This window comes from Leuresthes tenuis, unplaced genomic scaffold (genome assembly GCF_036924035.1).
Source record: "Leuresthes tenuis unplaced genomic scaffold, fLeuTen1.0.hap1 SCAF_12, whole genome shotgun sequence".
NCBI lineage: Eukaryota > Metazoa > Chordata > Actinopteri > Atheriniformes > Atherinopsidae > Leuresthes > Leuresthes tenuis.
In genome coordinates this window covers 30,640,814-30,854,028 of record NW_027325366.1, presented here as the reverse complement: position 1 = coordinate 30,854,028, position 213,215 = coordinate 30,640,814, and the positions used below count along the sequence as shown (strand labels likewise).

The 213,215-nt window shown below is 42.0% G+C and overlaps 6 protein-coding genes and 1 long non-coding RNA gene across 14 annotated transcripts; 6 read left to right on the top strand and 1 right to left on the bottom strand.

The window, feature by feature from the left end:
- Nucleotides 1-24,875: 24,875 nt before the first annotated feature.
- On the top strand, nt 24,876-41,080 carry lonrf2 (LON peptidase N-terminal domain and ring finger 2). Its single transcript, XM_072397473.1, has 13 exons — nt 24,876-25,181; nt 25,831-26,578; nt 31,163-31,281; nt 32,118-32,240; nt 33,363-33,518; nt 35,863-36,079; nt 36,728-36,824; nt 36,947-37,061; nt 37,229-37,350; nt 37,511-37,697; nt 37,779-37,913; nt 38,031-38,180; nt 38,860-41,080. Exons 2-13 carry the CDS (start codon nt 25,834-25,836, stop codon nt 39,016-39,018), a joined length of 2,325 nt encoding a protein of 774 aa, XP_072253574.1. The 5' UTR covers nt 24,876-25,181; nt 25,831-25,833; the 3' UTR covers nt 39,019-41,080.
- A 5,639-nt stretch (nt 41,081-46,719) lies between these two features.
- map4k4 (mitogen-activated protein kinase kinase kinase kinase 4) lies at nt 46,720-128,331 on the top strand. 5 transcript variants are annotated; one of them, XM_072397477.1, is made up of 32 exons: nt 46,720-47,021; nt 47,280-47,345; nt 88,410-88,466; nt 98,686-98,811; nt 100,655-100,765; nt 100,920-101,010; nt 101,582-101,712; nt 101,860-101,914; nt 102,123-102,201; nt 102,296-102,471; nt 102,581-102,653; nt 102,804-103,014; nt 106,415-106,576; nt 108,016-108,102; nt 109,137-109,442; nt 110,724-110,879; nt 113,826-114,101; nt 115,288-115,397; nt 115,715-115,875; nt 116,037-116,134; nt 116,781-116,959; nt 117,048-117,165; nt 117,513-117,851; nt 118,632-118,746; nt 120,253-120,420; nt 121,838-121,981; nt 122,859-122,993; nt 124,205-124,305; nt 124,415-124,564; nt 124,671-124,830; nt 124,961-125,100; nt 125,516-128,331. In XM_072397477.1, exons 1-32 carry the CDS (start codon nt 46,965-46,967, stop codon nt 125,597-125,599), a joined length of 4,422 nt encoding a protein of 1,473 aa, XP_072253578.1. In that variant the 5' UTR covers nt 46,720-46,964; the 3' UTR covers nt 125,600-128,331. The 5 variants fall into 5 exon arrangements, with proteins under 5 accessions (XP_072253578.1, XP_072253579.1, XP_072253580.1 ...); XM_072397478.1 differs by lacking the exon at nt 113,826-114,101; XM_072397479.1 differs by lacking the exon at nt 109,137-109,442 and having other exon boundaries at nt 125,516-128,330.
- Nucleotides 128,332-134,314: 5,983 nt separating this feature from the next.
- On the top strand, nt 134,315-194,586 carry LOC140319717 (interleukin-1 receptor type 2). Of its 2 annotated transcripts, XR_011917977.1 has the most exons (10): nt 134,315-134,364; nt 136,086-136,197; nt 136,331-136,589; nt 136,725-136,899; nt 136,988-137,165; nt 137,946-138,011; nt 138,107-138,242; nt 138,602-138,747; nt 138,831-139,348; nt 194,574-194,586. XR_011917977.1 is itself a non-coding variant. In XM_072397472.1 (9 exons), the coding sequence occupies exons 2-9, from the start codon at nt 136,113-136,115 to the stop codon at nt 138,980-138,982; spliced, it is 1,197 nt and encodes a 398-aa protein (XP_072253573.1). In that variant the 5' UTR covers nt 134,315-134,364; nt 136,086-136,112; the 3' UTR covers nt 138,983-139,367. The 2 variants fall into 2 exon arrangements, 1 of the variants encoding a protein (XP_072253573.1); XM_072397472.1 differs by lacking the exon at nt 194,574-194,586 and having other exon boundaries at nt 138,831-139,367.
- Nucleotides 143,996-164,665, top strand: LOC140319713 (interleukin-1 receptor type 1). Of its 3 annotated transcripts, none has more exons than XM_072397471.1 (12): nt 143,996-144,017; nt 154,974-155,051; nt 156,379-156,625; nt 157,589-157,781; nt 157,908-158,088; nt 159,734-159,796; nt 159,966-160,101; nt 160,247-160,407; nt 161,254-161,397; nt 161,846-162,013; nt 162,909-163,183; nt 163,690-164,665. In XM_072397471.1, the coding sequence occupies exons 2-12, from the start codon at nt 154,976-154,978 to the stop codon at nt 163,987-163,989; spliced, it is 1,944 nt and encodes a 647-aa protein (XP_072253572.1). In that variant the 5' UTR covers nt 143,996-144,017; nt 154,974-154,975; the 3' UTR covers nt 163,990-164,665. The 3 variants fall into 3 exon arrangements, with proteins under 3 accessions (XP_072253572.1, XP_072253570.1, XP_072253571.1); XM_072397469.1 differs by lacking the exon at nt 143,996-144,017 and adding an exon at nt 148,355-148,470 and having other exon boundaries at nt 163,690-164,664; XM_072397470.1 differs by lacking the exon at nt 143,996-144,017 and adding an exon at nt 148,540-148,691.
- LOC140319716 (uncharacterized) lies at nt 154,910-156,447 on the bottom strand. Its single transcript, XR_011917976.1, has 2 exons — nt 156,384-156,447; nt 154,910-155,059 (listed from the first exon to the last, which is right to left on the bottom strand). It is a non-coding gene; the product is annotated as an uncharacterized lncRNA (long non-coding RNA).
- Nucleotides 166,993-178,506, top strand: il1rl2 (interleukin 1 receptor-like 2). The gene is made up of 11 exons (XM_072397468.1): nt 166,993-167,270; nt 172,611-172,821; nt 174,403-174,571; nt 175,243-175,423; nt 175,937-175,993; nt 176,241-176,367; nt 176,457-176,596; nt 176,768-176,914; nt 177,020-177,187; nt 177,587-177,766; nt 177,854-178,506. Exons 1-11 carry the CDS (start codon nt 167,204-167,206, stop codon nt 178,045-178,047), a joined length of 1,641 nt encoding a protein of 546 aa, XP_072253569.1. The 5' UTR covers nt 166,993-167,203; the 3' UTR covers nt 178,048-178,506.
- On the top strand, nt 188,718-202,066 carry il1rl1 (interleukin 1 receptor-like 1). The gene is made up of 13 exons (XM_072396853.1): nt 188,718-188,785; nt 191,424-191,511; nt 191,697-191,766; nt 192,168-192,414; nt 192,528-192,711; nt 193,008-193,158; nt 194,221-194,286; nt 194,612-194,738; nt 196,307-196,455; nt 196,569-196,706; nt 197,552-197,716; nt 198,669-198,814; nt 201,686-202,066. Exons 1-13 carry the CDS (start codon nt 188,718-188,720, stop codon nt 201,944-201,946), a joined length of 1,860 nt encoding a protein of 619 aa, XP_072252954.1. The 3' UTR covers nt 201,947-202,066.
- Nucleotides 202,067-213,215: the final 11,149 nt, after the last annotated feature.

The following is a 213,215-nucleotide window of genomic DNA, read 5'->3' as shown; positions in this document are numbered from 1 at the left end:
CCTGCCAATCTCTTGTTTTATTCAACTGATCAGGTGACAGACCTTCTGTGATGTGGACACTGTATATCAATGTGTTCAGGGATTACCTGCTCAGATCAGGAACACTGCAGGCGGAGCTCACATTTCCTGTGATTCTGTTATTTCTATCAATTCTTAACACCAGCAACTCACCGTGGATGAGTACAACTGCTGCCACGTTGTCGCATCATCTTGTGACGTCATCATTAATCATCAAAAGTTTAGGTACAAGCAGAAGAAGACTTCAGTCTTCTGCCACGACTGAACAAAGAGGTCAACATCACAAGTTGATCACTACTAAACAACCCATTAATGGTAAAAAGTTCATAGAAATCCATAGATTTTTGAGTAGCGCTGCAAAAACGAACAAATCGCATCAAACAAACGTTTCCACGGATTTGAATCCTATTTAGTTGTCACATTTTTAGAGGGGAGGGGTATTTTTATTCAGCAGAGAAAAGAAAACAAGTAAAGGGGAATTGTTTCCTCTGACAAATCCACAGAGAATCATCACAAACTCTGCACCTCTGCTGTGTTTTAGGCTCCTTTAACCGGACATCATCAGACGCTAAAAGCAACGGGATGAGTGAATGTCAGATTAATAAAATTATCATTAAAGCCAACCACCATAGAAATATGATGCTTTCTGATTGTTTAATGACCAAATTACATAATTTTTTTAGTGTTTAGTGCTTTGAAAAAGCCATTCAGCATCGATTAAGGCAGTTTTATGGTGATCAACATCAACCCAAACACTGTTCACTCCTGCATCTTTCCGGTTTGCAGTGCATGTGAAGATCTGCTGATCAGAGACAGCTTTGATACACATTAATGCATTTACTGATATGTCATATGAAGGAGATATGTTATTTTTACCACCATCTCTGCCAGGACAGCTGTGACAAGTAAAGAGTCCTTCAGGATTTCGGAAACATGTAACTTGTGAATGTTTAATTAATTGATTTAACTGGATTGAAATACTTTGCTTTTGCCTTTTAGGCTTCAGCCACAGCAGAACATGTGTTGGTCTTTCAGATAGTTGGTAAAATTCAGGACATTATAAGTAATTGTTTTAGTCGCAATGACTTTTAAGTCTCAACCAAACCGAATCTATAAAAGGGCAAAGAGCCAGACTCAGTTGTAATGAATAAGAAGCTGAAACCAGATTCAATTTAAGCCTCGCATCCTAATGTGTTTTAATCATGTAGAGGAGGCCATGAGCTGGTTTAGTTCTCTGAGCATTCGTGGTATTTTTAGAGGTAAAAGAAATAAGTCAGTGGATCTCAGGTGGGATGCAGCCATCGATCATCAGGCAGGTTCACACATCAGCAGCAACCAGTCCCACTGCTCTCAGCTCAGCTCTGACTCGACTCTGACTCGGACCCTAACTTTGCTCTCAGCTTAAATACCCTCAGCTCCCGACTCTCCTTTGGATGGGCTCAGCCTCATAAGTTTTTAACAAACTCCCCCTTTCTGACAAACATAAAATATCCCTTTAAATCTCTTATTTGGCCCATTTTACTAAAAGTAAAGAAGCTTTCTAATAATCACCACAAGACAATGAATCTGTTTCAGCCACATTTATTAAGACTAAAACAGATCACTGAATCATACGCAGCAGTGATTTGGACACCCAGGCTTTTCACGGCTCCTCTCTCATGTTCTCAGATTTGACCAAAACATACAAAAATACTTCCACGCTGTGTACTTTCTCATGCTTTCAACTTACTACATACTACTACCGTCACAAAACTTCACACAGGAACTTTCTTTGGTCTTCAAAGAGACGCCCGGTTGATTTTTAGAAAATGATTCAGATATAATAAACATGCTATATACCTAACTGGGTGATAAGACCCAGAATTATCAATCAGCCGGGCAGCAAACAGTCTCAGCTCTCCCTAACCATAAGACTTCATGTTAAATATATTAATTAAAAAAAACCTGAAATTCCTTTTGCATGCATTCAAATCGTCATCTCTGTTTCTCAAATTTCCAGGAGCTTGCTGCTCCAGCATAAACGATCCTGGGGCTCCTCACGGTGGCCCCTTCATGACCACATTGCTCAGTTCTCACAACCTTCCCTGTCCCATATATAACATATAGGTGTGAACAGCGAAGTGTTTCATTAAGTCTTTCAGGGCCACCTTATAGATTTCAACTTGTCAAGAAGAAATTAAGTTTATCTTCCTTATATTTTTAGTCTCCACACGTGTGGCTAACAAGGTCTGAAAATAACCCCTGATATGTTTGAGATGGGGTTATATCATCAGTCACATCTGCATTATTAATGTAGACAAAGCAGTAGATGTCTGTATGCTGAGAGTGTTTTAGGAAATCAAAAACAAGTGGCATGATGATGGAAGAAATACCAGATGGGAAAACACCTACAGCACACAGCTCTGATGTTGTTTTATGGTTCCTTTTCCTCCTGGACACAAAGATCAACAACAGACAGATAAAGTCGAACGTTAGGAATGTCAGTGGTGACTCAGAGGTGTTGAAAGCTTTCCACTTGAGGTTTTCTTTCTTTCTAGGAAGTCGAAATGTAAATGACTGCATCTGTATTTTATGTTTTAAAGGTGCCCCATGATCACCGTTTCCTGAATTCCATTACAAGAATCCACATGGCCTAGTTTCCTCGCTAATAAAGCCAATGCCATGTGAGATTATCATTAATTTATGTCTCCATACCTGCTCCATTTTGTTCAGTAGCGATTGGCCATTAGTTTCCCAGCATCCCGTGATGTGTCTCCCTGAGGTAACATAGCTGTAACATGTTGTGTGTCTGCACAGATGCTTGGGAGCACTCACCAGCAATGCGGTATGATGAGAAAGTGTCATGCAGTTTTGTGGTTTCCAGTAAGGCTTTTTAGACTGATTGGTAAGTTGCAGCAGCTGCAGCATCACAGGGAAATTATTGAGGGGGTCTGATCATAGACAGCACCTAATTGCTGCCTCCTTTTGTGCCAATTTGGAGCCCTTAGTTTAGGAGTGTCGTTTTACTGCATAGGATGTGCAAATAAACACAATGTTCTCTTTCACAATCCCTTAGAAATTAGAAAGAACAAAACATAACTCAAGCAAATGGCGACGGAGGATGTTTTCAGATGTAGTTTTCATGGTAAAGCATGAAGGCAGAGTTTTATAACTTTGTTATCGTCACTAGATATTATTTCAGCAGCGAAATCCATCGATTAATTCATCCTGGCAACGTTTTTTACACCTCTGGGTTGCTTGTTTGTGTGTGTGCCAAAATGAAAAAGCGACACAATGAAGAGCAGGAACCACCTTTGAGTATGTATTCATGTGTTTTAAAGACCTTTCCTCAGTGTTCCTCACTGTTTTCATACGTCTGCACACATTTCTGGAACTATCTCTCTCTCTGTTTAAGGATTGTCGGGGTCACTCTACTCGACCACTTCGCTCTTATTGCTTTTTTACATTTGGCTTGTAGTATTTACAGTAAATATCTGTCCTGCTGTCGTTCTTTATCAGCCTAAATGCAACATTTCCAAAGCAGAAAAAGACTAAAAGTAGAATTCAGCTCTGAGTTGGTTTGAGATTTCTGCTGCAACATCTAACCAGTGAAAACAGACATGTGATCAGAAGACGTTTTACCACACGCTCTCCAATGCTGGCCTTGTACTTTACTTTTGGAGCTGCTTTTCCACATAAACTCGAGCCTCAAGCTTCCATTCAGCTCCATGTGACCCGTCTGCTAAACCCACGTCACTTGTTCCCACTTTCCAAATCTGGACCCTGCACAGTTGTATAAATCTGTTCTCCACAACCACATTGTTTTAGACTTTTTTACACTGTTAACTGTAGTTTTATAAGACGTATTCGACCACTCAAAGCGCTTTTAAACTACACCCATTAGTCTGTCCAGTATTAAAGGCTTCACAGTGCTTTTTTCTCCATTTCGCAGAGATTCACACACCGACAGACGCATCAGATACAACCCGGGGTTCAGTGTCCTGCCCACCAACACTTTGACATGTGCTCCACTAAAGCTGGGGATCGAAACACTGGCCACTAACCACGGTTCTTCCAGGCTAAAGAACAGAATAAACTCCATTAAATCTGCTCCTGTCGAACCCTGGGCCCCACCCATTGCTTTCAAGGTAAGTCAGAAGCATTCACACCGTCCTCTACTGGAAATACTCATGAGAATACTAAATTCAATTAAATTCAATTCAGATTATTGATATAACGCCAAATTACAACAAACGTCATCTCAAGGCCCCTAAATAATATAGACTAATTCAAGCCAATTGGAGTTCAATTCATTGTAATCATAATCCAATTAAATCTAAATTAATTCATTTAAAAATAATCCAATTCATTCATATATCATATATCATATATATATTCATATATCCTAGCTAAGGAAACCAACAGATTGGACCGAAACTTGTCTTCAGTCCAATCTCCCGTCCTGAGCCTGAGGGACTGTGGAAAGGAACGACTCCCTTTAACAGGAAGAAACCTCTGGCAGAACCAGAACCAGAACCAGAACCAGGAAGGGTGGCCATCCGCCTCGACCAGCTGGGGTTTGAGAAGACAGAAAAGAGGGAAAAGAGGGGGGAAAAACACCATAACACCATTCAAAGGATACCTGTTGGAACAGGGAAACACAAGTTAATAACCACAATAATGTCACATGTACATAAAATCATTTGAGAAATTAAACAGGGGGAAATCCTGGCAACTAAAAATGTATTAATCCTCCACTTAAATCCAAACATCAGACCATTTCAGCCCTTAAAACTGAGTGACAGTGACAAGAAGAGAAGAACCACATACCTAGTGGCACGGAGGAGGCGTATGAGAGCAATGTGAGGTCCAAAATTTGACCATAGTAGTAGTGAAATGTCGTTTTGTTGTGGCCTCGTCGCAGGCCACAGAAATTTCATGGTGGAAAGCCCTCAAACATCTTGCAAGTGATATATTCCACGACCCTGCAGGGGCTGGTGGTTAATTAGCTCTGAGGTCAAGGGTCACACTTAAAAATCTAATTTTGCTAGTTGAGTTTAACCACATTGCCCTTATCTCTCGGTATTTTTCCGCATCACTGTGTTTATCTCCAACAAACGAGGAAAACCAACGAGATTTTCTTTCGAGCTGAACTTTAACAGGAAAAGGTTTCCTGATGTTTCAGCCTTGTTTGTTGGGGGCGTTTATCAAGCCCTGGCGTTAATGAGCGGGTCTGGTATCACTTTGTAGCTGAGACACATCGACATGCCTCCCCTTATTAACCCCATAACTCAGCTTTACCTGCCAGCTGACCTCACCTTTAAAATGACCCACTGTCTCATGCGGTCGATGCAGCCCAAGTGCTGCTCCGGGAACACAAACACAGACTCGGTTTAGGGGGCTTCGCTCAACACTTTTCAACAACCGGGATTTATGATCAAATTACTTTTTTTTTTTGTTGGAGGAGGGTCTCAGCTTGGCAGCTTAGTTGACCGCACCACTGATAATCTCAGCTTTTCATCTGACTTCTGATTTGATTCTGGTGGAGGAAGACAGATGTTGGGGCACCTTTTTATTTATACCCTCCATTAAAGGTCAGAAAAGGTCATTATAACCTAGCAGCAGGTTAAAATATATAAAAAAATCCTGATTTCTTCAGATTTTAACCCCCAAAAGGAGTCAGCCTGAGCCACAAAATAGTCTGAACTAAGGGGTCATATTAAGTGAAAACGGGTGCATGGTGTAAAGCACACAAAGCTCATGTGAGACACAGACTGAGTAATGCCTTTATACCACAAATTACTATATTATTGTTATTATTTTCAATAGAAGAGCATTTGATCTAAGTAGCATTTCAAAGCTAATTAGCTCTCGAGTGACTGTGGCTGTAGATGTAAGTTTTTGGGTGCATCATCCGCTCTCTCTCTCACTCTCTCTCACAGGGGAGCAGCTTGTTCAGCATGCCTCAACATCCAGTCAGCTTTGTGGTGGAAAACAGATGCTTTGTTTTAATGCACAGTGACCAAGGCAATCCAGTCAGAACGAGTCACAGGACAGCAACACCCTCCGCTGGTGAGAAGAAGCGACGACCATAATTTGCATGCAGCAGCTGGATGATGGAACAAAACAGCACTAAAGAAAGTGAGACATTTGCTTTGTGGTTATTTCCCATGTGCACGTGTAATCTCGCTGTATATGGGAGGTGGAACACAAAGCTGATTAAAACCTAAATGGGTTCAATTTAAAAAAACAAACTCAAATGTTTGTACAGAAAACTACACAAACTATAGTTACTTTTTGCTTAAAGAAATATTTAATCAAAACGCAATATTTCTAGGGATTTTGAGCATTAAAGGGGAACTCCGGTATTTTTAAACCGAGACCTTAAACCGAGATCTCGAGGAATCTAAATATCTTCTGAAGGACGCCGACTTTTGCCAAACTGTTCTCGGTGAGTAGATGAATGTATTTCATGCCAGAAATAAGGTCTAGGTTTAAAAATACCAGAGTTCCCCTTTAATTACCTTCCATTAGCTTTAGCTTATCCATGTAAGTGTAACCCAACTAAAAGTACTACTTTTCCCCTTTCATCACTGCCGCTTAGCGAGTTTTTGTGTGGATTCTGATTGGTTATTTTCCAACATTCAAACACTAGAATCACTCAACAGGAAATACCTTTCGATGGCAATACAGGTGTGTGACAAATTAAAAAGACTCACCTGAAACTTTGATCTTTGGCCCGGTAACAGTCATTCAGTTCAATGCAAACTTGTTCTACTTCAGCATGAACGCATCCCCAGCAAAAGGTCACGAGGATGTGAATGATGTGAATCATATGCTAAAATAGCCATCAACATCACAAGATCTGAACTCTGTTTAAATCTCATAATATGCTCATAATTGGTTGACTTGTCCAAAATAAAGTGTCACAATCCAAGGCAGTAAATTGTGAGAGGATAACACATGCAAAAAAAGTTTTTTTCCATGTAATATCACAGGAATTAACGTGTGTAAACTGTATCCATGTAAATGTTCTCACTGACTAGTTCAAATATCAGTTCATGTGCTGCGGTTTTATACAAATGATTGAGATTTGGAGATTTTTCAGCCAATTTGGCTTTTTTCCGAAGTTGCTGTTGACTTTACGCAGGAGGCCTCCTGCTGGAGATGCAGAGGGGTGTGTGTGTGTGTGTGTGTGTGTGTGTGGGGGGGGGGGGGGGGGGGGGGCAGCACATGTTGCAGAAATCACTGTGGAAATGGTTTTATTTATTTATGACACGTTGAGAACAGGAGATGAGACTCTTTGTTGGGTTGAGATGAGTTCGACATGTATCTGTGTGGAGCCACAATAGCAGCAGGGAATGACTGCAAAGCCACATACAGGTCAGCAGAAAGGACAAGTTCCCACCAGCACACACACTCAATCACACCGAGGCTGGTGTGATATCTTACAAGGGGGCTGGATGGAAAACCTCCACAGCATGTGTTTTCTCATGCTGCCGCTGCTACCGAACGGATTAAAACAAGTTCCTTTTCATAGTTTATCATTCCAGACGTTGAAGATTCTCAGTCATCCAGGTCATGCTAATCATAAGAGCTCGAATAAGAGCAACTGGACTTCTTCTTGGATCTTAAAGACGTTTCACCTCTCATCCAAAAGTCTTTTTTTCAGTTCTTAAGTAAATGGGGGGGAGTATCGGCTTATAAGCAGAGATGATCGTTACAGTCATGTGTCACTGAGCCCCCTAACCAATGGGCATGTCGATAGAGTCATTATCACTTCTGATCTATCTGCCTGAAAAGGCCAGTTTCGGTCACAGGATCCACGATGTGATTGATTGTGAAACTGTCTGGAGAGGAGAGACGACGCTGCATTGTAGGTGCTGGGAAGGTGAAACCTGAGACCACCTCCTCTGCTCAAAGATGGCGTCCTCGACTCCTCTCTCAAACCATAACTCATAGCAGGAAGTCTACTCTGGCCTTTTTTAATCGAGTGGTGTGCAGGGGAAGCTGCAGCTTTGTCCCAGGATTCCCCTTCAACCCAGAACAGGTGACGGGAGATGGAGTATGCAAACCAATCCTCTCTCCAAATGCATGATACTGTGACAGAACTGGAAAGCTCCTGCAGTGGCAGACTGCTGCATCCCAAATGTGTGAAGGAACCATATGGCTGGTCCTTCCTTCTTGTAGCAGCACTGCAGGACCACACAAACACAGACACACATGCATACTTTAAACTTTTTGTATACAAACTGATTTTTACAGATTTGTTTCCCTGTACAATTCACTAGTTTTTACAGTGAAACTGCAACATTATGTACAGTGGACCTGTGCAGCTAGTTCATGATCGGGTTGCACAAGCTGCTCATCAAAATGGACCCCACTGCACATCCTTTTCACAACATACCAATGAAAGTACGGAGCGTTTTCAGTCAGACAATCAAAAATGACTTAGAAAGTACTCTGTTTCTATCTAGAAAGCTATTGTTTCATCTTATTCATACCTTTACTTTGTCTTGTCGGTCCAATAAGCTGCTGCTTCTTGTTATTTTCACAATAAAAATTATGGATGCACCGATACTTATTCAACCCAAATACAGCTGCACTTTGTGCATTTTAGTAATATAAAACTACTCTTAGTGCAACATATTGTTTTAACATTTTAACTTTCACTGACACATTGCAGGAAAATTAAGCTCCTGTCTGGTTCTGTAGTATCGGAACACTTTAATGAATCCTGAGTACAAACATGGGATCGGTACCTGTGCATCCCTAATAAAAATGTCCTTGTTTTAAACACCAGGATTTGCACAAAGGGGACTTTCAGTTCGGAAGTACTTTGTTTAAAACCTACAAATGACGTATATGGAATAAATAACTGGAGCGAAGCCAGAACTTTGTGTTTAATGTGCATGTTACAGCTTTTCCCCCCATTTTACCTCTAAACTATCAACCAGTTCATTTGTAATTTTCTGGAATCTTCCCATCAGCCTTTCAGGACACAGGGGGAGCTGCTCTGTGTCACAGACATGCTTGCATGCAATAATGAAACCTCTAACCTGCTGCATGATTTGTACCTTCAATAAGAAGATCCGCTGAGATTGGCAGTAAAAGATGACACATAAACATCTGCTCAGCGATGAAGCTCCTCACTCACAGCCTCAATAAAAACACTTTCATAAGGGAGGCTGAAGCACAGCTGAACTCTGAAGGATAATCCAAATCCCCAAACCTAGTTATTCTGACACAAGCCTATTAGAAGAAGCACAAGGATATATCAACCTGAATTATATGAGGATATGAACGAACTGAATAGTTCAGAGCACTTTATTATGTGTAATAGTAGTGGTGGATAGAGACTGGATTTCCACTTTAGGTGATGCCGTTTCAAGACTGTTTTTGCACCACTCCTTGTAAAATCTATAAGATGCTGTTAAAAATGCCAGGAGAGAAGCAGTTTTTATGAGATCACACCCCTACCACCATCACTGCAACACGTTGGGCTGATTGGACAACTATATGAATAAGTGTATCTTGAATAAGAGCGTCTTCAAAGGAAAAATGTAACTGTTTGCTTCAGAGATGTGACACAAGCTAATGCAAACCTAAGTGAAGGCTGAGACTAAATGTAGAGATTTGCAAATATCATTTTATTCACATTGGAGCATAGAAAACATGGCAAATGTCATGGAAAATATTAGCTCATCTTAAATTTGATGGCAGCAACACAGCTCAAACCTTGATGGGGCCACGTTTCCCCACTGTGCATCCTCCCAGTCTGTAAACATTTAGTGTCCTGTTGCATAAACCATCACACCTAAAAGGCTACATGTGCAGGTTTCTACACACAGTTCAGTATGTGCACCACCTCACCACAGAAGTCCCTGAAAGTGTGAGAAACTGCCAAGGCCTCAGGACACAGATGCAAGGTCAAAGAGGTTTATTTTGCAACACAGCAAGGCAGGATGAGGATCTCCTCACAGAGCAGAGGAACAGGCTGAGAAAGTCCTCCTCAGTAACTATGGGTGAGGAAGAGTGCAGCTATGAAAGTTATAAAACATAAACCGCTCCACTCTGGGAGGAAAACAAAGACATGCTCTCCTAATGAGGCGGATTTAACAAAGGATGCACTCTTACAAAACAGAGGCACTATAAAACTATAACCGTAAACGTAAAACTCGCCTTTAACAGCGGCACAAAATCTTCCAATAAACGAAAACCCAAAACCGCTCCACCAGGGGAGGAACTATGAACATTACAAATCAATAACTCTCCAAAAACGGAGGAACCAAAACAAAGCTATGAAACTCAGCGTTTTAATGAATAAATTTACAACAAAGATAGCTCTGAAGGAGGATCGCTCAACTTCAGGCTCGAGGAAACTATGGCTGTGGATACAATGGTGCAAAACAAGGCTGGTAATGAAGCTCATGATGGAGACAACATCTGGCACAAGACAAGGGAGAAGCAGACTATTTGAACACATGAGGAGCCAAAGGGAACAGGTGGAAACACTTTGAGAATCAGGGAAGACAATCAGACGGGAGGAAGGGAAAGGAACCTGAAACGAGAGGAAAGTTAGTGTTTTAAAATAAAACAGGAAATGACGAGACAAGACATGAAACAGAAGGTAAATCGTGACAGAAACTATGAAAAGCCAAACTTATGTAAGCAAATACACATCAGTTTGATCCTTTATGAGGATTTTGTTTAACATAACAAAGCCAAAACCCACCTGACGTGCACAGGCTGCACAGATCTATCTCTCCTGAGAGGGAAACTCTCTGCTGGCCTATATCTTTTTTTACCTGAAGCTAGTTTGCTACCTTATGTGACTCGACGTGAACACTGAACACTACTGGCCCACTTTACCTGGCAGTTTTGCTCCCAGAAGGACTTGGGCACAAACTGAACTGGGATATGAGTTTTGATGAGTCGAGGGGTGGGGGGGAGCTTGTCCGCCACTTGTCTGGACTGTAGGCAGCTGGACTCTTCTACTACGAAGCCCTGCTGTTGGAATAGATGCAGGATGTGGTTTAACCTGCTGAAACATGCAAGGCCTTCCCTGAAGAAGACGTCGTCTGGATGGGAGCAGATGTTGCTCTAAAACCTGTTTATACCTTTCAGCATTGATGGAGCCTCTCCAGATGTGCATTTATGTGTGCCTCTAATTATTTTATTCCTTTAATGATAGTATGTTCTGGAGATGGTGGGATCATGCAGCTTCACGATGTGTCGATGCAGTTTTTTGCAGATTGCTGAACCTCGATTCATCTTTGCTTTTCGAGGGTGTTCCAATCAGGTTACTGACCTGTTGTTAATCAACCTAATGGGCTGCCACATGTTCCTCCAGCTGTTTCTTCTTAGCCTTTTGTTGCCCATGTCCTATTGTTTGATATGTGTTGCTGCCGGGTTCAAGATGAGCTCAAAATTGTCTCATCTCCAACATTTTACACGATTTCTATGTTCTATTGTGAAAAAGGTGTTGGCTCGTGATATTTGGAACTCCTCGGATTCTGTTGTGTCCCTACTTTTTAAGCAATTGTGGTTGGTTAATTGCTATTTACCAGTGTTTCTCTCATTTTGTCCAACTCCTGTAAATACTCTGTAACAGTAGAACCACAAATTTTCCCGTGAGACATCCCAGAGTCAATTCACTGCAAAATATCGGCAAACAAATTCATTCGAGAGCAAAAAGAGTTCCCTGCAAGCTCTTCAGACTCAGATTCCAGTGATGAAGATGATGAAGTCGCTTTCAGGCCGACAAACCCAGTAAGTGAGGTTAGTTCTGCTGTGGACAAAGAGGAGAAGGATCAACACAGGGGGGAAAAAGCTCACCACCAAGCATCAAATCTTGCCTTATTAAGCTCACTTTGGCATGAGTCACAGGTGTTGTCAGATGAGGGGACAGTGGGCTGTGATGGCCACTGACAGGCAGTGTTGATTGGCGACACACAGCAGGAGCATTGACTGTGATCCTTCAGCAGTCCTGATTAAAAGGTCAGCCTGAAACTTGACCGGCTGTTCACACTCAGCTGCAGCAGTGTTGATAAGTCACTCGTGGCTTGATCTTATTTGCTGCCCCTGCACCAACAAGACAAAGAGAATAACAATCTTCCCCCCGCTGACTGGTCCTTTCCTAAGAAATTAATTTGCCCGAGGACTGTGCTGTGTTTAGCACTGTAGCTTTCCCTCTGTGGGAGCTTGGATGGGCTCCGGCCAGCCTGCACAGGATGAAGCAGGTCTGGTAAATGAATGAATGACTATTCCTGGACTGGAATGTAAGTTAAGCAGCACTCAGAGCTGACAGAGAGCTGCTGGACCTTCTCGTGTTCGACTCAATCTTTCCTGTCAGTCTCACGCAGCTCTCTTGTTTTGTTTGATTTGAAGCAGCACTTCTCCACAGGGAAGTGAGTTTCTAAAACACAAACTATATCAACCTATATCGGTGTCATGTTGGGCTTTTGTTTTATAATTCTTTCCATGTTTTATTGCTCTTCTTGTCTTTTGGATTAACACATTCTGTGCTCTACCTTGTTAAGACTTCATTTTTACATCTGCTTTCGTCTGCTCTGCCATTATCAGCTCTACATCCTGTTTTATGTTTGTATTGCCTGTGTCTCTCCCCTTATCCTATCCCATTTCCCAAATTGCACACACTTAATTCCTCTCCTCTCGTTTTGGACGCACCCATGAGAGATAAAGGTGGGTGGGTAATAAATAGAGGAGGCAAAGACTGACACAAACAATGAAATGAGACTTCCTTGCTTTAGACCAGCACTTTTAAACTGACATCTATTAAATGACTGTAGCATCTAATCTTTGTGTTGTTGTTGCCTACGACTGTATTCACTGCATTCAAAGTGATGTGAGATGAGCATTAACTCGTATACATTTGTGTATCCTCACTTATAGCTCCCTCAGGGAGTGTAATCCCTCCTGGATCCACTCTCTTCCAGGAGCATTTTAGGAACGAAGATATCCTTCGGGACAGCTGTCCATGAATGATCTCTGGGTTATGGGCAGGAGGAGGAAGGAAAGAGAGAATGAGTTACTTCAGATATTGATTACTACTGTCAGTATATGTACTACCACTTCTGCACACCAACCAATAATAATAGGACTCTACTTTCGTCGTCCACCTGAGCTGTTTGTGTGCTTTTAAAAGTGCAGCTTTGTGAGGCTTTTGTCTTTCTCAGACAGTTTCTTGTCCTTTCACCTCCATCATAAACAGTTTTGTGTCTTTGTATCCTTTTCTTCTCCCTGAACTACTGCTAAATATTATCCAAAGCACGCCGAAAGCAGACATATTCTGTGTCGCCTTATTTTCTGACTATTACGGACGAAATCTCAACTCTTCCCATTCGGGTGAATGAAGCATTTTTTCATTTCGTTAGATTCGGAAACTGAGCAAAACTGAAGCTATTGTGCCCTGGCTGCATCATTCAAGATTACCCTCACCTTTATGACATTATCGTTATTTATATCGTTTTGTTCCGCAGGTTTATGCCTTCATTCCAAAGTTAGATGCCAGACCCTGTGGGACTCTTACATATTCTGCATGACTTTTCATGGGAAGCCCATTGATTTCCCTTGTGCTGAAGTGTGTTTTAATATGGATTGGTTTCAGGAGGTGGAAGGCTAATGGACATTATTTCTTTGTTGCTTTAAACTATCAGCATCCCCTTTAACACAAAAAGAACCAATCAGTACTGAATTGTACAGTACTTCAGCGGATTCTTCAACTCAGACAAGTGGGTTTTGTGAGAAATCTCTGATGTCACTCCTCAGAAGTCTCCTCTCCCTTTGATCATGCCTGATTACCCTGTGCATCTTCAACTGCATCTGTTAGCTATATTGTTCCTGTGATCTACTAATACCCTCAGTAATGCAGTGAGTCATGGCACAACAGAACAGAAACGGTCTTTATATCCTAATTAGTAGCAGCAGGTTCCAGGAATCAGCTCTATTGTGAGGTAAGAATCAATTCATGAGGAATCGCTGATCGATTGGAGACCACAGAAGTTACCAGAAAACTTCAGGAATTTAACTGGAGGATTGATGAATCCATAAGTGAGACATTCGTTTCATCGTTCACCCGTAAGTTTGTTGTGTGTATATTTGAAAAGCAGAGTTATTTGTTATATACGTCAAATACATAGTCATGAAAAAGAAAGTACACCCTTAATCAGTTCTAAAGGTTTGTGTTTGCGGACAAAAAAATCATTAGGTTCATACCAGGTAAATACAATCCAAAATTCAGAAGCAGAGTGTGAAAAACTAAGTGAACCCCTGATCCAACAACTTGTAGAAGCAGCTTCAGCAGCCGTAAGTTGCAGTAATGGTTTCCTGTGTGATGTTATCAGTCCCTCGCATGGTTGTGGAGGAATCTCGGCCACTCTTCTCTCCAGCGCTGCTTCAGCTCATTGAGGTTTGCAGCATTGGTTTCTGCACAGTTCTCTTAAGGTCCCACCACAGCATTTCAGTCAGGCTGAGGTCTGGACTCTGACTGGACCATTGCAACACCTTGATTCTTTCCTTTTTCACACATTCTGCTGTAGATCTGCTGCTGTGTTTGGGATCTTTGTCCTGTTGATGAGCCAGTTTCAGCCCAGCTTTAGCTGTGGGACAGATGGCCTCACATTTGACTCTAGAATACTTTGGTATCCAGAGGAGTTCATGGTGGACTCAATGACTGCAAGGTGCCCAGGTCCTGTGGCTGCAGAACCAGCCCAGATCATCAGCCCTCCACCACCGTGCTTGACAGCTGGTATGAGGTGTTTGTGCTGATATGCTGTGTTTGGTTTCCTCCAAACGTGCTGCTGTGCATTAGGACCAAACATCTCCACTTTGCTCTGGTCTGTCCAAAGGACATTGTTCCAGAAGTCTTGTGCTTTGTTCAGATGCAGCTTTGCAAACCTAAGCTGTGCTGCCATGTTCTTTTTAGAGAGAAGAGGCTTTCTCCTGCAGCCCTTCCAAACAGGCCATCCTTGTTCAGTCTTTTTCTAACTGTGCTGTCATGACCTTTAACCTTTAACATGCTAACTGAGGCCTGTAGAGTCTGAGATGTAGCTCTGGGCTTTTTCACCTTGGGGTGACCTTTAACCTTTAACATGCTAACTGAGGCCTGTAGAGTCTGAGATGTATGACCTTTAACCTTTAACATGCTAACTGAGGCCTGTAGAGTCTGAGATGTAGCTCTGGGCTTTTTCACCTTGGGGTGAACTTGCTGGGACGTCCACTCCTGGGAAGATTGACAGCTGTCCTGAATGTTTTCCACTTGTGAATAATCTTTCTCTCTGTAGAATGATGGACTCCAGATAGTTTGGAAATGGCCTTAAAACCCTTCCCAGACTGATGGGCAGCAGCAATTGCTTCTATAAGTTTATTTCTGATGTCTTTCCTCTGAGCCAATAACCTTTGAAAGTAATTAAATACAGTTAACAATTTAAGAAAGCACCATATTCTGTGCTTCAGAAAGGTTTGATTCCCCAACAGGGAAACTCAAATGTTTTTGATGCTTAACATGTTCCCTTACACATACACACACATATATATCTATATATATAATATAGATATATGTACAGTTTGTAAAGTTTGTAATCCACATACACTGATCTTGATTTCTAGCATGATTAAAGCAAACTGCATCCTCAGATGTCAGGCTGCCATCTTGTGGTACTCTCAGCTCTGCTGTGCCGTTTTATTTTTCAAACCCACCTGCACATAAGCTTTTAAAGCATAGTCAAACCAACATAAGTTCAACACAAAGAGTAATGTTTGCACAACTAAGACAAAGAAATGTCCACACAGTGTGAAGCTTGTAGTGAATTAATTCCAACAAACTTGTAAAAACCACCTGGTATACATCCAAAATGCTCTGGGCACTTTACATGTGTCAGTTCTTCATTCTCTGATCATCTAAATTAATTTTACAACATGAGACTACCACAAACATAGATGGTTTGTCTTCCACAGAGCTCTGATCTCATTCCATCAACATCACTGAATCAGTCTTATGTACCCTGTGGAGACAGGAGACACCCAGAGGACTTACATTCACAGATATATTTATCTGTTAGGCTAAGTACCCCAATCAAGGACATCTCAACCTTCTCTGTGTTTTAATCATTTAATGTTTTGCATACTATCCATTTTTATGAATTTATGAAACAGTAACTTCCCCTTTTTCGTTCAATATGCAAAGTGTTGTAAAACCTTCAGATGTAATAATGACTTTATCTAATCCTACCAACAATTATGTTGATCCTCTGAGTAATACATTTTCTGAAAGTTGACAATTAATTAGAGCATTTTTTAAAAGTTTTCTGCAGGTGTTCAGATATAATTAATCTTTTCTAAGTTTCAAAACCATAATATACCTCATTTTGATCATGTGGTCCATTTAAAACTGAAACAACCTGTCATGAGATGTTATTATTCTTTTGTTTTATTGTTAAACCATGTTCAAAGAGGAAAATGATGAATAAATCTACATTTTCAGGACAACTCCTTACCATAAGCTCATCATACAGCATTAAATCTGCAGGATGTTGGCGTGAGCTCACCTACGGTTCAATACTTCTTATGTATCCGTGATAAATATATTACAGATGTAGCCTGAAGCCAGACATGTTCCAGAGAGAGAGTTACTTGTTGTGAATGTAATAGCGTTTCCATGTAAAAAGAAGGAAATGAAAACACCATTAAGGGTTATTTGTGTCCGTGTTTACATTGTTCAAGGATGCTGTCAGAAATGGAAGCAAATGAGAAAGTTGTTTTTGTTATTCGTGTTGGGGAGACGTGAGTGAACATGTTTACAGCGTTGGGCTGACTCTCCTTTGATGTAACAGCAATTATGAAGTAATATAAACATCCTGATCTGGCTTGTGGTTGGCTCAGGTCATAATTAGGGTTAATCCTTTAAGAAATAAATGTAAGTCAGTCTGATGTCTGCGTAATGTCCTCTGTGGTGATGGAAATCAACCGTGCATGAACACTGGCTCAGGGAATATGCCCCTGCCTTCGGCACCATGGCAACCGTGACATCCCTTCCTCTGCCCCCCCACTTCCTCCACGCTGCATGTGCGAGTGCCAGCAGGAGGAGCCCTCACGTGTTGCTTCTTACCACTCTCATTATTTACTCCCACTGACTCCAAACACATTGACGATAACACACGAGCTGGGAAACAGGTGCTGGAGGTGTGCACGAGTGTGCACGAGTGTGCACGAGTGTGTGTGTGTTCTGCTTCAAACAGAGACGCTGTCAGCAGCCTCAACGTGTGGGGTGTTACTGAATGGTTATAGAGCCATGTGATGCTGATAAGAAGCGCTGAGAACTCAGCAGAGACGGATGAGAGGAGGCGGTTATACAACCATTCCTGCTGTTTCACATTAATGACAATTAATTCAGTGGATGAATTAATAAATAATCAATCGGTTATGAGAAACACCATAGACCAGATTCATCTGTGAATGTGATGTAAATGTTTTGGACACAAACATTTCTCACATGTGCTGTGGATGTGGAAATTAATTATATTGGTTATAGTTCAATAAGAAGAGATCGAATAATAATTGTTATTATTATTATTGGTGTACAAAGATTTGGAATAAAGTTCAATCACTCACTCCTGCAATTCATTTTGAATCACCCATTGATCTAACATGCAGGGTGTTTGGACTGTGGGAGGAAACCAGAGTAGCCAGAGAGAATCAGCAAATCTGTGGGAGGAACATGCAAACTTCCCACAGAATATACAACGTATCCAGTTACATCTATGGAGGCATATTCACACAAACTCTCCAGCCTGTTGGAGGGAGTGTGTAGACACAGTGTCGGTCAAGGCTGGTGTGGCGGTTAGCTTTGTCACCTCACCAAACCCTGTAGTTCGAATCCCGTCTGAGGCGATTCTGTGTGGAGTTAGCATGTTCTCCCTGTGTGGAGTTGGCATGTTCTCCCTGTGTGGAGTTAGCATGTTCTCCCTGGAGTTAGCATGTTCTCCCTGTGTGGAGTTAGCATGTTCTCCCTGTTTGGAGTTAGCATGTTCTCCCTGTGTGGAGTTAGCATGTTCTCCCTGTGTGGAGTTAGCATGTTCTACCTGTGTGGAGTTAGCATGTTCTCCCTGTGTGGAGTTAGCATGTTCTCCCTGTGCGGAGTTAGCATGTTCTCCCTGTGCGGAGTTAGCATGTTCTCCCTGTGCGGAGTTAGCATGTTCTCCCTGTGCGGAGTTAGCATGTTCTCCCTGTGCGGAGTAAGCATGTTCTCCCTGTGCGGAGTTAGCATGTTCTCCCTGTGCGGAGTTGGCATGTTCTCCCTGTGTGGAGTTAGAATGTTCTCCCTGTGCGGAGTTAGCATGTTCTCCCTGTGCGGAGTTAGCATGTTCTCCCTGTGCGGAGTTAGCATGTTCTCCCTGTGTGGAGTTAGAATGTTCTCCCTGTGCGGAGTTAGCATGTTCTCCCTGTGCGGAGTTAGCATGTTCTCCTTGTGCGGAGTTAGCATGTTCTCCCTGTGTGGAGTTAGCATGTTCTCCCTGTGTGGAGTTGGCATGTTCTCCCTGTGTGGAGTTGGCATGTTCTCCCTGTGTGGAGTTAGCATGTTCTCCCTGTGAGGAGTTAACATGTTCTCCCTGTGTGGAGTTAGCATGTTCTCCCTGTGTGGAGTTAGCATGTTCTCCCTGTGTGGAGTTGGCATGTTCTCCCTGTGTGGAGTTGGCATGTTCTCCCTGTGTGGAGTTAGCATGTTCTCCCTGTGAGGAGTTAACATGTTCTCCCTGTTTGGAGTTAGCATGTTCTCCCTGTGTGGAGTTAGCATGTTCTCCCTGTGCGGAGTTAGCATGTTCTCCCTGTGCGGAGTTAGCATGTTCTCCCTGTGCGGAGTTAGCATGTTCTCCCTGTGTGGAGTTAGAATGTTCTCCCTGTGCGGAGTTAGCATGTTCTCCCTGTGCGGAGTTAGCATGTTCTCCTTGTGCGGAGTTAGCATGTTCTCCCTGTGTGGAGTTAGCATGTTCTCCCTGTGCGGAGTTAGCATGTTCTCCTTGTGCGGAGTTAGCATGTTCTCCCTGTGTGGAGTTAGCATGTTCTCCCTGTGTGGAGTTGGCATGTTCTCCCTGTGTGGAGTTGGCATGTTCTCCCTGTGTGGAGTTAGCATGTTCTCCCTGTGTGGAGTTAGCATGTTCTCCCTGTGTGGAGTTAGCATGTTCTCCCTGTGTGGGGTTAGCATGTTCTCCCTGTGTTGAGTTAGCATGTTCTCCCTGTGTGGAGTTAGCATGTTCTCCCTGTGCGGAGTTAGCATGTTCTCCCTGTGTGGAGTTAGCATGTTCTCCTTGTGTGGAGTTAGCATGTTCTCCCTGTGTGGAGTTAGCATGTTCTCCCTGTGAGGAGTTAGCATGTTCTCCCTGTGTGGAGTTAGCATGTTCTCCCTGTGTGGAGTTAGCATGTTCTACCTGTGTGGAGTTAGCATGTTCTCCCTGTGAGGAGTTAGCATGTTCTCCCTGTGTGGAGTTAGCATGTTCTCCTTGTGCGGAGTAAGCATGTTCTCCCTGTGCGGAGTTAGCATGTTCTCCCTGTGCGGAGTTAGCATGTTCTCCCTGTGCGGAGTTAGCATGTTCTCCTTGTGCGGAGTTAGCATGTTCTCCCTGTGTGGAGTTAGCATGTTCTCCCTGTGTGGGGTTAGCATGTTCTCCCTGTGCGGAGTTAGCATGTTCTCCTTGTGCGGAGTTAGCATGTTCTCCCTGTGTGGAGTTAGCATGTTCTCCCTGTGTGGGGTTAGCATGTTCTCCCTGTGTTGAGTTAGCATGTTCTCCCTGTGTGGAGTTAACATGTTCTCCCTGTTCCTTGTCACGTCGTTAGGTTCATTCAAGTCACCTGTCTTTGTTTTCACAGCTGCACTTCATCCCCAGTCACCTCCCCACAGTATTTAGTTTCCAGGTTCCCTCAGTTCAGGGCAAAATCTTCACCTTCACCTCCATTGATGTCTCGTTCATTCAGGTGTTGTCTGGTCAGGTTTTGGCTCTCGTTTTTCCACAGCCACAGCTTTGCTTTGTTTTTCCATAGTTTAGATGTATTGATCTCCGGCTCAGCTTCGCTTTTTGTTCTTTTATTAAATAAATCAAGTTTTCCTTTGAATTCTGCATCTGGGTCCCACCCACACCGGTTGTGACAGATGTATGGATCTGGATCTACTTGTTATCAATACTAGAACTTTCCTGAACAGGAAAAACTGGGTAAAACGCTGCTTTGATGATACTTAAAAAGCACATTTCTATTTAAATATTTGTCAAAAACTACAAAACGCAATGAATATACTGTATGATCAAAATGTGGGTCATGATAGAAACCTTTTGATGAGGTATGTATTTATATGTTGGTACGTGTGTGTGTGCTTGGTTTTATCCGTTTATCTGTGTTACCCATTCTGTAACAGCTTATCAAGACATACATCTTGTAAGACCTGCCTTTCCTTTTAGTTATAACACAGAGTCATACATGCGTAAAGTTCCTGTAGGGAGTGGTGAACATTAACCACAGTCATGGTTTTACAACTCCTCAGAGAACAGAAGCATAAATGCTTGTAATCCTTATATAACGTTGCAATTATCAAACTTGCCAAGAGGGGAAGTTTTACTAAGAGATGGAACATAGTGACACAATGTATTATTAAATCAGAATTATAAAGGCTTATGGTTAATGTTCGTCTGTGTAAAATTGGAACATTCCATCATCTACAGTACAAAATATCACGAAAGGATTAGCATTCAGGGAATCTTTGGGCATCACTGTGCGTAAGAGAAACATACAAATGCATGTTAAAGGTTTAACATGCAAAGAAGAAGCCATATGTGAACATGATCCAGAAACAACTCCATCCTCTCTGGACCAAAGCTCGTTTAAAATGGACTTTGGAGGCAAAGTGGAAAACTGTTCTGTGGTCAGATGGATCTAAATCTGAAATTCTTTTTGGGAATCATGGACACAGCATCCTCTGGACAAAAGATGAGAGAAACCATTGTTATCAGCTCAGAGTTCAAAAGCTACGTGGTCTCCTCAGACAGAGGGGGTGACACACCGTGGGAAACATGGACCTGTCCCAATATTTTTGTGTTTTGTTGCCACCATCAAATTCAAGATGAGCTAATATTGTTTCATGAAATAGTAAAATGCCTCACTTGTGATTTTTATGTTCTATGTGTAAAATGTTAGTTTATGAGATTTGCACTGCATCCGGTTTCCATTTACATGCTAACCAGCCTCCCAACTTTCACAGAACTGGGGTTGTACGTCCTAACTGGGAGCCGAGTGTTTGGCTTTGCTGTTGGTTTCAATCACTGTAGACAGTGTCACGGGAACGGTGGAGGAGGTAGGACCCAGATGCAGTTCTTTCAAAATTCAAAAGGGGTTTATTCCAAAAAAAACAGGGAGCAAGGCAAAAACATAAAGTGCTGCTGAGCCGGATTATCAAAATACTTAGCGTTAGAAAAAGAAGGCAAGACTATGGATAAATGAATAAGACTAAGAGGCAAGAACCAGCCTTAACTGTGGCAAGACATGAAGGGTTGGTGAGAATTCTGCAATGAATGAGAGGAAACCAGGAGACTAAATGCTGTGGAGGGAGTGATTAGTGAATGAGTGCAGCTGATGATAATGAACGCAGGTGACGTGAGTGAAGCTGAAACATGACAAGAACTGAATCTAAAAACATGACAAAGAACCTGAAAACAAGAACAAAACATGAGCTGTGACCAACAGTGTCGTAGGCGTAGGAACCAGAAATGATTTCATATCTGTCAGGTTTCCGATGTGTGTTCCCCCCAAAGTTAAACTCATTCTTATGCCCTTGGACCTGTAATGAAAACACATTCAAGAGTGAAGCTGTTTCTTACAGAAATATAATTGCTATGAAAACTGAGGTCACCCAGTTTAATCAGATCAGGCCACGGTGCCGGGTTGTGATGAGTTTCCCGCCGTGTTCTCTTAATATCTTCTAGTTAGATTAGGATTGGTTTCTTGGGTTGATGCCATTTTTCCATTCGATTTTCACACTTTGTCTTTTGGCTTCTAAAGTCTGTTCATTTTCTTGCTATTGGTTTCTTGTCTGTTCGGCTTAGTTTGATCTGTTTCCAGCCGTTGTCCTCACTTACCTTTGTCTTGTACCTCGATCAGGATATTACCACCTGTGATCATTTCTCACCTGCATTGACTCAAATCACCCCTCCTGGTACATATCCTCCTCTGTTTTCTTTGCTCTTTGCCAGATCATCACCAGTGTTGCCTCCTTTTTGCCAGTCAGCGTTCAGTCTCTTGGTAGATTGTAGTTACCCTTTTGTTTTCGCTGCTTTAGCAGCTCCTTTGGTATTTGTTTCCAATAAAGCTTTAGTTTCAAACCAGCCTGTATGGCCTGTGTTTGGTCCCCTCCTCACTACTGTGGGCTGTCACTATTTCTGACAAGAGATGCGTATCAAACACACATTTTCAAATGCTCGGAGCAAAATAAGAAAAAGTTTAATTCCCTCTTTTTTTTTACTGGGTTTGAGAAAAACAAAAGTGTTAAAAATCAGCATAGCATGATATTACGAGTAGTGAGTAAGAAAATGCTTTTCTTTATGTACTTCGGCTGAACTTGTGACTGATGTGTCACTGACCCATCCAACCATCCTGTGTGACGCTGAAATCACATGAATTAAGGTGGAAATAATGATGAAAATGCCTAAAGTGGGATGTTAAGGCTGTATTGTGCATGCCTGAGTGGTGTAGGCCACTCATTGTTGTTCCAATTCAACAAAGATGAATTCTTACTCTCCTCTCCACGATCATCTGTCTTCTCTGTCCAGAAAGTGAACATTGTTACCATCAAAGTCGTGTCCCTTTTCCTTAAGATACAGTTTAATATTGATGCACTGATTTCAGACACAATTCTAGTTCCACGTCGATCATGAAGTCACCAGGATTAAAAAAATAAATGTCCCCCTTCTACTTTTCCTTGTACCTAGTTGTGCTGAATTAAGCCCACCTATAAATCTCACACTTGCTGTTTAAAGAGGTCGATAAATGTGACGTTGCAGGATAGAAAAAAGGCCAACTAACAAACTTTTTTAAAATAAAACAGTTAAACTTTTGGCCTGTATACAGAGACCAATTAAATCTAGGTGAGAAAAGGGCTTTTCTAAACATTTCCACACATTCAGCATGTTCTTCTTTGTTTTCTGAGACGAGGCGTTCTCTTCAGCTCACTCAAAATTTCAGCAAATCGGAGGAAACTGGGACACGGTTCTTGCAACTAGGTCGTTTAAGTTGGGCGTTGAGCCCCAGCAGGATGCAGGACCAAGGTGTCAGGCTTAAGATTTATGTGCTTTGTCACCCTATTTCTTGATATATTCAGTTCTTTGTAACTTAATTGGCAAAGTTGCTCTGTACGTAGAGTACTAAGAGGCTCTATTTGCGCCAAAAATATATTCACACGTGCACAGCTTGTGTCCACAGAACACGTGACTAAATATTTGCTCATGTTTATGTTGATTTGAACAGTATCTCAAACTGACTGTGTTGTTATGAATGTGTCATTTGACCACATAGCCTGGTTGTGTTGTCTGACAGTCATATTTATCTCATCTAATCATTCCTTATTAATTCATTCATATATTCACTTTTTTAATCCTTTAATTCTAATCCTTTTAGCTGTATTATGTTGCCTTTGCTTATTCTAAACCCATAATGTAGGTATTATATCTTCATTCTACAATTTCTAAATCAAACTGAATCTAATTTATAGATGCGTTAATCAAATTATTCACCATATGTAACGTTTCCCATATTTTAGTGTAATTATATTGAGTTTTTCCTCATTATTCAAATGACTGTGACTGAACCTAAACTGCAAATTTAATTGAAAAAGAAACTTATGAAGGAGTAAGTAAGGGTATCAACGTCACATTAAGAGAATATGACTGAAAAGTAAAGTAAAATATTAACTGATTTCACATTTGATGCATTCATTGTTGCCTAATTACATTTCTCATGTTACTTTTGTGTTATCTATGAGCATATTCATTCATTTAAATGAGCCATTTATGTGCGTTTATATTTATTTTGTCAGTTTCATTCACAGTCAAACACCCCCTTAGGAAAACCTCATTAGTATACATGTTTTGTTAGCGTACCAATCTATATTGTTAATGTAGTTTTACTACAGTTTAGATACTGTTCAAAGTTACTTATAATGAATAGATATGTTCAAATGGCACCTCACAGAGTTTATATTTATATCTGGAGCATCCTTTTTGGTGAGGTTCCTCTGCAGTTTGTGAGGCCTGTCCAAGCTGGATCCTCTGACTGGATCTATCTTTATGTGGGGACTGCCAGAACTGGGTCACAGCTGTTGTGGGAATCTAACTAGAACCACAAAAAGCACCCATTTAATTACTCCAAAACAGTGTGTCTTCAAACAAAATACTTTTTCTGTTTGTTTGGGCTGAAACAAGCCTGAACCGTGATATGCTGTCATCACTTTGACTCTAAACCCAGAGCTGACACATCGCTTATATAAAGCATTATATAAAACAACGAGTCAATTCCGGAGCTCCCAAAACCAGGACTATGACTTAACCAGGGACAAGAGAGACATTCTCCCCCAAAGCCAAGGCGAGGGGTTGTTGTGGGGGTATTTCACCTGATGGCATCGTGTTGGGTTATCACGTGTGAAACCTCACGCAAAGAAACTACTGTGAACTTGTTCAGCCGACGCTCTCAGCCAGCTATTCACTGTTGTCTGCGAAGGGTTATACAATGTCATTATGTTATATAAGTGAGCCACATAAACGTCCAATAGGAACCCGCCACACGTGTCACGTGACGCCTTGTGCTCGCTTCGGCGAATTGTATATGAAATCCAAATAAGCCTTAGCTGGTGAAGCTAACTGCCCAGTGACTGAAAGGCGTTTCTTCGGTGTACGCCTTGTTTTCATGTGGGCTTTTTTTGTATTTTAAGAAGAAAACAATGACACCCGGATTCATTCATATGCAAAGACTGCGGGATGTCGGGTCTAAAGGAATTCGTTTTTGGAGTTCAACAAGCGGTAAAAGAGCAGTTGGTGTTAGCTAACTAACGTTAGCTCTCTCGGCTTCGGCGCTCTCGTGGTCTCTTATATAAAAACAACTGGCTCTCAGCTGGGTTTCCGCGGAGCTTGCGGGTCTGTAGTTGATATATTTAATTTTATACTTCACTTTTGTCACCTGTTAAATATTCTACACTAAAAACTAGTTTTTTTAAATTGAGTTTTATACTATTTGAAGCTGGAGTTTGTACGAAAGACCAAATAAGCTTCTTAGTTGCTAAACTTGGAAGGTTTTACCAGGATGATCTCGGCTGATCTAAACGCCTCAGAATCGATGCAGTCTTAAACGTAAATTATTTATAACCAGGAGACGTTATCAGATTTGAGGGGGACTAGTTGGTTCTTGGCAAGCACTTATTGAATAACGCTGAACCCCAAGATAAAGGACTGAGCCTGTGTTAGCAGGGAAAAAGCAGCCCAGAGCTAGCTTTATCGCCGGATGAAGCCCAGTTGACTGTTTATATGGCCTGTTAACAAACAACAGTGTTATATAGGCGGCCTATTTTATTACGTTGAGGTCTTATATATCTGAAATAGCTCTAACCTACTTCCAATGGCCACCACTGCCAGTCGGATCCAAGTGGAGGTTTTGTTTTAACGTTAGAACTTTTTCTTCTGGAGTATGTTTTCTAAACGTAGAAAACTTTGTCTGCTTTAGTCAGACTATCGTTTAATCTTCTATTATTTATTTTTTTTTATCGCCTATTTTTCTTCTTTGGAGAAGAAGATGGAGACTGGAGTAAGGTCTCACCAGGGCGAGCTGCTCCTCCACCCGCTCTCCAACCCCGGAGCTGCGGGGATCTTCCCCGAAATGCTGGAGGTGGCGGAGGAGGCCAACCGGGCAGGTGACTTTAACCTGGCCGTGGAGATCTACAGCTCCCAGCTCGCAGATCTCCAACAACCAGACAGGGGCTTATGCCTAAGGAGGGCCGACTCTCTCGCCCGCGCTGGGCGGATATCTGAGGCGCTGGACTCGTACTGCATAGCGGCCAGTTTGGGCAAACTTCTCCCGGAGGAGCTTCCCCTCCTGGTGGACATAATCGCCCGGACTTTGCGTGAGAAAGAGCTGTGCATCCCAGTGACTTTAAATGGGCACAATAAAAGCAGCAACGGCGAGGATGGGGGTGAGGACGATGGGGACTGTGAGGAGGATGAAGTCCTGGACCTGTTTTCCTGTCGCCTCTGCAAATGTCTGCTCCACGAACCCACCACCGTGGAGTGTGGACACACTTTTTGCAAACGCTGCCTGGAGGACGACTCTGCCACAGATTGTATACAGTGCAAGCAGAAACTGAGCAAAAACGACGGACTACCTAATGGCCGAAGAGTTAATGTGGTCGTCAGCGGCCTGCTGGATAAACTGTTCGCAACTGAGAGCAAAGCTCGGAGGTTCTGGATCGAGGGGGAGATTTTCTGGAAAAATCAGAACCTCTCGGAGGCTTTGGAGAAGTACAATGCAGCAGTGAACCTGGGTAAGAGGGCACAGCCACACATGTTACACCTTTTATGAGTTATCTGTGAGAAATTACTATTAAAACCCCACAGTTTATACAGTTGACCTACTTTAGAGTCACTTCCCGGTGTCACCGATATGCGGCGCTGCTCCAAGTTAAGCGTTACGTGACGCATTGTCCTTCATTACCTAAGTAGCACACATCGTATCCCCTGCCTTCCAGGTCCACATTCATCCCCTATTTTCTATTTATAATGAGAGCTACAGCAGTGTTTACACAGAGCTGCTGTGTGGAAATAATGGATGTGTCCTTAAAGCCCCTTAAGTTATTTCTTTAGTACTTATATCATCAGATATTGGTTGTATTTATAATTCCCTGCGTTATACATGAATGCATAGCCCAGTTATAAGAGACCGTACCCCTCCCCTTTTATTGGTGCTGTTTCATAAGCTGTGTTGGATAACATCTTTTGGAAAGCTATAGTTTGTAATGTGTAAATGCAACACCTCATTAATGAAATAACTTCTTTTTTTCTTTTAAATGCCTCAGTTTGCTCTATTTTTAGCATCATTGCTTGTGTTTTTGAACCTGTTATGTTGGCATGTTGCATAAAGAGGCCTCTAACACACAGTTATGAAGAACCAGAGAAAGTTGACTACGTGAGGTGTCAAAGCTTCTAAGATACTGATGAGTTAAAGAAGGAATCTCCTCCTGTGTTCTGTTGGCACCATTTCAGGTGTTTTTCTCTCCGGATCAATATTGATTCATGCCTTCTGTGCTGTGAGGGACTCGTGGCGACAGAAGGACAGAATGCTTTCACAGTGTTGTGTCTGCCAGCCAATGTTTTCCCAATAAAGACAGCAGGAGGCTTTCTGGTATGTGTGATGGTGTCACTGATGGAGATGCAGCTCTTATCCAGGCCGTGTCCTTTCATGCGCTTCGTTCCTCTTTGATAACAACGGGAGCCTGCGAGGAACAAACTGGACACAAGTAAAGACGAACAATCAAGTATTCGGTGATCGGCCAATCTTTTCTGAACGAATGAAAATAAAATAGTTTGTCTTTTTAGAAGAGAATACAGCTAAATGTGGCGTTATTTTACAGTGTTAATATACGAGAAGCTGTTAGCATGATGTAGGTCAAACACAGCCTCAGTGTCTGGGTTAATGTTTCCTATAAACTTATTTTTGTTGTGTATTTTTCTTATGGCTTCAGTGAGATTTTTCTTAAGGCTTCAGTGAGATTTTTCTTATGGCTTCAGTGAGATTTTTCTTATGGCTCCAGTGAGATTTTTCTTAAGGCTTCAGTGAGATTTTTCTTATGGCTTCAGTGAGATTTTTCTTAAGGCTCCGGTGAGATTTTTCTTAAGGCTCCGGTGAGATTTTTCTTAAGGCTCCGGTGAGATTTTTCTTATGGCTTCGGTGAGATTTTCCTTATGGCTTCAGTGAGATTTTTCTTATGGCTTCAGTGAGATTTTTCTTAAGGCTTCAGTGAGATTTTTCTTAAGGCTTCAGTGAGATTTTTCTTATGGCTTCAGTGAGATTTTTCTTAAGGCTTCAGTGAGATTTTTCTTAAGGCTTCAGTGAGATTTTTCTTAAGGCTTCAGTGAGATTTTTCTTAAGGCTTCAGTGAGATTTTTCTTAAGGCTTCAGTGAGATTTTTCTTAAGGCTTCAGTGAGATTTTTCTTAAGGCTTCAGTGAGATTTTTCTTAAGGCTTCAGTGAGATTTTTCTTAAGGCTTCAGTGAGATTTTTCTTAAGGCTTCAGTGAGATTTTTCTTAAGGCTTCAGTGAGATTTTTCTTAAGGCTTCAGTGAGATTTTTCTTAAGGCTTCAGTGAGATTTTTCTTAAGGCTTCAGTGAGATTTTTCTTAAGGCTTCAGTGAGATTTTTCTTAAGGCTTCAGTGAGATTTTTCTTAAGGCTTCAGTGAGATTTTTCTTATGGTTTCAGTGAGATTTTTCTTATGGCTTCAGTGAGATTTTTCTTAAGGCTTCAGTGAGATTTTTCTTAAGGCTTCAGTGAGATTTTTCTTAAGGCTTCAGTGAGATTTTTCTTATGGTTTCAGTGAGATTTTTCTTATGGCTTCAGTGAGATTTTTCTTAAGGCTTCAGTGAGATTTTTCTTAAGGCTCCAGTGAGATTTTTCTTAAGGCTTCAGTGAGATTTTTCTTATGGCTTCAGTGAGATTTTTCTTATGGCTTCAGTGAGATTTTTCTTATGGCTTCAGTGAGATTTTTCTTATGGCTTCAGTGAGATTTTTCTTAAGGCTCCAGTGAGATTTTTCTTAAGGCTTCAGTGAGATTTTTCTTAAGGCTTCAGTGAGATTTTTCTTATGGCTTCAGTGAGATTTTTTCTTATGGCTTCAGTGAGATTTTTTTCATGGCTTCAGTGAGATTTTTTCTTATGGCTTCAGTGAGATTTTTCTTAAGGCTCCAGTGAGATTTTTCTTAAGGCTCCAGTGAGATTTTTCTTAAGGCTCCAGTGAGATTTTTCTTAAGGCTCCAGTGAGATTTTTCTTAAGGCTTCAGTGAGATTTTTCTTAAGGCTCCAGTGAGTCATCCCTCTCTTGTTCAACAGATCAAACTTACGTGTACGAACACAATGTACCTGTGAGGCGCCGCCTGTTTTTGAACATTGCCCATTTCCTAGATTTACTCAGCCTGTCAGATGGCACAGATAGTTCTGCTGTAATCCTTTTCTCCGAAAAGCCTACCCCCCCCCCTCACGAAAAAACAGGAAGTAGATTCGACTCCTGAACGGAATAATACCGATGAACAAGGTTTGGACCATTTTACCCCCAAAATATGGTTGGTTTTGGCGTGGAAAATGGCTGGAACTAGATTTGTTGTCACAGCTGTGGGAGCCGCGGTGACTCGCACACGTGGCGTTGTCATCACCTGCGTTGTGGGCGTGAACTTTGCTGCACCTGTGAAAACAAACAGCCTACCTGTCCGGAATGTGGCTGCGATGCCCGTGATTGAATGTTCGCTCTTTGTCGGAGGGCGTTTGCTCAAGCGAGAAGCACATCGGTTCTCTTTAGGTTTAAAGAAAGAAATGTTATCAAGGAAGGAACAATAGCTTTCTTTGTCCTCAGAAATGTCAGATATTTCATGATGTTTTCTGTTAAACAAGCTTTTAAAATGACTATAAGTGTCACTTTTTCTTATTTCATTCAGCCCTGCTGGCCGTGCTTTTTGTAAAGCTGAACCACGGTGATTCAACTTCATTTGCAGGATCTCTTCAGCTTTATTCCAGCCTCTCATCCATCTCAGTATTCCAACCACACTGAAAAATGCAGCACTGCGAAGTGGCATGCTCTGTTATTTTTATATTTCGGAGTGTAATTGGAGCCTCCACCAAAGTGGGACGAACCAGCAAACAAACGCGTTTTCTTATATCTTTTCCCCACTTTTTTATTTCACTTTTAGAAACAAAAACTAAGGAAATGTTTTTAAAAAGTCCAGTCTGCCACATGTTTTCTACCTCTAACTTTTTATAAAAACCAAGCAGCTCAGCTCGGCTAACAGTGTATGTAAAAAAACATACATTTACAAATACTCTGAGAAGATTGGCCCTTACTTTTATCTGCAAAGTTTCGAGTGTTGCCGTCATTATCGTATTGATTTATAAACTCTTCTGTCGTGTTCTCTGAGAAGAGCAGAGAGGACGCAGGATATGATGCCAAAAGTACGCCGTGAGAGTTGCTGTGTTTGGTTTACAGCTCACTGAGAATTGTGATTAAGGTTCAGTTTATTTGAACGTGTCGACAGTATCAACAGGAGAGTGGAAATGAAACACGTGTGGAGGCAGATGAGTTTCTAAGGAGCCGATTTAAAATCTTTGCCAGCAGTTCAGGGTGAATGTTGACGGCTTCGGTCTTTTCTCCACAACTGGAACATCTCTGAACGTTTTAACATAAACCCTCATGTGGCACTTATTAGCAGGAAGCTGAAACCCGGCTGATGCTTCTCCGATTTAATGCATTAGTTTTGTTTTTCTCTACCAAAAACTGTCCAGTCACGCCACCAACAGAGCAAAATACTCTGGATAAATCAGGGGAAAACTTAACTAGTATGATGGAAAGTATTTCTGCACAACGTACAGGGAACATAGCATCGAACAAGATATTCAAACTCTGTTCTGTTTTTAGGTTTAAGCATCCAGATTTAGCTTCATTATTAACTGTGGAAGACGGTGTGTCCAAATCTGTCTCAAATCCACTAAAAAAATAAACCGGACAGCATCTAAATCCCTGCTGTTCATCTATACATTAGTTTTCCTTTAAGTAAAGCCAAAACGATTAAAAACAAAAGATGCTAACAGTAAGAAAATCTTTGCCACTGCGTTTTCCTTAAAATAAGGTTTTATGGAAATGTTTTTGACTGTATGCAAAGCAATTAAAAGGTGTGGGGTGGTGTCATTACTGAATGAGGCCAGTGTAATGGTACACCGGCACTACTGATGTCACACTTATAAGACTCGTTACACAGTGTTCAGACAGGACGCTGGTCTGATGCCACATGTTACATTATTGCCCTACTTCTGCTAGACCTAGAAAAGCCCATCCGCTGAGCTGGTTTGTGTTCTTTCTGTTGTACACAGCGCCCTCTTCTGGCAGGCTGCTGTGCCAACGGGCTGAACTGCACATGGAGATGAGGAGCTTCAGCCAGGCGGTGCAGGATGCCAGCATCCTGTGTGGCTTAAAACCTCTGTGGACAAAGGTGAGTCCACTTTTTACCGCTCTACAGCACAGAATCAGCTGGTGACAGATGTCGAGGGTTAAAAGTGGCTCCTCTGTTCGTTTTCTTTTTTGAAACGAGCCATTCTTTGTGCTGGAAAAAGGTTCTTCAGTGTATAAGCATCACTTTCAACACATTAAATATAACTGAAATATCATTCCACTACCTTATGTTATGTGGCAAATCCTCCAGTTTTTGTGTCACATGTAAAAAGTTATGCTTCAGACTTATCTTATCCTGTTGTGCAGAGCTTGTTATGTAAGCTGATAACATCCAGCTTACATATACTGTTATGGCCGTGTTGTCGCAGTCTGCTGATCGCACTGTGGGCACATCCTGCATCCAGGCGGCCTTCTGTGATTTATATTTGCTGAACAGCTTGCACATAAAGGCGTTTATATGTCCAAAAACAACAGGAGGCGGTGAGCAGGATAGATCTCAGAATATATTTCCTAACAAAAGACACCAGACCTCCTTCTAAAATATAATTATTTCTACTCTTATTTGCTAATTGTATTGAATTAATCTCAATTTATTCTAAATTTAGCATCTTATTGAACTTAATCGTTTTGTTCCAAACTGGATGAAATATCTTCTCTGCAGAGATATTTCCAAAGAAAGGGACGTGTTAAATGTTGGTAATGATAAAAGACAAAGAATAAAAGCTGTCACAGAAACTCTGCTCAATCCCGACACTTCCCATAAGAACCTCTGTTAACAGCAGTAGCCGACAGTATTAGGGTTTTATTTAAATACAGGGGCAGATATTGGATTTCTGTAATCCCCCCCTCACGTGTTTTTCTCTTATCTCATTAAAGGCTCACTGTCTGAAAGCCACGGCTCTGAGTAAAGCTGGCCGGAACGACGAGGCCTTGCAGGAGTACCTCCTGTGTGTGGCGCTAAAGCCCGACTGGACCAAAGTGAAACTGGAGACTCAGAAGGTAAGAGACGTTTTCAGCCAAAACACGTGTCCGATAGCTTTGTTGAAAATCCATTTTAAGGTCAACGATAAGGTTGTGATACCTGCGTCCTGCCTGTCAGGCGCCTTCGAAGTGGACGAAACCTAGAAAATAAACCTTATTGTAGTAAATATTTCACGATTCAGTGTTTAGAAGCTCCTCAGACTTCCTTTTCTATGTAAAATAACCAAAATATATGTCTATACCGGTCGATTTTCCCTGTAAAGGATCAGATACCAATAGATTTTTATCACTTAGACTCACAAAATAGCCCCATGTGTCTTTCAAGAGAGCCACAGTTCTGCAGCTCGTCACATGTCCTGCCTCCCTTTGCACAAAGGACACGCATGTAGGGAAGCTGGTCGTCGAGTTATCGGTGGAGTTTTAAAAGCAGCAGCGCATTTCTAGCTAAGGGAGAATGCGGGTTGTACCATTCAGTGAGATTTAACCTGAACTAATAAAATAAATGTTATTATTCACTGAAAAGTTAACCATAGAAATGTTTTCATTGCACTTTACGTCTCAAGGCAGCTCAGAGCTACCGTTCATTTCAGCCCGGTTCATAGGATACCAATAGATAAAAAGTTTAAACCTCCTGTCCTGAGTGTGCACGAGGCCACTGTGGAGAAAACTCCCCTTTAAACCAGAGGAAAAAACAGACTGGGGAGGGGAGGCCAAAGCTCAAACTCCAGCCTTTCTGTCAGCCGGCTGTTTGATGGTGTTTCAGCCTCATCGTTCACGTCTTTTCCACAGTGTAACGCGAGAAAAAGGGCATGAAAAGAAGACCTTCCTCGTCCAGTCTTGTTTTTCTAATGAAATTAAGCCGAAAATTGGAGTCGGATAGATAGATGGAGATCTTTATTGTACAGTGAACTGCAGATGGAGTAAAATAGTATTTACAAATGTACACTGCAGTTAGACCTGAGATGGAGGATTAATGGCAAACCTGACAGTAGTCGGGTGCCGACGAGCGAGTCTCACAACTCATTAATAAAAGTGAAGGTTGCCATGGTTGCTCATTGATTTAAAGTAGAGTTCATGTGTCTCTTATCTGTGTGTGCAGACTTTACACTTCAGAGTGGTTTGACTTGTTGTGTTCTGCAGGTTCTCAGTGAGCTGTTCTCCTCCGTGTTTGAAAATGAGGACATGCCAACTCCGCTGCACCCCCTGCAGGGAGGACACGCCACCCGTCTCATCAAACCGCCCGTCTTGCTCAAGTCCCTGAGGCCCCTGACGTTGAAACCAGGCTGCTCCTCACAGGTACGCAAACGCACCCTATTCAGCTCCTTTACAGGGTGTTAAAAAGTCTTAAAATGTCTAAAATTATCTTAAAATTTCATAGAATGTCTTATATGCGATTTTGAAAGGTCTTAAAAATGTATTAACGTTACTTTTATTTAAAACAAATGCATAAACGTCAGACTTGCTTTTAATTATTTCGATTTTTGAGGAACTAAAGTACCTGCTGAGCACCCCGGTCAGGATTTATCCAGCACAACTAGGTCATCTTTCTTCTGTTATTGCTCCGTTGCGGTGTTTTGATGAAGCGGGGGGGAATCTCTGGTCCGCGTGGGCCGTTACCGCCACACGTAAACTCACATCTGACGACATATGTTCTCTGTCATAGCGACAAGCTGCTGTTGCATATGACAGGGTTCCTGCAGGGGTCTTAAAAAGTCTTAAAAGCATTGAATTTATGAATTTGGAAATAATACCTTAAAAAGACTTGAAAATGTCTTGGGAAGTTATCAAAAAGGGAAGTATCAAACTCCTCCCATCGCCGGAGTATTTCAACCCGCTAACGTTAGCCAGCTAGCTGCTAATGTGCCTGAAGCAGCTAACGTAAACCAGCTAGCTGCTAATGTGCCTGAAGCAGCTAACGTAAACCAGCTAGCTGCTAGCGCTACAGCCCCCCCAGCTACGACCGCAACTGGAGTGGATCTGCGCAGCTTTTTGGGTCCAGACCAACGATGAAAGTTTAATTTTCAGATTCAGTTGTTCAGGACTCTCTCTACTCCCCTTATTCCCAGCATGGAATAAGTAGCTAGCTGATGTAACCAATGTTAAAAAAAGAACTGAACTGTGTTACTCAAACTTTTGTGTGGCCTGCTGAAACTTTTTTTTGTCCACATTTATAACATTTGTTTGAGAAATAAATGAACAAATTAAACAAAATAATTATTTGCCGGTAGGTCTGTGAAATAGGTATTAAGTTTTTATATAAATGGTCTTAAAAAGACTTGAATTCGACTTGAAGAAACCTGTAGGAACCCTGTATAAGCGGCGTCCCGTGTTTTGACATCGATGTGTCATCTCCAAAGTTAACAGTAGAACAAATATTAGTTCACCATAGAGAGGCTTCTGGTGTTTTTATGTAACCATTATGTAATCCTAAGTGAAAGAGCTGTAAAAAATATTCATACTTTGCAAGTAATTCCAGGCCTCTGAGTTTCCTTTGTGCCTTTTGTGCTTTTTTGCCAGTTTGGTTGTGAAATGGGTCTTAAATTGTATTCATTACAGTCTTAAAAAGTCTTAAATTTGACTTGTTGAAACCTGCAGAGGTTTTATCTCGGCTCCCATCGGTTAAACTGTTTAAACTAATATTCCAAACTCAGTGTGGTTAGTTAGTCACAGGATAGCTGCCTGTTTAATGATGGTTATCCCCACGCATCGGTGAGTATGCTGACACCACACTAGGGGAGAAACTAAATGCTGAATTCATTTTATAGCTGCAGCCTACATGCAGACAACATGTCAGCTCAGCTATACTCACACGTACGATGGAGAAGGTTCGAGGCAGCAGATTGACCTGAACATTTTCTCACACAGTCCACAGTATCACAGTATGTCTCTGACAATTGGCTTCAGGCACATCTGGAGCGTTGGTGATCGCCTCCCTCGTCAGTCTCCCTCTGATTGGCTGCTCAGCACGAGAAAGCTAACGGCTAACGTAAAGCTATCACACCAGCTCTGTTTGATGTTGTGTTTTTAAATCTTCGTGCTCTTCTGGGTCCTCCATCGTTGCACATCGTTCTGGCCATTCTTTGTGATGTGTTCATGTGCTGTTTAGTTTTAGATCCTGACTCCACATGCATGTTCGGTGTACGAGAGCCCTGAATTTGTGCGGTGATCCCACCACAGAGAAAGCCAGAAGCAGCAAAATGTCTTTAACTTTTCCTCATCCAGTCCACAGTGCAGCAGCGTCAGACATGATCTATTCAGGAACTCGGTTTCGCTTCCAATCGTGTATACTGGGACAAGGACTGTGGGTCAGTTAAATGCCAAGGTCGATCTGTAACTGTAGCTCGAGTCCGCTGTGAGTGTTACCATGGCGACTGTCACCAAAAGGGCACATTTGTGTAATTAGACGGAGGTAAGGTATAATTTGCTTTCCTTTGAGCTGCGGGTGCTTTTATTGTAAACGGATCCTTATCAAGGTGTCTGTTTTCAGTTTTACACACAAACAATAGATTTGAAGCGGCTGTTAGAGTAACGTTATCTTTTGATAAAATACTTTATACTTAATACAAATATTCCCTTTGTTTGCACTCTTTTTGGTTCGCCTGACACATTCATGGACTGCATTTTCTTCCTGCGTGTTCAGGACTCAGAGTTTGGTGTGTCTAAAAGTGAGGACGACCTCTACAGACTCTCCCCGCTGTCCCCCGTTCAGTCCAACTCTGTTGAGGGGGAGGGCAGCTCCAAGACTCTGGCTGATGTTTTAGCCTCTCTGCCAGCGCCCTCTGGTGGCCTTAAGAGGAAACACAGCAGCGATGGCCCTTCGGGAATCTTCAACCCTCCCTCCAAACTGCCCAGACCTGGTAGGAAAATCTGTTTTATTGAGAAATAAAATGATTCAGTATCTAACTGAGAACCAGAACTGAGTAAACATGAATTTTTGTGATGTTTTTGTACTTTTTTTACTGATAAAATGACTGTTCTGTTTGCTAGATGATGGTATTGAACCAGTTTTTATTCATTAACTTTTGTGAAAACTTATATAAAGCTGTTATTTACGACCAGCTGGAGTTTCTAGGAAGAGTTAATGCAGCTTTACTACTAAAATAAGATAAGAGATAAGACCTTTATCTGCATTTTTAGAAAATTACTTCTGCTTATGTAGCACCTTTTAACTTTTCAAGTGAGTTAATTTTTATTTGTTTAGCACCTTTCAAAACCTGGGTTCAGATGTGCTTAAAATAGCAACACAGGAAATAAGAAATGGGTAAAATCAACATTCAAAGCGACACAAAGCAGAATCCTGAACCAGGTCGGGCACAAAAACACAGGAAAGTGAGAGTGACTCAGACTCCTCCACAGTCTGGGACTCAGGTCCGGTCTCACCATAGAGACGGGAACAGGCTTTGGTCAGATGATCTGAGGAATATATGTTTAAAGCGGTCATTAAGTGTCATTAAGACGGCACACGGACGCAGGAGGACATCTGCTGATGAGACTTTTTCATGCAGATGAGAACGCCGTTCAGGCAGCGCCGGTTTGCGGAGGAAGGATGTTTCCTGCTGAGCTGCTGGACAGTGGAGACATGGAGTGTTCGCTCTGCATGAGGTGAATACTCGCATCCTAATGCTCCAGCATACACACTAAAAGGAAGTTATCGGTTATTTAGAAGCATGAAATCAGTAGCTGTAGCAGAAGCAGTAATATGCTTTTGGTGGTCTGTTCTTCAGGTTGTTCTATGAGCCTGTGGCGACTCCCTGCGGTCACACCTTCTGCCTCAAATGTCTGGAGCGCTGCCTGGACCACAACTCCAACTGTCCTCTGTGCAAGGAGAATCTTTCAGAGGTACAAATCCATCCTTTACATATACGCACGTGAACATTTTATAGAAGATGTTAGATAAGATCCAGCGAAGTTTAATATGTTTATCTTAGTAAATCTAATGTAAATGGAATATCTGCAGTCATAGTGTGTGATTAATAGTATATTTACTGTGCTTTGGGTCGTTCTAGTATCTTGCCACCAGAGGTTACAGTAAGACCCTTCTGATGGAGGAAGTCTTGCAGCGTTACCTTGGAGACGAGCTGGCAGAGCGGAAGAAAATCCACGAGGAGGAGATGAAGGAGCTGTCCAAGTGAGTTTTACACTCAGGCACAGCCATGTGAAATGGGATGTGGCAGAGTCCATATGGTTCTGTTTGGGGGGGTCTCTGGTGGGACTCAAAGCTGGTCTCATACATTTACAAACAGCAAATAAAACCATGGGTGATACCATTATCTGCTCTGTCTCTGTAGCTTAAACCAGGAAGTGCCCATCTTCGTGTGCACCATGGCCTTCCCCACCATCCCCTGCCCGCTGCACGTGTTCGAGCCGCGCTACCGCCTCATGATTCGCCGCTCTATGGAGACGGGCACCAAGCAGTTCGGCATGTGTATCGCTGATGAGCTCAAAGGCTTTGCAGACTACGGCTGCATGCTGCAGGTCAGTGTTTCATCGTGTTACGGGAGAATCCTCGCAGATTCCTGCAGATTCAGTCGGTTTTTCACACAAACTGTGTTGCAGGTGCGAGACGTGAATTTCTTTCCTGACGGCCGTTCGGTTGTTGACACCATCGGTGTGTCCCGATTCAAAGTCCTGAGCCACGGCCAGAGAGACGGCTACAACACCGCTAAGATAGAGTACCTGGAAGACAAGAAGGTGGGCAAATGTCACTCAAACAGAACTGAGAAAAGAAAAGAAAAGAAAAGCAAGAGATGTGCAGGTTCTTTTTATCTGGGACTGATCTGAGCTCTGCACCCTTTTCTTTCTAATCAGGCTGACGGGGAGGAGCTGGCAGAGCTTCTGAAGCTGCACGACTCTGTGTACGAACAGGCCAACAGCTGGTTCAGCTCGCTGAAAGACAACATGAAGAGTCAGATTCTCAGCCACTTCGGACATCTCCCCAGCAAAGATCCAGATCCACAGGTCTGAAAACACTTCACGTTGTCTGAGGATAAATGTATGATGGCACTAGATGCTGATCTAAAGGATTTAGATTGATTTTGGAATATTATTAATGTCTGATGTGAAATCTCACAAAGTCAGCATTTCTTTAGACAAAGAAGGGACAGTTCAGGTGTTGATTGTTTCAGCCAAACCACGAGTTACTCTGTGGCTGAATAAGCCTCCGGTACTGACATTCAGAATCAATGAAAACACACAAACATCCTGTTCATGACGCAAATTCACACAGACAAACAGGATTATTTCATTATAACGGTAACAAAACCACGTACTTTACTCCTCACTGCAGGAAAAAGTGGCATCATGGAGCGAGAACAGGCTGGGAATAGAAGGAAAGATGATTCGAGTCACCATTAAAGCATCCGTCAGGGTGAAGCTTTATAAACTTGGTGTGATGGGAGGATTTAAACTGGCTGGACAGGGTTGGTGGGAAAGTGCCGTTCCACCAGGGAACCAGCAGATGGCGCCATTTGTGTTGCCAAAGATTTAGTTTCAGGAACTTTCGATGTTGACTCTTGATCAGGAAGCTGTGTTTGCCGTCTTCTGAATAACTAACAGGCAGAGCTGACCAAGCACCGCAGGAAGTAAGTCAAACTGAAATAAGACTGGAATCTAAGTGTTTTTTACTCTTTTCCTGCAGGCGAGTCCCAGCGGTCCAGCGTGGTGCTGGTGGCTGCTCGCTGTCCTTCCACTGGAGAACCGAGCCCAGCTCACCATCCTGGCCATGACCTCCCTCAAGGGCCGCCTCATTGCCATACGAAGGGTCCTCATCTTCGTGACTCGCAAGAGGCCTCGGTGATACGCCGGCGGCTTGGAAAGAGCCGCTCGGGCATCTATGCAGTTCAGAAAAGTTGATTAATTTGTTCCTTCAGTCGCCATCGGACTGATTCAGTCACTAATTTAAACACGTTCACTCACTCCTTCACTCCTGCGTCACTTCTCTCAGATGTTCATGAACTCCTTCCTGAAACATGTAGCCTTTCAGAGCGCATCTTCTGGTCGGTCGTGTGGTTCGAAGGCATTTTCTGCCGCCCGACCCCGTGTTTTCAGTTCAGCTGAAGGTGGAAACTGACCCGGGACGAGGGTCACTTTTCGGCTGCTTTGCCTCTCTCTCCGTTATGAAGGAACAAAAACCTGCTGTGACTTGGTGTTGTGAGCAGGACTGGATCAAGCGAAGGGGGAATTCCTCTTTCCTGCACACAGAAATCAGTATTTAACCGAAGGGGAACGGAGCTGTGAGCCGTCTTAACAGAAAGCAACCGGCTGAGATATGAAGCAAGAACAATTCACTCTGCATGACGACAGCTGGGACCCGAATGTACCGGTCTGGCTGTTGTGTGTGGATGTTTTCTGTTGATTCTTTCCGTATTGTCCAGCCTTACTAAATTTGCAGAATTGCACGTGAGGTCAGACCTGTGCGCTGCTGCCTCACTTTAGATCTTCCTGACTGAGCCAAAACTCGCCCGGCGGTTGGCGAGTACCTCAGATTGTCTGAAAGGCGCCGCGAACCGCCATCGTGTGGAGATTGTGATTAAAGTGCGCCGACACTACGAACACGTGTGTTTTTTTGAAGAGTTTGGAGTTTTAAAATATTAGGATGGAACTTAAGCTGGATTATCGCACAAAGTCTGATTGCATTGAGGAAAATGCTCTGAGAAAATCCTCCTCTTAGACACGTCTGATCTGGAATCTGAATGTCCTGTTGTAGCATACCTCTGGGACGAAATACAAACCTTTTAGGGATTCATTTCTCTCTCTTATTCCCGTAGGTGTACGTGTCTGGTGAAATCTTAATTTCCGTGTATATCAATGTAACTCTGAGGCCTTTTAAATGTTTTATTCAAGGAACGTTTCCACCTCTTTGTCCCTTTCACTGTCAGTACATTAACATGCACACTAGAATGCAGTTCGTGTGCAGCGGACTTTCTTGTAAACAAATATGTTCACCTTGATGTTTTTCACATCCTTGAATGTGCAAACCTGGCTTTTCTTTCTTTTTTTTTTTTTACTTTCATAGCTTTCTGGCACTTTACATCATCAGCTGTTGATTTGAAAAGCTTTTCTCCTTTTTTGGGGGTTAATCAATTGAAGTCAAAACTCAAAAACAGAGTAAATGTGTAACAGTTAAGCCGGTGCGAAGCAAAGCCACGAGAACCTCAAAGAAAATGCTGCATGAACAATTTATTTGAGCACGTTAATGTCGGTTCATTAGTCGGATTCACAGGAAAGCTGTGGATTAGCTTAATTTGCATGAATCGTGGCGATTGTGTCACCTGGAAAACCCTGGTGTGCGTGGTTAACCACATTTATCTGATATTTAGATTAACGGTGCCATGCGACAACAGTTTGCACACAGAACCAAATGAAGGTTTCTGCTAAAAGTTTGAAGCTCTTCTGCTGGTCAGCAGCTGGCTGCAGCCTGCTTAGCACGCCGCGGAAACAACGGGAGGGTTGCTAGCTAATGTTAGCGATAAATCAATTAGTTTTTGGTGAAAAACTGAATGTAAAGTTACTGTTTTTGTTCACAAGAAAATTCCAGCTCGACCAAAAGCAAGCAAGGAAGGAGTGGGATGGCTTAAACTGATCTTAAAATGGTGCTTTACGAGCTACAGTAACTCTACGGTGAGGCTACTTTGTGCTTAACTTGAAGCTGGTTACGTTGTTTAAAGGAGGCTGTAATTGCATTCTTAGTGTGCATATGAATGTATTGTTTCTTTGTACATTTCTGTGCTTTCAAATGTTTGAGACTCCACTGCAGTCACACCCTCTGAGTGGGAGCGGAGCTGCATTTCCCTGCTCTGTTTGTAAAGGGAGCTCTTCTACCTGTTTTTTTTATTGCAAATAAAGGAAAAAAAATGCATACAGTGAATTTTTGTGGGTTTCGTGTTTTCTATCGTGTTGAAATGTGTTGAAATGTTACAGGGATGCAGGGAAGTGTTCGGCTGCAGGTTGGAGGATTCGCACTGTGGGCTGCGGTCATGTGATCTGTTCTTTCTCCTGGGGGAGATCACAGATTAACACACTTCCACAATGCAAGTAGGAGCATGTCTGAGCAGAAAGTGCTCACTTCCTGTTTCAGCTGCTGTAATCTAAACGATAAGCGCCCCCCTCATCTCCTCCTGCCCTCTGCACAGGGTGACGGTTACTGGCTGCTGTTACTTCAGTTGTCCACACGGTGGCAGCATTTGCTTGTGAAACAACAAAGTGACACGAGCCCCAACACATGCATCTCAGTTATATCTGATCTGTTCAGATCAACAAATGACCTGAACCTGGAGTATAATGGGAGGCAGAGCCTTCAGTTATCAGGCCCCTCTCTGTGGAACCAACTTACAGTAAGTGACCCTGAAACATCCCATAGTTACGCTGCTATAAGCCTGATTTAATTTCTCATGACATCATGTACATTTGGCAACATCGGTGTCATTAACTTGTGTTTCCCTGTCTTAACAGGTGTCCTTTGAATGGTGTTACGGTGTTTGTTGTCCCCTCTTTCCTGTCCTCTCGAACCCCAGCTGCTGGAGGCGGATGGCCGCCCTTCCTGGTTCTGGTTCTGGTTCTGCCAGAGGTTTCTTCCTGTTAAAAGGGAGTCGTTTCTCTCCACAGTCGCCTCGTGCACGCTCAGGACGGGAGACTGGACTTCTGGAGAGAAGTTTCAGTGCAATCTGTTGGTTTCCTTAGCTGGGAAGCAGTTTTTGAATTGGCTCTATATGAATGAATTGGACTAATTTTGAATTAATTAATTGGATTCTAACCGGCTTGAATTGGACTGTAGGGTTAGGTTAAGTGCCTTGAGATGACACTCGGCATGATTCGATTTAAAATGAATTGTTAAAGTTGTACAAAAAAACACCAGTTTGCAAAAGACGCACCTATAGATTGCAGTTATATTATATACTTATATATATATCTAATCTGTAGCCACATGTAGGCAGGAGAGGTGAGAGTTTTTCAGCACAATCGTGCTCTTTTTGCTTCAGCCTTCCTCTCGCCCCACCTTCAGTCTGAGGGGAACAAAAACATTAATGGCCCAGAGATGAATTTTCATTGAAGGAATGAAGCGAAGTGAGGAGAACTGAATTAGTCAGAAAGAGAAACCCCTAAATGTCTTCTATCTGAAGTTAGGATTGTCTTCGTCTCCTGTATTCAGTCTGAATATTTTTGACTCAGTCGTGGAGTTTCCTGCTTTTTCACACAGCAACACACCTTCAGTCCTGGCAGTTTTCTGTAATCTGTGCTGCTTTAGGAAATAAATGTGATGAGGGAGCGTTGCTCTCTGGTTTCATCTAAAATCCATCAGCATCCTGACTCACTCGTCTTCTCAAACTCACGCAGCAGAGGAGGAGGAAGCTGCTGTGGATCAAACAGGAACTGTGTTTGCGCAACGCTGATCCATCCAAACACAGAAGCAGAAGCAAGCTGCTATCAGAAAGGAAAGAGGAAACCTACTCGTGTTTATCACTATTCGTTTTCCCAGTTTGTGTGCGTGTGTTTGGAAAAGCAGCGCGTCAGAAGCAGGAGGCGGAAACTAAACTCAACTAAACTAATAAAGACTCAAATGCAGGCTCCAACACATCCTCACCTCCAGAAGATAAGAGAAAGTTTATGTGCCATTTGTACATTAGTTAAAGTACATAGGTGCAGAGGACACTCAAACATGAGAAGGACTGAACATTAAACTATAAAAATAGTCGAATATCAGACGCTTCACCTCAGGATTTTGCACGTTTCCCGGCAGATTGGTCAAGAGGACTGACGGCCCTTTGCCATCAGTCTCACTGCAGCAGGGGAGAAACTGTTGTAAAAGCGTGTTTCCTGTGATGATGCTGTCCCTTCTGCTTTGTCTCGGGCTGTTTGAGTTTGTCTCTGATGGTGATTTAACGGTCACACCAACACATGAGCTGTTTGTGGCTGACATTAAACCACATGTTGCTGATTTCAGGTTCAGTTTGGTCGCTTGTTTTGTCACAAACTTCTTCTTACTTGTCTGCGACACTTTTTCTGTTAACCTCACATCATTCAGCAAAATGAGACTCAGCTGACGCTGAATAACTCGACTAAATCTTGACCCTTGTACAGGGGATAGCTGAACATCTACAGCTCATTATAATTCTATTACATCTCATTTGTAAAGACATCGTTATTCCTGGAACAATCTGAGCAGCTCGCCGGTTAAAACACTTCATCAAATCTAATCTAAACCTGTAAGAATGAATCAACATTCCTCTTTTTCTCAGTCTTTCCTGAAAGACTGAGTGCATTTTCCTGCTCTGGAATAAACTCTGTAATTTACATGTCCTTGCACCCTAAAATCCTTGAAATATTCCTACAATAGATAACACATGAAAGCAGTTAGCCTCAATCAGCGGGAGATGCTTTAAAGTCTTTGCCTCCGTCTCCTTTAATGAGAGACTCGCTGAAATGGGCTGACCGAAGTTTTAGGGCAGAGCATCAAATGCTTTTTATCCCAAACATGACATGATGCAGCAGCTTTTACTTGGAAGCTTGATATCAAAGCATCACAATGTGCAAACCACATTTTCAGAAGAGCACGAAGGTTTTCTGACATGCTCCAAAATCTGCGCCATCGCAGACGCTGACTGGATGTGGAACCCGACGGGTATTTTTCCAAAAAGCAGCTGAAACGAGGACTCGTCCGACCACAGAACACGTGTCCACCGACTTTCTTTTTTCCGTCTTAGATGAGTTTGAGTCCAGAGAACTCGGCCGTGTTTCTGCACACAGCTGACTTGCTGCTCGTGTGCTGCCCAGTTTCAGGTTAAGTCTCCAGATGCTGCGGCGGACTGTGTTGCTAGAAGGAAGATATTCCTGAGCCAGTGTGGCAGGTGATGATGGCTTCTCATGCAGTGCTGCCTGGGGGCTCAGAGGTTTCCATCCTTGTGACACGATCATGCTTGGCTGGGGTGTGCGTTTGGTTTCTGGATCTTAGGCGGGCTTGGGGCGGAGTCTGGTTCAGCTGCTGCTGCCACACCTGTTCCTCATCTGCCCTCATCAAGACGCCTTCTTAAGGATCTGCAGGAGCAGCCAGTCGTTGCCAGATCGTGTTTAAAACCTTCCTTTGTGTGTTTACTTTGTGTTCCCAGTCCTGCTCCCTTCATTGCTCCCCCCACTCTGGATTTGTGAGCTGAGGATCTGGCACTCTCCTGTGGATCCGGAGACCTACCTGCTCACCCCACAGCCATCAGCCTTCCCCTGCACTCTGGAACACAACCTGGACTCAGTAAGAAGAAATCCACAGTCTTTCCAGGATAAATCTCCCTCTCTGATCACCACTAAGCATCTTCCTCTCCTCTCAGAGTTTCCCATCCCCCTGGATCCCTCTGCTTCGCCACGTCTGCTGACTTTAAATAAACCTGGCGTTTTTACTCCCAGTGTCAGCTCTTTGGTGCTTTTTGTGAGTCATCCCGGCTTTAACCGTGACTCAGACTCCCTGAATCTGTTCACTATCCTTATTATAGATGTTGAAAAGCCAAACTTCTTTACAACATTGCACTGAGAATCTTTTTAGCTGCTGATAAATTGAGCCGAGACCCATCCTTACTCTGAAAGACTAAACCTTTGGATGCTCCTTTTATACACAATCCTGACACCCTCACCTGTCATCAATCAATCTGCTGATGGTTCAATCTTCAAGTTTTACTGATTTAAGCTAAAACTTTAATTCAAATCAGTAACTTTAACCTGAAGTTGTATATTAACATTATGTTTGCCTAATCTGTGTGACACATTAGTTCAGTTAATGCTACCATAAAAAGTTGCATTTAGGAAGTAAGTATTCTGTAATTCCTCTGTGTGTGCCAACAGATGTTGCCTTTTCTGCATTTGTGGACAGCAAAAAAATGTGAAAAGTGAGTTAGTGGAAGGAACATCTGGATAAACGAGATCATTAACAAGAAATTGTAAAACTGTTTGAAAGCAGCACACATTCCTGTGGAGGAGAAAACGCATTGAAGTTGCAGCAGAAGATGGGAGTTAGAGGAAGTTTAGAGGGTAGGGGAAGAAATCTGCTGTGCTGTGACACGGAGAGGAATATCCGAAATGCTGAAGAGCTGCAAGTCATTACACAAGAGGCAGTTAATGTTTGAGAAGAGGAGACGCAAAGCTGTGCAAACGGTTTGAATAACACATTTAACGTCCTTAACTTGGGCAATGCAGGACTCTGTGAGCTAACGTTGCTAACGTTTAGAAGCTATCATGTTTATCCATCTTAGTTCAGCTCGTTGCTGAGCTTGTTGTTTATGTTTATGTTTTTAGCAGAAGCTTTTATCCAAAGTGACTTACAGGTAGGCAGGTAGGGTAAGGGGGTCTTGCCTAAGGACCCCTACTGGAGGTAGTACCTTTCATGCAGGGGATTTGAACCCAGATCTCCCACATGGAAGGTGACAATCATACCACTACACAGAAAAAACCACCTCATTGTGGTGCTGGGAAACATGTCAAAAAAGCCAAGCAGGTTTTGACGCAATTAATTCAGTATTTGAGGTAACCTGACTGACAAATTAGCATTAATATACACACCATCTAACGAGTCTAAATGTATGAAACTTCATGGAATATCTGCTTTAATGTCAAGCATCACTCATCAGAGGCAAATACTTCCATTTGTCCAACTGAACTGTAAATCCTTAGCAAAGAGGATGCTGATATCAGGCTTGCATGATATGTTGTTAGCGTGCAGCCTGTTTGGATACCAGCGAGAGCAGCAATGAAATATTTATAGCAGTTTCTTTCCATTTCAGGAGCTCTAATTGCCCTGTAACCATCTGTGATCGTGGGACAGAGACATTCAAACAAAAAGAGAGACGGAGGCAAGGAGAAAAACTGGAAAAGAGGAGATTTTATTTTAAAATCTGGCAGCATTTACAGTTTAGATAAAGAACAAGAGACTTATACTTTCCACCAACACAGTCCAGGTGCAGAAAATAAGTTACACACATTTCTGCTGAAAAAAGACTTGGCACCGAATCCTAAAGTTGGAGCTCTTAACTGAGACAAACAATATACAAAACCACGTCTTTAACCGGCTGAAATGGGTAAGTCCTGTACATAAGACCCACTAACTAGTCCAAGAAGACTGCAAAAGTATAGACTAAACTTACCGTCAGATAAGTCTACGATAGTGATGTATTTCTGCAGTTCAAAGTTACATAAACTTAAATGTTTTGTCACATGTTCAGTGGATATAAGCCGTGAAAATATTAATGACCCAATTAATGGTTGCCTTTATTATTATTATCATTATTCCATTTATAACTGCCTCCATCTTTTTACTGTAAGCAGTAAAGAAACGAGCCACAGCGGCTCTCTGGGTGGGTTTGAGGGGGGCGGCCTCCTCCGGTTCGGGCCCCCAGAAAAGTGTTGGGCTGCCCCTGTTTGGGGCGGAGAGGAAACAGCGAGGAACGGAGAGTTATGTGGAGTCAATGTGAGGGAGAGAGGGTGGAGAATACAGGCAGAGAGACATACACTCAAACAGGGAGAGGGAGGGTGGAGGCAGGACGGGCAGGACTCCGGGAGGCAGTCGGTTGCACAGGCTCTGAGGTCGGCATGTAGCAGCGGCGGAGCCTCTGTCGTGGACTAGAAAGAGGGGGAAAAACGCATCTTGGACAGGAAACAACAGCAGCGGGATTTAATATCAAACCACACGAGGATGAGACAAACGCCGTCCGCCTGAAGGAGACTAAAAACACGCCGTTATTCCGCTGATTTATCACCGTTTTTACGAAAATGGCGAACGACTCCCCGGCCAAAAGTCTGGTGGATATAGACCTGGCATCCCTCAGGGTGAGCGCGTGTCACTGACATTTTCGGACTCGTTTTTTTTATGTTTTCCAGTCAATAAATAAAATTATATCACTGTAGTGAGCAATGCTGTTTTTGACACAGCCCTGCGGTGGCTTTTCTTTGTCTAATATCCGCTGGCTTCAGAGGCGAGCCGGGCGCTGCCGGTTGTTAAACCGAACGAACCCGACCATAATTACAAGTAGGGAACCAATTAATCAGGCATTTTTGTAATGTGTTTGCCTGTTTTTTTTAATGCAGGATCCTGCTGGGATTTTCGAGCTGGTGGAAGTGGTCGGAAACGGTACCTATGGACAAGTCTACAAGGTTGGTTTGAGCCCCCATCTGTAAATGTGTGTGTTAAAGCCCCAGCAGAGAACAAACTGGCGGAAACTGAAGCACAAACATGCATTTATGTGTTTTTTCCCCCTGTCACGGACTCAGGAACACGTTTATAAGAGCCAAACGTACCCCCGCCCCTGCCTGACTTGGACCGGTGCGGTCTGGCCTGGATTATCTCTCTGATGGCCTCTCAGCTGCTTCACATCCACCCATTATTTTTATTTATTCTCTTTATTACATCGATGCAAACGTCCCCACAGTAACGTTACACCTATTTTGGTCCTGCCCTCCACCTCCACATCCACACCCCTGTGAAATATTCCCTGCACAGTGCACGCTTCGCGGTGCACTGATCTGGCCAACCCAGCCCGCGCACGACGGGCTTCAGCACGCTGACCGACTTGTGCGCCATTGGGTGGGCGGTGTTTCATTGCGCATTTGTGCACACCATTGCCCAGCAGGCCTTTCGCTGGAGTGGCTCTGTGCTGCATTAATGGGGATAGGCCTGTACATCCATCCATTCACACACACGCACACACGCACGCGCACACATATCTGATGGAGACCTGGTGCTTCTGCAGCCCAGATTTCCACCTTCTTTTCCATCAAAGACGAGCAGCGACACCATCCTGCTGTTGCCTGGTTAAAAATGAGATCTGAGGAGGACTTGGGTTGGTCCTGCTGGATCAGACAGATCTTATAATAAGCTATTTTAATTGGAAAGTTATTGTGAGCGGGACTAGTTTAGTTTCCTATGTGACCGAGTGAAGTGGAGTCTCTTCTGATCACTGGTGTGTGCTTTTGGGAAAATGATTAGTTTGTTTCATGTCACTGTCACATCAGAGGAGGGCGGGTTTCCGTCAGTGCTGTGAACTGCAAGCGTTTACTTGACTGGACAAACTCATTTGCAGATAACTGTGAATCCCAAGCTGCACTGCTAAGCTGTGTCCAACCGGGTCTGACTCATTGGCTTGTTGCTGGAAAATGTTCCACTCTTTGTGTTCAACTCGCTTAATTAAAACTGAGCACCGGTTATGTTCTGTATCACCATGTGTGTTGAAAACAGTCAGCGTTCAGCTCTTAGTAACTTGAATCATGGACTTGGCCACCATGACGTAATCCTTTGGTTTGCTGACTGATGTTTTTAAGCCGAAGCATTTGGCGGCTGCCATCTTTGTCGTTTTGGAGCCAGAAGTCGGCCTGAATCTGACTTGTGACACCAGTGACGTGTGGAAATGATTTGTTGAGTTTTTAAATAGAAGTTGGAGCGTCCATTTTGGGTTCTGAACTTTTTTTACTGACTTCTTCAGCTTCTGACACTTTTAAATCTAAGTTTGGTCGACATTCCTGACCTTGTGAACGGCATCAAAACTGATGTCTCGGTACCTTTGGTCTCATTTCGGCTGGTCGTGCTCCTCTGGATTTTTGCAAGCTGCTGCATGCTTTGAGCAGATTAGGGACTGGATAGTGTAGTGGTATGATTTCCACCTTTCGTGTGGGAGACCAGGGTTCAAACTACCTCCAGTAGGGGTCCTTAGACCAGATCCTACCTGTAAGTCGCTTTGGATAAAAGTGCATTAACATAAAAAAGCATAACTTTCTGACTAAGAGTCCAGAGAAATCTCGCTAACTCCCAACATTCCTGCCTCATGCATAAGTCTGTGGAAGCTGCATGAATAAACTTTGCAGTAACACGTATGTTAGTTTGTCTCATTTATTCATCCACACATGTAACATGCTGTTGTTGTGTTTGTGTGAGCAAAACACAGTGAAGCTATTGCTAGCAAGAGCTAGCCTGGTCATAATCAACTCTGGGTTGTGACTTCCATGAAAGCCTGAACGCAGCATCAGTGGAGCTTTGAATATAGTCACAGAAATAGAGGTGGGTGCTCTTGCTTATGTTGGTGCCGTTGTTGGTCCTTTAGCTTTGCTGGACAAAGACCTTCTGTCTGCATCGGGTGGGAGCGACACGGGTGGATATCTGCGAGCTAGCATAAACAAAGCGTGAATCACACACAGCTGGGTCAGAAGATGCAGCTTTTATTTGGCTGGAAGTTTCTGAAAATCAGTGAGTTTCTGTCCCATCGTGATCAGAGTTTCTCGTGTAATGAACAAACAACGAGTCTCTCAGATGTTTGAGGGCAGACAGGATTTCACAGAAACAATATGGCGTCAGCGTCCACAGAACGATCCGAAGGTCTGCTGTATCGTTGCCTTGAGATTCCAGAAGTGACCAGCGGCGTGGAACCTTTTCTGCGCTGAAACGATTGTCGCCTTGAATCAGACGTTCCTGTCGTGGACAACGAGGCCAACCCCGGGGCGAGTCTCAGCGGCCGTGCTGCTGCACCGCTGTGAGCGCAGTTAAATGCCTCCTCAGAATCGAGCACCGTGTTTTTGCAGTGGGAGAAAACGCATGACTCGCCTTTTGATTTGCTCTAAAGGTTCCGGTCCTTCAGGCCGGCGGCGAGAATAACGGCGGCAGTAAACGTTTCGTTCACGCACAGATCGACTGACAAGTGGCGTGGAGATGCTCTGACACTCTGCAACGCAAATGAACTGACATTTTGGGTTTAGTTGCTCCAGGATCCGGTGAATCACGACCACGCTGGTTTGAAGGAAGATGAACCTTTTCTTTCTTTCCTTTTCTTTTCTTTTCTTTTCTTTTCTTTCCTTTCCTTTTCTTTCCTTTTCTTTTCTTTTCTTTTCTTTTCTTTCCTTTTCTTTCTTTTCTTTCCTTTTCTTTTCTTTCCTTTCCTTTTCTTTTCTTTTCTGCGTGTGCTTTTCTCTGCACATGTGCACTTGATCCTCAACACTTGGCGATCGCCTGGGCTTCCCCGGATAACGAATCGCTGCAGAGTGTGACTGACTGAGGCGCTGCAGCTGTGCGCACCGACAGCAGCTGTTGGGCTTGAAAAAATAAGACGGCGGGGAGGTTGGCTGCAGGCGAAGAGTTGGATTACCTCAGTGTGTATTTGCTGGAAGAACCGGGATGTAGATGTAAAGATGCTAAGCTTTTGTAAATAGTTTCACTGGCTTTTCTTTTTGCTTCATGGAAAAATGATTTATCCACTAAATGTGATGTCTGCAGTGTGAAAAACTTCAGTATTTAGTATCAAATCTGAACCCAGAAGACGACTCGAGGGGAAAAAAAACACATATTTCAAATGAGCTTCAGCACTGATGTTGGCAACAAAGAGTGAAGAAGTTTGTCTTTGTTTCCATTAAACGGTGTGAGGAGAAGGAAAATGAAGGATTGTTTTTTAACTCTGGGTTAAGTTCACAGTCAGCATGTGGGGTTGGGAATCCCCCCCCCCACCTTCTGAGGAAATGGTTTAACCCGTTTATGACTTGTTGGGTTAAAGACTCCTTCAGCCTCTTTCCTTAAAACTGCATTTCTAATTGTTTCGGGCCCTTTGAGCTTATTAAAAGTCTAAAAGGAGAGAATAAACGCATTTTTAAGGACCGGAGCAGACTTTTTACCTCCTGGTTTTGGGAGGCAGGCAGTGGATGTTTTGTGAGGAAGCAGTGAAACGGCGGAAGTCATCAGTGCAGTGAGCAGAAGTTAGTGGCTTTGCTGCGATGCCCAGATTAGAAAACCACAGCCCTGTTCCTGTCGCCCCGTCATGTTTCCACACGAAATGTCTCAGCAGATTGTGAGAAACCAGCTAAATCCTGCTGTCCTCTGGAGTTTAGGCAGACTTTGTGCTTCAGGTGCTCTTCATCTGTGTGGATTACTTTCATTTCATTATAAACTTCCAGATTTAACATCTGAAAATGGTGGAAAACCCTCTTTTACTCATCCACTGCTCTTAAAGACCAGGCTAAAACCTTATTTTAACCCTTTTTTCCTGAAGTTTCAGGGACTTTGTTGGTTTCACTCTCACCTCGGTGAGTGAAACGGGCCTCTGGCTGCCACACAAGCGGAAAACATAATTGTTCCACCCCCGTGCTTTACAGTTTGAAAGCTTTCTTTCCTGAGGAAAAAAAGTCATGCTATAAGCAGTTTCTCTTCACTCAAAGACCTCCACCATTGTTGTTAACTGATATGTTTTTTAATCGCAGTACAAGCTGATCAAATGAGTTCCTGGAGACACTTCGTCTCCTCTTTGTGAGCATCAGATTACTGAGCAGTTGCCTAGTCTTTACTGGTTGTTGGGACAAGGTTTGAGGATTTTATAGAGCAGTTAGTGCACTTTTGAAACCATAATTTTCCTTAAAATGTTTAAAAGAATCTTACATCTTTACCTTTATACTCACAGTAACAAATTCTAATGGTTTCTAACTTCATGTGAAAGATGTATGAAGCCAAAACGATGCATTTTTCTGCAGACTTCATCCCAGTTAATTAAAGTAAGTGGTGATGAATAGAAATGAAGCGGTCAGACTGCACAGCGGGTGATCTGAGCTCGTCTCTGGAACTGATTTATTGTGAAGCCATCACATCAGAGCTGGAAAATGCAGCGCTGCACTCTGCTTCGCTGCATTAATCACAGTTTCCTAACCTGTCATTTCGGAGGTATGTAAGGAACCTTCCTGTAGTTTATCAGAGAAACTGCAGGAGAAGTTTGCATTCTGTTTATCTCTTAGATTTGAACTGGCACCCAGTCTGCACATTTAGATGAAATCACCCCTCAGATGCTCCACAGAAGACACGAGTACGTCAAACTTGTTGAGGTGGCACCTTTTTAGATGTGATCAACAGCTGTGAGCTGGAATCATTTATTTTTTTGGGATGCAGCTCATTTTTAAGCCAACTTCTAATCTTTAGCTCAAGCAAATGTCTACAAAAATACTTCAAACCTGAATCTAAAACGAGGAACTGGCTGAAAATGATATGCAAGGTGTAGCGATACGAGATCAGAAAAGAAGGCAGTCAAAGCAGTTTCGCTTCCTCTGGGCTGTGTAACAGGAAAGATGTTCGTTTTTCTCTGCTGCTGATAAAGTGAAGCTGGGTGTGGCTCCAGCAGCAGTCTGTCATCAGCAGGGCACAGCACCATTACTGCTAATGCACGGGAGGTCTGGCAGATGGACGCTCGTCTGCATACAGAGTGGCGTTTCTGGGCTGTAGTGAGATGCAGAGAACAGTCCTCCAGCTCTTCTTAAAGGTTTACTGAATATTGACCAATTAGTGAAGGCCACTAATGTTTGAAACCCTGTCAAACATGCAGTTTCTTTGCTTAGAGCGTCTATAAATCTATGAAATATTAATCTTGAGTGTTATTATTCTTTGTAGCTCTAAGCTAATGCTGAATGTAGACATAAAAATGATGAGAATAGTTTTCTATACGGTGCCTGAACACACATTTGTACCACAAAAACAAAGTTCTTGAATTTGTATCATTTTCCCAGTTATTCCCAGTTATTCCAGAGCTATTTATAGCGCGGCCCCTGCTCCGTAAAGTGGAGGAACTACAAAGCTGTCGGAAGGAATAGACTCACGCAAAGCTGGCTCACAGGCCTTCCGGCTATTCAAACTGGAATGTTAGTCGTGTCTGCGGTGACCTTTCTCAGTGCAGGAAGTCAAGCTCGGCCACGACCGACGGCTGCTTCTGCACTGAGAACCTTTCTGAGCGCAGCCTAACCTGACCTCTCCGGGTGGAGGAAGAGGAAGCTCTGCCGCTGATAGCAGCAACAGGAACTTTACTGTCTTGATTTGTGATGGAGAAGTAGAGCCGGTTTTGCATTGTTTCCACTGCTGATGAACCAGCTTTGAGGCATTCAATGCAAAGGTTCTGACAGATAAAACCGATCGGATTTAGCTTTAATATTGTTAATAAGTTTCTTTTTTTTTAGTTTGATCGTCTTGCTCAGAGTTAAATTAAAGTATATTTATTTTCCACAAAGGTAAAATTCTTTGTACTTTTCTTAATGAGTCTGGCAGCAGTGGCCGACTCTGCCTGCGAGCTACAGTTAAGCTAAAAATAAGACGCGGAGCTTCAGACAGTAACTGGGTCATGTTCTTTGATGCTCACTGTGTGGATTGAAGCATTGCTGCTGCTATTCTCAGTAGACGACACATTTATACATCAGGTGCTTTCTGTCACAGATGCCATTAACTGGAGGGATTTCTTTACATAAGTGGAGATTTTATCTGTAATTGCTGTTTAAATGCCTTTATGGTACTTTTTTTCTGTTCCACAGACAATTTCAAGGATTCAAAGAGTTTTATTTGTCATTTCAGTTAACATGAGATGGAACGAAATTTGTTTCGCTGGTCCCGGAGCAGCTCAAATGTACAAAAGTATAGAATAAAATATGATATTTACACTAGTAAACTAAGTATAAATACAAATAAAAGAGAATTACACAAGATAAAGAATGCAAATTTAACAAGTATTTAAACAAAGATAAAAATAAAAATAGGATTTTTTTAAAAAACAACAATATGACACCATATTAAGTGATGATGGAAACAATTGTGCAACTGCAATGTAAAATTTACTGCGTTTAGTCTGTAAAATAATCAAGAAGATAAAAAAATATCAACAGTGTTGATCAACCAATTGTATAAACTGCAAGTCACACATTAAACCACATGAAAGTCGTTGGTTGTATATTTGGTGGAGATGGAAGCATCATTCACGGGCTACAGGTTAGCCGTCACCTAAACATGGGAAAAACGGTAGAAAAACACTGCTACTTGTCTTTAGGAAAGTTGGATGATCGTTATTTAAAGTATCTGCACTGGTACCTTTTTTAAAAGAATTGTACGAACAACTGGTTTTGGGTAAAACTCAAATTACGCCAAAACACATGTGAAATTAGTGCTATTTATTGGCTCTTTTACACACACAAATGGGCCCAATTTGTAGTTTTTACGCCATTTAATTGCATAACAGAGTTCCATCCATTTGGATTTAAGAGTTTTCACATAAAACATACAAATAAAGTTTAATTGATGTCCATATTTCAGTCAAATGTGAGTGAATTGCAGAAAAATGACAATTATGCAAAGTGACCACCAAAGCTAAGGCAATTCAAATTAATAGTAACCAGGTTTATCTTTTATTTTTTTTATCATATAATGTGTGCTCCATTTGAACTGATTAGATTTAAAGCAACACTGGATAATTTTGTGAACTTGTTTCATTTTGAAGTACTCAACAAGCCCGAAACTTCCTCAAAATTCCCCCGAAAGCTGAGCTACCGCAGTTCACATCTGTGGTTTCCAGCCTCTTCACATGGCCCTGCTTCTGACTGCACTCCTTCTGGATTTGTGTTGTTCTCCCCATCGGGCAGCTCAGTGTGACGGGAGGAGGCTGAGACCGCGACAAAGACCATGACGCTGCAAAATCCCAGTAAGAGCCTCGGCTCGCTCTGCAGCCAAAACGCACTGTTGAACAGGAGTTTGTGGAGAGGAGAAGAGCTCTCTGCTTTCTTTTCCCTCCTCTGCCTGCCCACACTCACTCAGGTGTCCGTGCACGACTGAAGATGGAAAACGTTTAAGCTATCTGAAGACAAAAAAGCCCTGTTTAAAGCCCATCCTCCATGTGGAATGTATGGGTCACTGGAAGATCTGAGGATTAAACCGTGGAGGGAAACGGATTTGATATGAGGGATAGATTCAAGAGGAGGAGGAGGAGGAGGAAGGCCACCAGCTCCTGAGCATCTTTCCTCCTCAACGCTGGTCACGTGTCTCTGTGACATGAGGATGAGGGGGGGGGTGGTGACGGAAGGCAATCCACCATGATGAGTGTAATCCACAAGCATGAGATGGCACATGCTGAGAGCAGAAGGAGGGAATTAAGGTTGGGATGGATCAGGATAAAGACAGAAAGATATTAAAAACGGTTTCCTGCTCTCCTCTTACTCCACCTCCACCTACTTTGAGGCATAATAGCTCAGATTTCGTTCAGTTTAGTTACCAAATTAAATGATTATTTTAGTTTTCTTGTAGTTTTATAGTGGAAATAAAGCTTAAATCAAGTGTTTTATCGTGCAAAGTTTGAGTTAAAAACACTGTATTGCTGTTTGTTTGATTATGACGGTTTTGAGACATTTTGCGCCAGTTTTCGGTCAGAAAATCACTGCAGCACACTTTGATGTTTACACACGATTAGCCGAATAATTGACAAGATGCAGTTAAAAGCAAGTGTAATAAATCCATGAAGTCTAAGTCTAAAAGCCAAATATTCTGCACTTCATCTTCTCTTGTCATGACTTAGATTTTAGACTATTGCTACGACCAGAATGAGCTAAACGTGCTAAACTCTTTTAGCTTTATTTTGGCATCCTGTGGGAGGATATTTGGCCTGTTTTAAAGCCGAAGCACTGTGTGACAACAGCCTGTTAAAGCCTCTCATCCTCCGACACCACAGAAACATGAAATTAAAAGAACAGAAAGCCATTTTAAGGCTTAAAGCTTTTGCCCTTGTGTTTGTCACCTGTATCAGGCTTTAAAGGGCTGCACACACAAACTGTGTACCTTTTAATAGGTTAAAAAGCCTGTCCTGTCTCGGGTTCTGCTGCTTTGTCTATCTCTTAAACCCGATTGGCTTATCAGGCTCAGTCAAATGCCTGAAAATCCAGACGGTGGCTTCATCTGTGTTTATCTCAATAAAAATCCACCCAACTTAGTAAATTAGCCCATTTTGTCGTGTTTTGTTCGGTCTGCTGGCTCCTGTGAAGGTTGTTATATAATGTGCACGGCTGGAGTGTTAATGTGGGGCTGGGTGGAGGGAGGGATGGATGCTTTCTCAGTGCAGACAGATGGCCTGTTGAGAGCATTAACTGTACTGTCTGTTAAGTGTGGATGGTTTGCTCTCAAAGGGCAGGCAGCAGAATCACTGAGCTGCTGTACTGTTAATGAAAGCAGGGTCAGGCTTAAACTGAAGGTATCATTTTCCCATCAAAGCTCAACTTTGACGCATTTTCCTATGATTCCCAGTGCTTCTGTTGTGTGTAAATAAGGCCTCGGTACCTCGGTGCACTCACACTTTAAATAACTGAGTATGTACTGGTGGTTGCAGAAGCCAGGTTCATGTTAAAGCTTTGCAAAGTCTCCAGTTTGAAAGGTTTCTTCGACCCGTCGCTGCTTGGACCGGCAGCTGACGTCCGGTACTAATTGTAAACAAGTTGTTGTGGATTCCAGCGAGGAAGTTTAAAATCATGATGTAGCGTTAAAAAAAAATCCTCCTTCGGTATTGCTTTTCATTTAGATTTAATTCAATTGTTAAATCAATTTATAACCTCTTCTTCTTCCTTTTTGTCTTTTGCATTGATGATAAATGCTCATACGCTGCTTCGTTAAAAGGGTTTCCTGCTCATTTCTAAGCGTGTCAGTGGCATCTTTAACTGCTCGGTGAAATGCAGACGGACCAGGACTCTGTTAAGGGGGATTTCCACCGGGGACATAACGGCTGCGCCGCCCGGCGTCAATCCCTACCGGGCGCGTAAAGGCAGCGGTGCGAGCTTGCGAGCCAGCCGTATTCACGCGAGATCGCGAGATCCCGCGATAATGTGGAACGTACGCGAGACCGCGAGATCCCGCGATAAACTGTGTATAAAGGAAACAACAACAGCTTAATTTGCTTCTCCGATGTGGAAGAACTGTTGATCTGACCATTTATCCTCTACTTTTCTGCTTCTATCATAAGTTGCTTGTCTGTTTTTATATTTTTTAGTTTAATTTTGAAAGGGGGCGGAAGTTTATTTAGTTGATTCTGTGTCAGATTTCCTGTGCAGGTGCAATCTGCTCTGTTGAGCTTGACACGGTTCAACAACGGCCCCGTCAAAAATTTACTTAAAGATGGCGAGAGCCGCTGTTGAGGCGCTGCTGAGACGCTACGCAGCGCGCGGTGGGTGCGCTCTCATTGACTAGAGTGGCTGCGATCAGCAGCGGTGACCGCGGCTCCCCGGCGGAGATCCTGGGTTAGGTTAGGCTTTTTGGTTCTGCTGCTCGGCTTTAAAAAGAGTCCGCCTGATTTCACGTGCATCTCTTGGCGATCTCACCGCTGTGTCAGCTAACGGTGTTGTGCAAGTTCATGCTTCTCGTGAACTAGTTCAAAGTTCAGTTAATTTAAAATTTCTTTTGGTTAGAAGTGAGAATTAAAGACTATTCAGTTATATTAACCTTAAATTCTATCACACAAAGTGGATGTGCACAGTGACCTGATGTGAAGATGAAGGGCTGTACATAATCTACTGTAAATGATCTTAAGCAGAGTATGCAATGCATTGTGGGTAATGTAGGCGTGACGACATGCTGTTGCAGGACCTCACGTAACTTGAATGAGTTCAAGTTCACGTTCTTTTGAACTCGTCCGTGCACAGCAGTGTCAGTTAAATACCAAAGCAAGCCGAGTTTGTTAGCCCAGTTTGTTAGCTTAGCATTATGATGATAGCAGCACATTTATTAGTCTCCGTGACGTGATTACACCTAAACTGAAAAGCAGTGGATCTCGTCTTCCAGCTAAAACCTTGAATAAGCTTCCTCTTATATTACAATATGTTGTTTTTTCTTCTCTTTTTGTTAACAGCCAACAGAAGCTGTCACTTGTCTCCCACCTTCTGATTTCAGCCCAGCGAAATGCTCACGAGTCATGAGCACAAAGACCAAACACACACATTTGGAGCATCAGTCACGTGTTTGCAGTGTTTCTGGATGGGTTTCAGGCCTCTCTGTGTTTCTTCCCAGGGCTCCCTCTATTGATTTTCCACTGTGCTCGCTCACATCTTATATAAAGGCCCCTTCATTCTCTTATCTGTGACCTCTTCCTGTCTGATAAACCCACTGAAAGCCTCTCTGTTTCGAGCCAAAATGGCTGCCACCTCGGCTGGGATGGCGGTGGAGAGGTGCTGTGCCAGCTGTGTTACTTTGTTTGGTAGCGAACCTTTGATTTCCTCTGAACCGGCTGCTTTGGTCATATTTTAACGTTTTTTTTCTTACTACACAGTTTGTTGTGTAGAGATAACCGCCGTGATATTTTCACCAGCAGAGCAAACTGTATTTACACCAAAGGAGTGTCTGCTTTGTGTCTTTTAACTTTGGGTTTTCTGTCCAAAAACGAGCTGTTTGTGCTTTTTTTAGTTGGTGAGACCTTTTTTCTTTTAAAAGTATTTTCATTTTAATGCTACCTGCACACTCCAGAGATGCATGTTGTGCAGGAGGAGAGGCCCGTGTTGCCATCGTTGCTTTTTAAAGCGTCCTGTGGACTGAGTTGCTGTGTAGTTTGTTATCCACGTGGGAGGTTTAAATTCCTCGAGGGGCTCTCTGTGTGTTGCTTGCTTATTAATCTTTGCACGTCTTTGCTTTTTGATGCACATTCCCTATCATTTCCTTCGTTATTTTTCCTCGACTTTGTAATTTGGTGCATCTGGCATGTCACCACTGCAGGCCCGAGTCTTATTATAGATATAATATGATAAATAAATGTATGGCAAACAAAAATCGGCTGTTTGACGTCAGCTGGGGTTCAGGAACGTTCCTGAACATCAAACATGGCTTCCCTGGGTTTGCTAACGGAAAATGGATGTTCAGTGTTGTTAAGAAGAATTATTGGCCATCGGATTGAGGAAAAACTTTTTTGGAGAATATGTTGATGATGACGTGTCTTCTCCTTTTTGTGGAGAAGAAATGATGTCTTTAAATAGCTGAGATGGGGGGGGGGGGGGGGGGCTAGCTCCACAGTTAAAAGCACAACCCGTGCCCCTCTTGTCGGCTTTAACACGCCGGCTAACTCTCAACGTCTGGTCGAGGCTCTTAATAACAGTTGTCGGCCTGTCTGAGCTTCTGTGGTTTAATCTGGGGGGGGGGGGGGGCACGGTGGACCCTACATGAGTTTGTGTGTGTGTAGTGTTTGGGGGGGGGGGGACTGTATGGGTGGCCATCTGGAGAAGGAAGCTGGCATCAGATGGGGTGGCTGTTTGTCCTGGGTACCAGCTTAAGAGAACTCTTGTGTTTGAGCACCTGAACGCCTCACTGCTGTCCACTGCTTCTAAAAATAAGGTGACAGTCGGCCAGATTCAGGATGTCGGCATGTTGGAGGTGAAATGTGCATCTTTTCTGACTGCTTTGCATGCTGGATGTCACAGACTGGAAGGTGTAACCTTCCGTTTGGAGGCTGATAAGCTTTGTGTTTATTTTCCGTCTCTGTTTGAGGATAAAAAGTCGATGCTTGTCTTCCACTGGCATCAGCTAAGAATTCAAAGCACACTTTCCTTTCCTTTCATCCTCTCTTGCTATCCCACCCTGCTTACATCGCCATCCTCCATGCCTTCGCTGCACACACACACACACACTTGTTGCTGTGGTTTAAATGAATCCTGTTTTGTTTCCTGGAGCTCTGCAGCTTCTCTCAGCCGTGCAGGCAGCTGGCGGGGGCCGGCTGACAGCCTCATTAGCCTTTGTTTTCATCTGCTTCAAAACACTGTGAGCCGGTCTGAGCTGTCACCTGACCACGAACGCTGCTGCGTGATTCGACTGCCTCAGCCAGCTGACCAAATCCCTGGCCTGGGATTGGCCCAGAGTTTCTCGAAGCACTTCCTCCTGTAGCCGGGCAGACTGTGCAAACTCCCCAGAGGAGCAGAGGGCTTCAAAACACATAGAAGACACAGTGATGAATCTTCTGTTAGGGATTTACACATGTATGATTATACAGTGTGTTTTATCATTATGTTAACAGCAACAAATGCCTCGATAAGAGGAGCTCAGCCCAGAAGGCAATGATGTGAACTGAGAAAACGAGGTTTTCTTCACACTGTCCTGACATCTGGGAAAGCTCTGAGTGTAGCTGCTGTTGTCGTGACTGTGAAACTGTTTGAGCTAAAAGAAAAAAGAATGAAACAGCTGGGACGGACTTAAAGGATCGACTTGTCTGCACACAGCAGATCAATCAGTGAATACATGTGAATGTGTATAAATAACAAAGTTGGTATCTGATTACAGCTGTTTTCAGTCCTAAAAGCAGAGTGTTTCAGTAGCTTCTGTTGGTTGGTGACTAAAGGAAGAACCTGTTCTCCCTCATGAGCTCCATAAAGCTAAGATTTATGTGAAGGAGCTGTTTTAGTGCACTGCTCATCGTACTCAGTAAAACTGCTCAGTTTAGTGTCTCATGCTACATTTAATGTGTGCATTATAACGTCAGTAACTGGAAAATTATAAGTAAATGAAGCCCACAGTGTTATTTGTCCTTGAGTTGATTGATGGTTCACTTTACATGCGCTGCCAGATGGAATTAATCAGGATGCATTCAGACTCGGTCCTCACTTTAGTGAACACGATGTCGAGCTATAGAAAGTCTTTCTGTTGTGTTATCCAAACCACTTCTTGTCCTGAATCATGAAGGGAGCAGCTCCCACCAAAGCTGGATCTCTCATGCTGCAGTTTTAAGACGTCTTCTGAGATGTAAAGAAGAAAAGAAGACGATCCTCCATTTTTCCCGCCTGTGGATGTCCACCGCAGCTGTTGTTGTTTTCCTCTTTCTCGGCTCAGGACAACCACTTCCTGTAGCAGATTACAGCCGTGTCCCACTGAGTCTGTGCCGCTCACGTTTCTGTTTTATGGCTTCAGAATTAAAAACCTGAGACAGATTTAGCAGAAATACACGTAAATATAACGTAAATAAACCCTGAATCATGCTCCTCTAATCCTGCGTTTGGTGCCAAATGAGCATCTTTTAACCATGTGTGACGATGGGGGAAGAGGAAGAGGAAGCTACCGACATGCAGATGTGCTTCTTAAATGTCAGCATCTGTGAACTTTGTGTGTATCAGAGCTGTAAATCACAGGAACGCCTGCATGAGCCCGTTATTCCACGTAGATCTTCCTGTTCTGTTCTCTCAGCATTGGAGATGAAAACATGCGTCCACGTGCGCGCTCGCCTGTTTTTTTCTTCTTTGTTGTTGCTTTTTGCTCAGCCCTGAGCATGTTGGCGGCAGCTGGTAAACGGGTCACTGTGGGGTCACACCAACCTTCCCCAGGCTTCACCAGGTTGCCGTGGAGACCGGTTTGGGAAGTGTCGCCGGCTTGAGCTGATGCTGCAGGATAAATGAATATCTTTATTTATTACTGAATGAATCTTTCTGTACATAAACTTAATTTAACAGTTTTAAACACTTCCTGCAGATTAGAGCTGCCAGGCTGCTGCATTCTTATTGCTTTTCATGGAGAGAAAACTATTATTTTACCCGACAGACGGTCCCATTGTGCTCTGAAACTCTGCTTTGACATGGAACACCTCCTGAAAACACAAACCGACAGCAGGAAGAGTGTTTCTCTGGGCGAGCACATCACCTGCGCAGCCGTAGGTGCGACTGCAACTTAAAACAAAAGGACTTTGGGTGTTCTGTGAACCGCGAGGAGTCGGCTTCGGCCTTTTTAGAGACTCATGATCCATAACTAACTCTTTTCTGTCTCTTTTAAACCTCACTGACACTCTGCCAACTTCCAGAACATGCCTGGACATGTGGGTGGATAGCTGGCTGCTACATGTGCTCTGACTGCTGTTTTCTTGGTATTTCTCCACCTTAATGTACAGATTACTCCATATGAACATATATATTAGGTCAATCTCGACATGTTATGGCACTTTTTCATGATTTTCAGTGGGTTTTTTGGGCACTTTGAAAGAATTTCTGAGTAGTTAATCATTATTTTTGTCCTTTTTCTGCACTTTATGCTTTGTGTTAAACCAAATTGGTGTTGTTAGAAGTATTTATGGATTTATTTAAGGCAGATGATTCACGCTATATGCAGCTACGTTACTGTAATGCTGGATTTGATGGCATGTCGGAGGGAAAATGGAGAAAAGGTTGAAAACAAAGAGAAGAGCAAAGAAACGCTGGACAGTTTGAGTGCAGTTCAGAGCCGGAGGAACAAGCTTCTCCTGAGGTGAACAAATAGAAGAAAAACACAGTTTATGTTCTTTTACATTTACTGTGGACACAAAGGCTCTGTAGGCTAAACTATAACCACTGTTTTTTTTTACTTATTACTGTTTAAATGTTGTTTGCTGAGAGTGCTTAGAGTCGGGATGTGACTGGAAAGGAAAAACAGGCAGAACATCTGTAGTTATGATGAAGAGGAATGAAGAAGGCTTGTAGTTTGTTGTAGTTTAACCTGCTTTAATGACTCGTTTTCAGCTTTGTTGCTTTCTCTGATTTGAGGTGAAGATTCTGCTGTGAAATGTTTATTTTTCTTCTCTCTTAAATAACTGAAAACTGTTTTTTTCCACCTCGGCTGCTAAAAAAGGAGGAATATGATGCTTGTTCTCTGACGTGACGACCACTTGAAGCTATTTATTTCTTCTGTTTGACGTTTTCTGTCCATGGAAACGACCAGTTTCACCTTTCTGTCTCTTTCCGCTCGTCTCTCCTTGCATCAGGGCGACTTTGATGAACCGGGCTGATCGCTGTCGAAGGCCTCGCCGCCTGCACTCTGGCCCACTTCACTTGGCCTACTTCTGCGCACACTTCTGTGCACTTTATAAAGCTTAAAAAGCCAGATTATAAAGCACTGATCCCAGCATGTCTGAGGAGAAAACACAGGGTTTTGTCTCGGTCAGACGTGTCCGGAGCCGGCTGCAGGGCAAAGCTTGTCTGCTCGCACATCTTTAGACGGAACAGAAGAAGAATCGGCCGAGCTGTGAAACGTTGGTGTCACACGCTCTCAGACACGCTGTAAATCTCTCGGCCGGGCTAAAGGGCTTATTGTTTATCTTTTATCATGGTGGCATCGCGCTGCAGTGAAACCGCTCTGTAATCGCGCCGCTCGCTCCTCTCTCCGCCACCATCCCTCCTCTTCCTCCATGTGATTAAAACAAACCCGGCGTCCATCTCCTGTGATCCCATGGTAACGTGTGAGGCATGCTGGGATTGCTGGTTATTTTTGGCCTCTCAGCTGATGAGCCTTGCAGGCCAGACAGGAAGCGCTCTCTGGAGGTGTTGATGGCCAACTGATGGCGTTTAATCACGTGACGTATTTAAGGGTCCAGCCTCAGGTCAAACTGTGACCCTTCTCTCTGATGAAACCCCAGCAGGGCGACGCTTTTCTTGGTGTTGAAGCTGAATTGAACGTGACGTTGCAGCAGGAAGAATAAATGACTGAAGCAGATTTGGAATCTTGGCAGTTTTCTTGTGGTATTTGTCCAAAATATTTCTGCTCCCTGGATTTGCCTCGTCATGTTTTCACTGCTAATGACTCAGCCTGTCTGGATGAAGGCCTTTCGGCGGGGAGCGTGTCTGTCCGTGACGGAGGCCTCGCCGCCAGCCAGGGCGCCATAGGGTGGTGACATCATACCTCAGGTTGGACGTGAAGCAGAGGCAGATGGAGACAGGATGATGCAAGCCTGCTGCAAGCCCACCTGAGTGGAACCCAGAAGACCTTTCTTCCCTTTTTCTGCCATTAGACTCGGCCTCTCTCTCCTCCTCTGTTGTATAATCCCAGCTCTGCTCTTGCTTGCTGTATAAATCATCTGAGGCTCTTCAGTGGCGTGTGGCGGGGGGGTTTGTGCTGTCAGATGACGGGAGGAAGGTTCATCTTTGACTGTGATCCCCCGAATCTTGTGTTTGATCATCTGTTGGATATTTATGGCTGCTTTCTCGGCTCTAATCTGTGATGCTACTTTAGATTTGTGGTGATTTTTAAGGCTGTTCTCTCATGTTTGCTGAATTAAATCTCTTTTAAATCAAAGTTTTTGAACATGTGCAGCAGTGCCGTCCATCTCTCTGTAGCTCGCAGGATGCCTTTGTGCTCCTGTAACTCACCAAGTTTTTGCACATCTGGCAGTTTTACTCATTAAAATCTAAAATTCTTGTGCTTTTTATCCTTTTTTGGACTTAGCATTATAAAAAGCAAACAAATGCACACTGTTTATATCAAGTAGAGCTGAACTGAAAGGTTCAAAGAATATTTTTTTGATGCACAAAGAATTCTAATGTTGGACAGTTTGAATCTGATGGAGCGTCATGTGGATGGTGATCGGATGAGGCTCCTTTTTGGGGAGATGGAGCGGGAGGCAAGAGGTTATCTGGAAGGACGATGGCTAAACAGGTGTTCTTAAAGGGCCGGTAACACACGGACCGGCTCAAAGAGGAGCGGATAAGGAGACCATCGGGCTGGTGGAGCCACAGAAGTAAAACTGAGGAAAGTTGAAGTGGCCCAGAGTAGCAAAGGAAAGGCCCCAACACCAGAGAAGAAGAGCAGCCAAAATTAGAATAAAAGCACCCTTTAGCTGCGTTTCCGTCCAGATGTATTGTAAATATAAGGGTTTAACATGATCCGATCCAAATATAGACGCTTTTCCACTGGCGTGATGTAATTATTCAGGGTTTGTTCATGGTTGGGAGGCGGCACCGACCGCCTGAACATCGGTCCACATCTGTATCTCAGGGCAGAAATGCACAACTTCAGAATACTAAAAGTGATTATTATAACATAGTTTTACAGTTCAGTCCATGTTCTGTGGGTCACGGCTGTTATTCCAACTATGTTTGAAAAGTTTAAACAACTTAAAGTCACACGATGAAGCTTTTATTGTTGGAACTAACTGCTTCTTTTGTTTTTATCTAATAAAATCAGTGTTTTAGTTTGTTTTAAAGTCATCAACACGACTTTTCTTCAGATATAGTGAATAAAAACGCTCCTCAAGAGCTGGTAAAGTGAAAAAGTAAGAACAAATATTGAAAGGCTTTATCAGTTGACCGAACCCAAAGTGTTGATTAGTTGCAGGAATGTCAGATTTGTGTGTTTGGGATTGTTGCTTTTCATAAGAGAGCTGATGTTTTCCGGTTATTTGGCTAACTTTTCTGCTCAGTCAGCAGCAGAAACCCTTAAAAACCTGCTCTCTAACTTCGGTTCAGCAGCGATGTGGCTTCATGCGTCCCTCGTTTCATCATCGAATATAAGAGCTCTCTGCTCTGGCCTCATGCCTCTGTATATTTCTGCATTCGTTCTCTCCCTCCGGCTCGCTGTAGGTTAAATCTGTCTATTTATAGAGCGCAGCAGCAGAGCTGAATTGTGGGTCAGTGTGTTGAGGGAGGAGGGGCCGTTTCTGCAGCGTGGAGCATCACTTCTTCCACAGCTTCATGTGTCTGAAAGGGACAAAAATTACTCTGAGCTGAGTGAAAGTAAACCTAATCTCGTGGGGTTGCTGCTTTATTAGCTGCTCGCACACAGCAGCCTTTTGTACCCGTTAAACGGGCTGATGTTGACAGAAGGAAGCGGCCGGGGTCCAGCGCAGGCGATGTTATCATTGGCACATCGAATGAAACGCGGCCGCACGGCGCCGCTTTCAACAACACATGGACTTTTCCAGACCACTGTAATTAAGACAGAAGCTATTTTCTGGTTGCACTCCAACCTCAGTCCTCCTTTACAGATGTTTGCATCGGCCAGTTGTTGTTGTTTGGGTGTCATGCCAGCAGCTGATCTGAGCTAAAGCAGCCTCCCGTCCCTCTGCAGCACGGCTCATCCAGGAGTGAGGCAGCACTTTGAAAGTTTCTGTTGACTTTAGGCTTTGACTGAATCACTCTTTATTCCTCATAATCCCTCTGCTGTCTGTGCAGCCGCTCGATGGAGCCTTAAAGGAGCATTTTTACCCACCTTAACCTGTTCTTAATAGTCTCTTATGTGGGTGTAATTCTTTACTCCAACATAGATGCTTTCTTCTCTCTGAGCCGACCTATAAGGAGCAACAATGTGGAGCTGGTCCCTTTTACATGAAAGATTCAGTAAAAATGACTAACTCTCAGGTAAATTAGGAGGTCTGGATGTCCGTAAGAAGCTCTTTGACCACATCTGTGTTGACAAGTTGGTATGTGGAGGAGCTTTGAAGAGAGGAATTACACGCCATGATTGCTGTGACCTTTGGCGTCTATATGGCGACCTTTGGTAATGGATGTCACGAGGATTGCTTTGCAGAAAACATCCTCTTTGTGTTTTTCTTTTAAAGCTCCCCAACAGCCAGCAGTATCTGCCCAATTCAAAACGAAATGCGAACGCTCCCAAAGGGTGGTTTGATTTAGCGGTCGATGGATTCGGGTTTGCGTGACGCCACGCAGACGACGCTGCCTGCGCTGCAGATGTGAAGCAGATACAGTTTTAATCTGATCTTCTCCTGTTAAATTGGAGGGAAAATGGTGCCACTGTACTCTACTGTAGATATGGAAACATGTAGCCAAAGGTTAATGAGTTTTCTGTGAAATATCCTTCTGTTTAGTCCTGTTTCGATAAAATGTTGATGCAAAACTTCAGGCTTTTATGAGGTGTTTACAAGGGAAGTCCTCCATGCTTCATAATTTAGTTTCCCTCTTTGCTTCCGAGCCAAGCTGTTTCTGCGAGAATTTAGTTTTATTTTTATCTTTAAAAAGCTCCTCTGACAGAGACTGTCCCCCCCCCCCCGCCCGTCCAGTTCGTCTTTTTTCAGCTCCTGTGGTTAAAACATCTCTGTCTTAATTAAGTGTGCCTCACCCTTCCTCGTGCTGGAAACAGAGCGGCTCTTTTATTACGCCCCTCTGTGAATGTGAAACCTCCTTCAGACCTCTCCATTGCAGGCCACTATATTTACCAGAGCCACCCCCCACCCACAGAACCCCCTCATTACTCGTACATGCCTTTGAAGAGGTGATAAAGATGCCAGTGTGAGACGTTCCAGTGGTTTGGATATCACCCTGCCCTTGTGCCTGAAAGTGTAGGGTGTAGTTGGCACCATTGGCTCCAACCTTGTAGAAATCATTGCGTGAAATAAAATTCTTTCCATGCCAAACCGCTGTCTTCCGGTGACTTTGTCTCTTCATCTGGCAGCAGCTTCCTGTCTGCAGGGAGGCGGAAGCTGAGCATGACTCTGCTGGGAAGCTGCAGAGGGGGACACGGTCCAGACTCCTGCTTTAAATGACGGAGCAGGAACAGGAGGAGAGGATTCATGGAGAAGACTGATCGGTTTCCTTGCCACTACTTTGAAAATCTTGGCACAGTTTCGCGCTCTTTGAAGACAGGCTCCCTCCTTTCTTTTCTTCCTTCCTTCCGCCCGTATTTTCAGAGGATTCTGTTTATCTGCCAGCTCTTCCAGCACACTGCACTGCCCTATGCGCCGTCTATCAAACGCCCGAATCATCAAGAGAGTTGGGGTTTGGCTGTTTTTCCCCCCCGCTGCAGGGACTTTGCCCTGCCTTCCTGTCTTTTTTCTGGGCCTTTCCTCCTGACAGGACGTTCTCAGTCCTGGAAGAGAACAGATGTTACGCAGCCATGGCTGTGCTCTTGCAGTCTTACAGAGAGGTGGACAGTTTATCTGGTGTCGCTGGGATGTGTCGAGGTCTGAATTCACGCAGCAGTGATTGTAAAACGGGAGCAGAAGCCTCACAGCAGCATTTGCTGCGCTTTCAGCTCGCTGCTGTGTTGTGAAAGAGCAGCACAATGTGGCTTAGTGAACGTCATCCAGTCTGCTGACAGCCTCCACCGAGGGGCTGAATACGGTCGCCTGTGATGTAAAGTGAGGGCGTTCTGCAGCTTAAGCTGCTTCACCTGCTTCTGAGCTTCATGAGGACGTTTTCAGAGGTCGAAACATTTTTAGTCGTTTAGCTTGTGAACGTGTAACAACCGACGCATCAAACCACGCCACGCAGCCACGATGAACACACGTAGCTAACAGCAAGTACATTTCCAGCCTCAGACCGCAGCTGAGGCAGAAATGGAGCCGAAGCAGCATGTGCTGCTGGTGTCAGTCATGTTTCCACGAGGCGGGTGAAGCACACCCTGACACAGCAGTAACCTGCCTGTAGGGGGTCAGGGTGGAGGAAAAGGGGAGGGATATTAATAATAAAGCTGTTTACACAGATAAATAATGTTCTAAATCTCCCCTTTTGGTCCCCCGACTGCAGATCATCACGCAGAGAACTCTGAAGTACAGTAAAAGTCGAGTTTCTTCCACCTTCAGCCTTTGATTTTTGGAACAGATTCAGAAGCCGGTGACGTTTACCTTTTGAACCCGGTTTAAATCACATTGCTGCCTCCTCGTTGTCAGAATTTGCTGTTTCCATGGTGACGCACCGCTGGAGGGGGCAATGCATCATGGGAATGAAGGCGCCCTGCGGGGTTTCCCTCGCACAGCAGCTACATTCTCTGCACACACGTTGCAGTTCTGGGACGTTTTGCACTCCTCATGACCCCCACTCTAACTGAGTTAGTCCCGTGCACGTGAGAGTGCGAGAGAAACTCCTGCTGCAGCCTCCGCTGCTCGTGTTCAGCTCTCAGAATCATTTCTTCAACTTTCTAACGGAGCCAAGTGAAAATGATGGTTTAAACTAATGGTGATGCAGGCCTGGGAGGAAGTAGGCCACCGGCCCCTCTGGCACAGCTGATCGCCACAGCAACCGCGTCATCAAAACGAGCCGTGTCTGACACGACGAGCGCACGCACATGCTCCCCTTCAGCTCGCACTCTGTCCCCCCCCCTCAGAGGAGCCCGGGGCCCGATGAGCAGCCAGACGCCACGTGAGGCGCGGCGCTCATGCTCAGCACAGTTTGTTTTTACTCCAGTCACAAAGATCTGTCACGTCTCAAGGTTGGAGCCTTGCTCCCTGCTTGAAATTGAGTTCCACGGATTGATTGGCGGCGGCGCCGTTGTGTGATGAGCTTAACTTCTGATGGGATGGATCGAACAGAACTCTGTGGTGACATAAATGATGGTTCTGCTGGAGGTTTGTTGCTGTTTAAAGGCACATTTCTTCTCCACACGCTCGGGGATATAAACTGGTGTTAGATGAGTTGGACTCATTAGGATTTAAGTGAATTTAAATGGCTTTTAATTGAACTGTATCTTTAAACTTACCTGTGAGTCTTCAGTCTTTTCAGGCCTTCTTCTTTTAATTTAGATCCCATTAAAATAGCGTCGTCTCCCTTCAGGGCCGAGTATGATGGATGGTTTCATCACAACTGACCTCTGCTCTGATTTGCATTAAACCTGAGTGGATCCAAATTAACTCGCTGCTTTAGCCCCACATGTATGTCATTAAGAGTGTAACGGTTTTATCTGACTATGCCACCGGTTTCCCATAGATGAGTCCTGGATGGCAGCGTCGCTCTCAGCCCCCCCCACACATCGGCTCTGGCTAACGAGCTAGTCGGGTGAACATTTCAGCCTGGCTCTGATGAACTCCGGCTCTGGTTTCCAGCTTATATCAAAGCAGCTCCCGGGCCCCCGTAGATTAGCCTATTGTTGTTTCAAAGCTAATTTTTAAACCCATCGTTTGCATTTTAAAGTGTTTTCAGAAATTAAGCTGAGAGCTGATAATGGCACACGAGGGGATTAAAACACTAAATAATCTGCTGATGCCTACACAAAATCCCTGTTTTACTATCTGTGGAGAGTTTTGCTCCAGCACCCCTGAGTCGTAGTAAATTATCTGCTTATATTGAGTTATTTGTCCCTAAGTGCGCGTGAACAGGTGAAAACTCCTCTGTGAGCACTCTTTAAGGAGCTTTAAGAGCTGGTAGATCCGAGCGGCCCTTCAGTGAACTCCTGCTGCCGTTTCTGAGCAGGCTGTAAACAGTCTGTCGTCTGATGTCGAGCTGGTGGGGGGGGTTTGTTAAGCCAGGCTGGAGATAAGGTGGTTGTGGGAGTTGGGAGTCACAGGGGGAGCAGTGAGCCAAGTGAAGAATGAAAACAGCCTCTGTACTCCATCTTTTTTCTCAGTTGTTTGTCGCTGGAAGGAAAGTCATCGCGGTTCCAAAGCTACACTTTGATTTCACACCCAGACTGAACTGGATCGGAAGTGCTGCGTTGGGAGACTGTAACTTGAGACCAACTGGTATCTCAGACCAGAAGTCAAAATAACTCTCTGAAGCCTCTTTAATGCTGGATAAAAACCAACAATGACGGCAAAATAATTTGTGCCCAAACATGGCCCACAAACGCTTGAGCCACATCTGGCCAGTAAAAAGCATGTCATAACACGAGTTGGACACAATTCATGACCTTTGGACCACGTCTGGCCCACATAACACTTGGCAGACACGGTGCCAAAAGTAGCCCAGATTAAGCCTAAATGTGTCTGCTATCTGGGGACCAATACTCACAGCCTCTGGTTAAGTAGGAAATGACTTAATCAGCATTCATGCAGCAGTGAAATGACTCTGCAGTCGGCTTCCGCTCAGATCGACGGGGATGGAGGAATTAAACGTGTGTAGATATTCAAGTTTAGCCTCTTTTCTGGCTTCTGTGAACAAGAACTGAATCATGAAGGCAGTGAAGGCTCGTTGCCTCAGTTACCAGTTTCTGTGTCTCTTATCTCCAGCTCAAATCCCATCTGCAGCCTTCTTAGCAGCTCTATGGATCTGAAATCTACAGGCTAAATGTGGGTAGTATCTGATCCTTGTCTGTGGTGCTGAGGTTCATACTGATGTGGATCCCTGCTTCTCTGCAGCAGCACAGACTGTTCTGAAGTCCAGCAAACAGTTTTCAACATACTTCACATCTATTATAGATATTCAAACCCTTCTGTCACAGACTCAAAGAGAAGAGATGGGAAACGAAGCACCGAAGAGCCGTGCCAAGTCCAACCAATCCGTACGGTTCTGTACCGTTTCGGGTGTTTAACGCGTTAAAGCACCGCGAGAGAAGGTTTTAAACCCTAAAAGATTTTTTTTAATGCACATTCTCGGGCCTCAGACCAACCTAGAACGCCGGGGGGGGGCTGAGATACCGCAGTTCACAACAAGTTTTTGTCTCTAGAAGAAGACGAGGTTCATTTTTACGACAGCGGCGTTACATTCTACAACTGTAGGGGGAGCCAAAGAGCGAAACTCTGTGGTGTCCTCTACTTATTCTCTTGTAGCTATTCAATAAATAGTTGAATAATCCTCTTAATGATATTTCCATTTGAACCCCAGTAGTTAGGACGTGTTTTAAAGGGATCGTGAATATATTTCTGTCTGTAGATCGATCGGTATCAGCTGTCACCGAACATGGTTCAAATCAATAAAGTTTAATCTACTTTGTCAATTAAATGCGGCGCATGCTAGAAGGCATTCCTGTTTGGTTTATTTTGAGTGCCACCGTGGTTGTTAACGGTTGCTCTTCCTCAGCATACACTGGACCCATCTGTTGTGTTCAGGCACGCTCTCACTCAGTTATTGTTGCTAACTTCTCCGGCTGGATAGTCTGTTTTAGGGCTTGTGTGAAACTCGTCTGCAAAGATATCTTTCTCTGTTTAAATCGATTACCTTCCAGAGGAAGCCACGGTCCTCTATCCTGCAAACGTTGCTCCATCAGTTTATTAAGCCTCATCCCAAGCCTGCACAGGCCTCTCTAACAGGATTAGTTTAATAGTGAACTGTTCGCAGATTCATATCTCTGCAGCCCTCAGTCAGCCAAGATAAACACTAATGAGCCTTTGAGGGAGAATAATGAGCTCCCAGCGGTCGCTCCACTGTGTCCCCGTTGGATGAGGGAGGACGGCGTGTAGAGGCGGAGTCAACGCGGTGTGTCTCAGTAACAACAGGGGTAATGGCGTCCGACAGCGAGCTAATTCCTCCGGTGAATTCACCCGCTTCATCTGGACTCCATCCAGAGGCTTCTGACCCGGAGACGGAGTGTGATGAAGCAGGGAGGAGATGACGGAGCTCCTTAGTTTCTCTCTGGAGACTTTAATTGAACCTAAATGTAAAATCTTTTATTGTCTTGATTTGGGAATGTCTCAAACAGCGTTTTGCTGATATGACGACGCACTGAAATGGATTTTACTGCGTAAAGCTCTGAACGAACATTTCAGAGTGGCAGAGATGTTTAGTTGTAAGTTTTTTGTGATGGAGGCAGGTTTTCCTGCATCAGATTCAAACCAATCCCTGGTCTCTATCTCAGCAAAGCACTCCAGGGTTTAGTCTAGACCGCCTCAGGCCGGACACCCACTTTTCCTCTCCTCTCCTCGACTGTTTTCTCTCCATTTTCGTTCCCTCTTTCTGCAAAATGCAAAGCAAAAACTCTCCACCTGGAACAAAAAGGCGAGAGAACTGCCTTCATCTGCTGGTCTTTCCGTGTCTTTCACGTCTTCTTTCTAAATCCACCTCCAGTCTGTCCTTCACGCCTGTCTTTCTGCCTTTGCCTCCACAGTTTTGATGTGTTTTCTCTGCTGATCCTCCAGGCACAGAGAGCTGATGCATGAGTTTTATGATGAAAGGAACACTGGGATGATGTCTACTTTACAAGCACAAAATGCAACAGCTCCTCCTTCCAGATTTTGAACTTAAGTTTGAGGCACAGAACTTACTCATTAGCAAAGCCGTGCTTGGCTTCAGCTTTAATGTGACTGCATGTGCTGCTTAGATAGACTTGCTTTGCAAAGAAGTGGGTTTCCTGTGAGAATCACAACTCCACAGTTAATGTAGGATGAATCGAGGCGATCGAAACACAAAACTAGGGACGGGTCTGTGTCGCATACCGGTGGCTACGGCCAGTTTTTACATGACAGCCTCCGCTCGGCTGTTTCTAGACTAAGAACCTTTGACAGAACGCTGTGTTTTCTCAGCTGCCTCCGCACGGCTCTGGAAAAGCCCCGATGTTGTGGTTTATTGGCTTGGTTATGGCTGATATCCATTTCAATGACGGTCAGTCCTCGTGTGTCTAAAAATGGGGCGATAGCTCATTACGTTATGGAAAGTTGCAGCGATGCCCAGAATGTAACCCCTTTCCTACAAGTAGATCTGATTACAGAGGCTGTCCAGTGCTGCCTGCCTCACGCTCCCACCGCCGGTCTCCTCTCACGGTGCGTTTGCTTTCTACTCTTAAACCTCCTTCCTTCGTGGTATTATTAGATGTTGGAATCCTGTTGTTTGCAGGTGTTTGTTGTTCCTTTCAGTGCTGCAAAGGAGCAGAAACTTAGTTTTGTTGTCGCACCACAGTGATCGATACAGACTTCTTGTTTGAAACTGACCGGCTGCTCTGTCGCTCCCAGAGTGGAGCTTTGTTCTTGGCCTACTTACGCAGAGCTCTGCATCTCACCAAGGCAGAACAGAACGGAGCTAAATGATCGATAAATACTAAAATGAATGAAAAATGGGATGAGAAAAGAGAAAAGAGCTTCATCGAACACTTTGGCCTCTGGTTTCGCTCCACGTTAGATAATGTGTGTTAATCACTTTTATGTCTTTATTATTAAAATGCTGCTGCACCGAACCTTAAAGACCTTAAAGGCTTTTCCTCACCACACTGTCCCCAATCAGTGTTCCACGTTTAAGAACTTTCCATCATAAGCTCAAAGGAGGAAAAGCTGTTATGCAGCTGATACAAATTCCTTCCTTATGGCTCCTTACAAAAAAGAAAAGATTGATAATGAATGTTCTTGTGTTGGCCAATAATAAAGGAGCAAACTGTGTAAAACTTGCTGGAACTTGTCCCCTTCCCTGTGTTTATTATGTCAATATAACGATGATTAGAAGAACTTCCATAATTGCACGCACCACTGGTTTGATCAATAAAGACTTGTTAGCTTTCACATTTGCTGAGCTGCAGAAAAGGGAAGTGTTTGTGCATCTGTGCATGTGTTTTTGTGTCTGTACCAAAGCTTGTGCACCTGGCCTCCTCGTCTATGCCTCAGAGCCCAGAGGGGTGCTATAAAGAACTCCTTGTCCCCAAAACCGCGATGCACCCACCCACACAGAAACTCTTGATGCTCAGCAGAATCGGGGGTATGTCCAGATTTAATCTAAACACGAGCTATGTGGATGTGTTCACAACAGATTATTATGAGGTCTGAAATGACTCCACTGTGCTGGCATTTCTATGGAGGGAGGGCGGAGAGTCGCAGAGTTTCCATCTTCCAGCACCTTAATTCACACACACACACTCATATTATTATCCTGTCCTCTTCATTCTCCTCCCCTTTAAACCCGCTGACACTCGACCTCCTTCCCCCGCTTGCTCGTCTTCACTCTTCTTTCTCTCCAGACTTCCCTTTCCTTTGATTTCTGGCAGTGGTTTGAAAAAGCAAAGAAAACAGATTTTTGAGGTCTTAAAGGGAACCAGCAGCACCAAAAGAGGGTTCAGAAAGTCGGAAAGGAGCCTTAACGATCCTGCAGGGTGACAGTTGTTTTATGCTAAGGATGGTGCACTTTTATGTGCTCAGAGTTGCTCATCAGTCCAAGAGGATTGTTAATAATCATTCTGTTTAAGCTCCATGTTTGGTCTCCACCACCTCCTGTGAAATATCTGCTGCTGAGCTTTGTTCAGAGTCTGACTTTGAGTGTTTTATTTGGTGTTGAGCAGTCGATGTACGGAACGTGGGATGCAATATGTGCCAATAAACGTCACCTGAAGCCTCTCTACACCTGAAGTTCTTTTTCAGAAAGCAAGTCTTTACATGACATTAGGATAAAAGAAAAAAAGTTTGGTTTTGATCAAAACTAATAAAAAGTTGGGGCTTTTTAATTATGGCCTGCCAATTGTTCATGTTAGCATCGACATGTTTCTTAAAGCTAAACTTTCCACACTTTAAGGAAGTGTACAATAAGCCGAATTTTCAGTAAAGCTGCTCTCGTTTACATTTTGTCAGACAACTAATAGCATAAAAAACTGTAAAATGACAATAAAAATGAGCCAATTAGGATTATGTGTCAACTTGAGGACACTTAAAGTCCTTCCAGACTGTCGCTCTGCTCTAATAAAAGAAGATTTTATAAATGACATGATTATGATTAAGTGAGTCTGGGCACTTTTTAAAAAGCACAGTAATGATAAACCCAGATCCTTGAGGTCAGAGGTCACACCAGCTGAAGGGTCCTGGGAGCTGTACCTTTTTAACTGTGGGGTCAAGTCTCTCTTGTCAAGTAAAGAGCCTCATTAAAACTGTTCCTTTGGCCTTGAAGGGTCCCGATCAGAGCAAAGAGTGATGAGAGGTTTTTGCTCTGTGATTGTTGTCTTGAATATCTGCTTTTGAAATAGCTGCTAATATACTTTTGTATATGCATGTAAAACAAATGATTGCTTGGCTCAGGATTAAAGGTTGATGAGATTTATCTAGAGATGGAGATGAAAACATAGCGAAACAGCGAGTCATCGTCACACGATGTGTTGTCAGTTAACCCTTTCATCATGAAATATATACTACATTTTATTATATTTGAATAAACGGTAAACTTTTCTCATATAATACTGCAACACTACAGTGTCCTTTTGGGGATAAATCCCATTATCTAGCTAGCTATTCAAACAGCTGGCTATCTAAACAGCTAGCTAGCTATTCAAACAGCTAGCTAGCAGCAATTTGGTTTTATGTTCACACTTAAAAATTCAGCTTTTTCAATGGACACATAGACAGAAGTGTCCATAAAGACTGCTTATTTGAAGGCCTTAAATATGGTGTTGGAGCTTTTTTTTTTTTAAAAATTCCAAAATCAATATAAATATGAGCTAAATAACTAGCTGAAACTGTTCAGAAGCCTATAGATTGTCTACACCTCAGTTGTTTTTGTTCTTCTCGTATTTTAACAAATAGTTAGTCTGTATAAAGAAATGTTCAAGCCCTCTCTGCATTAAAACTCTCCAGTAAGCTCTTGAGAATAAATGAGTCAAAAACAGGACATTTGTGTTTGCTGATAAGCTGCAGTTGGCAGACAGAAGCTGATTACAGTGACTTTGGGCTGCAGCAGGAGGAAATGGTTGAGTCAGCGATCGCAGGAATCAGGAGCTGAATCTCTGACGTAAAAAGCTCTCGAGTGAATCGGTTCATCGGCATCTACACGAGGTCTATGTTGAGGCCAATGAACATCTGTCTACCAGCATCTAAACGAGTCTGCTGACTGAGCATTTTTGTGCTACGAGTGTCTGGTTTAGACTTAACATGTTTAAGACCACATCCTTTTTTCTTGTTATTTCTTCTGACAAATTTATACTCCTTTATCCATAAGTGTGGATATTTATTTAGTGTGTGAAACCCTTGTTTTTTCCTGCCTCCAGTGGTTATTTTTCTCTGTTGCAGTGACATAAACACACTATGATGTTGCACTGGGTGTGAAAAAGATGCTAACAGTAAGACAATGCCCACCTTTCACTGTCGGCCACGATGTGTAGTCTCATTGTACATAAAAAGATGTTCCTGAAAAAGCTTACTAACCAAGAAAGTAAACGTGTGTGTTACTGTAACAAATACAAAGGGGCCTTTCGGCTGCCTGAAAAACACACTGAACATGTGAGCCTAAAACTCTGAGAAGCTGAAACCGAACACTTCCTGAGCCCCGCAGGAAACTCCGGTCCAAACATCCCAAACAAGCGCGTTGGGGATGGATCATGGCGGTAGTCATGGGAGAGCAGATGACCAAAGCTTTATATCATATCTGAATGCAGCGTGGAGTCAGCTGGGAGCCATTTACACAGAGCTTCAATTACTGCATTATCTACCCTGAGTTATGAAAGGTCACATAAAGCTTTCATTTAGGTTTCTTTTGCTTTTGTAGAAAATGCTTTGAATTGCTAGAAATCGTGTAATGTGTAAGGAACCGAATTCCCTCTGAATCTCATGAGATGAAGTTGGATCTTTTTGATCTTTCATCCTAAAGATTTCATCACTGCAACAAAGTATGACCGAGCAGAAAAACAAGTGGTCACGCTGTCCAGTTTAATGGCTGCAAACACACGTTTTTAGTAGTTTCTTGCCCTCCTGAAGTCATCTCAGCTATGTATTTATAGCTTTTCTGTGCATTGAGTAATTCTGCCAACATTTAAGCTGCACTTGATGTCTATTTACCTTGTAATCAATCAGTTTATTTTTTCAACTTCTAAAACTATGCATTTTTAAGATTAGGTTTACGTTTGTATGCGTGTTTTTTTCCATACATTTGATGGCGTGTTTTTTTTCTGTTTGAATGCGTGTCTTTTTCCATACATTACAATGCAGTTTTTTTCATACGTTTGTATGCATGTTTTTTTTTCCGTATTCCATATATATATATATATATATATATATATATATTTTTTTTTTTTTACACGTTTGTATGCACGTTTTTTTTCCATACATTTTTAGCCATTTCTTAATACGTTGGAATGCGTTTTTTTTTTCTCATAGATTTTTATGTGTTTTTTCCTTTCAAACGTTGGTATGACCGTTTTTTCATTCTGTTAATATCATGTTTTTTTTATTTCCATACATTGGTAGGATAGTGGTAAGATTGTCACTGTTCATGTGGGTGACTTGAGTTCAATTCCCCTTCATGACACCTACATTATATTGGATTTGTCCTTAGGCAAGACTCCCTTACCCAACCAGTGTAAGTCACTTTGGATAAAAGCATCTGCCAAAGTACTAAAATATATATATGCGTGTTGTGTGTATGCATGGTTTTTTTCCCCCATACGTTTGTATGCGTTTTGTTTTTTTTTGCATATGTTTGAATAAGTGTTTTTTTTCAAAACTTTGAATGCAAAGTTTCAAAGTTGCCTACGCAAATTGCATACGCGGTACTTCCGCTTAGTTTGGCAAACGTTTTCTTCATTTGATTATTTGTGGGATAGGGTAGTGGTAAGATTGTCCCCTTTCATGTGGGTGACCGGAGTTGAATTCCCCTTCATGAAAGTTGCCATCTCTTGTAGGTGTCCTTAGGCGTGACTCCCTTACCCAATCAGTGTAAGTCACTTTGGATAAAAGCATCTGCCAAATGCATAGACTAAAATATATATGCGTGTATTATAGTATAGTATGTTTTATAGTGTAGTGGTAAAATTTTCACCTTTCATGTGGGCGAATTGAGTTCAATTCCCCTTCATGAAAGATGTTACCTCACATACGTGTATGAAAAAAACATGCATTCAAACATATGCAAAAAAACGCATACAAACATATGAAAAAAATTATATATATATAACACGCATTCAAACGTATTAAGAAATGCATAAAAAGGAAAAAAACACGCATACAAACGTATGATGGGGGGAAAAAAAAACACGCATACAAACGTATGATGGGGGAAAAAAAAACACGCATACAAACGTATGATGGGGGAAAAAAAAACACGCATACAAACGTATGATGGGGGAAAAAAACACGCATACAAACGTATGGGGGGGAAGAAAAAAAACCGCATACAAACATATGAAAAAAATTATATATATATATATATATATATATATATATATATATAACACGCATTCAAACGTATTAAGAAATGCATAAAAAGGAAAAAAACACGCATACAAATGTATGGGGGGGGAAAAAAACCTGCATACAAACGTATGGGGGGGAAAAAAACCCCGTATACAAACGTATGGGGGGGAAAAAACCCCGTATACAAACGTATGGGGGGGAAAAAAACCCCGTATACAAACGTATGATGGGGGAAAAAAAAACACGCATACAAACGTATGATGGGGGAAAAAAAAAACACGCATACAAACGTATGATGGGGGAAAAAAAAAACACGCATACAAACGTATGATGGGGAAAAACAAAACCTGCATACAAATGTATGATGGGGGAAAAAAAAACACGCATACAAACGTATGATGGGGAAAAACAAAACCTGCATACAAACGTATGATGGGAAAAAAAACCGCATACAAACGTATGAAAAAAATCACGCATACAAACGTATGAAAAAACCCCCGTATACAAACGTATGATGGGGGAAAAACAAAACCTGCATACAAATGTATGATGGGGGAAAAAAAAACACGCATACAAACGTATGATGGGGAAAAACAAAACCTGCATACAAAACCTGCATACAAACGTATGATGGGAAAAAAAACCGCATACAAACGTATGAAAAAAATCACGCATACAAACGTATGAAAAAACCCCCGTATACAAACGTATGGGGGAAAAAAACCCCCGCATACAAATGTATGGGGGGGAAAAAAAACACGCATACAAACGTATGGGGGGAAAAAAAAAACGCATACAAACGTATGATGGGGAAAAAAAAAACACGCATACAAACGTATGATGGGGGAAAAAAAAACACGCATACAAACGTATGATGGGGAAAAAAAAAACACGCATACAAACGTATGATGGGGGAAAAAAAAACACGCATACAAACGTATGATGGGGAAAAACAAAACCTGCATACAAACGTATGGGGGGAAAAAAAAACGCATACAAACGTATGAAAAAAATCACGCATACAAACGTATGAAAAAACCCCCGTATACAAATGTATGGGGGAAAAAAACCCCCGCATACAAACGTATGGGGGGGGAAAAAAACCCCCGCATACAAACGTATGGGGGGGGAAAAAAACCCCCGCATACAAACGTATGGGGGGGAAAAAAAAACACGCATACAAACGTATGGGGGGAAAAAAAAAACGCATACAAACGTATGAAAAAAATCACGCATACAAACGTATGAAAAAACCCCCGCATACAAACGTATGGGGGGGGAAAAAAACCCCCGCATACAAACGTATGGGGGGGGGAAAAAACCCCCGCATACAAACGTATGGGGGGGGAAAAAAACCCCCGCATACAAACGTATGGGGGGGAAAAAAAACCCACGCATACAAACGTATGATGGGGAAAAAAAAAACACGCATACAAACGTATGATGGGGAAGAAAAAAAACCACGCATACAAACGTATGATGGGGAAAAAAAAAACACGCATACAAACGTATGATGGGGAAAAAAAAAACACGCATACAAACGTATGATGGGGAAAAAAAAAACACGCATACAAACGTATGATGGGGAAAAAAAAAACACGCATACAAACGTATGATGGGGAAAAAAAAAACACGCATACAAACGTATGGGGGGGAAACAAAAACCGCATACAAACGTATGAAAAAAATTATATATATATATATATATAACACGCATTCAAACGTATTAAGAAATGCATAAAAAGGAAAAAAACCCGCATACAAATGTATGGGGGGGGGGGGGAAAACGCATACAAACGTATGAAAAATATCACGCATACAAATGTATGAAAAAACCCCCGTATACAAACGTATGGGGGAAAAAAACCCCCGCATACAAACGTATGGGGGGAAAAAAAAAACACGCATACAAACGTATGATGGGGAAAAAAAAACCACGCATACAAACGTATGATGGGGAAAAAAAAAACACGCATACAAACGTATGATGGGGAAAAAAAACCACGCATACAAACGTATGATGGGGGAAAAAAAAACACGCATACAAACGTATGATGGGGAAAAACAAAACCTGCATACAAATGTATGATGGGAAAAAAAAACGCATACAAACGTATGAAAAAAATCACGCATACAAACGTATGAAAAAACCCCCGTATACAAATGTATGGGGGAAAAAAACCCCCGCATACAAACGTATGGGGGGGGGAAAAAACCCCCGCATACAAACGTATGGGGGGGGAAAAAAACCCCCGCATACAAACGTATGGGGGGGAAAAAAAACCACGCATACAAACGTATGATGGGGAAAAAAAAAACACGCATACAAACGTATGATGGGGAAGAAAAAAAACCACGCATACAAACGTATGATGGGGAAAAAAAAAACACGCATACAAACGTATGATGGGAAAAAAAAAAACACGCATACAAACGTATGATGGGGAAAAAAAAAACACGCATACAAACGTATGATGGGGAAAAAAAAAACACGCATACAAACGTATGGGGGGGAAACAAAAACCGCATACAAACGTATGAAAAAAATTATATATATATATATATATATAACACGCATTCAAACGTATTAAGAAATGCATAAAAAGGAAAAAAACCCGCATACAAATGTATGGGGGGGGGGGGGAAACGCATACAAACGTATGAAAAATATCACGCATACAAATGTATGAAAAAACCCCCGTATACAAACGTATGGGGGAAAAAAACCCCCGCATACAAACGTATGGGGGGAAAAAAAAAACACGCATACAAACGTATGATGGGGAAAAAAAAACCACGCATACAAACGTATGATGGGGGAAAAAAAAACACGCATACAAACGTATGATGGGGAAAAACAAAACCTGCATACAAATGTATGATGGGAAAAAAAAACGCATACAAACGTATGAAAAAAATCACGCATACAAACGTATGAAAAAACCCCCGTATACAAATGTATGGGGGAAAAAAACCCCCGCATACAAACGTATGGGGGGGAAAAAAAAACACGCATACAAACGTATGAAAAAAATCACGCATACAAACGTATGAAAAAACCCCCGTATACAAACGTATGGGGGGAAAAAAAACCCCGCATACAAATGTATGGGGGGGAAAAAAAAACACGCATACAAATGTATCATGGGAAAAAAAAACACGCATACAAACGTATGATGGGGAAAAAAAAACACGCATACAAACGTATGATGGGGAAAAAAAAAACACGCATACAAATGTATGATGGGAAAAAAAAACACAAACATACAAACGTATTAAGAAACGCCTAAAAAGGTATGGGGGAAAAAAAATGTGCATACAAACGTGTAAAAAAAATATATATATACGGAAAGGTGTCATGAAGGGGAATTGAACTCAAGTCACCCACATGAACGGTGGCAATCTTACCACTATCCTACCAATGTATGGAAATAAAAAAATAAAAAACGCATTCAAACATTAGGAAAGAACACGCATTCAAACGTATTAAGAAGTGCCTACAAAGGTATGGGGAAAAAATGCACATACAAACGAAAAAAAAAAGAATACAAATGTATGGGGAAAAAAAACATTCAAATGTATGAATTAAGCATGCCTACAAACATATGAAAAAAACCCGCATACAAATGTATGGGGGGGGGGGGGGGGGAAACGCATACAAACGTATGAAAAAAATCACGCATACAAACGTATGATGGGAAAAAAAAAACACGCATACAAACGTATGATGGGGAAAAAAAAAACACGCATACAAATGTATGATGGGAAAAAAAAACACGCATACAAACGTATTAAGAAACGCCTAAAAAGGTATGGGGGAAAAAAAATGTGCATACAAACGTGTAAAAAAAATATATATATACGGAAAGGTGTCATGAAGGGGAATTGAACTCAAGTCACCCACATGAACGGTGACAATCTTACCACTATCCTAAAAAAAAAAAAAAAAAAAAAAAAAAAGGCATTCAAACATTAGGAAAGAACACGTATTCAAACGTATTAAGAAGTTCCTACAAAGGTATGGGGAAAAAATGCACATACAAACGAAAAAAAAAAGAATACAAATGTATGGGGAAAAAAAACATTCAAATGTATGAATTAAGCATGCCTACAAACATGTCAAAAAACATGCATACAAACATATGAAAAAAAAACCCGTATACAAACGTATGAAAAAAACCCTGTATACAAACGTATGAAAAAAAACACGCATACAAATGTATGGGGGGAAAAAAAACCCCGCATACAAACGTATGATGGGGGAAAAAAACACGCATACAAACGTATGATGGGGAAAAAAACACGCATACAAACGTATGATGGGGAAAAAAACACGCATACAAACGTATGATGGGGAAAAAAACTCCGCATACATACGTATGAAAAAAACCCTGTATACAAACGTATGAAAAAAAACACGCATACAAATGTATGGGGGGAAAAAAAACCCCGCATACAAACGTATGATGGGGGAAAAAAACACGCATACAAACGTATGATGGGGAAAAAAACACGCATACAAACGTATGATGGGGAAAAAAACACGCATACAAACGTATGATGGGGAAAAAAACTCCGCATACATACGTATGAAAAAAACACGTATACAAACGTATGAAAAAAACGTATACAAACGTATTGAGAAACGCCTAAAAAGGTGTGTAAAAAAATATATATATACGGAAAGGTGTCATGAAGGGGAATTTAACTCAAGTCACCCACATGAACGGTGACAATCTTACCACTATCCTACCAATGTATGGAAATAAAAAAATAAAAAACGCATTCAAACATTAGGAAAGAACACGCATTCAAACGTATTAAGAAGTGCCTACAAAGGTATGGGGAAAAAATGCACATACAAACGAAAAAAAAAAGAATACAAATGTATGGGGAAAAAAAACATTCAAATGTATGAATTAAGCATGCCTACAAACATGTAAAAAAACATGCATACAAACATATGAAAAAAAAAACCGTATACAAACGTATTAAGAAACGCCTAAAAATGTATGGGGAAAAAAAATGTGCATACAAACGTGTAAAAAAAAATATATATATACGGAAAGGTGTCATGAAGGGGAATTGAACTCAAGTCACCCACATGAACGGTGACAATCTTACCACTATCCTACCAATGTATGGAAATAAAAAAAAAAAAAACGCATTCAAACGTATTAAGAAGTGTCTACAAATGTATGGGGAAAAAATGCACATACAAACGAAAAAAAAAAAAAGAATACAAATGTATGGGGGAAAAAAAAAACATTCAAATGTATGAATTAAACATGCCTACAAACGTGTCAAAAAACATGCATACAAACATATGAAATAAAAACGTATACAAACGTATGGAAAAAAAAAATACGCATACAAACATGAAAAAAAACCACGTACACAAACGCATGGAAAAAAATATGCATGGTAATGTATGTAATATAATGTAAAAACAAGCATAGAAACGTATTAGAAAACCACTTATACAACAGTATGAAAAAAAAAAAAAGGCAAACAAACATGAAAAGAAAAAAAAAACATGCATTCAAATTTATGGAAAAAACATGAAACGTATGAAAATGTATGAAACTGTCAGTTCTTGTGAATATCAACCGCGCACAGTGGCTCTTTCAGCCATTGATGTTGCGTATCAACTGCTTGAAAAGGGCTTCATACTATGTTGTTTAAGTGGTAACAAAGTAAAGCAGCTGGCTTAAAAGATTATAATGTAAACTTTACTCCATCTTGTTGCTTTTTGTTAATCGCGGCGCTTTACATAGAAGACTGAACAGAGACAGAAGGGTGTAATAATAGCTGAAGCTGTAAGTGGAACTCCACCTTGTGTACGTTTGCAGTTTAACGATGACCGAGCTTTGTAAAAGAGAACCAAGTCTATGATACTTTATGATTTTCCAACAAGCTCGAAAAAGGGCAACTGGACATCTTTTTCCTCCAGAAGAAGTCGTCCTCCAGCTGCCCTCAATCGAGCTCTTAGGATTACGATGACCTAAATGACTGAGAATCCACCTCCAAAAGATTCTGACTAATTTTGTAGCCGTCGTCAGCAGAATCGGTTCTGATCCTCTTCGTTCTTCTGGCAGACAGATGTATGCTCATGCTGGCCAGGTGTGTTGTTGAACAAAGGAACCACAGAAGATGATGTCACCGTTTAACGCCTGTCTTTGTGTGTCGGTGGGAGGGAGGCGGTTTGTTCTGAGGTCACCTTTCTCTCACACGGAGGAGACGCACACAACGATTTGTTAGTAATTTAAACGGCATCCTGTTGATCATTCATTTCTTTAATAAACGGCTTATTTTCACGCACACAGTCTTTCTGGTTGAGTGTGTTTTTCACTTCAGGGATTCTTATGAAACTCGACCTCAGGAAGGAAACCGACACGTTCATTCATTAGTTTCTGTCATGATGTCATCTGTGTCCATACAGCAGCTTCTATATGTGTCTGTCAGCCTCAGGGTGTGTGTGTGTGTTGAAGGAATGTGGAGTGTGTCTGAGGAGTAAAAACACACATACATACTTAATAAACCTGCATTATCAGCTGATATGTGTTGCTAACCAACACTACTGTTAAACTCAATGTGAGGCACTGAAGTCAGACTGAAAAAGCAAGGCAGAGAAAATAGTCTGTACTAGTCTTTGTGGTGACTGCATCCATTAGTGCTGGTTGGTTGGTGTGTGTGTGCACATTTTGTGTGGAGAACACCTTGTTTGTGTCATGAGAAGAAGCGATGACTCAGCAGTTTAATGGAGCTGGATGTGGTCGGCCTGTTGCAGTAGCTTTTCCAGAGTTGGAAGACAGCTTTAAGACAGAAACTAATACCGTAAACTTGTGTAAAAGTTCCGTTAATCAACATTTTCTTTTAAAAGTCCAACTCCAAAGGCATGTGATTAGTAACTCGGCCATGACACGTTGAGCCTAGGCACAGATCCTGTGAATGATGACACATTTCTGCTTAAAGTCTGCATTCAGAGTGAAAACTCTTACACCGTTATAAAGTATTATTACATCATTTTATCTGCGACTGTTTAAGTTAAGTCAGTTTCAAACTGCTGCTAAAGAAAAAAAAAGTGCTTCTTCTGCCGTGTGGACGGGAGCTGGAAGGTGAACGTGCCTCGACGGGGGAAAAGGACCTGGATGTGGCACCAGATTTAGAGCTATATGACTGAAACTGAAATGAATTCAGCCATCCATCCATTTTCTATACCCGTTTAATCCAGAGTCACACAGAGACAAACCCTAACTATGGATGCTAACACCCACTCCTAGGGACGATCTGGAGAACATGCCTGTTTTTGGATGGTGGGAGGCAGCCGGAGTGAGGCAACACCACCACTGTGCCGCTCTGAAATTAACTCTGAACGCTGTTTTTACTGATTTACCAAAAGCTTTTAGATCCTGTGGTTCATATGAAATCGTAGCAGATATTGTCCAGTGTAGGAGAATATGATCTGTTGTAGCGACACTCTGTGTTTAAGCTGCATTTTAGATTCCTGATAAAACACATCTGTGAAAACCTTGGTGGTCATTAGCTGATTAGTAATTAGATGTCATATTGAGGAACTCAAAACTGACTCGGAGGCTGTTTCCACTGGCTGCTAGCTTGCGTTCTGGGTTATCTGATCACAAGTGGGCGGCTCTAAGTGAGTCAGATTAGAATGTCGTGGTACAAAGGAGATGAAACGTCGTGGAAACATTCGTGCCGTTGCCATTAGTCCCTCCTTCTTTGTACGATCCATTTGAACCGTACGTTTTTTGCCTCATCGCCACGGTAGCTATCGGCCACAGCTTCCCGCTTCCTGTTTGTATGTGAACAACACAGTTTGCAACATGTTTGATTTTTGTCGTAACCAAGATGTGAGAAAGACCGTCTTAAACAGCCTGGATTCAGATCAAGATCCCGGAAGTTTGCCACAACTCTTGTGAGATTCGTCCCGATTTCATTCAGATCTCAGATTATCGCTTTATAAAGATTTCTCCCTGGGGGAAGTGTATATAGATAAATATTTATCTGATGTAGGAGGACTTGTTGCCTTTAAAATGACTCTTAAAGTAAGGCTCTTCTCTCTCCCTCTCAGCTTTCACACCTTTGTGTGTTCAGCTGACACGACTCATTTTACTTTATTTTACTTTGATGTTCTCTAAAATCCTACACTTTGCATCGACAGGACAGAATATTTGTGATGCTAGTTTGTCACGATATGACAATCTTTTGATCATACGAAGTAAATCCGAACGTGGTCATCATCTCCATCCTCTTTCTGTTCTCATGCTGAAGTTCCCACAGTTTGTTCCCTCGGTCCGACTTGACATTTTCAGTAACCCCGCCGCCACACACACACACATGTCCCCTGTGGCTAAACCAAACCGGGTTAATCTCTCATCAGTCCGGCTGTGGACCTCGTCAGCTCATTCGGGACCAGAGGTCGCAGGCTCGGATGTCGCAGCCCCTTCTTTCACAAAGGAAACCCGATCGTGGTTCAGACACTCATCCACAGACGGTCTACAAACATGATGCAGACATTTCTTTTTCTTCCTCGTCCGTGGAAGCGTCTGATGCTGTTAGCAGAGTTGAACCTCAGTGTTAAGCTTACTGCTCTGGTCACGTTGCGGTGAAAAAGTGTCTCCGAGCAGGATCTCTGCACACCGTTGCTTTTGGGCTGAGAAGAACTCAAAACAGACTCGAAGGCTGTTTCCAGGCTTGTGTTCTGGCTTATCTGATCACGAGTGGATGGCTATAAATGAGAAGATGGAGCAATTTCTTCCCGCTTTTGCTCCTTGTTGCGGGGTCTCTGCTGTATTTAAAGATTTGTTTGCTCAAACTTTACAGAAATAAAGCCCCAGAGGGGACCTAAACAACTAGAATTAGTTTCTGCTACTTTGTCTACTCTTATAATAAGTTTATCTTGTATAGACGAAGAAGATCTTCATGAACCAAGCTCTCCATTAGCAATATTTGCATTTAAAGTTTGGCCTGATCTTTGTCTGGTTATTGGTTGCAGTTCGTCTTCTTGATGCTTTGGCAGCTTCACATACAGGTTAGAAAGGGATAATGTTGCATTTCAGGCGGTTATTTGGTAGAAGCAGACTTTACAGATGGTGGCGAGTTGGTTTCCATATTTCTGAAACATCGTGGGGAGAGTGGGAGCTAATGCCGGGCTTTAAGTGAACACTAAAGTTGCTTTTGCCTGTAGGAAACAGTTGAATTTCTTTATTTTTTATACATATAATTCCTTAATGGAAGCAATCCCAGACTATTTTTAAGGTAAAACAATCCTTCGTGGCACCTCTGGACCCGACTGGACCAAAAGTAAAATGGCCACATCGTGCTGCTTCTGACAGACAAATGCTTTACTGGTGGAAAGCTCCTTTCTAGCTCACACTTCTCAAGTCCTCTGCATCTTTTTGGGTTAAATTAGACTAAATATGCATCAGCCTTTAAACTTAGAATTAATGTAATTTATGATGAAGATAACTCCGTAAAGGAAAGTGAATAAATAGGATTATTGTGCATGAAATATGCTGCAGGCGAGATAAACGCTGCTTTTTACTGCCTCTCGTCCCAGTTTGCATACAGTTTCACATCATTCAGCTTGTTTGGATTTTGAATGTTTGCTTTTTTCCTGAAAACATGAGTGTTAAGTTTTCTTTTCTTCGCACTACACTGGAAACACAGGCTGCAGTGTGTTGAGGAATGCTGAAGGTTTGGATGGTCGCCTGTGATTCTCTGTGCTATTGTAGAGGCAAATAACTTGTTATGAATGTGGTTCCTGTTTTTATGACCAACTGAGTCACCCTAAATGTTTACTCAGCCTATAAAACTGTCATCTGGAAAGCTTTCTGATTCTTTCCATCAGTTTTACAGCCAGTCCTCACTGGAAATTGTCCACTTTTTGACTTGTGTTGGGTTAAAAAAGTAAAGTATTATTGTTGCATTGTGTTTCTGATTGTCCTCTGAGAAGATTAATGATATTTAGATTTTCATCATCTTTCCTTTTCCGTTTTCTTTCCAGGGTCGTCATGTTAAGACGGGACAACTGGCGGCCATCAAGGTCATGGACGTCACCGAGGTAAGGGACACTTTTCAGTGTGTACTCGTACGTTTTGTTGCTTTTAATTAGCCTGCCAAAAGCTGTTGATGGGAAAGAGTGGGTGTGCTAGCGGACATTTTGATTTGTTTTGGTTTTATTTCCACTCGTGTGGAAGCTCTAACTTTGAGTTGGCTCTGGGACACGTAATGGAACGGAGCCATCATTAACTTCACCAGTATCTTTTCTACTGGGACGACTCAAACTGTTAGCCATTAAAATTGTCCCATGTCTTTTGCTTGGAGGAAAATGCTTTGAGGTCAAGATGTGAAGGGAAATTTGTAAGAACATAGGAAAGAAAAATGAATGTTCCAAGAGAATCTGGTTGCACTTTTACCAGGCAGATGTTATTGAATCTGCCAGGTTTCCATTCAGTCATCTTAGCTGAGTGTTTGAAGTGAATAAACCAGGCTGCGTACGTCGCCACCAGGTGACCGTATAGGTTATGAAGAAAAGCAAAACGGCAACTCTGTAAAATGGTAAAAGGCCTTGAACAGGAACTCTGAAGTCTGGGAATATCTGAGAAGAATCATTGGAGTTTGTTTGGTGGCTCAGACTGGAAACGGCTCGTGAGTCACGTCATTGTAATCTTTATCAGCTCAGTTGTTTCCATTCCCATTCATGCACATTAAGTCTTATCTGAAATGGGCGAAAACCAACTCAAGGAAGTCTTTTTTTTCCAGTTTAATCCGTTTCCAGTCACCTTTTCCCCTAAAAATGAATCAAAAATGGCAACGAAATCTTAGCAACTGTGAAACTAAGAATTCATCTTGGACGAGTTTTCCTCAAATATTTTGACCATGTTGCTTCATGCCATCCATATTAATGTCAGAAATCTGATGAAAAATATGACTCCACTGCCAAAGAAAAGGGTCCAGCATCAGAAAGAGTGATTTACTAGAAGAATTTTGACCCATTGTATATGTTAGCAGGCATTTAAGTCACTTGTTTCATGTACATAATCTTACTGAAAAAGCAATGTCTCGGTTCTAAATGGAAATAACATTAAAACGATGGATGGAAACACAACACGGTCTGCTGTTGACTTGAGCATCAGTTTGGTTTTATACAGCTTGGTTGTGTGTTTTGAGTTACAAATAAATCTAGTTGCCACTAAATACATATCTAGTTTGGTTTGTGAACCTTAAAACGAAGGCGCTTCTGACTCATTTTGAGGTACGTTAACTTTTCTTATGCACATTCCTGGGCCTAAAACTGCTGGAGAGATACCGCAGTTCACAACTGTGGTTTTCAGCCCTGCAGGACACTGTTTAGCTTTTTTGATGGCATCTTTTGGCTTTATAACAGTGGTGTTACATCCCACAACTGTAGGGGGAGCCAAAGGTCAAATAAATACTTAAAAAACGACTTTAACAGCTCTTAAATCACATTAACAGATACATACAGGTGGTTTAATTTGGATTCTGATATACTGCTAAGAGGAATCTGATTGCTAATAAACATCATCGCTGTCTAAAATGTCTTCCTCTGTGGTTTTACCTACAATAACTACTGCAGAACCAAGTCGTTTTTCTTCCTCAGCTTTTTATGAGCCAAACAAACAGGAGGAAACTGCTAAAGATTAAAATAGAAGTTACACTGTGACTGTTGCACTAAATCTAAAGTAGTAATTAAATCTGCACAGTATAACACTGAATTTGCACTAAGAAAATCCAGGTCTCGGCCAGTTTTAACACTGGACTTCTACACAAGCATTAATCAAAAAGGTTTCATTACAGCGATTCTGGTAGCAAAAGTTCTTTTAAAGTGTTTGGAGTCAGAAAAAATGGTCCAAAAAGACACCAGAATAAACCAGTTCTTTCTTTCCATAAAAAGACCAGTTTGTACAGGCTTTTATTCACTCAATTTCTGGATGGCCCCGCCTTTTCTAAAAATAAAGCACCCTCTCTTCTGCCCGGCAACAGTTACATCACACCCAATACTTCTCCCTGATAGGTTTGGCTTTCGGCCAACATCTGAAATTCCATCCATACGAGGTAATGATGTCACGTATTCTCAGACTGGACCAAACTGGTTCCAACCTGTACCAGGCAGTTCTAAACTGTCCTCAAACTTGTTTCTCACCATCATTTTGGGCCAAAGCCTTCTGCATTTTTTAAAAACTTTACTTCTTGTGTGTTAGAGATGATTTTTTCATAACACCAGTGCTTTCCTTTTATAACAATTAAAGGCAGAACTTACTTTGAAATGTAGCACAGACCTACTTACTTCAGACTAATACAGACGCTATAATGAGGCATCTAATAATCTCTTCTACATACAGTGCCATTTAAGTCTGAATGACACTGGGAGGAAGATTAACGGAAACGTGACCAATGACTTTAAAGTTGCGTATCTCGTGTCTGAAAAGGGTTTCAGTGGAAATCTTATGTCTATATAAATTACCAGTTTCATTACATGATTTAGAAGTTCGCTTCACTGCATCCGACTGCAGAAATTTGTTGCATTTTTTAACTTTTATGCAACTAAAAAGGTTTCCTGAACTCTCCACTTTGCACCCTTATTTAAATCCTTTCCCTATTAAAAAAATATAAATAATCAGGCTTATAATAACTCTAGTAGAGTTCAACATATTTTACTCTCCTGAGGCCAGTTTAGCCACTGAAACTGGCATACATGCCAAAATATCCTCAGTTTTCTTGTTTAAGCTACAATCTTTTTTTTTTTTCGTGCCCTTTCTGTTTTTTTAACCAACAGCTTAGTGAGCTTAAACTTAAAATTATAATCTTCACACACATATTTGTGGACTGAATCTAAAAACAGTCCTTTTAATCGGGGTTAACGGTCACTCTGATGAAGATTGTACTTGTCTTTGAGCATGAAACCCTGCTGGTTTTAGCTCAGTCTGCAGTAAGCCTGATACTTTATCTTAAGTCCAGTATTTAGGTCACGGTTTCTGATATTATAGTTCAAATATTAAATTATTATGAGACATCGTTTAATAACTAAAACATCTTTAAAACAGGTTTACAGCCTTTCTGCAAGTGGAATAAGTTGCATTATTGATCAAGTTTAACCCACATTAAGAAACTTTGTCATCTGTTAACAGAGATAAACCTTTTAAAAGGTTTAATGGGACGTATTGGCCGTGGATCTCTTTGCGTTTCTCTCTGAGCAGCAAGTCTTAAGCAGCTGCTCTCTTTAAGAAAACCACCTTGATCATTATAGAGTGATTGATTTGTTCCAGATAGCGTGCCGAACGCTACTTCCTTAGCAAATCTGAAGGCTCGTGTGCCACATTTTGGAAGTAATGCTACAAAATCCATTTCATGGTACAATATTAAAAGTATCATGACTTTGGAGTGAGCCTCTCTGTGGCCTGCAGGAAAAAATCTGCATTTCCAACCATTGACATCAAAGAAAGGCAGCAAAGACGGATCAGGGACTTTTGAAGGGAACTGTTTATGCATCCGTACAAGCTGAATCACTGAAGAGATGTGCACATGTTGGGAATTCAGGCTTCTCCCTCGTCCAGTTGCATGTTTACAGCGGTCAATTTTTCCACCCGGTTTTGGCCGTTTTCTTAAATAAACACGCGCAGTTTGTCTGGACGCCTGCCAGCAGTGACAGTTGGACAGAGGAAGTCGTTTGCACTGGAAAAGCTGGAGATTTTGCACTCTCATCGACTCCATGCAACATTTATCAGTGAGTGAGACCTGTGAAAGGGAATAACGGGAGCTTTCATAAGTGTTATGGACGCAGCTTTGATCTTTTATCCCGTGCACATTTCTGCATATGTGCTCTGACCCACATTCCACTTCCTGTTCTATATACAGAGCAGGAGATGGAGGGAGAAAGATGGACACTTAGGAGAAGAGAGAGGCCGGAAACCTCTTGTCCTCCCCATGAAATGTGGACATAAAATCACAGGTGTTTTCGGATCTTTTGCCAACATAAACTTTTCTGTTTAAGTTGCTAAAACGCAGAGATTTTACAAAGATAAGCACAGTGTGTGTCATGTCTAAAGGTCCAAAACATGTTTCTTCAGTTATCTGAACCTACAGAACATTTCCAGATCATTTATTTTACTTTATTCATTACTGATGACATCTTTCGGTTGTTGTCACTTCTCACTGATATTAAATCGGCTAATTGGGAAAAAATTCAAACCATTTTGCGGTTGTAGTCTGTTTAAAGTTTGATCCACAACATGTACAGTGCAGCGTTGACTCCATCTCATGTTTCTTTAGAAGAGTTGGATCAATAAATCAGTTTGTCTGACATGTAGCAGCACTTTAGTGAAAATAACAGGTTTTATGCAACATACAGTAAACACAACTACAGTATGTGTGTCTTTGCAGAGGGATAATTCTATCTTTAGAGTAGATTAATTAGGGGACAAAGTTGTGGGATGGGTTGATTGCAGGTGTTTGACATGCTTTATATGATGGAAGCGCTTCAGTTTCTAACTTTGCCACATGTTGGTGCATGTTTGGAGTGGAGTTTCTTTCACTTTTACATCTACAGTCTGTTTTGGGGCCTATTTGAGCTGTTCTTACCACCACATCACCAACATCTTGTTACCTTAAATCCACATAAACACGTTAGTTTCCCTCAGTGTTGATATAAAAACCAGACTACTGCGCCATCTGTAGCAGTGCTGCAGCCCCCACACAGCAGCGTATGAGTGATTTAGAAATGGCTTTTTCATCTGCTGGCCGCTGGGTTATCAGGCTGTGTACCTACAGATAGTATATCTACCTTTTCTCTGAGTCAACACCTTTTCTTTTCTAAATTAAAATGTTGTAAATCTTCCAGCTCTGATGCGCTGTAAGAGGAGAAGGAACAGAGTGACTGAAACCTCAGACGGGGGGCGTGGGAGCTTAGATAAGGAGAAGAAATCAGGGAGGTTTTTTTCTCCTACTTCTTCCTCTGAGAAGGTTCATCTGAAGTGCAGTGGGATTACAGGAGGGGCTACTGCTGCTCGCCTGCTTCTCTCTTCAGCTATCTCTCTTCCATTCGCCACCCTCTCTTCTCCCATCGATCCTCTTCCTCCATTATGTGCCTCTTTGTTGCATTTGTCCTCAGTCACGCCAGTATTTTCTCCCCTTCTCCTCCTTTTTCTGGCTTGAATCCTGCTTGTTTTCGTCCTCCTTCTTCAGCCACCTCCTCCGCTTTCTCTGCGACATGAGAGAGAGAATGAAGTCATCCTCATACCTAATAGGTAATGAGAGAGAAAGGGAAAAGTCTGGAACTGCAGCAGGTGCATTATGCATCTCTCACCGTTGCTGGCGACTGGATGTAATGCAGCAGGGTTTATGTTGGAAAGAAATCGATCTTGATTAGTGGGAAACCTCCACAGCAAGCATGATTTTCCCTCCTGTTCAGTTCCCTCGGGGAGTTGGCTGCTTTTCTTGTCATTTTGTTCTCCTTTACCTTTCTCTTCCCCGGGAGCTTCCTTTATGAAATGAAATAGACACTCTAAAGCTGTCTGTCACCCCCCAGCGTCTCCCTCTGCTTGTTGTGTTGAGCTGTGAAGCCAGAAGTGGGAAACTGTGGAAGTCACAGTTCTGTGTATCGTCCCTTCTCCAAAAGTTAGAACAAAATGCTCTGATTTCTGAATCATTCAACGTCTATGTTTGGTTTTGCTTGATGCCAGCAACACATTTTTACACTCAGGACCCCTTCTGGCTTCTAAAAATCCACAAAACCCAAAGGATGTTGTAATAAGATACTATAACACAAAATGTCTGCAAAGATGTCTTTTTAAATCGAGTTTAGAATAAGCGGTGGGGTCAACAAATGTGCTCGATATGAGATATCAGTGAAACAAATCCCGTCAGGATCTTTGGAAGTCGCAACAGATTTAGTCCAGATTTCCTCCTTGTGTTGCCGGGCAACAGCGAATGAAGGATGCTGCAACTTTTTAAGGTGTTTTCTGACTCAGGAAACTGAAATTAGCCTTGTAGCTCTTCCTGATATGACAGCCAACGGTGAGTTTAAAATGATGCCTGGAGCGAGTCCCTGAGGGCTCAAATGTTGACGCCTCTTGGTGTCTTGAAGCCAAAGCCTCCATTTTCCATCAGATTTCCATTTTGCGGCTGTCCACTCCCCTGGGGTCGTGGTTCTGCTCGCTCTGCTCTCATTGTGTGTTGTCATACTTCAGCAACAATATGGCCGCCACCGAGTCTCCCCACATTTCATGCCCAGGAATGATAATGAGTAGCTTCAGGACGCCTTGTTTTGAACGACTGGCTGCACTTGAGGGAAAGTGAGACGGCGTGGGTGAAGGAGAGAGGTGAGGATGTTTGCTGTCGTGATGCCATACGCGAGCGTGGCTCTGAATTTATTAAGGGAGACAGTAATGGAAGGTGTGGCTGCAAACACGAGAGGGGCGAGCATCCAAAATAAATGTGCAGTCTACCGACATAATGGAGAGAAAACACTAAATAAACACATGACGGATGATGTCATCTCCTCAGTGAGCAGCTGTATGCGGACATCCAGGTCACCGTCTGCCCGTCACTTCTCCGCCGACTTGTTTACGTCTCCGTGTGACTGGTAGCAGCACAAAGCCTGAATAAATACGTTCTGTGTTCTGAACCACCCAGACAAGCACGATTTACAAAGAAATGAGTGAAAAGATGCTCAGGGAGGGTGCCGTCTATGAATATTTCCTCCAAACCTGCTGCATATTCCCTTTATATGGCCCAAAAAGGGATGGAGAGCTTTGGGAGTAGCTTTTAGCAGGTTGTGTATTAGATTAAATGACTGTAGTAACATCAGAGGAGTATCTCCTGATCAGTGTTGCCTATTTTGGGCTCAAACGATGCGTCAGATTTCTGGAAACACTCAACCTTGAAAGCAGGAATTCCACGATTCTCCTCGTAATGGATTTGCTTTCTGAGGCAGTCGACAGAAGAACCTGCTTAATGTGGCTTTCTGTTTATATATCAGTAAACATTAATCCAGCCCCGAAAGAAGCATTTCGGAGTTCGTTCCGTCTTTATTTTTGGCTACAAATGCCCCAAATTGTGAGCTTTGGGTGCATAAACGACTCGCTTGTGGCGCCGTGCTCGTGATGCATTTACTTGACTTCATAAAATCAGTCCTCTGAGTTTCAATCCACTTGCTCAACATGTCATCTTTCCTTATAAATTTAAATAAGGACTTCAAACTGTTCTGCTCATTCTGTGTTGAAAATGACCGCATGTAACGCTAAAATCGTTCAGAACCAGAGTCGGGGGGCCTCTCGAAGGCCACTTTGAAGGCGGTTCAACTCTGATTCAAAGGATGGCATCAGAAAGTAGGATTTCTGGACTGCTCTCACAACATATGGTCACCACGTTGCTTACAGAGGCTCCTCCTTCAGGACGTTTCGTGGTTTACGGTGTACCGAGCCAGCTTTTAGATTTGATATGTCGCTTCTCACGAGCAGCTGTTTCTCAGAATAAAACTGTTGTTGTGTTTTGTTTTGCTTGGGGTGATTCTCCTCCTCTTCTTCTTCTTCTTTTCGCTGTTGTTAGAGGTTTGTATTCATGGCTCGTGGTGTTTCCCCTCCTTCTCTTTGGCTGCGGCGTCTGTAATTATTTTTGAAGAGTTCCAAAAACGCTCACATGACTGACGTTTTGAGGGCGATGGGAGGCTCTACTGACCGCAGAAGGTAGAGATGTCCGTTAACTCTCTCTTCATCTTTTAGTACGCTGTAAACTTTAACATGAGCCTTGTTTTGTTTTCATCTTAATGTAATTCATGCGTGTGATTGAGCGGTTGACTGACGGGTCAGCTAGCTCACCTGCTGGGTGATGACTCCTGGCTCACTGATGCAGCTGATGAGTGGATTAGCAGAAGGACTAGCTGGCCAGCAGCCTTGCTTCCTGACTGATTGCTTGGCTTACTGCCTGGTAAAATGACTGGTGAGGCAGCTGGTTGACTGACAGACTCCAGGGATTGGCTGGCTGTCCGACCGCCTGACCCCGCCATCTTTACGACAGTCAGAGCTGCTGCTGAAGTCTTTAAACGGCCTCCATAAACAAGCAAAAGCAGAGAAGAACAGGCCAACTGTGGCGTCTCCTCTCCAAAACCCACTTTAACTCACCTACAGAATATTTGTAGCATGAATTAACTGAACGCTGTTGCAGCTGCTGAACCGAGAGAGCAGTTTTCATTTTTAGCTGCAGGAAGCATCATACTCTATAGATCAGCTTAACTTATTAACAGCTTACATTTTTGTAAATAGTTGGTGGGTGAATCAAACAGGAGCCCATCGGTATTATTAGTCCTTATAACAGCCTGCTCTAAACTTACACACGAGCTGAGCTTTCAGTCGGATTAGCTTTAGTTTTACTGGCTCTTCTGTGTTTCACTGATAGTGAAACTGAGCTGCAGATGAAGGGTTTTCATAGACACGAAGGCAGTAAATACATCTTTTTAAATGCTAAAGTTAACCTTTAACCTCAGAGTCTGACTCTGAAAGGTCGTCTGTTGCAGCTGCGGAGCTCGATAAGAAACGTTTTAACTTCATCCAGCACCGGTGGGCCGAGATAAACGCGAAGATGATGCATTCCTCCCCAGCAGGATGAAACATTTATTATAGTTGCATTAAAAGCTGCCCTCTTCAGTTTAAAGGCGGCTGTTATGTAACTTAACGTCCTGCACACTGATGACATCTTACGATCTATGTTGAATCCAGTTATCAACAATCTTATGTAACGTTTTCAGTCACATTGCAGGATACAGCGTCTTTGTTTCAGCACAAACCGCATCAGAACATGGGTTGCTGTTACTTAATTTTACACAAAGCTCTGCTTGTGATTGGGCTGCACAACTTTGTGTTGTTAGACCGCTTTGTTTCCTTATTTATTGCAGGTTGAAGACAGGGTCAGGGTGTTGTACTCTTGATTTAAGAGAATTGAAGCATCATAAGCTACAATTTGACCTCAAAATTCCTGTGAGCGACTAAGCACTTTTAAATTACACTGAAAAGAAAATGTGTCGGCCCTTAAACTTAGAAAATGGAAATAAACATTGTAGTCTCGCTGAAACGTAGACAGATGTTGGACATACTCTGATATATTGCTATTCTAGGCAAAAATATTGCCTAGAATAGCAATTTCTGCTGGTATTAGACCTGCGGTGTCTGCATATACTTTAATTTACAAAGTTTTATCTGGAAAAAAGTACAAAGTAACTAGCAAGCGCAACAGAACAGGAAGCATTGGTTGTAGAGCTGCACCATCCATACTGGAAAATGCCAAGAGGTCCCACGCTTCAGCGTGAAAAAGCCAAACAGTGCCTCCTTCGGCTCTGAGCTTCTTCTGAGCCTTTGTGGATCTAACATGTTGCTGCAGTTTGCTCCTGATAATCAACCTGCCGTGATAACACTGAAAATGTCACGTACCAGCAGCCGCAGTCGGGTTGCGAGATGAAACGATTGAGTTGGACTGGAGGAAAGCGGCTGTAAATAAATGTCACATAGCTTCAGTGATCGAGTGGTAATCGCTTAATCTTGGGCTGTAGTATTCTGAGACTGCGAAGGGGAGAGGAGGTGGTCGGTGTGGCGCCGTTATCGTTTGAGTTCAGGCTGGATCTGCGCGTTTGTTCGGAGTGATATCAGTTTATTAGAACAGCTTAGAGAAGGTTTGTTTCAGAGCCCGGCCCCTTCTTTCACAAAAAGACCGAAAGCCAAGAAGTAGTTCTGCAACATTCTGCCTCTAAGTAAGTTAAATGCAAGAGGCTGCTGCTTACTGGCTGGGTTATTACTGGAAGTATGAATCTACAGAAGTCTTAAACTTTATATGTGGCAGCTTGATATTCAGCAGTGAAGAAAAACAAATCCATTAAAGCATAAAGTAACACTCTGCAACACCATCTGATTCTGTTCTGTTGGATGAGACTCGCTCGAGCAACATCAAACAATAACGAACATTTCAGTTGCTCAGTTAAGAGTTTAAGAATGTTTTTTAAAGACTAAAACCACAAGAATCATGTGGTCAGATGTTTCATTACGGTGGATAAGTGTTGGCTTCTGGGTTTAAGCCTGTTAAACCGATTTTTGTCAAACTTTGAATTGACAAGCGTGATAAACAGACTGTATAATGGCATAAAATTGAATTCCCAAAGTTTTTTTATTGCTAATCCTCCATTCTTCCGGTGTTGATGAACTTCATCAGTTCATAGAATTGCTTCCCAGCTGGCTGATGGGGAATAAAACTGTCTTAACTTCCTCTTTCTCTCACAGGATGAAGAGGAGGAAATTAAGCTGGAAATCAACATGCTGAAGAAGTACTCCCACCACAGAAACATCGCCACATACTATGGAGCCTTCATCAAGAAAAGTCCTCCGGGCCACGATGACCAACTCTGGGTGAGTTTAAAATACCAAGAGCACAGCAACCGCTTTTAAAACTGACCGGAAACATCAAAGCATTTGCTCTAAATCTCGTTGGACTGATTTTATATCAGAAGCAAAAACAACACATTCCAGATTCTGGCTGGAACGTTTTCCCTCGTTTTTGTGCTGGAGGATGATTAAAATGTTCGTTTAAATTCACTAAATGTTCATAGCTGCTAAGCAACAGTAACACAAAGACAAGGACCAGATGAAAGAGGACAGCTCAGAGGAAGTGAATGAAACAAATTCAGTTAATTTGAGCAAAGGGAGTTTGCTGAAGGCAGAATTACTTTGTTTTAGGAGCATCGATCTCCGCTGTTCCTCATGAGGAGAGGTCTCACTCTCACTGTGTTTACAGCTGCTTCTGTGACCCCTTTTACAGCTGCATGTGTCGGTTTTATGATCATCATGTTCTGCACTGACCATCACTTCAGACTAATGTCTCCTGAGGACGTCTGAAGAGTGTTCGTAACGCATTCTGTGCATCCGAGGCACAAACTCCAGGGTCATTAAACGGAAAAGCTGCACGCAGAGGGAGGGGTTTACCACATGAACACGTCTCTGCAATCATCTGAGTGTTGTTGGTTTTATTTCTGTGTTTACTCTTTAAAATTAATGTGGAGCTGGACCAGAACTGCGTGGTCATATTCTGTTGTATTGGGGAGCTGCAGGAGTCGTACTGGTTTGGTTCCAATTCTGCTGGGTTTTTTGGTCTGTGCAGCGAAAAAACTGTCAGACCTAAGCAGCTTCAGTGCACTTTAAGGGCAGTTCGATCCAGACTTTTCCCACATGCACTTCAGAGCAGCAGATTTCTGCAGGGGAGGGTCTCTCAACTCCAAACACCAGTAAATGGCTGCAGGAGAATGTTTCTGTAAAGCTGTGTTTTCCAGCCTTTTTTGAGCCGAAAAAGCTTCCAAAATGACTCATTTTAGGCTGATAACTTTGTTTCACTCGGTGTGAAACCTGAGCCTGTTTGCTGATATCCTGGCAGGAACTGAAGAAAACCAGCTCCCAGTCTCTCTCTGTGTTTAGTTTTTATTGTAGTCGTGCATGAAAAGCTAACATAGATGTGTTTGCAGGAATGAGGAACCAAAAAGTCAACCAAAACCTGTCCACCGACACAAGGTCCTGTCTCAGTTCAGTTAGTTCTTCTTTCCAAAAACCGCCTCTGAGCTAAATGGGTCCCAAACCCAGTCAAGGGACGGTGAAGGTTGAGGGGAAGCACAATGACAACTATTCCACTTCCGTCCCATGCAGCGCTGCAGTGTTGGCATGTCTTTGCCTTTTCTGGTTATGGGGGAACATGTCCAGGTCGGCACTCTCCAGATGTTCCCAAAGGTCCACTTTGGAACAAATTCCCTTTGTTTTGTCCGTGCTTTGTGATGTAATTCAGATCAATGCATAGTTGGCAGGTTTGTGCAGAACTTAATCTTTTGAAGAGCTCCATTTCATCCGAATCGGGTGTGTTGGAGCAGGGAAACGTGTAAAAGCTGCAGGACGGCGGCCCTCGAGGACCGGATCCTTGCTTTGGCCAATCAGACCTCTCACATCAGCCACTGGAGATGTCTTCATCTTCCTCCTTTCTCTCACATAAGAACCACATTTCTCCAAAGCCACACTGTTTCCTGTGTTAATGTGTTCCAAGTGACCCCCCCCCACCCTCCTATTAACCCCTCTGACCATATCTTTATCTGGAAAGTGTCCCTCAGCAGATCAGCTCCTACATGGAAAAAGCCAAATACCAGACGACTCAGCTGTTGTCTCCATTAAAATGTGCACGTTTGTGTCATTAATGTCTTCTTCTTCTCTCCTTCAGCTGGTGATGGAGTTCTGTGGTGCTGGGTCCATCACAGATTTGGTGAAGAACACCAAAGGAAACACCCTGAAGGAGGACTGGATCGCCTACATCTCCAGAGAGATTCTCAGGGTCGGTTGTTTCTCACGTTTCTACCAGATTGAGATGTTTTCCTGTCAGAAGTGAAAGAATCGGTGCCGGCGTGCTGCTTTTAAACGGGATGAAAAATCATTAGACAAATACAGAGGTGTGAAAGGGCTCATGGGTAACATGTTTGTGTGCACAGGGACTGGCTCACCTGCACGCTCATCACGTCATCCACCGTGACATCAAGGGACAGAACGTGCTGCTGACTGAGAACGCTGAAGTCAAGCTGGGTATGAGCTGACGAATGATTCCAGCCAGATCTCGTTCATTACAGTCCAGTTTTTTAATGTCTTGCATCACAACACAAATGACATGTCGAGTTTTACTGACATTTTAGCTTAAAAAAGTCTTTTTTTGATTAAAATCTCTCCAATTAAACGGCTTCTTTGTTCTCCCAACATCTGTGTTAATCTTCTGCCGTGTTCACTTCTTTATTTAACTAGAATTAGATTTAATTTGTAATCAGGGGACTAAAGCACACGTCTCCACTGCAGATGCATTATAAAGCACTTTGGTATTTAGCTGAAAGCAGCATCTTCACACTGAGTCAGGACTCAACACTCAGACTTGACTCGAAACTTCAGCCCCCACGGGTCCCAGAACAAATGGCCGGATCTGTTAGCTTCTGGGCTGGAATTTAAATGACTCCTCTCACATTTTCAGCCTACTTTCAAACAGGATGTAAACGGTCTCTAACTGACTTTTGCCTCTTTAAAGTCACCCACTGGCTCACGGTTACATTTCACTCTAAAGGAAACCGTTCTGAGCCGATTTGACAGATTTTTAATGGCTTCTCCTCAGTGGACTTTGGTGTGAGCGCTCAGCTGGACCGGACGGTGGGTCGAAGGAACACCTTCATCGGGACTCCGTACTGGATGGCTCCAGAGGTCATCGCTTGTGATGAGAACCCTGACGCCACCTACGACTACAGGGTAAGAAGGACGAGAAACGTCTTTTATTCTTCAAATATCAAAGTGAAAATATAAGAGAAAACGTGTTTGTCCGTTTAGACATTTTGTTTTAATTTCAAGCTTTAAAAGTTTGAGATAAATTTACTGCTCGTGTGTTTTGCCCCTCAGAGTGACCTGTGGTCCTGTGGAATCACAGCCATAGAGATGGCAGAGGGAGCTCCCCGTGAGTAGACGCCACCTTTTAGGTGTATTTTCTCATGTTGGGCTGGTCAGACATGGAGGGAAATGTATATTTCACAGCACAAAAAAGGAAAAAGGGACAGTTTCAACAACTTTTAGAGTTTGTGGAGGTGGCAGATTGTGGGAAAGCATCATGGTATTTTAATTTAACTATTGGGTTCTGGTCTCACTGTTCTTTCTCTTTGCTGCAGCTCTGTGTGACATGCATCCAATGAGAGCCCTCTTCCTCATCCCCAGAAACCCTCCCCCGCGACTCAAGTCCAAAAAATGGTGCCCTAACCTTTTCCGTCTTTATCGTCTGTGTTCAGAGTAAAATGAGAAAGCACATCTCAGCCCGAGAGGTCACATTTAACTGCTCTTACAGGTCGAAGAAGTTCTTCAGCTTCATTGAGGGCTGCCTGGTGAAGAACTACACCCAGCGACCTCCAACGGAGCAGCTGCTCAAACACCCCTTCATCCGGGACCAGCCCAACGAGAGGCAGGTCCGCATCCAGCTCAAAGACCACATCGACAGAACCAAGAAGAAGAGGGGTGAGAAAGGTGAGTTCAGCAAGGAGCGCCGGCTTAGGAGCGCTCGCTTTCACCCTGAACACAGCTTTCAGCTCGGTTCTGTAGTGATTGGAACGATTTGTTTTTCTTTACCTTACAGATGAGACGGAGTATGAATACAGTGGCAGTGAAGAAGAGGAGGAGGAAGCATCAGAGCAAGAAGGGGAGCCGAGGTAATTACCGTGTCAGCTGTTTCCAGGGTGTAGTTTTCATTGCAAATTTCCTGTTCTTGTCAGCAAGTGCTGCAACAAGATAGCATCTGACAACAAAAAGGGGAAAAGTTGGCCTCCTCCTGACACCTCCGTGCCCGTCTCTCCGTACAGCTCCATAGTCAACGTCCCAGGTGAGTCAACTTTGCGCCGCGACTTCATCCGGCTGCAGCAGGAGAACAAGGAGCGTTCGGAGGCTCTGCGCCGCCAGCAGCTCCTCCAGGAGCAGCAGCTTCGTGAGCAGGAGGAGTACAAGCGCCAGCTGCTGGCCGAGAGGCAGAAACGTATCGAGCAGCAGAAGGAGCAGAGGAGGCGGCTGGAGGAGGTGAGTCATATGGGCTAAAAGAAGAGAAATGTTCAATAAAACTGTCTCAGAGCAGTGAGATTACAGCGTTTACAGGCTATAAACTGATGTGTCACTCTTTAAAATACCTAAAATACAGTCAACTGCCTGAAAAAAAACAAAAATCAGAGAAACTTTGGACAAAGTTTCACGATATACAGAAAAATAAAGTTTGGAGTTTGTTAAATTGGAGATTTTTTAGATCAAAGAATGAGAAGAAACTCATTTTTCCTCATAGATATCACAGTGAAACGTCTTCATATGAAGTCTGTCATCCTGTTTATCGTTTAAGTTTCCTGCATTTTACCTTTAAACGTGCAGATAAAGTATCATCCAATCAAGTTGGCATATATTTGAATAAATATTCAACAGACAAAGTGCAGTTAAACTAATAGGAAAATGTGGTTTTTGGACAATTTCTGTCCTAAAGGGAGATTGTGGAGTAAGAAAAATGTCTTAAATATTTATTTATTAAAGAAGCATCACAGAATCCTCTTCCAGCAGCACTAAAAAAAGATTATTAAGTTATTTATGAAGCTTGTGCACGCATCAAAGCAGGAAAAACTCTCCTTTGAGACCGGGTGACATCACCGTCTTATAACAATTATTATACATTTGGGTTTTTTCTGTGTTTTTAACCATCTGTGGTGCCATTAGGTTCAGTTGAGCGTGTTAAACACACAAAAGAAGCCATTTTGAACAGTTGAGTCCATTATTAAGCATTTCTTTGTCTCTTTTTAAACATAAATGAGTTAGGCCTGTCTAAGGTTCGTTCCTCCATCTCAGTACAGATGAGGTTAATGTGCTCCATCTCTGGTGGGACTTTAGACAGAAACAACGAGGCTGTTAACTGTACAAATCACCAAAAACGGTGAGCAGAAACAGTTCAGTACTGAGACTGGAGCCCTGAGGATTCCAGCCAGTAAAAAAGATGCAAAACTGGGCTGAAACTGGTCCCAGAAGAACGTGACTGAGCATGTTGAAGCATTTCTACACAGATTTTCCTGGTCTTCTCCATAAGAAACGTACACCTGGGTAGGGATGTGAAATCGGCGCCGTCTTCAGATCGTTTGGCTGGCGCTGACATGGCCGACAGCAATTCAGTGCCAAAAAAGGATGCTAAATCGGCTATTTGGGCATATTTCAGTGTTTTTCCGGATGTCAACGGTGAGCCTAAAGACCCAACGCAACATATGTGAATGTGAAGGAGAAGCAGACGTATTAGGCCGCAAAAATAGGCCCGACCACCGCTGCGAGATCAGGTGCTGCGGCCGGATTAAGGCAGCGAAAGATGGGCCCAGTGTGGACCAGCTGTTGCAAGAGATCTGGCGAAGGAGTCGGTCCCGTTTCAGACAGTTGAGAGAGAAAGAAATGCTGACACTGGATGCTCAATATGAGCCGCCTGGCAGCTAATATTTCTCAAAGGGCAGACAAGTTGCTGCATGAGAAACATTTTTAATACACAGTAAAGCGCAGGTTGTGGAGAGGTTTTCTTTAACATCTTGTGGCATTTGAAAAAAAGATCCGATCAAAATCCCTCCATCCCTACACCTTGGTATGCAGCGACTCGCTGGAATCTGGTCATTTCTCTGTATATTTGACATAATGATGCTATAATCGGTGTTCTCACTGGAGTCTGCAGCCGTCACTCGTGTCTTATATTGGTTTCTGTTAAAAACAGCAGCTTAAATGAACGTTTTAGCTCGTTGATCACAGTGAAATTACTAAACCGTCGTCAAACAACCAGGAAAAATCCTTCAGAAATACCAATAAAATGTTGCGTTTCTGGAAAAGAATAAAAGCTTTGTTGTATTTTAACAGAAAGATTAAAAAACACCAGTAGAATATGTAAAAGGAGAAAGGTTAAAGGTGTTTCTGTGTTTCAGGGACAGCTTTTGGTTGGGGGGGGGGGTCACAGGCTTTTATGTCAGTGAAACAGGATTAGAGGCTTTGGACATCGGGGTTATTGGTTAGATTGTTGCTGGATAATTTCACATAATGCCCTCCCAAATGAATATCAGGCTGCTGTAGGAAAATAATGAATCTGTGTCCCCGGGGAAGAAATTGGAAAAGCCGTTTTGTAATTACACCTTATCTCTTGGAGCTGTGGTCGTTTGCACGATCCTGGCTGGATCCTTCTCCTCAGAGGAGGGAAAAGTGAACATTGATAGCAGGGAGGGACGAATATAATGTAGAGGGATGTAATTGCTGGAAGGGGCTGACAGTAAGAAATGAAACAGTAAGAAGAGTGCAGTTGGATTCATTTGAATGACGTAAAAACCAGTTTTTACACGTTTTTCTGCTCAGAACGAGCAGCTCAAGGCCCTTTTGGGTCATGATGGTGCGTGTCGGGGCTGTCGGAGGAACAGCCCTGTGCACGTGGCCCGTTGGCGTCCTGAAACGCAGCATTTCTACAAACACGATGCGTCATGAAACGGACGCTGCGGCTGATTTCCTGCAGCTGTCAGTGGTTGACAGAAAACTGCTTGAATGCTAACAGCCTGAAATGTTGACATTTTAACATCTTTGCTTCAGCTCATACAGTCGCGCACGATTTCTTCACTGAGATTTATGCCCTAAAGGCGATATATAATCTGCCCTTTTTAAACAGATTGACACAGTTTTCCGAGGTCTTATTGAGATATACGAGACCGGCTTTCTCTCAGCCCTGTTTTCACAGCTGTGTCTTCTTCAGACTTAATATACACGTCAGCTTCATTACTGCGCTGTTAGCGTTAGCTACTGCTAAAGGAAAAGATAAATGAGCCATGAGGAATCATCTCTCAGATGCTTCCACTTCCCTGCTCTGAAGTTCAGGCTCTGAGAGCTGGAACTGATCCTCTTTGTGGCTCAGTTCCTTCAGTCCAGCGTTGAACTGGACCAAGTTGTTAAAACAGTGGGATGAAAAGTGTCTTTAGCTAACTCTGCTGGAACATTAGCCTCAGATCTAGTTTATCCACTGGGCTCTGATATCCTCTGAGGCTGCTGCTGGAGGGAAGATGCTCCTCAGTCCAGCTGACAGCAGAACATTTCCACCAGCTTCATCCTTCCAGCTGGGCAACCTGCTTCTTCTTTGGATATTCACACATCATCACAGTTGGGCTTGTTTGACACCAAAACTACTTCTTTTGCTGGCAGCCAGGTTTAATTTTTGCCAAAAGGGTTTTAAGAAGCTGATGTATTCATTTAGAATCACCTCCTTTTTAACCAAAAGTCAGTTAAGACAGTGGATATTAAGGTGTTACTGGTAAATAAAGAGGCTTATTAAGGCTGCAGCTGCACCAGAGACAGAAATCCTTTCATACAGAACGGAGGATTAGTCTTTCATGTAGGTCACACGAGGCCAAGTGAGGGTAAAACTGTTCCGGCGTTTCACCTGCAGCAACAACGGCGTGAGCGTGAGATGAGGAGGCAGCAGGAGCGCGAGCAGCGCCGGCGTGAGCAGGAGGAGAAGAGGCGCGTCGAGGAGATGGAGCGACGTCGCAAAGAGGAGGAAGAGCGAAGGAGGGCGGAGGAGGAGAAGAGGAGGGCCGACCGAGAGCAGGTACCAGAACAAGAGAGATCCCCAGGAAACACCTGTAAGAGTCATTTTTACTCCATGTGGCTGATAAGCTGATCCAGAGGACAGATGAACCTCAGATTTATCTGACGCACCTCAGCAAACACGACCTTTTTATCCATTAAGTTCATATTAGCTGTGATATTTAAATTCAGTGAGTGTTTTTATCCAACATGGCTGCCGTTATATGCGGAATATACTCAAATATATCTTGTCCGGTGACTAGAATTGGTCCTGCTCTCAGGGGCTGAAACGAGTTTTCAAACTAAAACCTTTGTCATTGTGTTTCTCTAACAGTCGTCTCTTAGGAGGGATTAAAATCTCTTAGATTGGAGGAATCCCCCTCATTTACCACGACGTGAAATTGAGGCATTTTATTTGATTAAATTCAATTTTATATATATATATATATATATATATTCGATGTAGCAGTTATAGCGTCCATTGTTGCCTTTTTATTTAATGTTACTGTAACCCAGGGGGATGGTTCGTCATTTTAAAGTTCCCCGAACCTTTTATGGAGTATTTGGATCACTTTTGATTCAGAATTTCTGTTTTCACCCTACTTTGTTGTATTGTTTTGGCAAATATACATCTTCAAACAATCTGCAAACTTATGAGCTGCCATCTAACGTCTGCGGCTCATGCAGCAGACCGGACAACAAACATCCAGGCCAGGAGTTCTCGTTACATGCATGGATCATTATAATCTCAGAGGGTTTTGAAAATGGTATTTTAGCCTGTGCATTTAAATTCAATTCAGTTTTATTTATATAGCGCTAAATTAAAACGAATGTCATCTCAACCAGAAGAACCAGAAAGGATGGCCATCTGCCTCGACCAGCTGGGGTTTGAGAAGACAGAAAAGAGGGAAAAGAGGGGGGAAAAACACCATAACACCATTCAAAGGACACCTATTGGAACAGGGAAACACAAGTTAATAACCACAATAATGTCACATGGACATAAAATCATTTGAGAAATTAAACAGGGAAAAAGAGAGCAAAGTGAGGAAAGGTGTGACAGATGAGGTCCCCCAGCAGTCTGGGCCTATGGCAGCTTCACTATGGGATGTTTCAGGGTCACCTGAGCCATCCCTAACTATAAGCTTTATCAAAAAGGAAAGTTTTAAGCCTAATTTACTGGCAGCTGGTTCCACAAGAGAGGGGCCTGATAACTGAAGGCTCTGCCTCCCATTCTGCTTTTAGAAACTCTGGGAACCACAAGTAAACCTGCAGTTTCTGAGCAAAGTGCTGTTAGGAAAATATCTTACAATGAGATCTTTAAGATATGATGGAGCTCGGTCATTAAGAGCTTTATATGTGAGGAGAACATCGGACATTCGGCCGGTTTGATGGTTTTTCTGCTCTGATGATGGAGGGTTCGGGCAGTTAACTCATGGACGGGTTGCGTTTGATTGACAGGAGTATATCCGCCGTCAGTTGGAGGAGGAGCAGAGGCACCTGGAGATCCTGCAACAGCAGCTCCTCCACGAACAGGCAATGCTACTGGTGAGTGTTTGACAGCCTCGTTTCAACCCAGGAAGCCACATTTAAATGCACTTTTTCCCTTTATACTATAAGAATATTAGTTTTTTTCTTGGCCCCGTACTTTCTCCCCCCCTTGGTTTTCCTCTTAATGCTTTTTCCATCTGTTTCTACATCCCAGGTGGTTACATTTTAAAGTTTCCACAACTCCCAGGTTGTTAAATTTCATTATGCAGGTACTTTTTACACAAGCTTTCCTGATTTCACTTAACTTCCTTCTAAACGGAATAAAGTTTTTGGGACTAACTCGTGACTTTAAGAGGTCTGAGGGGAGCCGTTAACAGACGAGGTTAAAACATAATAAGTATTCTCAGGATTTGCCAGGGAAGTGGGGATGTTTACAGGGCCCTGAGTGATGGTGATGTCATCACCAGGAAACCAGTCATCCAAAAGGAAGAGAGGATTTCCCCTGTTTATACTCCAGGTGGTCCTGTGCAGATGTGATGGATTACTTGGAGTCTTTTCATTTTTAAAGAATTCTGTTCCTGTGGCCGTTCCAGAAGATGTTCACACAAAAGGACACAATGATCCCTTCCAGTTGCACACCATCTTTAATATTTTATGCCTCCTAAATGTGATTTAAAACACTGAGACTGAAGCTGTCACTGTAGCAGGTAAACAGGGAATCTGTCGTTTCAGAGAGGCTTTGCTGGCGTTTGTTTTAGGTTGTGCTGACTCACGATGAGCCAGCATAAAGAAAAGTACCCGGTCTCCATCTTCTCTGACATTTCCCAGCCTTATTAACCTCCGTATGGGCCCTTTGCCCAACTGTTACACACCTGTTACAATGTCACTGTGATACAGTTCTGCGCCACATCAAATAAGGAGTTTCACTTCTGACGGGGAACTTGTTTTTCTTGTTTTGGTCGCGGTGGGAATTTAAGTGCCGTCTAAATGTGTAACTTTGCCGTAAAAAGCAGTGTTGTTGAAGCCGTACACCTTGCCCAGGCTCTTGTAGTCAGTGGTTTTGGTTCAACCGTGGCCCTCCCTGTACTCAGGAGTATAAATGGCGGGAGCTCGAAGAGCAGCGACAAGCCCAGAAGCTCCAGAGACAGCTGCAGCAGGAGCAGGCCTACCTGCTGTCGCTACAGCAAAACCAGAACCTGGACAGTAGCAAAACAGCCCAGCAGCAGAGCACCAGCGCCCCGCAGACTCCCGACCCGGACACACCACCACAACCAGAAAGCACCACAACTGAGAAGGCCCGGTTCAGTCCGCTCTCCAGTCTGGAAAAAAACGCAGAAGGCAAGATACCTGTTGCTGAGCTCCAAGGCCCCGCCCCTGACTCTGAGCCAATCAGAGAGGTGAACTTCGCTACCCGACGCCGCCACACTGACCCGTGTCGAATGCTTCCTTTGCTTGTGTGAACTGACTCCCACCGCTCTGGGTGTGCTGTGTGCTACGTGGTGATGGCCAGCTGATGATGTGGGATGAATGGACACTTTGTAGACGAGCTCTGTGAATCTTTCATCTTTTCCTGCTCCTCTCCAGTCTAATAATTAAACTGATCCATTAAGCTGTCAGCTGTAGAGTTACTGGACCAACAGCAGAAGGCCTCAGTTTCAAATCAATGGAAATAGAGTCCCAAAAACAAATAATATCACAGGCTTAAGCAGCGCTTTAGGTAACAATCTGTGTACAACTGCCTGCCAATTCCAGCTGAACTCAGTCTCTGATGTTTGGTTAAAGGACCAAACCATCACAGGCCTCTTTGGCTGCAGCTTTTATTAATAAACCTCCTGGAAGTTAAGGTAAACCATCAACAAAATATGCGACAAGAAGCTCATTTCTCAGATATGTTTGTTAGAAGTATTGCCAAATGATTATCTGCTTTTATTATGACGGGTAACATTTGCAGACTTCCTGCTCGCTGTTTGGGCCGACAGAGACTGTAAATCTCTCCCAGGATTCTGGCCCACCTGAACAGCTGCGAGGGCACAACTAATCCACTAATTAGTCTCACTTTTAATGGATGTACTGTAATAATGAGCCACCTAATTAGTCTCCCTTTTTGGGACCCTAGTGTGTGGCTGCTGTGGAAGGCAAAGGATTTAGAGTCAAAGCATTTTTTAAATAGTATTTTTCTTTTGTTTAGGAGTGAGTCGGGTGTTTGTTTCATGAGGCAACACACACATCGAGAAGATAATCCTCTTTTTATAGCAGAATAAAACAGATCTCAACATTTATTTGAGGAAAAGGTACCTAAGACGTAAAGATTAGGATGACTCTGACGTCCCCAATGAACCCCCAGACTGTTTAAAAAAGAAAAAGCTCCTTTGGGAATCGCTGTCCTGGCCTCTCCTTTATCTCCAGTAAACGTTCTCTCTACATGAAAGATGCATGACAGTCTTGCTGGTCGTGGTGCTGTCGTGCTTTTAGCAGGATGGTGGAAAATAACACGGCTGCCCTTCAGAAGGTGCTTTGTTGTTCCTGCTGGTGTGCCTGCGTCACCAGATGCCCTTCGGATGTGCTGCTGCTCGTACAAACCACCTCTCCTCTGAGGGAGAAAACTAACACACCCCGCCGCCGTCTGAGGGCTCCTGTCCTCGTTATGCACTGACCTGTATATGCCTGTCCTCTTTTAGGCCGACGAGCGGTATCGGAAGAACATCCAAGGTTCTCCTCAGTCGGCTCAGACCAAACCCCAGCAGCCTCCGGTGCCGCCGCGCTCCGAGTCGTCGTACCCCAATGGGAACCCGGCCTCTGAGGCGCCCGCCATGCACCGGCCTGTGGAACCACAGGTAAGGATTAGCTTCCCCTCCTTGAGTGACGCAGCTGCTGTAATTCACTGAAAGGCTTTCTGATGGAGACGTGAAGAGGCTCCACGAGGTTAAAACTGCTCTGTTTAAGTTGCTTATATGACCCGGTACTTCTGCATTGATATGCTTGTTATTTGATGTCTCCTGCACCCGACTGGAGGAGAACTTTACTTCTAAATTGAAACGCCGGAGACTGAGCTTCACTGTTTTGAGCCTAATCAACCTTTAAAGCTGCCGAATCAGATTTAGATTCAGGAAACTAACAATGAACAGATAAATGATTGATTTTGCAGCAATAACTAAATGATGTGAGTAAGACTGAAATCTGAATTTTAATCTTGTTTATCATCATAATCTCTCATTAATGTTCCCTTTCAGGTGATTTTAAAGGGAACAGTTGTGTGTTTGCTCAATGCTACGAAGCATTTATCATGTGCTGCTTTTCATTGATTTTTATCTTAAGCTAAACTCTGAGGTCGTCTCAGCCGTGTGCTGCTCGTCATCACTTCTGTTTCAGCTCAAACTACTAATATATTTGACTATTAGACAGTTTTTTATGACACCAGGAAGCCTGATGTTGCTGCTAAAAGGTTTTTCATCCAAATTAAATTTTATTTTTCACGGCTATAAAAATGAAACGATTCTAACCTCTTTTCTCAAATTAACCATTTGCTTATTAAGCTGATATATGCAGAATTTAATTTAATCCTCCAAGGGGGAATTAAACTGTTTGAGAATAGTTTATTGGGGGAAATAAATAGCATTGAAAAGATTAGTTGACAGGCTGTTGGACAGTTGAAGAGAGGTGTTCGACTCCTCATCAACAGTCTAAGCTCATCAGATCTCACGCTCCTCAGGACGATCAAGGGAAGATGTGGTTTAAACTTTCTCTTTTTGGGGCATAAATTAGGGCTTGGAAAGCTCAGTCGGTTGCTCCTACATATGAACAAACCGTCACTGTGACTCATAGCAGATGTCATAGGAACAAAACCTGCATTTTCACTGAAAAACACTCAAAAAGACACGAATAAAAGGTGTCGTATGACCACAGCTACTGCAACAGGCTGCTGTTAGTGTAGCTTGAGCTCTCTGAAAAGCAAACAGAAGTATATTCACCAAATGAACATTATGTCTGCTGTAAAAGTGCACGTGAGTGTGCAGAATCTGCAAACAAAGGACAAGACTTTGGTACCAGAACCTTTGTTATTTTGACCAGTCCTCATTGAACAGGCTTCGTTTCTTAACAGTCAGGATCTGTGGAGAACAAAGAAATGCACCGGCCAGGCTGCAATTTGATCGTATAACCATGTTTTATTGCTTCATTGGCTGGATACGAGGCTCAGATAATAGTTGATGGGTTCCAGGTTGCTGTGAGCTTGTGAATATTTATGTTGGGGGTTTGTACATCTCTGCTCCACACGCTGTACTTTGTCATCATGTGCTGGTGCTGAAAAACATCTGTAATTCATGAGAGCAGCAGAGTGACTCAGGCCTAATTAGTCACTTCCCATGGAGGGATCGAACCTGCTTTGCATGAAAAACACAGTTCACAGAAGCCGCATGTCACACAGATGAAATTATGCTGTAACTTGTGCTGTAACTTGGTTAAACGGAGGGATGCGGGTGATGATGCTTAATGTAAAGTAGATTTATCAGTTTTCTCTCATTAGCGAGTCGTCGTCGGGCTCAGATATGGTTTTGTGTGTTTTAACACTGCTTCGTGTGCTGAGCTAATCTGATGAAACATAATTAAATCACCACGAGAACTGCTTGTAGAACCTGATCTCGTGGGGTTGGATCCCGCTTCCAGTCCATAAATAAAGCTCGAATTGTCTCCATTTAGGGATAAAAAGAGTTGACTGTTAGCATGACTGCTAACCTAAGCTAATGCAACACCTCTACTGGTGAAGCCAGTCAAAGTCACATGCTTGTTGCCCCCGACATGAACGTGCGCATGCTGTGTGACCTTTTATGCATGCCAGATCATTTCATGCTTTCATAATACTATTAATTTTACTCACAGGTTTAAAAGAAGGCGGACTTCATATTTGCCTCAGGTTTCATTCATCGTCTTTATGTGTCACTCCCAGAAATCAAAAGTATCACATGACACCCTTTGATGCTCTTGGCTGCTCTTTTTTTTAATTGATACGCCTCTGAAAAGGCGCGGCCTGAATAACAAACGGGTAAAACGTGACTACTTTAATTTCTTGTCCTGTTGCACGTGGGGTCTTTAGGGGCTCTGCACGGATTTGGAGCTGTATCATTTTACTGTGTGCTACTGAAGGAAAAATGTCTCCATCATTAGATCACACGCTGCAGCAGCTGATTAGACAGAGACTTTGTTGTAGTTGGAGTCACATCTGGAAACAGCTGCTGCAGAGTAAATGTAATCCAGAGTTTTATACAACACCGGTTGTTAACTTTGGCTCCGTCGGACCAGGTCGTATCAAACTGAAAAGCTTTCAGAGGAGCTTTTACCACTGTTGACGTCTCTGTAGCCCCTCACAGACGGACCTTATACCCTCACATTTTTATCTGTGACAGCTGCAGGGGAAATAAAGGATTAATATACGGGAAAACAGTTCAGATGTCAGCTAACAGGAGTTAAAGGACAGACCCAATGTAGCATGAAGTCATTCTCTTTTAAATGAGACCGATGCATCGAATGATCAACCTGAAAAACTCTTCTAAAAGGATTAAAAACAGTTATTTTATTCTCAGTACCTCATTCTGCATTAAGTCATAGTTTAAACTAGAAATGCTACGTTTTCCCCATCTGAACGAGGCTAATGTTAAAGATTCATCAGGCTCCAATCTGCCCAGCCCCTAAAGGTACCCTGAGCCCCGCCCCCCCACATCCCTGTTTGAGTATGCATGCAGACTGACCTGTGCTCCCCACTGTGCTCTGTTTCTGTTGTCTGGAAGGTCCGTTCCCATCTGGCTGCTTTAAAGAGCAGCAGCAGTGTGGCCTCGTCAAACTCGTCCACTTCAGCCGCACCTGTTGTGTCACAGTCGCGTCCCTTCAGACAGCCGCTTGCCCCTAGCTTTGAAAACCTTCATCTTCACAACAGCCATGACTCCCACCAACACCATCAACCTCCACCACCATCAGCATCATCAGCGCCTGCACGTACTGAGCCACAAACCCATCCCAGACCCTTACCCCACGAAAAGGCCCCTTCAGAGGAGGCCCCGCCGAGGGTAAGGACAGGAAGGGGGAGCCTCGGTGTAGTCTGGTAGCCGTAGTTGAGACTTGACAATTTTCTATTAACAAATGTGGCTCTTTAACCCTTTAATGTCCTCACTTTCTTCTTCTTTTCTTTTCTTTTTTTGCATGATAATGATGCATAACACATGCTTCCTTTTAGCATTTCATAACCAAACAGAGTGGTAGAAATGATTCAGGCAGGTTTACATCAAACCTTTGAATAAGATGCTGAACACAGTAGATCAGGACATTAAAGGGTTCATATTTTCCACCTCCTGCCTGATTCAAGTGAAGAAAAATAGTCTAAACTTAGCAGATAAAGAAAGAGGAAGCTAGCATCATTCCACGTGATGTGTTGGCACAAAGGAGGTTAGCTAACTGTTGAGAAGAACCACGACAATCAGTCTGGGAGCTTTTTATAACCCAGCTGTGGTTACTGAGACAGTCTGTCTATATGTGTCATTTTCTTCTTTGTCTCACCAGAGTTTACCCACAAAAGGACATAAAAACATCTCCTGAAGAGGAGATCAGTGCAGCTTTCCCCACCAGAATACACAAGACGTTCAATGTCTTTCTGAGATATATATATATATATATGTATATATGTATATATATACATATATGTGAGATTAGTCGGAAAGATCTAAAAGCAGCCAGTTGTCCACCAGGGGAGAATCTGTCATAAGTCGAGGCTCAATAAAAACAATTAGACCTCACCAGAGTCCTTTCAGAGTGAAAAACAGGATGATGATACTACCAAACCTTCAAGTAAACAAAGCTAAATCATTTCCAGAAGCTCTGCTCTGCCGGGTTGTGTTGCTCTGCGCTTTGGATGCTACAAAATGATTTGTGCTGCCTTTTCACGACTCATTTAGTGACTGCTGGTGTGGCAGCTGTGTCATACTGTGGAGCTCTGGGTGCAGCGGTTAGAGAAAACTGTCGGGTGGAGAGGGCAGCCTCTCCGGAGAAGTGTAGCTCGTCTTTGCTTCGCTTTCAACAAACCTGCTTCTACTTTTGTCTAGTTGGAGTGACGATAAGCCACTGTGGCGAAGTACAGCAGGTTGTGATGGCGGATGGTGGGAGACTGAAACATGTTTTGTATTTTTCGCTGTACACTGATGCACAACAACGCCAAGAGGGTCCGTCTGTGTAAGCTGGTCATTGTTTTTATCATAAAAGGTTCCTGTCAGGACAACGTCAAGGTCCCCAGTGTTGTCGAGGCGAGACTCGCCTCATCGCCACGGCAATGCCTCCCACAGCAGGGATGCCATGCACCGAAACGTTGCCAGGTAAACCGTCTGATACGTGGGTTTATTTCCCCCAGAATCACTATGATAACCTTCTTGTACCTTTTTGCCTCTGATGTATTTATCGCTCAATGAGTCACGGAAAACAGAAGTTTTCCAAAAACCCTGAAATGATTTCATGAGAATGACTTTGGTACGGTATCATTCCCCATGTTTGTTTAAAGAAATGAATCTGAGGGTTACTTCTATGGCAGAATTATTACTTTAAGCACACCAAAGAATCCGATGAGCAGCTTTTAGAGGATTTTAAATGATTTTCCCTGCAGTTGTCCTGACTCTGGTGTCTGTTGCCTCTGCAGTTCAGCAGAGCCTCGGCTTCTGTGGGAACGAGTGGAGAAACTGGTTCCCAGAACAACCAGTAATAGTGGCAGCGGAGGCTCCAGTTCCTCCAGCAGCTCCAGTAACTCCAGCTCTCAGCCCGGTTCTCACTGTGGCTCTGGAGAGAGGTTCAGGGTCCGCTGTGAGTCAAACAGTTGCACATAACTCCACTTCAGTCAAGGAGCTTAAGAAACATTTAGATTTGAAAAAGAAATCAAACACCTTTGAATTTGAAGATTATTTTTTCCCCTCAACATTATAATTCAAGAAAAAAACTGACCTTACCGCCTCCACCTCCTTCAGCCTCTTCCAAATCGGAGGGTTCACCCCTCCAGCGACCAGAGAATGCTGGGAAAAAGCCAGAAGAGAGGAAGGACTTGGTCAGGCCGAACAGACCAGCGGTGAGAGTTGACTCGAGCTGAATAGTCGGTACTGTGGCTCTCTAGCTGGCATAGATGTAGATGTAGAACTCTGTGTGCCAACACGATGGTGTGCTGCTGTGAGGTTGTGTGAAATCTGGGCTGTGAGAGATGATTGGGCATGGAATGACTGAGAGCTAGCAAATCGGACTTTGAGAAGCGGTTGTTCTCATGTTTGGACTGCGCTCACCGGCTGATGGGTTTTCTACTTCTTCTCTGATTCCTCTCTACTGGTCTCTCTGGCTGGACGACTGCCGTTTTAACTCATGCCTTTTCTAACCTTTACAGAAGATTTCCTGTTTCATCTTTGCACCTCTAACAGTTGTTTCATTGGTAGAATTAATCCACTAACCTCACCTTCAGTAGCTGGGAGAGCATCGGCTGTACGGTCATCCGTTCCCTGGCTTTTCTGTTTGGCTTTGCTCCTCGTGTTGGCTTCTCATTGGCTGGCATACGTTTGTAACCACTCTTCCTCTCCAGCAGCGTTCAGTTTCCTGCTTTACTAAAGAAAATTCATGGCTTGCATAGAAAATGCACTGATGAAGAAAAGGGCAAAACTCCACAGCAGAATGAGGGAAAACAGGTGATTTCAGTTGAGTAAAACGACCGCTTACCTCACAACCTTTAGGACCTGACAGCTCTGGCCAAGGAACTGCGTGCGGTGGATGATGTTCGCCCCCAAAACAAGGTGACGGATTATTCGTCCTCCAGCGAAGACTCGGACACCACAGATGAGGATGATGACGAAGAGGTGGACCAGGAGCCGGGAGAAGAGTCGACCTCCGGACCGGAGGACTCCAGAGCTGTGTATGTATTACCGATGAACAGGTCCGGAGAACCAGAGAGGAGCAGATTCCTCGCGTAATCATCACATTTCTGTGCTTCCCTCCCACAGCTCCTCCAGGCTGAGTAACGGAGAAACGGAGTCGGTGAAAACCATGATCGTTCACGATGAGGGGGAAAGCGATGCGGGGTCAACTCCCTGCAAAGACAGCACGCTGATTGTCAGACAGGTACTGGCTGAGAGAGAAAACCCGCCCGCCCGCCCATCATTAGCACGCACCTTTTGTTTGTGTTCATCCTTTCTGTTTGCACACCCTGTTGACCATCTTCTGTTCCTGCATACTGTGACCGACAGCCACTAAAGGTCTTCTGCTACATTTAAGTCCAGGTTGGAGTTACTGAAACAGAAGCAGTTATGCCACAAAATGAGTTCAGTGTTATCTAACACGAGTTTTCTTTCCACCTGTAGAGTAGCCACTGTAGTTGGCCCTTTGCTCTAGCGAACACGTTCCCTTCCCCCGAACTCATCAGGAACACATCTAGACCCAAAGTCGTCTACCCCTCTTTCTACTTCCAGAGTGCAGGTGACAACAGAAAGCGTGGGCCCCCCGGCCCGGGCCAAACGCAGACCCTTGGCCTGCTCGCAGGCTTCGCCCCAAGCCCCGGCTCAGCGTCGGGGCAGGGGCTCATCCTCCGCACCCCCAGCCCACACCACCACCACCACCATCCTCACCATCATCACTCGGACAGGAACGGCTTTGCTGGTCGCATCCACCACCTCCCAGACCTGATCCAGCAGAGCCACCATTCCTCCCCCTCCTCCTCTGCATCCAACTCCCCTTCCTCTTCCAGTCTCGCCAGTCCCTCCTCCATGTCCCCCCAGAGTCCCTTGGAAAAGCTCGGCATCCTCGCAGAGGTATGTCTCCCAGCCCTGACATGGCGACAGCTCAGGTGTCTTGAAATGTTGAAAGGTGTGAACGCAGCGGTTGAAATCCCCATAGCTCGCCACGAGAATAAAACCGATGTGGAACGGATTCATTTCATACATTCAGTTAGGCGGGGTGATAAAATCAGTTATTATGTCCTGAACTGGGTAGAGTGCCCTCTAGTGGCCGCCATCTTTTTCCTAAAAGCTCCTGTTCATTTTAACGCCCTCAGACTATCCCGTTTATCGTGTTGTGTGAAAGCACTCGGATCAAATCCAATGTCTTCAGTGGAAAGATTTACAGCTGCAGTCCCAGCATCATTCGACTGTTTCTGTGGTTTTACAATCATTCCCCCAAAAACTTCAAACTCATTTTATTTCCTTGATGTTGCCTATTTTCAGCAAACGGGTCGTACTCTCGCATTCCCCAGACATTAGGTCATAGCACACAGAGCAGTTAGGATCCAAACGGCAAGTATGCTCCCCATGGAAATACTTTTTCATAGCAACATTTCTCCCCACCTTCGTGTTGTTTTTTTTTTGCCTGATCAACATTGATTTATTCATTTTTAACCCTTCCGACTCTGTTTTTGCCTTTTTCCGTCATTATTTTACCCTTTGAATTGTTGTCCAGCGTATTTGCATGAAACATATACAGAAACCTGAGTTTGCTGTCATGTTTGTGGGTCTTTATCCATGTTTTTACACATTTTTGGTCTCTCAAAATAACTTTGGAATGTCACCATTAACTCTTATTCTACCTCTCTGTAGAGTCAGTCTAGTAACAACATGCAGAAACACAAGTCTTCTTCCTCCTTCACTCCGTTCATTGACCCACGCCTCCTCCAAGTCTCTCCATCCACCGGCAGCGCCCTTAACAATGTCGGTAGGTGTCTTTGTATCCCTTCAACTGAAATTAACTAACGCAGGTGTTAGTGTAACAGATGCTCAGAACATTTTGTCTGAGCAAAGCAAAAATCCAAAGACGTTGTCTGCTTGTTAGATTGATATTTGTAAAGAATGGGACCAAACTTTCAACACTACACGGGAAAAGCTTCACATTGCAGTGAGCTGAAAGTCACTGAGCTGCTCTACAGACAAAGAAAAGACTATTTATGAGTTCAGGGGATAATCTGCACGAGGTGGAACAATCCATCAAGTCAGGTTGTCAGAGTCAAAGCTTCCTTACAACATGGAATATTCCCATAACTATTCATCACGGCACAACAAGTGTGCTGAAAGGAGTCCAAAACAGCCTTTTTCCTCACCTCAGGACACGTTTTGTGCTGCCTGCTTTGAATGAGCAAACTTGGATAAAAAGCTGAAATACTGCAGTCTTTTTTCTGCTCGTTTGGCTCAGAGGAAGTTTGAATCAGGTCGTTATTTATTGATTGAATAATTCCATCTGTCGGACTCCTCTAAAGAGCACATCCAATGCCAGATTAGGATGTGTAAGCTGTCAGTATTCATTCGGTCATGTTTGGTTACGGTCAGATTTATGCAGATCAGGTCTGGAAGTGCTCATAGTTTTAGTTTTTCTTTGTTTTCGAGTTGGGAACCGATGAGTTCTGGTGACTCTTTAAAGGAGTAAACACTAAGGATAAACTATAACTGATGATGTTGAAGGCAGAAGAACACACACAGACTGGCTTTAGAACACCATGCATAAATTAAACTTAAATAGATGTATGACTTTGGATGCGTTTGACCAAGAGCTGTATGTATATTTGGAAGAAATTTGATATAATATTGTCCTCTAGAACATCTAACTGCTTCAGTTTAAAGGTCAGAGATGGAGCTTTTACTCTTAAAGTCTGATCCATCAGCTGCGCTGAGCATGGGAAACCTTTCCAGGAAAGTTCACATTCGTACCAAACACACTTTGTTATCACGATGGTCCACCTGTTCCCATCATCCCTCCGTAATCGAGGCCAAATGTTAAAGACTGCGGCATGCTGAGCCATTACCTCTCCTGCTGCAGCTGGCGACCAGCTGTTGACCCCCGAGATATATCAGATTCTTTGCTGTGCATCTAATCACAGATTTGGTTTGCCTGCAGATGTCCAGATTTCACAACTTAGGAGAGAAACAGCGATTAACTTCCTGAGGTTTCAGCGCTCAAACATCTCAGTCTATGTAACACCTAAAGAGCTCTCAGCTAAATGCTTTAAAATCAGGGTTAGTTTAAGGAACAGGTGCCTTGGAACCCCACAAAGTAACTTCTATAATGATTAAATCGCCGTTGTTTCCAGATGCAGCTTGAAAAGAACTTTATCAACCTTCAGTTTCAGACAAAACAAAACTCCAGTGACTAACGCTGACCGTTTGACTGATCCTCACCCTGCCCGGTAAACTCTACATCCTACCTAAGCCCTTCCCTTTGACCTTTTAGGCTATGGGAACGACGCCCGGCTGGCGGAGGCGCTGAGAGCAGACCCCTCTAGGAAAGGCTCTGTGGTCAACGTTAACCCGGTCAACACTCGCCCTCAGAGTGACACGCCAGAGATTCGCAAGTACAAGAAGAGGTTCAACTCCGAGATCCTGTGTGCTGCACTGTGGGGTAAGCGTTAATGAATCTGTTTCCCTGAGCAAAGAGGAAACACTGCAGTTACAGCCAGTTACAGACATTACAGCCAGTATTTGTGCTGCATGTGAGTGGAGGACAGGGACAGCAGGAAGCCAGAGGGACAATGGGAACCAAATTTACAGCACAACAGTTAATTTTAGGTCAAATGCCAGCAGACTTGCTGCTTTAGGAGATATTTAACATGCAACTTAATGAACAACTTATTCTTCTTTAGATGTTTTAGTAAACTCTAACCCTGCAACATGCCCAAGTTTCACCACTGGGTGGCAGCAAAGCTCTGATAAAGCTCCAATCTAAACATACAGTGCACTTACGTAGGCCCCCTCATTTCAGGGCAGCATGATGTTTGGGACCACTGGCTAAAGAAAAATCCTCAAAAGCCCAACAGATCAGAACCAGTCCTCAGGAGGCAGGTGTGTCTTTGTCAGAGACCATCATCCACAGAGGCTACACTGCTACATGCTAACCACTAGTTAGCCACAAAGACAGGATGGACACATTACAGTTTGCCAAAAAGTCCTTAAAGGAGCTGCAGGGTTCTGGAAAAATGTGTTCTGGACAGACGAGGTCCAGATGAACCTGCATCAGAGTGTGGAGACCAAAAGGAAGTGTCTAAGATCCACAGCAGGGCAGCTCCTCTGTTAAACATGGAGTGGAGGTGTTATGGTGTGGGCATGCATGGCTGCCACACTTATCTTCACCCATGATGGAGCTGCACAATGAATTCTGAGCTGGATAGAAACATCTGATCTGTTCAAGGTCCAGTAAATGCCTCCAAAGCTTCATCCTGCAACAAGATAATGATCCCAAACATCCTGCTGAGGCAGCACCAGAGTTTCTCAGAACAAATCCAGTTTAGCACGACTTCTATATGCTGAAGAAGAAACTTAAAGGGACTAAACATGGCTGCTTTAATGTACCCACCATCACTCTGTCCCAAACATGCTGGGGCCCTGAACTGAGGGACACTGTGTATAATAAAATTAACTTTAATCACATCGGAGTTGTTTTATTTAGAGTTTAACTCTGAGAAGCAGAGGGGGAACTCACAGTCCAATCTCTCCCAGTTCCTGACGCATCGCCATTTGTTTGTGACGTTTATACTGAACACATTCCTCTTAAACAACCAAAAGGTCGTGTGATTAAGAACACAAATAACTAACATCCCATAAATAACAGCAGCAAAACAAGCAAAAAATCCAGGAAAGTCCTGCAGCAAAGTGTGCCTCAGATCCTTCACACCTCGCCCACATCGTGGGAACATGCCTCAAAGTTTGGGCTCTGGGTTTCCACATCTGCTCATTGGGTTTGTTTGTGTGTGTGTGTGTGTGTGTGTGTGTGTGTGTGTGTGTGTGTGTGTGTGTGTGTGTGTGTGTGTGTGTGTGTGTAGGAGTCAACCTGCTGGTGGGAACGGAGAGCGGCTTGATGCTGTTGGATCGCAGCGGCCAGGGGAAGGTTTACCCTCTGATCAACCGACGGCGCTTCCAGCAGATGGACGTCCTGGAGGGTCTCAATGTCCTGGTCACTATATCGGGTATATCCCCACAGATGCCAAATACACCCGATACTTTTGTTTGTTTGACTCAATTATAACACTGAAAATCAATTGACCCTCTTTTTTAATCGAGCTGCTGTCGTGAGGCTTTCTTTCGTCTACTTCTTGACTTGTTGGAACTCTTGCAAATGCAACAAAACGTGCTAATTTCTGCATTATTTCGTTCACAGAGTCAGACATTTATTTGAGATTTTCTCAGACTGAGAGTGCATCCACAGTCGCACTTCTCCTCTTTCTCAATGTCGCACACACAAGCAGTGCAGTCATAAATGTCACAACATATATTTTGAGCTAACCGGATGTTGGGAAACGCCACATTATGTGGACGCTGTGTAATACCGACACACATTTGAGCTTTCCATGATGGAAGGAAATGCCGCAGAGTTGCACGCACGTCCATTTCCTTGAATGAAACTCATTTGCATTAGCGACATGTAAAACTAAGCGTCATGGATAGTATGTCAAACCATATGTGCTGTGAGAAATCCTTTCTAAGACGACATCCAGACGGTCTTATGTAATCAGGTTGCCAGGAGACGGTTTAAACAAACACCTCGTACCTGATGACATATGGGAAAATGTAAAAAAAAAGGGCTTTATTGTGCTCTAAAGGCCTTCTGAATATCAGCTTTTCTTTTCATTTTGAACTAAATGTACATAAATACATGCTCGTTACACTTCTCAGGTGCCTGAGAAGAGCAACTGAATGGTTTGACTAACACACTTCAGCTTGTGGTTTGGATCAGGGGCTAAAAGGTGGCAGCGGGTTGATGTTTCTGCACATTTCTTTGTGCCGCTGGATAAGATTTTGATGTTTGAATGAGAGTAAAAGTCTCCTCCTCTTCATCAATAACAGGTAAAAAGAACAAGCTGCGTGTGTACTACCTGTCCTGGCTGAGGAACAAGATCCTGCACAATGACCCCGAGGTGGAGAAGAAACAGGGCTGGACCACCGTGGGAGACCTGGAGGGCTGCGTCCACTACAAAGTTGGTGAGTGATGTTGTAAGAACTGTGCTTCAAGATGCAAACTTTGTCATTACAGCCAACTGCATCAGTTCCAGTTAGGAACATATTTTGCATTTAATCTCCTTGCACGTCTGTGTGCAAATACAGTCGAACAGATGAGTCGCTGCGGCTAAATTAGTGCTTGGAGACACGCTGAGGATGAGATGGCTAAAGGGTGTAATGTAATAGGTGGCATGTCTACCCACACATTTAAAAACATCAGTATTTAACCCCTGATCTGTTACGAAAGCTGGTTTCCCAGCAGATGTAAAACCCACCGTGAGGATTCAAACGGGAGACTCCAAGTTTAAAACCCCAATCTATGATACATGTTGTTTATCAGAGAAGCATGCCGTTGATAAATGGTGGAAAGAAAGCCCTCGATTAAGTAATAATCCAGTAAAGACATTGGAGGAAACATGTAACTACACAATCCTGTCTAAAATACAGAATGTCCTTGGTGCTTTTGGTGCCACTTTGCAAAGATTGGCACTTCCTGTTGGAAACCCCATTCTTTTGACTGAAACCGTCAGTCAAGAAATCTATTTCCTGTCCAGGAGTTTAATTCATGCACTTTCATTAATTTTCTGAGCCAACACTTGTGGAAAGTACAGAGCTGTCCGAAACTTACGAGAACAAATGGATGTATTAAACTTTCCTGTTATCTTTAGTCATCCATCCCGAGGTTGGACCAAAGAGGAGGAATGATCTTTTGACTGCTTTTGGCTTCCATAGACTTTTTAAATTAATTTTTGGAGAAGTTACAGTGGCTTTGAGCCCCAAATTAAATCTAATTTATTCATAAAGTACATTTAGAAACAACCACAGCTGAACAGAACAAGAGGCTGAAAGAGACTGGATGATGTCCAGGTGTAAGCAGTTCAAATAATCCCACCTGGATCGAGGTGATTAAAGCTTTAACACCTGATGGACTGCAGTTCATCGATGTTGCTTTCACCACTTAACTGCAAGATGGAGGGATTGAGCCTTAAAATGCCCAATAAAAATCTGTTGTTCAAACTTAAAAAAGGCCCCAGTGTCGAAGGGGGACGGCAGATAAGCAAAGTGTCTGCTCCACCTTAATGTGGAGCAGAAGGTGGGATTATTGATGCTGCATCAGACCAAGAAATCTCAAAGATTCATCTGAAAGTCTCATGATTTAAACCATCTGATGCATTTACTTTTGATTTCCCCAGTGAAATATGAGAGGATCAAGTTTTTGGTTTTGGCTCTGAAGAACTCGGTGGAGGTTTACGCCTGGGCGCCCAAACCCTACCACAAGTTCATGGCCTTCAAGGTAAATGACTCATCGGGGATCTTGTATTTCAGTAACTGAAAGCATATTGTTGACCGAGGAGAGCTACAGAAACTGCAAAGATGAACATTTTCGGATCTGTGCTCCTCAGTCTTTCGGTGACCTGGTGCATAAACCCCTGCTGGTCGACCTGACTGTGGAGGAGGGCCAAAGGTTAAAGGTCATCTACGGCTCGTACTCAGGCTTTCACGCCGTGGATGTCGACTCCGGGGCGGTCTACGACATCTACCTGCCCACACACGTAAGTCTCCGAGTGTCCTGCATCTTAACCGCCACAGTATTCATCACAGCATGAATCCAGAGAAACGGGTTCGCTTTCTAACCGGCACGGCGTGCTGCGTCTCCAGATCCAGACCAGTATCCAATCTCATGCAATCATCATCCTGCCCAACACTGACGGCATTGAACTCCTGGTGTGCTACGAGGACGAGGGGGTTTATGTCAACACGTACGGACGCATCACCAAGGATGTGGTGCTGCAGTGGGGGGAGATGCCCACCTCAGTGGGTGAGTCACCAACCCACTCCTCAGTGACCTGCGTCCACCCTTTAAATCACACGTTTCTGTGTTCTTGTCATCATTCTGATGCGTTTAGCAGACGAACCGCACCTTTTTTAAACATCTGTGTTCTCTCCAGCTTACATTCGCTCCAACCAGATCATGGGGTGGGGCGAGAAGGCCATAGAGATCCGCTCTGTGGAGACTGGCCATCTAGACGGCGTCTTCATGCACAAGAGGGCCCAGAGACTCAAGTTCCTCTGTGAAAGAAATGACAAGGTGAGACCCCCCCCCACCTTTAGACCACAGTTACTTAATGAGCGGCTCCGGTTTCCTCAGTAAACATGTTCAAATCGTTCTCTGCACAGCTGAGGTTGGGCATAAGAGAAGCTCACATTTGCTCAGCCTGTGTGGAAGTCACCTCGAACTGCTCAAGTTTCTCTTCTGTTTTCTGAATTTTACTTCCCGTTTGTCCAAATAGGCCAGCAAACACTTGTAAATCACCCCCCCACCCCCCCAACCTGTACTGGAAATGATGGAGCAGGTCTTTACCGCTGTATATATGAGTTATTCCTGCATTATAAAATTAAAGATTCCCCTCCTTCATCAGGGTTTTTTGGTATATTTTCATTTCCTCAGTTCCAACATTTCCTGTGAAATTAAACCCTCCGTTCGCCTGCTTCTTCTTCTTCAGGTGTTTTTCGCCTCTGTACGCTCCGGAGGCTCCAGCCAGGTCTACTTTATGACTTTGGGCCGAAGCAACCTGCTCAGCTGGTAGATGTCCAACACCCTGCCCTCTTTCTCCTCATCCTCCTCATTGTCCTCCACCCTTGCTAACACTGGATCTCAGAACCCACCATTGATGTCTTGTCAACCAGGAGAGAACAAGTACAACTAACCAACCAGCCCTTGGGAGCAGTCAACAGCTTCAGCTTCTGGAGCCGCAACACAGCGACCTCCGAAAGACCCGAAGTTACGACCCGCATCCACAATTAAATCAATGGTTATATTATATTAAAGGAAGTAGAAATAAATCAAATGTGAATTCAAGAAAAGGGGGCAAGCATCTGTTTGTTTTCCTCTTACTTTTCTTGGTGCTCATCAGATTACGATGGGATAGATTTTGTACCTCTGCGTAGTTTTCGTGCTCCTGGGCTGGTCAGTAAGCTTGAGGTCTTCTAACTACTTGTACTGCTTAATGCTGTTATTACTACTACTGCTACACCTTTCTGCAGGTCTGCCTCTTGTGAGGGAGTCCCCCTGTGCCCATTTTCCCCCCCTGCTGTTGCTTACAAGCGTGGGGCCGGTGTGGTCAGAGTCTGTATCGATACTACAGTAGTGTGTATAAATGTACTTCTGTTTGGTGAAATTACCGCTGACATGCTGGTTAGAAACTATCCGCCAGGGGTGACTCGTTAAGCCCCGGAGCCAGAGGGCCGAGCAGGTGGAAGAGACCTAATGTTGAGGTTTAATTACGAGCCTGATTGACAGGACAAAGCGGGGGGGTGTGGTTAAAGGCTGGAGATGTTGTGGACGGGTGATGAAAGAGGTGGTGGATTTCAGAATAGTATTTTTTAATTATTATTATTATTATTCCTTGAAGATAAGTGTAACTTTGTGGAGTTAAACGTGTCTTTTACTTTTTTTTTTAATTTAACATTTATGCACATCCTCCCACAGTCCACAATCTGCTTGCTTTTTACCCCGAAACCACCCAAAGTGTGAGGTGTGTGTGTGAAGAAAGTGCTGTGGGTGTGATCCTGAAGATAAAATCTAACAAAAAGGCGTCTATGTACAGGACAGTTCATCTAAGCTTTTGTCATCCCCCCCTTTCCCCAAGACGCAATTTGAAAAACTTGAACTGTGTGAATAGTTAGATATTAAGTAGGGGGGAGAAAAAAGAAGACAATGGGGTGAAAAAGTAGAAAAGAAAGTTTGGTATGTGTGGTTGGAGAGTTGAGGATGGACATGGCAGAGAGGTACACGCTCGGTCAGGACAGGAGGCGGACTCCTTTCATTTCATCTTTCATTTAAATCACTTGTATGTATTCAATGCACTACGTGTCAAGAATGTAGAAAGAATTATTACTGTGTGGTGGTCCAAGGCATGAGATGATGTTTCTTTTGTTTTTTTGTCACAAGTGATCAATCCTAGATGTTCGATTTCAAGTTGGGATTAAAGCTGCGGAGGCAGAGCATCTACGTCAGGTGTAGATATTTTCTATTCCGCTGTTGTTTTGCAGTCTTTTACGCAGCTGTGGCGATCTATGTGGAAATGAATCCTGAGGGGCGTTAAAATCTCGTTAATTCAACATTTACACTCTGGACTTCAGTGTTACTGTGACAAAAGTGGCTCCAAACAGGCTCAGAGCAGCGCTGTTCCTCCTCCTCCTGAAGAGGGAACAGCTTTCTGTGCCCCGACCTCATGTCTCGCTCTAAATGTTATTTAAGTTGTCTGTAGATGTGAAAGACTGAGCAGCGCCTGCAGCATTGATCTACAGCCCAAACCGGATTTTCCTCCCTTTCCACAGACACTCTCAAAGGTTGCACATTTTCACTCACAAAGGGGGCAAAGGGGAATCTGATTTGTGCTCCGACTTCATGTTCAAACATGTTTTTGTGAGGCTGGTGTGTTTTTCCTCCTGACGACTACACACAGGAGCAGCCCCCGGTGTGGCGGCGGCGGCGGCGGCTTAGATCCCGCCGCGCTTATCTGAGCGCCGTACATGCTGTGGAACCCGGTGTGTAACTCTTACTGCATCGAGGCCTTGATGAGTGGCTGTACTGACTTATTATCGATATTTTCAATGGGCTAAAAGTAAAGGATGAGCCAAAAGGGGATATTTGGTGGGGGGGAAAGTGCCAAGAGGGCAGCATTTAAAAACGTGTATTGTTATGAAAACCACTACTTGGATATCGTTTTTAAAAAGGTAAAAGAAAAAAAAAAAACAGTCACTTGAAGCGTTGTGTATTCTTAAGTTTTAGAGCTACTTGAGAAGCTTAACGATAGTTTTTGTTGTTTCTGTAAGTCCGTGTACGCGTAAATATGCGACTGAGGTGGTTTAATATTATTACGCTCACCCTAGGTGGAGAAAATGTTTACAGAGACGATGTTTTGTTACACTTTTGTGCATCACAGTATTTATGTTTAAAGCATCTTGGTTCCTTAATTCTTTGTTTCTGCTTTTTGAGCCCGATTTTTGTTGGATATTTAATTTTTTTCCCACTCCACTCGACTTGGTCACGACTTACAAAACAATAAAGAACATACATGTTGTTCGTTTTCAGGTATTCGCATAAAGCTGCTTCAGCCATGGAAATATTGCAGTAACGTTCCCTGCAGGCTTGGATGTGAGGCGGCGTGTTTTTCCTCTGTTTCTGCCATGCTTCTCTAACTTATGTCCTTCTCTGTGTATGACAGGAATTCATGTATTTTCCTTAAATTTTTTTTTTGTTTTCTTTGAATAAACTTCAAAAGTAATTTTAAAAGAAGAGTTATCCTCCGTGTCTGTGGCCTCTGCTGCCGTTTGTTCCCCAAACACGCACATGTTGAAAATACGACCTATTTTGTAACACGTTGACTAATCAAAACACCGAACACGCACATTTTGTTCCATTTCAACAGATTTCGGTTTTTTTTTTAACCGATTGCTAATTCACACATTTGTGGAAACTTTTTTTTCACTTAAAATCATAAGTGATCGATGTCACATGACCCCAACGGTTTCTGTCACTCAGGATGGCGTTAAAAAGCTGCAAAGGTGTGTTGGAAATGTGGACTTTTGTTGTTGCCATCCTGCTGTGTCACTCTGTCTGAGCTCAGCTGAAAAGAGAAGTAGTGACACAGATATTCTCCGAGGATGTCTTTTGTAACCTGCGTTTTATGGATTTATGCCACGCTTTGTGGTTTGTTCATAACTGGATAAACTGTGTCAAAAGCTTTAGATTAAAGAACATTTTAAATGTATATTCTCAACTAAGTGACTTAAAAGGTAGATTACATGTCCATTTTCACTTTTGTGGCCTAAGAGATGTTTTAATGATCATTTTTAAAGTGAATATCTGCATTTTTGTGACAAAAAGGTGTAAATGTCACCTGGGATCAGACAGTACTGTCAACTCATTGCAAGTAAAAGGGATGAATGATGTTAGTTTCTCCTAATTACATATGATCGGTAGTTAAAAAGCTGCACCTGCTACACCAGTTTAGCTCTCAAATGTTCCTACTATCAGAGCAAGACGCTCCAGTTTGCTCTTAATCTACAAGTAAAACGGGTTTTTGGTTCATGTTCCACAACAGTTGATGGCGTTATACATTCCTGGAAGTTAGGATCATTTGTTTAGGATGCAGTTGCATGACTTGAGTCATTGTTTGGGTCAGTTTTAGTCAGATTACACCTGACTTAATGCCAAAACTACCGAGTCCATGCAGACTTGTGGCGCCAAAATCTAATGCAAAAAAAAAAACAGAATTTATCGGAAGAATATTGTCAAATCTTTACAATAAAAGCTGCTGCATCTCTTAAAAATATCTAAATTACTGCTACTCCTGAATATTTAACAAAAAATGCCAACACAGAGCAGTCAAAACTGTCAATTAACTATGAAACTGACTGGGAATTCTTGAATAGAAATAGGTAAATGGACTATTTTACCAGTTTTAATTCATATTCAAGCAGTTCAAGCCTGGTAAATAACCTTAAATCATACCAAAATAGAGATTTAATTACCTAAAAAGCAGGGGATGGATTTGTTCCTTAACTTGGAATTAGTATTGCACAGGGTGTTGTGTTACTGGGAGGTAAATTCCTTGGAAGGGAAAACACAAAAACAGGCCTGTCAAACGGTTTAGTCATCTGAACAATGTTATCGAGTACCAGGACATCACAGACAATGAAGAGATCTCAAGAATTCCCAAAACATGCAACATCTTCTGCTTTCTCAATGGCCAGTCAGAGTAGCTAAACCAACAGTGTCCGTCACCTTTTCACCTCTGTGTTAAACACACTGACTGATGGGTGTATAGCATGAACTATGACTGTGGGCTTAAACTCGCTCCATTTCAAACTCACTTTATGTTAACTGCATGTTTAAACAGATTAAACAGATTAAGCATACAGTTAGCAATATGTGGCAGCTTTGCACTGCAGTCTTTATAGATATAAAACATTATCCTACACGCTAACATGGAGGCTAGCACAAGCTATTTGGACCAACTTGCTGTTCATGGGTCAAAAGCACATAAGTAACAGGAAAAAAAAGGCATAATTGTGCTTCCATACATGTGTGAAACAAGTATGAAGCAAACAATCAAATGTTGCAATAAGAAAATGCAGAGAATAAATTCGGCTGTGTCGTTTTGACAGAATACGGCGGTTTCTGCTGGGTTAGGCGTGGAAGGAGAAACAAAGTGAAAGGGTCATTATTTCACTTTCTACGAGTTAATATGAAAATTCGTCCACGTTAGGCTCATGCTAACCTGAGGATGGTTAGCCAGTAAATAACAGAGCTGCCATTATAATGCTGTCATTACATCTGAAACCCCATCTTTAGACTTTTATCTTATTGTGAGAATCACAAAACAAATCTAATTAAAGGCTAATTACTTTAGTTCTCTAACATATCTGAAGGAGATCATCAGAATCATTATGTGACTGAGCATCCAAACAGATTGCAGAACAGATTAAACCCTGTTTGTACGTGCTGTAGAGCTCCATCACCACGATCCAGCTCTATGACAAACATGCCACCTCACGGCTTGCATCACTACAGTTGAAACCTGTAAAAACCGGAAAATGCCAGGAGTAGTATAACCACCCAGCTGAGCAATACACAAGAAGACACGATGGTGGCCGCCATTTTTACCACGAAGGGAGATGATGGAGCAGTGAGTCATGCGATCACTCAGCTGTTTCTCCATCAGTCTAACATGTCACTGAACGAGTGGCCTGTAGGCTGCATCGCTGGATTTTTCATCAAAACTTTTTCATCTGTTCCAAAGGCAAACTAATGGCTCATTTCACCTCTGTTACTCATCTACTAATTAACCTGAAACTGTTGAAGATACAGACACCCTTTCTGCCTTTGAGATCAGGCTTTTCCTTTTTGATAAAGCTTATATTTGGGGATGGCTCAGGTGACCCTGAAACATCCCACAGTTAAGCTGCTGGTGGTCCTCCCATGATGCACCTCTCCATGTACACATGACATCATTGCTGTCATGAACTTTCTCAGCAGGTATCCCTGTCCTGGTGTTACGGTGTTTGTTCCTCTTCTCTGTCCTGTCAGGAAGGCAGATGGCCGCCCCTCCTGGTTCTGGTTCTGCCAGAGGTTTCTTCCTGTTAAAAGGGAGTTTTTTCTTCTCAGGACGGGATTGGATCGAAGTGACGTTATGGTGCAATCTGTTGGTTTCCTCAGAAATGATCTTTGTACGTATTAATTTGAATAATCTGGGATTAAATTAATTGGATTATGATTGGGGTTAAAAATCTGTCTCATGAGATTTGTGCGCTATCCAGACTTCTAATTGTGACCTGTGGGGGCAGCAATGCGCTGTTGCTGCAGGCTTTTACCACTGAAGAAGCCACTTTCAATCGTTTGTTCGGCAGCATTTTGGATACCAGGAGGAAACGATAGATAGCAGTGGAGGGACTGATAAGCTGTCAGAGACATTCTTAGTTAGGCTCTGTTTGTACTCTGCATTTACAGAGTAGAACTAATAATATAGTTTGCACTTTATTTTATTTTAACTTACACATTTTAGTTTCAATTTGTGGAAGAAGTTTATTAAAAGCTCATTACATCATGCATGTAAAGAGTTATAATAAAACATGTTAAAATGCACGTGCAACTCAGTTAAATAAAAGTCTGTTGGTCCAGTCATATTTTGTCATTGTAGTTTTCTTAAAATCTTGTCTTGTGTCGTCACACCCCTAATTATGACTGGATTACAATTAACTGGCTTGAACTGGAGTTTCTTTGAAGTGCCTTGAGATGACATTTGTTGTAATTTGGTGCAATATAAATCAAATTTAATTGAATATTTAACAAGATTAACTTCTTCCCAGTTTAAGAGTTTTCCTTTTTGCGTTAATTCTTCAAAAATAAAGTTTTTTTTAATGATTATAATTTATAAGAATTTAAAAAAGTAACTGTTGAGCTTAATGTCTATACACGCTCTTTAGGGTTGCAACTTTCAAATGTGGGAAAACTTTGCACATCAGCAACCAAATAACCAGTAACCTTTAGGCCATTTAAAGTGCTGCATTTTGCCTTGAGATCCAATAGATGGCGCTCTAATGTGAGCGTGCACCAGTACATGCCCAGGTAACCTTGCTTTGTTGCTAAAAACAAAACAAAAAGATTAAAAATGGAGGAAACGAGTGAGCAACAAGTTCTAAGAGGATAATTATGACCGCAAATAATCTGTTAAATTAGATTTTTACATAATAAATGCGGCGGTAACGAATAAAGATGAGGCCGTTTGTCCATTTTACGCAGAGCAGCTGCGTTAATCTACAGCAACAACAAAACATTTTTGACTTCTGTGGATCTGCTAGCTTGCAACACAGTTTAGGAGAGGCTTAAAAGTGAGAATTTCATGTGTTCAACATCATCTCTGCCTGATATTCAGCACTGTTGGATATAGTAGACGACCGAAGATGGACAAACTATTTTTCCAAGCGATTTCAAAGTTGTCACGAGAGTTATGGCACCGTGATCCCGTTCGTTTGGTGTGAGGTGGTCATAAAAGTCATTCCAGGCTGTTTTAAGGCAGTTTTCCTTTTGTTAGGGTTAATATATATGTAATATAATCGTTTTTAGGCTTGTTTTATGCTCATTCTGCGTTTTAAACCAACACGTGCGCTGTGGTCACTTGTAGCTAAAAGCTGCGTTTCCACCAGGTGCATGATGGGAAATAATCTCAGAAAAATCGAGTTGTGGCTTTACAAACTGTGTCCCTGCAAGATCTGGAGCCTTAAAACTGAGAGGTTAGTCTTAAGATGCGAGAGGGTGTCAGGTTTTAGGCTTTTAAAATCTTTTTCATGGTTTTTCTGGGTGGAAGAAGAAATAAGAATGAAAGAAGAAATAAGTGTATTCGAAATTTTATTGAAACTAAACTGGCAACATAACTAGTATGGATGCAAACAAGATGTATGAAAGTAAATACTTTTTTTTTTCACAAGCTGAACCGGGCCTGAGTTTATCTTTACTAAAATTAGATTTTTGAACATCAACTCCATACTGCCACATTTTAATATTCTACTTACTGAAATGTTTGCAGATACCGACCCTTGTGCAAGTGCAGAAGCTCACGTACAGATGTACCAAGCAAAAAAAAACAGGGAGTGTCGGATATTTCATTAGCTGGTTTATTATTCACCAAACATGAGGTTTGAATGCTGAAGATGCGAAACATCGCCTGTGACTACGCTGCTCCTTCAGATAAACCACAACAGCCACCAAGTACCTGCTGGGAACTGGTGAAGCAGCCTCAACAATTGATCATCAAGGCTGATTTTAACAGTGATGTTACAAACAATTGAGAATATAAAAGGTCTAAAGTTAACACCCAAGAGCCCGAGAATGCATTATAAACGTGTCGCTTAATGAAAATGAACTAATCCTGTTAAACTGTAAATGCAGCTAACATTAATACAGAAATACTGTTTTCTATCTACACACAGATACATTAGCATTATATTATTTAAAAATGGAAGATTTAACCTACTAAATATTCAGTTTTCATGCTTTATTTTTTTCAGCGGCTGAGAAACAAAGATTTCATGTTTTCCAGAAAGTTTGAAGTTGGAAAGTTTCATTTTTATTGGCACCTTGTTGTTCTTCTGTCTGACAGCAGCCAGATTCCATACAACTCCATGACCGGAGCAGCAGATGTGAAAAAGCAGGACAGCAGAAACGAAACAGCCTGCAGGTGTCTAAACACTGAGATCTGTAAGAAAATGTTTCTGTAACCTGGTTGCACAACCCTCACTGATTTTCCCATCTCATGTGCTGATAGCCAGAGTGCGTTTGTGTGCATGTGTGTGTGTGTCTGTGCTAAAAACAAACAGAGATGTCCAGCATTAACGTAGGTGGCAGGTGATGTAAGATAGCAGCGGCTGTAAACAGCTGGACCTTTTCCAGAGTAAACCTGATGGGAACCTCTGAGGGTGTCTTCTCTCAAAATGTATGTGCATATACTGAGTGTGTGTGTGTGTGTGTTGAGGAGTCAGCAGACATGTGTGGTGAGCTGTACAGCACACTGCGTTACATTGGGAAACCTGAGAAATTTCCATCTCATGAGGGGTGGGAACCTTGAAAAGAGCTCAGGCTCCCCCAGAGCTGATAAAAAAACGATCACTTTGCTGCTGCAGTCCATGCTGTCAGCACCACATCTGCCTGTCAGCGCCACATCTGCCTGTCAGCGCCACATCTGCCTGTCAGCGCCACATCTGCCTGTCAGCGCCACATCTGCCTGTCAGCGCCACATCTGCCTGTCAGCGCCACATCTGCCGGGACCACCTCGCTCACCTGTACACCGTAAGTCCACCGCACTACTGTGTGGAACCGTATTACAGAGTTTTCCATACTAACACTAGCTGTATTCATGTATTTGTGGGTTTAAACTGTATTACAACATGTGTTTGGTATTATTTTTACAGATTACATATCTAACAGGATACAATTCTGTATCAATACACATATTTAGGTATTTATGTTTCTATGTTTAGATTCATTTGAACTTTTTATAGCACAGGATGGCAATTCTACATCTATGGAGCCTGAATTTCATCCGTTCTGTTCAGATTATTTTCCGTATCTTGATATTTACTATGTAAAAAAATGCAGAAAATATTATTTATATGCCCTCAGTTTAAAATCATCTAAAATCTTAACCTTTACTAAACTATTTGGATAGTTTTTGCTTAACTGTAAATAACAACACTCATATTTACTTTAACTTTGAAAGCATCTTTAATTTCATTTAGAAAAATTTAAGATTAAATATCTACAATAAATGCAAAAGGAACAGTAAAGAACGGCTTGTCTATTTCTTAGAAAACTGTAGAAAGTGATATAAAGCGTGACTTATAATTAGCAAAAGCTAAAGGGATATTTTCCAGCTTCAACCGATACTTTCCAGGTTTCCAAGTTTCCATTTAACCCAAAAAAAAAACGTGACGATCACTGTGACTCATGCCAATAAAAACTCAATTACAACTTTAACGCTCCCACAAATGTTATGAAATGGACATCTACAAACAGCGACACTCCCACCAATTTTATGAATGGGCAGCAATTTCATGACACACTCAAACAAAGACTTTTGCAGGGAAAACATTCATGAGTCGCGCATGCATTGCTGTGCAATCGCAATCAGCTGATTCAGCTGATCCCTGTAACAACAGACGGAGAAGCAGAAGTGAAAATCAGCTCGTTTCCATGGAAAGTCTGATTTTTTGGGGTTTTTTTTAACCAGAAGTAAAGCTTAAATTGCTGAATACAATATAGAATACACACATACGGATATTATGATGAAACAAAGAAGTAAATAAAACGCAGAACTGCACTAAACGGATCCGTTTAGACGTCATATCTTAGAATAATCATCACTTCGGAGGGAATTTAACAACCAGTTGCACACTGTAGCCATCTCACCCTTCTCCAACGTTCGTGCACGTAAAATAAACCGTGAAAAACACGAGAAATCTCAGAACTCCAGGGAATTGTGACACTGTTAGCAGAAAGCTTGATTATCGTTTTTATCTGCTCTTACAATAATGAAAGAATCGCGTTATTAATCCCACACATTGGAACATGAAACCCTCCATCTTCATTAAAACAAAGGTAAAGGATGAAAAGATGGGCTGTATTCTAGCTTTATTCCACCGTTTCATTCAGCTGACCTCTGGTATCAGTGACCTTCAACCACTTATCGTGACTCATTTCTCGTGGTAAACCCTTTGACTCTGAGTGCAGGGGCGGGATGAGGTGCCAGCGTTTCGATTACGCGGCCCGTGATGTCACAACATTTACCGTCTATAAAAGAGTTTAAATCAAAGCTAAATGGCAGAAAATCCAGGCTGCTTGAGGAAACAACACAGAACGTTTCCCTGCAGAAAGGTGGCATCTTAGTGACCCCTCTGGATTATCAGCCTTTCAAACCAAAGCTTCTGAGAGCATCTGAACTAATCCTGCTGTGAGAACGCCTTCTTTTTAAGACGTAACACCTTTTGTAAGTGGATTTTTTTAAATTGCAGATCTCCACATCCCTGCAGGCTGCGATCATGGTCTGCCTGGCATTGATGTCTGCTGTGGTCATCATCACATGTGCTTATGGACAACCTCCACTACCTCCTCTGCCTATGAAAGGTCAGTATTTTGTACTTAGCTTAGCTTAATGGGGTTCATCAACATTGGGCTTATATATTTCTGCTTTTTAGAATGAAATTATACAAAATAATTCAATGCATACTGAAGTTTTTGAGTGTTGTTTCTGTCGCAGATGGCTGCCATTACGTGAACTCGGAGTTGGAGGTTGTCAGAATGGAGGGTGAGGCCATAATCCTCAACTTCCCGATATTCACGAGTGTTCTTAAAAAACTAAAAATCGCCTCACCGACGGCAACGTACCTCATCAGCAAGAACAATGAGACAGACGGCTTGACCTATCGTGCCGAGGGACGTGTCCAGCAGCATGATAAAGAGCTGTGGTTCCTCCCAGCTCAGGCCTCAGACTCAGGGGAATATATCTGCACCTACAGGTAGATGCTGACCTCTCTTTCTCCTGCCTTTACAGAGGCTACGGATAGATTCTTAGAACTCAAAATGTCCAGGTGGGCATTAACCTCTTCTTGCTGCCTGTGATGTAACATTTCCGTCTGTGCTTTTGTCTCCAGAAACGAAACCTACTGCGTTACGGGGAATGTCATGTTACATGTGTACGAGTCCTCCTCTGTCAACATGAGAAAGCTGTCCCACCCTTTGTCAGTCACAGCTGGAGAGGAGATGAAGTTCTTATGTCAACCTCTGAGCTGCTTCAACAACACAGACGGACCGGTAGACTGGTACAAGGTGTGTGGATAAAGCCCGAGGAGTTTCAAACCGAGCTACTGCTGTGCCCCTTTCTCTCTGTGTGACACAGCATGTTTGTTTCCGACAGGACTCCAGCCCCACGGCTCTCCAGCCGGGCAGAGGAGGGTCGCTCCAGAGGGACGGGGGTGCCCTGATCATCCCAGCTGTGACGCAATCCCACGCAGGTCTCTACACGTGCCGGCTCGCGGTGCTCATCAATAACCAGCAGTACAACGTCAGCAGAGCCTTCGTGCTCACAGTGGAAGGTTGGTGATAGGAAACGTTTTTATGAACAGCTCCTTGCCGTAGTGCCGTTTGATTATTCCACTCTTAACCACTTCCAGTCACGCCCGTGGTGTGCACGCACGTCTTTTCCAACATAAGCCTTGCTTACGATGTGAGGGCTTCTACCAAATTAAACTCAGGAAGGATTTTAAATCGATGTCATAACAGCTTCACAGCTTGGTTAGCATATTTTCCACCTTGTTTATCCAACTTCATGGCATTTTACAGGGTTGATTAAATTAAGTTAAAAATGACGGGAAGTCAAAGCTTTGGTACTCTGAGTGGTTAACAGAAATAATGGCCTTGGTCTTTATTTGAGGAAATGTATTTCTGCTCCATTTAATGAATGATTATAAGAGGGTTTTAATAAATCCATGCCTGTCATGCCCCCTGCTGGACAAACAGCTGCATTACAGCAACAAGAATTAGATTATCTCTCCAGTTGAAAGAAGCTGGAAACTGCAAAAAAACAATTACCTGGCGTTATTACCGTGAGAAATAAGACTAACTTGTCTTTATTACCGTGAGAAATAAGACTAACTTGTCTTTATTACCGTGAGAAATAAGACTAACTCGTCTTTTTGGATGTCCTTTCTGTGCTCGGCTCACATCCTCAAATCCCAACAGCTGTGCCTAAAGTCTCCAGGACGAAAGACCCTGAGTTATTCTGCAGAACCTACAACACCGACTCACCCTAACCCCACTAACAGAATGAAGTCTGTTAACGAGTTACTGATTAGTTTTCTTTCTTTGAGTTGTAGCACCCAATGCTCCACCACCTGTGATTGTCTCACCTCTTAACGGTACCATTTTTGAAAGTTCGCATGGTAAGTGACAGCAATAATTATTCAAATATTTCTATTTTATCATTATTAATAGAACACAAAAGGACTAATGCAGACTTTCCCACATTTTCATCCAGGTTCAGGACTGAAGCTGTCCTGTCAGGTGCTTACTGAATGTCCAATGGCGGATTTCACTCTGGTCTCATGGCTGGTAAACGGCCAATCAGTGGAGTCATCGTACCTCGAGAAGCGGGCTCTGCAGGGTGGGAGAAGGTAACCGCTTTTTTACTCACTTGATGTGACTAATAGCTTAAAATTTAAGTGAAAGGTAAAATGTTTCCACACTGAAATCATCGAGGATTAGCATTTCCCTTTAGATGTGTCCAAATTTCAACATCAGTACAAAACCAGTCAATTTTAGCATGTTTACTCGGAGCCTTTTTAAAATGTCCGAGCCCATTTTTTTACCCACAACCTCAGGTTTGGAAATATTAGGAGCGCTTATCTAACTTTAACCCACGCCAAGATAAGGCATAGAGTGAATTTAACAGTTAATCCCCAAATGCTTCATATACATCACCGCGGATTTGTAACGCTCGTCTGCGTGGCTTTGTTTGTTTCGCTGTTTCCAGGGTAACCGGCGTGTCCGAAGGGTGCAGGATTGAACTGATACTCGTTATTGCAGAAATAACCAAAGCAGATGAGGAGACGGAGATTAAGTGCGTCACTCAGAACAAAGGAGGGAAACGTGAAGCCGTCATCCAGCTTCAGCTAGAAGGTGAGCCTTCGCATATTTCAACATTTCAACTGTCAGGACAACAAAACTCCTGAAAATGCTGATTCGGCTGCTTCTCTCCACAGACTCTACCTTGACGTGGCTGGTTGTAGCTGCGGTGGCCGTATCCTGCCTGGTCACGGTGGTTTCCATCTTCCTCTGCATACTCTTCAAACCTAAAAGGAAAAAAAATATGGATTACTTTCTTGCTCGGCAGAACAGCACCTTCTCCTTCTAGCTTTCAGTTTACACACTCCCTTCATAAAATGGCTTTTCTGTTACACCCAGTCCTCCTTTCACAGACTCTATGAATGTTATTTAGTGTTTAAATATTGTACTTAGTTTACTTTCATGCATTTATGCGTCACTGGAGAGGCTGAAATACTCTAAATAAACAGGTCAGCTATGAGCCTTTAACCTTAAATACACTTTAAAGTGCATTGATAAATTAATGTTTACTATTGACATTTTACTGAAAATTGTTTTTAATATTCTTACTTGTGCACAATGCAGTTAAACTTGTTTTGTAAACAAAATTAAATGCAGAATACGTAATTGACAGGAACTCAAAGCCATATTTCCATTTAATTGTTGTTGTTTTGGTGTTAAACATTTCAGGGAAACATTTCATATTGTGGTTTGTAAAGCAAACCAGTGAATGTATATGTTTAATTAAAGTACTCCTCCATCAATGGTCTGACTGCGTTTGCCATCATTTACAACGATTGACATAAAACATCCTGCATCCTGAAATTCTGTCTAATTGATCAAATTATGCCTCAAAAGTGAAAAAAAAGCCTGTCAAATATCATGGTTGTTGGTAAAGCTGTACACATTAATTTGTTTTCATGCTGAAGAGGCCACAAAGAGACTAAAAAGAGACTACAATGAGACTACAAAGAGGCCACAAAGAGACTAAAAAGAGGCCACAATGAGACTAAAAAGAGGCCACAATGAGACTACAAAGAGGCCACAATGAGACTACAAAGAGGCCACAATGAGACTACAAAGAGGCCACAAAGAGACTACAAAGAGGCCACAAAGAGACTACAAAGAGGCCACAAAGAGACTACAAAGAGGCCACAAAGAGACTACAAAGAGGCCACAAAGAGACTACAAAGAGGCCACAAAGAGACTACAAAGAGGCCGCAAAGAGGCCACAATGAGACTACAAAGAGGCCACAAAGAGACTACAAAGAGGCCACAATGAGACTACAAATAGGCCACAATGAGACTACAAAGAGACTACAAAGAGGCCACAATGAGAAGAAACTACAAAGAGGCCACAAAGAGACTACAAAGAGACTACAAAGAGACTACAAAGAGGCCACAATGAGACTACAAAGAGGCCACAAAGAGACTAAAAAGAGGCCACAAAGAGACTAAAAAGAGGCCACAAAGAGACTAAAAAGAGGCCACAAAGAGACTAAAAAGAGGCCACAAAGAGACTACAAAGAGGCCACAATGAGACTACAAAGAGGCCACAAAGAGACTAAAAAGAGGCCACAATGAGACTAAAAAGAGGCCACAATGAGACTACAAAGAGGCCACAATGAGACTACAAAGAGGCCACAAAGAGACTACAAAGAGGCCACAAAGAGGCCACAAAGAGGCCACAAAGAGACTACAAAGAGGCCACAAAGAGACTACAAAGAGGCCACAAAGAGACTACAAAGAGGCCACAAAGAGACTACAAAGAGGCCACAAAGAGGCCACAAAGAGGCCACAAAGAGGCCACAAAGAGACTACAAAGAGGCCACAAAGAGACTACAAAGAGGCCACAAAGAGACTACAAAGAGGCCACAAAGAGACTACAAAGAGGCCACAAAGAGGCCACAAAGAGACTACAAAGAGGCCACAAAGAGACTACAAAGAGGCCACAAAGAGACTACAAAAAGGCCACAAAGAGACTACAAAGAGGCCGCAAAGAGGCCACAATGAGACTACAAAGAGGAAACAAAGAGACTACAAAGAGGCCACAATGAGACTACAAAGAGGCCACAATGAGACTACAAAGAGACTACAAAGAGGCCACAATGAGAAGAAACTACAAAGAGGCCACAAAGAGAAGAAACTACAAAGAGGCCACAAAGAGACTACAAAGAGGCCACAAAGAGGCCACAAAGAGACTACAAAGAGGCCACAAAGAGACTACAAAGAGGCCACAAAGAGACTACAAAGAGACTACAAAGAGGCCACAAAGAGACTACAAAGAGGCCACAAAGAGACTACAAAGAGGCCACAAAGAGACTACAAAGAGGCCACAAAGAGACTACAAAGAGGCCACAAAGAGACTACAAAGAGGCCACAATGAGACTACAAAGAGGCCACAAAGAGACTACAAAGAGGCCACAAAGAGACTAAAAAGAGGCCACAAAGAGACTAAAAAGAGGCCACAAAGAGACTACAAAGAGGCCACAAAGAGACTACAAAGAGGCCGCAAAGAGGCCACAATGAGACTACAAAGAGGCCACAAAGAGACTACAAAGAGGCCACAATGAGACTACAAATAGGCCACAATGAGACTACAAAGAGACTACAAAGAGGCCACAATGAGAAGAAACTACAAAGAGGCCACAAAGAGACTACAAAGAGACTACAAAGAGACTACAAAGAGGCCACAATGAGACTACAAAGAGGCCACAAAGAGACTAAAAAGAGGCCACAAAGAGACTAAAAAGAGGCCACAAAGAGACTAAAAAGAGGCCACAAAGAGACTAAAAAGAGGCCACAATGAGACTACAAAGAGGCCACAAAGAGACTAAAAAGAGGCCACAATGAGACTAAAAAGAGGCCACAATGAGACTACAAAGAGGCCACAATGAGACTACAAAGAGGCCACAAAGAGACTACAAAGAGGCCACAAAGAGGCCACAAAGAGGCCACAAAGAGGCCACAAAGAGACTACAAAGAGGCCACAAAGAGACTACAAAGAGGCCACAAAGAGACTACAAAGAGGCCACAAAGAGACTACAAAGAGGCCACAAAGAGACTACAAAGAGGCCACAAAGAGGCCACAAAGAGGCCACAAAGAGACTACAAAGAGGCCACAATGAGACTACAAAGAGGCCACAATGAGAAGAAACTACAAAGAGGCCACAAAGAGACTACAAAGAGGCCACAAAGAGACTACAAAGAGACTACAAAGAGGCCACAATGAGACTACAAAGAGGCCAGAAAGAGACTACAAAGAGGCCACAAAGAGACTAAAAAGAGGCCACAAAGAGACTAAAAAGAGACCACAAAGAGACTAAAAAGAGGCCACAATGAGACTACAAAGAGGCCACAATGAGACTACAAAGAGGCCACAATGAGACTACAAAGAGGCCACAAAGAGACTACAAAGAGGCCACAATGAGACTACAAAGAGGCCACAATGAGACTACAAAGAGACTACAAAGAGGCCACAATGAGAAGAAACTACAAAGAGGCCACAAAGAGACTACAAAGAGGCCACAAAGAGACTACAAAGAGACTACAAAGAGACTACAAAGAGACTACAAAGAGGCCACAATGAGACTACAAAGAGGCCACAATGAGACTACAAAGAGGCCACAAAGAGAGGCCACAAAGAGACTAAAAAGAGGCCACAAAGAGACTAAAAAGAGGCCACAATGAGACTACAAAGAGGCCACAGTGAGACTAAAAAGAGGCCACAAAGAGACTAAAAAGAGGCCACAAAGAGACTAAAAAGAGGCCACAAAGAGACTACAAAGAGGCCACAAAGAGACTACAAAGAGGCCACAAAGAGACTACAAAGAGACTAAAAAGAGGCCACAATGAGACTACAAAGAGGCCACAGTGAGACTACAAAGAGGCCACAAAAGGTCAAGTGACCATAAAACAAAAAGTTGTGAACTGAGGTATCTCAACCACCAGGCGCTCCAAGATGGCATCAGGCGAGGAGTGCATAGCAAATGTCAGTGTACTTCAAAACAAGTCAAAATCACATACATTTAAGGTCCACAAACTTCTCCAGTGTTGCTTTAAATACAAGGTCACCACAATAATATTGTTTTCCAACCCCGGATCCCACAGAGACATGAAAAACCAACATGGTAGCTAGCAAGGAAGAGCTTGTCCCCATATTAACAGTTATTTTGAACTGGTTCAGTTTAGATTTGGATTAAGTAGCGATAAGTCGCTAAATTTCTTGAAAAGTTGTTGCTACCAAAGGTGGGAGCAAACCAATTAATTTCAACCACTGTGGGAGAAATGCTGAGAAAACGCCTGCTGAGAGACGACCTACATTCAGGGGATGGTTTCAATGATAAAACAGCATATTACTCAAGATATGCTGCCCATTGATATGGTGGAAAAGCCCGGTTTTATTCGAATGCAACAAAGATCATGAGAGAGCTAGAGGTGCTTGTATTCTTACTCCTCTACAGACATTTTTATTAAGTTAACTTGAAGTTACACAGTGTCAAGTGAAGCTTTTTCTTTAAATTGAGGGAAACTCCCAGAAGGGTTGATCACAATAAAAGCAAAACTTGTTTTGAGTAATTTCTGTCTGGTCATTTCTGTTGCGTTTTCATGAAAAATCGATTAAAATTGTGAGTTTAGTGTGAAAAAGACAAACCTATTTAGCACTAATCTCAACAGAAATCGTAGTTTTTACCCAAACTCAACGTTGAACCAAAGAAGCACCACTGAGACAAATTGAGAACATGTAGAATCTCAGAAAAAGCTGTACTCTAAGAGCGCTCAAAATGTTCTTGTTTACTCTACAGCACACACGGTGGCACCACAAAGTTGGATAAAGCTTTTCAAGCATGAGTGTAAGTGCAGTTCCTCTGAGCCGCCACAAGAGGTCGCACCGTGGTTGTAATACAGTGTAAACCACATGTATGGAAGACAGCTTGAAAAACAGGATTTAGGGCTGTTGGAACCAATTCGGCTGGCAAAGCAGGGTGTGACATGGATTATACTATTCATAACAACAAAAAAAGAAAACCGCTTGATTGAAATGGCGCTGTTCAGTAGGAGTGCAGCAACTGTTGTGTGAACAGCAGGATCAAGGCTGCCCTCCTCCCAAATATTGCTCAACAGATTTCTACATCTGCTGGCTTTCAAAAGATTCCTGAGAAGGAAATTGCAACATGTGCTTGAGTCTAGGCAGAAGAGGAAGTCAGAGCTGGGAAGCACACGTCTCTGCTTAGATTTGCTTTTTTTTTTTTTTTTTTTTTTCTCTAAAAAGATGTTTTCACTGGACTTCTATGTGACCTGAGGAGGCGACTGTCCTGACAGAGGAACAGCAAAACACCAGGCTGGTGAGTTGTCCGTTTTAAACATTATTAACTAGTAGGTGGGTTAAACTAGCAGCTGTGTGGGGCATCACATCTGCATGTTCAAAGATCAATACTTTACTGCAACATTATTAAGATTTCAGACGAGTCACTTTGGTAAAAATAACACCAGCGCATCAACCTTTTTCATTTTCAAGTTCAAAATAGATACCAGACATTATTTTCCAGGTGTAAAACTGGAAAAAACATTTTATTCCCCTCTTTAACATAACTTTGTCAAAACTTTCAAGTGAAAATATTACCCAAAAGTTCTACTTATTGCATTTTCTCAGTACATTTTCACCCATTAACACTCATAAGTCTCATCAGGTAAAGGGTTAAAAAAAAAAGAAGAAAGGGTTTGTTGTTACTCAACAAATCGGTGCAATATTCAGTCTTTTGAAACCCGAATCATTTGACCATATCTGCTCTGGATTTGTTTTGTTTCTTCACATTTCTTGGCTGACAGTTAATCTTCGTGCATGTACCAACAGATATATTCACATAACCTACTGAGTAACCATAAAAACAGGATCTCTGCCCACTACAACCTAGTGGGGAACATGATTCATCCTCTGGTACCAATGCTATGGAAAGATGACACAAATCTGATTCAAACAGTAGTCAAACAATACCTTGCTTCTAAAATATATAGAAAAGGTTGAAGAACCATCAAATATACAGATTAAACTGCATTATAGATATAGCTGAAATACAGATATTAGTCCAATATGCAACACCTAGAACCAGAATCCAACCGCAATTCAATTGATAACATAAGTCTGAAAATACATGTACTCAATTTAGGGTTGAAAGAGACGTCAATATGTGTCAGAGTTAACTCTCAGAAGCACGTGTGCATTAATCATCTGTCAATCGTCAACTATCTGCACAGTTAAAAGGAGAGGAAGTAAAAAAAAAATTAAAAATAAAAAAAAACTGCAGTCAAAACGTTTTTGCTATACAACACAGAAATGAGTGCAAAGCATTTCCGAGGTTGCTTGGTCTCACTGCTCATTTGTGGCTACAAAGAGGTTTGCTTTTGTGGATGATTCATAACTGAAAGCATGTCTTTGTCTGCTGGGAATTCCTCTATCCAGCCGGGGACCCCGGCCATCTCTATCCCACCCACCATGCCATAAATATTAATTAATAACCCCCGAAATAAACAGCTTAAAAGGATAGAAACCATTATACCATCTTATCTTTTAATCTAATAATTATCACAGAATTTTGCTGAAAATAGTACCTTAGTGATCAGTAATAGGCAATCATGCTTCCAGCAATGAAAAGGTGAAACGGTCCTTATCAAAGAACACCTAGGCACACCACAGGGCTCCGTCTGTGGCCCCCTTCTGTTCTATATCTACGAGCCATTTGTTGACCGTCTTGTTCACACTCAGCTGTACATGCCAATAAAACTTAAAGATCCCAGCAGCTCTGATAATCTCATCGCTCGTCTTGTCCGACATAAAATCCTGGGTGGCTAAAAAATGTCCCTAAATTCAAAGATGATAAATAATAGTTCGTTCTAATGTTGGTAGTCTTTTCAAACAACGTCACCTAGACTAGGAGCGATACTCTATAGATTAGCTATGCTCTGCTATTAGCTAGGCTCATTAAAGGAATAAAAAGACACATCGGTTAGAGTTTTCATCGATTTTAAAATCTCACTCTTCGCCTTTAAAGCCTTAAATGGCCTCGTCCCCTACACATCTCAGACTTATTGATCGGTATATGTCCTCCCGTCCATCGAGGTCCATAGATGTTACCCTACGAACTATACCAAGATCACGGTTTGTGACAAAGTCTCTTTTAAATTAAAGCCTCCATTTTATTGATAATTTTCCCTCTGAAATCAGGTAAACTAAGTCTGTAGCTACCTTAATGTCCCTCCTTAAAACTTCACTCTTTGAGAAAGCCTTGGTATACATTTATCATACCTTGTATTAAGGCTGTAGCAAAGGATTAATCAGGTACTCTATTGATTAATTGAACTATTTAAAAGATAAAAAATTACTTTATAAGTAGCATACTAAGTAGCATAGCCACAGTTATTGCTGGCCAAAAAAAAATCCTTATTTTTCTAAAAACATTTCTCATTCTGATATTAATAACAGTACTATAGAACTCAAGGTATCTATAAAGCTTCGCTCTGACCGTCTCTGCTTTCATATATATATATATATATATATATATTAAAGCCTCTAATTTCCTTTGTTATTGTCTGCTATCAGACAACACAGTGAACAGAACCAGAGAGTGAAATAACAGCAGTTAACACGACACCTTAACAGCAGTCTCTGATTTTACGGATACAACACGGTCTGATGAAATGAGCTGTTTTTATTCTGGTTAGACTTTCATGTGACTCACATTAACAGCTTAGAGGCTGAAGCTGCTCTGATGGACAGAGGCCCATTAAGGACAATAAGACAGCGGGGTAGTTCTGGAGACATTTCAACAGAAATTAGCCACTTTTTATTGCTTTTTTGGGAAAAATACAGGAGAAAAATGTGGCTATAGCTCCAAGCCCAAGCCTCAGCTCCTTCTGTTCTCTGTTAGCGTCCTTCTCAGCTACTGATTCCCTACTGATTCCCATTAAAATGCTAATGTGAAATGTTGCTGTAGCATTGACGTTGTGCTATCATGCTAAGCTAATTCGCTTTTACAATGGACAGTATTTTCTCTTTTCTTTTCTTTGAAATGGACCCAAACTTTACACATTTTTTTGTCCTTTTCCTCCATCAAATGGAGCTGCTACACGTTGTGCGACAGTAATAACGGTCCATGTGAAACTGAGCAGAAAAGATGAGAAGATGAATTAAAAGAATTAAAATTAAAAAGGCATCAAAGCAATTAATTTACATCGAAGATTTTTTTGTTATAGATTTTTTGGAGGAATCGTTTTAGCTCTACATTTAATCCATCTGACCTAACTCACTTTATCCCTTCGTGTAAAACAGTTGATAATTATTAAGAAAAGTGTTGCTCAAGTAATACTTTATCATTATCATAATTGCTTTTACATTGGTTTTGGGACTCTTGCTCTTCACCTTGTACCTGTTACAGATGTTCACATCCGATCTCACGTACTGGATCTAAGTGGAAAATTACAGAAGACAAACAACCACGAGTGTCTGACTCTCCAAGAGAACAGTGACGGAGCTTCATTCAATGCCACCAGTTTGATTAAACATTGTAACTTTAAACAATTGGCCCAAACATATTAGTCTGCAGTCTCTCTGCATTGGTGCTTTGTAAACGTTGGCATCACATTTGTAGCAGAGCAGAGAAGTTTCTTTCACCTTAACTACCGAATCAGATGCCAGCTTCATGACTGTCCCGAACACCAGAGAAACACTTTGAAGAGAAGAGTTCAAACTAGAGGCAGCAATGATGACTAAAATCATTTCCGTTGAGTTTCGGTGACTTTTGCCGACGACTTTTGACACTTTCTGTAAAGTGATTTGCCACCATCTACTCAAACTAACTTTTTCCAAAACTCAAGTGTGAGCAAATGAATAAGCAAGATCCGAGTGTCCCAGGATCACAAAGCATACTACTCAAAATGGTCTGATCCATATGTCCATAAAGCTCATATTCTACAGAACAAAAAGGGCTTATAACACATTTTCTAACTTGAACGAGTTACTGACATGTCTCCCAACATCAGATCATCTATTTGAACTCATCAAGGCATCAATAATATACTTGGCATTGATTTTAATCATCTTAATCTTCACCGACTTGCTGCAGTATGGGCAGGCGCTCAATTTTATGACTCAGATTGTAATAAAAAGGAACAAATCACGCTTGGAGCATTGCCAGTATAGGGAGTTATTGAAATAAACGAAAGTGCAAATGCTTTTCTCAAATGGCTTGTCACAAACCTCGAAGAGTAGCTGACCTTTACATTTAGAAAATAATTAGCTTACACTATTTTTGTCTCGTATTTACAAGCCCGTTTTGGCTCAAGACATCAGAATAAACTCATGAATCCTTCATGAAAAAGCATGAAAAGTCCACATTTTTAGTCTCATTCTCTGAAGAAGCTCATTTTCCAATCAACACTCCAGAAGCAGCAGCTGTTTGCTTATTTTAGAAGTCATCAAACAGCATTCATGGTCACTTATTTTTAGTGAAGGAAACGGTCCGTTATTTGGTACGGCTGATGTTTTAACAGCATGTTGAAACGCAAAGGAAGGGGAACAGACAGCAGAGGCACCAATCCAAACACACTCTTCCTACTCTTTGTGTTGTGTGTTTTTATCTCACGAAGGTGGGACAGAAGGCTTGAGAAATAATTGGCTGGAGAGACTCCAGTCTGCACACATAAGTCAGAGGTGAGGTTTCCTCTCTTAGCGCTGTCGTGCAGTATAAACTCTGCCTCATCCTTCCTCGGTCTGCTGGTGCCTCTGAGGTCGCTTTCTCTGAGGTGAGTCAACATAAGTTTGATTTTAAACAACGCTGCCAGTCGAAGATACCTAGATTGTTACACCATTAAAGCTTTGAGGTGCCTGCCAGTCAAAGCTGAAGGTTTTTAGAGAAGTGGGTTGTAATTTTAACCACAAAGGAGAAGCCACCCTTAGATGCACCAACACTTTACAAACCTTTAATGTTGTTTCACTGATGCCTTCAAAGAAGAAACCAGGGCAGGTAAATCATTACACAGCATCAAAAACAGATTAATGCGTTTTTTCCTCTCTGCTCGTCCTTTTACCTACACAGACTTTAAGATTTTGTATCTGTAAGTGTTTAATTAGACTTACTTTTAATATTCAGTAGTTCTGGGTGACAAAATGGTGCATAAACATGAGTTAGTGAAGGGCTGAAACTAAATCAAAGCATGCTCTGTGTGGTAGACCACCAGTGGGCGGTCTTTTTAACTAGAAACAAGCAGTAAAATGATGTTCATTCTGCCACTCAAAGAAAAGTCACTTTGTATTTCCACCGTCTCACTGCAGCGATACAAGGTTTCAGCCTCTGTGCTGGAAGCAGCGGGAGGAAAACAGTCATTTAAGTTTGATCTCAAGCAAAAACGTGTGAAAGTTGCTAAATCAAGTTGGTGACAGTAGCGAGCGCTAAAAGTTGTGTGTGACAGAGAGAGACTAAATCAAAGCTCTGCATGTGGCTTTAAGTGATTAAAAACTTGTGGGATGACGAATGCATCAAACACTGTGGTGAAAACCCTGCATCTGTGATCTAAACTCACATTATCGGCTGATTGTTATCGCTCTTTCACCACTTCATATATTATAGAAAATGTTTAATTTCATTCTATTACCCAGACCAGAAGTAAAACGGTTTTGTTTACGTTAAAAAAAAGAAAAAGTCTCAGGGGAAACACTTGTGCCACAAAACCAAAGCAGGAAAACCTCTCCGTGAGAAGCACATGAGACTCTATGTCACCTCACACTAATAACTGTACGTTCTCCACTTTAACACATATTCTCGTGCCTCACTGTAGGGTTGATAAATCCCCTCGTCTTTCACTTTTAGTGCAAAATGAGTCATTTATTCTGATAACCTCCCACAGACTGAATGTCTGTAATTCAAACAGTCGAACCCATTTACTGCGATCACACCAGTTAGTTGTGGAAGGCCGTTCCAACACAGCATGGGTGGTTTTGTCATCTCCTCGCTTTAGAGCTGAAGTTTCCCACAACGCTTTGTCCCGGAGCAGGTCGGCAGTTCAATGCTACCCACACACGCCACCCGGGGGGGGCCTATTGTTTCAGTTCAATAGAACAAGATAATCTTCTTTTTATGGACTCAAACTTCCGAAATACTACAGATAACGTCAAGCATCACCCCGAGTATGCCAGGAATACTGGTTGTTAAACAGATGATATCAGGGTATCCTTAGAAACTATACCGCTGTTTACATAACATATAACTCCAATTACTCAGAGCGCATCCACCTGTGATGCTTCTTTTGTCAGGGATCTGTGCCAAAAATCTCATTCATCCGGATTTTAACAGTAGAATCAGGCCTTAAACCGGCTACACAAACCATTTATTCCATCCAAAAGGTTTACTTCAAGTCTTTTCCAAGATCTTCTATGAATTACATCACAGCTTGACTGACAGGTTTGCGGGCTGGGTTGTACGCTTTCCTGCGGGTGCGTCACACATTTGAGCAAGTCGTTACTGGTGTTGCATTTTGAGAGGCTGCATCAAGGGTTTCAATTCTCTATTGTTACATTTAAAAAAATGTCCACTTCCCCTTGAAAAGAAGAAAAGCTTTTCGCTTTGCGCAGCATTTTTCAGTCACTCTGGGCACATGACAAAAATCTGCACTTAAGTGACGGACGGTGACCCTTCTTAACGCCATCATTCTCCTATTCCCGGCCTGTAAGGCCGTCAAATCGTTGCTTAAGCTCTGATTGGCTGAACTTCGACTAAATAAATGACCCAATTAAGGCTGAAGGACACGAAAAATATGAGAAAAATAACTCTAAGAGACGTTAAAGAGTTAAAATGCGGTTCACAGCGTTTAAAAGCAATTTATTTTACGTTAAAGCTTTCACTCAACTATGAAGTAAACAGAGGAAATTTGGTTTTGTCACATTTTCCCTCCAGAAACGTGAAGTTCTGTTTGCACAGATTGGGAGAACATTATCTGAAAGGACATTTTGATGCGGCCTCAGTCGTGTTTTAAGCGAATCATCATTTACGGTCCTTTTCAGTGCTGACTCACATCGGGTTTGTTGCTCTCTGGGTTGCATTCAACACTCACAGTTCCAACTAAATCACTGCCCTCTTTATCCTTAATCTCAATGACTCGACAGTAACTTTGTATGTTGTGGTCTGCGTCTTTCACTCTTTTCCCACTCTGAGCTGCAGTAAAAGTGTATCATTTATCGATTATTTCAAAGATTTTGAGCGTAACGTTGAGCTGACGGTTAAAGCCTTGACGCCACATGTTTACCGAGCACTTATCTGTTCCCTAGATGTTCGTGTTGTTAGGACCTTGGACCTATGATCACTCTTCAGTCTGTTGCAACTGTCTCACAAACAGATGGACAAAGTTCGCCTGACTGAACAGATCTGTAGGACAACACACCCAACCACCACTTAACCGAATGCAAACAGAAGTAAACACTTGCTCCTCTCAGTTTAGTGTAGTGAAATTAAACATTGCATAATTTAGTTCAGTTACTGAGGTCAGTTTCCCAACAGCATGTGCATGCTTTTTGTCATGCAAGCATTTTCAAAAACAATGTCCTGAGTTTACAACAACTATCATGACTAAACTAAATGGGCATATGGTTTACGAGCTGAGAGGAGACAATAACTAGCCTCCGAGTTATTGCCTCAGTAAACATTAGAAATTAATTTTCCAGTTCCAAGCAGCCATGTCTCCTCTTCCCAGACACGTTTATTATGATGTTACCATCAGCCTGTGACTCCTTGTACTCAGGTAGTTAGAACTTGTACCCAATCAACGCTCAAATCACTGAACAACCAATGGATTCCTCCAAGCCATCCATAGCAAAGGAAAACCACTTAACATCCTGTATGACTCAGTCACCTCTGTTTATCTGATTTTCCATGCATTGCTGCCAGATATCTGCCTGTACCATGACCCACTGAACTGCCTCAGCTCTTCCCACGCTCCTCTCTGCCCGAGCCTGTCTCAGAGTAAAACTATGCAGGCTAAGTGCTTCCAAGCCTCTGGATCACGAAACCGCTGCTAGACAGAGGAGATGAAATCAGTGTGAACAAACAAATGAGCCTGTCATGTGCCTTGAAGATCTTTTTAAACAACAAGCCTGCTTGTTCTACAGCTTGTGAAGCGACAACAAGCGCCGAACGTTGCAAGATTATTACTTAGTTTGAGTTCTTAGACACAACATCAAGAAAGCTGCTCCATTTATGGCTTTTTCTGCACTTCTTAGACTCTAAGCATGCAGTTTTTAGATAATAAGTGTTAAAATAGCCACCCCAGTTCACCATAAAGGCCGTCCTCATATCGATTAGTTACCTGAAATGTACCGGCCGATAGTTGTACTGTAGCTCAAAGTTATTAACATCTATGCCGTGTAAATGCTCAACACCTCAGTGCAGCAGAGAAAACAACATTTGTTCATGCTGCACCTTAAGCTGCTGTGCTGGATACGTAAAAGTGGAGAAGGGAGGGCGTAGCGTGGCTCCAAAAGGGAACAAAACAGCAGATTTTCAACCACAGCAATGGGCTGAGCATCCAAAACGATGAATTCAATCACCGTCCCATGGAAACATCTCTTATTTCTCCAGTTTCCTCCAGTGTGTGCTGAGCCTGAAGCTGAGAGAACTCTCTGTATGAAGCCATGCGTTTCAAAGTTACCCGTCTAATAAAAGATGGTGGGATCGAATGAAGCTCCCGCACGACCGCCTCTCAAAAAGCTCAAACTGCAGACGGTAAAGTGGCTCCTGGACTGCTCTCGTTCTCCAGTTTAAAGTACCATACACCCCCTTATTTCCCGGTGTACCCACTTCTTTATCCCTTCTTGTTTACTGGACAGGCAACCGGGGAATAAACTGTGGCAGAATTTAAGCATATGCTCCTCCAGTCCCAACACCGATCGGTGTAAATATGTCAAACACCTCAACTAAATGCGTGTGAAGTGAAAGAATATTGCTTCAAAGAGGTGTTCTTGTGAAAGTTTTAAGCCAAAAATGTGTGAAAACCACAGAAGCTGCAGCACAGCACCTGCACAGACTGAAGCTCTGCTTGTTTGTTTCCATCTGTGCACCTTCACTGGCTCCTGTTCTAGCGAGATGGAGAATTGTGGGTACTGTGGTGTAGATATTTTCCCCTGTTCACTCTGCTCTCCCCGCAGCGTTTCCACTCATCTTGTTGCAACTGCTTTCTTGTTAAAGCGTTTGTTTGATTTCACCTTAACCGCAGCCTTCAGTTTTTCACGTCTCCCACTTGAAATATTCCCCAATGTACCTTTAAATAACATTTTATTTAGCTATACTTTCAGCTTGGATTGTAATTTCCGTTCACACGCCCCACTGATATCAAACTGGGACTCTCATCTTGCTCATTTAACTCGGCTGAGGCTTCATTTACATTAAGCTGTCCAGTAAAACCTTTCATTTCCTCAACCTGTGAAAGGTGTGGAAACATGAAATGAAAACATTTCAAAGGTTAAACCATCTCTTCGCCCTCATGTGCATCTTATTTACAGACAATGCTTTGATTTTAAAGAAGTTAAAGGACTTTGTGTAGCTGCGAAATGTGCGTTGCTCCAGACTCGAAAGGTGAAAAACACATTTTGCAACGTGTGATTAATGGGTTAACGTAACGTTTGTGGTTACAACAACTCATAAGGCTGAACTATACAGCAGCACAAAACCGTTGCAGTCAGGTCACAAAACTTCCAGCATGCGAGACCCAACCACAGTAACAGGCCAGCATCTCCACTCAAACACACAATGCTGCCCCAAAACCAAAGACACAATCAGCCCAACACCTAGATCTGTGCCTGACTGACAGTAAAAGGCCTTAAGCTCCACATCATTTATGTGACAGCTGCTGTAAAACTCAAACGTTCCTGTAGGAAACATGCAGCGATCCTTTTATTCTGCGTTTGCCCTAAACATTAAAAATGTGCACAACTCCAAACATTTAGATGTTACATATGACTTGTGCGCTACTTTCTGTCATCAGAATTCATCGTGAGAAACAGAAATGAGACATAAACCCTTATAACGATGTGCAGAACATCTGGGTTTGCGGTGTAGAAGTATGTCACTGCCACTCAGGATATTTCGATGAGGATGCTGCGGCTGAGGCTACAGAAAATGGGCAGAGCTCACTTTTTCCTCCCAAACATACACGAAGGCTCTGACACTGACGCCATAAAACTGCTAAACAGCCGACGCACCTCTAACCTAATCTGATCCAACTACTGAAAATAAGTCAGGAGGTTCTCAGCGTGTCAGCTTTGTTTCTTTATTCAGAGTCAAACTTTAACTGTGCTGACCCTGCAGCAAGAATTACTTTCAAAGGACCCATAGGTCTGGTTTCATCGGCTCCAGAGAAGTTATACAAGCTGGCCTCTTTAACAACGGGACATACAGAGGGAAAAAGGCAACTTTATACCACAACCGCCAACAAAGTAGGTGCAAAAAGCCTGGTCATAAATGCAGTATCACAAATACAGCCATGAGGAACTTTAAAGAGTAAATTTCAGTGCAGCATCGTGAACAAATGCTGGTATATTATGCGTTTTAAGCCGTTTTAAATGCTCTTTTATAATGAAAACATGTGGCTGGTGCTCCAAGTTATCAGAATTAACAGGTGTGCTGTAACATACAATTTTAGAGTCAAAGGCAAGATGTTTACCAGCAGCAAAAAGGCTGAATTGTTGGGAGTAATAAAAGAAAGTTTAAGTAAACAGATGCTGATATTCACACATGACATTAATATAGTGAGCTCCCAATCTTTAGACCACATTAATATGGTAAAACAACACACCACAGTAGGTTTCCTCTGACTCAAATCACAACAATCTGTACCAACTGTACAGTTTGTACAGACAGGAAACCATGGATTCCCCCCGTGGATTTAAAGTTTTCATCTATAGACAATTTACAGGCAAGGCTGAGTAGAAATGTTGAGATGTTGCACGGTGTTTGGGAATAATGGGTGTCCTTCAAGTTTCAAAGCATGACGCAAGAGCTTGTGTTGAGGTTTCTACGGTGACTCTTCAGTGACTCTTCAAATATTAAGAGAGGGCGAGTCATCTCTGGCTGTGGAGGCAGGAATGTCACGAGAAGGAGGAAGACAGAGAGGCAGAAGCAGACCAGCGTTAGGCTTTAAGGTCGTTTGGTAAAGGCTCAGAAACCCCCCCATGCTGTGAGCGGTTTTTCTCCAGTAGTGTTTTCCTCCTGGCTTCTGGTACATGTCCATCTCTAAATGCTGTGTGTGGTTGTGTTTTTCAGCCATGGGCCTGAGTTCGGCACTGGGAAGGCTTCTGTTTCTGCTCTGGCTTCCAAGGATCTGTTCAGAATTCGTACAGGGTGAGCCACTTTCTTTCTGCTTCATACTAAAAAACACAGTAAGTTTTACATTTCACATGCTTTTGCTCCAACGAACTGTCAAAGTAGCGGCAGCAGCAGCCTCCAGTCATGCAGAAGGATTTGAGCGCCCTCTTCAGGGCAAACCTGACAGTGTAGAGACTTTAAAATGCTGCCAGTCAGCAGTGCTCCTCATAGACAAACTATACGAGTCACAGAGCTGTTCTTGGAAAAGTTGGATTAGTCCTTAAGATGTCCTTTAATACCCTAAAGCATTTGTACCCAATGGCAGAAACTGCTGTAAATATATTACAAAATGCCATTTTTCCTCAATCTTTTAAAGCTACTTCAGTGTGAAACATACATATCAAATATTAATTAGATTTTGTTGATTATAACCCATTAAAAGCCAGTGTGCTACATGTTTACCAAATAAAACACATTTAAAATGAATATTTTTTTTAAATAAGCCCCTCAATGATTAGCAGCAACATTGATTTTCATTCATTTTCACTTGCAGAAAACGGTAAAAAGTGTCATTTTTCTGCATGCTTTGAATGGTAAAAAGCAGCACCATCCGGTGGTCAAATATAAAAGTTTTATACAAAAGTTGATGTTAAGATAAATGTTAACGACTGGGCCATTTTTTGTTGTTAGGAACAAACGTGTCGGGTTAGTAATTCAGCCATTTTACGCTAATTTTAGGAACCATGACAATGATACATTTCTTAAAAATATGGATATTTGAGATATATTCAGATAAAAAGGCTTGGAAATAAAAAACTGAATGGCACAAAATGTCCAAAAGAGGGTTAAGTAAATAAATCCAGAAGAAAAGAAGTTGGTCATAGACTTAGAAGAAGACTGTAGCTGTCAAGGAGAAAAAATAATGATTACCGTAGATAACAGAAGCATATTAATCAAGTATAAAGCTCTAAAAGACAACAGCAACAGCTCCACACAATAAAAACGACACATTTGATCAAGATGCTGAATATTAATAAGGACAAACATCTAGTAAAGACTTAGTAAAGACCAACAGAGGCCATGAGTGACCAAAGGTTAGTCCAAAGGTTGTCGAAAGCCATTTAAAGGCAAGAAACAACATCCAAGGTTGCACTCTACTTTGCCCTTTAGGCCCTAAAGTTACGTAATCCCATTACTCTGGTCTTTCAGCATGATTTAGCAGAGGGGGCTAACCTTTAATTAAGCATATTATCATAAAATAGTTCAACATTTAGAGATTATTTGCTGTAAAATGCTTTTAAAGTTAAATTCTGAAGCTCCATCGGCACTGAACTGATGCAGAAAATCACCTCTCTGCTTTCAGAGAACTGCACCAACTACAGGCTCCAGTTTGAAAGGGTTTTCTCCGTTCCTGGGGATGTGGCCATGCTGAACAGCACCCTGGTCTCTCCAGATGTCTTCGACTACAGAACCGTCCCATACAACATCACATGGTACAAGAATGGACAAGAGATTAGCAACAGTTCCGGTCAAATCCTGGTGCGCAAAGAGACCCTGTGGTTCCTTAACATAACGCTGGCCGATGCTGGAGAGTATATGACCATACTGAGGTAAGAAACGTACATTTTGGAAAGGTAACGAGCAAAAGTTTGCATTAGCAGTTCGTATTAAGGCCATTCCTGATGAAAACAGCAGGATTTGTATGTAAAACAGTTCATTCTTCAAGGTTTCTAGGGTTCTAACTAAGAAGGGCCAGCGTAGTTAAACACTAGAACTCCTGTATGACAGCATAATAAAAGTAATCTTTCTAAATTAAACTCAAACACCATCTAACTACAGTTTCAGGGATGAAATGAACCAAAAAAAAGAAGAATTTACGGTCCTACAAACTGTGCTCTCGAACACCAACAAATAAGTGCTTTTAAAAGTCTTTTAAGTCATCCAATGTTGCAACACTACAAAATAAATGTAATATTTCTTTGGGAGTTTCAATTAAGTTCAACAAGATGCCATTAACAGGACATTTTAAAACTATAGATCACACAACTTTAGACTTATAAAAGGCATGGGAATAACACACGGTTTCATTTAAATATTTCTGTTGGGACAAATCAAAAAGCTGAAATAATTTAGACGAATTTAATCTCAAGTCCAGTGGTTTGGCTTTGCTTTACAACATGTGGGATAGTAGAGGTGGGGAAGACGTAAACTGATCCTTCAATGCATCTAGATGTGGACTAAATGTTAACTGATGAGGTAAACATATGGCAGAGCTTGAAGGAGCATTCATCAGTACCCCAAAGCGACATTAATTATGGTTTGTTTGGATCTGAACTGAAAAACACTGAAAAAGTCTTTCCAACCCAACTAAAATAAGCTAAATCGTAAGCTCCGGGTTTCTAAAAAACTCTTTCGCCCAAATCAAGTCATCACTGTGTGTTTTAGATCATGTAGTTTTCTCCCCAAACAGAGAAGCTGAATGTAATGTAGAGTAAAAGAAAAGAAGTGTTGAATGAATGACCTGTAGAGCTGGACATGTGCTTGAGGACTTATTGCATTACGTGTCCTTGCAGAACTCCTTCTTGGTGCTACATGCAGTCCACTAAGCTGGTGGTGGATCTGCCGGTTGCTGGAGAGTGTGGAAGGCCACGGAAAGCCTCTCAAACACTTACCAACGAAGCATGGGAGACCCTGAGCTGCCCTCTGCAGGATTATATCGACAAACTGGACAGCTACAACATCACATCCACGACCAAGTGGTACAAAGTGAGTTATCCCACATTCTGACCCATACATGCATGGACCTGTCCGAACCATTGAGCCATCAGAAGCTGATTATTTCCTTATTTACAGGAAGCGGAACAACATTAACTTCTATATTTCTCAATCTAGGGCTGTGACCCCATATTTGCTGAAACGGATGAAACGGACATTTACAGCCAGAGGGACCGAACCAAACTGACGGTTAAGAAGGTGGGATCTGAAAACAGTGGCGACTACACCTGTACGCTGACATTCATCCTTGGTGGCGTAGCAGGATCTGTGTCAGAGACCATCGACGCAACAGTCAGAGGTTAGAGCAGATGGGCTTCACACTTTAACGGCAGCATCACAATAAGCTGCAGACAAATCGAGAGTGGTGCCAACCTGGATGGGTTAAATGTGGAGGAATCTTTTTTTAAAGCATTTCCCTGGATCTACATGACAATAAATCTGATCTTACTCTTAACTTAAGTGCTCAAGCTCTCTTTTTAGCATATTAAATGCGACTCGTGCAGCAAACAGCCGCTCCTCCTCTACAAAGTGATTGATTTTATTGTCATTTCAGTCTCTTTCACAGATTATTAGCTCTTTCTCGTCTTTTAAACGCTGCAAACAGACCTGCTGCGGTTCACCGGCGTGTCCGTAGAGTTGAGGGAAGTTAGCAAACTGCATTTGTGGCCGTTATCTTGCAACTGTTGGGCCACAATGTTTAGTTTTGAGTCAATAAAAATGCCTCTCTTCATTCTTCTAACTGAACGTAGGGGCAAACAGTTAAATTAAACACGTCAGAGTGAGAAACCTTCACTGCTGGTGTGGTTCCAGCTGCAAAACAAAGTGGAAACAAACAGAACTCATCTAAGGGCGTCCCAGCTCCTGCTCGATTGGGGGATAAAACGTTTAGTAAAAGCTTAACGGAAACGGGCAATAATTAGATCAAACCTACCTCTAAAAATTCTGTTAAATATCATTTCAAAAGGAGGCCTACGTGAAGTCATATGACTGTGACCCCAAAGAAGACTGGTACGAGTTTCAAGAACTGGGCCAGTGGACATTCCTTCATGTATGTCGTCACACATCTACTTTCATAAAAGAAGGTCACATGAATCCCTAAAAGGCCGATTCTGGGTCAAAAGTAATCAAGATTAGAATCATCTTCAAGAAACAAAACAGCCGGTAAATATTAGATATTGTGAATCTCAATGTAAAAAATATTTATATTTATCATCACTCTGATCCAGACTGGACAAACTGTGGCTCACAAGTAGCCAATCATTTTCATTTATTTTGAGCCGGTCCAAAATAACCCAACTTCTAATTCTATTCTAGATTTAAAAAAAAAAAAAAAAAAAAAAATCATAATTTCTTTAATAGTCAATATTTTTTTGCAAGTGTTGATGGTAATAGAGTGAGATTTTTCCAAAAGTTAATGGTTTGGATCGAGGTTAAAAACTGCAGCCTCACTGCTCATCAGCCATCAGATGAGGTGCGACTACCTTCTCAATCTGATCTGAGCCTTCTGGTTGACATTTTTCATGGAATTACAAATGTAACCACTAGTCGGCAGCCTGGCAACAGAAATTATATGTTTTCACCACCAGCACCCGGCCCTTTTCTTGTTAAAATAAGGGGTGCTACTATGACAAAAATGGCATAAAAAGTATTAAAAAAATATCTAGAAAATTAATGAAAACTTAAAAGGAGAACTCCGTTTTTTTTTTTTTAAACCTAGACCTTATTTCTGGCATGAAATACGTTTTATAAATAAGGCATTATCTGTCTTTATTTCAACAATATATATGAGTGTGAGTGTCTCTGGGGGGACCCCGAAGGGTTAACAGGTTTGAATACTTTTTAAAAATATAAATATATATAAATATAAATCTTTAATATGCAGCATACATCTGTGCTTGGTGAACTTCCGCCTCAGTTAATCCTTTTCTTTTTTGTCTTTTCAGAAGAGTACAATTACGCTCCACAAGTGCATACACCAGAAAATATCATCATCAAGGCCGAGATGGGTAAGAGTCGGCTTTAGCACCGCTTCATTTTAGCAGCACCTTTATGGGAGTGTCACAGGTTGACTGAACCCAAACACATTTCATCAGAAAACTAAACCATGGGTGTGATTTTCCCCTCTTGATTTCCTCTCTCTCTCTCTCTCTCTCGCTCTGGTTTATGTATTAAAAGGGTCCAATTTGACCAAGAAGTGCCTTGTGTTTGTGCCGGGTATTGGGATGCCATTTGTTGAGGTCTTCTGGTTGGTCAAAGGTCAAGTGATCTTAAAAATGGATCCATCCGAACGCATCTACACATCAGAACAAAGGTCAGCATCTTTACCCTTCCTTAAATTTATTTTATCCGCTCCAACTATGGAAAAATTAGCATTTTTTGTGCTTTAAAAGGCTGCTGCTCTAACCAGGCGCAGTGGCATCATATTTTACTCCATTAACATTCATCTTTCTCAACAGTTCATGGAGTGAAAACGCTGCCAGCACAACCAAAGGCATGTGGTTAGAACGGTTGCTGACCATCTCTGAACTGAAGGCGGAGGATTTCAACCTCAACTACACCTGTCGAGCGTACAGTTTCCGAGGCTGTCCTGAGGGATATTTTACTTTGCTACCAGCAGGTAATAAAGTTTTACTCATTTTTGTAAAAACATACTATAGAATGTATTTCTTCATCCATAAAAACTATCAAGATCTAAGAATCAAACAGTTATTGCTTTTAGTTTCTTATCTAATCATTTGTCTTCGGTGATGATGTCATCATACTTACCAAAAAATGTGTTAAATGTGTAACCTTAAAAAAACAAAACACAGTTATGGACTGGCGACCTGTCCGGGATCTACCCCGCCCCTCGTCCAATGACAGCCGGGATAGGCTCCAGTCCTAAATTCGACTCTAAATTGGATTAAGCGGGTATGGAAAGCTCCTGTTTTCCATCTTTCGTTTGTTCATTTTTGGGATGCGACATGTAGCAAGAGGTTGCTAACCAATAGAGGGACGCTTGCGGGTCCTGGTGGGCACCAACGCATCAGCAGAGCATTCTGGGAATTGTAGTATTAGCAGTGCATGCGCCATCTACCTGTGGGCCAGCTCGATCAGAAATTTGGTATCATCTCATGGGCCAAATAGAATTACACTGTGGGCCAAATCTGGCCTGAGTTTGGCCCAAGTGACGGTGTTCAAGTACTATTACCACCATCACTGATGATATGGGGTTGATGTCAGGTTGGGTAAAGGACCAGGGGAGATGGCAGTCCTCACCTCTTCAGTAAATGCACAGGTGGACACTTTTCTCATTCCACAAACCAAAAGAAAGTTTGGTGATGCCGAGAAAAAAAATGTTCAAACGTTTCTTCAACAAAGACATGAACACAATGACATGACCAGCAATCAGTTCGGATGTCAACTTGAGCTCAAATTTATGGTGAAAATTAAATTCTCCTATGTCCGTTGTTCATCCCTACAGATCCAAACCCCATGGCTCCCATTGGATCAGTTTTAGGAAGCATGACGGTTCTCTTTGTCATCAGTGTGATCATCTACTACACTTTTAGGATTGACATTGTGCTGTGGGTCAGGAAAGCTTTTCCAGTCCTCTACAAAAATAAAGGTAATACTTCCCATAACTGTAACAGTGGTGTGTAATGAGAAATGTCCACTCAGCAAACGCTCCATGATGGAAAAAACCACCGTAAAGTCTTAAGATACTTTTTTATTGCAACTCACAGGATCTTAAGCTCTACCTCACACCTAACCACATGCGTCAACGGTGAGAGCGAACAAAGGAAACTAACTAACCACAGCGATGTCTTCACAGTTTCTGATGAAATGGTTATGTAGCACAAGAACCATTAGCATTCTTGGCATTACATTGACATTTTGCCAAAAGCCCATTGGTATCAAGTTCTCAGAAAGCTTTAATGACTAAAGACTCTCGCCCTATCTCTGGGTGGTTAGTTTGTTTGAGTAAACAATCCCTCTATCTATGGGAATCATAATCTATAATATTGTTGTCCATTTAAAAAAACGCATTCTTAATGAGCTTTTTTCTGTGTCAGATTTGGACGGAAAGCTATACGATGCCTATGTGGCATACCCACAGCCCTATGCCCTGGGATTCAGTGAGGAGGTGGAGAAGTTTGCCCTGCACACCCTTCCACAAGTATTGGAAAAGACCTGCGACTACAAACTCTTCATAGCGGGCCGGGACTGCTTTGCCGGGCAGGGTAGGTCACCTACTATACATCACAGGGTTTTGCCTTGAATTCAGGGTCAAACCTACCACTCAGGAGCCAGTGAGGATAAAGTATGCCTTGATGCATATATCATATCATTTCACTTCATTTCTACTTGTTACTTGACATCTTTGACTTACTTCTTCCATAAGAAATAGGAGATAAGCAAGTAGCAGCCGAGCGCTACTGATTAAATACACTCGATTAATTGATATAAAAGCGGAGGTTGGTCTGGACTGGAGCGTTCAGGTGTTGCTCATCACTCTGAGAAGGGTTATAGGGCCATTTCCAAACTATTTAGTCAAAAACATTCAGGACAACTGTCAATCTTCCCAGGAGTGAACGTCCCAGAAAGTTCACCCCAAGGTGAAAAACCCAAGAGCTACATCTCAGACTCTACAGGCCTCAGTTAGCATGTTAAAGGTTAAAGGTCATGACAGTACAGTTAGAAAAAGACTGAACAAGGATGGCTTGTTTGGAAGGGCTGCAGGAGAAAGTCCTTGGAACATGTAGTGAAGCGCTTTGAGTGGTCAGTTAGACTAGAAAAGCGCTATACAAGTACAAGTCCATTTACCATTTAACATTGGAGGCCAAACTGGAAATGTTTTGTAGTTTTGCACAGCAGCACGTTTGGCTGAAAAGCAATCACAGCAAATCAGCACCAACAGCTCACACTAAGTGATAACCACGGTGGTTGAGGGGTGAAAATGAAGTTGCAAAAAGCGTGCCTGAATTCCTCCACAATGATGTCATACCGAGAACAATTAAAAGGCGGCTCCATGTGCCATCGCATCATGCAGCGCATCGAGTTTGTCCTTGCATTGCCTGTACATTTTCAACTCATTTTTGTTGAAAAATAAAAATGATTATTCGTTTCCTCCTGCAGCCATGGTAGACTCTGTGGAGGAGAACATCGAAGCCAGTCGCCGCTTCCTTCTGCTCTACAACGCCTCCACCTTTACCAGCAAGAGACTCACAAGCAGCAACAACAACAACATTTCTAAGAACAGTGACGGCAGCGAAAAAATCGAAAGCAACACCAGAGACAGCAGCAGCAGCAGCCTGAGTCTGGATGGAAGTGATACCGTCTACACAGACACGAGGCAGCAGCTGGAATGTGTGGCAGCTATGCACAGAGCACTGCTGGAGGGATCCCTCAAGGTATTTCCCACTGAAAGAGCCAGGTTTTTCCTTTCTAAATACAAGTCTCTGCACCAAACAAATAGATCTTAACAGAAGCGAAACTTCAGATGAAAAGCTTAAAACTAAACATAAAGAAAGTCCAAATCTATCTTAAAGGCATTAACTTGACAGAAATCCTAACTCTATTCATAATAAGCACCTTTTCACTTTTTTTAATTAAATCAATTATTATGAATTATGCATCTGACACTTAATGGAGCCTTTTGAATTGAACTGAATGACCACACTACACACTAAAGTTCATTCACCGTGCTCTCTGGCACGTGCTCTGCATCCTGTCACCTGACCCCGTCTCTTGCACTCTCATTGGCTGTAGCATCTTAGCTCTTTGAGAATATCCTCGTAACACTCGATGGCTGCCAGCTGAACGTGAAATAACGCTATATATAGTTCAGAGATGAGCAAGAAAATTAGAGCTAACTCTTGCAGGGTTCATTTGACTCATGTTCGTGATTTCTTTATAGGTGATTCTGGTTGAGCTGGAGGAAATCACCCCAGCTCAACTGGCTCTTTTCCCAGAGTCGGTGCGTCACCTGAGGAAGAAACAAGGTGCTGTATGCTGGTGGAAAAACCTCAGGACAAGGCAAAGATGGAGGACATGCACAAAGAGCAGAGAGGATGAGGAAAGAGGAGGAAAGAACTCACAGCTGTCATCATCTCTTTCTCCTTCCTCAAGGTTTTGGAAGGAAATGAGGTATCACATGCCGGTCAGGGGTAAGAGGTTGGTGTACCCAGAGAAAACTGCCCTGTTGAATTTACGATGAAGTTACGAGTGTCAAGTTCTGATCCAGACAGCATATGGCTCCCAATGCAGATGTGTACAGATGTGTAGTAAAACCGCCCCCACAGACAATTCAGAAGTACATTACTGTCACCAGAAGAGGCTCGGTACACACTCCCACTAAAGGCTACAGAACAGCTCCATTAAATGGCATTCTTCATAGAAATGTCCCCTAAAAAGGCATGTTTTGAGTTTGTTTGTAACTCCAGATGCACATTTCTGAATCAAAGGAAGAAGATACTGTGGCTGAAAACCTACTTGCAGGTCCTCACAAACTCTGGACTTTCCAGTTTGTCTGTGTTTATGTACATTTTGATGTAAATATGGCACATTTATGTATATATGTGTATATATATATGCATATTCACATTTATAAATGTTCTAAAAGTTGTTACTATGAAAGCTGTGAATTTTTTATTCATTGATGAAAAGTCAAAAAGGTTTATGAAAAATGTGTAAATTTATGTTATTTATAAAAGAAACAACATGTCGAAAAGATACGTGGAAGCACATTTAATGTTATGATTATTTTGATTGGAAATATGTAGATATTTTGTGTTCTCTGGGAATTTCCACCATGCAAAGCTGCCAAACCAACTATTAGTATATTTTTCATATACTGTGGTGGTATTTATTGTATAAAGCTCAATTATTTTGTCAATAAATTGAAAAAAAACATTTCAAAGGTTCCTTTTATTCTAAGGTTATCTGTCTTTAAATGATATAAATTTGATTTACGTCACAATTCTGCGACAATTTTAACCCTTTAATTCAATTAAAATGCATTTAACTCAAATAATCAGCCAAGAATGAACCAAATCGAGTTAACTTTGTTCAGGATGTCTGGAGTTAAGGTCGCAGCATAATTAATGCCTTTTTTCCTCTGGAAACAGACAAATGAAATGACTTCCTGAGCTTATCTGAAAAATGTCGGCTTGCATATAAGAAGGAAGCAGAACAAGACAAACATTGCAAATAAGAACGTACCAATGATTTAAGTGTTGATGTAAACCAATCAGACCAGCCAACGAGTCCTATCATAGACTGTTGTTGATGCAGGTAAACGCCACGAAGAAGCACGTTCGCATGTAAACAACAAAACCACAAAAGTAGCAGACACCTTTGCATCTTAAATGCGTGAAACCCAAGATTCGATTCTGAAAACAAAAACCTCATTTTAGCTAAAGTTTTTAGACTAGTTGCTGAATATGAGGCACAAAATATGAATGGAATATTCACTGATCAACTCTTCCAACTGAATAAATAAACATGAAGGTGCAGAGCAACATGAACTGATGTTAGGGCTGTGCGATTTAGGCTAAAATATAAATTATTATATTTCTCTTGCATGTTTGACAATCTGTTGAATTCCTCTGCAAGAAAATTGTTTTTAAATTGGCTTTGAATGTATGAATTGGACTTATTTTGAATTTATTTCATTGGATTATGATTGCAATGAGTTGGACTGCATCATTGAAGTGCCTTAAGAGGACATTTGCTGTGATTTGGCGCAGTATAAATAAAGCTGGCTCTGCAGATTTTTAAAGAATTTCTTAAAATACATTTTATTTTTTATTCATTCTTTACTATTTCACAACTTTAGACTATTTGGTGAGTTTCAGAAGACGCTGACAACACTCTCTCTCTCGTGGATATTTGTGGAGAAAACTTTTTGCTGCACTGTATGTGTCAGGTGACGTATTTTTAAAGCAACACCTTCGTTAGCTGCTGAATCAGTCGCGCCTTCATGACAAAGGAGGTGTTGTTTTTGGCTTTTTCAGTGAGTGGAAATGTCACGTAGGGTTAGTGGTGCACTGTGAAACACCAGAGGAGGGGAAACCCAGTAGCTCATAAGTTCAGTGCAGGTAACAAGCCATTCGACAAGGCTCCACATCCAATTTGGTAAGTTAAAAAACTACATCACACTTGGAGTCTGCTTTTTCCAATAGCTGATTAATCGTTGATTATTTCTGCCGAGTACTGAAAGAGGAATAGATGGTAAAACATCTGAATCTTTATCGCACTTTAAGGAGAGGACTGCTTTGATTATGGACCATTCAGGAGTGAAACAAAAGGCTCACTCGGTTTGGAAATTACAATCAAGTAAAAACAGTTTCATTGCCATTTAGTCAAGAATGGGTCAAAATGAGAACATTTTTGGACATTTTTGTTATTTATGTGTCGTTAAATCATAGCATTATGATTCAGCTTTTATTGAGTAGGTCCTCCTCATGCTGCCAAAAGAGCTTTAACCCGTCAGTACATGGACAAAGAACATCTGAGGGCCTTATAATGGTATATTAGAAACAGGTTTTGGGGCCTGTTGGTTGTGAGGTAGGGTCTTTGGAGATTGGGCTAGCTTCACACAGATCCCATCAGACTTTTTGAGGCCGTGTGAACACCTGGACTTTGTCAGGCTGGCTGTTATTATAAGTTAAATGCTGTTGTCATGTGGGGTCTGTGAATGGTCTGGATACCAGCATTCCCAGCAGAATATCGCACTGAAGTACAGCGTTACTCACTCCACCTGTCAGTAGTTGTTATTTGGACTTTTCCCTTTACACAATCAGCTGGAGACAGGCGCTCTATATTAAAGGCGTTTTCTATATCAAAGATTCCACATCAGTTTTTGTATCAAAATCAATATCGCATTCATATAAGCGTCTCCACAACGATCTCCCAGACATTTTATCAGGAAGTGTAAGAAGTCCAGAATGAATGCTGCAGATATTTACGGCCTCACGTGAACTTTGATGCACTTCCTCCATGATGGTGTTTTAATTCAGCAGAATTAACCGATTTTCCCCAGAACGCAACATAAATACCTGAGTAACATCCCCACCACAGAGGTGAAAAACTGAAAATGAAACTACAAGGATGATGAACGATGTCTCACACTGACGTGCCAACAGAGAGAATGCTCCAGGCTGACCTTTTGTGAATAAAAGCCAAGCGCTGGAACTTCCTGGGAGTTTTAATGGGAGTGTTTCTGTCCTGACTTCCTTGTGCGAGCTGTGAAAACGGCATCTCTCACTTCCCTTAAGTTAGGGAAGCTCTTTGAATGACCTGTCAGGAAATGTGTCAAGAAAACTTAGTTATTGCGGAGAGGCGGTTTGGCCGAGAACATGAGCCATGTTGGAGAACACAAAAAAGGACTTTAATGAAACGTAACCTCTTCATTCCTACAGGCGAGAGCGATGGCAGCCTCAGATTGGGTCTCCTTCCTGACTGCACTGCTGTTTCTAACTTTAGCTGCGGCACACGGTGAGTACTGACCATCCCAGGTCCTCCGTTCCATACACTAAGAAAAGCTTCTGTTTTGAAAGTCATTTCTATCCATAAGCTCTGGCGACAAAGAGCAGTTTAAAAGGAAAAGAAGAATTGCTGAGTTGGTGGTTTGCAGTAAATGCTGACTTATAGAAGTTTGAGTGTTTTCAGCTTCTGTTTCTTCCAGTCAAACAATAAACTCGGCAGTCTATGGGTTGGAAAAGACTTTTTCAAATCAATGCAGGGCAAAGAGGAGGATTCCTCAAAGGTGAACCACAAAGACTGAAAGATAAATTTGCAATATGAGAAAGAGAGATAATCATCTTATTTGTTAAATGACGAACTGAAACTGGAAGCCCGTGATTGTGTATCAACACTGTTTTTGCTGATCAAACCAGTTACACGAGTACAGGAGAAACCTCCAAATACTGTTTTGAAATTAAGTGACTAGGGCTTATATTATATTTTAGAGCCAAAATATATCCTAAAGACATCTAACTTAAGGGAGAAACATAAATAAATAAATAAGCAGGACATAACCAAGAGCAAAACTCGGTTAACACATCCCGTGATAAACAACACAAAATGTTAGACTGTGTCATTATTGGGCAAAAACAGAGCAGAAATCCAGAAGCATCATGTAGAAGGTTAAGTGCATCCCATGACTCAACAGCTAGTAGAAAGATTTTCAGCCGCAATAACTCAAATGACTGTTTTTAAGACATTCGTGTGGGGGAAATTTGCCCACTCACTATTGCATCAATACGGCCTTTCACTGATGTCTGTGGGCTTCTGTTTACACACATTTCAATGCAGCATCCACCTTCCATCACCATCATTAGGCCATTTGATCCCCACCCACACACACGCTCGTTTCACCTAAAGCAAACCTCTTCATGGAAAAGGAAATGCCACCTTTTTCCCCCTTTCTCAGCTTTAACCACATTGTGAAGATGCAGGCTGAGGCAAAAAGAAGGTTACTTGCATTGCATCCGTCATCGGTCTGAAATTTTTCTTAGATCAGTGGGTTTTTCCCCCCCTCTTTCTGCCTTGCTTATCAAACAGGTCAGAGACGGCAAACATTTACAGTCAGACTTTTGATGTTTGGGTCTCCAGGAAGCCTGTTAAGTTACGAAATGATGCTACAGACACTAAAGATTGATTTAGAGCAGAGACAGTAGTTAACTGCACGTTAGAGGAAGAGTTTTCTTCTGCAGACAGCAGAAAGACACATTTCGGAAACTAAATTTTCAAGTGGTACTTCCACTGAAAGCGAGAAACATTTTATCAACTTTCATTGTATAAGTCATCAAATATATGTGGTTCTGAAATAACCATGAGAAGAATGAAGTCTTACGCTATTGAAATCACCATTTTTCAATCTAGATATGTGCAGGTAGGGGAGGTGATGGCTGTTAAAATGTTTCAAGAAGAAAATAAAGGCAAACAATTCAGTTTTGTTGTTTATTTTTAGCTCAGATTGACTCAGCTGTTTTACTAATGGCAAAACATGATGTAATGAATTTGGTTTGCCTGTAGTACGTGTTTTTATAGATAATAGATTCATATCTGTGACAGTAAGCATGAAACGGGGCTCATCCTGGCAGATGGAGGAACTTGTGTACGTGATGTTAAAAATTGCGCAATCCAGGAAAAAATAAGACCGAGAAGCAAGGCCACAATACCAATCAAAGTCAAGTATTTGTCATGAAGCACGTCAAAATGTCAACATTATTAAAAGTAAAAATCAATCTACTGTTTAATAAAATACTGTTTGTCTTCAGGAGACAAAGACGTCTAAATGCAAAGAATATTAAGAAGGCAACAATGCATGAGGAGGACGTTTCATCAGTATGCAGCACCTTTCTGCAATTACAGGATTTACTCACTAGATTCAAGTCTTTGTAACTTCCTTTATGCACAGCAGTGTCTTCCTCTCATGACTTATAATATATTTTTCATTTTTTTGTAACAAAAAAACAGCTCATTAGGGGAGGAAAAGGCCAAAAATAAACCTCAACTTTATGCAGTTTTGCACGAAGAGATGATGCACGATAAAGCTTGATCCTGAAGCATGACAAAAATAACAATTTACTTTACAACTCAGTAGTGCTAACACTGATAGGAGTGATACCCGCGCGCCCTGCCTGTTTGCCAGCAAATAAAAATAGACAGAAGGTGTTAGCAGTAACGTACCTTGTTCTTTTTTATCCGCTTTGCACAGGCTTCCATCTTCTTACTAAAAAAAATCCATCACCCATCTGGACTTTGGTTTTCTTTGAGCAGCTCCCATGAATCTTTAGCGTCCACTGTTGATGCTAGCAGCTAGTTTGCTAGCAAAACTCCAGCTTTAGCCTAATGGGCTTCGGTTATTTCCAACCGCCGGAACATCTGAAAACAACGTCTTTAAGCATTATTTTTGGTGTTTCTGCTGTCTTTTACTGTGTTTTTTTTATCGTATTTTCATTAACCACCCATGTCCACTGCCGTTACAAACTTTTTTCTACTAACTCAATTAACTTGTAAAGCTACCTTAGCCCGCCAACTGAAATCGGGGTCATGCTGCATTCACGTGAGATAGTAAATCCCAGCGTTCAAGTGGAGTTCTTCTGACATACTCTCTTCACACAGGAACGTGAAAGGCCCCTGATACCAAGAAAGAACCCATCTTCAATTTGGAATTTCATACCAAATTTTATTTTCTCTAAATTAGGAGGCCTAAATTTATTTTTACTTTGTAATTATGTTGAAAAAACTAGCAAACTATGAACTACTTTCATAAACAGATGCTTCTTTCTTGGTCATTGATCTACAAACATAATTTTTCTCCACATATTTACGACATATGGAACAATATTGGTATGAAGTTCCAAACTGAAAATGGGTTCTTGATAGATTGTTTAAGCCAATTTCTTCTGAAAGTATTATTTAAAGTGCAAAAGTCTAAAAAGTTAAGGCCACCGTTATCATACAAGTTCATTATTACTGATTTTTTTTAATATGGTGGTTTTTGCTCCTCCATATAAAGTTTAATAACATCTTCTCAATATCTTTTGAGACCTTTTTGTTAACATCAAGAGTAAAGCAGCATGTAAGACGGGATATTCGCATCGAAATAATAGCAGCGCTCATATTTTGAAAACATAGTTCTTCCGGTTTAGCGACGATTCTTGTCGCCCGAGGGTACCTACATCTGCCGTTTTGGTTAAAATCGTTGTGTTTTCTCTTTTATTGTTGTGTTTTTTTTTATTTGTCGTTGTCGTTTCTCTTTTGCCGTTGTGTTTTGCACTTCAGGGCCACCGTACCCTGATGCCCCTTACCAATCAATTAAAAATTATCACACCCAGACTGGAAGAGATTTTATAAAATACTATAAGATGCGAGTCACTCAAAGTGGATTTTTACACTCCCAAGTATTTTAACACGTGTGGTAAAAGATATTAATGAGCATATTTATTCAGTGTTTTGCCCAAGTAGATGTAGAGTGGGGAAACTACATGTTAAGCTTCATGATTCCATCTCACTTTATAGTCATCTTGATCGTGGCACTAATTAGGTCACTTATCTCTGTTTGCTTTGTGACCCAGTTTTTGTGGTTTTGCACATGGGCTTGTGCCCATTTCATGCCCTATTTTTGAGCTTTGCGTGATGTGTCAGTCACGAACAAGCCGGTTCGAAGAGCCGGCTCTTTTAAGTGAACTATGGTAGCAGCGCTGAAGGAGAGAGAGGACTGAAGACGAGTGAAAACAGAAAAAGAAGTACTATTTGGATGCATTTTGACAGTTGCGTCAATAGTTGTCCTATTTTCATTTCTATGCTTAGGTTTTTATAGGCATTTTCTATCTGCTTTGTGTAGCAGAGTGGTTCTTCAAGCAAGTTAGAGAGTTACGAGGGATTTTACAACTGTAAATACGATTGGCTGCAGCAATTTAATTGAGATTTAGGTGATATATGTGTTCAAATACAAATCACAAGTCAAAACAGCGCTGAATTTGGCTGAATTCTATAAAGTATAAGTGGTAAAATGGCTGTTTGGTCAGCTCTTCTTGGTGAGCTGAGCCAAATGATCCGGCTCACTAAAAAGAGCCAAAATTCCCATCACTTGTATATGACTTGTGCATAATGTTTGTAATTTTGCATCTCTTTCATATCGGTCATTTTTTAATATTATTTTTGTTGCTTTTCTTAATTTTGGCCACATCTCTTTGCAACTATTTATTAACTTTTTGAGGTCTTTTTGTATCATGGTTGTTTTGTGTCTCATGTTGCTAATTTTGGGGACTTCATTTTGGTCAGTTTTCTCTGAGTTTTGGTCATTTAACGTCTCTTCGTCGCCATTCTGTGACACTTTAAGGTAATTTTGTGTCATACTGGCTGTTTTGTGTTAGTTTTTGCTTCTCTTTGCTCATTTTGCATGTTGTAGTGGGTTTTTTTGTGTATTCAGTCATTTTTGCATTTAGTTCTTGTCATTTGTCTGAGATTTTTGCTTCTTTTTCTGTTGCAATTTTGCAAACTTTTGTAGCCAAAAGAGTATTTGTGAGATCACTTTGTTTCCAAATACTATGGTTACTATAAACACCACCAAATTACGAAAGTAGCTATTTAAGGCTATGCTCAGGATGGGAGATTGGACTGAAGACAAGTTTCAGTGCAATCTGTTGCTTTCTTTAGCTCAGATATTGTTTCTAAATTGGCTCTATATGAATTAATTGGATTATTTTAAAATTAATCAATTGTATTTCATTGGATTATGATTACAATGAATTGAACTCCAATTGGCTTGAATTGGACTATATTATTTAAGTGCCTTAAGACAATTTGGCGCTATATAAATAAAACTGAACTGAATTGATTTGATTCTACCTGTTTCTATCTTTTTTTAAAACATTTTACCACTTTACTGTATACTTTTTCCATTTGTTTTAGAAAATCGCAAAAAAAAGGTGCATCTTCTATATTTTGCCCATCATGAATTAATGCACCGTTACATGACAGTGCAGCAGTGCAACATGTGACAGTAAAATTAAAAGCCTGAAAATGTAGCATTCATATGCTACAGATCTCATGATTATCAGTTTAGAGCTACTTTATAGCTGCTGAGTGTTGCTGGGTCTCACTAATAGATCTGTGGTCACTCTTTTATTGTTGAAAAGGGCAGTGATGAAGCAGTGAACTGAGTGCTTTGGGTGTGTTATAGTTAAAGGAAAATGTGAATAATTTCTCTATAAAGGAGCACGTTGTTCAGTTCTACTGAAAGTACTTTAAGTGTTTTATACTGCTTTGTTAATCAGACCCCTGGTACTCAGCAATGAATTACCTTTGCTCTTCCTCCTTCAGACCACAGAGGGGAGACAGACACCTACTTTGTGAGTGCTGGCCACTTGTTTCTGCTGAGATGCCACTCTGTTGATGATCACGCCAAAGTGTTGTGGAGCAAAGCAGACAGCGACAACGTAGGCCTGCCCGCTGGATTAGAAGTCAGGGATGGGTTGTTGTGGTTTCTGCCTGTGCAGACGTCACATGATGGAAACTACACCTGTGAGAAAAGGTAGAAAAACACTGCACATAATCCTCTAAAATGCTCTCAAAGTACAGTTTAAATAAACTCCTCTGTAAAATATTCAAACATGACTTGATTTTGAACACGTTTGTTGTGCTTGACAGTTTTATAGGGATGTACTTTGTGTATTTCAAGTCCTACAAACTTGAGTACTGGCCATTTTTGAGAAAAATCTGGGAGATTTTTTTTCCAAAGAGATGATCGAGCAAATATATTTTCAGGAACATAAGAATAAGTTACATTCTCAAGACTCCACAGTTCAGTGAAAACTTTTTCTCTTTAACTTTTCATGTAAGAAAGTGTAATTTAGATAGATAGTTTAATCAAATATTATTGGCATCATCTTTACATTTTCACTTTTAGCAGTGACCTCGGGGTCTCTCTTCAGTCTCTCACATTGTTGTGGAGGAACTTTGACCCACTTGCCTCAGCTCATTGAGGTTTGCAGCATTGGTTTCTGCACAGCTCTCTTAAGGTCCCACCACAGCATCTCAGTCAGGCTGAGGTCTGGACTCTGACTGGACCATTGCAACACCTCGATTCTTTTCTTTTTCACACATTTTCTCATATTTTTGCTGCTGTGTTTGGGATCTTTGTCCTGTTGATGAGCCAGTTTCAGCCCAGCTTTAGCTGTGGAACAGATGGCCTCACATTTGACTCTAGAATACTTTGGTATCCAGAGGAGTTCATGGTGGACTCAATGACTGCAAGGTGCCCAGGTCCTGTGGCTGCAGAACCAGCCCAGATCACCAGCCCTCCACCACCGTGCTTGACAGCTGGTATGAGGTGTTTGTGCTGATATGCTGTGTTTGGTTTCCTCCAAACGTGCTGCTGTGCATTAGGACCAAACATCTCCACTTTGCTCTGGTCTGTCCAAAGGACATTGTTCCAGAAGTCTTGTGCTTTGTTCAGATGCAGCTTTGCAAACCTAAGCTGTGCTGCCATGTTCTTTTTAGAGAGAAGAGGCTTTCTCCTGCAGCCCTTCCAAACAAGCCATCCTTGTTCAGTCTTTTTCTAACTGTGCTGTCATGACCTTTAACCTTTAACATGCTAACTGAGGCCTGTAGAGTCTGAGATGTAGCTCTTGGGTTGTTTTTTTTTTACTACTGCAAGTCTGAACTTGGGGGGAACTGGCTGGGAAATCTACTGCTGGGAACATTAGCAAATGTCTGTAATGTTTCCCGTGTGTACATATTAATTCTTCCTTTTCAGTTTATTTATCTTTATCTTTTCAGGTTTTAGAAAAATCATATAGTTACATAGTTATACTATGAGAAAAGCTGAAAGAATAAAGGTTTATGTGATGGGGGGGGGGGCTTCCTCCTACCTTTTGGTTCTCATAACATTGTGTAGCCAGTAAACGTCTCAAAAAATTACTCTCTGGACTCATATTCCCATAACATTGTACGACTAGTAAAATAAATCATATAAATAGCAACAGTATCATTTTGTGAGGGCAGACAACTCTGAGCCAGCCTCCTGATAGGCTGTGCGGATTTGTCAATTTGATTTGTGTTAATTGTATCCAGCGACTCTGAGCCTAATTTTCAGAGAATTTTTCTGACACAGGGATGAGACTGGATCAGAACGGATGATGTTTAGGGTATCAGTGTCAAGTGGAGAGTGTCCTGATGCACCTGAGACCATTACCATCACAAAAGGACACAGTAAAGGTCTTCCATGCAAACAGACAGAAATCTTCAGACTAAATGCCACAAGGACCGTACGATGGATGAAGGTATTTTCATTCACATCCATGTTTACACTGCATTTATGTGTCTTATCTTCCCACAGCAGTGCAGTGGCTCTTGTTGTGAGTTAAGCAATCAGTATAAGGAAATGGGCGGTATGATTGTGTGACAGGGTGCAAAGCATGAAAAACATGAGAGTTAATGTTGCTTCCAAAAATCAAAAAGCAATGCAAAAACAACCATTCACAGGAAAAATATATCACTTCAAAGATATACTGTTACTGATGATTATCAAACACCGAATGATCAATATCATGTTGCAGATATGATGATATCATGTGTTGATTTGAGCTGATAAAACCAAAAATAACATTAAATGTGAACTGTTTGTTGTAGCATTTTTAACAATTCCTCATTTCCTATTTTCAGACAACATGAATTATACTGAAACTATTTTTTCTTTAAAGTTATCCTGATATATATAGATATATATTATTGTGATAGCTATTTGCCACAATAATCGTGTCATGAAAATAAGTCTTTAGCTTGACTTTAACTTAGAATACACCAACTTTAAACCTTTTCTGTAATTGAGCCCATTTCAGTGTTTCCTGCTTTTAAATCTTTAGAATCCGTTGCCTGGTTTGTAGCTTTTTGTGTTAAGTTTTTGACTCATCACACGGTGAAAAGTGCATTTAGACTGTGTGTCTGCATGTAGGACTGCCTGCCAGTGCAGCGTGAAGAAGAACCGATCCTGGATGAAAAAGGCTTCCTGAGGCTCCCGGAGGCCTCGAGGACGGATGCTGGAACATACACCTGCCTGATCGATATTAGCTTGGCTGGCAGGAAGTACACTGCAGCACGCAGCATCCAACTGAAAATTAATGATGGTATGTGCTGCAGTTCCCTGAACTGTCATCAGATTCATTTTCACATCTGGAACCATCTGAGGCCACTGATATTGTTGATAAATAAGTAGTTGGGCACTTTTTACCTTTCACTCTTATTTTACTACCAAAAACAGTATGTTTTTCATGTAAATGACTAAAATGTACACAAATTAAATAGAAATTAACCTAAATCTAAAGGTGAAAACACTTTTTTTCAAAAGTGCATCAAAAACAAGCAGCAACTCATGAAACTTTAGGTCAAATTTAACTTAAACAAGTTACTTAAAGGGAAAGTTCCGTTTTTTTAAACCTGGACCTTATTTCCAGCTGTAAATACGTTCATTTACTCATTGATAACATTTTGGTGTCACTCGGACGCTATTAAGATCATTTGAGAGCCACATATATTATAAATGGGAGTGAGCAAGGCCAATGCAGCCTCTAAATAAGGCACGAAACGCCTTCATTTCACTTAAATTATGTATTTTAAAGCAGCTATGTTTGTGTTTCTAGATCTAGTAGTTTTTCCAGAGCTCCATGTGGTCAGCCCACATCAGGATGTAATCACAGTTCATGTGGGTAAGTAGCACACAGCACAGATAACCCCTGTTATAGTGACACATTACCAGTCTACATTATCAGTCTGTATTTATATTTCCACCTTGATTTAATTCATGGAAATTGTCTATATCTGGGAATTTTGAGCGTTTCCTTTTGCTGCTGTGATTAAAGCACAATTTAACCTTAAATCTCACCAATGACTGAGGATTTTAAAGAAATGCTTGTCCAGAGACATTCTGATCTTTGCGGTCTTATTGATGAGCAGGTAGGAGAGCAGAGCTGCAGTGTTTAGCCTACACAGGCTACACAGAGGATCCAGAGGTGTTGATGTTCTGGACTGTTGACTCTGACTTCACTGACTTATACGAGGAGCTCAACGAGACCTGGAAATTGTAAGAATCAGCTGAGCCAGATGGGTTATAAACAAAAGAAGGTAAACAGACAATGGACAATGATTAATGGATGTTTTTCTGTCTTTTAGTATTCACGATGGAAACGAGGTGTTCGCTCTCTCCACTCTGTCCATCTCCAGAGTTCTTCCTCAGTTCCTGAATGTCCCCATTTATTGCCACATCAGCAGCCCAGCTGAAGAGAAGGTCGGCGTGGTCTGGCTACAGGAAGGTATTGTCATCTTTGGTTTACAACGTGATAAACAAACATGTTTGTTGTGGATTTTCACAACATGAATCATTCTTGGAGGTCTCACCACAGTGCTTGTTCAGTCCTGATTTATTTATTCGAATGCTAAGATGGAGGTTTGACCGTTTACATTTGTCTGCTTCCTCTCGTCAGCTGACTACAGTGCTCTCTACATCAATCTGTGTCTCTGCCTCTCTGCCTCCATGGCTATTCTGTTGACGGCTGGTTCCTTTTTCTTCTTTAAGATCGACCTGATTTTAGCTCACAGGAAACTGATGACATATTTTTCCAAACAACAAAGTGAGTGGGTTCTTTTTCATTTAAACTTGTGCTTTTGTGTGCAGCTTTTCATAATAGCAGAGTTTCTGCCAGTTTATTTTATTTCCTCTGATTCTGTTTTCCCAGCAGCTTCAGATGGAAAGTCTTATGATGCCTATGTAAGCTTCCTCCAATCTGACACTCTGAGTTTGGATAAGGCAGCGACCTTTGCCCTGCAGATCCTGCCTGAGGAGCTGGAGCAAAAACATGGTTATTCCCTGTACATCAGAGGAAGGGATGACAGTCCAGGAGAAGGTCAGGATCAGACACTCATCATATTTCAAGCTGTATGTAATAAGGGGAGAAAAAAGGACAGTATAAAGAAAGAATAAATAGAACTAAAATGAGTTAATTGCAGGAAGGCCTTTGAGATACAGCCCTACGAGGGCTTAAACTTGTACATTTTCAGTGACGTTTTCTAAGATATTTTCTGTGTTTTTGTTATGATTGTATTTTTATTTTTGTAATTATTGCAGATAAAAGAAAGTTTATTGATCAGAAATGTTGTTTCACAGTTTTGTGAACTTGAAACAAATGGCTACCAGGAAAAATGGGAAATTTACTCAAAATGTATGTTGTGCTTTCCAAACAGGCTTCCGTCGAGCACCTCCTTACTGACAAGAAGTGTTGTTTCTTGTCTTTAATCTCTTACAGCTACGCATGACGCCATTACTGCTGCAGTGGATCTGTGTCGCAGACTGATTATTATCTTGTCACCTGATGGGAAGACAGAAATGTCGTGTGAAAACCAAAACCAGCTGTGGTACGAGCAAAGAGTTGGCCTTCATCACGCTTTGATGCAGAATGGTCTTGAAGTAATTCTGGTAGAAATTGGTGAGAAAAGACTTCTTCTTCGTTTTTTATGAAGCATTTGGTTGCTTTTTTTTTCATCTTTGTATGGTTTTCACTCTATTCTACCAGATGGTCCAGTGGATTACAAACAACTGCCGGAGTCTCTGCGCTACATCAAGAAGAAAAGAGGAGCTCTGAAGTGGAAGAAATCCTTTGTGGGGACAAAAAAACTCACCAAATTGCATTCGAACAAAAACTTCTGGAAGACTTTGAGGTATCACATGCCTCCTGAGCCCGCAAGAAGACTCCAGACTGTTGTCTAAACCGACAGAAAAATCTAAATGATTCTTTTTACAGAAGGGATCCAGCATAGACGTTTTGTTTACATTATTTGGGCCTCTTTTCTGGAACACTTTTCTTCCCTTTTTGACAAGAGGAGACCAGATGTGTACTTTAAACTGTCATTCATCATCCTACGGATTGTGCAATGTTATAAAAAGGGCTTTTTCCAGCAAACAGAATGGACTGAATTTCTCTCAAGCACAATACATTGTGCAGTGTGTGCAACGAGGATGCAACACTATCAGCTGGGTTTCTTTATATTAATATTAGATTCTTCAGATTTATTTACTTTTTATCACCTAGAAACTGACATGTTATGCTGTGATGAGTTTATTCCTTGATAAGTGTGTGTGTGTGTGTGACCTTCCATTGTCGGTCTTTAAGTCTTCATGATATAAGATTCTGAAGAATAACAGATTCAAATAAACAGTGAAAATGTTTAAGGGCATCAGCTGCTACTAGTTTTAGGAAAGGAGGTTTTCTGCTGGCTTGGACTTGCAAGATAAAAATCCAAAACATGTAATAGTAATTACTGCTGATTACATGTTTTGAATCTTAGCAATGGACTCCAATGGTCAACATAACAAGCATTGTGTGGAATTTTCCGGTGCCACGACTCTCCTTAAATGCACATGGAGAAAATATGAACCTGTATGACTCACATTTTCTTTGTCTCTTGGAAATTTCCAACCTTTTTACCGTCTCTATGCTCTGGGTCAGACCGCTACACACGATGCCAACCCACAAGATGAAGAAAAGAAGAAAATCCCCAAATTATGAGAAAGACACTTGCTTCCAAAGGATTAGATGAGCAAATCAACAGCATCATGTCTGAGAGTTAATACGCTGTACAAGTCAGGATGGGAGGCAGTTACTGTCATCAAATTCAGACAGAAACAGCTAGTTTAGTAATATCAGATGCACTAAAGTCTAGTCTAACCCTTCGTATACAAACATGTGACTGGTGCTGATTTCAAATATGGTTTTCATTCATTTTTGGAGTCGTAGTGGTATTTTGGGATTAGAACGAGGAAATTGTGAGTCAGGATATGCTGAACAGCCACCACGCCTACAATGAAGTGTAGAAACACTACTCAGTGTTCGCTCCAAAGCCTTCTGAGTAGCAGAGAAAACAAGTAGTGGCAATCACATACAACACAACTGTGGATATAGATGACCTGAGACGACATGATAATACATCAACTGCTTAGCGACCATGCTACTGGGCTAATAAATGTGTGTGTGTGAGAACATGCAACACCCATGGCACAGGACCTACATGATAACCCGCTTAGTTATGAGTGTATAAGTGTACAGGGCCGCAATCCACAGCCCCCCCAAGCAATCAGAAGCAGGCAGAGAGGGCCACAAGACCCAGGCCACCAGCAGCCCCCACAGAGCACAGAACCCACGAAGCCCACCGCAGGGGCAACCACGCATCCACCCAGAAGACTGCAGAGGAAGCCCCCAGACAGAGCCCCCATAAGCAGAGGCCCCCCGGGAGCCAGGGGCAACGGCCCACCGACCCCGCCAGACCCCAGCCGCCCAGACATGGGCCGTGCACTGGACCCGGGCCCCAGGAGCCCGAGTGCCCCCAAACCCCCCGGCAGAGGCCCCACCCAATACCCGGGAGGGCCAAGCGCCCCAGACAGCCACACAGTGGGTCAGCGCCTGCCCCAGCGCCCCTGGCCAAGTGCCCTGGGAGTCAAGACGTGCCCACAGGTGGGTGAAGTCGCGAGCAGCAGGGAGAGGCAACGCCGCCCCCCCATCGGGAGAAGCACAGGCAGGCCAGGCGACAGCAAGTCCCAGATCCAGGCCCAATCATCACCACACACACTTTCAGGTCCCATACATCCACACGTCCTCCCTCCCTCGACTCCGCTGGGGTGTAGTGCAGCGGGCACACCGGGGGGGGGCAGCAGCCCCCCAGCCACCACAGACCCCGAACCAGCAGACATTGTCTTTAAGTTGCTTGAATGGTGATTTTGTCAAATGACGTTCAAAAATCAGGATTTTATTAGAGCAGAGCGACAGTCTGGAAATGCTTTCAGTGACCATGAGCGGATTTCTGAAGCGTTTAGTGGACTGAAGGAAGACACTTTGACTGTATTAATATTAATTTCTGCTTTACTGTTTTTACTAAAAGATACAGGAAGGTGGAACGCTGGTGCTTGTGCATAGTGACTTGGCTTATTTGAGAGCAGCTGAGTGTAAAAACTACTCATGAGTGCCTTGCACTACCTAATAGAAACAATTAAAAAAAGACTTCAATAAGAGCCTGGTTTTAGATCAAACTGATGCACAACATACTCAAACTTCCCATTCACTTCGTAAGAGATTGTCAAGGATCGTTAGAGGCCTCAGATTTTCTGCACTGATGAAGCGGTTTGTTTGTAGATGATGAGATTAGTATGTTCAGGGCAGCACTGTGGTTTCTCTGCCTGGAAACTGTGTGGTAAAAGATTAATCCTTGGTTGTACACGGCGTATCCAAGTTGCCGTATTTGTGTAAGATAAGGAGTGTCCTGTTGGGGGTTTACTTTTTTCTGGTGAAAAAAGATTACTCAAAGATTTTTAATCCACTCCTACTTTGGCAGGAGGTGGAGGCAGCCTGCTGAATCAGCACCTGTATGATAATAATGTTATTTCTTTGCCACATTTTTCAGCAGAAAGGTCATGCACACCTTTAAAGGGAATAGAACTATTCCCTGGGTTCCAGTCTGAGATGCATTTTAGGAAATTAGACCAGTATTTAAGCCCGATTCATGCTGATATTATCAAAGAAAAAGAATCAGTTTACACACAAACGCAAGAGAAAGGGAAAGAGTTTTAGTCCATAATATACAACCTGTGACTGTGCATTGGCCAGTCTGTACCAGGACTGTCCCCTTAACACCATTTCTGTCACAGTTTTATGTTTTGACTCTCTTGTTTTCAGGTTTTCATGCTTCTTGTCATGTTTTTTCTGTCACTTAGCTTCACTCAGGTCACCTGTTTTCTGTTTCAAAGCTGCACTTCATCAGGAATCACCTGCCCACAGTATATACTTTCCAGGTTACCGTCACTCATTGCAAAATCCTCACTTTCCCTTCCACTTAATTATTAATGCTAAGTCTGGTTTTGCCTCATAGTCTTGTTAATTCCATAGTCTTGTCATTTATAAATCTTAGTCTCGTCTTGTTTTATTTGGTTTTTCACAGTTAAGTATTTAGATAATCCAGCTCAGTGACGCTCTGTTTTTGCCTTCGTGCATCTTTTGGAATAAACCTTTTTGATTTTGAGAAGTCTGCTGATTTTGAAGTCCTCTCTTCCTGCACCAAAGTCTGACAATTTCACTAGCATAGAAACATTAAAAGGCTTCGCCATCCTTCAACGGTATCTTCTGCTCTTTGGCCTTTTGATGCCAACCCACCATAGCCTAAAGGCTGAAACAGTTTTAATCTATCTGATCATTTCTGTAACTTTTATTAATTGTTACACACTCACAAACATTATAAGAGCAAGTTTTAGCTCTCCATTTAAGAAGCATGGCCTCTGATTTGCATGGATGTGTATTTCTAATGTTTTACGGTTGTTTTTAAGTACATATTGCTTTAGCAGTGGTATGTGAGAGTGAGTGTTCTGTGTATACGTGAGTTTTGAGGCATATTTGCCGGCCTGATGTAAATTGTGTATTACTACTGATACCACGAGCGTCAGTGTAAATAAACTGAAACCATCCTGTTCTCAGCTCAAGTGCATCACAACTGAAAACCGTTGGTTTGGAGAGTTTTCTGATTATTGCTGATGTTTTATTCTAAATAGTTTGTTTAAATCACAACCAAATCCAGTCTGTCCCTTTAAACTTTAAGAGTTGGAAACCTTAAGACACAGAAAACATTTCAAATTAAACAGAATAACCCTCAATAGTAGTTCCAGTGAATATTGCATAAAACACTCTTCAGATTTCAAGGAAACACCTTATATCTGTGTCGTTTTTTTTTCGTTGTACCCGAGACGTGGAAGTAATATCGTAACAGATCATTACCGGACTTTGTCTAGACAGGACCAACATCAGCATTGTGGTTTTGATGAGGTATAACTCTACAGATGATGTGTCACTTAATAATCTTGTCAAACACAGTATGAATAATATGCAGAATCACATCCTGGGCATTTGTATGCACTCTGCTGTTGAAGAATGACACTTTCGACTGTACTTTTACCTTCGTGCTAATCATTTTGTGTCTTTTAATGTTATAAAACAATATTAGAAAGCTAATTTTAAGTTTTATGGTGCTTAAAACTTATCAGAAAAGTGTTATCAGTCACCTTGAGACTCTCTGTCTAATACCTAATAATCAGATTATCAGGTTAATAATCAGGTTAGAAATCTCAGGGTAATATTGGACTTAGACCTGAACTTTAACAGCCACATTAAATCAATAACATCAGCAGCTTTCTATCATCAAAAAACATTGCCAGAATCAAAGGAATAGTGTCTAAACCAGGCTTAGAAAGACAAATCCATGTGTTCGTCTCCAGCAGGTTAGACTACTGTAACAGCCCCCTCACCGGGCTCTAAACGGGCCGTAAGACAGCTGCAGGACATCCAGAACGCTGCTGCTCGAGTCCTGACAAGAACCAGGAAATACGACCATATTAGTCCAGAGCTGAGGTCTCTGCACTGGCTTCCTGTGGCTCAGAGAATAGACTTTAAAACAGCTCTGAGAATAGACTTTAAAACAGCTCTGTTTATGTACAAATCGCTTCATGGTCTAAGTACATCTCTGACATGTTAGAGCCTTATGAACCAACTCGAACTCTGAGAGCCTCAGGGAGGCGTCTCCTGCTGGTGCCCAGAGTCAGGACTAAACAAGGTGAGGCTGCCTTTCAGGTTTATGCTCCTAAAATATGTCTGGAACAGTCTTCCAGAAGATGTGAGACAGGCCTTAACTCTAAAAATGTTTAAATCCAGGCTGAAAACAGTCTATTTAGCTGTGCATATGACAACTGAAAGTGTTTTATCTGCACTCTTTGCTTTTGATTGAATTAATGATTATTTGTATGTTTTATGGAACTATTTTATTTGCTTGATTTTATGTAGCTGTAAAGCACTTTTAATTGCTTTGTGCACGAATTGTGCTCAACAAATAAACCTCTGAACTCTTAGTTATAGTTAGCTATAGCTGTCGAATTCAAGGCCTTTTGGGAGACACAGAAGCTTTCACAAGACAGAGGAAACCACATTCAGCTCTAACATCATAGTTTGGTGAAGTTCCTCTGAGTTTGTGGCTCAGCGATCTTAGGTGGAGGGACGTCACAAGTAAGATTTCTAAATAAGAACAGAGAAGTTCCCATTTCCTAAGTTAAATTAGCTGGCAGTACACTAATGGGCTGTGTTTGAAAGTATACAGCAGACTCATCCTTTCATGACGACAGAATGCTTCTGAAATGTACTCGAGTCATTTTTCTTGTGATGCAAGTTTTTCTCACGTTCCCTCCAAACAATTTGATACTAAATTTGTTAAAAGAGACATATTATGGCCTTTTTCTTTCTTTCTAACAATCTGAAACCATTTTATGAAGTCTTAATGAGATGTACGAGACAGACTTTGGTCAAAACACCTGTTGGTTTAAGCAAACTGTTGTCTCATCCCTGTTTTCACCCCAGCTAAAGGATAAATCTATCTTTCTAGCACATGGAACATTAAGTTAGCCTTGACTTTTGTTCTCTGCACACCTGGAGTTGCTTGCTTGTTCATATTCCTCTGGATCAATACTGCCTTGATTTCGTTGTTCAGTGCCAGATCCTCTTTGTGAGTCAGTCTGTTTGGGGCAGTTTCTTAGCAGCACCTTTTGTTTTTTAAATAAGACAACACTACAAAATGGCTAACTTATTATGTAATGAGTAATAGAGTGGTTTAAATTGAGTTACGGTAAAACATCCCAATAACACTGACATACACGCGTGTTTTTGTAGATATTCTCACCTGCACATCAGTTTTCCCAGCAAAGAGAAGAACAACCTCAAAGACATCAGCAGATACTGTATTCTCACTAAACTTTGAATGTTTCCTCTCATATGGGAGGACCTAACTTGGTACATATATTAACGGCTCATCAAACAAGAAATGCTCCATTTTGCAGTCAGAGAAGCTTCTATTATTAACCTGCTTTTACCAAAAGCTCATAACGGCCAAAGGGCATATGGGGCTGTCACATCTTTGTTCAAACTTGTTCAGAGTTAATCTGGATGCAGAATTCCAGACACGCTTCTATTTACTGTCTCAATCACATTGTTTTTCCTGGTGGTTTCTGAGTCTTTGGTCGGGCTGGGCAGGGTTCCTGGGAGTCTGAGGCGGCGTCTGGATTTCTCCTGCTTTCACATCTGTTCCTCATCAGGACACTATTTTAGGACTCTTTTTTGTCACATTGTCTCACTACTCTTGTATTGCAAGTGAAACTCCGAGCTCTGACCTTGCCTTTTTGTTTCCTTCGTCCACTCTCCAGGCCTCCTCCTGTTCCTGCTCGCCCCACCACCGACTCAGAACCTCTGCATCAGTCCTGTTAATACGATTAGCACCGACACTACCTGGCTAAGGTTCCTATTACCAATGTCCTCAAAGATCCTTCACTCTGGTGGGAATAATTGTTTTCAGGAACCAAGAATTGTGTGAGCTGACAGTCTTTGGATGATTATGCAGTAAAAAATGACCACAGAAATAAATTTGGTCTCATAAGGAATAAAAATGGATGTATTACTGTTCTGGGACTGAACAGAACCACTCATCTCTTTGCTTTTAAGCACTCCGTACTGGAAAGCTCTTTCAGTCACAGCTTCCAGGAACTATTGGCAGCGATGATTCAGAAACGAGTAGATCCCGCTAAAGGGGAACTCCGGTATTTTTAAACCTGGACCTTTTTTCTGGCATGAAATACGTTTATCTACTCACCGAGAACAGTTGGGCGAAAGTCGGCGTCCTTCTGAAGATATTTAGATAACTGGAGATCCATATAACGGAGTGAACGGGGCTTAGAGGATGCAGCCTCTAAATAAGGCATCATCTGTCTTTATTTCACCAATACTTTAAGAAGAATGAATAAATGAACGCGTATTATAGCTCTGTTAGCTCATAGCTGCTGTCATGTGGCTAGGGGAGAGCTAACGGAGGGATTTCTACACAGGCACTCTACTGGGACCACTTCATCCACACGCCCCCCTGCAGCACAGCTCATTCACTCCGGTGAGAACGTCATCGTACTCAAAGTCGTCGTTCACATTGTCAAAATCTGATAAATATCCTGCCATGTTGCACAAAACTATCAGCAGCAAACTCTGTGTGAAGTTAGCCGACTGTCACAGAGCACGGAGTGAATAAACTGTGCTGCAGGGGGGCGTGTGGATGAAGTGGTCCCAGTAGAGTGCCTGTGTAGAAATCCCTCCGTTAGCTCTCCTTTAGCTGCAAGTAGCCACATAACAGCAGCTATGAGCTAACAGAGCTATAGCACACGTTCATCCATTCATTCTTCTTAAAGTATTGGTGAAATAAAGACAGATAATGACTTATTTAGAGGCTGCATCGTCCCTGCCCCGTTCACTCCGTTATATGGATATATGCCGATCTCGAGTTTTCTAAATATCTTCCGAAGGACGCCGATTTTCGCCAAACTGTTCTCGGTGAGTAGATGAACGTATTTCATGCCAGAAATAAGGTCTAGGTTTTAAAATACCGGAGTTCCCCTTTAAGAAACTACAGTTTTCACTGTGTTTTTCTACAGGATATTATTATCCAGGCGTGTTCTTGATGTCATTACCCTGCTCTTTTTCTTGGCTCCATTTCAAGCTTGTCATGGCAGTTGTAACCTAATAAAGGCAGGAATTGAAGACTTGACTTCACAGCAAGTTGTTACTGGCTTTTTACAAAACATAATCAGGGGAACATGAAGGACTGCTCCAAAGGAACAGCTTAAAACCTACAGTCATGCTAAAAAGAAAACCTCCAGAACACAAAACTCAACACAGCAAATGCGATTTTTTTTTTTTAAATCAGATTTATAAAGCTGTGTTAAAGAATTGTTCATGAAAATAAACATGTGCATGAACCCAATTTTCAATGCAGACACTTCCAATTTGCATCTCTTCCATCTTCTGGGAATGATTAAAACCTGTTGTGTAATACTCACAAAAGTCTATTTACTGTCAAGAACGGTGGTGGAAGGGAGGACCCAGATGCAGACTTCCAAAACAAAAGGTTTATTCCAAACGCAAAAGCACAAAAGGCGCAGCTGAGCCGGTTATCAAAAATATTTGAACAAACAAAGCAAGACAAGCCTATGACTGTGGTTAACAAAACTATGAAAACCAGGCTATGAGGCGACACCAGCCTTAGCTTTCAGCGTGAGCGTGGAAGGGAAAGTGAGGCTTCTGCAATGACTGTGACTGAACCTGGGAACTAAATGCTGTGGGGAAGTGATTGGTGATGATGTGCAGCTGGGAACAGAAAACAGGTGAGTGAACCTAATGTGAGAGGGGAAAAAACATGACCTGAAAACATAAGAACCTGAAAACATGATCAGAAAACATAAGAACCTGAAAACATGACCAGAAAACATAAGAACCTGAAAACATGACCTGAAAATATAAGAACCTGAAAACATGACCAGAAAACATGATCAGAAAACATAAGAACCTGAAAACATAAGAACCTGAAAACATGACCAGAAAACATAAAAACCTGAAAACATAAGAACCTGAAAACATAAGAACCTGAAAACATAAGAACCGGAAAACATGACCTGAAAACATAAGAACCTGAAAACATGACCAGAAAACATAAAAACCTGAAAACATAAGAACCTGAAAACATGACCAGAAAACATAAAAACCTGAAAACATAAGAACCTGAAAACATAAGAACCGGAAAACATGACCTGAAAACATAAGAACCTGAAAACATGACCAGAAAACATAAAAACCTGAAAACATGACCAGAAAACATGATCAGAAAACATAAGAACCTGAAAACATAAGAACCTGAAAACATGACCAGAAAACATAAAAACCTGAAAACATAAGAACCTGAAAACATAAGAACCTGAAAACATGATCAGAAAACATAAGAACCTGAAAACATAAGAACCTGAAAACATGACCAGAAAACATGATCAGAAAACATAAGAACCTGAAAACATAAGAACCTGAAAACATGATCAGAAAACATAAGAACCTGAAAACATAAGAACCTGAAAACATAAGAACCTGAAAACATAAGAACCTGAAAACATAAGAACCTGAAAACATAAGAACCTGAAAACATGACCAGAAAACATAAGAACCTGAAAACACAAGAACCTGAAAACATGATCAGAAAACATAACAAATGACTTGAAAATAAGAATATTAAAACATAAACTGTGACATTTCTTTGTGGTGTTGGCTTTAAATATTTCTTTTGCACAGGCAGGAAAAAAATCAAAAGGCAAAACAGTCTGCACACCGTTGACTATACTTTAATCTGTTTTACACTGTTTTAATTTTTACTGTAAGCTTGGGTTTAAGGAAACATGGCTTGCTTTAACCCCCCCCCCCCCCCCCCCCCTCCCCCTCACAAAGTCAGTCAAGCAGATGAGTTAAATTAAACATTTATTATTTATGTGAAGATGGACACGAAGCCAACAGCAGAAAGGAAACTGAGTGGTTGCAAGATTTGGGGACTGGAAGGTGTGGCTTTGGAGTTTAATGCAACTCTCATCCAGAAGAACCAGAAGTTCATCCTAATTTCGAACCTTTTCTCATGGTATTATCATGTTGTGGCTTGTTACAGATCTACTTTTTCTGTGTTACTAGTACAGACACATTCAGTGTCAAAGCTGCTGCCTCTCAGCCTGCTTTTAAAGGCTTTTATGTTGTGAGACGCTACTGTATGGATCAATAATTAGAATAATTTGTGCTTTGTACTGCCCTGTTAGTGCATTGGATTTGTAATAATAATAATAATAATAATAATAATAATGCATTTAATTTTAAAAAGCGCCTTTCTTTACATCCAAGGACACTTTACAACACATTAAAAAACACAATAAATTAGATGAAACAAGTTAAAAAGAGCAATGAGGCTAGAGGGAGAATGCAGCTAGAAACAGATGGGTTTTGAGTGATTTGAAGAGGGGTAAAGAGTCGATGTTGCAGATGTCTGGTGGCGACTGAAAGCTCTGCTGCTCATCGTAATGAGATGGGCAGAGGGCACAGAGAGGTGGAGGGATGAGGAAGACCTGAGGGAGCGAGGGGGGATGATAGTGCAGAGGAGATCGGACAGATATGGGGGGGGGGGGCAAGGTTGTGGATGTCTGGTGGCGACTGAAAGCTCTGCTGCTCATCGTAATGAAATGCATCTTGTGGATGGCCAGAATTTGAATGTAATTCTGAATTTGACCCGGGAGGAAGCTGCCTGAGGACGGGGGTGATGTGGTGAAAGGGGGGGTTCTGCAGATGACTGCAGAGTTTTGGACCAGTTGAAGCTTACGAAGGGATTTGTGAGGGGCTGAAATATGATGAAATATAATGTTTTTCATGTGTAGACTGTGTATGTTTCTGGCTGATAAACTCCTGAAACCTGCGTTTCAACACATCAACAGTGTCTGTTTGTGTAAAAGGGAGGAATTTAGAATAAATGGAAATTACTTTTTCCAATCGTAACATCGTCATAACTCAAGTTCAAGCTCAAAAAGACTGGCTGAGGTTAGTGTTTTGGTTAAGTTAGGGTTAATCCATCCACAATACATGGAGGATGAAGCAACATCCTCCTAAGTATAGCTGCACAGGCTTGTGTGTGCGTGCAGCAGCTTGGTATTTTTAGCAGCTTATATTGCAGCTGCTCACTCTGATTGAACAGAAGATATAAAGCTGTGAAGGACGGAGCAGCAAGGGAGCAAGTCTTCTCTTCAGCTGTTAACTCAGACTTTGACAAGGTAAGCGTGCTTTTATATTTTTACTCTAGTTTACCGTCAGTTAAAATGATGCCAGAGTGACTTAAAGAACAAAAGCCAAATGATGACTAACTTGCAGGAGCGATGAAGACTGTGTTTTATTTGCATTTTACTGATTGTGATGATCAGCCTTCTGTCGAGGCACTTAGGATACATTTAAAACAGTAAATTTATTCTGACTGGACAAAGATCAGGCTGAAATACATCAAATAATTAGGTTAATTTTAAAAAGAAACTGTTGGTTTTATGGCTTCATCTAATAGCCAAAAAGCACTAATAACCAACCAGGGTTATCATTAACTTAAGCTGTGGGCGGTAGGTTTGGTTTGTTAATGAATTATTCAGTTAGTTACCAGTAATGTAATCCATCTGATTACGCAGAAGACCATCAGGTGATAGACAATAATCCTCTGTTTGACCATGTCATACTAAGGTATTATTATATGGTAATATTGCGTGGCCAGAGGTTACTAAGATGTGATTTCATGTTAGTTAAATCTCCTTCCCTCATGCTTGGAGTTGGCAGCAAGTGAACACATTGTAAAGCCTGTTCAGCTGTAATAAACATGTAGAAGCAGCTTCGCTGTAATTAAGGAGACTTACTTCTGTGGAGGGCCTTTTCTTTGGCCTATTTCAACATATGAAAATAGGACTTTGTTACTTGTTTCCTGGTTTACTTCGGTTCCACCTTATTTCAGGGATGATGGTGTTATTCTATCACAGGGCTGCACGGTGGTGTGGTGCTTAGCACCGTCGCCTCACAGCAAGAGGGTTGCAGGTTTGATTCCCGGCTGGGGAGTGTGGAGTTTGCATGTTTGTCCCCAGCCGTGAGCGCCCAGGGTGTGAAGGTTGCCTCTGGAAGGGCGTAAAACATCGAGTCACTGTGACAACTCCTGATAAAGTGTGAGGCTGGAAGTTATTTCATCACATTTATTTTGTTTTTATGTTGCAGATTTACATGATTAAATATATATATATATCTCAGATAGTGGTCAGTAAGTTTTTGTGGTTTTGGGCTTCTTTTTGGTTAGTTTTCATAGACTGGATTTGTTATTCATGCTCATAACCTGGCAACAGTGCTACTGAGAATTCTGCTTCCAGTACACAGAATAAACTGCATCAATAGAAGACCAGTTTTTGTGTATTCTTAAGGAAAAAATGGAAATATTTCTTTATTTCCATGCACGGCTGCCACAACACATAAACTCTCAAACTAACTAAAGATAGTATTATCTCCCTGTTCTGAGTGCTGAGACATTTTACAAAAAGTAGAGCGTGTAAACCAAAAGCCAGTTAATTCAGCATAATTAGGAGGCTCCGAACTTACATGCACCTTAATAACATTCCTAATATTTACTTAATGTTACTTTGGGTCTTTTCTGTAGTTTGCCCAAATCTGCAGCTGATACAACCACACGGCTTGTTGCCTTGTTATGATAAAAAGGAGGAAAAACACTCACCAACAGTCCTTCAGAGGTTTCATCCTGCTGATAGCATCTTTGCAAAAATGACTGTTAAAATTTATCAGTGTTGAGCAAGCAGGTTGTTGTCAGTCATGTTCTCACATGAACTTCCTGTGCAGATGATTCGATATTTCACTTTTAGAACACTTTAGTTCACACGCTTCAGTGTTCTAGCTATTGAATATATACGGTAGGTTTTTTTGGATCCCTTTTCCTGCCAGAACTGCCTTTATTTTTAATTGCAAAGAATCAACAAGAGGCAGCAAGCACTGTTTAAAAGTTTGGGTGGAGTTTTGGTACAACATGTAAGACGTGCTCGGTGAGATTGAGAGCTAGTGACCGTGGAGGCGATTTCAGAGCACGACACTCAATATAAGCTGTTTTAACCATAAATCCTTAAATCAGCCTTTAAAGTCATTAGATTCTGAGATGTCTCCCAGTTGCAGTGTTTTTTATATAGTCAAATCATCAAAAATGAATAATTAAATCCCTCCGGTGGGCTTTCCAGAACATTTTTCCTTGACTCCAGTGGAAAACTATGTGTGACGAAGGATAAATGCTCATTTTGGTTTAAATCAAAGCATTTTTTTGTTAATTTCACCCACTGCCACATGTCTGCGATGGATTAAAGCTTCAAACAGTGTGAAAATATCAACTGATCTGTAGTTTAATGGAATTTAACGCCCCTTTCTGTCACTAATTACAATACAAGGCTGATGCAACAATGCATTAGCATTAAATATTGCTTCATCTTTTTGTTTTGGAATGACTTCTGATTTGTCTTTTGCTTGATGCGTTCAATAATAAAAATCATACGTTACAGGCCACAGAACTGGGATAATAAATGCAGGCCTGTGTTCATTTGGACTCACTTTTGGGTGTGAACTACGGTTGTTTTTTGAGTTTTTTGGGTTGTTTTTTGAGCAGGAGAACAGGATGGGGAGCAGAGCTGGGCTCTTTGCAGACAGACAGTGAAACTGCAGTAAAATTCTACACTCAGCAGTGGGAAATACCAGTCAGTTTGTCAGTTTCCTGTTTTAAATATTTAAAGAGGAAAGAAAAAGAAAACAAAGCAAATGAATCAGGACATTTAGAGAATTGTGTCAGATGTTCGGGATAAAGAGTGCAGACGTCATGGTGGGGAAGGGGTTAATGATTCAGAATGCTGTGGTCTGACTGGGAATTAACTTTTCCTTCCAGCTCATGGATGCCTTCCTGCATCTCGTCTTCCTCGCTGCAGTGATTTCCACATCGGGAGAATGGAGAGCAGGTAGTGTTCATCATCTGTTTATACAGGTCTCACTGGAAGACGTCATGGTAAAATGCAGTAATGCGCTCATGCGATACTGGAAGTTAGTGGTTTTACTGCAGTGTGGAATGTAAACAGTGGATATTTACACCAGGTAGGCGGGTGAGACTTGATCCTTTTCTGATTAACATTGATTAAAGTAAGAATGGTTCAAATAAAGAGTTCTGGGTAAAATTACCACACATGACCATCTTCTTTTGTGCTTTAAAACGTCATCTCCTTCGTATGTAATGTTAGTTCTTTGGTACCAGAGGGGTTGCAACACCTGTGTCCTCAGCAACACGCACGTTTACACATCCAGTAACTGTCAGCATTCTTCATCTGATGATCGTGATCTGTATCTTTTTTTCCCTCATTTTCAGCCACGTCCGAATGCGACGAGTTCAAAGTCGAGATATTTAAGCTTATCGAAGGGGAAGCGTTTTACTACGTGCCTTACGATGCACAGGAGGAACCGGAGGACTTCCTGACTGAAGGGTTCTCGTGGTACAAAAATGGCTCCCAGATTGAGAACATTACCACAGATGAGAAGCACAGGGTGCATTTCCATGGTGGGGCGCTGTTTTTCTTAAACCTCACGGCTGCTGATTCTGGGAATTACACCGCCATGTAAGAACAGGAGTCCCTATAAAAACCTATCAGAGTAAACTCTCATCTTTCAAAATCTAAAATGCAGTCTTTTGTGTGAGATCATCTGTTGCTTTTCTTTTCCTCTTCCTCAGAAAGATGGACCCATCGGGAGAATGTTTCAAGTATTTTGTGAACATTAAAGTTTACAACGCCAGCTATCGGTATGCGTTTCCACATGGAGCAAATGACAATTCCCAACAATTCAAAAATGTCACATGTGCAGAACTTGTCGTCTACACATGTGAACATTTTGCAGGAAACTTCAGCTGGTTTAAGGTAGGACCACCTGTGGCGATAGTGACACCGGCTGTTCATTGTAGTGATTAACAGTTAATAATTCCTAACGTACTGCTGTGATTTTAAACATCAATTTATATGTTGATATATGTCAGATTTGTTTATTACATCCGAATTTCCTGCTTCTGTCACCATTATTCAGTTCAGTATGTTACTGAGTGCTCATTTAAAACTAAGCCTTAAGAAACTGCTCAATTACTATTTTAAATCTATCGTGTAATTAGATGATTAGAGTTAATTCTTTATTTCTCTTTCTGTGGTCCATTTTGCTGCAGGACGGTAATCTTCTTCATGGACAGAGTAGAGCTTTTGTGTTGCTGCCTAAAGCCACCAAAGACGATGAGGGCAGCTACACTTGCACGTGCACGTGGACGCACAATCACAGGGCGTATAACTCATCAGGCACCAGGAAGTTAATTGTTCAAGGTAACAATTTAAATGATCTGTTTAGTTCGTTTAGTATTTGGTGTTGTGATAATGTGAAAATGACAAGAAAATGATTAAAAATACAGATTAATTTCACATTAGATCTTTAGGATTGTTGGTTTTGTAATGTTCAGCTTTGTAAAGATAAAGCATTCGATAACAATAACCTTATCTATAGATATGGTTCAAATCTACAACGATGTAAGTAATCAGGTTAATGGTAATACGGCACATTACAGTATTATTATACCCTCGTTTCTGTCATTTATATTCTTTTTATCACCAAGTGCACATTGGATTGAATGCATGTCACTTACCAAGCAATCGTAGTTTTGCATGTTTTTGTAAGCATCATCAAAGTTAGCTGGATTGTAAATAACAATTTGACGGACTTCCACACAATCCGGGTACTGTAGCAAAACAAAATGCAAGCCTGGGCTGGAGATTTATAGGACATCAACAGCAGCAAACCTCCGACGGATTGTCTGGTGGCTACACCGAACAGCTCACTATTTCCTTTATTTTTAAACTATTTAAGGAATAGCTTTCAATGGACTGAACTGAACTGGATGTTGATGGTTGGTCGTCCTCGTCCCTGCGGTAAATTCAAAATGGCGGCATCCGTGACAGATTCTGGAATCCGGTGCACACATAAAGCGCATTGTTATTTTTATTTTATTTTTTATTTGGTGCACGGCTGATTTTTGTGAAAATTTAAGGCTTTTAGGTGCGCCTTGTGGTGCAGAAAATACGGTATCTTTGAGTAAAAGTCGAAAACTGAAGACCAGAATGAGTGAAGACTGGGTCACGTCCAAAGCTGATGAGTGAGGGTTCCAACCTGATTCCTGCATTTGTTACACAAGGCTGATACATTAGGATACCTCTTGTTAGCTTGTGGCTTTGAGTAGTGAAATCTATGTATCATTTCGAACTGAATTAATTTATGCCGAACTAATAATGTCATTGCATGGAAAATAAGCTCAGAATATGCACTGAACACACGATGCAGCCTGTGTTCATCAATAAAAAACTCATCACAGTTTTCTTTTTGCTTTTCACCAGAACATTATTACCATACAGAGGTAGAAATCCTCTCTCCAGTCAACAAGGAACAGTTTGGTGATGAAGGTAGCAAAACTTTACCGATCAATAACTGCCTTGTGTTGTCTTATCAACTCACCCATAGAACTTCTGCCCTCAATTATCCACTGGGATGTCTGTAAAGTGTTAAATGCATGGTTCAGCACTGTTGCAGAATTACTTGAATGTAAATCAACTCATAGTATTGATTCAGTGCTGCCGAGTTAAATTAGCCCCAATCTGGCAGCCCTCTTCATGACAAAAACTGATCCAATGAATGACAAAGAAAGCAGTGAATAACTTGGAAAAACTGAGGCAACGCACACGTGGCACAGATTAAATGTTCTCTTTCATGCCTTCTTCTGCCCTACAGGCTCCAGTATCAAACTGAATTGCTCCGTTTTTTGTGGCCATAATCTGAAAAGTGACTGTGAAAGTAGCTGGACGATAAACGGAAAGGATTTCAGACGGATAGATGGATACAATCAGACCACAAAAACGTAAGCCCAGTGAAAAAATGCAGATATTTTGCATATTTTATTGAATAAGTGAAAAATTCAACAAAGTAGCATGTTTAGAAATAGAAAGCTTTATTGTCATTGTGGAGAAGTACATATATATATATATATATATATATATATATATATATATATATATATTATATTGCCAAAGTATTCACTCATCTGCCTTTACACACACATGAACTTTAGTGACATCACATTCTTAGTCCATAGGGTTTAATATGACGTCGGCCCATCCTTTGCAGCTATAACAGCTTCAACTCTTCTGGGCAAGCTTTCCACAAGGTTCAGGGGTGTGTTTTTGGGAGTTTTTGACCGTTCTTCCAGAAGCTCATTTGTGATTTCAGACACTGATGTTGGACAGAAAGCCTGCTGGCTCTCAGTTTCCGCTCTAATTCATCCCAAAGGTGTTCTATCGGGTTGAGGTCAAGACTCTGCAGGTCAGTCAGGTTCTTCCACACCAGACTGGCTCATCCATGACTTTATGGACCTTGCTTTGTGCTCTGGTGCACAGTCATGTTGGAGCAGGACGGGTCCATCCCCAAACTGTTTCCACTAAGTTGGGAGCATGAAATGGTCCAAAATCTCTTGGTATCTGAAGCATTCAGAGTTCCTTTCACTGGAACTAAGGGGCCAAGCCCAGCTCCTGAAGAACAACCCCACACCATAATCACCCCTCCACCGAACTTTACACTTGGCATAATGCAGTCAGACAAGTACCATTCCCCTGGCAACCGCCAAACCCAGACTCCTCCATCAGGTTGCCAGATGGAGAAGCGTGATTCGTCACTCCAGAGAACGCGTCTCCACTGCTCTCGAGTCCAGTGTTTTACACCACTGCATCCGACGCTTTGCATTGCACCTGGTGATGTGTGGCTTGGATGCAGTTACCATGGAAACCCATTCCATGAAGCTCTCTACGCACTGTTCTGGAGCCGATCTGAGGGCCACGTGAAGTTTGGAGGTCTGTAGCGATCGACTCTGCAGAAAGTCAGCGACCTCTGAGCCTCAGCACCCGCTGACTCTGTCATTTCACGTGGCCGACCACTTCGTGGCTTCGTGGCTTCCACTTTCTTATAATACCGCTGACGGCTGACTGTGGGATACTTAGTAGTGAGGAAATTTCACGACTGGACTTGCTGCACAGGTGGCATCGTGTCACGGTACCAGGCTGGAATCCACTGAGCTCCTGAGAGCGAGCCATTCTTTCACAGATGTTTGTAGAAGTTGTCTGCATGCCGAGGAGCAATGAACCTGTTGCCATGGAAGTTAATGGAACGCCTGAATTTATTATTATTTGGATTGAGTAAATACTTTTGGCAATATAGAGTGTATATATATATATATATATAGGCCTGAAGTGCTGTTCCATATTGCAAGAAACTTGTATAGATGTGGCCCAAAAAGCAGGGGAAACTTATTTAAACTCATATCTTATCAAATCGTGGTTGTCTGACTTAAAAAATATACAGTTTAGTTTCTACTTTTTTCCGTGCACCATTTGTCCTTTTCTTTTTCAGTAAACCAAACTTTTTGTTCTTTGTTAGCGTGATTGAAGGATCTTCCAAGGACACCGTCTCCACTGCGATCCTGACCATTGAAAATTTATCGGCTGAAGACTTCGAGCATGAGTTTGTGTGCAAGGGGAAGAACTTCTACCATCTGAAAAATGTCACTTTAATTCTCAAACGAAAAGGTCAGCGACCAGATTGTTGACTGTTTGCCACAATCATGGCATAATTTGCACAATCAGCCGTTGTTTTTTGTTTGGGATTCACTAACAACAGACTAATTGTGTTTTTCCTGCAGAGTCAGTTATTCCACTGGTTATTGGAGGACTGGGAGTGTTGCTCATCTTTGTGTTTGCTGCCATGATGATCAAGTGTTTTGCTATCGACCTCGCCCTGTTCGTCAGACCCTACATGCCATTAGGCGACCGTGATAACGGTAGTGAAGGCTTCCTCTTTCAAATGATCACAGTCTGCTCAGCTGGTTCCAGTCAGTTTACTTTTCTCTGTTACCTCTCTTCGACCCTTGAAGTCCTCAGTCTCCCTTTTCTTGTGTTTCCTGCACTTATCACTGACCTCCGTCTTCAGCCTTCCCCACATAAATGCTCCCTGCTTTTCACTGTTCTCTGCCAGATCTTTCTGGTAGCTTTTCCATGTGAGCCACACTGTGTTTTCCTCTCGGCTTCAGTTTCGTGTTTATTTTCTGATTAAGTTCCTTGGATTTTTCTTGGATTTGTTTTGATTAAACATTCTTGGCTCTGAGACAGTTCCTGGACTGATTGGGTCTCTCTATGTTTGCATGTTGTCATCGTGCTCATTTACAAGCTGATGTTCTCTGCCAAACACATGGTCACATTGTAATTAATCCTAACTTATTTATTCAGTTCCTTTAATCTTGCTTCTATAACTAGTAATAACTAGAAATAACTAGTAAACAGGACTTGCTTCACATGGAACTGGAATCTGAGCACAATAATTCATTGACATCTAACCAGTGAGATATTTATTTGTAAAAATGACTCATGGAGCAGTTTATGCTGTTCAGCCACAGGAGACTTTGACATGATGTGGCCAAAATGAATTTAGTATTTCTCTGTAAACCGTCTTGGTATCCAAAGAAAGAAAACACTTATGAGACTCCTGGGGGTTGAAGGCGTTAAATGGCCAGGTTCACATTCCTCATCCAAAAGGAGAACTGAGTTGGAAACTCTAACTCAGCTGAATCAGAGCACAACAGCAAAAGAAATGGACTTTTCACTCGATCCACTGTTTTGGGGGTTTCAGATGACCGGGTGTATGATGCCTACGTGGTTTACGAGACGCAGAGCGTCGACAAGGCCACCGAGGAAAAACTCTCCTGGTTCGTCACAAAGATTTTGCCCAAAGTTCTTGAGGATCAGTGCAGATATCGACTCTACATCCAGGGGAGAGATGACATACCAGGGGAAGGTGAGCAATTTATCCCTCTGTTTTTGTGACTTTGGACATTCAGCATCTAAGACCGGGCAACCAGTGGGGAAAACCCGGGGAATTCTGTTTTACTTTGTTTTAATCCGTCTCATTCTTCAAAATAACTCATGTAGGAATTAAATCTTCTTCTCTTAAATTTGCCTTAAATGTGAAATCCTACGGAGACTTTGGACATTCAGTATCTAAGACCGGACAAGTACTACACATCAACCAGTGGGGAAAACCCGGGGAATTCTGTTTTACTTTGTTTTAATCCGTCTCATTCTTCAAAATATTTTTTTTTACGTCATATAGGAATTAAATCTTCTTCTCTTAAATTTGCCTTAAATGTTAAATCCTACGGAGCCCCCTAGGGGACACGAGGGAAAAAGTGATGGGTGAAAAAAAAAAAGCACCGACTTTTGCTACATCGTGCAAAACTTTCTCTCCATCTGTAATCTCATATGATCTGATGAGGTCGTGTTTAGGATTAGAACATTAGAGCCTTTTTAAATACAGTCTGGCATAGATTGTGCATACAGTACATATACATACTGGTTAGAGCAGGGAAGTAATGAGCATTAGCTTAAACATTAGCCTGAGCTTATACCCTGGCACTGACTCGAGGTCTGCGTTGCTACATTGATTACTTAATTTTGGATGAATATGAATGAATTATTATACAATATTAGCCTATTACTATGCCCACCTTGTCTCTCTTCATTCGACTTATGTCCTCTTTTGGGACCTCTCTTGAATTCAAGAAGCTCTCCAAGTCGTCCTCCATTGCTTCTTCCGCCAACGAAACACCGATCTGGTCCAGAATAGTTTGTTTGCGGGATTTTGCAAAAGTCTGTCCTTTTTTTTTTTTTTTCACCCATCATTTTCCCCCCCGTGTCCCCTTGGGGGCTCCGTAAAATGCACAGAATCTTACTATGGTCTCACCCAACAGATCGCCTTGAACTGGTGGAGGAATGCATTAGGAAGAGCAGGAGGCTGATGGTCATCCTCACCCCGGGCTCAGGATCAGGATCCGAGTTCAGAGACAAACATCTCGCCTCACCCCAAACCTCCGTTTTAGGGGGGTTTGACTGGCAGGTTAGTTTTTAACTTTTCTTTACAGAAACAAAAGTATTATGAAGTCGTACCCATGTCAAGATGACCATGAAGCGTTAATTCAGGAGTTAATTTTCATTCTCTTTGGAGAAAAGAGAAGCTAATTATTCTGGTTTCTATAGTTTGCTTTTTGGCTCATTTCTGTTTTTCCATTTAATTTATTCTGGCAGTTAATACATTTAATTATATAGGCGACAATATTAGTTTATTATAATGTGACAACCTGACAACCGAAATAGTGGAAAATTCTGGTATTTTCTAAAGCTTGGCCCTAATTTTTCCATCGTTTAGGGTAGTGGCCCCCAGACTTCTAAAGAGGGGCGATTCGCTCTGCATGGCCCTTTTAAAGGGCAAATTCCATGCAAATTCCAGTAAATAAGCCAACTGTATACAGCAGATCTGCCTTATCTGAATTTTAGCCCATTCAGTGTAGGCTATTGTTATTATTTATGTTAGGCTGCCATCATGTTAAAATGATATATAATTTAAATCTCAAAAAAAGAATAATAACATTAGTAATGTTAGATAACAGCTTGTTTAAGCATTTTTAAAAATCACATTTTATTCCAATATTTCTGAACTGAAATTCAAACAATTATATTTTGCATAAAAAAACTTCCAAGATTGAACAACAATTAAGAACATTTTAATGCCATATAAAACCATGGCTTAGACTTGTTTATCCATAAATCGCCTATTACAGAACTTATTTTGCATTCCAACAGGTAGGCCAACACATTTTGTTTTGACAACTGAACTTATTTCACATTGTTAATCAATGAATAAACAGGCCTACATATTGCTAGACTTATGAGTCTAATTTACTATTACTCAGCTTATTTAACAACACAATGCATTCAGACATTTTGCAAGGTATGTTTTAATAAAATCCTTTTTAAAAAAAAAGGCATAAAAGTATTATTTCCCTTGAGATTAGTGCAGTACTCTGAAAAAGGCTGCGCAACAGCGCCAAAACCTTGTAGTGGCCAAAAAAGGAATGACATATGTACTTGTCAGGCGTCGCCATAGAAAATGAACAGAGAGAAATAAGAGGGATGGAATACATTAAGGACATATTTTGGCAGGCCGTAGTTTGGGGACCATTGGTTTACGGTCTGAATGATTCATATGGAGGGAAAATAAATCCAACACAACAAATGGCTGCGACGTAACACAAGAGAGAGTTTTTTCATCAAAGAACACACAGACCGGTATTTGACAAATGCAATATGTAATCGCTTAGTGTTGAACTACTTGAAACAGCTGGTAGATGTTGGGAAAGTCAATAAGAATACTTAGGAACACTTAGGTCTGAATTTCCAAAGCATTTGACATGTGAATATCTTGCAGCAGGGGAGCAGTTCAATGTTCTTGGAAAGAGAGAGTTCTCAGAAAACCTTCATAGGGTAGATTGGACTAGAAGCCTGCATATCTACTGATATGAGTCACTTTTTACACAAAGAAACAGTTTGTTCACCTTATAGTAGGAGGGAGTTGTGAACTCTGGGCCAGAGCCGTGGAATATTCCCTTCTGGCATCCCGTTCCTCCTCCCAGTGGAGCTGTTATTCTCATGCAGCGGTGGAAAAATATTTGCAACATAAGCAGTTACACAGAAATATAAATAATTAGATTAGATAAACTAGATGAATAATTACAGGTAGAATTTATACATATTTTTCTACCGGTAGATCTCCGTGATACGTATCTCAGGAAAACATTAGCAAGGCCAACTTTGGTCTTTATAGGAGTTTTTTTTATTACCTGAACTGGTTTCGCTTAATGGGAAGGAGGCTGGTGCACTGGGACCAGGCCGCCTCAACACAGCAGCTCTGACAACAACACACACATAGTGGTAAAAGTAACCTTGAATATTGCCTTTAAGCATCTCATAACGTTGTTATTGTGGGAGCAGAATCATGTAAATGTGAGTAGAGAAAGCTGTTAGGAGAGGATTAGAGTAGCTCTGTTGAGTAGAGGCACAGAAATCTTAGTTTGCTAATATCTAAAACTAATATCTAAAGCTAATATCTTAAACTTCGGTCCTCGAGGGCCGCTGTCCTGCAGGCTTTAGATGTTTCCCTGCTTCAATGCAGCTGAATCAGATCAATGCATCATTATCAGGTTTGTGCAGAACTTAACAATCTTTCAAAGAGATCCATTTAATCTGAATCAGGTGTGTTGAAGCAGGGAAGCATCTAAAACCTGCAGGACAGCGGCCCTCCAGGACCGGAGTTTGACATCCCTGCTCTAAAATAAAAGAAGGGATCCATGTTTGCACATTTTGAAATGTGAAACAAACTGAATTAACTCACTTTACAGGACTGAGACACTGAAGTTGTGGCTTGTTAAATAGATAAAAACACAACGTGGTCATTTTGTTTTGCTGTCTATCAGAAACACTCAAACAGCAGAAACAAACATATTTTCTGGAATAAAGACAGTTGCCTCTCAGATTTTGCATCACATGACGACTAGTTCTCGAGTTCTTGCTCTGTAATATTAGTTCTTATTCATTCCCAGACCCAAAAAGATAGAGAATAGAGCCCAGTTCATACCTACTGCATCTAAATCCATTAAATTCTTTGCAATCCATTGAGTTTACTGTGAGATATGAGGTAGGCAAGTGCTTAATCTGACTTCTGTCAAGTTTTCTTCAAGAGCTGATAAAGTTTAATACTTGAAATTACATGTATAATCAACTATGTTGATAATTAGCCACTGATGCGTCAGAAAATTAGGCATAATTCCTGAAAAATGATGAGATGATCGAGGGTTTATCGTCACAGAGCTGCTTATTGTGTTGACGTGGAAACACTGAGAGTAACAACAGGATGATGCTAACTGTTCTCCAGGTTGGGCTCCACCATGCACTGATCCAGAGGGAGATGAATGTGATTCTGATCCAGCTGGGGGACACTGGACCACAGGGGTACTCGCACCTCCCCCCCGGCCTGCAGCACCTGATGCGTGAGAGCGCTCCCATTAAATGGCCGGAGTCCTCGCGGAGCGGTGCCTCAAAAAACCTGCACTTCTGGAAGAGAGTGCGATACCTGATGCCCGTCACACCTGCCAGAAAGCCTGCACCATCTCCTCATTTGCCTGTTGAACTTTGACATCCATCCCTTTTCTATACCAGCTTAGTCCAGCTCAGGGATGTGGGGAGGCTGGAGCCAGCTGCCGTTGGGCGAGAGGCAGAGTAAGGCAAGGCAAATAAAATCGTTCCAAAAACATAAAAAACAATAACTAATTCATTAAATTAAAAGCAAAGAGTGCAGATTAAACCCTGGACCCTGGACAGGTTTCCAGTCCATCGCAGGGCCACTCAGAGACAAACGAGAAGGTTTAGTACCACCAACAAGCTTTGTAGACGGTGGGAGGGAACCGGAGTACCCAGAGAGTAGGGATGGGAATTGTTAATTTAGCAATTCCGGTTCCATTATCGATATCGCTTATCGATTCGGTTCCTTATCGATTCTCTTATCGATTCCCATCCAGCTATACAGTACAAATATAGTACAAATGGCTTTGGCTGCAGTACATTTTACTGTCATTTGTTTTCGCTGCCTTGATGAAAGGGGTAGCTGCAGGCTCCATACCTGTAGCTACCCCTTTTCATCAGCCTGCCTCTGAGTCTGCCTCCTGCCTCTGAGCCTCCCTCTGAGCCTGCCTCCTGCCTCTGAGTCTGCCTCTGAGTCTGCCTCCTGCCTCCTCCCTCTGAGCCTGCCACACTCTTGCAGTCAACTAAATGTTAACATCAGATGGAAATTATTTTTACGGTATGTCGCTGACATTATTTGGGGGCCGGTTGGACGGGTCACAGGAATGGGGGTCTTAAATTATTAGTGTTGTTGTTATTAATAACTGCTCTGCTCAGACTCACGGGAGACGTGCTTGTTTCCTGCCGTTTCCATAGCGATAGCGGCGCGCCAGAGAAATTTATTGTATAATTTTTTTCAGGGTGAGAAATACAATGTGAGTGCGTGACAAAAAAGACGCTCAGTGCCTGAGAACTCAGAGCCCTGAGTTACCTGGGACTTTTGAGACGGAAGACGCTGTGCCACAGGCCCCCCCGCCATCGCTGAGCAGCGTGTCAAAGACTTTACATCCGTGCAAAGTAACTAAATGCTGTGTGGTCAAATGTTTCAGCACGTTGGAGGTATTTCCCCCCTTTGATGTGATCACAGCTCTGCTCTCCTTGGAAACATTCTGAGCTAAAATACGAAGCACATGACATCATCGCAGGTGGATTTTCTTCGAGAACCGGTTCTCGATTCCCATCCCTACCGGAGAGAAAGTGCAGCACAGCCAGATAATTGATAAAAAACAATATTTCAGTACAGTTCTTGTCATTTGTGGTAAATGGGGGCATTACTGCCAGAAGGCCAACATAAAAAACATATCAGGTATAATCTAATAAGATGTATAAATGGATCCATATGAATTAATAACATCATTCTAACTTAATAAGAGGTTGTCATCGTGCACTTTTCCAAGTCTGTACAGAACCGAATGAGACGACTTGTTTGCTGCTCTGTGAATAATGAGTGTAAGAAAGATGCTGTAGTTTTGGCATCTATCTCTTTCACATCCTAAAGGCTTGTCAAAAAGACATAATATACACATTTTTATAGGTAAAATAAAGTATTCAGCCATTTAATTTCCATTACTTGCATAGTTTCTATCTTCATGTTGCTAAAAAGTATAAAATGACCGACTGAAGCCTTTTTAAACATTACAGCTGTTTTCAGACACCATATAAATCCTTTCAGTTTGCTATGATTATTTTAATTATTGACTACGTGAGCAGATTCATGCAAAGTGAAGAAGAAGAAATGCATTGACTGATTAGTGCAGCCTCTTCCAGCATAGCTGGATATTTTGCACAATCGTTCTTAAAGATGTGGACATGCGAGTCAGCCTTAAATTAATCAGAATTGTTGTTAAAGACGCTCAGGTATTTCATATAAGAGTTTTGTCATTTGTCAGGTAGCTGTTGTACAGCATATGTCCAGGAGATGGAGACAAATCCCTGCTCACTGTTCACTATAAAACAAATGTTTCTGCTTTGTTTCCTTCATCAGTGTTTATGATGCAAACGTGATAAAACATGAGTCATAAATAAACTAAGCTATTGAGGCATTAACACAGGAGTGGTGGTTTCTGACATGAAAGTGTGCTGTGTATGTTAAAAATGTGTTGTGAGTGTGTTTATAACTGTATTCAGCCATGAAAAAGAGAAAAATACCTTTAAATAAATTATTAAACGAACACAAGTTAGATGTGTCTTTTATTGTGCAGCATGTTTTTGTCAAAAAAATACTTTGATGGGAAGTACTTGATCCAAAAAAATGTTTATTGTGCAGCATGTTTTTGTCAAAAAAATACTTTGATGGGAAATAATTTATCCAAAAAATGTGTTTAGTTATAAATAAATGAAAGAAAAGAAGCAAATAACCAAAAGCAAAAGGTTTTTTTGTTGAGGAGAAAAATGTACCTAAATTTACATGTAAATAAAATTCAAATTCAAACCTCTATACATTTTATAAACCACAGAGTCACAGTGAATACAACATGTGCTCCCTCCTGCATCAGAAAACAGATCTACGCTGCTAATAAAACTCGGGATTTTCTTGAATTTACCCATTTCCAAACAGACTAACCTTAGTTTAGACGAAATAAAAGTTTTAGTTCTACATAATGTAAAAAAAAAATGCAAAAAGTACTGAATAAAAGTGACCAGAGCAGACACTAAAATAAAATGAAGCTTGTGTTTGCGCTGCACCAAGGGACACGGAGCACATTGCGTCGCAGTTGCAGACTGTGGCCGCTAGGTGGAGACATTCAGGCAGAAACATGGAAACTGCGGCTGTTTTACACTCCAACGCACTCCACTCTTACAGTCATGAAGGGAGCAGCTGATTTTTGGAACAGCAGCTTGTGTTGGCATGTAATGTTGTCCATTGAAGCAACTTATCCATGTGATAAGGTAGGTGCGGATATTTCATTCCTATTTGATACTTCTGTCATTAAAAACCTAAATTCATAGCAGAAAAAAATGACTGAAAGTTTTTTATGAGTGACCGAAACTCTTTGAAAGGCTAGATATGAATGCGGCAGGATATTTATCTCCATCTGAAATCAGTTTTATTTCTACAACATAAAAGTTCACTTTAGCTGTGAGTCAGAGCCAAAAAGGATCGCTTACAATGAATGAATCATGTCATCCGTTGCTTTGAATGAGTTACAGAGTTGGACTTTAAGAGAAAAGATGTTGCAAAACAAGTTTGCTTGTTCATAAGATATGATACCATCCTACCTCTCTAAGCTCCCGGCGCACTTATGCAAATTATATGACTCGTTGAACAACATTTTCATTACTTGCGTTGAAGCGAAAGCTGGATGATTTTTGACTTTGAAAATTATACAAAGCAAACGACTTTAAAAGATATTCTTACTTTCAGAATTTGTAGCTTTTCTTCTTCTGCAGAACTGTGCAAAAGTCTTGAAGCATTTCATTTAATTTCTTCTGGGGAAAAGGAAATTGAGTGCAGAAATTTACTGAAACATAGTCAAACATAAATGTAAATACAGTATTTTTAAGGTTTGTACAGTCCTCTAAGCAGCTTTAAAGTGAATATCTGGTCTGAGCTCCTTTATTCTCCAACACAGCCTGAACCCTCTGAGACCAGCTTTCTGTCATTTCTTTAAGGAGTCTTCAGGAATAGTTCTCCAGGCTTCTTGAAGGACATCCCAAAGCTCTTCTTTGGATGTGGGCTGCCTTTTGTTCCGTTCTCTGTCAGATGATCCCACACTGCTTCAATAATGTTGAGGTCCGGGCTCTGGGGAGGATTCATCCCTCCATAAGACCTGTTGCCACTGATTTTCAGTCCACTTCTTGTGTCATTTGGCACAGCTCAGCCTTTTCTCCCTGTTTCCCTTCCTTAAGAATGGCTTCTTGACAGCCACCCTTCCATGGAGACCATTTCTGATGAGGCTTGGGCCAACAGTAGATGGATCAGCTGAAGGTCCAGATGCATCTCTCAGGTCCTGTCAGGTCTTTGCTGGATTTTTTCCTCTTTCTTAAGGAGATCACTTTCAGATCCTGTTCATCTGCTGGAGATAGTTTTTCAGGCCTGACACTTCTTCTTTTGTCCTCCACTTGTCCAGTTTCCTCAAATGTTTTAAGGACACACTGCACACCATGCTGAGATATGCCAAGTTTTCAGCTAATAGCTCTTTGGGAATCACCTTGTTGCTGCAGAAATCCTATTTTCTGTCTGTCAAACTGTGTTTTCTTTGCTGTTTTTCATAGATGGAACTAAATTATGTGTCTTTTAAATTTACAAAAAAACTACAATTTAAAAGTAGTCATTTGCAAAGTTTGTCACACATAAAACCGGTCATTCATTTGAATTAGGTGCCTCTTTCAATGCTTGAATGACTTAAATGTCAAAAGTGACTTCTTGAGAAAGGACTGGACTAAATCTGTGTGAAAAAGCAATAGAAAGACCTTCAGAAAGCCTGGAGAACTATTGTTCAAGACCACTTTAAAAGACTAAAAAAAACTCTGGCAGCTTTGAAGCAAACAAATGCTGAATGTTAAAGTTTGGAAGTTATTGTTATCGCGGTGGTTGTGAGCTCAGCCGCTGCATTTGTATCGATGCATGATCTGCATATGTCCCCCTGTGCCCTTTTACCTCCTTTCTCCCCGCTGCAGCGGGCTGCAGACGGGGCTGGGGACTGCAGGTCGAGTGAGGACATGTGTGCATGTGTCAGTGAGTGTGTCAGCAGGAGAGGGCCGTGGCACACTCCCACAGAAAAGACGAGGGGGGGGGATGGGATGGATAGGGGGGAGGCTGGGTGACGTTTGGCCCGGCAGCTGGGAGCTGCTCTGGGTCTTTGTTCCTCCGTGACCCCTCTGACCCGGCACTCGCCCCGATGTCACACACACACTTTCACACACCTGCACGCAGTCAGTCACACGCACGGGATGAACAAGTTTGCCAAAGTAAATTGGGGTCGCGCACACACACACACACACACAATCACACACCAACTGTTTTCAACAGGAAAGGCCCTGTGGGAGCGATCTATCATGACTTAATCAGAAAGCTGCGGATTGAAGTGTGTGTGAACCTAATTATAAGGCAAGCAAAGAAAACCCTGTAGCAGAACTACGTTTCTATGACTTTTCATTGTTACTAAATATTTCCCCTTCTTGATTTTGAATAAGTTCAGGCACATAGCTGTGCTGAAGTAGCTCGGCTCCTCTTCCACTTTTTTTGGAAACGATGCACTTTTCGGCCAAACCATGAGGGTTTTTTTTCTGACCACGACCAAGTTGTTCTGTTGCCTCGACCCAACCGAGAGCAAAAAGAAGGAACAACAACACAAAGACTCATTCGTACAAAGGCTGGAAATCAGTTTCAGGGGAAGCTCTGTGAATGGAGGTGAAATAAATCACCGATCTGACGATATTCAGCTTGTTGGCTGATTGGATAACATCAGCCGAAGGTGATATTTATGTCCTGGTTATGCTGTATTGACTCTGCCCCGAAACTGATGAGATTTATTTGTATTGTTTTGTTGAGTCATGGAAGCATTGATTTGTTTAACACTCTAAAAAGGGATAAATCTATTTTGATGAACTTAGATAGCATGAGGAAGGGCTGAAATACTCTTCCTACTTTTTAAATAATACAAAATAAACTGTAGAAGCTATTAAACATTGGTCAAATGATTATTTGTTTTGTCACAGAATTTAACACTCAGTGTTTTTTAGTGCTGGTGATATTCACACAAACATGTCATGTTACACCAATAGAAATACCTTCTCTGTATGTAGTATCGTCTTCACTTGTAAGACGGTGTTGTGTGATATCTTGGCTCACTTCTTGGCCACGTGTAAACAGTTTAATACCTTACTGGAATTAGGATCCTAGTGGAATTCAGAAATCCAGCCAAACAAAGCAAAAAGGTAGAGAGAGTGTCTTTATCTTCTCCCCATCTGAGGGAGGCGTATTGGCATGGGTCAAAGTGCCCTAAATGAGACCAAAGTTTCAAATACACGAGCCTTTTTGCATATTCACCCAACAGATCCTCTCTAATATAAAGTGGGAAAAATGTCAACGGTGCCAATGGTGGATGGAGCAGGTGCTTTTAAGGGGAATTTACTGTGATCAGCTGTGTGTGCCAGCTGCTTCCTGCTGCTTCCTGCTGCTTCCTGCTGGCTTATACGTGGTTTTCCACTCATTCAATGGGGCTGATTCAAATATACCTTGAATCAGTATAGAAATACTCAAATACTCAGGCCTGAATATTTAGATGCTTTCCAGTCTCACACTGAAGTCGAGCCAGGGCTACCCCAGCAGACAACAACCCGCTCATTCAGACCATTTCCACCTCTTCCACCTTCAAATGCATGTTTAATTACTGGTTGATAAGGGACATGCCTGTGCTGGCGTGCAGGCTCAGAGAAGTCGACGTAATATGCGTTTGTGGTGTCTAGAAGATGTTCTAGGCTCTCAACTGGGCTTTCATTGCCAAAGATTTATCTGTGGGCTAGCATTCGGCCCATTTGACTGTTTTCTGACAACTCGCTAGAGAAAAATGTTCTTTCTTTCTCCAAATCCAAAGTTTCTTGACAAAGTTGCCATGGAGTCTTAATTGGCCTGAGTTATGTGGTAAATCGCAGCAATGTGTCTTGTTTTGTGTAGCTCTTGAATCACTCCATCTCCATTACACCAAAGACAAGGCTGCAGGAAACAGCAGGTGGTGTGTGTGTGTGTGTTTGCATGTGTGGGCTAACATGTTTTCATTCTGCCTCTTTGCCTCCTTAAGTGACCCGGAGGGCACCGGCCCTAAGGCCAACCTTTTGTGCCTTCAAAGTCCGCAGTGACCCCACACCATCCCCCTCTACTCGCACACCATCCTGTGGTCTGCTGTGGTGTGTTTGGCTTCCCTCTCCGTAGCATGTGTGGAGGCTGTTAGTTGGTATTATGCCTGTAAAGTTTCTGTGCGTATATGTGGTTAATACCAGCTGGACTGGCTCTTCCTCTCCCCGTATCCTCCCCTCAGGCCTTGTTAAGGGACTGGAGTAATCCTTGCTGCCTGGTCAGTCTGATTGAAGGTCTGCTGCAGCTTCTGCTGTTTCTTTACCGATTCACACTCATCCAAACCTCTGCCTGGATTATCTCTACAGCTCCTCTCTCTTCAGTCAGTGTAGACGATGCTAAACTGGACCTTTACTGTATTCAAACAGTTAAAAAGAGAACTGCTGTGAAATGTGGGCTTTCTGTAGCTCATGCAAAAGGTTTTAAGCTTAGGCCGATGCGTTCGGCTCATATTTTACTTCACGTCTAAGAGATTTTGATGAAACATTCTCACAGTTCAACCTGGTCTCTCAATAAGATGTGAAATAGGCACTAAATGACAGTCGCTGCATACATGGCGATGAACACCAATGGTTCATTTATTTAATGACACCTCCCACAGATTTTATTCTGTTTAAAGTCTTGATTTTGTTCTAACCAGTTGCCTCTTAATGCCTCGGCCTAATCTCTGTAAATACATCTGCTGATGCAACTGGACACATCGTCAGTGATGGAATCATTGGGTGTTTCAGGTCTTTCGACGTCATACACCCTCATCCAGGTGACCCAGTCGGGGTTGATCAGACCTCAGCTTGGGTCCAGGTGACTTGCTACCACTACTCCATGGTTGTCCTCCCTTGAGCCACAGCCATCTTTAGGCCCTCTCTGCTGCTTCGGTGGTGTTGCGGGTGGCTCTCCTCTTACGCTGTCCCTCGATGCCTAAACTGCTTAAGGCTCTGAACAGAGACTGGGCTGCGAAACCTCTGCATCCAACTCGCTTTCCATCCAGCCTGCTGACAGTGGCTGACTAACCCTGTGCACTTGGAGAGCTTCCTCTCAAAGTGGTCTTCCCATGTCAGCTCAGACACGAGGACAATGTCTGGTGGCGACAGCAATGTGGCTGGGGAACAGTGACTGAAGGCAAAAATGACTTTTTAAATGAAAGTATGAGAAGTTATGGGTTGGACACTCAAGTCTGTCATATTTTCAGCAAGCAAATACAGACTTTGTTGCTTGTTGAAGCTACAAATCGCTCTTTTTTTGACAGATTTGTGCCCCTGGACGTGAATCTGTAAATGTAAAAGTAATGTTTCCTGACACAACAGTAAGGCCAAACTGAAGGTGACTGGTCCCTGTGGATAAAACCTTTGGATAAATGTTTTAATTTTTTTTATTAAACCTTTATTTCATCAGGCAAGCAATTTAAGAACAGGTTGTTATTTACAAATGCGGCCTGAGAAAAAATCCATAAAACATGGATAAAAAGAGTGTAAAACAAACAACCAAATACAACCAGATCCACCAACGATGAAGCAAAGGGTTAAATACGCAGTTCACATAGTAACTGTTATCGTTTTTCATTCATGCAGACAGAAGTGACCTATAACTACGGTAGAAAAACACATGACCTCTAGTGGTCATGAGAGCAACTGCATGTGAAGTGTAAAAATGGTGCCCATCAGGGTGGTGGTCACTTTGTAAAAATAACGTGTTTGAGCCTTAACTATGTTTGTTTCGTAACCTTATCCAAGGAGTTTTGTTCTCTAAACCTAAACGAGTGATGCTGTTGCCTGAAACCAACCAGGAAGTTTCGCCATGACGTCCTTTGTTTACCTCTAATGAAGGCGAATGGCGCCCATGACCCATGAAAGTTTTGATTAATTTAGATGAAAGCAGGAGTGATTTAGTAAAGTGTAGTCGAAGGTGTCGTGTGTTGGGCTGAACCGCACCGTCCAACCCACTCCTCCTGAAATGAAAGTCTTGAGAATGATGAAAATACTCATATGAGTTGTTTATCCCTCCTTCAGCTTGTTGGGGTGGTACAGCACTGGGTCATATCATCATGCAGATGAGCTATTATCTCTGAAAATCTGTGTTCATTTGCATATATATCCAGAAATAGAAATATAAACGCTTGATAATGCATCACCATTGCCTCGAGGAGGACATGAGATGTTTGTGATAGAAACTGAAACTTTACATTTGAATGCAGAAATGTGGTATTATCGATTTAAAGATGCAATTTTCATGAAAGTTCCAGAACAGAAATGTTAAATTCTTTTATATATTTATTTATTAAGGCTCTTAAACCTGAAATTCAAAGGCCTTTGCACAGATGATACTGTGCATCAAGCAAAATTAGTTTAAAAGTCTTTTATAGTTAATTCTATGTATGTGATTTGGAGCTAAACTGGTTGGAGACTAAACAAAACGTGTGTTTCTTCTTGTTTAAGACATGCTATCAGTTAGTGTGTTGCACAAAGAACATTCATTTATTTTCTTAACACAAAGCAAACTTAAGATATGTTTCAATAGACAAAATAAAACAGAAAACTCAACTGGAAACGACCTGATAAAGATCAATTCTGTTGGAAGTTATTAGATTTGATAAAGATAAAAAGCAACTGCGGTTTTCCAGGGTTACAGACGCAAATACATGTTTCAGAAAATGTTTCAAGAGCAGATGCATCAGACAAATGAGGGATCAAGCTGATCTGTGGTCTGATTAGGTGGACCTTCCATATGCTTCCTCTTGTGTTTGAAGTAGAGATTGTGCTCAGGCCAGAGAAACCTGCTCAGACTGATCCTGTTTAAACAGCAGCCACGCTGTGCAGCCCTGCGCCGCGCTGCTTTCTACAGCCTCGGCGAGGTGCAGGCAGGCGGCCGGGAGCGGGACACCTGTTCATCCGGGGACTGGAAGCAGATGGTCCGCATAGCTCCTGCTCCCCGAGGGGAAAACCTGTCAGCTGAGCCCCAATTAGGGAGTCACTGCAAGTCAGGGTGGACCTGGGGGGTTGGGGTAGATGATAGCGGCTCGGGAGGAAAATGAGTTTGCAAGTAAACCCTGATTGGCAGATCTTAGATCAGCATAAATGAGACTGAAGCAAAGTGCTTAGATGCGTGTCATGCTGTAATTTTGTTCTTGTTTAAGCAGCATGATTTGGCACGAAGACACAGGCAGAGAAAGCCTCTTTCTATAGAAACTTTAACACCCAGATTCTCAGATCAGGGGCTCATGAGGACAACTCACTACACTGTGTCAGTCAGCATCCGTTCTGTCTCAACCTGAGCTGCTTGCTTTCATCAATCATCCATAAGTATCCCCCCGAGATAGATAAAGATGAGACTTCTCTTTTCAGGGTTAAATCCAATATATATATATATATATATATGTTGCAGATATTAGATGTTTTGGCAACCTTCCAGTTGATCAACATTGTCATGACATGACACTTCATGCTCATGGCAGGTATGTTGTAGCTGTTGAGGATTCAGCTGTCATGGAAACGCCGGCGGGGAGTGAGACTCATTCTGATGGTCACAGCAGTGTATCTGTTGAACTCTCCGTCACTGCAGCTCTGCACAAAATTACCCACAAAATGGGCTGAAGTTAGTCCCCAAACTTCTCTTCTCTGAGTCAGCTCTGAAACCTCCACAGAGCAGAGGTGGCTCCTCATAAAATTACTCAGTGGTCCAAAACAACAACAACAACAACAGCTGGGAGATGCTTAACTTGACCCTTCACTCCACCTAACGTAAATCTGATTCTCTGAGCTTTATGACACTGAAGTTGGCTTCTGAGCTGGTGTGTTTCCAGGCCCCAAGTGGTGCCACATGTTGGCTTTAAACTAAATTAATCCCGTTTTTCTTGTTCTCACTGTTGCTCTGCAGTTAAGTTAGACAAGTTATGCAAATCATGGCATCGAGGGACGATGCATTTCAGTAATGAAGGCAAAACAGTTTGCTATCTAATTGCTATTCCAAGGCTAATGCGTCGATTTATAATGTTCTTTTTACATTTATAACGAAACGTGACTTTAGACCTGCCCTTAAAATCCTGAGGAGAAAACTTATTAAGTGAAATAAAGTAAATAAAGTCTTTCAACATGTTTTAAGCAACTATTGTCTAGGATAACTGTAAGTTACTCTAAGTTACTTTACTTTCACTTTAAATAAAAAAATTTATTGATTTGTGCAACTTTACATCATTATGGCAGCTAACTGTCGCAACTGCTTTATTCAAAGGGACTTTGTAAAAGGCACAGCTAATGGATATTACAGCACAGCAAAATGTTGTGTTGCCTACCTGAAGGTTGTGCATTAAGCTCAAACCAACTTGAATATGGACCAAATTGGTTAAACGGTGTAAATGTACATCTCAAGAAGCTAAATCAACTCAGGGATAAGGCACGTTCGCTGCTGACTGGCGAGCACTGGCTTGTTAAAGGAGGATTTTACAAGCATACACACCAGTGGTTGCTACTGGGTATGTGGGAAAAAGTTGGTTTTA

Coding starts and splice junctions, on each gene's coding strand:
- il1rl1 (XM_072396853.1), top strand. CDS start 188,718: ATGGAAATTACTTTTTCCAATCGTAACATCGTCATAACTCAAGTTCAA. Junction 196,456..196,568: donor TTTAATTCTCAAACGAAAAG/GTCAGCGACCAG, acceptor TTTTTCCTGCAG/AGTCAGTTATTCCACTGGTT. Junction 198,815..201,685: donor TAGGGGGGTTTGACTGGCAG/GTTAGTTTTTAA, acceptor ACTGTTCTCCAG/GTTGGGCTCCACCATGCACT.
- map4k4 (XM_072397477.1), top strand. CDS start 46,965: ATGGCGAACGACTCCCCGGCCAAAAGTCTGGTGGATATAGACCTGGCA. Junction 102,654..102,803: donor GAGCAAGAAGGGGAGCCGAG/GTAATTACCGTG, acceptor CTCTCCGTACAG/CTCCATAGTCAACGTCCCAG. Junction 118,747..120,252: donor CAGCGCCCTTAACAATGTCG/GTAGGTGTCTTT, acceptor TTGACCTTTTAG/GCTATGGGAACGACGCCCGG.
- il1rl2 (XM_072397468.1), top strand. CDS start 167,204: ATGGCAGCCTCAGATTGGGTCTCCTTCCTGACTGCACTGCTGTTTCTA. Junction 175,424..175,936: donor AATTAATGATGGTATGTGCT/GCAGTTCCCTGA, acceptor TAGATCTAGTAG/TTTTTCCAGAGCTCCATGTG. Junction 177,767..177,853: donor AGTAATTCTGGTAGAAATTG/GTGAGAAAAGAC, acceptor CTATTCTACCAG/ATGGTCCAGTGGATTACAAA.
- LOC140319713 (XM_072397471.1), top strand. CDS start 154,976: ATGGGCCTGAGTTCGGCACTGGGAAGGCTTCTGTTTCTGCTCTGGCTT. Junction 156,626..157,588: donor GAGTATATGACCATACTGAG/GTAAGAAACGTA, acceptor GTGTCCTTGCAG/AACTCCTTCTTGGTGCTACA. Junction 159,797..159,965: donor CATCATCAAGGCCGAGATGG/GTAAGAGTCGGC, acceptor ATGTATTAAAAG/GGTCCAATTTGACCAAGAAG.
- LOC140319717 (XM_072397472.1), top strand. CDS start 136,113: ATGGTCTGCCTGGCATTGATGTCTGCTGTGGTCATCATCACATGTGCT. Junction 136,900..136,987: donor GACCGGTAGACTGGTACAAG/GTGTGTGGATAA, acceptor TGTTTCCGACAG/GACTCCAGCCCCACGGCTCT. Junction 138,243..138,601: donor GCTCTGCAGGGTGGGAGAAG/GTAACCGCTTTT, acceptor CGCTGTTTCCAG/GGTAACCGGCGTGTCCGAAG.
- lonrf2 (XM_072397473.1), top strand. CDS start 25,834: ATGGAGACTGGAGTAAGGTCTCACCAGGGCGAGCTGCTCCTCCACCCG. Junction 36,825..36,946: donor GAGTGTTCGCTCTGCATGAG/GTGAATACTCGC, acceptor TCTGTTCTTCAG/GTTGTTCTATGAGCCTGTGG. Junction 38,181..38,859: donor GCAAAGATCCAGATCCACAG/GTCTGAAAACAC, acceptor CTTTTCCTGCAG/GCGAGTCCCAGCGGTCCAGC.